Source organism: Eschscholzia californica, unplaced genomic scaffold (assembly GCF_041429995.1).
Source record: "Eschscholzia californica isolate CP2 unplaced genomic scaffold, dmEscCali1.0.p SCAF_1, whole genome shotgun sequence".
NCBI lineage: Eukaryota > Viridiplantae > Streptophyta > Magnoliopsida > Ranunculales > Papaveraceae > Eschscholzia > Eschscholzia californica.
In genome coordinates, this window is record NW_028238198.1 from 14,508,608 (window position 1) to 14,792,412 (window position 283,805).

Sequence of the window (283,805 nt, forward strand, 5' to 3'; positions counted from 1 at the left end):
AGAACAGTAAAGGATAAAACCCCTTCCGTTTGCAAATTTTACTTACCATGGATGATTAAAGACCCAATCAATCATCCAAACATGTTGGATTTGAATAGAAACACAACGACATGTTGTTAGAACATTGAGATGGATTAAGCTTGATTTAGAAGCAATGAAAGAGATTCAGTGGAAAATAGAGAAGGAAGATGAGAGGATGAGATAAAAGTTCTTCAATAGATAGACATAAAAAAGTATTTGTTGAAGACGAATGGTTTTGACCACTTTTGGGCCATCAGGTAACGAGAGAAAAATAGACGGTGGTTTGGAGATGAATGGTTTTGGATACAGGGGGGTCGTTCATCTCACTCAATGGTAATGGTCGAGATTTTAATTTGAGGGTGATTAGGGTCTCATTTATTTTCTCCCAGTCAGTAGCATTTATTTTGTCCCAGTCGGCAAAACAAGTTCTGTTTTGTTATCTACAAATTGCTTTTTCTGTAGAACAAATTACATTTTGTATTGGACACACTGACATCGGGGGAAACGCCAAATATCATAAAATAGTTAGGTGTTTATGTCAAATTAACTTCATAGACGCGTTGCAACAAAAAAAGGGTTATTTTACGAACGGGTCTCACATAACTCCTGATTTTGCGAAAAGGGACATGATCGTTCATTATTTTGCGAAAGGGTCGTGGACTAGTACTGATCGTTTAAGTTTGACACTGTTAAACCTAATTACTACTGTAAAATTGGTGTTCGCTTTATGTTTTTATTTTCAGAATGTACTTTAACACCTTAGTCAGTCACAATATTCATCGACAACAAAAGTCAATTATCAAAATGTTAAACAACATATTGGAGAAAGGCATAATTAGAAAAAGAGAAGCAGATAATTGGGACAAGAAAAAGCAGAAGAATTTAGAAAGGAGAACATTAGGAGTCCATAATAAAAGAAAATGAAGACGGTAGGAGAATCCGTGGGGGGAAGGAGGGGAATTCAACAAAAAAAAAAAAGATAACGAAAAACGGTTCAATACCGTCTTTAACAACGAAAGAAAATAAATAAGAAATAAGGACGACTAAGGGAAGTATACAAGGATAAAGATAAGTAGAGGAGAGGAAGTGGCAAACCCGTGAAGAATATATGCCAAGAAGTAGTGCCATGTGAAGGAGACGAAGAGTCTCAAAACACAGTAGTGTCCAAACAACCGTGATGGTGTGCCCGACATGAATTTCAGTCGCATCCGACAGGCTGACGTGTTGGGTCAAAGATTTGGAGAGAGAAAAATTTTCACTTTCTCTCTCTAGATCATGTCTCGACATGCTGACTGTCGAGGGCATAGTCTCATTTTCCGGTCCAAACCTAAGTTGAAATTCTATTAGGGTTGAGATCTAGTAAACACACATGCATATACTCCCCATATGGAGCCTAGGCTAGGTTGGAAATTTTAGATGAAGGTAGTAGTTAAACTTTTCAAATACTAACTTGTGAGTTGTCAAAAGACTAAGTTGGTGATGCATGGGAGGAGCATGAACTGATTAGGCTCTCTTGATTCAAAACAAAAATAAGTTGGACAAGTTTGATTCGTAGATATTACCTATCCATCTGGAAGAATTGTGTCAATCAGATTCATTTTGGGTAACGTCGTTACATCTACATAACGTAACGGAAAGTTAAATCTAACATTTGTAGGGGCGGCCCTGACTTTTCGGTGTCCCGAAGCGAGGCCTGAAAATGTGGCCCTTTCTATCAAATTGTAAAACGTATATAAATGTATTTACATGGAAACAATAAGTACCGCAAAATATTTTCATCATATTTATATAACAAAATAATTTTTTTTGATAATTACAATCACTGAAATTTTGTTCTTCTTAAATTTTTCGATGCAAAGTCACTAATAATCGTCGAATAATCAAGACGTCTCTCAATAGATAATATAGCTAACTCGTTTAACCTTTCTTCTGACATAGTAGGTCGAATATAAGACTTAATCAACTTCAACTTAGAAAAACTTCTTTCTGCAGAGGCAACAATAACTGGTATCGTTAACATAATTCTATAAGAAATCCATGTGTTCGGTTAACAACCTTTCATATCTTTCAAAAAATCTAGCGCTTCAGTTGGTCTTTTGATCTCATTTGGTAAAAGACGCTTCAACACTTTCAGTTCAGAAAATAAGTCTAGTCCGTCTATGTCATATGACTCATTATGCTTGAAAAAGGTTTCAAGGCGAACACATGAATATCTCAAATCACCATCATCTTGTTAGTTTGACTTTTTTAACTCAAACAGAAAACTAAATATTTCTTTGTATTTCTAGTTTGCTCGAATCTACTCGTAAATGAAGAAAGAGTCTGATCTAATATGCATATGTAATAATTAACTATAAATGCTTCTTCAGGTGACATTGATGGATCTTCACACGCATTCTCGTCAAACTGTTTATTTCTTCGTTGTTTTTTCCAAAATGTTGTTTCAACTTCCATTTTAATTGCAATCTCTTTAGCTTCAACCATGCCTTTTTCAAATCTCACTTCTCTATAATCTTCAAGATAACGAATGAGTCCATTCAATTTCTCTAATGCAACATCAATATCTACATCTTCAGTTTGAAGTGTTTTGCTAACAGAGTTTACCTCAAACAATATATTATGCCAAATAACCATGCTCAAAAGGAATTCAAAATTTTCAAAGTGTTGTTTTAATATATTTTCGGCATCATAAACTGTTTTTGAATCATCACTTGTCTCCACCAATTCTTCCAAAGCTTCTCGTAATTGTGGAGCTTGAAACCTAATTTCTTGGTGGCCCTTTTTACTTCACATTTTTTAAATGGATTAAATCACTTGTCTCCACTAGTTTTTGAATCAACACTTTCTACTCTACTTTCCCATAAATCAAACAAACTGTTGGGCCCATCGTTCATTTAAAGATCATCAAATTTGGTGGCCCTTTTTACTTAATATTTTTTAAATGGGGCCCTTATAATTTTCTTAGAGAGTTGGACTTCTTATATATTTCTTACAGAAATTAATGTCTCGGTGGCCCCTAAAAACCGGTGTCCCGAAGCGACGCTTTGTTCGCTTTGGCTCAGGGCCACCCCTGATTGTTTGGGGGGGGTAGTGGAGCAAGACTTTCGCGGACTCTTGAGAGTCCGCGAAAGTCTGAGGCATTCAAATCCAGACATTTGAGAGTCCACGAAAGTCTGAGGCATTCAAATCCAGACATTTGAGAGTCCACGAAAGTCTGAGGCATTCAAATCCAGACATTTGAGAGTCTATGAAAGTCCGAGGCATTCGATTGTAGACAAAATATGTCCCAGACTTTGGTGGACTTCATAGTTTGATGAATTTGTGAAGGATTTGAGACAAATTTGGAAGCCAAAATGTCTTTCAAAAAACAAGAGACATTTGAAGTCCATCATGTGATCAAAAAACAATAATAATATTAAAATAATAAATGTCTACCAAATGTCCATCAATGTCCACAAATATTCACAGATGTTTACGAAAGTCGAAAAATATATTTTTGAAATGTTAGTATAAATATATTATTTCATGTGATTAAACAATAATAATAATATTAAAATAATAAATGTCTACCAAATGTCCATCAATGTCCACAAATATTCACAGATGTCTAGGAAAGTCGAAAAATATATTTTTGAAATGTTAGTATAAACATATTATTTCATGTGATTAAACAATAATAATAATATTAAAATAGTAAATGTCTACCAAATGTCCATCAATGTCCACAATATTTACAGATGTCTACGAAAGTCGAAAAATATATTTTTGAAATGTTAGTATAAATATATTATTTCATGTAATTAAAAAATAATAATAATATTAAAATAATAAATATCTACCAAATGTCCATCAATGTCCACAAATATTCACAGATGTTTACGAAAGTCGAAAAATATATTTTTGAAATGTTAGTATTAATATATTATTTCATGTGATTAACCAATAATAATAATATTAAAATAATAAATGTCTACCAAATGTCTATGGATCAAATGTCTATAAAGACATTTTGTCTACAAACTCTCAATGTCTTGAAAATGTCTATGAACACATGTTGTCTATAATAACTCATCCGAAATGTCTTGAAATGTCTACGGGACATTTTGTCTATGAAAGTCTGTGAAAGTCCCGCTCCACTACCCCCCTTAAGAGTCAATACTAGTCCACACCATTTCGCAAAATAACCCAAAGAAACAAATCAAAAAACATCTAGGGTTCTATAACCTGTATATATGTTAATACAGTACATCTACGATGTACATTATCATCCTGTATAGTTCTATAAAATTCCATCATTTCCTTGTTCACCAATCTTCTACCAAATTCTCCCTCACTTTCTCTCTTTAGAAAAACGAAATTAAATCCTCTTCTTCTTCTGTAATGGCTAGAACCTTATCCCAAACCCTAATTCACATATCATCATCATGCGCTTCATTCTCATCCAAAAAGTTACCATCTTTAGCTTCATCACGTCTCGTTAGTCATAGAAATCGATCAAATCGATCTGAAAAAGGGCAATTTATTGAGGTAGATTTAGATCAGGAAAGTGAAGTTGAAGTATTAGGAATGAAGAAGCTTGAAGATGCGATTCATGGTATTATAGTGAGAAGATCTGCACCAGATTGGTTACCTTTTGTTCCTGGATCATCTTATTGGGTTCCTCCGAGGAAACATTCGTATGGTTTAGTTGATTTGGTGGGAAAATTAGCTAATCCATTAACGGAGGAAGAAAATCTTTCTCTCACTACTGTTCGTGGGTGGCCCTCCTCATCTTATTTCGTGGATGGTATGACTCGTATTAATCATTCATATTGTTTTGTTTATTTGTGCCCTAAATTGATAGATAATTGGTGATTAGTTTGGGTTCATAAGTTTTTTTTTTATATATAGATTCTCATATTTCCCTAAATTCATTATTGATTTGGGGAAGTTCTAATTTTGTTTGTGAATATCTTGATGATAATTGATGGTTGAATTTGGATATTGATAGATTAGTGTGCAACCACAAAATTCAAGCCTTGGGTTTTGCTGTAAATCTTGTTATTCCTTATTTGACAGATCATGTAATTGGATTGCATTGCTTCAACATAGAGAATCATTGTTCAACTTTTCATAGTTGGTAAAGATTAATGAAACCCAAACCAGACTACCAGAGCGACAATGTTTTGTACTTGGATCAAATATTTTGGCCACCCAAGTCATGGAAAAGTGGTGTTTTTTAGATTCAACAATGTCGGCTCTTGTGTTTTCATGATCTGTGGTCAATTGTTGAAGAGGTTTGACATTTAAGTGCTTGAATATTTTGTACTTCAATCAAATATTTTAGCCACTGCCAACAACCCTTGGTTGGAGTGGTAAGAGGTATAATCTTCCACCTTAGAGGTCAAGGGTTCGAGGCACTCGCTAAACAATTCAAAAAAAAATATTTTAGCCACCCGAGTCATGGAAAAGTGGTGTTTTTCAGATTCAACAATGTTATGTTGAATGTTTGCTCATCCATAGACCTGTGATTTGTGCGCACTTTGGGTTTGAGTCCTTGCATCATGTGTTCATCGACGTCCTTTACAAACAAATTAATGCTATGATTATAATGTAAGTAACATCCTCTTAACTGACCTATGAATTTACGATTGCGCTGATAACAGAGTTTCACATTAATAAGTTTCTCTAGGACTAATTCTTGTCAACTAGTTTACGAGTTTTGGTGAAAAAATGAGGATGCATCTAGTGGATGCTTTATACTTTACGCTAGCTGATATGGTTGATGGTTTCTGTAGTTGAATCAATTTCACATTGACACTTTTGAAGGTAGTAATGTCTATTAATTATGAAGTATGTGTTCTCTTTCTTGTATGCAGGTGAATCTCCTCGCCCTGTCCCAGTGATAAATAAGGAAAAAGCACAGAAGAAATCACAACCGGAGGACGAAGAAGAAAAAACCAAAGATGACATCCCAACATGAGGATGAAGAAGATAGAGCCGAAGCCGGAGCATGAGAGCCTGTAGTATTAATGGTGAGATTTCTGCTTAAGAACTATAACTATTCTGCCAAAAGGAAAAGAAGAAGCATACTACTAGCTGTATAACATTTTAAACTAGTTTTCTTCTATTAGTTGTCATACTGTTCTCTATAGGTTGTCAAACAAATCATGGAACAAATACACATTCTAGGTCAATGAATAAAATTTCGATCTATGATTTATCATTCATAAACATCGATAGGTTTACAAAAATTTGTTCTATGATTTATCATCCCTAAACACTGATAGGACACTTCCATTAGCAGTACGTTAGAAATAAAGGGTTGTTTATGGGTCGTTGCGGAAGGATATATGAAATATGTATGTGAAGGTAGAAAATGATGGTAGCAGCATCCAAGTTTCCGAAGATTTAAATAATCTTATGTAACGACATTTTACTCAAAAGAGATCCATTGTTTTCATGATGGTGTCTTTCTCGTCTTTGAAGCGGGTATTAATCTTATGATGTTATTTCCATTAATGGTTTTATTATGTCGGGTATAAGCAGGTAAGGCAGACTGATGAACCCTGTATATAACCCGAAGAAAAGAAGAACAGAGAAGACGAGGATGATGATATTGTACAGATGAAGCGAGGGGGACGGGTGGGGTGAAATCCTCAATGTTGTAGTTGCTAAATCCTTAAATAGAAAATCGGATTAGTTAAACAAATACCAAAATCTCATCTCATCCTTTTATGTCTTTTTTTTTCTGATGGATTGAAGACTATGCATTTTATCTATTATACATTTGTTTATGTGTTCGAATATCCATGAGTTTTTATACAATTATGATAATCTGCTGTCTTCACATTCTTTATTTCTGAATGTTTAACTTTAGCATATGAATTCAAAATCCAAGTCCTGGATATCAAATTCAGCCGGCAGCATTGTGACAAAGAAAAATCTCTGGGCATAAACTTGGTCAACTATGATTGACTTGTGGACATCTCTCTTGTCTCCAAATCTTGTGCAGGGGAAACCCTTCATCTCTTCGATTAATGGAAGATGAAGGGTTTTCCCTTCGTCATGACTGCAGCAGGGCAACAAATCTGCTGCCCTGCTGCAATGAAGACTAGTGGAAAGCCCTTTCATCTTCATTCGCGGAAGACCGAAGTGGCTTTCCCCTTTGTCATGGCTGCAGAGAAGACGAAGGAGTTTCCCGTTCATAATCTTCTTCAACTCAGAAAAATTTGAGGTGAAGGAAGATAGCCTTTAGAGAGAAAGAAAGGGAAAAAAGGAGGAAGAGAGAAGAAGAAGAAGAAGGGAGAGAGAGAAAAGAGGTGAGAGATGAAGATGGTGTCCAAAGTCTGTTATGGGCCAAAATTGTTGGTGGCCGAAATTTGTGGAGATGAGGTTAGAGGACGATCAGGGTCAAGAGACAAGTTAGTAAGTTTTTGGGCCGAAAATTAGATACGCTACTAAGTCAATCATGGTTAACTAAGGTGTCGTTTGGCAGCACTAAAATAAGTTTTTTTTTTTAACTTATTTAAGTAGAAAAGTTAGTTTGGTAACGCAAAACTGACTCCATTTAAGTCAAAATTTGGCTTTCTTTTAAAGTTCAAATTTTTAACTTTTGACTTTAAAGTAAAGTAACTTATGTTCAACACATGCATGAATTTTACTTGACGAAATTTTTTTCTTCTCTATCTCCGCTCCACCACATCTAAACTTCTACCATACCATTGTACCCCCACCATAACAACCATTGCACCTCCCCCACCACCATACCTCGACAACCACCACTGTACCTTCACCACTACCACTCACATATCTTATCCACCATCACCACCACTATACCACGACCGTACCTCTACCACCACCACCACCACCATACCTCCATCATTACCACCTACTTATCTTGTCCACCACCTCTACCGCCACCACCATATCACCACCACTATACCTCCGTCACTACCACTCACATACTTTATCCACCACCACCACCACCACCACCGTGCTTTCAACATCACCACCATCGTACTTCCACCACCACCATTAACAACAACAACATACTTCCACTACTACCGTACTTCCACCACCATCATCATACCTCCATCACTACCATCCTCATATCACCACCACCACCACTGCCACCATCATACCACCGCCACCACCATCAATACCTCTACCACACCACCACCATCGTACCTTTACCACCACCAATATCACCACCACCTCTTTCAAAAGAGTAATTATGAACATCAAATATCTTAATGAGAAAAATAAAAAAACAAATTACATTACCAAATTAATTTTTTTACTCATAAGTAACATTTTTACTTTTTTACTTTTCTGAAGCAAAAGAACTTCCACTACAAACTTTTGCTTGCCAAAGGATACCTAAATCCCCCCCCCCCCCCAACTTGCCGACCATGAAATTTTGCTTTTTCAAGAATTTTACAGAAAGTTGAACAAAAAAAAAAGAATTTTACAGAATTATTTAACAAAAATTATAATATTAAATGCAACCGAAGAACAGTAAATTTTAGGGTTTTGGTGCACTCTGACAATAAACCTGATTACAATATGGTCGTAGCGTGCCGAAGAACTTTTGGTGAAACGTTTTCGAGAAAAAAACAAGTTTTACAGGGAGGGTTTTGCAATTTCTCCCTTGATTATATTTCTTCCATTAAAAAAAAATAAATATTTCTACCACAAGGAAGAAGCCACTAAACTGCTAAAAACCAAAATGTTCACCCCAGTAAACCCAACAAGGCTATAACAAATTACAATTTGTGTTTTGAGCAAACTTGTTATTTAATTGATACAAGGATCCAAATTCTGTGAATTCTATAAAATTGGATATGTATAAAACTGAACAAATAGAATTAAATAATCTACTGGTAATTAAAAAGACAACTTTATAAGGTTTTGGCAAAAGGAAAGTGAAGAACTGATTTTCAAAATAATACACACGAAAAGAACCAAATGATTGAATTTACATTTTTTGCTCCGGTTTTCGTTCGGAGTTGTGCTCAGTTGGAGGTAGGTGTACTTCTAAGAAAGGAGAAAAAATAACAACCAGAGTGCCACCCTGAAATATAAAAGAAAAGGTAAAGCAGCTTTAAAGTTTATCCAAACCTCTAAGGGATTAGTACCATGGTAAACATAGATATCCGACCGACTCTTTCTTCACATGTGGTTATTTAGGTCTAGTGAAAACGGAACGTTTTGTATGCCTTTTAATATCTAATAATATCAGAAGGTTTCTGTTCCGACACTAGTAGAAAGTACTTCATAATTGGTACTCTCCGTGGAAGAAACTGCTAAGATGAGGATATGATAGTTATCTTGTCCTACTAGTTCTCCTAACACGTTAAGTATATCAACATATGCACACTGACGTGACCTCTGTTATTACTGTGACCGAGTATTTCGCCCCCGCAAAGTACAAATATTTTCTCATGTAATGGAGCAGAACATGAAATCCAATCATTTTTGAGGGAATTCCGTACCATCGAGAGAAAATTGTAAATCTCAAGACTATCTTCAGCTGAAGATTTTAGTGAGAAAGGTGGGATCCATATAAAAGGTAAAATAAAGGAGAGAAATAAATAGAATGAGATTACTATATTGAATTGCTTACCAAAAAAATCCGATCTCATAAGAGGCCCAACATTCTTAGCTCCGCAACATGGCTAGGATCGAGCACGGGCGGAATCTTATAATGTTCTCGGCTTTCTACCACATATTCCTGGCATTACAACAACTTTAGACTAACTGTAGGAACTAGGAAATACTTGCAACAACCTATAATAAAGAGTAGTGAAGTAGTTGGTCTCGCAAGTAGCCCACAGAAAAGTGGTCTTTGCAAACTAGATCGAGCAAGGACATGTATATATATATATATATATATAGTATGAAAGGGTATAGGGTGATCTGCTGCTAAGAATGCAAGACACCGATAATTTCAACTTCACCGTTTTCCTTTTAAACCAACAATCAGGTATCTCTGAATAATTAAATTCATGCTTGACCGGGTTTTGCGAAAGGGGCATGACCTTTTATTTTTTTGCAAAGGGGTCGTGGACTAGTGTTGACCAGTTAAGTTTTAACACCATTAAATTTTAATACCGTTAATCTAACTCCATTAATTAAAAATATATTGTTACATTTAAGAAACTTATACGATCTTGTCACTAAACTCGCAAAGGTGGAAAATTAAGACATCCACCTTGAAAAGTATTATTTTTCCAGATTTTTTTGCATTACACATTTAAATAATGAATTTTATAATCTAATACCTAATGAATAAATGATATAAACAAAATATATTAATGTGGAATATAAAAAGCAAAATTTCAACTCCAGCATAAACATGAGAGAGAAAACCTAAAAGCACATGAAGATAACCTAAACTTTACTATGTCTACTCGATTTAAAGAGTTAGAAAGTAAAAGGAATTTAAGAAGTGTGATGAGGATTCGTGAAATAACCCATGTTCCTATGTAAAGGATGCAGAAGTTAATGTGGAACAAATTTTTTTGATAACAACATTGAGTAGCGAGAACTGGGAAAGAAAAACGGTCAGGGTACGAATGGCGTTTAAGTATTAACTTTTGTACAAAGTTTTTAACGAGTAGAAAAACATATGAAACACGACGAAGCTTAAAGAGTGGAGTTAACTAACCTTTGTTAGCTCTTGCTTTGCAAGAACATGATAGTGGCGTTCACTGATCTTCTGTCCACAAATTATGGCAATGAAGAACCCATACAGTAATCCCACCAAAATAATAGCTAAAACTGAAGGAGTACACAACAAAATAGATGATGTTAGATTCTCCATAATAGCATATCACTCAAATTAATTGAACAAAACTTGTTAGCAACCACTTGCTCTAAAAGCTCAGACTGTTAAGAGATATGGATATATGGCTCTAATCAAGGCAGACATGAAGACGACTTCCTGTAAGTAATAGAGAATTTTCTGTGCTTCCTGCTAGTGGAGATCATTAACTGTTGAATACTAATGTTGTAAGGTGATTAAAATGTTTCTCCAATTTCAGGGCGAGTGGCGACTGAGTCTGCACCTTACCCCTATTAAAGGGAGGGAGAGAGAGAAGTGGGGCCTGACTCATTTATAAATTATAATTTATTGACATGCTTCCCCCATGTTTACAGACCAAGAAGGTAAGATTTACAGCTTGAAGATCTTGGCACGGACTACCGCCATATGGGCCAAAAAGTGTTGCTATAATATGACAATTCTCACAACAGCTGACAATTCTCACAGCAGCTGACAATTCCTCGACCACATCGCATTACGCCTGTGCTGGCTCAGCTGTAAGCCAAAGCATTACGTGCAATGTGACCAAGCCCAAGGATATCCCATTGGAGAAGGAACAAGTTCCGGATGTGGTCTCAATGTCCTGATTTCTATAAAACAGACTACCACAATACATACGAGTTCGGCGATATTGCATGTGTAGAGGGTATGGACTACGGAGGGTTATCCATGCCGTAGGCACGGCTATACCAGTTACCTACATTACAACATTAAACAAGAAAAGTTGAACTTGAAGTTGATATTGTTACCGTAAGACACAAGATTGCGACATATTATGGTGTGAGAACATGTAATGCATATGATAACATAAACTATAATGGGTATGCTTACAGACATATTATTATTTAATATGGTATAAGCTTATGACCCTGTAGTGTATACGATATCTTAGTGCTTACAAACATCTTACTAGAGCATACCTGCCATTGTATAAAATCCATATGGGTGCTCTTCATAACCAAACATTTCCCTTAGTTCTTCTCCATAGAAATTGTATACCATTACACCCAGTAATGCCACAACCTGTTAAAAGGATTTGTTCATTAAGTTAACCTCCTTTTTTCCTAAATATTTCATTTGGATGAAAATAATGTGCATGCTAGAACTCCACAGTAGTAGCTCATGAAACCTCTATAATAAAATATCTAGTTGAGAAAAGATGAAACAACAAACAAAGAGTGGTAAAAAAAATTTTTGAAAACAAAGAGTGGTAAAATTTATATGCTCGTGTATGAATTATGATCCAATTTTCAGTAGACAAAAAGTGTGAAAACAGTTTAAAGCAGATATTCCACTCATGTGGAAATTTAACAATAAATATTTAACGCACTTGCTGAAGTTTTGGCATTGATGTTAAAATGTCAAATAAATAATAGGAAATAGATGCGCTATTTCCTTACCAACTGAACAACAATAAAAATAAGTGCATGATCCCTAACAACAAGGAACTGAAACTTTAATCTCAACCACCAGCGATCTGGTGGTACATTTGCACGTAATATGAACATCTCCCTGCATTCTGTACAATGAGCAAAAGCAAACCCCTCCTGCAAAATTGAATCAAATAGATAAGCAACCGTAACCAAATCTAAGAAATGTAACGTGTATACAAATTAGTAATTAGTACAATGGCACTGACAATGCGATTTATTAAAGAAAACAATGATTAACATTACAATTTAACAATATTGTGTGTGATCTTAAAGATGCAGAACAAGGATAATACGGATCAGAATCAACTCCCATGGACGACCTATTAAGACTTAAGTTGTAGAACACCACGCAAGTCATGATTTAGGATATGTCGAAAAATAAGTGATGTCTGTGTTTTTTGCATGAGGCCATCCACATGTATCCTACACCTTCAATTCACAGAAATAGATTGCCTTTGCTACACAACTAATAAGAAGTATGAGTCTATCCATTAGATTTACCTTTATTGATCTCCAGTTATCAAGACATTCCCGATGTACATATTTCTGTGTGCCTCGGCAATGACAGGGAGCAATCATATCTTCACCTATAAGTGAATAAAATAACAATGTCAAAAGGATATGGTTGAAGAGAGATTGAAGTGTATAAAGAAATTAGTCACTACTTCTACAGCCCATGGCATAGAGGATAACTTGAAACCCTAAGAACCAAGAGAGACCATCGAATCCGTCCTGAGGGTCTTGTAAAGAATAATTACATGGTTAAAGATAAAAGTTGAATAGATCAGATGGACAGATGAAAAGACTAATAAGTAATTACAGATAACTGGGCGTAAATGATAAGCTCAATGCTAAAGAAAATTCTATCCCAACTGTTCGCAACATTAAGGAATAAGGAGTGGCAATCTTAATTGCAACAGAATGCAGTCACAAGTGCATTATTCAGACAAAGAAAGAGAAAAACCTGACCAAAGAGTGTAGGTTGAAGTATAGTAAGCAAACACAGACAAAAAAGAAAACAAGGTTTCGTGTAGAATCATAGCACTGAATGGAGGGATTTAAATCATTTAGATAACATAAAATGGAGAAAACTCTTGTTTTAAGGATGATAATGAACAATCAAGATATGAAGCAAAATACCTCCACTATCAAGACATATTCGACATTGCGGTTGGTCTACATTAATGAGATGGCAATTTTCATCAGCATCCACACTTTGCCGCTTGTCGTCAGGCACAGAGCACTCAGTGTCTCCGCTCACGAGTCCAATTTCACAAGAGGAGGTAGATTCCTGCTTCTGTGATCTAGAGTCAATGCTGGTCTGAGGCAAAATGGGTTCTCTTTCTGTATCATCTTCTGTTCGACTATTGTTTGATACTAATTGCATGGCAAACTATATTCAATCAGAATGGAACTGCAGCAGCGATTACAAAAGCAATCAGTTCTGCCAATCATTTCAAAATAAAGTACCAATCCTGCAAAGTGGAGAAGACAAGAACTAGTGAGGCTCTAGATTTTTATTCAAGTAGCTGAATCTAGTTCAAGATTCAAGTCTAGATCAAATTTATGCAAGTTGTGTTGAGGTTACTTTAGGTTTATTTCTAGTTGAGAATTCATATTTTATTTCAAAGTGTAATCTTTTTTAGAACTTCTGCCAAGCGTTTTCATCATTTTAATAGATAGCGTGGTACAACTTTATTGCAAATGAAGTGACAGAGAGGGTTGCGCAGTTGCACCAACAAATTTCTCGGGGTAAATAGACAAATACAATTCTACTCATTGTGCAATTCAAAATGCATACTAACAAAACAAACAATGGAATTAGCTAAAACAGTTCAGACAACCAACTGAATAACTTAATTAGGCATCATGGTCACGCTATTTTTACCAATTCATCAATACTCACTAACAACATTAGTTCTTATTAGGAACCAAAAATATTATTTATTTCATTTTAATTATTTTATTTTTGTTTTGTGCTAGCTCTAGGATTTGAACCTTGACGTCACTCCATTTAACAATCACTTACTTTAAGAGCACAAACGGTACCAGAAACCGATGCTACAACTTATGTCAAACTATAAATGCATTTCTAGTGGGCATCGGATAGCATTCATCAACCTCGCCAACCTCGTGAATCGGGTATATATGACATATGTGGGAAGAAAATATCATTTCGCATAGAAGTTTTCAAACTAGGGCACTTTTCATTAATACTTATATCTCTTCACTTCAAAGGTCCAGCTGACTTGAAATTCATGGGGCATGACTGAAGTACTAGTACATAAATTTACCAACTAGTACATAAATTCATAGGCCAATACTCTAATATCAACTCAATTTCCATTAGAATCAACTATTACTAAGAAAATCAAGCTCCCCTTCTACAAATTCTAATTATAAAATTGAGCAAAACCCTAATTCAAATAGTCAAACTTGAGCTTTTCCCATAATTGATGAATCAAACAAACAAAATCTTCACATTTAAAGACTGGAAATTGAGGACTCTACGAGTAATCGTAGACAAATTTATACTTCAAAATGAAAATTAGACGAAGAAAAAAAATCACCTTTTCTTCAGCAAGATCTCGGAATTTTCTGTAAATCTTGATGATACATGCATTTCTTGAAAGTCGATTAGTAGTGAGCAAATTAATGAAGGTAATGGAAGGAAATCTAGGGTTTGTTAAATCAGATTTTAGAGAGAGAAGTTAAATTTCATCATCTGTCTTTTTTCTTTGAATACGAATTCGATTGAATAATTCGGGTTGACCCTACTTGATAGATATTATTAACCGTTGGATTGAATTGCTTGCCAAATCCGTAGGTCCCACTTTTGTTGGATTTTGACTTTTTATGGGTTGGGCTGTGTTTGAGTCCTCCGGGTGGGAACCGGACCGGTACCGACACCCACGCCACGCATGGTGAGCTCGTCGGGTAGGGCTGGATGGCTAGCCATTCAAGTATTCGGCAAACTTGGGTAGGTTTCTGAAAGGGTTGCGGCCTAGGCGCCATCTTTCTTAACCCTTGCCCTGTTTCACTCTTGCCACTCACAGACTGGAGCCATCCGAAGTCCAAACACACTCAAACTGGACCCGAAAAAAACTTACTTTAAGACTGGGGCAGTCCGAACACACACAAATTGGATTTGAAAACTTACTTTAATACAGTTGACTGAAGGACTGCACTACTTAAAGCCAATTTATACTGGCTTAAACAACCCATGACAGACTTCGGGCATACATAAAGATTTGTATGTCATAGAAAAATGTTGTACACGGTGTGGGGGATGAACCAAAACCTTATTAGATTATTTTTCATTTTCAAGGAAAGAGTTCGCAAATATTCTTTAAGGGTTGAGAGAAGAATGTTTATTTTATATGGAGTATCGCAACTTCAAACCTAACTACGCTACATGTCGGCCCGCTTATAATTTCAACTGACTTTTAGTAAAAAAGATAGCTTCGTCAAACTGTGACTGATTACTTTGAAGAAATGATTTATAGAACCTATTGAATCCTAGATGAATTCCTGTAATGTGAACCTATTGAATCTTAGATAAAGATTTATATGTGATAGAAAAATGTTGTACACCGTGTGGGGATGAACCAAAACCTTATTAGATGACTATAGAACCTATTGAATCCTAGATGAATTCCAAAATTAAATTGTCAGAGTAAATAATTAGGAAGCCACCTAAAAGTTGTGCTCCAAGAATGTCATGTCACGTCATGTACCTCGTGGAGGGAAGTGATTGGATAAGAACGTGGAGTGCCCTTGACATGGCATGTCATCCGCCACCTAGATCACAAAATACTGACATTGACTTCCATCTTCACAAGTAGTATTTCATTTCTTGATGAGAAAATAGATTTTGTTTAATTTAAAACAAAAGGGGAAACCCCAAAACAAAACCAGGACCTCTTTTGTGTTAGTTAGCTCTCTAATGGCGGAAAATTTAGCAGAACCTCACGTTCAATCAAACCCATCTCCTCTATCAAAACCCTCTGATGAAAATAAATCAAAACAAACTCAGGTATGTGAAATTTGAGAAAACTTTAGTTCGAATTTCGATTCAAAGTTCACTTTTCTTTTTTACAGTTTCGATTCATTTGTGTTATTTCCTGATCTGGGGTTTCTTTAATATTTGGATTTGGTACTTTCCCTTCAATTTTGATGTTTGTAAGTTGTACCCATTTTAAGTTAATTTATTTGATTACAGTATTCAAGTTAGGGCATAATCTTAAGGTTAATGGGGAGAATGAATTGACATAAAATTTTAGTGAGAGAAAATCTACAAGAAGCTAATTGATTAAGATCCAAGATGGATCTAATTAGACAATTGATTATAAGTGAGGTTGATGGGGTCTAAATGGATCATAAGAAGAAACAGAAAGATAGAAACTTTATGAGTCTGAAGAAAATACAGAATAAGATTGATATATAATGTAGCAAAAAGTTAGAGAAAGTTTAAAGATTCTTCAAATCAATGTTTGAATTGAAATGGGATTCCCACTTTCTGCTTCCTTGATTGAGAATAACCTCGAGGGGTCCTCGAGTTTTGTAGTTACTTCCATAGGAAGACCTTTTTGTGTACATTTTCGTCTATGAAACCTTTCATCTCTTTTCTTCGATTGCTTTACGAAAACCATGGTCATTACCTTCGTAGTATGTTGGAAGGAATGTGTATGTGCCTCTCAATGAAATTTTTGGTGTTCGGGTAGCTTAAAAATATAAAAGAGACATGCTAGAATCACAAAAGATTTTGACAAAAAAAAGTTCCCAGCTGATGTGGCGGTTGTGATTTTCATCTCTCAACGGCCTAGATTTGGTCAAAGTTTGAAACCACACCCGCCACATCAGCTGGGAACCTTTTTTTGTCAAAATCTTTTGTAACTTTGAATTTTCATTATTTTCAAGAAGATATTTACTCCATAAGCTTTTTGAAATTCTTTATCTCATAGCAATTGAACTCCTTTGAATTTTCATTATTTTCATGGCTACATATGCTTTTTGGGATTTTCGTATAATAGTCCAGCTCGCAATTTTCTCTAAACTAATGGGTTTCGATGTTATTTCAGGTGCCAGCATTTTCTGCTTTCCCACCTCTTAATGGTGATTATCAGATGTTCCCAATCTTTTACCCTGCCCTCGTTCCAGGGTTCCCTTCGCAGAACCAAGAGCAGCCTAACAATGGTCCTGGAATTTATGCCGTTCCTGTTCTCCCTTCAATGGGACCAATGGCTGGCTTTCCTTCCAACAATCTTATTCCTCTTACTTACAGTATACCTACGTAAGTACTTTACTGGTCAGCGCTTGCTGCTGGAAATGTTATGTCTATACATCTTGTTATCCTTTTGATTTCAGTATAATTTTTTTTATGAAAATTGGTCTTGGTAACTTCATGTTAGTGGCCTTGTTTGCCGTTACCAGCAAAATTTCCTTTTGGAAAGTCGAGTTAGGTGGACACCATTCCCTTCCCATATGAAATAATCTGACAGCATTTAAGATGTTCTATACCACTCTACTAGGGAAAGGATGGATTTAGTGTGAGAATAGTCTCACATGGGGAAAGCGTATTGCAGTAACCAAGAATAAAATATTTAGGCCCCGCTTGGTTTCGCTTAAAAAAAAAGCTGAAAGCCAACTTTTAGCTTATTTTAAGCTCTTATTGAAAACTTTACGCGTCAATAAACATCCACCACCATCACAACCACTTCACCACCTCCATCACAACCACTCCACCACCTCCGCCACCACAATCACTCCACCACCACAATCACTTCACCACCTCTAGCCATCACCCCACCACCTCTGCTACCATTCCACCACCATCACCAACACTTCGCCACTCCCATACAACCTTCGGCGCAACTCCATCACCACCACTTCACCACCTCCATCACAACCATTCCACCACCATCACTTCACCACTTCCCCCCACCTCCTGCACAACTCCATCACCACCACTTTCGCCGCAACTCCACCACGACCACAACTATTCTACAACCATAATTTTTTTTACAACCAATCCACCACCACTCTACCACCATCACTGACACTTAACCACCAAACAACTCAGATAGATTTTAAAAGAGTGCTTTTATTTATGGGCTATATGAAAAGCTCATAACTTAAGTTGGATTCTTGATCTTTTTTTTTCCAAATCTCAATTTTCACTAGACCTGTAAACAGTCATAAAGAACTCTTTTCCTGTCATATTTTATTTAGATTTTTGTTTTACTTTTTGTAGTAAGATGCTTTATAAAATGATTAATGATCTAAGACTACTATCTTTCTTCTTCTGCCACTTATATGCTATCAGAAGAACCAGTCCTCCAGAAGGCGGAACAGTTGGTGAAGAGCACGGGCAACAAGGACGACAACAGCTTGCTCCACAGAGACAAGTTGTTGTAAGGAGATTTCAGTTTGCATTTCAGCTCGATTTGCTACTAATCCTGAAACTAGCGGTTGTTATATTTATGTTCAACCAAGACGGATCAAGACAAAGACTTCTTCTCCTTATTTTCTTTGCTTCCATTATTTATCTGTAAGTAAATGGACTTCTATTCTTTTGGCCTCGAAACATGTTACTTGCAACACAAAAAATATATTATATGCTGTAGATTCGTTTTCTGAACTGCGTGGAAGCTTCTTCTGGTTCTTAAACGTGGTCATCAGGTAACTAAGATTGTTGTTGGTGATGCAGATATCAAACTGGCGCTCTGACGCCATTAATCCGGTGGCTTTCACAAGGCATGCACAGAGCAGGAGCGCCACCGCAACCTAGAGCTGTTGTTAGGGCTGAGAATGGCCCAGCTGCCGTCAGACCGGAAGATGAAAATGCAGCTCGGCCAGGTAATTTTCTATCCCCTTTATATATTTAATCTAATGACATGCTGAATAATGGAAGTGAATAGACGTAACTTCTAACAGGAGTAGGCCTCTACTTTGACCAACTTTTGATGGTTTTAGAAGTTTACGAGGCTCCGATTCATTATCACCCAAAAAATCAACTAACTAACTAGTATGGACAGATCAAACTCCTGATCGGAACTTGCCGAACTTGAATAGCAAATTGTAAATACATGTTCATTGATTAAAAAACACTCATTCATGTTATGTTTCCTCTCCCAAGATCACTTGCATTTCAATTCAACAGTGTTGCAATGAAAACTTTATATGTTCGCAGATGGACAACCTGGAGTCGACAACGTGAACCCAAATGGGGAAAACGGAGATCAACTAGCTGACAATGGGAACAACCACGTAGATGCTGGTGGAAGGCAAGGAGGATTTAACTGGTGGGTAATTGTGAAGGAGGTTCAGATGATTGTAGTTGGGTTTATCACTTCATTACTCCCTGGGTTCCACAATGTTGATTAACTTAATCTGCAATTAAGTTATATCTTCTGGGACCAAATCGAAACGATGAAAAAAAAGGAACAAATGAGAAAATAAACAGAAATTTATAGCTTGTTAATTTTTTTTTGTTCTTTTTCTTTCCCTATCGACTAATCTCGTGTTACATTTTCTGTAATTACCATACGTTTGTAGTTACCCTGATTTAGAGATCTTGTTGTTTGTTCGACATGCTTCTTTGTCTCTCAAGTACTTTTTTTTTTTAAATCTTAATCTGATTCTACGTCTGAAGTGACTCAGTGCTAGGTTTTACCACGTTTGCTTCCATCTAACTCGGTGATATATGACTTGTCTGAATGACTTATTCATGTTAATCTCGTATCCATTTAGTCGGTTAGGACTCTGATCCTACGGCCGAGGAGACTCTGATTCTATGCTATAAAATCGAAAAGGAATTAATGATGATTCTATGAGATGTTTAGACGAATTATTTTACAATTATATTAGAACCGGAACTGAGAGCTAGCAAGCCATGTCTCTTGTGCTTTTCTAAGACCTGCCGTTTTCTTCGCCCTCTCTCTAAAAAAGGGCAATCTATTTTGCGAGAGCTCCAGGAGTCCAAGCCTAGACTCCCACAACTAATAAGACCTGCCGTTTTCATTCTCATCTTGTTTACTTCAGTGTGATCCCCGTGAGTGAGCAACGATCAGTTGTTGACCATTTAAGACCGGGCCTAAACCAAACCAAACCAATCAATAGCAGTGAGTCACTAATTTCGTTCGACCCTATTTGTGTCTGGTAACTAACCATATTAAGCATGAGAAAACAGAAAGTGAAATTAAAAAAAAACAAAAAAACGTAGAGGTTGAAATTTATAGTCAATATTTAAATTATTATAGATTTGAATCCCTAAAAAATCCTCCTCTTAAAGACCGTTGTCCGCATAAAAATTTTAATTTTCATTGTTGTCACATAAAATATTTGTCATATAAGAAAATTGATTGTCCACTGTATTGGCCAACTTCATTTATGGTATATGTTTATCTTTCCATATGCCCAGCCGGGAGGTTTTCAAGAACCTAAGCCGAAGTCAAACTGAAAAGGGATTGTGGTTGACTGGTTTGCCAGCCGAGCCAAGTCAAATATTGTTCGGTTATGCCCAAAATCCATTTGATCCAGTTCAGTTTAATTCAGCAAGTTCGACCTGGTTGGCTTGGCCGACTATTACTCAACCCCAATGATCCTAAAGATCAACTCTCATTTCTGCAATAAGTAGACTTCCAGCTCCTGGAATCAGATTAGAAATGAACTTTTTTTCTTCTTCTTTTTTTCTCCCAAAACTACATCCCAATTGGCTCAGTTTTATTTCTACTTACATACAATTAAGAAATGTAGAAAGTTCAACAAAAAAAAAAAAAAAAAAATGTAGAAATAAAACATATCAATTACCTATATATTCTATGAACATTTCAAGCATCATTCTACAACTTTTTAAACACAAAATTGTCGAAAATCAAAATCAAAACTTTGAGACATGTAACAATTTATTGAACATTCAATTGATAATAGAAGCTAAAGGATTAAAAACGTCGGTATTTGGACGGTCTAGCAATGATGAGAACTACTTGAGACAAATGGAAGAAACAATAGCTGCAGAAGCTTGCCTTTATTCTGGGCTTCAAGAACAGTAATTACAAAATGTATTTACAAGTTAAACATGAAAAGAAAAAATAAAGAAACAGAAGGGCATACCCTCACATCTCAGATAAAAGGTTGCTAATTTTTCTAAGTTCCTTGAGAGCTGTCATGGCCTTAACTTGCCCTTTACCCACCATTATATTTCTAGACAAATTCTCCATCGATCCAGCTTGACTCCGATCTTGCTGAAGTATTGATTCAATTACCTATGCCGAAACAAAACGAGTACAACTTTCAGGACCCTTATAAAAAGAAAATCAGTTCAGATCTCGAAAGTTTCAGATGAATCCGACTAAAAGAGAAACTGCATGGATTCTAGATATCGATAGCTAATGACAAGTAAATAGTAGTACAATTTTGTATAGAAAGATCTTTGAGTTTGTAACCTAATGGAAATGTGCCTATGTTGCATCCATTATCTTCCTAGTATATGCCAATTTCACTAAGACATTAACACTAGCAAATATTAAACTACATCCCTTCGTAAAATACTTAAACTCGTTCAAACCTCGTCTCAAACAGAACTAATATTACGACAAGAACACAGAAACAGATAGTAGAATAAGTAAAATGCATTAATTTGCAGCTACTAACTAAATATGGTGATCCCTAAAACTTACCTGAATATTTTCGTGCATAGACTGTCCAAGATTCCTTAAAGTTCCCATTGTATTTTTGTTGGCTACGTCCCCCGATGATTTAGGGCACCCATCTGCTGTCGATGAGACAGGAACGTTATTTTGATCATTTCCGACAGAGGAGGATCTTGGTGACTCCATGTTTTCAACTTTCTCAGATGTATCTTCATTGTTCCGCCGTCCAAGCTTCCAAAACCACTGAAATTTACCAGAGAGCAACTTCCGGTCATTTAATCCAGCCACCGGTTTCCCAGCTGCATCAGATGTCAACCCAGATTTCTCTGAAGCGTTTTCACCGTTGGGATCAGAAACTGGAAGTGGGTCATCGTGAACGGATGTACATGGCTCCTCTTTGCATTCATCATCATGTTCGTCAACATATAAATTTGAGCTAACACTAGTTTTCTCTGAGTCGTTTTCATGATCATTTGCAGAATTAGATGCAACACTACTCTTTTCCGAGTCATTCTCACGATCATTCAGAGGACTTGAAGAAGCAGAAAAGATAAAAGAGCCACCGTCTTCGCTCCCAGTATGCCCACTCAGACACGTCTCCACTGCTTCACTCCCAGAACCTTTTTCTTTTTTTTGGTACTCGAAAGAACTTCTTTCTTCAGCCTTATCTACCAACGCTGGGTCCTTTCGATCTGAAGCTCCATTATTTCTTGCCTTCTCCAGGTCATCTTTTGGGCCAGTGTCTTGGGACAAATCATCCAACAACCTTCTCCTCACAGATGATCTTGATTCCCTTTTCCCACTCTCCATCTTTGCTGGAGACGGGTCAGATTCTGTTCTGGACAAGCTTGATCTAATTTTTTCCGTCAATCCCTTTTTCCCTGTCGAAACTTTTTTTCCTGAACTTCCTTGCTGTGCTTCTTCTGCCTTGTGCAACACTCTCCACTTCTCTTCCCAGTAACTATCCGGTACCAAACTCAAAGGAGTTCTTGGAGATACTGAACCAGAAGGAAGGCTATTACCTCGGACAGCAGGTGATATACTCCTCACGGAAGGCCCACCCATAGGAGTCCGGGCGTGGATACTTTTGTCAAGGGCAAGAGCCTGCAAAGGCTTGGCCTTTACTATCAACTTCTTCACAGATATGTTTTCGGGAAAATTAAGCAATCTTTGAAGACACGAAGTTGCATTCTCAGTGGCGAGCAAGGATGATCTCAAATGGAGCAGCATTGACACTGCCATTGCCGATATGAATGCCCCACGAGGAGAACAGAGAACAGCAAAGCTGCATCCGAAGTCATCTTCTGAACCTAAGATTAATTTAACATTCTCTGCTGCAAATATCTCATCCCAAATGAACAAAAGGTCTTCAAGCAAGAATTCACGTCCAAACAGTACACGTAGCCAACGAAGCGCAAAGTATTGGGGCTCAACACCAAGCTCAATGAGGTGGCTGTGGAGAGAAGAGTCAACAACTGAAAGCAAATAGTACAAGGCGGAAGATGCTTCAATCACTGGAGGCAAGCCTGTGTGGGATCCAACAGCAGGGGACGGAGAGAAGTAATCTGCCATGGCGACTGCACCACGAGCTCCACCCATTAATGCTTCAAACATACAATAAGCATCGTGTTCCATAAATCTCTCCGACAGAAGAATACCCAATTCTCCTTCTGCCCCATATGCATCACTTAGCAACATAATAGTTTGTATCTCGGGATCAAGCTCATTGATGCTGCTAACTTTGGCTTTAGTCTCCTGGAAACTGCTCTCATCGTCAATCCCGTCCCACTGCAATGATTTATAGTTACCAACCAGATCACTAGCTGGAAAGGACAAATCATCAAACTTGTCAGTAAAATGATCTTCATGGAGCTTTCTTTCTTGATAAAGACGCTTCACATCAATATGGAGAACATATACCAAAGGAGCCAAAAGTTCGTGCATCCCTACAAGAAATGATGGGAAAATAAAACTGATAAAATAGTAAGAGAAGGTATAAACAGATTAAAGTAAATAAAAAAGAGTTCAAATTGAAGCCATCAACTGGATAACTTGCCTTGTCCATAGCCGTATTCTGGATGTCTAAGGCACCATAATAACAGAATCCTTCTTAACATGCCTTGGCATGTCGGAGTCTGAAAGTAACTTCCATCTTCAGGATATAAACGTGACAAATCCTGGTCAAGCATTTTCTCTAGCTCAGCATTTTTGAAAAAGCGGCCCCACATACTATCTGCAACAGACGATCAGCAGATTAGTCTCCACATCAGTAGAAGTTCATAGTTTAGTTACTCAAAACTTACGAGTCATTTATGAAAGACCGAACTACCACGGCATTGTAATTGACCAGCAACTTAACCAAATAAACTAGTAGCATTCACTTGGCAGGCTTTTGAGATGATAAGATTTTCATAGATGACATAATAAACCAGTACAATTTGCATAAAGAAAACGGACACCAGATAATCAAACACTAGAAACTAACCTGGATTTTGTGAAAGAGGATTGTCCATAACAAGATTTGGAGAGCTACCGACTTCTTTCGGAAGTGGAACAACTAGAAGTCTTCTTCTCAGACCCGCATATCTGTGTAAACATCTTATATTAGAATTAGGCGCCTAAAAGGCAGCTGAAATTACAAAATTGTTCCTCAAACTAGTGATCCTCCTTGGCGGTTTCCAATAATGTCAGATGGCATTACCAATTTACATGATTACAATGTATGCATCATTAAGGTAAGTGCTATTCCCACAACTCCATTATCGGGGAACAACCTAAAAAATGTGGATGCTCCATTAATGTAATTTGCCATATCAAGATACAGATAATGGTATAAGATACTCGGACAGTTGTCAAATTACTTACAGTCACTTTATTTCTTATGAAATCGAGATTTTATAAGGACATCAATGTGTACTTGAACAAAATCGTGTTCAGATCCATACAAACCAGTCTAGTTTAATGGCATTGCATATAATTTAACGTAAGTAATAATAAAAGGCCCAATAGCTATGACATGTGTGTGTGTGTGTGTGCGCGCGCGTTAAGACATTAAGATTGTTGTATCGACTATGAGCGAAATGGGCTTCAATTTTTTTCAAGAACTTGAGTTCCAAAATTCCAACAATGAGGAGCTTAAATTAGTTAAATTTGCATTTTTGGGTGCAATCAATTTACAGAGAATTGATACAAAAATAATTAGTGATACAACAATTAACTCAAACTTCACTTGAAGGCAATCAAATCCAATCTAGCAACCTTTCACAAAAACGAATTTAACGAAATCTGAACGGAGGAAATCCAGTATCTGAGTTTGAAAAAGTATAGTTGCCACTTTGCCACAAAAGCTTGATTCGAACTTCAAATATAAGAAACACCAACGAACTGAATTCAACATTCATGTTCAAACTCAAATACATCCGACTGAAAAAAGAACACTACTGTTACCTTACCTTCACAAAAGCAAGAACTAAGACCTTAAAGATGAAGAAAAACAAGCGAAAATAAACAAAAAAAACGCCATCTAAATGCAAAACCGATCGAGATTAGCCTCTATCAATTCGAAAACATGTACAAATTATAACTTGCAACAAAAATTACACTAGTAAGATGAAGAATCAAAACTACCACTACATAATCCCAATTTTAACTTTATATGCCAAAAATAACATGATTGAGAAAATCTTCAAACCCATAAAGAAAAGGGGAAAAAAAATATAGATATAAATCCTCTACTTATACTCTATGCAAAACTAGGATGATCAAATCCTTTTCCAAAAAAGGAATCAGGTGATCAAAGTTAACAGAGAAGTAATTAGCAACAATTTGTACCTTGGGTTGGTGTTAATAAATAAAAAAATCCTACCCTAGACGACGATCCAGCCCTAATACCAATTAAAGCCATCATTAGGGAGAAAATATCAAAGAGATAAAGGTACCTTCTCCGACAATCTGCGGTTACACGACGAAGTTCATCAATTGAAGAAGAAGATGGTAAAATCCCTAGATTTATACGCCATTGAACGCCTCTAAGATCAGAAAATCGAGAATCATGTTTTTGAGAAGTCACCAATGATGAAGATTCGGATAATTGTGATTCAATTTGAGCTGAAGATAACATTTTTTTCCCCGCAAATTCAATCACGCCCAAAACCCTAAATTTTTCAGAGCATAAGCAGAAGGATTACATATAACGATCTAGGAATGATAATTGAGGATAAAGATCAAAACTTTGATATGATAAAGACGAGATAAATAATGGGTTTTTTTCTGGGTCAAATATTGATGATGATTACACAGAATTGGAAATAGAGCAATAATTAATAAAATTACAGAGAAATCAGAGGAGAGGAAAAAAGGGTAATCTTCAAACGGTAGAATAAAAAAAGGGTAGAAACTGGATTAAGGGGATTAAATTGGGGGATTAAAATGGCGGAATTTGAGGGAGAAATTGAAGAGACTAATGTCTTTGAAGACACAGAGAGAGAAAGTTTTAGAGAGAGAAAGTTTTAGAGAGAGAAAGAGAGGAATAAGAAGTTTGTTTCTTCAGGAAAACACAGAGGAGGAGGAAAAACAATTTTGTTGAATTTTGAAAGGGAATGGTGAGCTGTCGTCTTCAATCTACCATTGCACCCCTCTCCTTGAAACCTAATTGATAGTAAAAACCCCTGAAAAAATAAGAAAGAGATACAAGTAAGAGAGAGAAGAATCAAATAATCAATAAAAGCATCTTTATTTCATGACCAAACTAACCCTGATTTGGTAAGTAATTATTTTTGTGTAATTTTTTTGTTTTCTTTTACAAAAAAGAATATAATTTTGTTTTCAATAGATATACTATTGACTAATGAAACTTTTAGGTAAATCCCTAAATACATTTACAATATTGTAGGAAGATAAATTTTTCTTTTTTGAGAGTTGGAAAAATAGTTAAAGTCCTAACATTTTAGTAGGAAGATTGTTTCTTTTACAAAATTAGATTGTGTTTAGAATTGTGCTAATAAAGAAATCTTATGTTAACGTGATTATATTTAAAGTGGTATGTGAGATGATGACATTCTTTGTGATTATATAGGTTGAAACTAGTTTTCATAAGATTATTCTAACTAATTGTATCTCTAGACGTATTTTTCATGTCCAGTCTCTCTCCAATGTGTTTGTGTGTATCGGTACGTGTATATTTCAAGGATCCTGACAAATGTTAAATTCTTATTTAACTTTTTTTTTTTACTTTTGAGGGTTCCTAGGGTCAACTTACTTCAATTACAAACCAATTCTAATATATCCGTCCTAGCTAAGAAAAAAAATATGGAAGCATTCAAGTTTTAAAGGCTCATGTTAAAAACTCACATATTGAGAGGAAAATTACAAAGAAAATACAATATTTGATAGAAACGGCCAATCCTAATCAAAGTTGAGTTGTATCTCACAATTGCATACTTGGCCAATAAAAACCTTCATTCATTGGATAATAAGGGTTTTGTTGAGTGGTACCTATTGCATATTCTTATCTCAAAAATATTTATGTATTGATCACGATTGTATATTAATAGTAGTACTATAGTATTTTCATTAAATACAATTCACACTTTGAAAAAATGACTAAGGGCCTTTTGGTGAATATGGATCTAATTTCCTTGTCAAGTACCCAATTAATATTCTAAGCATCTTTGATTTTCTCAAGCTTGATCAGCCCACCAAAACATAATATAATAAGAATTAGTTTAATTGGGTGACCATTGTTTGGTTATTGTACTTTAGATCTAAAATCTTAGGCATTTTTTATTCATCTACCTTCCGCTTTGTCTTTTAAATTCGGTTGAGGGGCGGCTTGATTTTTGATGGGATGTAGTTTTTGATCAACCACGTCATTTTATAAAGAGAGAGATTGAAATAACTAGCTATTTCTGTCCAAAATGCCACATATTTAAATAAAACAACTTTAGAGATTTACAATAAAGACACATAATGTTAGAGATTTTTTTCTGCAAAGAAAATAATCAATTGATTTTTTTTTATGGTTTGTAGTGTTTGATCAGAATCTTTTTTATTTTATTTTGTTGGAGATGCTCGTAGCTTTGGACTCAAGACGATATACTGTTGAGAATATAAGTTCAGATAGTAAGAGTGTTAATGGATTACTGATTTACTCAAATCTAGATAAAAATGAGTAGTCTATGTCAGTTTCTTACAAAACTAAACTATGCGAAGAGACAGATAAAGAGAGGGAGATAGCGAGAGAAAGAGAGAGGAAGAAAGGATAAACAAATACAGGTGTAATAGTCCCACATCGCTCGCGAGAGTGTCCTGAGCCTGGGCTATAGGTGTACGGTGGCGCTGAGTAAGTACCGAGGCCTCCACTATGTGGAAGAAAACCTCATACCATCTGTGCGTGGTGGTGGCTAAAGTGAGGACAAAATCGTGTATGTGGCGGTCTACGGTGTTGCTCCATACTCAGATGGACAGGATGAATCGTTTGTCGCCGTCAATATCGAGGCCTTTTTGGGGGAACTCTTAGAATCCTAGCCAAGAACAAACCCTCATACCACCTGCGCATAGTGGTGGACAAAGGGAGAACAATATCGTCAACTACTAAGACTTGAGGCGTCACAGGAGAAATTGGTGATGGTAGACGAAATCAGTGGTAAAGACAAAAATTTAGAAGCAAAAGAAAACTAGCTTGATCTTTTGATTCAAAACTAAGTTACCTTCCAAACAAATATAAGTCAAATCTAATTGACTAAATTCTATAGGTCTGTCATCAAAAAGTGCATGCCCAAAACATTGCCTTTTTATATTAGAAAAAAACCAAACTTGCTTGTATCTCATCCCATCACATGATCACATACAAAAAAAAATACAATAAAAATGACTATAAAAGTAAATTTCTTTTATATAATTATAGAATTTTATTATCTTTAACTTAATTTCAAAGTAGAAGACGAAACCTCTCCTCCGTCGGACCAAGGAAGAGGTGGTATATTATTCTCATCTGAAGAGGGAGAGGACAGGAGGTGAGAAAAGCCAATACGACTCTCATTCCAACGTCAACTGGATAGGATTTACAACCAGTATGTATGTCACTGGGACCCACCTCACTCATCTCTATTTTCTCCACTCCAAAACTTACACAATCATGATGCATGCACAACTGTTAGGCCTGAGGCCTTTCAGATCTCTAGATCCACTTCTTCCTCCATATTTACTTCAATCTCTTCTGATCTACCTTTTTTTTCTTTGCAGTAACATTACTGTTATGCTAATGCCAATTGGGTAAGCATCATTCCTAGGGCCTAATAATGCACCTTGAACCCACCCTACTAACTCACAGCCAACTCTTGCAAGCAAAAAAGAAAAAACCCACAACCAACTTCTAGGTCCCATATTATATGTAGTAGGACAATGATAGAAACATTACATATAGGGATTAGGTATATGGAATTGAATACAAAATACTTTGAGTCGAAAATATTACCAAATGTATATATATATACATATTATGGTCTTTTATAATGGTCGCGGCTTTGGGGAATAAAGAAAAAGCTTCGGGGAATAAAGACTTAGAGACATATTTTCCTTTTAGACCAAAAATTGACATGATTGTTATTAACCCCCTAATCTTTATCTCCTCACATCTTCATATCAAGTCCCTAGAACAACAAAGTAAATCAACCCACCAACTGATTAAAGAAGATTAAGTTGACTTTTGCCCTTTATTCTTGTCTTTCTTTTTCACTCTCCCTCATCTGTTCCCTTCTTTCTATCTCCAAGAACTAATCTTCTTTAATTGTTTTTATGTATGAACCAGAGATATTGAAAACGCTAATTGGCCATCAGAATCAGTCCAAGCATTAATCAAAACACCTGTTTTCTCTAGTTAATTTCAACCGCACCTAAATCAGCAACAAGAGTAGAAGCCAAGTTGTTTAGATCCAAACCCACATGATTCCTATTAATATCATTAACTTCAACATCCATTAAAGTATCCAATTCAACTGCAACAATGTTGCTAGAGAGAGAAGCACTAGTTTTATTAACCAATCCAAGAACCCACCACTGTCACCAACTGTTTGATCATTAAGAGTGATAAGAAAAGCTAGGGTTTTCAATATATTTGTTTCAGAGAGGGAAAAATAAGGGTCGTTAGAGAGAGAAAGATATGGGAAATAAGAGAAGAAGAAGATTAGGGGTGAAACGCAGCTTAATAAATTTTCGGGGTTGAAAAGTAAATTTGACCCCTAGATCAATCTGAGTCATTATTCCTCGGAGATTTTTCTTTATTCCCCAAAGCCGCGGCCTTTATAATTTGAAGGTGAGACTTGAGAGTGAGGATTTGTGTAAAACAAGTCAGCCTCATATATATATAGGTAAGATGCTAACAATATAAATCTTAGTTAGATTCTTGTCATGCACAATTTTATGCCAAATCCATTGGTTGGTCGGTCCCTTCCACATTATTTTTTGTTTTTTTGGATGTATGTGTGAGACTTACATAATACCAAATTCTCTTTCTCCTCCACCCACCCACCCAGTAATTATTGGCTTGTATTTTAATATTTTATGATCTTCTTACCAACTATCTATCTCTATTATCATTGTTATAGCTCTTAATGAGCTTCCCCTTTTGTCTTGCTAACTTTTAAAATCAAATTCTGCTAATATTATTTTTAATTTGTGGTTTATGTTGTGAAAATATAAATACCTCGATGATTGTCACTCTCGGATGAAGCCGAGAGAGAGACTTAATTGATGTCTCGGTTATAACCGAGTATACACTCGAAGGTGACGAGTGGGAAGAAGATGATGATCACATTCGGGTGAAGCCGAGTGGGAGAAGAAGAAGATGAAGGTCTCGGTTTGATCCGAGAGAGAGAGAGAGAAGTTATTAGTGGTAGGGATGAATACTTTGGTAAAATACCTTTTATTATTCACAATAACTTGATTTTACAATGTGTATGGCTATGTATATATAGGTTACAAGGAAGAGATTGAAAACTACTAAAACTCTATGATAGTTATCTAAATATAATCCTAACTACTAAGGAATCCTAGTTGTAATAGGATTCCTATGGGACCAAGTCCACTCGGTTTGGCCGAGGAGAGTGGACCTTCCAACATATGTCATCGGATGGGAGGTAATATAAAAATCACAAGAAGCAATACTTATTTGATGAATAGTGGAGTGAGGAGCCTGGTAAAAATAAGAACGACTTTATGCAGATAATCAATTGAGTGAGAGCAGATTCAGTGCTTCAAAAAACGTAGTTGGTTTCTCTCGTTTCAAATTGTCCCTTTGTATACAAAGATCACAATCTTTATAAAGTAAATATAGGTATCACAATCACATTTCATGGTACATTTAATGATGTTAAGTACATGTGATATTGGATCCATATCAGAACAAAATTGAATGGAAAATTATGATGATAGGTGTGAATGGGAAATTCTAAGACTCCACTATACTTCATATTGTGATTTTAAAGAACCATTGAAGTTGTAGCCAATCATTAAAGAATTTTTTAATATTTTCCATCCTGTGATATTAGGGTTATGTATATGGATCGGCCACCCGATCCATATAACCCGGTCGGCCAAGAGAGAGACCGGTCCCACCGGTCTCTATATTCCAGAAGACTCCGTATTATATTTAGATAAACATCATATACTTGTAATCTTTATCCTAGATTTACCCTAATTGTATTTCATTAGTCTATAAATACCTGTAACCCTCATTGTTGTTAATATACAAGAGAAATATTAATCTCTACCTCTCTCTCTTCTTTACTATTGTGAAATATATTTGAGTCCATGGGTATATAGACCAAAATCAATTTGATAATAGGTTTATAGACCTTTCTTCTTAGATTATGGATTTTTAGTCCTTTTACAAGAAGGGCATAAAGTATGGATAATTTTTTTGATATTACCCAATGTATCCCAAATCTAAAAACCCCGGGATATTTGAATTTCCGAGGGTTTTGGGAAACTTTCCCAAAACCCGTGGGCGTGATTTGGGGCGTATCTATAGAAGGCGAAACAGAAAGTGGCTGTAACTCTTCATTAAGACGTTTTCTCTCTCTAAACATAACCGATTCCTATTTTCGTCTAAAATCGTTTGAAGATCGAGACGATAAACCCTAAATAGATCAAGAAACCCAGAAAGTTTGCATCCTTTCATCTTCTCCATTCATCTTTTACATTGAAGAATCTCTTCAGGTGAAAAGGTAAGCTGGTTGATAAACCCCTTTTCTTTATGAAATCGATTGAAATCGAAACGTGAGGTTCTTTGAGGTTAAATCGTTATAAATAGTTGTTGCATGTCAGTTTAACTTCATATTGAAGAGGATTTGTTGATTTTGGTAAAGATTTCTCTGTAGATATGAAGTTTCTTTTCGGTTTAAAGGAGATTCAAACAGTTTTAGGGTTTTTTCGTTCGTTTTTTTTTTAAAAAAAAGGGGTACAAAATCGTTTTTGTCTCATGAATAATAGATCCTTAGATGTTTTCAAATTACAGATCTACATTAAAATCTTTAGTTGTACTTGAAAAACCTAAATATTCTTTTTAAACTTTTATTTCTGTTTCATAATAAGATAACTTTGTGTTATAAAAAACACATAATTTATGGAAAATTAAACCATATTTTTTATGTATGGTTTAATGAAATATTTGATCTTGGTTTAGGGTTTAATGAGATGTCCTTTTCATTGCAGCAAAAGGTTGAACATGGCACCAAAAGGTAAATCTAAAACGAATGTTACCGAAGAAACAAGCACATTAAGAAGGAGCCCTATGAAAAGAAAGGCCACTGTCGAAGAAGTAGTTGTTAAGAAGAAATCGAAAACAAAAGAAACATCAGTATCTGAGGTAATGTATTTGGAATTTGTTATAATTTATTGATATTTTGAAGAAAATTTGATAAATTATGATTAACATACATATATGTATTTATCTTTTAACAGTTTATGCCTTGTTGTATGTACAAATTTATGATATACCTTAAAAATATTCATTCTGTCTAAAAAATTTCCCATCATGTTAGGTAAAGTATGCGTACTTTACATGATTAATGGCTGATAGTTTACAATTGTGTTTTTTTGTCATATTTGCAGGCTGGTGGTAGTTCAAAAAGTTTGAAGTTGAAGGACAAAGGAAGCTCTAGTAAGTGGGTTGATATAGTAGGGGAACAGAAATTAATACCGGTGCAAAAAACATCGGCACTATTCAGATACACACTCAGCAAACCAATAGAGTTAATCAATAGCATACGTTCCTATATGACTGAAGAAATGAAGGAGGAGATTAGCAAAACTCCTTTCAGTCAATTGTTTGATGCTATGGCAGAAGGTACAATATTAAGGGAAAATTATACGAGTCGTCCTACAATTGCCATTTTGGATGTTCTTTGTCGATATAAAAAATCGACAAAGAAATTTGTTATTGGGGGTAAAGAGTTAGAATTCAAACCTGAAGATGTATCTTTGTTGTTGGGAATGCCCATGGAGGGTTCTGAATATGAGGCATTCCCTAAGAAAAATGATCTAGATCCTTTGAAGTGTGCGTTCTTGAACAAATACTTCAAGGAAACACTTGAAGCATCAAGAAACAAAAATATGGGTCTCTCAAGTGCTGTTGTTGGGAATGCACTTCAGAAATGCGTGAGGAACAGTGAACCAGCAATAGAATTTGTTCAACTTCTAATTATGATGTTTTCGGCGAGCTTCCTATTTGCTACTTTGGCTGGTTTCACTGTATTGCCTAGTATTTATAAGAACATCCAGTCTAGAAGAGCAATCAACAGGGTGTCATGGCCAAGAGCCATACATTCATATATGATGGAAACGATCGACAAACATTCAGAAGACCCCACCAAAGCATCTGGTTGCTTGTTACTGTTGCCTGTGAGTATTATTTTTTGAATTAATTTGTTATTTAAATAGCATATTCTTACTTATAAAGTATGCGTAATTTTGATTTCTTTTTTTTTTCTTTAGTTCTGGGTGTGCATGCATACTAATCTGTATGCGAAGAATGCACTGAATGAAACAAGAACCCCAAGGTTCTTGAGGTGGTCTGTTGATGGATTCAAGAATGGAATGGAAAAAGATTTAGCTGGACTTGAACCTGAGGAGGTAAAATCAACTTTTTATGTGAACTTTTATTAATGAAAGTTTAAATTCTCTATAAATATATTGTATTTCTTTTTCCAGTATATGTAATTTATCATAAATTACATATAATTTATGATAAATTATTCGAATGCATCTACAGAACACCCTATGATTTAAGTAACTCTTTACATGCAGGTTTATGAGGATGTTGTGGATGATGTGAGTGAAGAAGAGAAAGAAATGTTGAAGTTTACAGAAAAGGTAGTTGTGGAGATACCTTTTGATGAAGAGTTGAATAACATGGAGATGATGGAAGCCCTAAGTAGAGAAGTAAGTAAACAAAGAGAAGAATTAAAGAAAAAGGATGAGGAACTTGAAAGTTTGAGAAATGAAGTAATACAATTGAAGTTACTTCTAAAGTCTGAAAAGAGGGAGGAATCATTGATGGATGATTATCATAATGAAGGAATGGGTCAAGATAATGGGGACCAGAATGAGGAGGTAGATAATGTTGGGGTGAAAGATAATGTCAGTGATGAGATGTCTGATGGAGTAGAACATGATGATAAAGTACAGGAAGATGAAAATGTTGAAGAACAACAACAGGAAGGTCAGTATTTATTCATACTTTTACTGTTTTCTATTATAATTTGTGGTAAAGTATGCATACTTTATATAGAATATTATTATCACAGAATAAATGATATATTATTTACTTGTCAATTTCGTGATGAATCTATTTTTTTTAACATGATTGTTGTTTTCAGATGATGATGGAAACGTGCCATGCACGGCCATTGTGTTGGTGCCTAATGAGGAAGAGAAGCAATATAGTTCAACTCCCAATTTTGATTTGGGAATAGATTTCACAAATGCACCCGACTTCACCGACGTTGTTCAAGTTGCTCAAACCTATCAAGAGAATGCTGAAACAGAAAGACTCATAGATGATGACTTTGTCGAGACTACTCCAACATCAGTAAAGAAGAAGAGAACAAAATCAAAAGCTATTAAGGGTGGATCGGACAGAACAGTTGATGGGGGTGAAACACCTAAACAGAATTCTCTTATTAAGAGAATCAAACAAGCTCCCAGAACAAGGAAACAAACTGAAAAGGCCGAGCCAAAAGAAAAGGCCGAGAAAGAAAAAAAGAAGGAAATTGCGAAAAAGGAGGTAGTCAATGTTGAAGAACAAGATAAAAAGGGGAAGGGAGTTTCGATTGATGATGATGAACCACTTAGCAACTGGAAGAAGAGCAAAGTATGGAAGAAAGTGAAAGACAATGAGAAGGGTCTGCTCGAGGAGTTCAACCAAGGAGTGAAGATGAAGTAATGAATTTGAAGTTTAATACTTGTCTTTCACTATGTTATGAAATGTTTTGTTGTTTGTGTTACATTATGATGATTGTAACAAACATAATCTGTTATATCTAATATAATATATATATTTTGCTATAAATTCATTTTTTAAACTAACAACAATTAACATGCAGAACAATTGTATGGGAATCAAATCTAACAAGTGATGTTAGAGGAAGAGAGGTGAATTGGCTTATGATGAACTGTGAAACCGATGCTCAGCTTATAAATTGGTGGTCAAAGCATCTATCTTCCAAAGTTTTAAAAGGGGCTGGACAAGTGTTCGTTCTCGCTTCTGAATTATGGGTAAGTTTTGATTACAGAAGTCATAATTTCATAATATAAAAGTTTTTATGTGTATAAATTACATGTTTTGTCAAATAAAAAGGTTAGAATGATAAGAAAAGTATGTATACTTTATTAAGTTTATGTGTTTTGTTTGTTGTAAAGTATGAATACTTTACTGCAATGTAACCGTTTTGTTTTATACAGTATGTTGTTTTTATTTGACAGACAATGATAAATTGCAAGTCAGCCCAGTCAAACATAGACCCCCACCTATCCGGTCGGTTATTAAATGAGGCTGAAAGAGGGCTTATATCTTATATAGTTGCTCCAATGTGTCATGCGATGAGTACAGATGTCAGTAGGGGTATTCATTGGACTTTGTTAGTATTTGATTACTTTGATCAGTCTTGGACCCATTACAACTCGTTGTTCTTTGACATAAAGCTACGTAAACAATGTGAAGAAAATGCTGCAAGATATGGACAATACATATTAGATGTGCTTCACAAAACAAAATATGTGAGTCCTGAATTTAAGAAGAAATGTAAGATTTCGAAGACGCCGTATGATCATCAACAAGGAGAAAAGTAAGTATGCGATATATTTCACATTTTTATGATTACTGTAATGCATACAGATAGTTACATAATTTATAAATTATTTTGTGGTTTCATACTAAATGTTATATCAATGATTGACAGTGCGGATTGTGGACTATTTGTTATGCTTCATATGGATTTAGTATTTATGAAACATTACAAATGGGCAGTACCGGATGAATGCCTTGCAAGAGATTGGATTGAATTAGCTCAGCGTAGAAGAGCGGAAGTGACGTACGAGCTATTGAATGAAACCAGAGATTTGTGGAAAAAAACTTTAATATAGTCTAGATTAAAGTATGGTTTTATGTTTTGAATTTTAAAATAGTTGTAATGAATTATAATTGCCAGTTTGAAGTATAAAATTTTTGGATGGGAACTGTAATTTTTAATTAAAATTTCATATTTGTTGAAAAATGTCTGAAATTTATCAAGTTTCATCCTTTCATTTATTACACAAACATGAGTAACGTGTTGATAAATAACGTGTTATGTACTAAACACGGAAAAAAAATGAAATAAATTACGGACAACATGAGACAAAGTATGAATATTTAGGAATAAATAACAGTAAATTTATGAAACAAAACAAGAACTTTTAACCAGAACATATATGTAAATTTAAAGTCTGTAAAAACTTTAACAAATTTGCACCAAATACATCAATTGTACTGTATTTTGTGTGATTGGTGTTCTAACATATTAACCACATATGTTAGGCAAGTATAACCTTCATGTAGAGAATAAACTTTTGATAGAGAATAAAGATAGAATAGTGAAACAAAACATAGGAAAAAAAGATTGAATATTTGAAAATTATGTGGATTGAAAGTGTTATGTAACATATATTTAAATACATCAGATGTTTACCCTACATGTTTTGCGATTGTGGTATGAAGGTTGCTTACACCTACCACATATCCTTAATTTTCTTGGCATATTTCCAGAGCTCTCGATCCGTACTGTTCTTGGACGACCTGGTCTACGACTAATCAACGGTGGGAGAATTTTGGTAGCTTCATAAAAAATACTTGGTTCATCAACATTGGATATAGGCATTATATGTTCCTGGTAAGTCTTCACATAAGACTCCGTTGTCCAAATAGGATCGTAAAAACAATCTTGTTGGTCTTCAGACAAGCTTTTAATACACAACATTGCGTGTTCACAAGGAACACCATCAACTTGCCACCTTCTACAAGTACAAGAAATCTGTAGAAGATTAACACAATGAGAAGGTTCTGAGTAAACCTCGAATATAAATGGGGCTGCCTGGGCAATATTACAGGTTGCAGCACTATCATATTTTGCTTTCAACAGATCAGTGATGGTTGGACACAAGAACGTCGTCCATTTTTTAGACAATTCTCTTGCTGTGTTCATTTTGTTCATTATATGAATACGAATTGCCTCCAACATTGCTGTAATTGGTAGTGCACGAGCATGTCGAATCTGATTGTTAAAGGATTCTGAGAGTTGAGATGATATCGCCGTGTATCTGTATCAAATAAAACGTATATAAATTTTAAATATTTCTATCTGAAGTCGATAATTTTTAACAAAAAGAATACATACTTTTCAGTAAACTATCGAAATGCGGTGTAAAATACATGTTATTTGTAACATAAAGTCAATACTGTATACGGTACAATACGTAATGTCAACAAAAATTATCAATATAGTTAATGAAATGAATACACAAATTTATCAGATCGTACCTTATACCGGGAAAGAAAGCATCTGCCCAAGAGGCAGGGTCTAAGGAATTAAAAAATGCTGCAACTTTTGAACCACCTATTTGTATCATCTGATTAATAGTTGCGTGATATTCAGATTCGGGGAGAGCTCTAGCAGCCTTGAAAATTAATGTTTGGAAGAATTTTGATTTTCTAGCTCCATTTGCCAATCTTAAATTCAGATTGTTCCTTAGATGCCATACACAGAAGGAATGGTGTGCTGTCGGGAAAATGTTCTTGACACCGTTGATTATACCATTGTGACGGTCTGAAATAAAGATATACGTCTTTTCCATATTCAGAGCATTCCGCAAATGCCTTAAAAACCAGTCCCAATTTTGGTCATTCTCAACATCAACAACAGAATATGCTAACGGAAATATACCTGTAAATTGAAAATATTTTAGTGAAAGTATAAAAATTTAAATATTCATCAAGCATACTTATGTAAAATTATCTTATTGTATGGTAAATTTACAATAATGTTCATACTTTAAAGTTTGAAACCTATATAAAATATACATACTTTATGTATATTTTTGCATACTTAATTGAAAATGTAAGATAATGTACATAAAATTTTGAAAAATGATGTTGAAAAAGGAGATACTTTTTTAGATTAAATTGGATGAATTCTAAAATGTTCAGAAATTACCATTGTTACCGTCTTTAGCCACAGCAGCCAGTATGCAACCGTTAAAACGAGTCTTGCAAAATGTACCATCCACATATAAAACTGGTCGACAATATTGAAAGCCAGCTATACAAGCATGTGGTGCAATGAAAATTCTTTTAAATCTCTGAGACACATCGTCAACTTCAAGTTGTACTATGCTGTTTGGGTTGGTACGTGAAAAGGCATCAGCATACCATCTAAGTTTTGCATATGAGTCTCCTTCTTGACCAAATGCTTCATTCATTGCTACTTTCTTCCCCTCATAAGTGTAGTAATATGGAAGTTGGACAGCGTAATCTTTCAAGAAGTCTTTTTTCAGACTTGCTGTCGAACGATCCGGGCTTCTTGTAACATCATCTAAAATAAGTTTCCCAACAAATGAACTGTTTAGTTTGGGTTTCTTGGTCTTCTTAATGAAATCTTCACAGTCATGTTTCATTTCCATGTCTTTCAAAATAAACATGGATTCGCATTTCAATGGTGCACATCCATGTACTCTCCATTTGCAATCTTCAACAGGACATACAGCAGTTACCCGCTTCGAATCATTTTTAATAAATTTAAAATCATGGCCAGTATTTATACTATATTGACGAAGAGCAAATCGAAAGGCTTTAGCACCCCCGGGAAATAATTGACCAGGTTCAGTAAACATTTTATCCCAACTATCAGATTTTAATATCGTCTTCTTGCTTTGTAATGATGAATCTGCTTGAATCTCCATCTGTTCTGTAAAACATAATTATTGATATTGTAAAACAGACAAATAGTTAAGATACGTAAACAATTCAAACTGTAAAGAACTAATTACGTACTTTGTTCTGTTATAATGAGAATATCAAAATGTTGCAAATAAAGTACGCATACTTTGTAGCATTAAAACTGTAATTTATACCTATTACAACATTTTATACACCACTATGTAAGAAAGTATGCGTACTTTGTAATGAATTTTATATATGCACATGTTATTTACAACACCATATTATTAAAAAGTATATATAATGTAACATAAATTATACATAATGTATACTTCAGACCAAGTGTTTTCCATACAGATCTGAGATTAAATAACTGAAATCTAATACCCAACATTATCTGTACTATCAGTTCAATTTGATCTGAAGATAATCAAAGATGTGAAAAATCAAAATATTTGAATGAAAACATCAGATCTATATTACATGGATTCAATATAGATCAAACAGATATATCAAATACATGAAATAACACTTTAGTTATGGAAAATTACAGCAATACAGATTCATATTAAATGATGAATGGAAAAGACGATCATAAATATTTGAATGCAGACTTCAATATGAATCGTTAAACTATAAGCAAATGTACATAAGATTTTAAACCTGAATAGTTGTGGCTAGAATAAAGAGATAATCAGTAAAAACCCTAAATGACAATGGAGTTTGTGATGATGGCTCTTGATTGAATACTAATCAATGGAGTTTTTTACAGCTGGGCGAGAGTTTAATGAAGGTTTAATGATGATTTCATTTTTAGAGATATAATGGGAAAGTTACTGGATTTCGGTTTCGGAATTATAGAGAGAGAGTTGTTAGTTACATAAAGAACGTGATTGGAGAGAGAAAGTTGAGATAAATATGGAGAGAATCTAATACGGTTTAGAAGGAAAATCACGATTAGATATTAAACGAAGGTTAATATAGGTATTGCATATATAATAAGTATTATATGGATTTGTGTAATCTCTCTAGATGACACTAAAAGGACCGGATATCTATTAAGATTATTATTTAGGTTTTCAAATCCTTTTTAGGATTATAGAGGATTAAATCTCCTATTAGGACCCTATTTTTGGTCTATAGACTCAAAAATTAAATATATTTCTATCATTCGACTAATACTCGAATTATCTGAACGATAATTCTCACATGGTATAAGAGCCACTCGTTTTTTTTTTTTTTTTAACTATTTCGATCTTTCTCTTTAATCATCATGTCTGCACCTACTGAATCTGGTTCGGATTACAATCCAACCACTCCTCCACACTCTTCTGCAATCTATGATATTCATCATAGTGACTCTCCTACTACTATACTGATTACACCTCTTCTTTCCGGAGATAACTATGCCTCCTGGTCAAGAGGGATGAAGATGGCTTTAAGAGCCAAGATAAGTTCGGGTTTGTCGATGGTTCAATCTCTAAACCGACAACCCCAGTTGATTTACATGCATGGGAGAGATGTAATGATCTCGTATCAAGTTGGTTGGTCAACTCAGTTTCTCCTGATCTTCGTCAATCCATCTTATATGATGAATCTGCCGCTGAAATTTGGACAAATCTTTATGATAGATTCCATCAAACGAATGCACCAAAAAATTTTCAACTCAAACGTGCAATCTCTTCAATGAAACAAGACGGATTAGACGTCTCTACTTACTTATCTCACTGTGACTCGTCCGGACATTACTTTCGCGGTCAACAGTCTTAGTCAATTCATGCAAGATCCTCGTTCCTCACACATGGATGCTGCACACCGAGTCTTGCGATATCTCAAAGGTTCCATTGGAAAAGGAATCTTGCTCTCTTCTTCTAGTCGTCTTTTGGTTTCTGGTTTCTGTGATTCAGACTGGGCTGGCTGTCCCACAACCAGACGATCCACCACTGGTTATATCACAATGCTTGGGTCCAGCCCACTTTCTTGGAAATCCAAGAAATAACACACCATTGCTCGATCTTCCGCGGAAGCTGAATATCGGGCCATGGGCACTCTCACTTGTGAGCTTCAATGGCTCAAATCTCTACTCTCCGATCTGGGGATTGATCATTCATCCCCCATGCCGGTCCATTGTGACAATCGTGCGGCTATTCACATTGCCGAGAATCCAGTTTTCCACGAACGAACCAAACACATAGAGATCGACTGCCATCTGGTTCGTGAGAAGATTAAAAACAACTTGATTGCTCCAACATTTACTCCCTCCTCGGAACAACTCGCTGACATACTTACGAAGCCACTAGGTGCAGAAGCTTTCACATCCATTATTGGCAAGTTGGGCATCACTGACATTCCTGCTCCAACTTGAGGGGGAGTATTAGGGTTATGTATATGGATCGGCCACCCGATCCATATAACCTGGTCGACCAACCCGGTCGGCCAAGAGAGAGACCGGTCCCACCGGTCTCTATATTCCAGAAGACTTCGTATTATATTTAGATAAACATCATATACTTGTAATCTTTATCCTAGATTTACCCTAATTGTATTTCATTAGTCTATAAATACCTGTAACCCTCATTGTTGTTAATATACAAGAGAAATATTAATCTCTACCTCTCTCTCTTCTTTACTATTGTGAAATATATTTCTATCATTCGACTAATACTCGAATTATCTGAACGAGAATTCTCACACGTGAACTCTGATATTGTATTATAATTCTCCCTCAAGGCATAATAATAATGAAAATGTTGATTTGAAAGTCAAAATATATGGAATTGAAAGATAGGCATTACGATCTAGAAAATACATATATTGTGAAAATGGCAAACTAAAATAATAGAGCAAGAAAAATTGCACATTCTTGGATCTTCACTTTCTCTTTGAATATTTTCCATATTATATAGTTGATGCTCAAACAATAAAATTATTTCATATTGGGATTATTATATACTCACTATGGCGTGTCTTGAGATAACAACTTATCAATTAGCTAATGAATGGCAAACTATATAGTTAAATGATTTAATCAGGCTATTAAACAATCAATTTGGGGATATTTTTCTTTATCAATATTAGGTAGTGAGAGAAGGACCCAACCTTTCAAAAATGATCTAAAAGATATTGATATTAATAAAACAACATTAGATGAATATTATAAACAAACAACCCGGCCAATCAAACGAATTAACAAAACAAATTGATCTGATAAGCCTCTTTTAAGGTTCTTTTTCGTGTTCAAAGACGTAATGGCTTTTTAGAATAAATGTTTGGTGGTAAAATGACCCCACTCCTTAAAATACATACCCCTGTTTATAATATTACGATATCGATTCTGTAATTTATGTTTTTTCAGATTTAATAATTTAGAACCAAACTTCTACACTCTTTGTGCTTTTGAAGAAGATGTAAATGTTTCTTTTTTCTTTTTTGTCGAAAGTGTTTTTTTTTTTACTTATATTCAATATTATTTTGACCTATTCGGTTAAAACTTCATCAAACAAAGGACTTATTTACTCACGCGTAAGTTGGCGGACCGACCACGTGTTTTTTCGGGACCACATTTCCACCGACATTGGTGATATAAGGGACAAATTATTTGAGATTATAGTCTTTTTGGATATAACAAAATCATGGAATCTAATAGTCTTAGACAGGCTCCTATTTGCAGCAACAAGAAAAAAAGGTAGGCTCCTAAGATGTGATTTTTCGGGACCACCTATTCAAGTCTGAATGAGGCTTATTGTAGTTACTTCCAATTATTGTAGTTACTTCCAACAATTACTAATGTTGTTTTCGCTTTTGAGGGATGATTTGAGTTTACCAGATACATAATTTTGTTTACACTTGCCAATTGAAAAATGTCACTAAGTATGCGCTCTAACAGTCTAAGTGTCGAACCTATAACTCCGCAATTTTGTACTTTCTCTTTCACAACTTCGCAATTTATCCCAAAGATGATTATTTTCTGATAGACTCTTAACTATTTCCCTTTAGAGCCTCGGTCAAAAATGGTGGTCTCACAGACTCAGAAGTCTGAAGACTTTGACCCAAAAGTCAACAGGCTTGGTGCCGCCCTTAGTCAAATTTGGGCGCCCCTAAATTTCTGTCGTTTGCTCATGGAACTTCCTTGTCCTTGAGATACAGCAAGATAACAAAATCAAAACCCTAAAGACAGAGAAAAGGTTTTATCATCTGGTAAGTAAACCCTAGATTTTCGAAAAAATCAAATTGCCCTCTGAAATTATTCTCACCCTCAATCTGATTCTTTCTCTTATACTTTCAGGGATCAATTTTTTTTCGCGAAAAGCTTCTAAGGAGGAAGAAAAGGAAAGAAGATGGTTGTGAAACTAAGGTTGTCAAGATTTGGATGCAAAAACAAGCCATTTTATAGAGTAATGGCAGCTGATAGTAGATCTCCTAGAGATGGAAAACATCTTGAAGTATTGGGTTACTACAACCCATTGCCTGGTATATAATTTTGATTATCACTCACTCACTGATTTGGATTTTTGTAAAGTTGAACTCCTAGTTGTTAAATTATCCTTTTGTTGATACCCTTTTGCTTATTTTGTAATTCAATGAAGACCTAATTGTTAAATGTTGAATCTTTCTCATACCCTTTCACTAAATTTACAAATATCATTACCTCATTTGTGCAATCTAATTTGGTGGGTTTTTTTTTTGTTAATTCAAATAGGTACCCATTTGTGCAAAGATTTTTTGGTTGATTTCAATATGTAATTTCAACCTAGTTTGCTTAATTCCATAGTTCAATTGAATCAATTTAGAAAGGAAAATATTATAAACAACTGCATAATTGGTTAACCTAATTTCACTTAACTTGTAGTAATGATGTTATGGTGTGCATTTTGCTTGATTTGTTTTTAGAGTCTATCCAATTATAGTTCCCCTCCCCACAGGTTCATCTATTCTTTCTTTGTTTCTTTTTAGTTTTCCGTAATCGATCCTAAAGTATGTTGTTATGTTTGTTTGTGTAGGTCAGGATGGCGGGAAGCGAATGGGTCTCAATTTTGACAGAGTGAAGTAAGTACATATTTTCCTTTCCCATGATAATTTATGTCTAACTAATGGTCAAGCAATTCAACAATGAGTTGTCTTTAATGTGACCGCATCTAAAATACAAAACTTTGCACCGAAAATATTCGAACTTGCAGTCACTTCGTATAATGTGGGGATTTCTAGGTACAATACTAATCTTGGGTTTCCTTTGTAACTGTCGTGTTAAGACCTTGTAAAACACACTCTGGATTTACGTCCTCCCTGTAAAAGTGACCAGTAGGTGGGGATAGGATCGGCTACCCCAGTTGCAGAGCAAGTTTTGCCATTTATAGAGTGCTAAGTTGTTCTGCTGTACAACAGCTGCTATTACAGACACATTACAATTACAGCAGCAAGGTGCTGTTATTCAGCTGCTCCTTATCTTTCATTCTCTTTGACAAGAAAAATCACTCCTCCCTCGCTCTCTCTCTGACGTGGTAACTCTTTTACCCGAAGAATTGGTATGGGATCAGCACGGCCGTTCGACAAGTTATTCGGATGGATCACCCAATCCCAACAACTTGCTAATAATATACTAGGTGATCCAAATGTAAAAGTAAATGTGAAGTACAAAAGAGGACTTAATATTTAGGACGAGTAAATATATGCTTACATCGCAGAGGTGTACATGTTTGTCCATATTCCATTCATTGTGTTTGACACGCGTGTCCTATGTCAATGTACATAGATTAGATCCAATTTAGCCAATTCAGGAATCCAAATACATACATTACTGCATTTTAATCATTATATCTTGATTACTTGAATGAAACATAAGTTGTTGTTACAGTAGGACATCGTGTTCAATACATTTCAGTTTTCTTGGTTGGTACACTTGTGTAGTTTGTTTTTAGTTTGAAAAACACTCCGAGTTTCCTATTTGCGCTAGTTTGATCAACACTTCCATTTTCGACTTAATTTTGGCGTGAGAGACAGAAGTTTTGAAGTTGATATTGATCAGTTTTTCTCGTCCATTTTCATTGTTTAGGTACTGGTTATCAGTTGGTGCACAGCCTTCAGACCCAGTTCAACGTATTCTTTTCCGAGCAGGACTTCTACCACCACCACCAATGCTTGCGATGGCACATAAAGGTGGACCCCGTGACACTCGTCCAGTTGATCCTTTGACCGGCAAATTCGTGACTCCAAAGAAACCTGCCAATACTGATCAACCTAAAAGCTCTGAAAGTGCTGCAAATGAAGCTGAAACTTAGAATCAGAACTGGTGAAAAAATCCTCTGAGAACTTCGAGTCTTGTTGATTCCCGGTGTTTGGCTCGAATGTTCATATCTATATCACATCAGACCTCTTTCCTGCTGACATTACAAGAAAGCTGCAAGTTTGATTCGTTGTTTTCTTCTTACGCTTTTCGTTCAGCTAATAGGAAACAGTCATAAAATGCAAAGGTTGTAGTATGAATTTGCACCTTAAAAAGCTTACTTTCTCGTTGTCATCTTGGAAATTTAGAGAAATATTGTTTGAGAAGAATTCTGAGGTTGTGTTTCTCTCTCTATCCCTCCTTGGCATCAGTCTGATTGTTTAAAGAAAGTATTTTGTGCTAACAAGTATGCAATCGTATTTGCCTTGCGAGAGCAAAAAAGAGAAAAATACAGTTATAAGATGATTATGACACTCTTAATCCAAACTCACAATTGGTCTCACCTTCCATAGCGTAATGTCTTCTATGGAGGAGCATGCATCACCCACGTTTAGAGCATCACCTTCAACTAGGCCTTCATATTGGGGTAAATCTTGAGTTAATGCCACAGCTACTCTGAAGCGAGTAAAATTCAAGCTAAACAATAAGTAGGATTCTTTGATACTTAGGGAAAAACCTCTCATCTTAGAAATCCTGCTCCTACAATTTCTACTCCCATGGAGGAGGTTATTTATTAACGGACGGAAAAATGTCAATCTGTCTGACCACTTTCCTGGCCGGATCTCTGCAAGGGCATGTACCAGACAGGATTTAGAGAGAGTTTGCTACCAGGATTCAGGTGAGATCGTGACCGGACATCACGGTTGCAATGGAAACCCTTATAGCTTGATAATGATTAAGAACATGAAGGGAGTTAGGGAGAGACGGATTCTTGTCTCTACCCCATTTGTTTTTCATTTAACTTAGACCTCTATAGTTGGATACCAATGGAGCTCAATAATGATAAAACAGAACACCAAGTTACAAAATAGGAGATTTAAGACGACCTTGTCTGCTAGATTCAAATTATTTTCCTTCATCTGTTGGTTCTTGGCATATCTCTGTCATTTCCTAAAATAGCCGAAAGAGGGTTAATTTTGAGCCCAAGTCAAGCTCAGTTCACTTTGGCCAATAGTTTCTATATGGGCTCTGACATGCCATGGCCGCAAATAAAGAACAGTTTACTTCGGCCAGTACTTCCCTCTTCCAGTGGCAGGGGGCCGTAGCCCACCAAACAAGCAAGAAATCTTTGTGGGCTAAATTCCCCCTTGTAGATTCCTCCCAAACCCTAATTTTTAGGATAAATGTCTAAAGTCATAAAGTCTTTCCACTTCACAAGTAAATGTTCTTTTTCTTCTCTAGTTGTACTCATTCTAATGCTTTTTAATTTAAAGTAGAAATTATTCATGATTTAATAAAGCTCATTAATGTAAACAGCCCCATTCAAGATTAATTATTTCTATGGGTACTGTTTCTCAGTTCCTATATTTTGTTCCGGCCATGGCTGAATAGTGGAGTCGCTTCTCTGCCAATTCACAAACGCAGTTTTGGAGCAAGGTTGTGGCCGAGGTTCTTCCTTCTTGAACACCCACCGTGGCATTTCCAAAACCGATCATTCTTTTAGGCACTGTCACATCTTTCCATTCTGCAATAACTCTTGACATCTTCAACGTAACTGCATCCACAATGAAACTGATAGTGATTAATTCTTCACAAATAACTTTTGCATGGACAAACAAATCACACTAGATAACTTATAATGATGCGGACAAGGGTTTACTCGGGCCTGCCAGGCCTGTGGATGGCTATATGAATTAATCAGACTAGACCTGGCCCGGCCTTTGACACAAGTCAAGGTCCGATCTGTCCCGATTCACACCCCTAATTTACCACCAACGGGTAGATGTGAAATACCTTAATTTAATTATGTTCATTATTTTTATACAGATTTTGATACTATAACTTAAAATGAAATGGTATATCATACATTCATCTTTTACTTCCTGGCATTCTTTGCCTTCTTGGAAGCTGGAGCTTTTCTTTTCACCTTCTTCGGTGCCGCCTTCACAGCTGCTTTGCCCTTCTTTCGATTCACTCCCTGCAAAATTCCGAAAATCAACATAGTGCATAGTAAGTATCATACAAAAGATGCTAGTTTGATAGGAGAAGGGCTCTGTCAAAAGAACCTCATGTCGATATGACGTACCAGTGCTTTATCAGCTTTTCCTTTATTTTTTCCATTGGTTTGTTCTTCACCCTCATTTCCTTGATTATTGACTTTGGGAATTTTATCTGCCTCCTCATCTGATTCAAATGAGTATCCCTCGAGAGTTCCTACTCAAAAGCAAACGAGATAGGTATGTAATCCTAATACGAGGCAAGTAACTGAAGCATAACTTACGTCTCAATAACATAATAGAAATATGACTAGTTCAAAGGAAAACTGAGAAAACCAAAGACAGTAATATCATAGGGTACAATTAAGATCACCAATCATGATGTTATACTTTTTAAAGAAGAAAAATTACCTTCAATCATGGTCTCAGCCTCGTAAACATTAGAGTGTGCTGTTGGTTGAATGAAGTCAGTCATGATGGCCTCTATCTGGTCAGACAAAACAGAAACACGATTTCAGGCCAAGATACAAGGAATTTATGATAATAAACTGAAAGGAATTTTTTCAGTGAAGTATGTTCAGTAGATACTAAACTGTACATTCATGCTTAAAAGGGAAAATTTAAACATGTAATTGATCATTTTGTTGGATAATCAAGTTAACATACTCCACAGATTTGTAGGGCATAGAAAGGAAATATAACTCCAGTATGTCTCTTTATATGATGCTTTATATAAAAATAAGGAGGCTTGCTCTCAGAGATCCTGAACAAGATCTTCCCGGTGGATCATGGGGTTATGAAAAATAAGATTGTTGTAACGCATCCTTAACGTACAGAATCGACAGGAACCAGTTGCCACTTTTTCCCTGATATGTATGGACTTCTTATGAAATTCTTGGTATCAATTGAGTCACACGTACAAATATTTACGAACAGTCAAACATAATTCTTTCTGCAACTTTTTGTGGTTTAAGGCCTTAAGTGGGTAGTAAAACAAAGTTTTGAATCGTTTTGGAGTTCCAAAGTTTGTTTCTACAATCAAACCTGTTTTTTCAGCTTGCTGCTGTGGTGGAAAGCAATGGGCTTTCATTGTGAGGTAGTGTATTTAGCAACGTCGTTGTTATTAAAGGCAACCTTTGTTTCTCAACTGAATATTCTCTTGTGGTTAACCACAGAACTTCCGGATTCTCTTCTCCCCGATACAGTCATATTTATATAAATGGGGAAAACAGAACCACCTCAAAACTACATTCTGAAATTAAAGTAATTGATAACCTGAATGTCTCTGATTTACTATCCAGAACCAAATTATAAACTTCCTAATAAGGTGTCATGAACTCATAAATCATATCTATCATTTTATCACAGCTGTGAGGATTAAATCCTAACAAGTAAAATAAGGTCAGTTCTTTAACTTTGACAAGGGAAACACAATTACAGAAAAGGAGGGTGTTAGAGGAACTTGAATATAAAAAAATATACACACCTTTGCTTCTGTTTGCCCAAAGTTAACCTGAAAATCGAAGGAATTCCAAGTCATTAATCCAATTGTTAGAAGTCCGACTAATGTGGTTGTGAATTAATCTTTTATGGTTTAGTATAAAGGCCTACAAGGCTCATATAAAGATCAGTTCGGGTGAACCGTTATAAGGGTATACACCCACTTTGACAACAAGAATGAAAAGGGTAAATCTGAAACTTTTTAAGCCACAAACCATGGATTGAAGTATATGAGGGAAAATAATCAAAATCTGAGACTTATGTGTTAATTTTTTGTGAGAATAATCTCTGGAATGACATCCTCGAAAGCATAAATAAGTATTAGTTCAACAAACATCAGCATTCCCATTATTGAATGATTATGTAAAGTAGAAGAGGGGTTGAGTAACATACAACACAGAATGTTCTTGAAGGAACTATTTTCGTTTTGTATATGGTTCCTGAAAAGGCAAAACATTTCACAGGATCAAATAACCATCACACTGAATAGCTGCAGAACAGTTCGCACGCATACTAATTACCAAGTAGACGATATGGATCCACAAAGAACAATTAAAAACAAATCACAAAGATTACACGAGGCTTCAACGGCTTGAAAACGTTTCAACATAAATTGCTTTCACAAAGTATTTAGATAGAGTTTTCAGTAGTGATTGAAGCCTAAATAGAAAAGTATAGTTGTACTTGTGACAGGTAATTTGGGGGCAAAGATATGGCAACTAACAATAGGGGGTCAATCTTGAATTAACAAAAAAATTGAGGGCCAACAAGGCAACTCGGCAAAAAATAAGGGCCAAAGTTGGGAGGGGTTCAATCACTTGACAGCCTGGGCACAGAGTAGGGGGAGAACCATCTCGGTTGGATCTTATTTGGGTCAAAGATTTGCTAAAATAATCAAATATAATAAATTCCACCCCCAGGCTTGAGCGAGGGGTGCGGAAAGATGTTGAACTGATAAATGGTTAGGTATAATATAATGAGAAAGATACAAAAGAATTTAACTGGGTACAGAGAAATACTGAAATAGAGCAAAAGAAAAAAACAAAATACACTATACCTTTTAAATCCAAAAGCATTTCTTTGTTGCCACAGGGTGTATCTGAAATTACAAGGCGCCCAACAGCACCAACATCTCCACTCATATCTATCGATTCTCCTTCACATTCAACAAGTACCTGCATTAAGCCATTAGTACATGCATTCATTAGGCAAGGCTTCTTTAGTGAGAACTGCATGCATGTAGCACAAGAACTGACGCTATATCCATTTTAGAGGAAATCGTCATGACATTTTAATGAAAACAAATAAATCTGTACTCATTCGTAATTTACTAATATCAGAATATTACAGTCTTCATGACTGAATAAGGATGAAGTGCATCACTCAAATTGACTATCCCTATGACTCGAGACCATGACATAGGTTTAATCAATGCTAATTTATGAAAGAATAGAAAAAGGAGTAGACATATAACGGTTGCTAAGCAGAGTTTGTGAACATGTTTGAACAGCCGTGTTGATAAATTCACTTTCCCATTCTAATTCTAAATATAATATGCAATTATCTCAAGTCTTTTTGCTCAAAATTCAGAAGTACGAGCAAATAAGCATTACAGACTATTCTCTCTTTCCTTTTTTCCTTTTCTGGAAACAATGTTACAGGTTCAAGCAACTAAAAGGTCTACTTATACTCTCAATCTTTTCACATTATGTTCCTTACAGCCAATACAAGTTTCTCAGCGAAGGCCTTAATAAAATAACAATATGTACCTTCGACCGCTGGACTTTATCTGACATCACCAAAGGCAACATGGAGGAAACCTGCAAACAGGCCAGCATACGAACAGTCAAATATACACGTTTCCCACCATGTGAGTGGTGTACTGTAAATAGCTTGACTCTCTTAGGTAATTCACTAAATTAATAGTGTATGAGTTGTGACAAGTATATAAGCTATTACAATATCTTACACGAGGTGGAACAGGCTTCTCTGATATTTCCTCCTTTACTGCTTCAGCTTTAATATCATCCTCCATATCAGTATCTGAGAGCACACATATCAGAAGTTAAAATAATAGGACACGAAACTTTATAAGAACACCAGAAGGTTTGATCCAAATGGAGAGCTCTGACGGAGGCTTTAAACCAACTCATGTAGCAAGCAACAGCTACCAAGCTAAAAGGAGTTCTAATTATATTTGAAGATTACTCTATGTATATAGGGCTGGCTGAACCCCACAAGAAGATATATTGGTGATTGTTCTTTTGTTTTCCAGCAACACTGGACCTTATGTTAATATTCCTATAAGGTTTAGAATATTTGAAGTCTTATTGAAAATTTTGGGCATTGTTTTATTCAATTTATTTGGATTGTAACTGTTTCGTTTATAAACCTCTATGGTTGCTTCCACCTGCAAGCTTACATCAAATTGGTTTCGGGCACTGACTCTAGGCATTCAGTGGCACCCAAGTTAAGCACGCAAGCACCCACCAATTCCTCAAGAATGATATCGAAGCAGTATGGAAAGAAAAACAAAGCAATATAGGGAAAAAGATATTGTAAGTCAATAAAATTCAATCAAGAACTCATACAACAGATGACTGCAATGATGCAAGGATTCTATGAGAAAAGGCAGTCTTAACGGTTCATCACATGACCCAAATTCTACAAGAGCTAACAGCCATAACTGACAGCCATTACCGAACCTTCCGAGCCCCTACACGGCTACACTGAAACCTAATGCCCCCCATCACATAAACCTGATACCCTGTGGTAACCTCAATCATTGGCTCAGCCCAACCTGACACATTTGTTAAGTTTGTGGTCATCCAACATTCCAACTCAAAACCAATTGGCAACGAGTGGAGAGGACCTGTATATTAGATTCTTGGTTGCTAGTTACCCCTTCTCCCATGTGGGACTATTTTCACAACATTTACTTCCTTTTCTTTTTGTTCATGTAAGGCTAAATTACATGTTATCCGGCCTACGTACTATTCTTATAATCAATAAGTTAATAGTGGCATGAGACAAGCAAACTCACCATCTTTTAGGTTTTTAGTCTCCAGACTTGCTCTTATTCTTGGGGACTTCGATTTTTTAGGTGACTTCGACTTTTTTGGTGACTTGGACTTCGGAGCCTTGCTAACGGGAGATTCTTCTCCGCTGTCAATAAAAACTGCATCTTGATTGTTATCTTCCTTCGCCAATTCTGGTGTTTTAGTGAAGTCTGGTTCTTTGTGATAGTTATCATCCTCCTTTACTGAGCTATTACTTGGCGAATGATCAGATTCTGATGACAATGTAAAACCTGAATGTGTGGGTGCCTGATCAAAAAAATAAAATAATCCCTACTTTCAGCAAGAAATCCGAATGTTGAGTTCAGCTACCAGAACTAATGAAAACCTAAACTGGAAAGGAAATATGATTAGGATGACAAATGAATTAATGCAAGTTCGAAAGATCAAATAATTAAGATTATAACCTAATCAGTGATAGAAAGAAGGAAGTAAAGAGTAAAGGAGAACCAAAGAAAGCTAGTTAGAGATTATATAAGTGTCTATTCAAGAAATTCCTCAAGTTCCCGCAGCTTTAGATTGAGATCAGACTTCAAACATAAAAGATGATCTTCCAATTCTAATTGAACTGTTTATAAAGATAATGAAATACTTCAAATGAATAGAGAGAGAGAGAGAGAGAGAACCTGAAAATTGCGCAACCAATCTGGAGAAGATTCACGGGAGTTGGTCATGGTTTCTTCTTCGCCTCTTCGTCTTCCCCTTTTTTAGTTTCCGGATTTTAAGATGAAACGATTTGTTACTACATTCGTCTCCGCATCCAAAACTTCGATGCTCCTGTCAATAGCAAAATGGCCATTGTTTTTTATTTTATTTTTTGACGTTACGCGTTACAAGGCATTGATACATCACGAAGATGTGATGAGAACGATAACCGTCTAATTTAAACCATAATGAAAGAGACTTAAAGTCCGACAACATGAAAGAGGCCTAAACCTGACAAATTTATTGTATATTATTTACTTCATATATTGCCTACATTACATGGCGTAAATCTTGATGGCAAACTGCTTCCCCCGAGACTCGATCCCACGACTCCATGAGCTTAAGTAGGGTGCCGTGATAGTATTTATTTTGAAGATCAATGAATACTTGATTTCTATTGGTCCAAGTTAAAAAAATGACGAATTGGAAAATCAAAGATATCTCAAGAGGACATGTATCTTTATTAACTATCGCCACACCATCTTAAAATTCAGATTGAGCTTCGCATTGGAGATTTTGTCTAAGACAATCCTCTCGAAATATCTCTATTTAATACTGCCGCAACATCTTAAAAATCTAAATTGAGTTTTATATTGAAAATATTTTCAAGGAGAAACTCCAAAAATCTTATGTGTTTGTTGTTTTGCATCGGAGATGCTCTAAAGATTTGTTGTTTTGCCAACAATTGGTAGCCCAGTTGGTAGTGCATAGACTCAGTAACACGGAGGTCCTAAGTTCGATCCATGAAAGGACAAATCCAAGAATATTGAACTTGGGTACAAATAAAGTAGTTTCTGTAGACTTTAGGCCATTTAATTTCGTCGGGGTTTAGGCCATTTAATTTCGTCGGGGTTTAGGCCATTTACTTTCGTCAGAATTTACACCTGTAGTATTTCGGCAGTTATCGTGCTTATGACATCGTACCGATGTATCAATGTCTTGTAACCCATTGTAATCAATATTAAAGAAAAAAAGAATAGAATATTTTGATCAATGAAGTTTTGACCAATCCAAAGGAAACTTCCATGGGAAAATGCTAACCAAACACACCCCAAATGTATGTAACCCGTCTCAAACCCGTTTGCTAGTCTCCAATTCGAGAGTAAATGACTCTAATCTCCCTCTCCAAATAACTCTCTCTTTCTCTCAGATCCAACAAGTGAGTTCTCTGCTCAAAATCATCTTCACCTTCACCATTCATTAGATCTATCACTACTGTTCTTGATCCAAATTCTAGGGTTTTCATTTTTAATCAACTGAACTCGAACTAAAACCATTCCATGTGATCAGATCAACAATTTAACAATTCCTACTTCATCTCGTTTGAAGATTTCATTCAAATTCATGGTTTGAAGTTTTTAAAGATGGATTCTCTACCTTCCCAATCGGGAAGGTTCGAACATCTAATCCTTGCTCGTACAAGTTCGGCAGCATCAAACAAGTCCACATCTGATTCTCCTGATACTCCAACTCCTTCTCCATCTTATGGTGGTAGCGGAAGCCAAAGTTTAGCTTCGATTCTCAATAATCCTCATATTGGAAAATCTGGTTTATATGGATCTGATAATTCTTTGTTTTCTGGTTGGTTTTCTTCATCTTCTGTTGGTGCCACTGAATTAGCACCATTAACAATCAAACATACAATTCCTGATATACAAAGATCGGATTTCCAATCTTATCTTTCTCTGATCTCGGAACCGTATGGTAGATTTGAAGATATTAGACATCATAGTAGTAAAGAAGAAATTATTAGTGAAGAATTAGTTGAATCGAGTTTGAGTTCTTCGAATTTTGGTGTTGGACAAGGAGAAGCACTTGTTAATTGTTTAAGAGAAGTTCCTTCATTATATTTTAAAGAGGATTTTGCATTAGAAGAAGGACCAACATTTCAAGCTGCTTGTCCATTCACAACTACAGCAGAAAACCTAGTTTTGCAAGAGAAATTATCACAATATTTGGATACAGTTGAGTTGCATTTGGTGAAAGAAATTTCATTGAGATCAAATTCATTTTTTGAAGCTCAAGGACAATTACATGGTTTAAATGTTGAGATTGTTGAAGCTTGTGGTCGGATCCGTGATCTAAAAGAAACAATTAGGCTTTTGAATAGGGAATTGGTGGAACCAGCTAGTCAAATTCAGGAATTGAATTTGACGAGAACGAATTTGATAGCTCTTCAGCAGAAACTCACACTTATATTGTATGTTAATCAAGCGCTGTCAGCTTTGAAACTGGTAAATTTCATATTTTCCTCAACTTTATGTTATCTACTTCTTAGCTGAATACGGGTTGGCAATTAGAATTTGATATGATGTATTATATCGCAGTTTGTGTTGATATCCGGATGGAAAATGTGTTGACAAACATGCAGTGTCTTATTTAATTAGATGGTATGAAATGAGTGTATTGGTTAAGTAAATCCCTCTTACGTTTTAGTTTCTACCCTATAATTAACTTCCATTCGTGTCTAATGCACTAATAATCATAATATAAGGTGTACTTTTGTCCTAGTAAGCAGTAATGGTTGGTGACTTTGCTAGGAGAAAGATCAAAGGATAAATTGAATCGCTCGTTGTATCTAATAGAACAAATATACGATGAATGCCATGGCTAATCCAATTCAATGGTGGAGTATCAATCTAATGTTCCATGCTGCATCCATCCTTATTGATCATGAATAACTAGTTTGGAAACGAGTTATGGTTACCAAATGATGCATCTTGATATTGATTTATGTTAAGGAGGCGGTCTACTTATTTAACCTAGGCTCAAATATTCCACATTTCCAAATACGGAACACATGGAGCCACTCTGTGGATTTTTGTTCGTAGCCCATAGGTAGCTCTTCCTAGATTGGTGTCATAACACGTAGCCAGTGCGCTATGCGTTTCCACCCGGTCCTTATATAAAATAACGATGCCTGAATTCAGGCTATGCAGTTGGTATCGACAATCAAGGTCTAAAATCCATCATATACTTGTTATTATGCAGCTCATAACTGTTATGTGGGGTTGAGATTGAGACCAATGATTACGTATTTAACCAATAGACCTCAAATGCAATTGCCTATAAGTAGAAGAAAGTGCTAGTCCTCGCTGTTGGACCGCAGAGTGATACTCACATAGGTACACTTCATTGGCATAGCACCACTACTTGACTGTTAGTCTGTTAGGTTGCTTAACCCATGGATCGTTAATTCATTATTCAATTTGACTATATTGACCATCGGGTCTTGCTCCAATGGTGGTGCGCCCCTCCGAAAACCTGGAGATCTCATGATCGAAACTTAGTGGGGGTGGAAATTCATCATCTATTGATCCATGTAATTAAAAGTAAAAAAAAAGTAGGTTAGTCTAGAATGACCCTGTTAGGGTACTTTTTGTGGCCTTTAGGATTATGAGTGTCTTTAGGACAGTTTCATGGCAGTTATGACTTATGAGCATATTCCATCCTTATAATGTATCCAAGCCATTTGATGTATGCCGTCTATTGTACTCGTTTAATCCTGTTTTTTTTTAAAAAAATAGACTACCTCATGCCCTTATTCTTGAAACAATTATTGGGTTGGTTATGATACCATATTCCAACCAATACACCTCAAAGCACTTGCTTGTAAAAGTGCGGAACATAATCAGCTAACGGAACATAATATGAACACCACAAGTACGTTTATTAAATTCTTATTTAAGGCGACCACAATATTCGTGTAAATTCACTTAGCTTCCTCTTCTTGTATATAATTCGTATTTTTAGAAGTTAGAGCCCCTAGTTGCAGTTGCTTTTCATATGCTTATAATTTTTGTAAGCAAAAACTTATGCCATTAGGGATAACCATTAAGATCTCATATACCTCTGTTTGTGAGTCTCTCTTGTTTGTTTGATGCAGCTTGTTGCAGCAGCAGATTGTGCAGGAGCTTTAGACATTATCGATGACTTGCGACATTTACTGGTAAGTTTATAACTTGGGATTTCAGATCAAGTCGCTTAAGTGGTTACCTTCTAGCTATCATTCTTATCAGGTTGGTTAGTAGTAACATGATCTTTTGATTCTTCAAGATGTTCTAGGGTGGTCATAGTTGTAAAAGACTTTACATTAATCTTCGGTTTTGGGGGAAGAGTAGTTATTTTTTCTTTCATTCAGGAGCTAAAGTTATGTTATTCTTCTAAAACCACTTTTTTCTGAACTCTGAAGGAAATGTGATCATTTCTGTTGTTGCATGCGGTATGAATATCTTGCATTTAAAAGGAACTTCACAAGCGTGAGACCGAACTTAAAAAGAGTAAATTGGTCTTTCCTATTTATTCATCGGAAGCCATATAGCTATAAAAAATGTATAAGAAAATAAACAATTAGGTGCTGGTTGCATTATCGCAGATTAATGATATGAATTATAAGAGTCAAGGGGAGTCCATAGACCACTTGTTTGTGCACTGTGATGAGGCTTGGAAACTCTGGTCATTCTTTATTCGGGCAGTGGGACTCAATTGGTGTTGCCCTAAAACATTCTCAAACGTTCTATCTCAATGGGGAGAAGCAGCAATTAGGAAGATATGGAGGCTAATCCCCTTTGCCATATGCTGGTCAATTTGGAAAGCAAGGAACGATGGAATTTTCAATGACTCCCCTAGACACCTTGTGGTGGAGGTGGAAGACGTCCTTGGGTTATTATTTCACTGGAGTAGAAACTTAGGATGGGCCATTAACTTTTCCTATTTTGATTTTATTTCCAATTGGGCGGATATCATGAGGAAATAGTGTCGTTGTGATTCTCCCTTTCTGTTGTATAGACTCCCCTTTCTTATATTAATTCAAAATTTTCAAAAAAAAAAAAAAAAAATGAATTATATCAGAAAAATTCCATACTAAATATTGGACCCACATCTACGATTTTCGTTTTGGAAGTTGATATTTTGTCAAAAAGAAGAAAATAGACTTTGTTACTTCTTTTTTAAATGTCTTGAGACTCGAAGAGTGTCATGCCCTACTCTTTGACTAATGCTTTCTCAAATCTAGTAGATGAAGGTTCTGAGGTAAGCTTTCGTTGAACTTTTTTAGCCTAAGATTTAATGCAGCAAGTATACAGCTGCCTCTGTGGCCATTGTATGACGAGGTACACAGTGTATTGCTTGTGCACCTTGATTCACATTTTTAAATTAACAGGAATATGTATGAAGAAAGAAACCCAATTGTAGGAGGTATAGTCAAGTAGCAGAGTCAAGAGTTCACCTGGAGGAATGTACATAGATCAGTTGTTAAGTTGTTTTTATTCTAAATATTGCTAAGAGTTCACTAAGATAAAGATTAATTCAGTTCAAAAAAAAAATGAGTTCACTAAGATGCAAAGAAAATTTTTGTGAAGCGTCTCATGTCAAAATAATGTCGAATGAAGTATCGTTATAACAATAATATTGTCTTCCAATAAATCCAACCAAAGTATTGCAATTGGTGCTACCTGGTCATATTATTTCCTTGTATCAGTTATTTTGACAAAGTAGCCAGAAGCGGTAAACATACACAAGGAGTGCTTTCAAGGTTTTTCTGTCTGCATGTTTTGGACTATCATAGTAGAGTAGAGACGTGATTTTCTGGAAGTTTCTTTTCTGACTTCATTTGCTTTTTCAGTTTTATCTTATAACCATCATCTTATGACAGGATACCGATGAGCTTGCAGGTCTACATTGCTTTCGCCATCTACGAGATCAGTTAGCAACATCTATACAGGACATAAACCAGTATGTTTACTTATTCTAGTCATTGTTATCAGTCCCGAATCCTTCTTCCTTGCCAGAACATTCTTCAGTAGTAAATATTTCTTACTTCCCTTCAAATTTGTTTTGAAGCGCAGTTTGGTGACTCTGTATTAACGTAATTTTTGGTGAAAATAGATTTATCAGATATGAAGAACAAATGAAATGAAATAGAGGACCAAATATTTAGTTAGAGGATATGCCCTAAACACTTAACCTGTTCTAAAATTTCCAACCCTCTCAAATTGATTTGTTAAAATTATACTTTATTTGTGCAATCCAATTTACCCATCAAGTACGATCAACTTTTGATAGGGTTACAAGCTTTATATGACCTGATTTTCTGTTATCTGCATAGGGAGAAACGATCCAATTGATTTGTTAAACTTACAACTTAGTCGAGCCATCCATTTTAAATTGTTACTATCAATTATGACCAACTTTGGTAAAGTTACAAGCTTCATATGACCCGAGTTTCTGTGATCTGAATGTTGAGGAAACCATCCAATAAATACTTAGAAAGACCCTGCAACCCTTTGTCGGACTGCATAAAAAGAGGAAAACCTGCTAAGCTTATGCGAGCATCCAGTTTAGTCAGTCTCTCGATATCCTCGCTTTCGTAATGCCCTATTTAGGCCCTCAACTTGAACTTACCAACGATGCTCTTTGGAATATTTTCCAAGATTCTTCTATGTAGCTTTATAGTGCTATAGAGTTCATGCCCATCAACTTGTTTCTCATATTCGAAAATAATGAGAGAGCACTAGAGCTTCTTGTACTTAGATGCCAAGTGGGCGGCTTCTATCTCTCGAGTTTCCGTCGGCACCTTGCTTGTCATGTTTCTGATTTTCTTTGACCCCTTACCTCTTTAATTGAAGTCTTTCTTGCTCTCTTAACATTCCTTTCATGGATTACTTTGTAATACTAACTAATTCTCACTCCATGTGATTCTTTCCGAGACATATACGACCCGTTTAACAGATTTTTGTTGGATATATTTCTGATCCTGGTTTTGTTTTGTTAAAAATATGGCTTGTTAGATAGGGCATTTTTTCTAACTTTGTGAACTTCATTCTTGTAGCATTCTTTCAGCAGAGTTCATGCGTGCTTCTTTATACAATGACAAAGATGTGGGGTCCATAGTTTTGTCTAGATTCAAAGCAGGCAGTGTTAATCCCATGAATGGAAAAGACGATAATGTAAGTATTATAGCAAGATCACTTTTACTTTCTAAAGAAGAATGTTTTTACCTTATTGTGATTCGATAAATTTCCTTTGGTTTCTTGAGGACTTGGCAAGTAGTTGGTTTTAGATGACATGTCGCAGTGTTTCTTTTTTTTGTTGAAATACGGTGTATTGCTTATTGGAAGATAAAATTTATTGTGTTCTCTTTTTGAAACTTTGAATAAATATATGAGAAAAAAATATGGCCATAAATAAAAAACTCTTGGAGGTCAGGCAATCCCCAAGATGAATTGGCTTTTCGTAGACTCATATTTAAACTTAGGAACCATGTAGGCTGGAAGTCATCCTGAAGCTGTATCCCAGCGGTTCTCAATTATTTTGATTTCAGACTATGCAGGGTGAGTAAGAAAATGATGTTGTTGGGTTGTTTTCTTCGGAGTATGGTAGTGCTTTGACCTGAACTAATGCTTCTTGGTTATTCTTGTGGAAGTGTTGTGTTTTTTTAAATCTTGATTTAAATATGACTTGAATGACATTATATAAGCCTCAATCTGCAAGTACCTTATACGATTTACTTTTGCGCTGATTCCGCTGAATGAAAATTATAGTATATTATCTGGTAAAATAATAATACTTCCAAGCTAGACCATGAAAATGTACTAGTTTTTGACATTCTGGTACAGGATAATATACTCCTGCATGTACTCAGAGGAGATGCCATGACCAAGTAATTCAGGCTTCAGATACAAAATGATACCTTAAACCATATCGCTATTTTACTCAGTTAGATTCTTCTCGCCTTTATATTTTTATCTTCTATTTTAGATGTTTTTGTAATAAGATAAATTTCTATGAAACATAACTGGAGGGAAAGAGCGTACCAATGTTTCTTTTAGTCCACAACCTCATCAGTGCACAAAAAGATAAAGCTATAATGACAGGCGAAAAACCACGTTGTATCTGGTACGGAACTCTTTACTGATAGCAAATTGCTTTAACCAAATAGTGTCAGTCTTTCAATACAGAAAGGTGAAACTATAAAAGAACACCTTAAAGTTTAAAAACAATGTTTTTTTTCCTTGATTAGAGCCGCCAACTGAACCGGCAAATCAATGGTAAGGATTCCACCATCAAACTAGATTTGGGTTTTTGGTCATGTGGAAGTTTATGTTTGGGGAATATGTCCCAATATTGTCGTTTAGCTCTTGAACTGCTAAGTAGAGGACTGGAGTGACTTTAGTGGCTGCTCTGAGTCAAGAAACATGGTTGATCCTCTTGAAGCGTACACTGTTTATACGTAGATTATGACAAATTATTCAGGGTGGGGGTAGGGAATACTTAATAACGAGTTAGAGTTCACGCTTCTGACCCGCAACCTTGATGTACTCGAGCCTTTGTCAGGTCAAGTCTCATTATAGGTTAAACTTGTAGCTGTTTTTAATTTCCTTCGACTTGATGGATAAACTTTACTGATGTAGTTATCGTGCTGCTGCTAAATTGGCTTATTTGCTTGCAGTTTAAGTTGGATGAGGAGGAAATGTGTAGCTTCCGGGATCGTCTTCTACCCTTTATCCTCGGATTGCTAAGAACTGTGAGGCCTATTCTGTAATTGCTTCTATTAAATCTCATGTTTTATCATTCATATATCAGTCAACGTTTCTAGACACTGATTTCAGAAAACAAAATCATGATCTGGTAGGAGTTTAGCATGCCTTTGTACCCATTAATAAGAAACATTGTTTGTAATAAAGATGTAATAGTTGAGCAGAAAGAGACCATTTCTCTCTGGAAGATTTGAAATAGTAATTTGTGATCAAATATTTGATAATCACTCAGTACTCTGTAGTATGATAAAGTGAAATATGAAAACAGGAGGAGCTTTGAACTGTGGCTCTTGGTTAAACCTTTTCTAAATCCTTGCATTGGAATATTTGTTAGATGGACGGGATCTCATCATTTCATTTGTCACATTGAGAGAGTTGGAGTTACATTATTGATGTATTAGTTATATGTGATCTGTTACTCTATTGATTGTTTAATGCATATCTTCAGAAAGAACTCCCATCTGAACTGAGGAACTACCGTGACGCACTCACAGCCAACATGAAAGCAGCAATTAAGACCACAGTGGCAGAGTTGCTTCCACTTTTGGTTACACAACCCCTAGATTCTGGTTCGACTGCCGGAGAACGGGCAGTGGATACAGATGGTGAGATATTGCGTAGTAACCTAATTTGTAATTGTTTATTAACAAATCTGGTGCTCCACGCTGAACCCTGATAGCTAAATTGATTTTATTTTGGCTATATTCCTTCTGAATAACTGCTTATATTGTGATTCAGGCCGAGGTGCATCACTTGCAGGCAAGTTGCGTAGTCTCTCATCTGAAAGCTTCATTCGACTTTTGGATGCTATCTTCAGGGTTGTACAGGTGAGGTAATGCTTTACCTTTCTCTCTTATTGGTCCATGATGTATAACTGTCTTTGTCTATTCTTCTAAGATATCAGTATCTATATTGGACCTTATTTTGACAACAATCTAGGTGTATGTTGGAAGGATCCTGCTGAGTAAGCTTGGTAGCCTGATTGGTAACTGATAGAAATATGCTAGTGTTGGTTATCTGTGTAATAAGGTTGAAAACCTCAGCTGTTCATTTGCTTTTTTGGAGGATTGTGCTTGCTCAATATTTTTACGTTTTTTATGGGTATGTGAAATATCTTTTTTTGCCTCTCCTTTCGGTTATGTGGAAGTACATTTTGTCAGCAAAAGAAGAGTAGAAGAAGAGCAGATTTTTACCTGGGGTCAAGGAGACACGGAAAAGTTCAGCCTAGCCTACTTGAACAGTTCTTAGAGGCGCTAATGGGATCCATAAGCAACCTATTGCTGACGCTAGACGCAAGTTAATAACTTGTTCTCATGAGTGATGGACCTAGTGAGTGACTAAACTGCTGTTTAGGATTGTGGACTTAGTGTTAATGGTGAAGTTCTTGTTTAGAAAGGATCTGTATTGAGATCGATAAATTTGGTAATGATGCCATCTTAGCTAAAGAATCTGCATGTTCGCATGAATGTGAAATTGTACGCTAGCGTAGGATCCCCAATGTGCTCTAATTTTGTGGAAATGCTAGTCAGTCAAGTCAACCTAAAGCCCTTTCTACGATGTAAATTCTTTCTCTCTCCCTCTTCAGTTCTAGCCCACGACTTCTAGGCGAAGGCACTTCAAAGTTACGAGTTTCAGGGTTTTGTTACTGAAAAACTTGATCATGTTATGGTTTTGTTTGTTGTCGTGACTACTGACTTAGTGATGTAGTAATAAGGCTCAGTAGCTGGGTCAGTTCCTTACCAACCAAACATTCTAGAGAGAATCACAAAAACATACGTTGCAGGTTGCTCGTGTTGTTTCATTATTTTTTTCTCATTTATTGAATGAATTTTTTCATGCTTTTCAGCTGATAGTCCAGAATATTCTATTTAGGTGTTAGTATGATTGTTTCCAATTTCATATCTCTACATTAGGTATGTTGCTTATTGTTAAGTAAGGCTAGCAAACAGTATTAACCTTATAAATTAAGCATTGTATGGATACTTATTTGCACGAGTTGCTTAACGTAATACAGATCAAGTCTTTTGATAATCCTTTGCTGAATCTGTTGAACTTTTGACTTTCTGTTAGCTTTACCGTGACCTCAAATTCGTAGATGGAACTTCTATGTATGTACTGTTGTAATTGCATAAGTATGTTGTAATGTGATTTCTCATTTTTTAGTGAATGCAGGCACATCTAATTCGGGCTGCCGAAGTTAAGAAGGCGATTGAATGGATCATGTCTAACCTTGAAGGTTGCTACGCTGCTGATTCCGTCTCACCAGGGATTGCACATGGGGCGTCAACGACAGAATCAGGGCAAGAGAGTTCTCCGTATTCTCTTCAGAAAAGTGCTACAAAAGTTTCATCCTTCCACGGGAAAGCAAATGACGTCTCAAGTCCTTTAAATATGTCAAGAAATTTGAGGTGATTTGTTCTCTAGGATAACCTTCTATCCACTTAATAAATTGGACATCTATGCATAATTTGTTTATCTATTTTCTTTCTTGGGTTGTCAATATATTCGTTAAATCTAGACCATAATTTTGGAATTTTGAACATTTCATCCCAGTTTTGATATGTTCCTGATTGTACCTGAATGGCATTATTCATATTGTTTCCAAATGTCTCGATATTTTTCAGTCAGTACGTATTGGTATTTCAAATGAGTGAAATTTTCAGTCAAAATATATTTTAACCCTTGTAAACTAGGATCTCTTGCTACAGCCTTTTGTGCAGACAATAACTCCAAACTTAAAGGCCCTATCATTTAGTTGGATGTTGTTTGTTCATGAAGTGTGCTATGGTGTCATGTAATCATGTTTGATATCCTTTGAGACTTTAGTTTGAATTGTGTGCAGTGCCGAAGTACTGCGGGAGAACACCGAAGCTGTATTTGCAGCTTGTGATGCTGCTCATGGGAGATGGGCCAAACTCTTGGGAGTCCGTGCTCTTCTTCACCCTAAGTTAAGATTGCAAGAATTCTTAAGCATATATAACATCACTCAGGATTTTATAACAGCTACAGAGAAGGTATTTCTTGTTTGCTGACAAATGTTTTCACATTTTATCAGTTCTTGAGTTGTGTTACACATGTATATGTACTCTAAACTAAACTGGTGAATGCAGATTGGTGGAAGGTTAGGTTATAGCATACGGGGAACACTCCAATCACAGTCCAAAGCATTTGTTGCTTTCCAGCATGACTCTCGAGTTAGTCAGTTATTTATAATGTTAAAGTGTTTTTGCAGTTAATATAAGAAACTATATGTTATGTTAAATTGCTCGGTTGTTTGCTGTAGATGGCAAAAATTAAGGCAGTTCTTGACCAAGAAACATGGACGACAGTGGATGTACCTGATGAGTTTCAGGTCATTATCAAGTCACTCCTTTCCTCTGAATCTTTGGTTAATGGGGATCCAGTTGAGAAGGATGGTCCACATGTGGAAGATGTTGCAGTATCTCAGAGAATTGAGCAGAATAATTCTAGTGAGACTTCTGCAGATAACACTGGTCAAACCAAACCATCACCTTTGACAAAAGGAAATGAAGAAAGCAGAGTTGAAGCCCTTACTTCTTCTCGAAATGACAATAACAATGCAAAGGAAACTGCTAGATCTACATCTCAGAGCCTGATTTATAAGGGTGTTGGTTATCACATGGTGAACTGGTCAGTTTTTATTGTCTTCCTAAAACTTAGCAATTAGACTAAAACTTTACTGTTATTCAACTGACATATACTCAACGAATGAAAAATCGACATATTTCGGTCGAAATTGCCGAAATATGTCGGCTTTCAGATTAGGGAAACGAAAAGGACTTACAGAAACTGTGTATTTTTTCGACCGATATTACGAAATTTCGATTTGGATTTCGAAATATTTGGAATTTGACCATTAAAAGATATACTGCATGTTAAACTATTTTTTCTTCGGTCAATGTTGTTCAATCTAGCATAGTCACCTACAAATGCTATAACTTTAATCTTAACACTCTTGAAGTTGTTTTCTCTTTCAGTGGTTTAATTCTACTGAAGATGTTATCTGAGTACATTCAAATGAACAACTTTTTGCCAGCGTTGTCGTTTGAAATTGTCCAACGTGTTGTGGAACTGTTAAAATTTTTTAACACAAGGACGTGCCAACTTGTTCTTGGAGCTGGTGCCATGCAGGTATAGTTTGTCCATTTGTCTTTATTTATTTACTCTTTCAGGAAGACAAGATTTATCGAACTTGCGGGTGTTAAAAAAACGTATACTGTCATGTAAATGATTTGATTTTGCTACTTCTGAAAATATGATATTTAATCTTACTGGTTAAAACAAAAGATGATAAATTATTTCATTTGGGTCATCTATCTATGAATGAAAAGGTTTTGGAAACGTGGAGCCCACTTTCGTTGGATGGTAATTGTGTGTCTTAGCTTTGGAGAGACCGGGGTTCGAGTCTTATTGTTTCCTAGACAAAAGATTATGGTACTGATCAAAGTTACCCGGTACACTCCTGGTACCTTAGTAGTCGAGCTTTAGGTTTTAGAAAGAATGTGGGTTAATTAAGACTGAAGAATCTGGTACGCCAAATTTGAGGTACTGGATCACGACCCACCCAAAAGGGTACGGGAAATCGGGTATGTGGTATGCAAGGGGGGTTAGAGTATTTGGTGACGTTGGTTTGATCTCCTGAAATCTAATTGCTCTTTTAAGGCCTGTATGTGTAGCTCAATCAGCTATTAACCCATGCATTTGATAATGTTCGACTTTGAATTGTTGTCAAGTTCTCTCCTTCTAGTTTCAAAAAGAAGAGAGAATCTCGATCATCTTAGCGAGGTTTTATCTGGTGTCTGTAACCTACACCATACTGTAGGTCAAATTTGTGTATTTGATGATCGATTTTGTACTTCATGCTATGTCTTGCTACTAATATGAGATTATGTTGATATCTGTTCCTGGACTGTCCAAGTCAATAGCCTTTGGTGTTAGGTGTGATACTTGATAGTGTTGCTTCTTAACTCCATCCACGTCATGTGCAGGTGTCGGGCTTGAAATCAATAACTTCTAAACACCTGGCTCTGGCAAGTCAAGTTATCGATTTTATGTATTCCATTATTCCTGGTAAGTTATGATTAAATCTAGTACTTCTCTTTCTTTTTGTCTTAGATACTAAACGTGTGAATTGCATAAGTGATTCCAATAGTCATTTACAGCAAACTCTAGGTTGCTTACTTGCTATTCTATTTCATTCTCCACTTTTCACCAAATGTCTTCATTTGGTATGTCAATGATTATTACTTGTTAGAGAGATGTATATTTTTGAGTACTCTTAGCATGTGCAAGTGAATTTCTATCATATTAGTCTTGTGCAACTAACATGGAAATGCATTTTCTACTTGAAAATGAATTACAGTATATAAACTCCATAGTCCATTCTGACGTTGTTCTGTATGTCAAGCACAGAAATCAGGCGTGTTCTTTTTCTAAGAGTGCCAGATTCTTGCAAGGCAACTCTACTGTTTGAGATTGATCGAGTAGCTCAGGTATGTGGAAACGAAATTAACAGTTGCCATCTGAATTCAAACTCAATGCCTCTAAACTATATGAATCGTGGCCCAAGATTTCAAATTAAAGGGGTTGATTCACGTGGTTTTTATATTCCTAAAATCCCATATTCCTAAAATCCCAACTTCCACACAATTTACTGTTCTTTTTTTCTTATTTGGACTGGAGTGTCATCCTTTTATAAAAAAAAAGTAGTTTTGGTCAATTTGCTGTGTATACAGTAATTTTAAAGTATGCTTAATTTTCATAGTTTTTTAAACTTATTGCAGGATTATAGGATTCACCGGGATGAGATACATTCAAAACTAGTTCAGATAATGAGGGAAAGGTTGTTGGTGCATCTACGTGGCTTGCCCCAAATTGTCGAGGGTTGGAATAGGCCGGAGGATAACGATTTACAGCCTAGTCAGTTTGCACGATTACTTACCAAGGTGGGAAATAGCTTAACATCTTACTTTTAATTTGCTTAAGGTTTTACGTGCCATATGCATGCTAAAGAAGCATAGATTTTCGTAATTGAAGACTTCTTTGTATCTTGAAAAACTTTTCATGTCCCAATTTATACTTTGGTGGTTTAGTGGAGTGCCATCGTGATGAACTAATTCATAGTTATCCCACATGAATCTGACAAAAATGGGATGCAAGTATTTTTGTAGTAATGAACATGTGTACTAGTCAATAGTCATACCAATTTTTTCCATAACTAATGTGGACTAACTAAAAAGCTGGTTTATGTGACTTAAAAAGAAACTACCGAAGCACAACGTGGGAAAAATTGATGGAAACCTAAGGGAGCCAGCCAATATTATGAATCTATTCTGTTGAGACCTTTTAAGATTTTAGGTGGCAACCGTACTATTTCTCTTTAGCTTGAAATAAGTTGTAAACTAACATATATATGCTATTTTTTTTTGCATAGGCCCAAACCTACTTTAATAATTCAAGTTAAACTCCAAATCTAACTTTCAAAATAACACCGGACTTGAGATTCGTCCTGGGATGGACTTGGCTATTGCACTCCGATCCCTAAGTTACTCGAATGGATTAGCATATCCCAATTACGTAGCTCTTTTAGGGCTTAATTTATGCATGTAAAAATTGCTTATTTTTTCAAATCTGCTTTCTGCATTTTTATGCGCGCATCTTCAACGAAGAAATCTTGTAAACAAATGTTTCCTCGTTATAGATTAAAGCCACAGGTTTCGATAGATTTCTTTTGTTTCCGAAGAGAAAAATACTACGTGCACAATTTTACTCGTTTGGTGCACGGAATCTGATGAGATGTTCATGTCTTTTCTCCAGGAAGTCGGGTATCTTCAACGCATCTTGTCTAAAACTCTGCACGAAAATGATGTTCGAGCAATATTCAGGTGATGTTTATATCAGAAAACCCCTAATGTTTCAGTATCATGTTATATTCTAACAACATTTTTTGCTACAAGCAGACAAGTAGTTCAAATTTTCCATACACAAATCTCGGAAGCATTTTCCAACTTAGAGATTACCACTCCCCAAGCAAAGAACAGGTAACACTTATCGTTCCATTCGAAGTGCAACTAAAATGTTTGGATAAGATATTATTTTCTTAATTCTTATATCGATCTTTGAGTTTTTCTTTTTCTATGGATTCACCAATACCACAACTCAGATTGCATCGAGACGTTCAACACATTCTTGGCTGTATTCGTTCATTGCCTTCTGATATCTTTAATAAAGATGGTGTTCCAAACTCGGGTCAACTTGATGAGTTCTTATCACAAAAGTTCGGAACCGAGGCTAGTTGATAAACAAATTTATGTAAAGTAGCAGAACCATTACATTTTCTTCAAGATGAACCAGCTTTCAGAAAAACATTTTGTGGAGATTCAAAGACCAACTCTTTTAACTAGTGCAGAGACATTGTACAAGAAGGTAATGTTAAGTGCATAGTAAACTTTCCTCCTACGTGATATGGATACTTCGTTTTAATACTGGCGTTAGATACTCAGATGCTCTTGTCGAATACTCGTTACTCAGAATCGCTTATTTTTATAAAATGTTCGATTTTGAAAGTACATATTGTATATGGTTAGGTAAAATAGTGTTAGACTCATAAAATAGAACCCTTAACGTCTTTTTCCATAAAATACAACTATGGTTGACCCAAGAGTAAAATAGATGACCTAACGACTACGAAAATAAATATTTGCACGGCAGATATCTGTAAATTAGAGCCTAACTCTATACAATGAAGGTGTCGAGTACAGATACCCCCGTTACAGTCTCCACGTTAAATAGTTTTCTCCTTTATTTGGTTCAAATGTTAGCCATGAATCATGCTTAAGTTGGGACGTTATGACCTGTTTCTTTAGCGAAATGCATATATACAAACTGGTCATAGGTTCGATTAATCGCACTTATTGTTTATGAACTCGTGCAGGTTTTTGTTTAACTCCAGTAGAAGATTGAAGACGCATCATGAGATCTCTTTTGACATCGAAATCTTACCACAAGAACTATGCCTTCGTCATTACGATGATTTCATGTAAAGTAGTACTTCAAAATCTATGTTCTTAATGAACATCACTCATTATATTACCCAATCTTCTTCTCCTTTCTTTTTCTTTTTGGGTTCCATTATTTGAAATTCTTAGGCTCTAAGTCAAATAGGTGTTTGATTTTAAATCGAGTTGGGCACTAATAGTTGTTTTAAAAAAACTTCCATTTATGTGGGTTTTGACTTTAGTTTATTTCTGGTGAGAGGATGAGATAATTGTATCAGAGTGAGCAATTTGTTTAATGTAAGTTGTACTTTCTTTGATATACCTGAAGAGTAAACATTATAATTACCTAATGAGTCTGGATGTCACTGTCTAAGTTATCCTCCAAATCACTTATTATGTCAACATACGAGGGAATAACCCGTGCCCGCCGGGCACGGACAGTTCTGTCATGTGGGTTAAGCGAAGTGCGTATAAGAAAATATATTTAACTTAGAATATTAAGTCAACACATGAGAAGAAGTCAATTTTAGTTTAACAAAAGTTGAATTCACAAACCCTGGTCTTAACATAAGTTCAAACATCTAAATATTCCAAAATAGAATTAAAAACTCTTCTTCTATCACTTCCATAATCTAAAACCTTTTGCAGAAGGTTCTTTCTCTGAAATTTGTTGCTTGACTTTCATGTGACATTTGTTCTCTGATTCCTTCCACAACCATGATCGTACGATCTTTACCTTTGTAGATATATTTATGTAAATATTTAATCGTCGAACTTCCTTGAGATGGACTTTGAAGATGGAACCTCAAATAGTACTTTTGCAGGAGGTATTTTCTTTGATAAATCCATGCAGTAACCGTTCGAACTAACTCCAAGTTGAGCTGAGGAATAAGGGAACCTGATCACGAAAGCAAGATTCAGTAAGTTGAGGGGTGAAACCCAACAAACATAAAATTGAATATCGTATTTTCCAAATACTACTTAACTCGTATCATTGAGCAAATGAGCTTAACAAATCGGGCGAAACCCAACAAACATAAAATTGAACATAACAAAGATCTCCAAATTCAACAACTCATTCAAACATAACTGGTCAAATACATATTAGATGTACCTAAAACCATAATAGAACCTAAAACTAACCGACGGGGCTGAGATCGAATATAAATATGATCATTTAGACAGTGATCCAGTTAGGACTTAGGAGTTGTTGACTGAAGGGATTTGGTATCACAAATGAACTAACTCCAAGATTACCCTTCATAACCAAAGAACTAAAGTTATAAACTCGGTTTAAAACCAAATTGAAGACCTAGGGAGCAAACCCAACTTCAAAACTATAGACAAAAAAGATTGAGAACCTAGGGCAATACAAAAATATCTTCCGAGATGCCTCTAACACTATTCTCAACAATAAAACCAAGACATAGCAAGAAATTCAACCAAACATTTCTTCAAACAACTTATATACATTTTAAAGGGCTCTAAGAACAAAAGCAAATCCAAAGAGAAAGAAGTCAGACACTTCTCCTTTCTGTTTAGGCCTTGTAAATTGCTAAATTGCATTAAAATGGGCAAAAGTTTTCAACATATAGCTGGAAATCCGTATAGGATGGTGTCTGTATCCGTTTAAAGACCTATAACTTGTTAAATCTTAAATAACGAAGTGGTTCGTATTCATGAAACTCTTGTTGTAGTTTGGTTTTAGGAAGGTCATAACAGAAAAGTTGCCAGATTAACACTTAGGGAGGTTAAAAGAGAACAATTAACTCACGCTGGATTTTAAGCTATGGATGCAGTAGTATCTAATTTTCTAAAACACAATTAAAGTCACTAGTAAACTATTGACCAAGTTGCCTGTCGTCGATCGTCGTCTCCTTATATTCTGTAATAGAGTACACTTCCAAAATCGAATCAAAGAGGTCACCAGTGTCACGGTTTTGATTCTTGAAGATTGATGCAGGGAGGTAAAGGCCTGAGGTCACCAGCGTCACGGTTTTGATTCTTGAAGATTGATGCAGGGAGGTTCAGGGTGTTTTGTTTTCTTCCAGAGTCCCATCACCACTTCTTCACTTCAAGCTGGCAAGGGTCGCTGATACATTACCATCACGGACTCGTAATTTTTAGAACAAGGTCAACAGTTTGGTAGCCCAAGTGGTTCCAAGGTGTTGATATAAACTCCAAAAAGCCCTTGAGGTCCCAGGTTCGAATCCCAGAAAAAGTGGAATTTTTGGTTATTTGAATTAGAATTATGAGGGTATAAATAATGTTGTTGGGTTTCAGGCCATTGTCTTGTTGGGCTATAGGCCCGTTCTTGTTAGTGTTTGAGTGGGCGGTTATCACATCATGTATCAAATGTCAAATATCACGACGTACATTGATCGTAGTCGTTTTCCAATAAAAAGAAAAAAAAATAAACAAGTGAAATAAACAACAAATATTTCATATTCGAGTAATTTTTTTTTGCTATTTATTTGGAGAGTCAGTAGTCATTATTCCATTTTGAAGCCCTATAAGCCCGGCTGAAAGTGTTTATTAAGTGCCTATGATTGCCAAGAGTCCGATGGGATTCCAAACCGTATGGGCCGTGTGTGGGGTGTGTGCATAAGTATTTCTGCGTACCCGGTAGTGTCACTGGATCAATAATACCATAACAGATAGAGAGTAGGAACAGGAGAGAGAAAATAGAGAGAGAAACACAGATAGAGAAACTAGAGAGTTGTAATGGCGGAAGGAGATTCATCATCGGTACCAGGGTTTTTCCGAGGTCATTATGAAGGTTGGAAAGAATACTGGGGAGAGAGATTTTCATTCCTTGATAACTATAAGAAGCACATCACTCAAAGAGATAATCTGGTACCCTCATGGTCTGAGTCTGATATCGAAGAATTCATTGCTTCCGATCCGATTCACGGTCCAACTGTATTAAATCTCAATCCCTTTTCTCCTCCCTTTTTTCTTTAATGAAATTATTGATCTGGGTATTTGTTATATATGTTCTTTTTGATTGTATCAGTTCATAGATTTTGTTCATTTTACTGATTAGGTTTGTGGGTATGTCTCAGTTTTTGCTAATTTATTTTAGTGAGAGAAAATTGATTAGGGTATTTGTTAGTTCTTGATCATCAGAAAGGTTTTTGTTGATCTCTGTACTATTAAAATGTATCTTTTTTTTTCTGTTTCTGATTTAGGAGATTTATTTTGACTATTTGGGGATCTATTCTATATCTTCTTTGTGTGAATAGATACGAAAGAGGTTTGCAAACTTTAGCATGTCCCATATCATAATGTGTTCGGAATATTGGTAAAAACTTGTGGTTTGCCATTTTGTAAGTTGGGTTTCTATCAGAAATCACCGTGCTCGAAATAAATAATCGATTTTATCGAGTACGGAGTTTTGTTGGTAAAGAGGAAAAAAATGGATTCAAGTGAAGAGACGACATGTAACATTGATAACTTCCCTAAAGGTAACAATTATTGTTAATTGCCACTAAGCTAAGTATACCTACGGATTACATTTCTTTGGGTTCTTTGCTTAGTTCTCATAGAAAATCCTATAGTTGGCGAAAATTGATTGAGCACCACGAGGGGAAGATTTTAAGTTTGATTTTACTTAATTCTATGGTGAGATGAACAACTATTTTGAAGAACAAGACAAAAGGCTTTATTGCTATGATAATGTTATTATATAGCTATATATTTTTCTTTCTTAATGATGTATTATGTATCCAGTTATGAAGGATTATGAGCAAATAGAAGAAAGATTGGACCTTTTGTGCAACTTTGGTACTCAGCTAGGATGTTCTTGAGTTTATAGGTTACATAGGATCTGGTTTCGCATTCTAAACTCATTTGAAATCTAGGTAATCAAGGGCTTAAGGGTTGAGAAGTCTAATACTAGAGGGAGGGGAAAACTTATATCGACATCTCTTGTTTCGATTTCTGACTTTTTCTTTCTTGTTTTCCTTATTTTCTTCGGCGACATTTTCTAGCTCAAGACTTTGTTACCCATATATCATTTTTATGTTAAATCGGTTTACTTGTTTCAAGAAATTCTTCTGGGTTTTGCATTTTCTTTTTGCTTTGTTCTTAGGAAGAAATAATGGATATGAATTGAATATGGTTAATTAGTTATTGAAGCAGTTTCCTACTACATGGGGATTGAATGTTAAAAGAGAACTACCTCAGTCCTCATGTGTACCAATAGTTATCTTGACTTGATACCGTTGGATTATTTTGTTAGCCGCTTTTTTGCCGTTTACTTATTGAATAAGTTCTAACCCCCCTAACTATAAAATTTCATTTGAATTGCGTAAATGAATGGTGAACGGCATTTTGGTTTGTTTACCTGCTTATCGGTTCTCTGAGTCGTCGTATATTTTTCTTATGTTATTTGATGTGTGTTTGTATATCACTTCGGCAAATGAAATTTTTGATTTTTTTCTTTCTTATCTTCAGCTGAAGACTGCAAGGGACCGAGGCTAATATTTTTTACAGAGGAAAAAGTCTCAGAATCCCAGAGGTAAAGAAGGAGGAAAGGATTGAAAAAGGAGTTTTCCTTCCTCATAGGCGTATGGAGGAGGAGGAAGAAATGAACTTGGTCAAACCTCTCATTACACAGCCTAGAGAAAGCTTCAAAATCATCCTCCGTGGTAGTGGGTCTGGCAGTGGTGGTGGCGGTGGGTCCGCCAGTGGTGGTGGCGGGGGTCTGGTGGCGGTGATGATTCCTCTGTTAAAATTTTACATGACTTCCAATTGAGCAACAGTTCATGGAAAAAAGCTGACAGTGGTAAAACTCTCAGAATCCCGGAGGTAAAGATGGATGAAGTGGTTGAAAATGGGGTTTTAGTCCATCTTATACTTTCCTTTGTCACGGACTAAAACCCCATTTTCAACCACTTCATCCTTCTTTACCTCCGGGATTCTGAGAGTTTTACCTCTGTCAGCTTTTTTCCATGAACTGCTGCTCAATTGGAAGTCATCTAAAATTTTAACAGAGGAATCATCACCGCCACCAGACCCGCCACCACCACTGTCAGACCCGCCACCACCATTGCCAGACCCACCGTCACCACCACTGCCAGACCCACTACCACGGAGGATGATTTTGAAGCTTCCTCTAGGCTGTGCAATGAGAGGTTTGACCAAGTTCATTTCTTCCTCCTCCATACGCCTATAAGGAAGGAAAACTCCTTTACCTCCGGGATTCTGAGACTTTTTCCTCGGGTCAACTTGATGAGTTCTTATCACAAAAGTTCGGAACCGGGGCTAGTTGATAAACAAATTTATGTAAAGTAGCAGAACCATTACATTTTCTTCAAGATGAACCAGCTTTCAGGAAAACATTTTGTGGAGATTCAAAGACCAACTCTTTTAACTAGTGCAGAGACATCGTACAAGAAGGTAATGTTAAGTGCATAGAACACTTTCCTCCTACGTGATATGAATACTTCGTTTTAATACTTTTGCAGCGTTAGATGCTCAGGTACTCTTGGCAAATACTCATTACTCAGAATAGCTTAATTTTATAAAATGTTCGATTTTGTATGTACATCTTGTATATGATTAGGTAAAATAGTGTTAGACTCATAAAATAGAACCCTTAACGTCTTTTTCCATAAAATACAACTATTGTTGACTGACCCAAGAGTAAAATAGATGACATGACTACGAAAATAAATATTTGCACGACGTATATCTGTAAATTAGAGCCCAACTCTATACAATAAAGGTGTCGAGTACAGATATCCTCGTTCCAGTCTCCATGTTAAATAGTTTCTCCTTTATTTGGTTCAAATGTTAGCCATGAATCATGCTTAAGGTTGGACGTTATGACCTGTTTCTTTAGCGAAATGCATATATACAAACTGATCATAGGTTCGATGACTCGCACTTATTGTTTATGAACTCGTGCAGATTTTTGTCTAACTCCAGTAGAAGATTGAAGATGCAACATGAGATCTCTTTTGACATCGAAATCTGACCACAAGAACTATGCCTTTTGTCGTTACGAGGATTTCATGTTAAGTAGTACTTCAAAGTCTATGTTCTTAATGAACATCACTCATTATATCAGCCAATCATCCTCTTCTTTAATTTTCTTTTTGGGTTCCATTATTTGAAATTCTTAGACTCTAAGTCAAATAGGTTTTTGATTTTAAATCGAGTTGGGCACTAATAGTTGTTTTAAAAAGACTTTCATTCATGTGGGTTTTGACTTTAGTTTATTTCTGGTGAGAGGATGAGATAATTGTATCAGAGTGAGCAATTTGTTTAATGTAAGTTGTACTTTCTTTGATATACCTGAAGAGTAAACATTATAATTACCTAAAGAGTCTGGATGTCACTGTCTAAGTTATCCTCCAAATCGTATAGAATGGTATTTGTATCCGTTTAAAGGCCTATAACTTGTTAAATCCTATATAATGAAGATGTTCGTATTCATGAAACTCTTGTCGGGGGCCGGTGTGAAAAAAAATTAGGGGCCCTTTTCCGACAATATTAAAGCATAAATTTCAATTTCAAATGTAATACATTTAGCAAAAATCAAAATGGATTAAGTTAGAAAAACAATTTCCTCACATGAATCTAAGTTGTGTATTTTTTGTTCCGAAAAATTTATTTAAGCAAGAACCACAAGCATCAAAATAAACTTATTCCATGAATGAAACAACAAGTATTACACTTCACAATTAGTCTTTAACTATATAAACTAACTTAAATCTACTTGATTATCTATTATTAATAGTTGTTGTTGTTACTCCTAATAGTTCGAGATAACAAAGAATCGAGAAAATAAAGAATCGAGAAAATAAACAAAAAGAAAGACCTTGTGAGTTTTGAATTTGTGGCTTCATGCTTATTTTGTAAGTTGTTTACCAATTAAGGTACACATCTTTTTTTGAGCTACTTTACATTGTTTGTTACTCCTTCGTTCGCAATTTCGGGGCCACTCGGACAAAGTAAAAAATGTTGTAGTTTGAGGGGGGCCGGTGCGACCGCACTGGTGGCACCCCCTCATACACGCCCATGAGGAAGGTCATAACAGAAAAGTTGCCAGATTAACACCTTGGCCTGCACCTCTGTCTAGGGTTAAAAGAGAACAATTGAAGTCACTAATAAACTATCGACAACATCCAAATAATAACTGTATAGTGAACATATGACTTAAATTTTATACTTAATTTAAGTTTTACCTTCTACACCAGTTACACTAAAAACATTGGAAAATAATTAGGGGCAACTAGCGGTTGCAAAAATTGTTTTCATTGAGGACGACATTACCACTGATGTAGAGTGATGTCGTTCGGCATATCACGTGACCAAGTTGCGTGTGGTCGATGGACCATTTCTATCATCTCCTTATATTCTGCAATAGAGTACACTTCCAAAATCGAAGAAGTTGCCGGCGTCACGGTTTCCATTCTTGAAGGTTGATGCAGGGCGGTCCAGGGCTAAACGGAGTGTTTTTTTTCTTCGGTAGTCCCATCACCACTTCTTCACTTCAAGCTGGCAAGAGTCGCCGGTACATTACCATCGCCGACCACTCTTAATATTAGAACAAGTAAAGCAGACAACAAATATTTCATATTCGAGTCCATCAACCTTTAGTGCAGTAGTTGGACACCACTCTTAAACCCATGAAGTCGTGGGATCGAATCTCGGTGGATGCAGTTTGTCATCAAGATTTATCCTATGTAATTTAGACTATAACTAATGTAATAATTTGTCGTGCTTTAGGTCTCTTAGTTGTTGGGCTTTAAGCTATTTATTGCGAGAGTCAGTAGTCATTAATACTCATTACTCCATTTTGAAGCCCTATAAGCCCGGCATGGAGATTGCCTATGATCGCCGAGAGTCCGATGGGATTCCAAACCGTATGGGCCGTGTGTGGGGTGTGTGCATAAGTATTTCTGTGTCACTGGATCAATTATTATACCATAACATAACAGAGAGAGGGTAGGAACAGGAGAGAGAAAATAGAGAGAGAGAAACACAGATAGAGAAACTGGGGAGTTGTAATGGCGGAAGGAGATTCATCATCGGTTCCAGGGTTTTTCCGAGGTCATTATGAAGGTTGGAAAGAGTACTGGGGAGAGAGATTTTCATTCCTTGATAACTATAAGAAGCACATCACTCACAGAGACAATCTGGTACCCTCTTGGTCTGAATCTGATGTCGAAGAATTCATTGCTTCCGATCCGATTCACGGTCCAACTGTATTAAATCTCAATCCCTTTTCTCCTCCCTTTTTTCTTTAATGAAATTGTTGATCTGGGTATTTGTCATATATGTTCTTTTGTTGTTTTTGATTGTATTAGTTCATAGATTTTGTTCATTTTACTGATTAGGTTTGTGGGTATGTCTCAGTTTTTGCTAATTTATTTTAGTGAGATAAAATTGATTAGGGTATTTGTTAGTTCTTGATCATCAAAAAGGTTTTTGTTGATCTCTGTACTATTAAAATGTATCCTTTTCTGATTTAGGAGATTTATTTTGACTATTTGGGGATCTATTCTATATCTTCTTTGTGTGAATAGATACGAAAGAGGTTTGCAAACTTTAGCATGTCCCATGTCATAATGTGTTGGGAGTATTGGTAAAAACTTGTGTTTTGCCATTCAAGATTGATAACTTCCCTAAAAGTAACAATTATTGTTAATTGCCACTAAGTATACCTACGGATTACATTTCTTTGGGTTCTTTGTTTAGTTCTCACAGAGAATCCTATAGTCAGCGAAAATTGATATAGTACCACGAGGGGATGATTTTAAGTTTGATTTTAGTTAATTCCATGGTGAGATGAACAACTATTTTGAAGAATAAGACAGAAGGATTTATTGCTATGATAATGTTATATAACTATATATTTTTCTTTCTTAATGATGTATTATGTTATATTAATGTATCCATTTATGAAGGATTATGAGCAAATAGAAGAAAGGTTGGACCTTTTGTGTAACTTCGGTACTCAGCTAGGACGCTCTTGAGTTTATAGGTTACAATTTTACATAGGATTTGGTTCCACATCCTAAACTCATTTGATATCTAGGTAATCAAGGGCTCAAGGGTTGAGAAGTCTAATACTAGAGGGAGGGGAAAACTCATAAGTTATATCTACATGTCTTGTTTCGTTTTCTGACTTTTTCTTTCTTGTTTTGCTTATTTTCTTTGGCGAGATTTTCTAGCCCAAGACGTTATTACGCATATCATTTTTTTGTTAAATCGTTTTACCTGTTTCAAGAAATTCTTCTGGCTTTTGCAATTTCTTTTTGCTTTGTTCTTAGGAAGAAATAATGGATATGAATTGAATAAGATTAATTAGTTATTGAAGCAGTTTCCTACTACATGGGGATGGAATGTTAAAAGAGAACTACCTCAGTCCTCATGTGCACCAATAGTTATCTTGACTCGATACCGTTAGATTATTTTGTCAGCCGCTTTTTTTCCGTTTACTTATTGAATAAGTTCTAATCCCCTAACCATAAAGTTTCATTTGAATTGAGTAAATGAATGGTGAACGGCATTTTGGTTTCTTTACATGCTTATCGGTTCTCAGAGTCATTGTATATTTTTCTTCTGTTATTTGATGTGTGTATGTATATCATTTCGGCAAATGAAATGTTTGTTTTCTTTTCTTTCTTATCTTCAGCTGAAGACTGCAAGGGAAGCTGTGAAAATTGCTGCTACAGGGAGTGCTATTGGAGCAATTTCAACTGCAGGAGTGGCATGGAAATACTCGAAGAGTCCGCATGGTACTGAACTAGCCCTTCCTGTTGCTTACTATTATGTTTGTTTGAAAGAGTATTTCAGGGCAACATGGATTATTTATACGTGGTTTCATATGGAGCTTTATTGTCTGACAAAAGTTTTTAGGGGATTATTCGTTGTTGCAGTTATAATTTGATTGGTGGTTACTTGCGCTAAAATATTACTTTTCATAACAAAAAATGCTCAACTCTCTATCTTTGAAGTGAATTAGTGGTCGACCCGGTTGAGTCGTTTAAGACTTACTCTGAATCTTATCCTTCACTTGTTCTCCTACTAACTTCTGGGATTTTAAGCAAGTTGGTTAACCGGGTTTAGTATATCAAGTTCCCCTCAAAATTATGGAATTTGAACTGTAATTGTTTTTGAATCGTTAAGATATTTTGTTGGTTCCGATGAATAATATTAGAATGTCTCGTTCACAAAATGATTATGTTAGCACAAAAAGTGGAAATTATGTGTGTAATTAAAGGAGTTCTTGGTTCTATGTCTTTTAACTGCAGGCACACTCTTGTCATTGGGAGCGGGAGCTGTGTTTGGTTGGACATTTGGACAGGAATTTGCGAACCACTATCTGCAACTTTATCGACTTGACACCATGAAGGCTCAGGTCAAGTTCATGGATTGGTGGGTAAACAAATCAGAAGGCCGATCTTGATTCTGTGCTGCAATCAAAAACAGAACCACCATACCCACATGGATTGAAGCTTGCTTAGTATGTAATGTTTTTTTCTTGAATAAAGTTTGATATCATTGGGTTATGAGAATGTTTCTTGTTCCTGTTGTCAGAATTTGATCAAGTTGCTTAGATGTTTCAGTGAGTTTGATTTTGGTGCAGGCTTGGTAAAAATTGTTTTTTCCCTTGTGTTCTCAACAGTAAAAGTTTTAAATGATCTATGTTGTGCTACTTTTTTTTTCCTTGTGGCTTTTCATCTTCTTGTCAAAGAAGTTCTCTTGATCATTCTCAATGAGTCTACCATTTCATATTGATTTTCATTATTTTATTTTTATTTTCAGTAGCATTTGTACTTGTTGCTCTGGATTAAACCCTAAGTAATCATATTGAGCTTTCATCAAAAAAAAAGAAGTAATCATATTGAGAGCAAATCCAACTATCCAAGATAACCTTCATGCCCTCCCATAAGCCCCAACTTAGAAGGCCCATATGTTAGTGGATCACATCAAAAGCAAATATCACATCACTTCGTTTAGTCACTGATTCGAAAACATGATATTTTCTCATCACCCTCTGAGAAAACATGAAAAGTCGATAAGTAATCTTCAAGAAAGTTGCACTTTTGTTTAATTTTTGTTTGAATCATGTCTCTAGCTTTAAACTCACCTCTCCACAACAATTCTCATTCATTGACGGTCTAGACCTCTAGACGTAAACACCTTGCATGCCAACTTTTTAAGAAAGGAAAATTTGAAGTACACTCACTTTTATTTTTTTATTTTTTTGAGAAATCGACTACGAACTGCGTTAGTCGTTACAAGACGTTGATACATCATGAAGATGTGATAAGCACAATAACCGCCTAAGTTAAACTTATAATGAAAAAAGACCTATAACCCAAAAACATGAAAGAGGTCTAAAGTCCGACATATTTATCACATTATTTATAAAAACTGACATGAAAGGTAATTCTTGTTCAAGTCAAAGAGACGTGACTGCATATAACAACAATCGTGAGTGCATATAGCATTTCTCTTTAAGAAAATAAAACCCCAAAAGGTTGAGCGGGCCCATCTTGTCTAGCCTTATTTGGTTGGAACGGCCCAGTTCCATGCCAATCTGGGCTAGCTTTAGGTGGGCCAGGATCGCCCATTACTACAGATAGTGTTCGGACATTAAAAAAAAAGTAAGGTCAACCAAGTTAAGATTAAGACAGAAAAAGTGAACCAACACGAGAGGTCATTTTGGTAATTTAAACTTGGTCTGTATAAATTCTTCGGTTTTCCGCCTGGCGTAAAGTAGTAGTGAGGTGAGAGAGCTATAGCGGACTCGTACTCTCTCTCTCTCACTCTAACTTTCTCTCTCTATAAGATTCTCTCTCTCTCTCTCTCTCACCATTAGCTTCGTTCTCATCGAACTTCTTGCATGTATTAGGGTTAGGTTTCTTCCCTTTCTTCTTCTTCTTCTTCTTTTTCCATTCCGATTTGAATTCCAATTCTAACTATTCCGATCTTATCGCAGCTTAAGTTCTTCCATTCCAACCAGAAGAAAGAGCTGAAGATTTGATCTTAATCTTACTCTCATTTCAAATTCTGATTTTTTTTTTCTTCTTAAAATCTTGTTTGATTCAGAGATTTTAAGCAGATCCGTCCGATTTTTCATTTCTTCAGGTAATTGAGTTTCTATTGCATGCGAATTTTTAACTTTCATTTGCTGTTATTAGAAAGATAAATAGATTGTTGTTTTGATTTGGTTAGAAAGATTAAGAAGAAAGTTGATACCTTTTTGTTTTGTTCAGCAAAATTTACTCAGTTCTTGATTTTATAAGAAATTCATGACGATGAAACAACAGTTTCTTTGTGAATTCCTTTCATTTTCTTGCTTCGAAATGTGAAAGATATTAACTTCATTATTGCCCTGATTGAATAAAAAATTGATAAAGATTCGATTTTGTTTTCGCTAAATAACTTATAATGGATTTGTTTCTTTGTAATGAAACATTACTTGTTAACTTAATTATGTATGTATTTGCAGAAGATTTTATTGGGGGTCATTAGTAGTTTTACAATTACTTAAGATGGATTTGAATAACCTGAGGACTTCAATGGAGAATGCAGATGGTATATTATGAACTTTTTCTTTTAGATTACCGGCCCTTTACTGTTGTTACTTTTATGATGTTTGAATCTGATAGAGATTATAAATCGAGTCGCATGATGGGTTTGTATCGTATTTGATTTGAACAATTTTCAGTTGCTTTGGTCTTGCGCGAGAGTAATTTGTTGGAAAAGATGGTTGAACTCATGAAGCTTAAGAGAGCATTCATGGAGGAAAAGTGTCGAGTTGTGAATCCACCGATCATTTGTCCCAAACCTCGACGACAAAATGCGAGGTTTGTTTATATTTCCTTCTTTGTTCAACGTTTCACTAATCAAAGTCGCTTTATGTCTAGAATTAATTATCTGGTTCTTACAAAGATTTTCTATATTCGTTTGTCGTTATGTTTACTAGTTTATAACCACATTCTCTTCACAATTGCTCAAAGTTGTCACTACTGCAATACCGACCTTGTATCTTGTCCGTTCGGAAATGACAAAGAACAAACGAGAAATACCATCTCAAAGTATATCCTTTTAAAAGAAAAGAACTCCAATCACGCAAACCGTCAACTTACAAGCATATCACGTGCAAGTCGCCCTAGTCTTGTTATAATCTGTTTACGTAAGCATGAAGAATTTGTTTCTTGCTTATAATATATCAAATGACGTGGTAACGGATGATAGATAATGGTTACTCAATTAGCACCTAATTTTTGAGTTAAGAGCCTTTAATAGTTACACGCGGAAGAAGAGGAAAAAAAGAAGATGGCACGTGTATGTACACACGCACACACACAATAGAGGCATTTGTTTTGTTATCAAAAAGAAAAGAAGACTGAAAGAAATGAGAAGAATAGGTATTTGTCATGAAGTAAAGAGAAGATAGGAGAGAAAGCAGAATACAAAATATTACTTGATGTCCTTATTCCAGGACAATGATGAATGAAGAAGCCCTTAGTTTAGATTGAGCTCTTCTCTGTTTCATCTAGTTGGTTATAAAAGTGAAACTTAGGGTTTTAAGTTTTTATTCTAAGTTCTTAAAGCTTTAATGAACTCAAACTTGAACTACATTTTAGCTTATCAGCGTTGAACTTACACAGTAAAGCTTAAAGTTTCCGTTTTCCGCTGTGAGGTCTCGTCGTTGGCCGAAATGAAGTTTGCCAAATGTTCGGAAAGTCATAATTAACATCCCCTTTTCAGTAAGGAATGTGAATAATGATTGCTCAACGTTGACAAAATCATGAGTAGTTGGTATAATTGATTGGTCCAATTTTAGAAGCATACTAGAAATTTGCAAATCCCTAAATATGACCGTATTAGCGATTGATTATGAGTGAATGCAAACCGAATGCTTTCTCATGCTTGGGAAGTGGAAAAAATCAAATTACGTATGTGATTTGGGTAGCGGGGGGTTAAAGTTGTAGCAGTTTATGCCAATTTGAGCTTAAAGATGTTACCCCGCTACCTCTTTCTGACTAATCAAAACATAACCATCCTGACTTTGTGAAGGCAACTACTATGATGATTCTGAATTCTTTACTAGTATAAGTTGACGGCTACTTTGAAAGTATAATGATTCAACTGTTTCACTTGAAGCGTGTTAAAGTTTGCCTAGTGCACTATTATATCCAAAATAATAGCTTGACCATTTCATGACTCTCCTGTTGAAGAAACATTTTGTTATCTTTCCTATTGAGGAAATATTCGTATGATGCTAGTTTATAAGTCTTGCCATAATCTCATCCTGTGCTCTTTTATTATAATCCACCACAGACTTATGTTCCAATTTGTAAGCTACTGCAGTATGTTTTATTACCTCAAATTCTAAAATGTGTAAATTCAGGCTGGTGAAACAGTATGCTGATGAGAATGCTGTAGCTGAGCTGTCAGATATCTTATCCGGAAACAAGGTTAGTTACTAATTTATGTTTACGTATCTGTATTCTGTAATATCTGATGAAATATAATGTGGGCGCCCCACCCTGCCCCGTTTTGCCCCTGACAACCATAGTTTACAAGACCTATTGGCCTTTTGTTGAAGTCTGTTGTTTGGCTCAAGTAAAGGGTGAGTAGTATATCCTTGTTGTACTCTTTCACTTGTATCCAGTGTCCTTCGAAAATAATAAATTGTGGTTTTTGTTTTATTATTCCTCAGCCGGCACCGCTATCACCACCCTTCTTCTCAGGTTCTCCTCCTGTCCGTGCTGGTAACCCTATGATCTGCGATGAACGCTTCCATGAGCAGAGGGGCCCAGAATACCTAATTCCTGGTGGCGGAATGATCCACCCTCCAATGTTCTGAGACAGATTCTGCGCACCATCACCACCATCCACCAGCCATCGCTACATCTGCAACAAAAGAGAGATAGATAGAGAGAAAGAGATTTTGCAACTGAAACTGTAAGTATGTGAATATGTGAAAAGGTTTTCTTTTCTAAGTTAAGTGGGTTTTATCAGCTGAGACAGCAATCAACTTTTGGGATTTATAAATGTGCATGTAAATATTATATATATGGGCAGGCTCATTATACCTGGCCTCTCGAACATATATAATCTAGAATATTTAAGACTTTCACATTTTGCTCTCTAATTACCTTCCTTTTCAGATCTAATTTCTTCTGATTAGTTGGAAACTCCTGGTTTTGAGTTTTAAGAAACTTTATTTTGCTCGAAAATGCTATAATGCATTTGGTGACAAATCTATACAAGCAAATCCTAGTTGAAGGCGATCCTGCAGATCTGTTAGGCCTTCAAAAACGTCACTTTAGCGCATCGCCTTCTCAATGAGAAACTTTTTAAAGTGATCGTGGTAAAGCTTGAAATTTGATCATAAAATAACTATATTCGTATGACATGATTTATCGGTAGATATATTTGGTAATTAGTTATGACGTAGGGAGCTTACTTCTTTCTTAATGCACTTAGAGTCGGCCTAGGTTCAAAGCAACCAAAACGATTCCTTTGGGCTCTAAAAGTTCTTAGAGACACCATAGTTAGAGGTTTAGGGATCAATCCTGTCTGATATTTTTAATATATATACTTTTGGGGGGAAGAACCTCACCACTACTACAATATCAAAGGGATTCTTAAATTTTCCATATTTTCAATATGACCTATGTGTAAGTGGTTGAGCTTCTAAGTCCCATCAAATACATTCTTTTACTTAGACAGTTGATGAATAGTACGAAAGGTTTTGTCACTCGCCCCAATACTAACCTAACAGACAACTTTTTTAGAATAAAGTAATAGGACGGTAAATTCCTCGTCGTAATGTAGATAAATAGATATTCTTTTTCTTGGATATAAAGTTTGATAGTGATATGAAAAATAAGTGGAACAACAAGCTGGAACAAATCGATTCTTGATATTTGTTATTGTACATGCAACTTAATTTATAAGAGTCAATGAATTTTGTATCAAAAATATATTTTTCTTTGGATTTTTCTTTTATTGTCATTTATTTTGTAAAACGTAAACAAATAAGTATCTTCTTCGAAAAAAAGATCTCTTGTTAGGGATTATGCCCATAACTATGTATGACCTACCTTTTGTTATAGCTACAATTCCGTGAAAAAAAAGTTTGTAGCTAAAGTTATTCTAAACGACACTATAGTGGGAAAATGTTCCTTAACTAATGATCATATACTACGGTTTTTCAGTTCTTTGCTAAGATGCTAGATCGTAAAAAAAAAAAAAGAGCCTATTAGAATAATGTTAACCAGTCTAATGGTAGGAATATATGGTGGTGCGCGCCTTGATTAAATCAATAATTGCATAACCCTAGATGATACATTAGATGAAGAAATAACTTTTAATGCTCTTGAGGGATGAACTCCTTAAACCATATGATTTTAGACCAAGTTTCTTTCTTCTCTATAGGTCTGTTTGCATCATAAGTATCCTTCATGTTATATTTCCCATCTCTATTACATTTTCAAATCTTACTACTCTACAAATCCTTCTCCACCTAGACGGTAAGCGATCTCGCCAATCATCTCTATTGCATATATGTGAAGTTGTATCGAAGTAAGACAAGACAGTCCATAATCGCCAAGATTACCATCATTATCATTCTTTATTATCGTTCATCAAGTTCCCAGATTTCTCTCTGGAACCAGTATTTTATTCTCTAAATTACCAATTAAACACATGAAAACTGGTTAAAGAAATTTTTAAAGTTTCTTCCTGAGAGAAATGCCAATAAATTAATACTTACTCAAACTTTGCAGCAACCCGAAGGACTATAACTATGATATACATCTACAATATCATCCCGAACCCTTTACAACCTACAATACATACAAATACACACGAAGGTCAGAATATCACACACACACCACACACACATATATATATACTGTTGTTATTGTTACATTTTTACAATATGACGGAGTAACTCCCTTATAATTATGTCACAAACTTTGATCGCCTGTGCTTAGAAACAAGTATTCGACTATCAGAATCCCTGCAAATGTTTGTCCGCCATGCAAATGTTGAAAATGCGCGCGTCTGTGCTGTTGTTCTGGTCACGATATTATTAGCAATGGACTCCTTTTATGTCAACTTCGTCGATAATTCATGCTTCCGAAGGTGGAGTTTCTTCTGCATGTCATGGAGAACATTAGTTACAAGGAAAGGGGGTTACATAACACAGTTTACATTGATTTCCTTTTCGGTAGAGTAAAAACAAGAAATCAGCAAAAATGTTGATCATATAGTTCATAGATGCTCTTCTTGTTGTATTTTTGGGGCGTCAGAACAGTCCGGTACTCGTTTCAGTTACTTGGCTACTCTAGTAGAACACTCATTGTGACTTGAATGTTCATAAATTATGATGCTTTAAATTAAATCTCTTACATTCTACTGTTAATTCCTTTCAAAATTAAGAATGAGCTCGTTTTACTATTGAGTAAATTAACTTCTGTTTGTTTCCACCGCAAATTTACATCACCTTATACCTGAGACAAGAAAATATATGTATACGACTGAGTCCATGTTTTTGGTCATTCTGCCCCATTATATACCACACTTTATACTGGTTTAGGATACCGATACATGTGACGGCTTAAATGCACAAATAACACTAGTGATCACCATATTATTCACAAGTTTATATGCGGGGAACCGGAGTTGCTAAACCATAAAGTTGGTGAAAATTCCAGTAACCCATTAATCTAAGATTTTGATAGCGAACAGGTGAAGAAAATACTATAAACACCAACTAGGCTTAATTATAAATGCAAGCTTAGATAAAGAAGAGATGGGCACCTTCACCAACCAGTTGTTCAAACCGAAGTACAATGTGTTTTCCGTAAGTATATTTCTTCAAAGCATTAAGATGGACTCTTATTCGACCAAGCAATATTTCTCGTTGTCTGTCGGTGCAAGTTTCAAGTACCCTTTGCACCACATAATTTGCAAATTGGTCTTTCATCATGATCTATACAAGAAAACCAGAAAAAAAGAAAAGGTAATCAGCTCGCATAGTAGATGCACATTACCATGTCTTCGATTTAAGTAATGTTTTCCACAGCACAAACTTCATGCTTATTGAACTCCGAAAGAGATCCAGGCTATGAGAATCAAACTTGTTTAGGATTTAAAAGTTCAAGCAACTTTTGTGCACCGGCTTGGAAAACTAATTGCTACTTTTCAATTCCGACATTAGTTTTTTAATTCTCAATCTGCATATAGTTGTCTTGGCTTACCAGTAAATTATCGTTTCCCTCAGTCTGGCTAACAATCTCGTCTATCAAGAGTTCTCTCTCAGCAGTATCACCATGTACCAAACACTTCTCAACAACATTTGAGGCGAATTTATGCTGGCTCATTTCTACAATATTCCCTGATAATTTGCTGATAATTTGGGTTCTTTCGTGGGGCTTCCCTCTCCCCAGGACATGCTGCAAGAAAAGCTTTGCCCTTAAAATTCGTACAGAGAAAAGAAAATGTCCATGCAGTAATTGGAAGAACGAAAAAGCAGGAGCGAGAGAGAGTTTCACTGTTGAGTTGGAATAAGTATGAGCAAAAAGATAATATGGCTCAAAATCATTCCCTTTTTTTTAGTCAAGTAACAAATTCTCAAGTCTCTAGGATCATTAGAATCAGCACGGGAGTAAGGAAATAATACAGGATAAAAAGGTAGCCACCTACCTGTGTAACGTAATTTCCATACTGGTCTTGTGCTAGAGCACAAGTAGACTCCAGGATTTCACTCACTATGCACTGAGTCTGAAGTTCATCTGTACAATACTCCAGTACTCTCTATCCAAAACCAGCACAGCAAAGCGGCTCCAAGATTAGGCATAGGGAAGAAGAAACAAAAGAGAAGGCAAAAGGACAGATAACCGTAGTTCTTAAATTGTTTCAGTTTCACCTGTATAACGCGGCAACCATAAGGATGAGTAGAAAGATTTGCCACTTGACCGCGAAAAGCATCAATTATAAACCCAATTTTATCTGAAGGAACACATTCAATACACTTTTGTATCACATGATTTCCGTTTTGATCACGAACACATCTCAAAACATGTCCATCAAGTTCACGGACGAGCTCTGTTTTCTGATCAAGCTCAATAACCTCAAGAGCCTGCACCAAAGAAGTCCACTTAGAATAAATGCTGGAGTTTCTGTTGTTTAGTGTCTCAAGGTGATGTACCCGTCTTAGGAAGATCTTCCTAAGCACAGTGGGCTAAGTGCAATGCATATGAACCTTCCAGTTCACATCACAATGCTACTTGTACATGGAGATAAAAACAATGCATAAAACCCTGTCTCCTCTAGCATGCATACATCACATACATTTCTAGAACACAGAATGGGGCCTCTTTGGGAAGTGATAATATATAACTTATAAGTTTCTCTTAAAGGCCCAAGTGATAAAAGTAACATGCATCGGGGACCAATCAACCACGTGGTCATTTAATCATTTATAAGAAAAAATCAAGTAGATTTGAGGATAGAACAGAACATCCATTCCAAAAAATCCAGGGTGATAACTTCATGTCATTGACTATAGCTGCAGCGATTTTACCTTCTGTAATACCAGTGTAAATTTGCATACCTTCTGGATTACCCGACACCCATACATCTGAAGACTTAAAGGCAAAATATGACCGACAAGTTGGTTTGCTAGTTCCTTTCTCTGGTCAGTACTCCCACGTTCAAAGAACTGCACAAATACAAGGTCAAACTAAATAACCATATGATCCCATACTAAAAAGAATGAACAAGCACAATAAGACAATGGATATTTATTTCGCCCAAAATACAACTAAATTCCCCAATAGAGCACATTAACAAGATTTAGAAACCGAGGTTTAGAACAACACCTTTTGAATAACATAATTTCCAAAAACATCAGTCATTAACTTGGAAGCATGAGGAAGAACTTCTCGAAATACAGCTGTCTTCTCTTCATTTCCACACTTTTCCAACTTCTGCTGAATAAAGCGACTTCCATGTTGATCAGCACTATGACCAAACAAGTAAGACAATTTAATTTCTTGAGGTAGATATTGCAATTATGTTATTTCAACAAATAAAAACAAGTTACAAGCTTGCCTGAATTCAACAATACATCCAGCGATATCAGACAACTCAAATTTTTGCATTCTATTGGATTTCAAATCTTCAAGATACGAGTATGTTTTGGGATCATCAAACTTGATAGATCCTCTTTGTCCCGGCCAAACATTTTTACTAGAACCTGGTGAAAACTTCATCTCATTTCCCCTCCCTGAAGGACTCAACCTACTCAATGGAGAGCCTGCCATTACAGGACTAGCGAGAGGTGAGGTTGGGAATTGCATCAGGCCACCCATGCTTGGGGGACTTCCATGATAATTTGAGCCGGTAACCATGCCGCTCCTCTGATTTTGAAGGTTCAAAGCACCATTCATTTGATACGGCTGCTGCTGATCAGCTGTAAATGCAGCTATTGGGGACCCTTTAGGTAAGAAACTTCCAGCAAGACCGTCCCTGGATATGACTGGATCAAGTTGACTCGAAACATTATATACGTCCTCAGGAGTATGCTGAATGTGCTGCATATAAGGGTTGGTAAAAGGTGGCATCCTTAACCCAGGCTGTCCATGAACCTTGTACGCAGATTGCAAATCCAACCCAGGTGGAATGCTTCCACCATTAAAAAGTTGACCAAAAGCTTCATAACCCATAGGAGTAGCGCTGTAAGGAGGGTATCCAGCTATAAACGGAGGAAGATTTGTAGTATCCAAAGCATAGCCACCGCCAGTATATGGTGGAGCGACAAATCCTGAAGGTCGCAAATTAGGATAAAATGGACTTGGCGAAGCCACGTATGCTGTGGCAGCTGCATACAGGGGAGGGTTGGTCCCAGCAGGATGAAAGGCAGGCTGAGCGGCCCCAAGAGATGATAACCTGGGCTGACCATAATATGTTTGACCAACACCAAAGTACGAATTGTTCATACCCTGAGTTCCAAAAGGCGACTGGATCCCTTGAAATTGATAGATAGAATGACCTTCTTGTCGATAAAGAGGGTGCTGCAAATTATTATTCCGTTGTGAGGGCTGCCACTTTTGCTGGTTTCTGTGACCCTCGGCATTTGATAGGTTAGCCATTTCAAAAGCTTTCATTTCAGATTCAATAGAACTAATATCAGAATCAGTTACACTTGCATCACTAATGAAGCTCTCATCTTCTAAATGGGTATCTGCATTTCTCGATTTCCCTTTTAAGACAGACCGTGAACTTGCAGTCCTGTCAGGAGATGCGGTGTCGGTAACAATCCTGACAGAGGTCCCATTCAACTCCTTTAACTCTGGAGAATGGACAGAAGCATCAAGCAAGGAATTATCATGGTTTTCAGGATCAATTCCTTCCTCCGGTGTAACATGACTAGCGGCGCGAGACTGACTATATACAGGAGATGGAGTGCGAGGAAAGTCTTCCTGCAAAATGTGAAACGTGCTATAAAGATGAAATATATATTGAAGTGGATCGGCAATACATATTTTATGATGCACGACACACTTTCCCAGTCAATTCAGTTAAATTCTGTTGTTCGTACCTGTATAAGATCTACCAGGCTTTTATGCCGTCCTGACAATGATTTCCCGAATTCTCCTGACAAAAACACCCTAGTTCTGCTTGTCCAATCACTAGATGTAGGTGATCTGTCATCTTCGGGTTCCTCTGTATGAGTAGAGAGGATACCAAGAGACACATGCAAGGATCTATTGCTGTTATCATCCAAAGAAGTCAATTTCCCCTTGTTTCCATAACCACCAATATGACGTACTAGACGTCGATTCTCGGGCGAGACAAGAGGAGGAGGAAGCCTTGGGTTCAAGTTAACATTGGAAAAGTAGTACCGCAAGTAGGCCGGATCAGCACGGAATTGTTCCTCAGATTCCCACTGTTCGCTGCCATTGTTCATGTTCGCCAAGCTTGCATCCAAATCAGAGTTCGACATAGCTATAAGGTTCTCTATGGCTGCAATTGAACCCTCCATGCTTGGAGGAGCACTTCCACTTCTATTAGGGAATTTTTGGCTTCCATTTGCATGAAACTTGTGCCCCTTTAGAAGCATATCTAACTCCTCCACGACCACATTATGGGATGAAGATGTAAAAGAAGCCTCCTGAGATTTTGGCCACGTCGTAGGTCCAGTAGGTTCTGGAAATACAACTGGACTCTCAGTTGCCATACCTCAATGAAGAAAGATTGTTTCCCCTTCTACTAGCAATCACATTTTCCTGGAAAGCATAGTAAAAATGTGATATGTAGTGCTTGTTAGAGAAAAGACAATGTTATTTGTAGGGCAACCTCACCAGCGCAGCTTGTCATACTATAGCTATTTACTACAAGAAACAAACTGAAATATAGGGAGTTCATATCAGTGAAAGCACAATATTAAGCAGGCCATAATCAAACCATCATAGCATATTTCATCGGCTCTGGAAGACAAAAGAGGTTGATTCTGTAGCTCCAAAGGGGCAAGCACAACTATAAACAAGACCACTAGGAAATCGTACTTGCACACACATCTTCTTATTTTCATGCCATAATCGACCTACGATTTCCTAGTGATCTCGTTTTATAAAATATTAGTTCTATTTCCCACAAAATGGCTAGGTAATATTTTGTGTCAGAGATTTGCATGCCATGTTCGAGCTACCAAATGTAAACAAGTCCTTAGAAGAAAAAGTGAAAGACTTCATCTAATTTCTAGTTAAACAAGCAATATAACTACTATTTAAGGTTTGTTCTATTTCTTTGCCCGCCATCTTAATAAAACATCTACCGGCTAATTCATTTCAGCACTAATTCATGAGTATATGACTATTACATCTTTGATCGTTAACTTATCAGTGTTGGTATTTAAATTTATACCGTTCTAAAAATTTGTATCACTAATCGAATGACAACACTGAATTCATACATGAAAAAGGGAAATTGGTCTTTTGCCCTTTTCCTTATCAAAAAATAAAAGAACACCCATCAACCCATTAGGTTTTGGATGTTCTTCCCCTTGCACTTCCAACTATAAATTAACACAATGTCAATTCTCATAACAAAGAAATCCTCAAAAAATTTGAATTTTTTCTACTAATTCCCCCGAATAATGGCTACATTCTAGCAGATAGTCCTCCGAAACGTCGAAAAAAAACATGATATTTATATATACCTATACAGAAAAGGAAAACTATATCACCCCTCTGAGTAAAAGTCCACTTAAACAAGTAAATTCTACCAAAATTATCAAATTTGAAGCATATAAACAATACCCTAGCTGTAAAATAAAGTCACATAACTAATAAAACAACACAAAGTTATAATCAGGACATAGAATTCAACTGAAACCCTAAAACGCCAAATTTAAACAACAAAATAAAGTTATTCAACCCATGGCTATATATAGAGAAATTAAATGAAAGAATAATTGTAGATACTTACTAATTATCTGCCTGAACTAGCATAGATACCAAAGTTTCATCAAAACCCCAACTCGAAGAAGATACAATTTAGAGAGAGAAAATAGAGAGAGAGAGAGAGACTTGTTTTCTTGGCTTAAAAAAGACAAAGACTTGTCCAAACTTTAAGAGATCATCTCTGTGTAGAAAGTTTATGGTTGCTTCTACAAACAAGAGGTGTCTAAATATCAAACTTTTAGTTTGTAGGCATTGAATGTCTGTATTACCCTTCAATTTTTATAGGAAGAATAGGTTGCGCGGCAAAACCCTCCTAACTAGCTCCTACTTTATCAAAAATACCTGGATGACCTCCTTTTTGAGTTACTGTCATAACACCGTTAACCAGTCATTACCTCTCTCTCCTCCATCTCATCACCTCTCTCTGCCACCTCATCACCTCTCTCTGCCACCTCATCTTCTCGCCACCCCATCGTCTTCACCGACGAAGGTCGCCAACTGACTAATTTTCCGGCCAGTGACCTTCAAACCAAAAAAAAAAAATCTCTCTCTTCTCTCTCTCTAAACACTCGGGCGAAGGGTTTCCCTTTGCCCGAGTGTTTAGAGAGAGATAGAGGAGAGAAAAAAAAAATTTAGAGAGAGATTTTTTTTTTTTTTGGGTTTGAAGGTCATTGGCCGTCCGGCGACCTTCGCCGGTGAAGACGATGAGGTGGCAGAGAGAGGTGATGAGATGGAGGAAAGAGAGGTGATGACTGATGACTGGTTAACGGTGTCATAACGGTAACTCAAAAAGGGGGTCATCTGGGTATTTTTGATAAAGCAGGGGGCTAGACAGGAAGCTGGTCATAAATTTGGGAAATAACCCTATAAATTGCAGCAATATATTGGATAGAGAAGAAAATGATTTCCAACTTTCGTAATTGAGCAAATTTGACGGGAAAAGAAATAATAGCAAAAATCGTGGGTTAGATGAGAAATAGGGGGGACTAATTGTTTTAAGGATAGTGTAATCGATTGTTAACACCAATACTCTTTTGTTTTAAGTCGAATTAATGAAGATGATTTTATATAAGCCGTTGGATGTGATCTTATCCAATTCCCCAAAAAATATACGGTTTAATTGTACTTTCCAAAGCCATACCTATAGACCATTAGGTATACACGGATTATCCAGGTTCAATATTCAAAAGAAAAAATAACTCAAGTTCAATAAATCATAGATTTTACTTCTGCATGAATCGAGTTTCGGACCTCCAAAACTTTAGAGTAGATGTACTACCAACTGGGTAACGGTTGTTGGCAAATATCTTCGTTATTAGTTCAGGACGTCTTAAATGTTTTTTTTATGTCTAAACATCTTCGGTCAGAAGGGATAAAGGCCCTTAAGACGATCCTAAAGAGCTCATTTATTTCTATATCAAGATTATTTATACTCTAAGTTCAATAAATAATGAATTTCTATTTCTACCGAACTTTAGACCTTTGATATGCAGAGTGAACATCCAACCACTTTACAAAGTGGTGGTGAACTACCAATTTCTATGTTAATAGCCAAAAACATCTGGAATAGCCACCAGTAAATGTGTTCACAAAAATGTCAATACTCTTTTTAGGGGTAAAATTGTCAGCTTACAAGGCTTTTTTTCTTTTGATTAATTAGACTTGTTTGTGTATTGATGGAATCTAAAAAAATATAGAATAATATGAAGTTGGTGGAAGGAATAATGGGAACATAAACAAGTTCAAAATTTATATCAACCTTCAGATTGGTCAAATGTTTGGTGGAATGAATAAAGGGAACATAAGATCGCTAGGTTTCAATTAAATGGCAACAATAATTCTAGATGTACTAACAAACATACATTCAAGAGTTTCATCTAACTTTCTTCTTACAAAGCAAACCCTAACAAGTTCTGCATATGCATAGGTTGGGTATGTCATATGTGTCGCTTTTAGCTGCAGAGAGCGTGAGTCAGACTTTCGTGGCGAGTTTCTTGGTCGTCTTTGTATATTTACAATTGTGACATTCACATGAGAAAAGAGTAATCCGCTAACCAAGAATATAATATTTAGGTTATCTCTATTTATAGGAATTGATCTTGAGTTCGATGACCACAAACTTTAGTCGATTTTAGAGACAGTCTTCACAGTGTACTTTACGATAATTTATCAATTAATTTTCTTCATTTGCTTGTTGTATTTGAACTGCCAACTAACATCTATAATCTCTAGTTAACATACTTTAATTACATTTTCATTGATAGCAACTCTGATAGATAATTTAGTTATGGTCATGGAAAGAACAAGAAATTACTACTCAGTCCTCCCTGTTCCGATCTGTGCCCGCTTGGCGTTCTCCCATTGGCTAACAAGATTGCCGTACCCGTCAGCCGATCCCATAGCAAACTCTGATAGAGAACTAATAGCAACAGACATACCAGCACATAAAACCTTAATAGCAACTTCTGCTGTTTTTTCTGCAGTCATTACCTCTTCTTCTATTTCTCTCCCAACTTCCACCATTTCCATATTCCTGAAAGAATCGGGCGAGAACCCGACACCCCCAAACCGTTTTGATCCGGACGGATTTCTTTTTGAATCCTCCTTCAGTTGTTGTGTATATAACGAACCCATTCCTGCTGCAAAAAAATCTATTCCATCTGTCACAGGATTTTCATGTATAGAGTCTAGAAATCTAGACCATTGAATACATATGCCAAATATCGGTGGGGCACCACTCGAACGACGAGGTGAGAATGGTAATTTTGATGTATCGTTATCGCATTGGATACACCGAAGTAACCACCCTGTTAAGGCATGAACATAAGATCGTTGAGCGGCGATCCATGACTCGAAACAAGATCTCCAATTCCTTAGCTCTGTTTCAAGATTTATAGCCGATTGAGCGAGTCGATGTGGTTCAGTAGGGAATATGTCATTATGTTTTCGTCCAGATAGTTTCGATGGTGTACCAGCTAACAAAAGTTTTGCTTCATCTACCAATCGTTTCTGCGCTTTATGACATTCTGCCATTACTTTCCACATCCTTGCTAACCTGTTGATTAATTTTTTTGGGTCGAAAAATCAGTTTCCCAATCAAGAACTTTAGTGTCATTCAAGAGATAAAGACATACATATAAAACTATATGGTTTAAGACTTGAAAGAACAGACTGATTTAGTACGTACCCTTGTACCAATTCCAAAAGCTGTGGTTGTAACTCTTCGTCTCTTAGAGTTTCGATCCTTTTCGATACTGCTTCTACTGAATGTATCGAGACCTTGATTTGGGTATGAAGATCTCTTATTGCAGCTCTCGTTTTATCGACTACAGAAGGGTCTTCTCCTTTCACATCTTGGTTCCTTAGTTGCATACATTTTTTCTCGTATGCTATTCGGATACGTTCCCCGGACTATTTAACAGGCGAAACATAAACACAGAAACAAAATCAAACCATAAACCCTAAATCCTAATTCAAATTTGAATATCTAGCACTTGAATGCTAGAAGTTATCTCTTTCAAAAGAACGCAAGCGAGGAAAATGAGTGTACCTTGACTTCTACATATAGTTTCTTCTCCCAAGCATATAATCGATCTAATGTTGATTGATGGCTCCCCGATATCATACATGATTCCTCAGAGAAGTCACTTTTGCTATCATAACCGTCTTCTCTTGAACTTGAAGAAGTGTGAAAGAACCTTGAAGATGATGAACGAGACGAGGCTGAACGAATCAATGCCACTGGATTCAACATCTTCACACCTACATCGGCATAGATCTAAACAATTGAATACCAAAACTACCTTAAAACTTGCTATAAAAATCAATTATTATGATAATAACTAGTTCTTCATAATATTGATCTTCAATTAGAAAGCTAGATCCACTGGACTTAAATTACCTGAAAGTTCACTAGAAGTTGAAGTAAACTGAACTTTGCTAGCTTCCAACATCGAAGAAAGTTCACTTGCCGAACTACAAACTCTCACAAATTGGGTGTCAATATCTTTGATAACCTCTGCCATACTAGTTGGTCTTCTATTTACGTAGACAGTGAAACCCGGTGTTTCTTCATTTTCTTGATTACTAATTGATGTTTCTTGATTTCCAACTTGGACGTTTACTGCATTCTGTACTTCTGCTCCTTCCACACTCTCCGTGCCATGGGATTTTAGCCCTTTTACTTCATGATCATTATCTGTATCAATATCAGTCTCAGCTTCACTGTCTGTTTCAACATCATCTTCTATAATGACCTCATCTAAATCAATCTTAATTCTTTCTCTTGATACTTCTACCTTTTCTTCATCTACTTCTTCATCTTCTGCATCTTCGTCTTCTAAATCCGGAATACCTTCTTCCTCTCGAACTTGCCTTAGACCATTGATATCATCATCCATGACCAAACGATCGATACTGTCCCTTGTGGGGTATCCATATGCATCTAATGATGTAAATGGATTCCAAAAGAAGTCCCATTGTGAGTTTTGGGGTGATAGAGGAGGAAAACTATGTCTATTATTTGGAGATGGAGAGTAAAATGAAGATGGGTTCATAGGTGAAGACTGCATGGTAAAGAACCCATCAATACCAAAATGATGCATCGGCGGATAAGATTCAATTCTCACAGTTTCAGGCGATTCGGGCCTTTCTTCGACATGAACTGCCGGATTACCACCTGACCTAAGATAATTTACTCTGAAAGTTGAGTGATTTTCGGCTTTTGAGAATGATTTTGAAGGCAATGACTTGATACTATGATTTGGTTCCTTTGCGGGCGTAAACGGTGAAGTAGTAAATGAATTCAAGAAAAATTCACGAGGCTCATCTCCATCGACATAATCACAAAGCGCAGCTGAAACTCGTCTTATCGACTGAATATAGGCATTATGACCGCAAGCAAATCGTCTTCTTTGTTCGACAGCTTGTTGTATAAACTTTTTCCTATCTTTACAAAGCTGAACAGCTTCTTCATCTTCTAATTTCGAGGTCGAACATCCCATTTCTCTTTTACTTTATCTGATCTCTATGATCTAAGAAGTCTTAAGGCTTGAATCAAAACCAAAATTACGACCCGAAAAGCATGTATTACTCTTTACATTCATAAGGATTTTGTGAATCTGTTCAACAGAATAAAGCATTACAATCATGAGATATTGCTGTTAATACATGTGAGAAGCAAAAAACAGAATAAAGTTGCAATTTTCATATATATATATATATATATATTAGGGTTATAATTTTGGAATATTAAATATAACTAGAAAAGATATAGTTTTCTAGAGAATGAGTTCTTTTCTTTATTCTCAAGTCACAGGTGAAGAATTAAGTACAAAAAAGAGGAAAATAAATCTCTAAACAAACACCAAGAATAAAGTAAGGGGGGAGATTCTTTGAGGTTTCAATGAAATTGTTCTAGAAAAACAAAATTAAAACCCTAGATTAAATGAAAATTGTTTGGTCAAAGAGGAAAATTGTTTGGTCAAAGAGGTTAACCAAATCCTGGTTTAATTTCCCAAATTAAAAAAAAATTATTAAACCCAGATTATGAAACTGTAATCAAGAATTAACCAAAATCAAGATCTGTTCTAATTCACATAAAACTCAAAACCCATTCTAAATGTTTGTTTCAAAAATCACAGAAAAATATGAAAAAAAATAAAAAATTAATTTTATAAAGCTAAAAAAAATGTTAAACCCACTTCTGAAAATGAAGAACAAAAATCAGCAACAAATTAAAAAATAAAACTTAAATTTTAATGGTAGATGGTTAAATCCCACTTCTCCATTTTCTTCCAAGCTTACAATTTTGGTAAAAGTAAAGGTTAAAGGGGTTCTTTGTATAAACAGAACACAGTAACCAGTTTTTAAAAAAAAATCAAATCTTTGATGAGAAATTCAGCTCCAAAAACCTCAAAACTTGTAGAGAGATGAAGATTCAAGAGATTCAAGAGTTGGAATGGTAGATCATAAGAAGCAAAACCCAGTAAAGGATAAAACTTTAGTTGAAATGGTAGTGGAAAAATGAGAGAAATAAAGAAAAATTGAGAATCAAAAGCAGAGAATCTAATGTAAGATTGTATGATATGATCAAAGAAGATCACATTAAGAAAGTTGTGTTTGGGGTCAGTTGGAAAAAGAAAATACTAACCTGATTTTGATGGAGAAGAAGAAGAAGAAGATGCAGAGAGATAGAGAGCGAGAGAAAGAGAGACGACGGTAAGGAGGAGAAAAGCAACGGTCAATATGATAAGGGGAAGACCAAAAAGAATTTCAAAAAAAGGAGAAAAAGTACATTGTATGCCAACCTTTATACTTGAGTCTCTAAGTTTCAATGTGACACTGTAACAAAAACTCTAAAGTCTAGTTGTAAGTGTCAAATAAAGATTTTTTTCGTAAGTGTCAAATAAATATTCTCTTTCCTAGTGTCAATATAGAGACACTCTAAGAGCATCTCCAATGCAAAACTCAATCTTAGAAACTCGGAGTGCCATATAGGATTTTGTGAGTTTTTCTTAAAAAATCATCTCCAATGCAAAACTCAACTAAGATCTCGAAGATGATGTGTCGAGAGTGAAATAGAGATATCTCAAGAGGACACTCTATTTTCAGAGTGTCCTCTTGAGATATCTCTAATTGTCCAACTCATCAATATTTAAATTTCAACCAATAGAAATCAAGTCTTCGTATATTTCCAAAATAACTAATTATTTTTTTACAAAAATAACCATGACACGTAAGTAAAATAAAAGAGTTTAGAGTGTTGCATTGGAGACATACAAGAATTGAGGATCTCTATTTTCGACACTTAGGAGTGAGAATCTCAATTGGAACTTGACAAATAGGACGAATAGAGATTTTTTTTGAGTTTTGCATTGGAGATGCTCTAAATTGGTTTGGTCTCCAATGGAGATCTCTAAAATCTCTTAATACACGTGTCACTTTTAAATTGAATGTGAAAAAAGTAGTTGAAAAGAAAATGTTTCTATTGGTTTAAATGTTAAAGTGACACTTAGAGAGTCTCAAAGAGACACTCTAGTTTTAGAGTTTCTCTCCCTAGACACTCTATAATAAATGTGTCCACCTCATATTAGAGTGTCTAACAAAGTGTTCCATTGGAGATGGTTTTTTAACAAAAACTCCAAAAAGTCATATGTGACACTCTAAGTGTTAGAGTTTGAGTGTCCCATTAGAGCATCTCTAATGGGACACTCAAACTCTAACACTTAAAGTGCCACTTAGGATTTTTAGAGATTTTGTTAAAAACCTTATCCAATGGAACACTCCATGATAATGTGGAAGCATTTATTATAGAGATACTCGAGAGAGTGTCTCTTTGAGACTCTCTAAGTGTCACTTTAAAATTTAAATCAATATAAACATTTTCTTTTCAACTACTTTTTATCTATTGAGCTTAAGAGTGACATGTGTATTAAGTAGAGGTATTTTAGAGATCTTCATTAAAGACTAAGAGAATTTAGAGTCTCTATATTGACACTTAGGAAAGAGAATATTCATTGATACTTGACACCTGGGACTTTCCGAGTGTTTGTAAAAATGTCTCGTTGAAGATGCTTTAAAAGTAAAACAGTAGGAATAGGGCATGCAGTTGCATATAGATCTTATCATCCCATCAATATCCCCCCGGTGGGTCTATAGGCGCTCTGCATTTAGGGCCACCTTCACTTTTAGTGTCTCAACTAGGGGTGAGAATCGACCCGGACGGGTAATCCATGGACGACTGCCCATCTGGTTTGGGTGGGACAAACGCAACTCAAAGTAGAGAACCAAAGAAGTAAATGATTCAACACTTTCCGAGAAAGAAACTTCTGAGATAAAAATCAGAAGAGACGGAAGCATCGATTATGGTGTTTCGCCATTGAGAATCAGAATAAAGGAGAAAAAAAGCCGAAGAGAAGAGGAAAGAAAATGGTAGATCTTCTTCTAATTTCAAGGTTTATATATCATAGCCTAATGTAATCTAACACTACCATCTTACCCTAAACATATAATAGTTCATATTTATCATGGACTCGAACTATAAACGAACACCCTAAACGGATGGACTCGGGCAATACGTCGGGCATGTCCCTTGCCCGCGTCCGTCTGCTAAAAATCTATCGGGTGGACAGATTTTGACTGACTCAGTCACCAGGCGTTCACGAACCGTTACGACGCTAGCGAATGTGGGTGAGTATCGGACCAAGGGCCAAAATCCCATCCCTTAGTCTCAATTGACTAAGCCTAATCAGCATTGGGTTTAGCCCGCACCTATTCGATCCAATCCAAGACCGCCTTGTATGTAAACCTCACATTGTTTAGTTCGAAGCCTACGAAGAGTGCTAAGAGACGAGCGAGCCTTGGCAAATTTTCAGAGAGCCTATATAGACTAAAAGTGAGGGTATTTTGGTACTTTAATGATTGAGAAAATCATGGAAAGAAAATACCTATGTAAAAAGCAAAAATGAAAAGACAAGGAAGTCTGAAGTATAAAGAACTGCAGAAGGGAAAGGAATCCAATACCGGTAAAGCTTCCTTTGGCATCTCTCTCTCTCTCGTGCCTTGATAAATGAGCTTAATTACCAATAATACCCCTCAAGTTATTCTAACCTAAAAACTACACAATCTTACCTGAAATTGATAAATTACAGACAAAGAATAATTGATGTCCGTTGTGACATAACTTGTTTGAGATCCATTACTCGCGATCCTAGGGGAATGTTTGGAGTTTATTTTTAATAGAACTGATGTTGTGGGGCATTAGGTTTTCCTTGGGGGACTGAAGAATTTGGGTCAATCCAATTTCAAATTGGCCCAATTAGGTTAATGGCAGATGAATCTTTTTTCCTGGGACAGACCCCTTTAACAAACGGACTCCATCCAAGACGTTAAAGTTATTAATGTGTGACCAAAGTACCCTTGTTAATGGCATATGATTTTTTTTTCTAATACAAGTATACAACATAAGCAGAAGAACAAGCTTAACATCATAGAAAACCATCACACCATCAGTAAGTGATTTCTTCCTAGTAGTAGCTCTCTCTGCCCTCTTCATTTTCTTAGTTTTAATCAATCAATAAATTTAAGTAGATCAATTGGTAGATGACTTCTGCACTCGTATACGTGATATTCATTCTGGCGTAGAGCTTTTTATCTAATTCCTCGATAGTTTCTTTCAACTATTCTCTATCTCCCTACGGAGGCTTTGAATCTAACGATTAGTATATGCTACAAAAACTTACAAATTAATCGTAAGGTACTTATGGTGGACATACATGTTTGGTTGGTCTGAGTAACTCGAGACGATAGTACATTTTATTTATAATCTCCTATAGGTCGTTTTTAGTTCTTACAACAATATTTCAGTTATGATTTATAACTAGCCTATCAAAAACGGATGACAATATAAAAAAAAATTAGATGTAATGTTCGTGGAAACTAAAACAATAAAATAGACTTTGTATTATGGTTTATATAATATTGTTCATGTCTCAATGATGTGGGGCTGAAATTTCCAATTGAATGAGAGATTGAGTAGTAGATTCATCATTCAAGTATGAGAGCATTGAGAATTCTAAATTCATCACAATAGCTAGAAAAAGTACTACTTTTCCTAAGACACTGATAATTATAGAGTTCCTCGAAGGGAGAGAAAGTTGAGGGAAGAAGACCTGGTGTTTCTTTCATCTCCACAATTTTCTCTCTTTACCTTTTACTTTTGTAGTGAGAAAAACAAATACTAATGTTTTGAACTGGTCTCTTGAGAATGTAGGTGGCCAACTCCACTAGTGAATGAAATGGGAAAGCCAATTGTATATATATGATGTTTTAGTATTTCACTCAACAAAAAAATCTCCATTTGTTCTCTAAATCTTGCTTCCGGCCCCCAGCCAAGTGGGAAAATACCATCTCCTTAAAGGTCTATAGATGGTGCAACTCTTGCTATGGAAAAACAAAACTTTACTTTTGAAAATAAATTATCACCCTAAAACTTTTAAATAATCTCTATTTTTTTTAGGGACAATACTAAAAAGGAAATCACAACTGCGTCACCAATAAATAACCGAAGTCGATCATCATCTTCTTCTTCTTGTACATATATCTACAACTGCATATATTTTCAAGAGTTAATTCCTATATGGCCCCTTACTTTGTGATCAGCTTCAAATATGGCCCCCAAAGTTTTGTAAATTCAAATATGGTCCCCTTTTTTGATGTAATTGTCCTAACTACCCTTCCTTTAAATCTTTTTTCAAAATTAAAAATAAAAAATAAAATCTTAATTCCACCTCATTTCCCTCTCCCCCACACATCTCTCTCTCCACATCACCTCTCTTTCCAACTCACCTCTCTCTCTCTCTCCAACTCACCCCTCTCTCTCCAACTTACCTTCATCTTCTCCGATTGAAGTCGCCGGCCGAAAATTTTTCCGGCCGGCGTCTTAAAAAAAAAAAATTTCTCTCATCTCTCTCTCTCTCTAAAAACTCCGGCGAAGGGAAACCCTCTTCACCGGATTTTTAGAGAGAGAGAGATGAGAGAAAAAAAATTTTATTTTTTGGGAGGTCGCCGACCGGAATTTTCCGGCCGGCAACTTTAATCGGAGAAGATAAAGGTGAATTGAAGAGAGAGAGGAGTGAGTTGGAGAGAGAGAGAGGTGATGTGGAGAGAGAGAGAGAGAGTTGACATGGAGAGATGTGTGGTGGAGAGGGAAATGAGGTGGAATTAAGATTTTATTTTTATTTTTAATTTTGAAAAGGGATTTAAAAGAAGGGTAGTTAGGGCATTAACTTAAAAATAGGGGACCATATTTGAATTTACAGAAATTTGAGGACCATATTTGAAGCTGGTCACAAAGTAGGGGGCCATATAGGAATTAACTCATTTTTCAATTAGAGAGCAGTAAACGCCTAATATGAGTTAGGCCAAGTTAAGGCATGACATACCTGATTAGATGGGTTGGGTCGTGTGTAAGGTGATATGGGCTAATATGGTCGAGTCACAAGTTGTCTAAGTCCGACCCGTAAGTCTGGTTGATTTGACTTGTGAGACAGATCTAGTTAGGTTGGTCTCCGAATAAGTTTTGGTTCCCCAGAAACCTCAAGTAGTCAAGTCTTAGATTGCCCCTATCTGGAATATGTTTGACCCATTATGGATATATGCACTTACTTTGGACCACCGTGAAGTTGTGGACATAGGGAAGTTTAAAGGTGCATCCTAATAGTGTTAAGGATGCGTTAGAGTCAAAGAAAAATACCGACATTAGTATTTGGACAAGTCTAAGTACAAATTTATGTTGTGAACAAACCTCTCACTCCCTAGATCTATTTAGAGAGAAAGAGAGGAGAGACGAACAAAACAAATATTATTTTTTTGAGAGAGAGGAGAAAAGAACATATATATATATATTTTTAATGTTTGAAGGTCGTCGGCCGGAAAAGTTACCGGCCGGCGACCTTTGTCGGGGAAGACGATGAGGTGGCGATCAAATGAGGTGGCAGAGAGAGGTGATGAGATGGAGGAGAGAAGGTGATGACTAGTTAACGGAGTTATAACGGTAACAGAAAAAGGGGGTCATCTGGGTGTTTTTGATAAAGTAGGGAGATATGCAGGAAGCTGGTCACAAAGTTGGGGGCTATTTGAGAAATAACCCTTATTTTTAATATATTGAAGGGGCATATGCTAAGCAGTAGATCCATTGGAGTGTCCTATGCAACCCAACATGTCTTTCTACCAATGGTAGGTCGTCGAGTCCATGAATCTCTACTAGCGAGTTCGTCGGTCAGGGGTTGTGTCTTTCGCAGCGCTAATGATGGTGGAAGAGCTAACTTTGACCTAGACTCCGCTTCTACGTCTGACAATTTATCAAGTTTGGTAAGTTATTAAGTTCTACATCGAAGTGTGTGCACCCCTGAAACCCACACATCTTTCACCAATTTCACTAAAGACGACAATGTCCCAATGCTTAAAAAATAAAAGGATATTTAGCGTTAGGATCAAAGAAAATTACCAGCATTAGTATTTGGATCACAGACCAACTGGTTGTTAACTACCGTCTCTAGTCAACTGGGTCAACGGTTAGTCTATGACCCAATAACAATAAGAGACAAATTTTTGACCCAAATGCTAATGTAGGTACTTTTCTCTGACCCTAACGCTGAATATCCCATAATGTTATTGGCACTCCCGCACTCCCTTTGACCTGGTAAATTTAGTTTGATTGTATTTGGTTAGGAACGCCCCTAAACGTTCTGGAGTTGACATCGATAGACTTGAGCCAAAATTTGTAAAAAAATTCGACGTGAGTCCACCGTTTTGAGTTGTATTCAGTAATGGCGATAGGGTTCAACTAGAAAATCAGTTCGAATCCACTAAATTTGGAACCGCCAGACTTAAGTCGATATTATAATCTAATCTACTAAAGTTCGACAATTTTAAGTCTAAAAATAAAAGTGTGTTTTGATATATGGTACTTTTAACCATTTTCTTTTTAGTATATGGTGGAATCCAATAACACTATTGGGAGGCGTCTTTTAAAACATCATGTGCCCCTAAAGAGGGCAGGAAAGTTCGAAATTTGGGTCCCCTAAAATACAAAACTAACGATATGGGGAATTTATAAACACACCTGCTTTGTTTATTCACACACATTGGGTTGACTTGGTCAATTGAGTAAGGCCAAGTCAGGTTTTATTTTCACACACCAGTCAGACCACCACCTTCTTCCCCATTTTCTACTGTGGCTTTATCAACCACTACCATCAACCACCACGACCGTCAACCTCTTTCTTTCTTTTGCAGAAGAGGGGTCTCCCTTTTACCAAGACCAGTAGAAAATTTCATTCAATTTCGACAACAGTAGGTGGTAGTTTCAGTAGTTTGGCTCTAATTTCAACCGCATAGATTTCTTCCATGGACACAAGGCCACCTCCTCTATATCACAAAGATAGAATGTAAACTACAAGGTATGTTGTTGCTTAGTCTTGCTTATATTATGGGGAAGCTCTTAACAATTTATTGACTAGTCTTGGGCTCTTGGCATCTTAGCTTTTATTTGCGAATTAATTTGTTTAATCCTCTAAATATTTTTCTAAACTGATTTATATTAAAAATTAATAGAGTTAGATCTATGGATATGTCAAAGTTCATTAATTCGTTTGTCGTAATCTGCACAGATTTAATCGATAGTTTTCTTTGTGATCTTACCTAAAGTTTGTTCTTATGAGTTTGTAAGTTAACTGGAGAACCGAAAAGCTATAAAAGCAAATGAGAAATAATTTTAGAGGAAAAGTGTTATAAGAAAAACGAAAAATAAAATAACGGGTCAATTTTGAATAAAATGAAAAAAAACTAGTCACAAATTAGAGGATCAAAAAAGGTAACCCTTAAAAATATGGGCATATACTAGTTACCCAAACTAGATGCTATTAGATAATATAGATTCGACAAGATATGAATGACCATGGGTCCATGAGTTTGTTCTTATGACTTCAATTGTTAAGATCTCGTATGGTCAATAAAGATATAAACAAATCAGATTTGGGTCACTAAGAATATAAATATTAAGTTCTTGTTTTTCTTTCTCCAAAAAAAAAAAAATTTAACCCACAATGTTATTTGGCTGACAGATACTAAACAAAATTTGAGCACCACGTCAAGCACTCAATTTCAATTTTGTATTGATCAGGTCATTTTTTTGTCGGGCCAAACAACATTTTCCCAAATAACAAATTTGCATACTCTCTTTTTGAGATTCTTATTCTAAAACCAAAAGACCCAAACAATTAAAAATTCCCTACAAAAATGCATTCATCACTCAAAACTTTATAAAGACTTTCATTTTGGTCTTCCCTTTTCTTTATTTAGATCTTCATGTCTCCCATGCTAAAATGATAATATCTAGTACTATATTTAAGCCAAAAGTCAAAGCTAAATTGGCACCCACACTGAGCTAAGATTATGCCTTGCTTTTATTGGTCCATAGTGACCCATTTAGCATCTCCAACTCATATGATATTATAGGAACAATCTTTATGCAAGAAGCAAGAAAAAGCTATCGACAAACAAATTCACTAAAATAAAGTTATAAACACACAGCCAGCCAGCCAACTCCTTCAATGTAGTAAGAGCTAGTAAATAATATTTTCATCATTCTCATCAAGAAAAAAAAAAATATATTATCATCTAAGTAGTGAGTGATACTATCAATAATCATTCAAGTATGTTTTGACTTAAAGATTTGCTAAGAAATTCTTCCTCAATCGATAAAATAGGTATCAATACTGTTACACGTGCCCACTACCCAAACAAGCTTCTTGGGGACTTGATTTTGACGGAATCAACCTTCTTCCTTTATAAAAAGCTATAAACATTTATTGATTCCAAACAAGCAAAACTTGTAGATCAGTTTTATGTGCATATTTGTACCGAAAATAGCCATTTGGTTTTACCTAGCAATGGATAATCTAAGCTGAAAACTTCCATATATCCTTATCGTAATTATTAATTATTCCCTTTAGTTAAATTTGAAGTAATTAAAAAAGTATAAATAATGTAATAAATTATCGGACTTTAGTTGTTGGGCTCTAGACCTCTTTCATCTTGTTAGGCTCTAAGCCTCCTTCATTAATGTTTTAACTTAGATGATTATCGTGCTTATCATATCTTCATGATGTATCAATGTCTTGTAACAACTAACGTATATGGTAGTCGGTTTCTCAAAAAAGAAAGAAAGACAGAAGTATATTTGGGACCTATCCTCAAGCCACCATTTGTTCTTCATTTCTTCCTCTTCTCTCCCTCAATCAATCAATCAATCTCTTTATTGGTTTTCTTTATAGTTTATTGTAAATTCCACAGCTGTTTTATTCAAACTTGAGTGTGTTTTGTCTTGGATAAAATATGGATGTTTTTTATTGGATGGTACACTCATGCCCTTTAAGTGGAATCACACAAACTTACCCATTTTAGAATTCCACTTTTTGGTTGTTCACCAACTAGAAATGATAAGGAATATTATAAGCAACAACTTGCTAGGATTTGCTTCTATATATATAGATATCACTATAACAATTGAAAACATGAAATAGAAATCAACTAATTTTAATGTGTTGTGAGTTTAGCCTCAAAAGGGGATGAGAAATCCAAATCATAGTAGTTTCAAATCCCAATTAGTTTTTTTAAGGTGTGAAGAGATAAACATCATTGTAAAATTCATTATCGTTGTTCGACGATGTTTTGTTGGCTACACATGAGATCTCTAGCTAGTAGCTACATTTTGATAGAAAACTAGAGGAGTATTTGATGGCTGAGAAATGAAAATTGGAAAAAGCGAATATCGACTTCATCTTAGGGACTTGAATGGGTGGTTAGAGAGTACAATGCAGCCAAGGATGACTTGCCGGTGCCATTTCAAGATAACAAATTAGGGCTAGTTTTTGGTATAATGAAAGGATATTGGCGGGTTATCTTTGGCTACATTGATCTATCTTCTTCTCATTTAAGTCTTAAATGAAGCAAAAAAAAAACCTCGGAAAATCAACAAAACAAATGGTGAAATACTACGGAAATCTTGTCTGAGGGCCCAGCATGAATAGGTAGAGAGTGTAATGCAGCCAAGGATGACTTGCCGGCATGGTTGTAGCAACAATGATTGCTTGAGATTGAACTGGGCAAGAGCCCTCCGGCGGGTTGTCCTTGGCTACATTGGGTTCTCTTCTTCTCATGCATAGCCTCAATGATATTCATCATATACCATATCATCTAGCTAAGCTTCAAATTTGTATAGGTCAAGTTCTATCCTTTCACCTCTCAGCATCTACTTTTGGATATCTTAGTATTTCTTTTTTTTTGGATCTAATTGGTATTAGGATGCCTCTATGCTAGTCTGTCTAAGGAGGCGAGCCCATGTGAGATCCCCATATACACTATTTGTCGGCACTCTTGGGTTATTTATTATTGCTAAGCCCTTTAACCTACTATTAAGCCCATCTACGAAACCCATTATTTCAAGGGTAGATATAAGATTTTTATGGGGCACCTCAGAGGCATCCTTGAAAATCTCATTTTTCAATCTTTTTTTAAAATAAATTACAACCTATCTAGCATACAGTAGTAAGTCTTGGACAAACAAACATGTACTTGAGACAAAGAGGTAAACCAAATAAATTATGATATGGTAAAATCAAACTAAGTATTTCTTTTTATCCAACAAGTAAAAAACTTCATTCCACAATTCAGTTGTATCAAGTTCTCCTACATTAACCTAACATAAAATAATCCAGCGGACAAGCTAGCACAATGGACAAGGAAAAAACAGAGTAATAGATTCTGGAGATACATTCCTAAATTTGATTTCTAGTATGTACTGTAATCGACTAATCAGACTTTAATCTTATTCTCTTTTCAACAACAAAAAAAAAAACAAGTATTTCTTTTTGGACATCTTATTCACCTTTTTACTTAGAAAGAAATATAAAATAAAAACTTGGAGAAAAAAGGTAAAATAGTAGAAACAAACATTTGTGCGCTGATAACAACCTGTGGTTTATATTTGCTTTAGAAAGTGAAATTACTTTAAAAATAAATAAGAACAACATTAAAAAATTAAAAACAACGAAAAAAAATTAACAAAAAAGAAATTAAAGTATGAAAACACCATTTTGTAAAATCAAGGACCAGCCAACCAATTTGATTTTACTTTAGCATTTGAAAAGCATGACATAAACCTTACCTCTGAATTTATTATTGTTCTTATAATAATTTTGTTTTCGTATACACCACCACGACTGTCTTGATTTAGAGTAGACTTTTGTACTTTTTCAGAAAATAATTTGTGCTAAATTTTAATAGCAGAAAGTCTTTAACTCAGTAGAAGATTAAAGAAAAATTAACAAATGCCACTCATTGTTTGCATGACTTAATTTTTTTTGTTATTTGTGAGTAGTCACGGATGTCCCGTGTTGGTAATTAATCAAATAGTGATGTGTTCTTTCCTTCTAGTTGGTAGGAAACTTCCAAACAAATAAAACAATGAAAAGTTTGTTGTATACCTTTTGTCTCACAAATTCTTAGTCAATGTGTTTTTATTCAAGATATGGAGCGATGCTCCCACAACGTGCAAGTACCATTGGTGTAAACAATTTAAGTCTCCAAATCTCTAATTTGTTATGGGTCTGGTGGATATAATTAAGTCGATATTTTGGAGAAAGTAGAAAAATTTCCTAAGTACAAAGTTCATAAAATGGGAAACTTAGCGTTTTTTTTTCCAAACACATCCTTTCTCTCATGTTGCCCGCAAAAGATCGTTGATCTCTCTTCTCACTCACCCAGATTTCTTCCCGTCAAACAATTAAAAAAAGGATGCTACTATATGCAACTTCAGTTTTGCCAAGGACAACTATTAGACAAATATTACTAAATAAAACTAACTAAAATTGTGTCCTAAATTGCTAACCAACACCAACACCAAAAATCAAATATAACCGAATCTCTCCTCCATTCTATACACAACTCTAAAAAAATTATTACACAAAATAACTAAATAAAATTAATTGAATTTTGTCTTAAATTGCTAAATCCAACACTAAAAGAAAAAAAAATCAAATATAATCGAATTTTTTCTCAAAATTCAAATTTCTATTACCATAATTAATTATTCATAAATAAATTTTATTCGAGCATTAAACTAAAAAGCTAACCAAATATTAACAAATAAAAAAAATATTATATTTCAATCAGAGCATTCCATGCTGTAATTTGAGGTAAAATCCAAAGAAAAAAAAATCAAATATAACCGAATTTTTTCTCAAAAAATCTTGGGTTCAAATTTCTATTACCATAATTAATCATTCATAAATAAAATTTATTCGAACATTAAATTAAAAAGTTAACCAAATATAAACAAATAACTAAAAAATATTATATTCTAATCAGAGCATTTCATGTTGTAAAAATCATACTACATAAAATCACTATGTATATTTTTAAGCTTAGTTTAAACCTTAATAATGTATATTTCATAAAATCATATTACATAAAATCATACTACATAAAAATGATGTATATTTTTTTAAAACCTATAACACGTTTAAGTATTTTTTTTAAAAAATATTAGATAACACTAATACAACCAATTTTATTTTTGTGTAATAAGTTAATAAAAGAAAAAATGGTGTCTAGTAAATAATTTTGGGAAGTTAAAACATAGTTGTATTTAGCAATCTAAGATTCAAAAAATTATTTGCTAGATAAAACCAATAAATCGATCTTTAGTGTTGTTTAGCAATTTACTAAAAAAGAAATGGTTGTGTGTAGCAAATAGCTTTATGAAGCAATTATGCAGCTTCGTTTAGCATTTGTCTAATAAAAAGAGTCAAATAGTTCGCTAGATGAGCTAACTCCTTCAAAATTCTCGGCAAAGAAATCATTATTTTTCTAACCGAAACTTCTCGTGGAGGACTTCATCAAGTTCGTCCAATACAAGTTGTAACTCTCACAATGGATCTACTTTGGTAAAGATCGATCTATTGCGCTACCAAATCTTTTGGCAAAGGATAAGTCATCATCATCTCAACCTCACATTCCAACGTCATCAATGGTGTACCGTGTACGCCATGATATTAAATCCTACTATCGTTGATAATCCTGATATGGCAAGCTATCAACCTCAGTTAATGGGTGTTGTGATCCACCAACATTGATTCCTCTCCCGATGAACGGGATTGAAATTCAAATCCTTTGTTATTTAGATACAACTTACGTTACCATCAACAGATCACGCGTGTCCATTGTAATGGGAAGTCGGAGTTGTGATTGTCGAATTGCAATTCAGATGGGTGGAAATCAGGTATATGTGCATTTGTTATTCTTATAATGGGATATGGATAAATGTTGGAATAGTGGTGTTGATCGGTCGAGACGGGCCGACCTAACTCGATCCGACAAGAAAACGACTGTCTGAGTTGCGGGTCAGGCTCAACCAACCCGGATAGAACTAATCCCAAATCAGGGCTCAAGTCTGGGCCCGGGGGCAAACCCGTGCGGGTGGGGTCGGGTTAACCCAAATAATAAAGGATTTGAAAATGGGAACAATGTTAAGAGAAGAAGAAGACATGTGATGGTGGGAGAAAGAGAAATGTCATGGAGGTAACATTTGCAAATAAGAATAAACGAAGTAAGAGTCCACCACCATTGGCTTAGTGGATGGACACTTATTCCACATACTAGAGGTATCAGATTGGACTCACATGGAAGTCGAAATTTATGATATTGAACTTAGGTAGAAAATGAATAGGTTTAGGAATTAGTGGGTATGATGCCCCTATAACCCATAACTTTGAGGGTTTCTACATGGGTTTTAGGGTCCATGATATCTTTGAGATGGTAGTCATTGAGCTTCTTCAAATTCATGACGTATCCAAATTCATGACGCGTTCATGTCAGGTAATGATTCTTGACTCCATATAAAAAAACGAAGAAATAAATAGTCAATTGGCATAGTCTATTGAGATTGACTGAAAAAATCAAAATGAGACCAAAACGAAAATCGATTAAAATTTAGTCAATTTAAAAAGTCAAAATATTTTTCTTTTTGTTGAAACAAAAGGTCAAAATATTACAATAGTAACATTTAAAATTATGATCCATATAAGTCTTTTTTTTTTTGAAAAATCGACTACGTTTTACGTTAGTCGTTACAAGGCATTGATACATCACGAAGATGTGATAAGCATAATAACTGCCTAAGTTAAACCAAGAAATGAAAGAGGCCTAAAGCCTAACAAAATAAAAGACACCTAAACCTCGACAAATTTATTACATGGGAGATGCTAGAGTGACTTAGAGGATGATATAATGACGTGAAATTCACTAAAAGACAAGATTTTTTCAAAATTTGACCATGATGGGGACCGCTTTTCTTTCCAAATGAGGAAACATTTCATACTCTAAGTACCAAATTCTAAGTCACTCTATTATTTTCCTTATTACATTATTTACAGTCCAATTTCGATGTTAGCAAGATTTGCAGTTCAAGTGGATCGAATGTGAAACCATTAGTATGGGCAGAGTAACGTGGGCTTAAAATTTCTTCTGTGACCGGAATTAGCAACCGAGGGCTAGAAAATGTAGGCACCTAATAAAAGTGGGACCCGACCAAAGTGAGGATCTCTCAGGTTACGAAGACACAAATGCTACTTCATCTGTAATTGTCCATGTGGCAATCTAACTAATAAGATTCTACCACATAAATACCACTTTTCTTCTCCGTTTGTCCTTTTTTTTCCTTTCATATCTATTCTTCGATGAACTAATAAGATCTCTCTTTCTCTCTCTAAAACTCTCTCTCTCTCTCTCATGGCTACTCTCAAATTCTTGATCTTTTCAATCTTTGTAGCTTTAATTTGTTCTACTCACCAAATTAGGGCAGATGCAGGGATTGACGATGAAATAATCTTACCATCAGATGTTTCTTCTGATTCGTCATTGAAGATCGAACTAGACCAACTTAAGTCAAAGATCTCTATTTTAGGTTTGTTTTTTTTTTCTCTCTTTTTTTCATCATGTGATGAAAATGTTTACTTATTTAATTCTAGATCTTTGTTGTTTGTTGGGGTTTTTGTTCTTGATTTGCTTGTATGTTTGTTGTTTTGTGAAATTGGATTTTAGGGTTTATTTTTCCTCGGTAGTATTGATATTGCTCTTTAAGTAAAGGGATTTGCTTGTTTGGGTTAAAATCTTAGGCTTTAGGGCTAAATTTCAACCAGCTTTGAAGAAAAAACCCAAAAAAAAGTTACCTTTTAGCTCTAATTTGGTATTTTAGTTGTTTATTTGCTTAGAACTATCTGTTCTATAAATCCAAGCAAACTCTTAACCCTTCTTTTGTTGGCTTTAATCCAAGGATGTAGCTGGTATTGACTTGAACCAACTTTGAGTATAGGGAAATAGTTGTTAAACCCAATTTACTGCCTTATAATCCAAAATGGTAGTAACTAGTCTTGAGCTAATTTTCGCCATGAGTTATAATTTATGTTTTTGTTCTTTATTGAAGAATCAAGCATTGAGGAAAAAACCCGGGAGTTGAATAGGAAAGATGAGAGCATTTCAGGATTAGAAAAGGTCATTCAGGAAAAAACAGATAGCATATCATCACTACAAACTGATATAGAATCACTTCAGGTAATTTCTCTATATCGAACTATAAGTGTTGTCATTTGGTTCCATTGTTATAAAAAACAAGGGTCCAAAGGGTTCATGTTAATTCGTAAGTTCTCCCCACTTCGGACAAGTCAAGGTTCAATGCCCTTCATTGGTTGTACCAATCCTCATCTAAAAGGCGTAAAATTTTCTCAATAAGTTGACCTTTTATTATTTAGATATGGTTGAACAAAATTCAAGGTTGTGCTGACAAACTTGGTTGTTGTGATTTCTAGAAAAAGGGGAATGTCGATGCAGCAGAGCAGCTCCGTAATGCGCATGCACGTGCAGCTGAACTTGAGAAGCAGGTAACTATTAATTAGAAAAAGAAAAGCCATTTTAAATACTCTTAAAGTGTTGCTTAGTTTTCTTGATGTGGGTCGTTTGGCAGGTTGGTAAACTGAGAAAGGAAATAGAAAAACAAAATGCAAAGAGAAATTCATTGGAAGTCCGTGCAACAGAAGCTGAGAACAAATTGGAGATACTTAATGTGAAACTAGAACATGTAAGTGGTTTGTACTATTCCATTGCCAATTTTAAGTTTTTTGTAGAATCTGAGGTTTTCTGTTATAATATCTCACTATAAGCCTCTTATATATCCCAAAAATAACTACATTACCCTGTGTTGATAAATTCTTCGTGTGTGCTGAAATCTTTTAAATTTTGTCGAATCATGTTTGTAAGGCTTGCCTGAAATCATACTCATCCTTTTCGTTTCATCACAGCTTCGGAAGACTGACAATGAGCAGAAAGACAGGATTCGGAAAACTGAACGTGCTCTTCAAGTGGCAGAGGTGTTGGTCACCTTTATCTTTAAGAAAAGAAATTATATTACACTATGTGGGATGAGAATCTGTATTTATTGTTTGTTTGAACATTTGTTTACAGGAAGAACTTATGAGGGTAAACTATGAAGCCTCTTCGAAAATGAAGGAGTTGATGGAGGTAAGATTTAAAATACGAGATCCTGAGATGCATCTAGGTTTTTTATGAGGGGAGATCTATTTTATAACATTTGGAAATTGCCACATTTTGATAATCTCATAACTCTTTATTTCAAGATGTGCAGTCTCAAACTAGGATTACCCATCAGGCATCAACCTATGGTTAAAATTGTTACGCAATATGTTTTGATAGATTGATGACTTGACATGTATTATTCTTAATCAGGTTCATGGAGCATGGTTTCCACCATGGCTTGCAAACCACTTAGTTCACTGTCAGGTAAACTTTCTCCAGTTACATAGATTTTATGGCATATATCATTGGACATCTTTATCTGAATGAATATTTTGTGAGCTTCCAGTCGTTTATTGCAACTCACTGGAGCCAACATGGGAAACCTGCAATGAATGTTGCGATTCAAAAGGTCATATTCTTTGATATACTGGTTTTGAAATTATCACTACCTTCTTTTTTGAAACTTTTATTATTATTACTACCTTTTTATTCACTAAGATGAAGTGTCTTACTATCAAATAGTCTCCACTCTTGTAGACTAATCAATTTCACTTTTCTAAATTGTTGTAGACCCTGGAGAAGAAAGCTCAAGCTGAGAAGTGGGCTGCACCCCATATTGAAACCGTTAAAACTGTAAGTTCTAACAACTAGCACCATAGCATTATTTTATGTGAAGCTAGGTAGTGACGCGATCTCTACCCACATCCCGTCTTTAAAGCTGATCTGTCCCATACCGGCTCCGGATCATTTCAGGATCGTTGGCTCTTCAAACTTGAGTGTTTGTGTGTATATATGTATATGTATATATATGTTTACATGTTTATATACATGCTTATATTCATGTGCGTACATGGTACATGTAAAAAAATAGATGCAAAGTTGCTATTACAGTTGGTATATAGGAGTGCTTTTACATTAATTGTGCCTGCTTCTTCTTAAGTTGGAAATCCTTGACTTGTGGGGTCACCATGGGTTCAGCTTGGTCTACCCACGAACAGATCCAATCCACCTGTTACCTGGGTTGATCGACCCATCCCCAATTAAGGAGTAGCTCTTGTTATTCGTGGTCTGTCGACCAATCTTTTGTCGTAAGCTTAAAATATTATTTTCGCAAGCAAGGGGTCAGAGCACCTGTTGAATCCTGCAGTTACTCAGAGAGAACTTGCCTTGGTTGGAAAGTGGAAATATTTAACATTCTATATGTGCAATTAACTTGTAATCTGATTCGATGCTTTTTTGTAGAAACTGGTCCCAACTCTGAAGGAACATTGGGTGACAGTTACAACTTATGTTGGACCACATGTGCAAACAATAACCACGAAAACTGTTGAAATTTATGAAACGTCTAAAAGTGCCATAACTCCCCATGTTGCCAAAGTGCAAGAATTGGCAGATCCTTATCTTAAGGTAATTTTCCTCGCTTTAACCTTCTGGGCCACCGACTATGTCCTAAACCATGTTTCCAATTCAGAAAGCTTTATTGTGATGACAGGAAGTTAAAAAGATCAGCAAACCTTACATCGATCAGGTTGCTACTGTTGCCAAACCGCATGTTGATCAAGCACGAGTCGTGTTGAAGCCGTATACGGAGAAAGCAGTCCATGCTTACACAAAATTCCTTAAGACTGCCACAACATACCATCATCAGGTGTCACTACGATATTATTTCCTTTCATTTTTTTTTTCCTTTGGTTAGGCTTGTTTTGCTTGTCAATAACACCAGATTTGTAGATTTCGACTTAGTTTTGTCATTAAATGGTGAATAGGTTGTATTATTTTGTTATGTAACTCCTACCCTTGAACATATTCTATAACGGTATTGGCTTCTCATAGTGTCATATCTTGATTGTCAGGTGCAAGCTGTTGTCCAGGATAAACTAAGCAACCATGAGCTAACCAAACCACTTGCGACAAAAGAGTTGGTGTGGTTTGTGGTATGTATATGTGAAGAACTCTGATCTACTTTTCGTCTTTTGACTGGAATTTCTTCTTCTCACAGTTATTCAGCAATTTGCAATTTTTACACCAGCAATATTTTATTTATCTCTGAACCACAATTTCTGTGTAGGCTTCTGCTGTATTGGCATTACCGGTGTTCTTTCTGCTTAGATTCTGTTCAGCTATCTTCTGGTTAGTTTTTTTTTTCCAGCTTTAGTTGGGTTTGCAGTAGAAGATACAGCTATACTCTATGGTCCTTCTCTTCTCTGGATGATTTTGAACTTGTATTCAAAGTTCAGACCTTGTGATGATTGCTTGATCTCTTCTTCTTTTTTCTTTGTAATCTTGCAGTAAAAAGGCGAAGAAGCCTTCTCGGAGTAGCAACGCAAATCACACGAGACGCAGGGCTAAACGGGGGCATCCTGACAAATAGAGGGGTACATATATTTTGGTCAAGTCTTTGGCATATTAAGTTCCAGGTAGTTGTGATCCTTCTAATTTGAAACATTTCTTGTTTCTAAAAAACTCTTGCTTTCTCGTTCTCATCTTTGGCTCCTTACTTATTTGTTAAAATACTCGGGTTACGGAATTAGTTGCAAATATTTATGGATCAAGACCGTTGTTTGAGTTTCAATTTGATATCTAAATATAGCTAGCCATTTGAGATTGACACTAGGTACTACATTCCCCGTTGATAAGAATCAGAAGTAGAAGATTGGTTATTTCTATGAAAGCAGCGTATGAATTTAGACACTATCTGACATTCTGACCCTATAACAGTTCCGTATCAGCTAAGATAGAGAAATGTATTTTATGTACCGAGTGAGGTGTTAACAGGTGGTGTCTCTGGACTGCTTTTTGTGCAGGTGAATAGTCAAATTATGCTCGACGAGGGCAAAGGTTTACATTCTTTAGCCAGAGTGACTAGATGTAGCGGTTGAAGACTCCTTAGGTACGAAAAATGCATCTTATTTTCCACAGATAAATAACTACTAGTTTATCCCTCTGAGTGTAGAGAAAATTTTAATGTGTTATTACTGACAACTTCTTTTATTCCTCTTTCTTGATGTGTATTTCTTCTTCTACTTTCAATGTTAAAAATGAATGTTACTTTGTTTTAGCAGGGAGGGTTAGTTTTGTATCTCAAGTGGGGTGTGGTTTATAACTTCATCTGCATTTTTAGTAGTATTTATTCAGTTTCATCTTTACTAGGAACCAAAAACAAACAATAGCTATAATTTGAGATTGCAGGGGGATCTTTTGCTATAAGTTTTAATTGGGTTCTTTAATCACGAAAACCTACACGAGCTAGAATGTTGCAGAAATAAACTAGAAAAGAAATATCCGGGTCCGACAGCCTGAGCAAAACACACCTACATTTGTTTCTGAAAAAATAGGTCGTCCGTATCTCATACAGATGAAGATTTTTTTTTTCTTCGAGACCGTGATCCATAATAGGAATGCGGATGATAAAAAAAAATGCCACTATTTTTGCTAACTGCTTTGATTGTGTTGGCGAAGCACCCTTACACAAGGTCTTGTTCTGGCTGGTGCAATGATATTTTCAGCAGACAGATAGAAAAAATGGTTCGGAGTTTTACACTCGTAGAAAACGCTTATCCACATCTCAAACAATTGTGTTGTGTTGTATGGTAACATAAAAATAAGCGGTTTTGTTGTTTATTCAATTAAAAAGGTAAGAAAGTTAAAGAGCATCTCCAAGGCAACACTGGAACTCTAAACCTTAAAGTCCACATTGGATTTTTTTACAGTTTTTCTTGTGACAAGATTTATTTTAGAGATTCTTAATAGGACACTCTAAATTAGAGGATCGAGGATCTTTAAGTGCCACATAAACAAATCAATTGTTTTTATACCGAAATATAGGTTTTTAGTATTTCTCTCCAGTGTTGCATAGGAGAAGTTTTTCAATAGAGTATCTCTAAGTGGCCAAATAAGAAAGAGACCAAGTAGAGATTCACTTTTCACACTTGACGTTAAGAATTTTTCTTGAGTCTTGCATTAGAGGTGCTCTTAGTCTGGTATTAACGAGTTGACAGTATTAACGAGTTGACAGTATGTGCCTAAATTTTATTTGACAAAATCTTTGTTCTCACTTATTTCGAATGTATCGCAACAAAACTTTCACTACACTTCCATGAACGCAACTACCATCACGACCCTTCAACAAAAAAGAGAAAAAAAAACTACCATCACAACAAAACCGGACCACACTTGCCACCATCATCGCCACATTTTCACAACCTCCACGGCTAGACTTTTACCACCACTATTACTCAACCACCGCCCAATTTTTACGACCAACGACACAATCGTACTTCCACTAGCACCATACCTCTATCGCCTGCACTAGCATCCTAAACACCATAACTCGACCACCACAATGCCCCCATCACCATATTTCCAAGAGTCCACCACCATTACCACTTCCATCACCACAAACCACCACCGCGATTACCACAGACCATTGTCCAATAGTAATCGCAGGAACGGTAGAGATTCCTTGATTACTGGTGACCTTTCTCCCTCTCATGTGGTTTCTCCTTCGTGCAGTTAGAGACCAATCAAAATAGTGGTAGTCAGACTCTTCGATCCTAATCAACATGCTCTGACCTATTGGTTGACTAATTAATACTCCCTCCGTCCCAAATTAAATGATTTAATTTTCTTTTGAGTTGTCCCATTGTAGTGTCCTATTTTTAAATATAAAGAAAAGAATTTTTTCGTTCTTTCCAATAATACTCATTACTATAAATGTAATGACAACTTTATTTAAACGTAAGTTAAAACTTTTTCGTTGTATTGTAAAAAAGTTAATGAATTTCAAAGTCAAACTCTAATTAATGATATTCTTAAAATGTTGGGCTTTCAAAATAGGTCATTCATTTTGGAACAGGGGGAGTAATATTTATTCATGCAACTCTTATAGAGCGCTCTCGGGCCACTCTAGAGTCGCACCATACTCAACGACCTCATAATGGTGATATTTATGTCCTTAATCCATTTAACTGTTATTTTTCATATAAGATAACTAATTTGACCGTCAAAGTCATTTGGTCGGCACCCCAACCCCTTCCCCCACAACAATCTCTGTATTAGTCTTAAACCCTCAGTTGATCTTTAAATAAGAAATTGTGTAGGAAATAGTGAAAAAAGAACAACCTTTAGCTATGTAAATAACACAACAAACTTTATAAATAACAACTGCCTTTCAGTTGAGTTATATATCTTGTGAGATAGAGTAAGGGGGACTTTTACAAATAACAACCGTCATTCAGTTGAGTTATATATCTAGTGAGATAGAGTAAGGGGGACATTAAGCAACTCATAATATGTTAGTGAATTCTAATTCATATTTTCTGAGTTCGGAGCTCTTTAGGAAGTAAAGGAATGACCCTCTTTAGGGAAATTAAGCTCTCTTTTACCTAACAATCACTTCTAGGAAGTAAAGGAATGACCCTCTTTAGGGAAATTAAGCTCTCTTTTACCTAACAATCACTTCGTGTTCGCCGGTAGAAATGATCCAAATTTCGATGATTGTTGAAGCGAAATATTGTTTTTGTAAGGGTTGAAAGAGTGTGAGTGACAGAGAAAGGGGGTTGGGGAGAAAAGTGAAAATTGGTCCTTCTAATTACTAATTCCATATATGTTAGGCAAAAATAGAAAGTAAATATTTTAAATAAGGAATAATACCTCATGGATGAGAGGATTTTAGATCTTATCCATTGGAGCTTAGAAAAGCTAGGAGAAGGCAGAAAAAGAAAATGGAGAGAAGGGTAGTTTGGTCATTCCAAAAACACGGGAGCCTAATCCAAATATTTCATGTTATGTGGGGTCAATATCAAAATCTCTTTGAATAAAATGCAGTTAGTTACCAATATGAATGATATAGATGCCGGTTTTTTATTGGAGAACATCGATGTGTATCTAGTTATTGTCGTATTAAAAGTTTACTACTCAAAGAACTCCACGTTTTATTGTGTGGCAAATTTCCGATTACTGGTTTTCTCGGATTTGGATCTTCGCTGCTGTTGAAGTGCAAATCCTCTCTCTCTCTCTCTCTCTCTCTACAAAAGTATAGTTGCTGCTGGTAACCCTAGGTTAGTACACCTGATCTGTTTCGATTTCTTCAGTTTTGACTATAAGATCTTTGAATTTTGGTTTCTAATCATCTTATCATTTGAAATATCGTAGTTCTTTCTGCAAAAATGCCGTCAGTCTATGGAGCTCGATTGACAACATTTGAGGATTCTGAGAAAGAAAGCGAGTATGGTTATGTCCGCAAGGTAATCATTGATTTTGACCTATTATTTTATTTTTTTCGGATTTGGACAATTCAGATTCTTACGATTAGGTTTCTGGATTTGATCGTGGTTCAGATTTACGACTTAGGTGTTAGTTAATCTAGTTTTGAAGATGAGGTTTTAGTGAATCTAATGATCTGAAAGAGATCGATTGATTTTCTTTTTATCTAATTAATTCTTATAGTCAATCTCAATTTTACTTAATTAATAAGTGATTTGAGTGATCAGTCTGGTGATTTGATTATGTAAACTTTATGAGTTTTTAACTCTTCTTTTATGTTCCTTGCTTTTTTGTCATATCTTTGCAGGTATCAGGACCTGTCGTTGTTGCAGATGGAATGGCAGGGGCTGCTATGTATGAACTTGTACGTGTTGGAAATGACAATCTTATCGGGGAAATTATTCGACTGGAAGGAGATTCTGCTACCATTCAAGGTATTCGATTTTGATTTGTACTCTAATAAACTTTGCTATTTCGATATTTTACCCTTTCACGTAAGTGTTCTATAATTCTTGTTGGTCTCTTAGTATCACTACATTCATTCAGATTTAGTGCTGAACATCGCTTTCATTTCAGAGTTGTTCTTCTATTGGAATACGAAATCCACAATTCTTCTTATTTGATCTTTGTTATAATATTTCAGTGTATGAAGAAACAGCTGGGTTGACCGTGAATGACCCGGTTTTAAGAACCCATAAGGTATTTTTTGGCTATTTTGTTCTACACTGTCTTTTTCAAAGATAACGTACAATGTTTGCTTCATACTACAGCTGATGAGTTTTCTTTTCAGCCCCTTTCAGTGGAGTTGGGACCTGGAATCTTGGGAAACATTTTTGATGGTATTCAGGTTTGTTAAAAGCTTCAGCTCACTAGAAATGTTCATCTTCATTTATTTCATGATTATCTTTTTTGACTCTTGGTAACACGGTACCTCTTAAAAACATAAACAGCAAAAGGAATATTCACAACAATGCCTATTCAATGATTTTTTGTGTAGTTTGGCTTTAACTCTTCAACCATTCAACTCTGCTTCTCATGTTACATGATCTTATGGAGTAAATAGGCAAGCTACTAGAACAAGTTCACAATGTTAACTAAATATTGGTTTTTTTTTTTTATGCCAGAGACCTCTGAAAACCATTGCCAAAAGATCTGGTGATGTCTACATCCCTCGTGGTGTCGCTGTCCCTGCTCTTGACAAAGATATACTTTGGGAATTCCAACCTAAGAAACTAGGTAATGTTTGAAAATTGTATCTGCTTAACATGTGAATATCATGTTGTGGTTGTCTTGAGTGGTAAAGTACATAACCATTTCTTATGTATTTTCTTTTCTGATTGCAGGCGAGGGTGACCTATTAACTGGTGGAGACTTATATGCTGTAAGTTAAATGATGAGTACTCATCCTTTTCAAATGTGAAATACCACCTTGAAAACATTCCGTGTTAGTTCAACAAATTGTCCTCTTATCTAAGTCATTTTTTGTTAATATTTTATTGCAGACTGTTTTTGAGAATAGTTTGATGCAACATCATATTGCACTTCCTCCTGATGCCATGGGAAAGATCACATATGTTGCCCCAGCTGGTCAGTACTCACTACAGGTTGGTTTCTTTATCTTTTCTGTATCTAGGTTTGGATCTGGGGATGCTAGGCTTGATGAGTTTTAGTGACTTGTATGTTTTCATTGGTGTAATATAACATTTAGAAATTCCATCTCTTAAATTAATTTTGTCTGTTTCTTGTTATCATGGTGCCAAATACAGTAAAAAGATGTCATGCCCGACCAGTTTCATTGTAGGGTTTTTACTTATCAATTCACTACTTAGTGGTTGTAATTCCAAACTTGTTTCATGAGCATTAGCATTTGACTTTTCTTATCTTCATGTTGTTTTTTATGTTCAGATCAAGCTGTATTTTGATATTTCAATTTTCAAAACATTTTTATCAAATTTTAGATGAGATAATGTTTGTCTACCTTGAAAATTGAAATTTACTATGTAATATGAATATCACTTTTTAAGTTTTTTCTGCCGTATCTGATAGATACTCTGATACTCATACTGGAGTTCTCATATCTGACACTCTAGTCTCCAGTCACTTCAGTAAGTATGAAGTTATTGCATGACCATCTTGTGTGAACTTGTAGACATTTGTGTTGCACCGCAAAATAACAGTCTAAATAGAGGGTTTTTTTGTGTTTAATGCAACAATGGTTAGTACAAAGTAAAATATAGTCGTTAAGTACAAAAATGAAGGACCTAATAACTACGAGAAGAAAATTTCTTGTTCTTGTTCAAAGAAAAGAAAAACTACGAGAAGTAAAAAGTTTAATACAACCTTATCCTTTGCTGTCTTTTCTCACTTGCCTTATCTGACTCCTCATATTGGTTCTCGGTACCGATACCCATAAAGACGTCCATGTTGTAAGTCATTTATGTGTTTCTTGAGAATTTATCAATGGGACTATATTGTTTTTATACTTACGAGTTATGATCTATTGAGGCTATATAAAGTACGAATATTCTTGGTGAAAAAATGATTATTTTTGATCGTGATTGTATCTTGACCAGCTTTCAACGTATGCAGGATACTGTTCTAGAGCTGGAGTTCCAAGGCGTTAAGAAACAGTTTACCATGCTTCAGGTTATTTTCTTTCCTTTGTAAATATTTGAAGTTTTGAACTAGGTCGTTATCATGTACTTGCATTTTGCATTGCTACCACTTTCTAACATCAGCTTATACTTCATTCATCTGCAGACTTGGCCTGTCCGTACACCTAGACCTGTTGCGTCAAAACTTGCCGCTGATACACCTCTCCTAACTGGGCAGGTAATATGCGATCGTCACAGTGGTCATGTTGCATTCACACGAGTCTATGACTGCTATATTTCAATAATTGGTTGTTTCTGACGATTTTGTGTATGCTTACGTAGCGAGTACTTGATGCACTTTTCCCCTCCGTTCTTGGAGGAACTTGTGCCATTCCTGGAGCTTTTGGTTGCGGGAAAACAGTTATTAGTCAAGCTCTTTCTAAGGTGATTTCTCTTTGGTTATTGTTATTGGTATATGAAATTTTTGAGGATCGACCGCGATTCATGTTTTCTAAGCATAATCATTCACACGCAGTACTCTAACTCCGACACCGTGGTTTATGTTGGTTGCGGAGAAAGAGGAAATGAGATGGCAGAGGTGCGTAAAACTTTGTTTTCCTATTAATTCTTCAACTTCATTACTTCATATGTTAACTTTGAACTCTACATTATGCAGGTTCTTATGGACTTCCCTCAATTAACAATGACGTTGCCGGATGGTCGTGAAGAATCTGTCATGAAACGTACTACTCTTGTAGCTAATACTTCTAACATGCCTGTGGCTGCCCGAGAGGCCTCCATCTATACAGGTAATATTATTGGTCCTGCCGATACCCGTTAAACCATTTACGTGAAATTTTGATATCACCTATGTACATTAAGCTAACTCCTAGTTCCTGTATGTGGTATTTCCAGGCATCACAATTGCTGAATATTTCAGAGATATGGGTTACAATGTTAGTATGATGGCTGATTCCACATCTCGTTGGGCAGAAGCTTTGCGTGAAATTTCAGGGCGTTTGGTAATTATTTTATCTTAATACCCTGAGTTGAAATTTGCAGCATATCACTCATTCTTTTGTTTCGAATCTTGAGGTAGTACGGTTTTACATGTTGTTTGGGTATTTTTATGTCAACACTTATTTTTATTCTAATATTTTTATTCTAATACCATTTTCTATATTTTAAGTTGTTTTACGTATTGTTTGTTTTTGTCCAATTTAATTGTGAAATCAAATTTACTGATGGGTTGAACAAAACCTTAAATGCAGGCTGAAATGCCTGCTGATAGTGGTTATCCTGCATATCTTGCAGCACGTTTAGCCTCTTTCTACGAACGTGCTGGTAAAGTGAAATGTCTTGGTGGCCCAGAACGTACTGGTAGTGTCACAATTGTCGGTGCAGTTTCTCCTCCAGGAGGAGATTTCTCCGACCCTGTTACATCTGCAACTCTCAGTATTGTCCAGGTAAGAATGAACTTCCAAACCCATTCACTTTCTAAGCGAACAGCATAAACATCAGAGTGGCAATTATAGAAGTCAGGATTAAGATGTTAGCACTTAGCATTACACTAAATGTTCTTCTAACTGTGGATACAGAATCGTTCATTGTAAGCCATATGGGCCATATTAATCATGAAATAGATATGCTCATTTTGTTGTCTCTCCATCTGTGTGCGTAGGATTTTTTTTGAAGTTATTAAGCATGAATCGAGTATCTGGTTCACTAAAAAAACATGGTCCTACTTCCTAAATATCCCTTTCTAGTCTATGTATGCGGTGCTCGATGTTCTCTTTTTGTCATATGCTTTATCTTTGTCTATCTATCATTGTTTTGTAGGTTTTCTGGGGGTTGGACAAGAAACTTGCTCAGAGAAAGCATTTCCCTTCTGTAAACTGGCTTATTTCATACTCAAAATACTCAACGGTATTATCATCTTCTGCAATTTTATCTTCTATTAAGACGTTGCAGATTCTTTTGTCCCCTTGGATATCTACAAGGTGGTTAATCAATTATTTTGACTCTCACGCACAATTTCTTCTTCTTGCAGGCCTTAGAGTCTTTCTATGAACAATTCGATTCAGACTTCATTGATATTAGGACTAAAGCTCGTGAAGTGCTACAAAGAGAAGATGATCTGAATGAAATTGTGCAAGTATGTTGGCTTCCTCGCTCCAATTTTTTTTTATCTTACCTGTAGATAAGATCCACTTATGGCCTATTAGATCTTGAATTTTTCTGTTATTGTTTGAATGAATAATTTGTTTTTTTAATTAGTCGCCACTGATGTGCTAATTATGAGGCTTTTATATCGTAGCTTGTTGGAAAAGATGCTTTAGCAGAAACAGATAAGATCATTCTGGAGACAGCAAAGCTTCTGAGAGAAGATTACCTAGCTCAGAACGCATTTACCCCGTAAGTATCAATATACTCGCATATCTGATGAATTCTAGTTCTTTTTCTTAGTTTTATCTGTGAAATCTGTTTCTTATATATTTTATATAATCTCGACAGATACGACAAGTTCTGTCCGTTCTACAAATCTGTGTGGATGATGCGCAACATTATCCATTTCTATAATTTGGCCAACCAGGTAAAGCTTTCGATATCTCTGGTTTTCAGCTTCCCCTTAAAAGCTCCATTTGTTATGAGAAATAGCTATAACAAACGTAAATATCGAAATATAATTAAAACTTGAAGGATATAAATTTATCTTAAATAAAAGCTTAGAACATGTTTTTTTTTTCGATATTTGTGGTCAGAGCGCTTTGAACATAAACAGGACTAAGACGTAATTTAGGGCGGTTACCACTAGCTAAGATGTGATATGCAATTTGGCAATTGTCCTTCAATGCATTTACTGGATTTCATCTGCAGACAGTGGAGCGAGGAGCTGGAACAGATGGCCAGAAGATAACATATTCTGTTATCAAGCAACGGATGGGAGATCTCTTCTACCGATTAGTGTAAGTGAAATAATAGACAAATAACTAAAAGGAATGATACAAGAATTTTTATACATCCAAATGTACTTTATTTGCTCATTTTCCGAGAATGAGACACTTGACTTGATTCTCAGACCTCCGACAAGGAAAGTAGATCAATGAGCTTTGCTGAGGCGAGGCTATGAACTAGCTTACTGTTAGTTGAATTCAGAACTTCAGATGCCAATATTCAGTTCGCTAGTTACCTGAACTCCAATATTAAATAGCCATTATTACCCCAATAGTTTCTCTAGTAGTTTTTCAGCTAGTGTCCCTTGTTTCTATGAAGCCTCGTTCTCCGATCACAATCTTAAACATATTACTTGTAATCTTTTATATCCTTATATTAGCATATCGATGTTGACGATATCACAAACTCTTGTTTCCTTTTCCTTGCGTTATACAGGTCTCAGAAGTTTGAGGATCCAGCAGAAGGGGAAGCAGCTTTGGTAGCTAAATTCACCAAACTTCACGAGGATCTCACTACCGGTTTCAGGAACCTAGAAGATGAAACTCGATAGACAGAGAGTTGCTTTCGTAACTCCACACTGATACATGCTGAACCACTCCAGGTACTTAGTATTTTTTTTCTTTTCCATTGGAGCAAACACTGCCGACTATGGGATTGTATCCATAATGACTTTGGTTCTGCTGGTTAGGGTTTTGTTGTAGTTGGATTTGTGTGTCCTTAGTTGTTTTTGTATTTCTTTCGATTTTTTTGTCTTCTAGTTCTTGATCAAATAAAAGAAACAAACCAAGTGTATTACATACAATTAATAGAATAAGATCTTGGATCAGTTCTTTACCTAGATTGTTGGAGTTTGTACTTGTTTCCTTTTATTTGCGCTCTTCATTCATTGATACCGGTTGACCCGGAGATCTCGGGGAGCTAATCAGTTGGTACACCTCTTATTTATAAATTACTTGCAAGGATGAGTGCACAACTAATATGTTCATATGCATTCATCCAAGGTAGTAAAAAAGGTTACTAGTTTTGGCTAGTATATTATATTATCTATGAAAATTTATTTTTTCTTAACATTATTGTACAAATATCCTTCAATAAAGTTATTCGTCGGACTTCTAAATTAGGCGAGAATCGTGCTTCTTGACCAATTGTATTGTTTTTCTATAACTTCGTTTATGAAGCTCTTGTGTGTCTCTCTCGGGTCCCCTTTTTATTATTTCGTCCAAAAAGAATAGTTCCTCTAATTCTATGAATTTTTCTATAACATAGTATTATTTTTTTCTTGAACATCAGTTGGTGGTTGGGGTGTAGCGTTGACCTTTTTCAGCCTCTTCAAAAGTCATGCTAATATTTGCAAGGAAAACGTCAGACTCTGCCGCCTAAGACCAAGACAGCCAGTTAAACATGCAAATTCAAATATTGTAGTTATCATTGAAAAGAATAGAAAGAGGAAGAAATGGTCTTGAGAAACTCGTGGATATGAAAGTTCTAACATTTTTTTGTTGAAGGATGAAAGTTCTAACATACTTCCAAATCGTCTTGGCCTCCAAAGAGGGAAACGGAAAAAAAACAAGCCCTAGAAAAGATAAAATGTTCTTTTTCTCTTGAATGTCAAGAAGGAAAATCTGACCAACTCAGCAAGGTGCCCAAAATATGACCCCACCAAAATGGGCATCCAACGATGACCAACTTCTTACAATGAGTTAATTTTTGCTCTTTTTATTGTAAACTGATCTCACATTGGTGACAAGACGGAGTGTGGTGCTTCTTAAGAGGTTAAACGTCCTTGTTTAGTAAGACTTTTTAAAACCATGAGGTTAAGTCGTTCAGATGTCCCAAAGTAGACAGTATCATTAGCAGCTCAGAAGGTTGGTCTGCATCATTATATAATACGTTATCGGCACGATCTATTCTACTGTGATGTGATCTTGGGAGGGTGTGTTGTAAAACAATCCCAAATTGGTGGTGAAACAAAGTGTGGTGCTCCTCTTAAGAGGTTAAGTACCCCAGTCCTGAAGGCTGGTCTGCGTCGTCCTATAACACTTTCTTCATTTTTCATGGTTAGAAATCATGAAATTTTGTTCACGGGCGTCGATGGCTCTTATTTCTCTCACTTCTTTCTCTTCCTTCCCATATCTCTTTCCCTTTTCTATGGAAGGGAGAGAAGAACTAGAGAGGTAAAATAATTGAGTGTACATTAATATTTTGTTTTTCTTGAGAATTGTTTGATAGTATGAGACGGTTATACACTCTTGCAGCACATTCAATGAAGATATACATCAAACACAAAAATGACCTCTTTTTAATTTACAAAAAATGCAAAGTTTATTGTATTACACCTATAAAAATTGGTAAAATATGTCAACAACTTGATGTTGTAGCCCTACCCCTATGAATTATACCGAAGATATACAAATATTATGTAAATACAGTTAAAATATGGGTTAAGGCGAACATAAAGCACGTTTATGTTGACAACTTGACGAGGCAGGAAAAAAAAATACTTTAGCATATATATAATCTCGTATTTGGTAAATACGTGGAACATAATTAGTACTAATAATTATAATAATAATATTATTCTCGGGCTGAATTGTTCTTTGTTTTGGAAAACACACACGACGGCGAGAGAAAAAAAACCTAGAGAGAGAAAAAAACAAATAAACTAGAGAGAGAAAATAAACTAATCAAAGACAGAAAACAGAAAAACCCCTCGTTCTCCCTCAATTTTCTTTCCTTATTTATTCTCTTTCTCTCTCTCTTTTTGTTCTTCTATTTTATCTCTCTTGGTCTTCCTTTTTATGCCCTAGATCTCGAAAACCAGCAATCTCAGCTTAGATCTATCTATTAATCCAATTGTCTTTCTTCCAATCCGATATTCGAGTTCAATAGACAGAGATCCTTATCTGAGCTCATTGAGCTCTATTTCCAAGGTAACGATTTTTTTTTTTTCTTATATAACAAGTTCATACTTTGAATTCTGTTTGGTTGTCGATCAGCTTCGTCAATGTTAAGATCAGATACCTTTCATTGAGAAGTTGAGCTAGAAAAGACCGTGGAATTGGTTTCTGTTTTGAGATTTTTCTAGAAAATTTTAGTTGAATCTGGTTAAGTTTTATTGCGCTATATCTATACTGTTTTGATGATTCCTGAACTGAACATGCCAATGGAATGCATTGGGTTGCGTTAGGTTAAATTAGTACTGGATTGATATTGGCATTTGAATTTCTCTTTGAGAATCAAATTCTAGAATACTTTAAAAGGTTTTGTAAGTTATCTTCCTCAGGATCGGCTTGACTTGCCTGAAATTTTAGTTGGATTGATAGCTGAAGCGTCTGTTTATTTGCTTGGCACTTGGCAGTTTAGTCGGATTGATCTGATTTTTGTTGATGACAATTCTTTTCCAAAAAAATTCGCTTCAAGAATTTTTTTTTTCCGCTCAAAGATAGATCTTCTTTTTGGAGTTAACTTTCTCTGGACATGTATATCTGTGAGAACAGTCCCACATGGGAGAAAGGGTATCTAGCAACCAAGAATATAATGTCTAGGTCCTCTCCACTCATTGCCAATTGGTTTTGAGTTGGATGACCATAAACTTATCAATATCTTGTGTCCTGTTTGTCATCGACTAGATAATATTTTGTTTTGTATATATGAAGTGGTCCGTTTAACAAGTTGGCATTGCTAAAGAATATGACTTTTTTCGTTGGTTTTTTTTTTTCAGATTCTTTTGTGAACGAGTTCATAGACATTTGAAGGTTAAGTTCATTTGCTGGTGACAAGTAACCTATCCCATTATAAGTTTCTCATGGGCTTGAATCTTAAGGAAGGAAGATCTATTTAGTTTCTACTCTGATGTGATTATTATAAATGAAGCAATCTCAGTTTCATCGTCTAGGCGTTGGCGATTCACAGCGCCAACGACCTCCTTTAAAGGGGCCAGTATGGATTATTATCTTGGTTTCCATGGTAAGCCTGTTAGTATTTGGTGCTTATATTTATCCACCACGAGGCTATCCTACCTGTTATATATTCTCTTCAAGTAGTTGTAGCTCTCCATCAGAATGGCTTCCAGTTGCTCCTGTCAGGGAGCTTACTGATGCTGAGATTGCAGCTCGTGGTGTCTTCCGAGATATGTTGCAGATGCCTCCTATTCAGTCAAAAAACCCAAAAATTGCCTTCATGTTCTTGACTCCTGGCACATTGCCTTTTGAAAAGCTATGGGATAAATTCTTCCATGTAAGTTATATACACTCATTTGTGCCTTTCCCCAAACAGGGGTTTCTATTTTGGTACTACAATTCTATATTATGACCTCTTGGCCCAGCTAGAGATGGAAGACTTGGTGCTTTATGGACTATTGAATTCGTAATTGCTTATTGATTTCTCAATACTTCATTGTGGTCCCAATATCACCTTTCTTTTACATAACATTAACATATCACCTTTAAGGAGGATATTTGGGTAACTATTATAGCATCTGAGGATAGTAAGACATAGCAAACTTTCGCCTACACATACTACACAGGTTCAATTGAGCAGACAATTTATTGACTAGACAAAGGGAAACTAGGTAGAAAGCTAATTTCACTAATATGACGAAGCAAATGAGGCAACAAAGAAATTGTTTACACAGGCAGGAATCAAATACATTCTTATGTGGAAGTCCCAGAAGTGTGGGAGTCTCAACTTCAATGATGAGATTATAAATAAAAAATTCGTTCTGTTCCTTAGATGTAAGTGACTTATCTAATGTCTGACTCAGGTTCTGGAAACTTAAAGTTCTGAACTCTGAAAGATCGAACCTCTGCTCTAGGTCTCACTATCTCAGTTATATGGTTAACATTGTTGCTGTGAAGATATTCAGGGAAAAAAATTTTGGGTATCACGTTTTAGAGAGTGGAATTTTTGGGCACTAGTGATTCATCTCTCTTTCTGATAACTGGTTTCAGAATATCTTTTGCACTCAATTTGATAAGAATTGTCTTGTGCATTTTATTCAACTCAGAATCGTACTTCACCTGTTTTGCTAGGGTCATGAAGGCAGATTTTCAGTTTATGTCCACGCTTCTAGGGAAAAACCAGTACATTTGAGCAGATATTTTGTGAACAGAGACATCCACAGTGAGAAGGTAAGTGAATTTTATTACTACTGCATGAGTTACTATTTTGGTTAGATGGTTATTTCGTCATTGCTGTGATAGATTATTCAGGGAAGGAGTTCTTGGTGTATTTGGTTATTACATTTAAAAGAGTGGCGTTTTAGGCACTAGTGATTTAGCTTTCTTGAGCAATTTGATTGCCCATAAATCCCGGTAGAGGATTGTTCCAGAAATCCCCTAGATTGATGACAAATATATAATTTTCGGGATTTTTGGAGGTAAACAACTAAGGTATGTGGGAAAGAGATTTGTTAGTGTCATAAGAATTGTTTACGTAGCTACCAAACACCAGGTCTAGCAATGTTGTTTTAATTCCTAATCCAAACAGAAACAGTCATGGGGGTTCGATATCTGAATACTTAAATGTTTGGTGATTCTATACTACATAAGCTCGAATTATAGAATTCTGTTGATATGCCACAAATTAGAGTTCCATTATATTTTCATTATACGGTCACGAGGCCCCTGGAGGCGCCTCGAGGCAAGGCGGTCACGAGGTGCCTCGAGGCATATTATACTATTTTTTTGAGAAATCGACTACGATCTATGTTAGTCGTTACAAGGCATTGATACATCATGAAGATGTGATAGGCACAATAACCGCCTATTTTAAAGTTTTAAACCATTGATGAAAGAGGCCTAAAGCCCGACAAATTTATTACATTATTTACTGTATCTATTGCCTAAATTACATGGGGTAAATCATGATGGCAAACCGCTTCCACCGAGACTCGATCACATGACCTCCTGGGCTTAAGAGGGGGTGTTCCATTGCACCAACGGGTGGTGGACAAAACCTTATACTATTGAGAAGAGGAACTCTTTAGAAATTTTGGTTTTGCTTTTCACTATTATTTTTGAGTTGTTTGGCAACACACAAGACTTCATACTATGGTTGTAAAGTAGAAAAACTTGTTATGCTATGTTTGTACATAATTGATGTCATTTTCTTTACCAATCTTTTCTTTCTTCGTGTTTTACGCCTCGAGGCACCGCCTTGCCTTGAGAGAGCAAACCTCCTTGAGCACATATGGATAACTTGATCTACCTTTTTCTGAAAAATTGGAACTCGGAAGTCTTACAGGGTTGTCTTTATAACAGAAATCTTATATTAAACTCATTACCTCTTCTTTGATCGTTTTCTTCGTGACTCACGCTGCAGTTTGTTTAGGCGTAAAAAATCATAACCTGTGGTTCTATTCCTGGAGAGTGGCTGGACAACCTTCTTAGCATGTGAAACCTTCCTTGTTAAAACATAAAATGAACTTCCCTTTTTAGTTTTTACGTCCTTTGCTACCGAAGACTTAGAAACTTAATGCAGCCAGTTTCTGTCTCGTCAGTGAGTCATGGAATTAACGACAACAAAATTATTACTCCCTCCATCCCATTTTGTTTGTAGTTTTGGGGAATTCAACTTATTAAGGAGACTTTATTTATTGTTGACAAAAAGAAACACTTTCCTAAACTACCCTCATTTAACTTAGAGTATCTCATTACATATAACATTGGTAGAAGTGTAGAACCAATTAGAACTTTTTATTGGTATTGAAATTAAAGGGTAGTTTTGGAAGTGCCATCATTTTAATATTTGAATGAATATTATAAAAGGAAAGTAACTAAACATTTTGGGACATCCATAAAAGGAATAACAACCAAACAAAATGGGACGGAGGAAGTAATTTCTAAGAAGAAAGAAGTTTACTTTGTTGTTTATTTACCTAACCATATAATTCTTTGCTTACTATATGGAAATGGAATAAAACTAGATTTTTATTGCTTATACTCATATAAGTATAGGTGGCATGGGGAAAAATCTCAATGGTTGACGCAGAGAGGCGGCTTCTGGCAAGGGCCTTCCAGGACCCTGACAACCAGCATTTTGTACTTCTTTCAGACAGGTGACTGTTTAAAAAATTGCTTTCGCCACTGTGTTCTTCCTCCAACTGTGTCATGATCAGATTTTGAACAATTTATTTCTTCTATTGCAGTTGTATACCACTGCATAACTTCGATTATGTGTTCAACTATTTGATGGATACAAATATCAGCTTTGTTGATTGGTAAGCTAGCTGTTCATACTTCATAATTGAATTTGGTATAAAAATCAGAAAGCTTCCAATTTCATATACTACTTGAAGTCGGGAAGAAACTTCATTTTTGCTTGTTTTATTTCAGCTTTGAAGATCCAGGCCCACATGGATCCGGCAGGTATTCCGAGCATATGTTACCTGAAGTTGAGAAGAAAGATTTTAGGAAAGGTGCACAGGTAAACATATACAATCGAGATGTGAAAAATGGTAGCACAATTATCTTTGTCTTCTATCGTGATAGTACTAATCCATCTACGCATTCAGTGGTTCACAATGAAGCGGCAGCATGTCATGATAGTTCTGGCCGACAGTCTTTATTACACAAAATTCAAGCTTTACTGCAAGGTAGATGTCTTTTTTGTCAAAACATGGTTTATTGTTAGCTTCATGCCTCAAAGTAACCCTCATATGTTTTATGTTTTTATTTCAGCTTTTACTTTGTTCAGTGTGTAAATATGTATCACATTACCATAATACCATTTTAGTATCCATTTGGATTTAAAGATAGAAGCCTTAAAATTATGGGCATATTTGATGTTTTTGAACCGTACTGATGAAATATCTTCAATTTCCACAGCCAGGTATGGAGGGCCGCAATTGTTACGCTGATGAACATTACTTGCCAACGTTTTTCAATGTCAGTGCATATAACTTCAACCTATATTAGTCACTGCTTGTTGACATAACAAATTAATAAATAGATAATCCTTCTTTAGCGTAACTAATGTTTCCTTTCTTTTTCTGCGTGTTTTCAGATGATTGATCCTGGAGGTATAGCCAATTGGTCCGTTACACATGTTGATTGGTCAGAGGGAAAGTGGCATCCAAAAGCTTACCGAGCTCAGGATGTTACATACGAGCTCCTAAAGAACATTACGGTAAAATCTACTTAATTTCACTTTCTTCTTTTTGATCTTCGGCAATAGGGGATTTGTTTCGTACTTTCACAATATTACGTTGATGGATCGTCTTCTGATGTTATTTTATCTGAAACAGTCCATTGACGAGAGTTTCCACGTAACAAGTGACCAGAGGGTATGTATATCATCTTGATTTGTTCAAGTTATTTGAGCCGATGTTTTTCTTCATTTGCTTATGCTTTTATATATCTGTTTTGTTGGGACAACTTCAAACTATAGTTATCGATTTTGATTTGGTGTTGGTACTGCAGAAGTTAGCTATGGAAAAGTCTTGCATGTGGAATGGAATGAAAAGACCGTGTTATTTATTCGCGAGAAAATTCTACCCCGAAACTCTCGACAATTTGATGCATCATTTCTCCAATTATACCACGATTTGAGTATCTCATTTTGATTATTATTTTTTGGTGGGACGAACATCAGCTTTTCGACCCCTATGGCTTCTACGTAGAAAATATTAGCACACAGCCAAATTATAGATTTGCTCGGAAGAAAAAATGTTCTTGACTGCTGATTTTAGGTCCTCATGGAGTGGAAACGGAGCTTCTTTCTCCAGAGCAACAACTAGTGTTTCTTCTCTGCTGCTAGGGTTTGAGCAATGCCCATAATTATCTTTACTAATTTAGTAACTAATCTTGTTTATGGTTTGCCCATTTAGATTTTTTTTTTTTTGCCTTTTTGTTTTATTTTGATTACAACATTGAAACAGAAATTTTGGGGTTCTAATCTTTAAGTGGATAATGATTCTTGATTTTGTAAAGCAGGAAATGTCAGTTGCAAATTTGAGTTACAGAATTCTTTTTTTTTTTTTTTTTTGCTTTGTTTACTTTCAATTCAGCCTATGATCTGAAACTGCATATTTTGAACAAATATTGAAGTCAGAATAATACTCCATTTATGCAAAAGAGATTGATCAACTCCATCCATATCGAGGAAAAGTTTTAATTGGATAAGGAGTTAGTGCTTCTTCTAAAAGATCATTTACTCGAGTACAATAGGTAATCATATATTGTATATAAATTGACTTGGATACATCATAAGGACTGTCCTCAAGACAATCGGACACTAAAAACTATAGGAACTACTGAGTTTAGTCTCTAATAACACATGATCAATAAATAGATAATAGTGGATTTTCATCTCTACCGAGTTTTGATCTTGCAACCTCTAGCTTGTCGGAGTAGATGAACTACTGTTGGGGCAAGAACCCAAAGTGCTGAGAGAGGTAAATTGATTACATAGAGTGAATAGTAAAATGTCAAAAGGTGGAGTGGAATTTTTTTACAAAAATTTAACAATTTCCTAGCGGAACTATTAGTTTGGGGACCTAACCATCAACCAAGTAAAATATGGGGTTACACAAGAATTAACCCAAAAATGTGTATAAATTATTGAAATTTTTGTGAAGATAAAATGGCTATTTGATATCTTGAAAATTACATACTTAGTTCATAAGATTATCATCAAGGAATAACAATAGGAGCTGATGGAACAGATTCAAGTTTAGGAGTACATTCATAGACTTCTTCTTCCTTGGATTTTAATACACTAAAATACTTGGGGACCCAAGATGCATCTCCTTGTAACTTTCTCTCTCTTTGAATCTCTCTTTCTCTCTCTTCAATAGCTTTCTTTGCTTCTCTTGCCTTCCCCCATTCTTTGTTAAGTATACCTTGACATACTTCACTCCATACAACTGCTGATTCACTTGTCCTTAACCCCTGCATTTTCGACACTTGCAATTTTAGATACATTTTCTTAGTGTTTGCATTTATATAATGCATTTACGACGGGCTTGTGGAGTCTACTTTAGATACCGAAATATATTTTCTTCACCATATAAATCATCTTCACGGTGGCACGACTTGTTTTATAGAATAAATCAGGTTTAACGAAGAAATATTTTTGGAGTTTGGAGTTTTGGATTACCTTTTCATTCTCGACTTGAGGGGTTTTGAGATTTGACAAAGCTTCCTTTCCATTGTATATAACCGTTTTACCTTTCTCTTTGTCGTTAACATCCTTTATCGTAACAACTCTGTAATGGTAACAATTCTCAGGCTCGATTCCAGAATTACAATTTTAAACCAAAAAATAAGATCAATTTCCAAATGGGCACTAACGTTTGACCCACCCGTTTCTAGTCCACCACCCCCTAAAAGTGACACATCTGTCAGTAAATTATAAAGTCTTTTTTTTCTCTTTAAGTTCTGAGGGTATAATTGGAAAATAAGGAAACATTAACGGCTAACTAACGGAACCACCAACTTAGAGGACCAAAAGATCTATTTGACAAAACTGAAAACTCAGGTGTTAAATTGGTTCTGTAAATATACCTGTCCCAATGCCCATCAACTTCATAGATTGTTTTAGAAGTTGAAGACTCAAAAATTCTTCCCTTAACTGATCTGTTATTTCCTCCAAACCCTAGAAAAGAATGGCCTGTATAGCTTAACTCTGCTTCTAGGCCTGATTCCTGGCACCGGATTGTAACATTGCCAGTCCAGTCGGTTCTAGGAACAGGAAAGAACCGGATTAACAGATTTGGAACATTCAATACATAATTTTCACCATGATTTAAGAGCTTCAATTGCCTTTTTCCATATACTACTGCTTCCACTGATGGCCCTACAAAAATTTTAAAACACAATAAATAATCTTAGTTTTTCTTTCAATTATGTTATATACCATTATATTATATACAAACTATACTAGGTCATATTACCAAATTGTTGTGTTTCGTATTTTTTTTCCTTCAAATTAGACTATGACTCGATATCTAACCCAACCAAGTCAGGATTTTAATATTTTAATTTTTGTATGTGGACTTCCCAACTTGCTGATTTGATGCACAATAGCGACGAAACAATAACTATATTGAGTTCATCTTGATGGAACTTATTTTGAGTTTTGAATTGAGAGAAAGTATGGGACTCAGTTTAAATCAGTGTTTTGGCATCAAATTGATGGAAAGCTAGGGTCAAAATGGGATCCATTATCTTATTAGGAGGTTACTCACAGGTTTTACCCACACAAGTCTTTCATCATTTTCAAAATCAAATTAATGGTACTAGAGAAAAAGTTAAACACTTTTGATGGTCCGTGGGCAATAGGTCCAAAATAAATAAAATATTGAGGTTAGGGTCCAAACTTAATATAAATTAGGTAAAAAATCCATCTTTTTCTAAAAATTTATTTTTTCCTCGTACAAATGCTTGTACGTATCACTAATGTGTTAGTAAATGTGTAGACATGTATAAGAATATATTTGTTTTTTACACAACACGGACCAAATTGCATGAGTTCAGCAATAAAATGCATAGAGTTATTTACGTTTTGTTCAGTGTGATAAGATAACGATATCATACGAAAATGATTTGTTTGGTGCATATAAATTTGTATTATTTTTTTACTTTAACCTATTTTGTGTTAACAATGGACTAAGTCTCTCATTTTCTTGTATTTAAGTAGTAATAATAGATTAAAGAAGTAGTTAATATTGTAGTACCTTGGAATTTGGCAATAGTTTGATGGCACCAAACCATCTCCAAATTGTTTTTCTCATCTGTTGCATGTAAGGCTGTTATTGGTGGATGATGTGATACCTACATTTTTAAATGATATTGAGTTAAAAATAGAAGAAAAGACAATAACAAAAAGTCATTCTAAATCTGCTTCTACTTATTGTTTTTCAAAGAAGCACTTTTAAGCTCTTTTATGTTTGGAAGCACTTTTAAGCATTTTTAAGTAGAAAGTTGGAAGAACTTACTTGTTCTAGTAGGACATTTAAGGAACCATTTGAAACATGGTGAGTTTCTCCTAGGATTGGATTAAAAGGAGCTACACCAAATATAATGGGACGTGTCGTCGAAATACTCCATGCTACGACTGCAGTAAATCTTTCGATTGGAGTTGTCCCTGTGTCACAACGTCTTAATAAATCGTCGTTGATGCAGTAAACTGATTCACCAAAACATTGCAGATGGGATTTTGGGAGGTTGAATAAAGGTGGAAGCTGCAGTTAAAGAAGGTAACCAAAATGTTAGACAACTACTATAAATTAGCATTAACTATCTTTACATAAATGGGAGTTTAGAGTTTAATCTAGAAAAATAAAAATTACATTTTTAAGTTTTCATCATAAATTTTAAAAGCAAATTTATCATTTTAGTGTGTATAAGCGGTACTCGGTAGTAACAATATCCAAATAAGGTGGTCGTTGTAACTGATAGAATCATTAACTTTGGGTTTTCCGTAAAATAAAGAAAAGAAAAATAGACTTCTTTAGAATTCTTCAAATTCTTAATTTTACACCAAAAAGCCAAGCAAAATCTTAAAGAGATTTTTTTTAAATTTCCAAAGAATTCATGTTTCTTTCATCTAAACATAAGATAACTGTATTTAATACTTACAACTGTTCATGTTATTTGAAAGTTGTCAATTCTTTGGTACAAAGTCATTACAATAGTCAAATTGCATTTATAAATGTTTTAGTTGTTCTACTTTTCATAAAAAGAAGTCGATAAAGTGAGTTACATCGTAATCATTTGGTAACAGTTATCAACCATATGACTTTCAATATCTTTATTGTAAAAGCAACTCATCCTCTAGAAATGTCATTCCAAAAGTAATAACCAATGGATATGAATTTGAATAATTGAGAAAGAAAATATCAATGGAATGATTCCAAAACAATTTGTTTTCCGAAAATATGTCTGAATTCTGATTTTACTCTTAACAATAAATTACAAACAAAAACTTACACTAAGCAAACCTAAGCTTCATAGCACGGGGAAAAAACAAAGAAGAAATAAATAGGGGGATAAGAGGCCATACCTGAAAATGGGTGAGATCAGATCCAGGCCGTACATTTTTTAAGAGACTGAAGATTCTTTGAAGAAGATTTGGGGCACTGTAATTCGATTCAGATGATCCAGAATCCAATGATAAGGGTGGTGTCAAAACAGCTACTTTTATCTCACCCACATTTCCTTCACTTCCCTACACCCACCACCCCACATTATTATTATCATTATACCAACCCCCACTCCATCTGTCCATCATAATAAAATGAGTGTGTCTGTAGGCACACTCTTTCTTTTACTTGTCGATCGCCTTCACTCTTAGCAACCTAAGAGATTGAGGCAGTCTGATGGCATTCGGATTGAACTTAGTCTGTGCTGGGTTTGAACAACACTCAGGCATAAGTGCCCTCAGACTGTTTTGTCTGAGGTCCACGGGAGCTTCAAGAAAGAGGCAACCCAAGAGTAAAAACATAGAGCGCCTTTAGAGACACCCTAATAATATTCCCAACATTTATATATAAATATCATAATTAACTATATTAGAGTTCATAGTGGGATTGAGAAAATTGAGAACTAGAATGTGTCATAATCGAACAATACAAATGCAATATCATCATTTTGTAAATAAAGAATAATTAAACAAACAACTTCACTTCAATTATTGCAAGTAAGATTAAGATATTATTTTGTCTAATTAAATCAATTAAAGAACTTAAACAATTTTGTGATTTTTTTTTAACAATTAGAGCCTGCTGGGCCAGGACCAGTAGACAAAGAGAAGTAGGTCTGCCTGAACCTGTAGTTTCTCAAAGAAATTATATTGTAGTATACTTTGTTTTTAAATCATTATATTGTGTATTAAGTAATTAAGAGCTTATAAAAGTGCTAAAAAGAAAAATGCGGACCGAAAAAATAAAAAGAGGAAATGGCCACAAATGAGTTCAAATCAGATGTTGACGGCCACATTTTGGCTCCACTTTCTCTTTTGATCGGTTGCCAAAAATCATGCCGTCCGCATCAAATTTAGGTTTTCTTTTTTGACATAATCTTTTCGTAACTTGTCAAGACAAATGATTCTTCGGAAAAAAAAAACAAAAGAGATTATTCTATTTAATAAATGTTCATATGTCTTAACTTCGCTATAAGCATAATAAAACAAATATTATCTATAACTATTCGCCCAGTGGTTGGACACCTTTCTTAAATCTATCAAATTCTAGAATCGAATTTCGTTAGAAACAATATATCATCAAGATTTAAAGTAATAAATAAAATAAAGATAACAATAGATGGGCTTTCAGATCCTTTTGATTCTTTAAAAATCTTGTTATGGTCTTTAGGACCCAAGATGTATTCATGATGACGACTCTCGGAGTCTAATGTTAAAAAAAATGTTAATTATATACTATTTAATTTTAATTAACTTTCAAATAGGGTAGCTCAATCAACGACTAAAGATGAAAAAAGTACAAATGAAATTACTTTTCTTTCTCTAAAAAAAGAGTACATACCAAACAGATCCTTAGTTAAAGATTGCTTAGCTTAAATGACTTATATGAGAATCAGTTTTACTTAGAGAAAGATTAAAACATATAAAGAAATATAAATATTACGCGCTTTGATTTGATAAACTACGCCCACAGTTCATGTTAGCAACTACCATTCATTTCTCTGTTTTCTCAAACTTCAAAACCCCAATCTTTTCATCTTCCAAAGTTTTATAAATTTCTAGAGAGAGAAAATAATTGAGTTTTAGCAAATGGGTATCTGTTTGATTTGAAAATTTTAGTTTTAAAAAATCTAAAAGATAGAGAGAGAGGGGGGAGAAACCAATAAGTTTATGTCAAAATGGAATTTAATTACTTGATCATCAAACAGAGAAGAACATAAAATATAATTTAAAGATAAGAAGAGATTGTGAGAGTACCATTTGAAGAGGCGATTATGAAAGTTGCAATCCAATGAAGCGGTTTTTTTAATGAGATAAGAGAAATTATGGGTATGAAGAGTAGTGATGAGTTTTAGAGAGAGAGAGAGAGAGAAATAGGAGAGAGAGAGAGAGAGGGGATGGTTTTGGCTTTTGGACAACAACAATAGAGTTGGTTTTATATACTCTCTGTTGGTAAGGAGAGTCTATAGGCGCCCCCAACTTGTCGCATAGGTTTGTCATCTTTATTAGCAATCTCGGGTAACGCAGTCCGAAGGCACTCAAACAAGGTCTATACTGGGTTTAAACATTCTGGCCAGGGTCAATTCCGTATTGGGGGTCTAAACAGCCCAGACTCGGGCCAGTCTAAGTGTCGTCCGATTACCCTGTCTACGAGCCTCCAATTGTTTAGTCCGAGGCCTACGTGGAGTACTAAGAGAGTGATGGGCTAATGGTAAAATTTGGAGGAGCTTGTAGACTCTCCCGTGTTGGAACAGTAATAATAAGTTGGGAAGTTTTATAGTTAATGCCCATACATGACTCTGTCAAACCATAAGTTGACCAAGTATAGTTAGAAGAGATTCTTCTTTTAGGGAGTTTATCACCCACTTCTTCTTTTTCTCTCCCTCCAAAAACGTGAATCTGTCTCAACCCCTAGAGCTCCCAAATGTTAGTTGAATTTAGAGAGAAATTCAAAAAGATGAAGACGAAGATGTGATGAAAGTGAAGAAGATGAAGATGAAGATTTGGTGAAACTGAAGAAGACGAAGATGGTTTGATGGAGAAAAAAAAAATTTGGGAAATTTTGGAGTATTGATTAAGTCTATAGACCTAATGGCATCAATTGTGCCGTTAGGTTAAACTCAAAATGACATTCCCTTGTTTTGCTTGCATTGGTTCTGACTAAAATATGTTGTTAAAGTGATTGTCTTTGACCGTATTGCCTTTAACAAGAAAAAGACACACGGTCTGTAAACTTGAGTTTCATTGTTCGCGTGACGGAGCAAGCGTGGAAAGCGAAACACTGAACGTGTTGAAAACATGTTTTTGCCCCTATGTTCTTTCTATATGACACATGGAAAAAGCTTTGGATACTATATATCTCAATATTTTTGTAGAGAGAAACAAAACCTTAAAAGAAGACAAGATTGTTTCGATCAGGAAAGAAACAAAATTTTGTGACACTACATATCTCAAAAGAGTATTCCAAAGATCTTCAATGTAATACCACAAGCGAATTTGTCAAACGAAAAATGGATTTGATTTTGATAATGTAACAATTATTGTTCAAAAGAGGCAAATTACAACTTAATCTTTGAACAAAAAAAAAATTACAACTTAATCAGATAATGATATATTCGATTTTTTTCACAATACCGCTTTTGAAAGGGATTTTATAGTTTTTATACACTAGCTTGTCAATCATTTTACGGATGTCAATCATTTTACGGCCAAATATTGTAGAAATGATCTTTATTACATGGACATTAAAAGTCATTACATTCAATATGATGTGGATACATTGTAAATAAATACATAATTCAGTAAGCTTTATAATTACCATTACCAAAGATGAGCTCCAAAGATCATATAAGGACCTTTAATGTTATCTTAGGGGAATGAAAGCCATTCCAATAACTGATAGATTTCACTTTCACCATGAACCGAGCTTGTAACGTCTGAATTTTTTGAAATAGATGCACAACTAACTAGCCTAAATATTGTCGGCAATGACATATTTACTTGAAAACCTAAACATACACTTGCCGAAAAATCTGCATCAACCCTCTCTAAAACTGTTGTTCTCTGGTTATTAATCGATAAGTTGATTTATCTCTGTCTTGGCTTAATTTAGACAGAGTTTCCTTTCTCTAACTTATAGAGAGATAAACTAATAAGGAATAATGATTAATCAATATTCCTTCTTTCGGGCTAACCGAGATAGGTGTTAATGTAGTCGAGGCAAGAATAAATTCTCTTTCCTTAAGACATTTTACACCCCCGTAACAGTACCAAACGTTAGGGTGAATGCCTTCGGGATACAACGACTAACCTTTCAGAATTTTAAGATGGTACTTCTATATTCTGAAAGCGGACGAACCTTTGTCAGTATTATGAGCTCTTTGACTAATGCGGATGATCTTCTAGATGCTTCGGAAATTCAGATTTCACTCGAGACTTCTTTCTTCCTTTTTCCAGATATTCTAGTCTAACCAGAACCTCTAGAAAATACTTCTTTAATTACATATTCTAGGCTAACCAGAACCTCTAATTGTTAGAAGGGAAGAGAAGAAGAGAATGAATTGAATTGATATTCTAGACGACCTATGAAAAACTTCTTTCTTCCTTTTCTAGATATTCTAGTCTAACCAGAACTTCTAGAATTACTCCCTTAATTAGATATTCTAGGCAAACCAGAACTTCTAATTGTTAGGAGAGAAGAGAAGAAGAGAAGATAATGAATTGATTCAAAATGAAGTGAGTTTTGGTGGTATTTATAGGAATTGAATGGTTATTAGTGACTTTTGGGGTTAAAAGGCACAACTGTTCGGAACCAGGGACTCTAACTGAATACGTTAGATTTGCTTGAAATCTCGGTCAAAACGCCCACCGTTGGATGGGATTTGATCTGTCCCGAAATGTGCCCACAGATTTGGATGCGCGTGGTATTCGCTCAAACGACCCCTGATCTAACTTGTCCCGTTTGACGTTTCAGACCCTGACTTAACCGTTTTTTCACCCAAACTTCAAACTCGAATTTCTCATTCATCCGGAATCGGATTCGAGTAATTCTTTGCTCTAAATTTAAGAGCTCGACGAGACGAACGCAATGGCGCGTTCATTTTCTGAGTTTGACGAGTCGGGTCGAGCCAAAATTGGCTCCGATTCCAACAATCCCCCACATGAATGAAAATTCGAGGTTTACTATATACAAACATACTATACTGACATACTGACACTAAAAGAGCTCATATGCGGAACTTCGCTGCATCGGAAGAAGGTAGTCTTTCGACTTTGAACCTTTCCTAGTGAATAACTACAAGGTCTACAAGGACGGCAGTGAACTTATCTTCTTGAACTGAGTCCTGGATATTGTAAACCTGAATAGCTATCACACAGCTAATCCCTTACCGATTTAGGTTCTCGGTTGTGTTCATTTCGGCCCTGAACAATCCCGAATTCATGTGTGCTTTAGAGAAGTCGGCCTAGACGACCTTCCCACGGAACCGGCATCAATTCACACACATATAGGTTATCCGTAATAAGGTATCCTGCTATACCTCACGTTAGAATCAAGTTCTAAGTTTTCGGATTCATTAAAAGCTTAATGCTTAGCCTCTCAATGCAGGCAACACTGTTATCATCCTAGGAATGGGTAAGAGATAGAAATCTCTTACAGTGTTACTGTCGAGTCAGGATATAGCTTCAGTTGCCCTTTGAACCTAGATCGTGGGATCTCCAGTCATCTAGGTAGGGTTTCACCATGCCTTTACTCATTTACTTTAGGCGTTTATGCCACATTCCCCTTGATGATGCAATTTCAACTCTCTTGTTCACCCTTGTTCTTTACGGATCCGCCAGGTAACTTAGGATTGAGCATAATTTTAATTTATGCATTCCTTGAGAGCAATTGCTTTACGGTGCTAGTCTATTTTATTTTGAATTCTCTAGACTTACCGTATTAGTGCCTACGCAACAACTACTCAGGTTTATTGCGTGCACTGGCTTCAATCACAAACAAATATCCTCCAGGAAGTTCACCTACTTCCTTTGCTTTCTCCAAAACAATGTATCCATCAAGGCCTTTAGGATTACATTGTTGATCCAGCTATGCACGTCTGCCTCTGAGGATTTTGTGATATCGTAGCCTTTAGTGGTTTGTCGTATCCACTGTTTTGTATCTGAGATTCGAGTGTTGTCCACATATCTTCGTTTTCTTTTATGATATGTACAACCAATTAATACGAGTCTGCTCAGATACCTAAGAACTATTTGTTACTATGATAACTCTTTCTTGAATTTGTTCAAATTCAAGTATCTATGCTTATCGTGGTTTTTGAGTGGTTATTCTACCATTCTCTGTCTAACCTTGCACTTTAGATTATCAATCATGGGTAACGATTTAATCTGGAAAAGACTCATATCTCCTTAAACACTTTCTTATTCCTAACTAGTATTGTCTGTTCTTTTGAACAGATGATTCACGGTTGAATCTCGTTACTTAGTTTAGGATTAGGAAGAGAAGTTCTTTCCATTTGTATTTTTTCCAGATTTGTTGAGTGAATTAGACATTCACGTCATCACTTATATTCACAAACTTGATTTCTCACTTTTGTCACAACTTGGTGAATATAACCGTAGTTCTTAGCTTAATGAAACCTTATTGACCAAACATTCTTATTGGTTAAATCTGGTTTCCGAGGTACTCTATAATTTCCCTCTTTTTACGTCATTATGACGTTATATCTTCAGGAGAATTTGGAGTTCTATATGCCATTTTATTTCTTTATACTTGGCTTTTCGGTTCCTTCTCGGGTCCCCCCACATTTCAAGAGTATTTTCTCTTATTCGTCAACTTGGGTGGAATCTAATACTATTCCATATAGGGTACCGTTCAGATATGTAATAACATCTGCCCCCACAGTTCTAGGGTAACCATTGGATTCTCCTTTTTGACAAAACTATTTTCGTACACAATTTCTTTAGTGTAGTGTGTTTAGTTTTGTTCTATAACATGATGATTTATGATCATTAGAACCTTGAGATATAATACAAGGTGAGTTTCTCTTTTAACTCTTTCTTAAGTTATATGTCTTAATCATATATACTCCCTTGATAGATTTAAACTATCACATGATCAACAAAAGTTATCATTCCCTATTTTGTCCTTTATCGTCTCTAGATTTCGTTCATACTCTTGAATCGAAAATCTTACCAAGACCCTTGAATTTATTATTTGAGTCACGTCTAGACCGAATGATGTAATATTCAACTTTACGTCTTATCAACCTTAATTCTCTTGTCTATCCAAGAAGATTAGGTTGCCATGAGGATTTATAAGGACTATTCTGTAATGATACAGAACTAGGGACCTCCTTACAAAGACTTAAGGATTTATTTATAATAACTCCTGATTTCGAGATCTTTCAGCCAAGGTCCTTCCGTTTAACACATCTGAGGATTCCTTGTAATACTTAGACAGGCCTAAGGACCTTCTAGAGAATTATCTACCGCCTGAATATGTTATACGAAATAACTTACTTTCTCGAATTTTGCGTTCTTCGACAACTTTGTATTCGAGAATGTTTCACGGAATTTTCATTATCTCAGACCGATGATTTCTTTCGAACAGTTCATCGTTTCGTAACTATTTGTAATATTCTGTCGTTGACCTTGTCTAACCGTTTAGGTTTTGACATTTGTCTTGACATACTTCTCCGCGAACTTATGCGGTTGTCATCTTCAATTCGTCATCGAATTGAATTTTTAGGATCATGTATTCATCATTGATCGTTCTCTGTATTCTCGATAGACGGTTTCACACCCAGTATTTATGTCGATAATTGGTGGTCAAGGTGTCGTTTAGTTTTTCGATGTCTCTGTTATCGAGAAGATATTTTAAGAGTCATCAACTAAATCAACATTCCTGGTCACCATGGGTTGAACCTTATTTCTGTTCTTGGCTAGTAGTAGAGTTTTAGTGAAATACTTCACAAAATTCATCGAGATTAGATTGATCATCGATTTTTAATCTCCACTGATCGAGTTTTATCCCTTCTAATGTTCTGTGCTTTCATTATACCAACAGAGTCGCCGTTTGATGAACTATGCCATTCTTGGCGTATATCTCGGCGAAAGGAGATTCATACTCTCCATCTCAGTCGTTTCTCAAAACCTCAATCTTTTTACAAAGTTGAGTTTCTACTTTGATTTTATAAAGCTCGAACTTTTCGATTGCTTCATCCTTACACTTTAGTAAGTAATATAACAGAAACAAGTGGAGTCATTGATAAAGGTAATGAATTACCTTTTTCCACCTCATGTTTGAACCGTTTTTAGGTTACAGAGTTCATTGTGAATTCAGTCTAAAGACTTGAACAACGTTTTAGTCATTTTTGACTATATACATGTTTAACATGTACGTCTTTGAGTAAATTTCGAGTTTCAGAATTTAACTCCAAGCTCATTAATTTCTTTAATGACTTATTATTCACATGTCCTAATCTTTCGTGACAAATATTGGAAGACTCAACAATATACGCATAATTATTAATTTTATTAATAATAGGTGCCTTCGGCATTACATGGGTAACATTTAATTGAAATAACCCCCCACATAAGTGGCCCTTTCCAATATACATCATTTTCTTTAATATGATAACGATATCTGATAGAAAGATTAGTCTGAACCCGTTCTCACTTAAAAGGGAACCAGAAATCAAGTTCTTTTGATTGTCTGGAACATGGAGTACATCGGTCAAAGTCACCTCTATTTCGGAAGTGAATTTTAACACGATCTTTCCCCTTCCTTTGACTTGGGTGGTCGAGCCGTTTTCCTTGAATAAGGTCTCTCCTTCGGCTACCTCTGTATAGGAAGAGAATAGGCTTTTGTCACTACAAACGTGATGATTTGTCTTAGAATCGACCCACCATCTCTGGTTGTTAACCAGGTTATCTTCATGTGCCTCTGTACAGAGGTTCATCTTATGAAGTATACCAAACGCCTTTTCGAATTCAGTAATCATTAGACGGTGATTCCGATTTTCGGTGTCTTTTGCTAATGAAGCTTGGTTATCGGCTTTTTCCCCTTGACTGTCATATGTGGAGCGACAATCTTTGGCTAGGTGGCCTCGCTTTCTACATTTGTAGCATTCGACAGGCCTTTGCCTTTTCCTCGACTTGCCTTTGTTTTGAGATGGACGCTTCTGCTTCAGACCGAAGTCAGTTCCCTTGAACATCTCTGGGTTTTCCACGTATGTGGTGTTAGGCTGAAGAACCCGTAGGGTTGTTCTTGTTCTTGCCATTTTTTCTGAAACACACAGAAAATAACCCAAATCAAAATCTTATAACCAGAGAAACAATCGTTATGTAAAATGTCTTAAGATTGTTGTTCTCTGGTTATTAATCGATAAGTCGATTTATCTCTGTCTTGGCTTAATTTAGACAGAGTTTCCTTTCTCTAACTTATAGAGAGATAAACTAATAAGGAATAATGATTAATCAATATTCCTTCTTTCGGGCTAACCGAGATAGGTGTTAATGTAGTCGAGGCAAGAATAAATTCTCTTTCCTTAAGACATTTTACACCCCCGTAACAGTACCAAACGTTAGGGTGAATGCCTTCGGGATACAACGACTAACCTTTCAGAATTTTAAGATGGTACTTCTATATTCTGAAAGCGGACGAACCTTTGTCAGTATTATGAGCTCTTTGACTAATGCGGATGATCTTCTAGATGCTTCGGAAATTCAGATTTCACTCGAGACTTCTTTCTTCCTTTTTCCAGATATTCTAGTCTAACCAGAACCTCTAGAAAATACTTCTTTAATTACATATTCTAGGCTAACCAGAACCTCTAATTGTTAGAAGGGAAGAGAAGAAGAGAATGAATTGAATTGATATTCTAGACGACCTATGAAAAACTTCTTTCTTCCTTTTCTAGATATTCTAGTCTAACCAGAACTTCTAGAATTACTCCCTTAATTAGATATTCTAGGCAAACCAGAACTTCTAATTGTTAGGAGAGAAGAGAAGAAGAGAAGATAATGAATTGATTCAAAATGAAGTGAGTTTTGGTGGTATTTATAGGAATTGAATGGTTATTAGTGACTTTTGGGGTTAAAAGGCACAACTGTTCGGAACCAGGGACTCTAACTGAATACGTTAGATTTGCTTGAAATCTCGGTCAAAACGCCCACCGTTGGATGGGATTTGATCTGTCCCGAAATGTGCCCACAGATTTGGATGCGCGTGGTATTCGCTCAAACGACCCCTGATCTAACTTGTCCCGTTTGACGTTTCAGACCCTGACTTAACCGTTTTTTCACCCAAACTTCAAACTCGAATTTCTCATTCATCCGGAATCGGATTCGAGTAATTCTTTGCTCTAAATTTAAGAGCTCGACGAGACGAACGCAATGGCGCGTTCATTTTCTGAGTTTGACGAGTCGGGTCGAGCCAAAATTGGCTCCGATTCCAACAAAAACTTGAAATCCCCCTAAAGGCTTGATAGCAAAAAAGTTAATTGTGTATCCTCTTCTTTAAAATGGAGGAATTGGATCGGTTATGCATAATAAGTCGGGTAAATCTTTTTTTTGCATAAACCAGCAGACTCGGGAAGTTTGAACTTGAATTGAGTGAGTTTGTAGTACCTACAACCCTGGACTCCAATGTAGACGATTGCTACCGGAGAAGAAAAAATTGCCCCAGGAGTTAGGATCCAAGCTTTGGGCAAAGAAATAAGGTATTTTGTTGATAGAAGTAAAAGGTAACTCTAAAAATGTTTACTGAGGATATGAACTGCTTAGCTAGATAATATTTCGAACGGAGAATTCTATTGACTTTAAAAGAGTGTGGTCGTGTGGATATAGTACTAAACACATTTTCTATAGCTAATGATCGAGATGAAGACCGATAAACCTAACTTTGGTCTAGGTTAATTAAGTATGGAGAGGACATACCAGAATAAGAGTTAGTTAGTGGTAATTGTCAAGTTGAGTTGATGTTATGTGGGTGTTTTTTTTTTTTTTTTGTTGAAATGTTATGTGGGTGTTTCCAATAATGTTTTTATGCATAAAAGTAATTGTTTAGGAATTTAGCACTATACATGTGGGTCCAAATGGGTATTAACTCCTGTATGTAGTAGAGCTTCCGATTGGGATGGATAAGAGAAGGCGGTAGAAGTTGAATAGTTATGGTGGAACGTTTCAGATATGGTGTCTCAGGTTATGGTGCAGAGTAATTGGATCACCAATTATATAAGATATCTCTGACATATCCGATGATTTAATTGTATATGTGTATACATGTGTACGTTTTCATCACGGCTCTGTATTCTACGTATTCAACTCAACCCGTGAAATTTTTGAATTTAGAGCTAAAATTTATTCAAGTTCTATTTTACATGATTGAGATGAAGATTGTGGCAGTGGGCAGTGGCTGTGTAGGTCGGAAAAGATGAAGACGATAATGATGGTGGTGGTGGCAATAGATGAATGTTTAGGGGCTTCATTTTAAAAGGTCCTTAATTTTTTTTCTTTTTGCAAAAACACTCCTCTCTATCTTCATCTTCTTCACTACCATCGACCACCACCAGCTAAGAAGAAAGAAGGCAGAGAGAAAATTGGTGGATGTTGTTAAGTTTGTAGTAATCCGTTTTCCCAAACCAATTGGTGTGGTACTATCCTCACACGCCCCTTTGTTTGTGGGTTTTTTTAGCCTAACAAATGTCTTTTGTTTTTTTTCTTCTTTTAGATGATGTGGAACATGTGAGGTTTTAAAACCTGTAACGTGTGAGACTAACTCTGACACCATATTAAGTTTGTGATCATCCAACTCAAAATCAATTCGTAATAAGTGGACAAGACTTGGCATTATATTCTTAGTTACTAGAGTACCCATTTTCAATGTGAGACTATTCTCAGAGCGGTGGTGTACCCCGTATTCGTACCGGAGCGTATCCCGTTTCTGGTAACTATGTTCTAGTGTGCAATGACAGGGAAAACAACACGTTTCAACAAAAATAATCTTTCTGTTATAACTTTAACAGAAGAAACCCTACATACAACAATAATGACAATAAAACTGACCTACTCAACATTTTTCCTCAGCCATTGTTTATATCAGCTGGAAACTTACACCAATTCTAGATACAGCCTCAACCAAGACAACTAGATCAATGGGGGCTTCAATATACATAGGGGTAAGTTTGAATCAGATTCCTCCTGATGTAATCTATCTATATATATAATATAATATACCATATCTTATTCTATTGGACTACAAAGAATATAAGACATAATAGAGAAAACGAGCATCTAGTAATAACCCATAGCAACAACCGGAATACGTACCTTGTGACCTCTTGTACCTTTCAACAAGACATGTCCGTAGCTGTAACTTCCGGTCACTGATCTAACGGTAAGAGTCACCGTGAACTTACGTGATGCACCAGGAAGCAGAGTCATTGCCGGAGGATTGGCTTCAATAGCAATCTCTGGTGACATTCTGGTTGTGAGTGTGTATGTTTCTTCCTCGGCTACATTAGTTACAGTTCGAGTAATAGTTCGAGTCCCTGTAAGATGGGAGATGGCAATGGAGGGAGTGTTGAGATCAGCCGGATGGCCATTGTTGGATTTGCAGGTTGAACTTGTAAAGTTTGCAATCTCATGAGGATCGATGCCGGGTGTGGAACATAAGAATTTGACATAGTCATCATAACCTGCAAAATGGAGGTTTTAAGTATTTGGACCACAATATCTGACTGCATCTAGCCACTTCAGCTAAACAGTACGGGAAAGTGTAAACATCAAGTGCTGTGTTATGTCGTCAGATTCTGTAAGGTTGTAGAAAAATACCGACCTGCATCAAAGATGAGTCCAGGATCAAGAGCGGCTCTTGGACTGACATGGCCGCTGCCATAGTCAAATGGGGTAGCAGGTACAAGAGTCACTGTTTCTGATCCAGAAAATTGCTGGGCTTGAATGGGTTTTCCTGCTCGATCCATCTCGGACGATGTTGTCATTAAAGCGGATTTAATGGCAGCGGGGCTCCATCCAGGGTGCTTCTGCTTTACAAGGGCAGCTATTCCTGCAACATGTGGTGCAGCCATGCTTGTTCCAGATATCATAGCAAATCCTTCTCCTAATCAAAATAAGAGTTTATACATCTTCTTTAGTTTAGGATTGCAATCTCTTCATATAGTTGGAATAAGTTTCTAAATCTTCTAAACCGTATTAATTTTGTGGAAGCCCAACTTGAAGCTAATTGGTTATTGGGTAGAGAGTCCCTAGATTATATTCTCGGCCATGAGACTTTCCCCTGTACATGTCGGACTATACTCACATGCCCCTTCATGTCTAGAGTTCTTTGAGCACAACACGTGCCTTTCTACTGTGTTGATTGTTGACATAGAGCTCGCGTGACCTTTGGGCACATTAGGTCCCAGTCTAGCTTTGACACCATATTAAATTTGTAAGTATCCTACACAAAAACAATTATCTATGAATGGAAAGGCCCTAGTTAGTTTACTCTTGGTCATTAGGCTTCCCTTTGTCCATGCGGGATTATCCAGACAAACCAAGCAATTATAACAATGGCAACTCACGCAGTTTCAGACTTTGGTAAGAAATATGACCAAACAATAATACTATCTATATACCACCAGCTATGATAATAAGGTCTTACCCATGTAATTAGGCTCATCCGTTCCATTTGGAGACCATGCAGACCAAATAAGAGAACCGGGAGCTAATATATCTGGTTTTAGAAGATCGGCATCTTGGTAGCTAAAATCTTTTATATTTGGCCCTCTAGCAGAGAACAAAGCCACTTGAGGCGCTGATTTGTGGAGAATAGGCTTCAAACTTTCCCCAATGCTCCCTGTTGCCTCGAACTTCTTCACTCGTCCAGTCCAATCTCTTGATGTAGATCTATTATAATAATCTATGAGATCCTGCAATTAACAACATACATTAATGCTATCCAAAAGAATTCTGAAGTATTTTCTTTGTCCTTATATTTTCTTAGGATCTAATAAATTTACCATTGACTTGCTGACATCGGTGATGACAATCCCAGGAATTCCAACAGGGACAGGATCAAATTTGGTTCCTGGAAAAATATTTTCTACGGCCAGAACAAAACCAACAGCACCAAGGGCCTTGGCAGTTTCTGAAACTTTCTTCACTGAAGCCACACCGACGACAAAGTTAAATGAATACCCACAAAGAAGAATATTTCCCTTCACTAAGTTCTTGTTAAAAACTTCTGGCCTCTGACAATCTGAAGGGCTATATTTCATAACTGAAGAATCCAAAAGTACATCATTGGCTGAAACCAACGTGAATGTTCGATTGAAATGTGTTGCAGCTGTAGATAACCAGAAAAACATCTTTTAGTCACAGAGTTAAAAAAAAAAAGACAGAACTTGATATAGATAGCTCCAATCCTAATTCCTAACGCTCTAATAGTTCGACAGTAACTCACGTAAATGCAACCCGAATTGAAAATACTAAGTAGAAAAATAACTATTTCACAACTTCTCCTGCGACAATCAACTATAGTACTTTTTTTCTCGATATCGCTGCAGAATTTATAAAATTCGAGAAAGATAGTGTAGTTTGTACTAACTTACGTGACAAACCAATCCCAGGTAAGGATTTTGAGTTGCCAAGAAACAAATGATTGTAGTATCTTCGGTCATCAATTGCAGCTGCTACAGATGTTATCCATGGACTGTAAGATACCAAAGTTTTGGGGAAAGGACCTCCATTTCCTCCTGCCTGTGCAACAAAAATTCCTGCTTTCACAGCTGCGAGAAGTGTAGCGTCAAAAGGGTTCAGAAAAGTTGTCCTTGTAGTTGCTGGTGGACTGTTTGGACCAACTGAGAGATTGAGAATGTCGACACCATCATGGACTGCCTGTTCACACAAGTGTTCGGGTTAAAAGTCAGCCCTAGTAATTCAACATCAATAGACCACTATTAATTAAGCCTGCCCACACCGTTATTATTTCATCCAGCCATCTAGGATGGTATTATGCGATGGAAAACAAACTGAACTTCTAGGAATAAGGGAAGATTTGCAGCCAAACTTATTCACCCATGATCCGACACTTTTTTAGGCCAACTTCGGGTCGAGATTTTTGTGGGATCTGTGTGGAGATGACAATGAATTTTTCTTATGAAAAACATCTTCACCAAATATCATCAGTTGACCGCGTTCTAAATTCTCTAATTCCAGCAGCAATTGTGGGATACGCTTCACACATTTATTTGGCAGGAAAAGCTCATCAAATAGCGTTTGATGAGTTAGAGATGATTAAAAACAAGTAATCTCGTGAAGAACCTTGGACACATCCCCAGAATCTGTATGGATAAGAAATCCACAGATTCAGACAAATCCGCTTTTAACCCTTATCGAGTGAATTATAGCATCCAATCCTACGGCCATCAATCATCAAAATCAACTCCTTCAAAAGTTGGGGTGGGTGTGTTTGTGTGTGAATGAGAGAGAGATTCCAAACTTTGAAGTTCTCTTTCTCTTTCAACAGAAAATTGATGCTTACCTGTTCGATAGCAGCTACAACATCAGCTACAAATCCTCCAAACATCCTGTAAAGTGCTTTGTATACAGCAATCCTAATAGGTAGACAGAGTGAGATCATTGTACATTTACAAATAAATGTATTAGAGTGAATCACTGGAAGTGTTCCGAACTAGTCATATACTAACCTAGCACGAGGAGCCATTCCACTTGCTCTCCCGAATTCAACTCCATGCATTCGTAATGGAATTCCGTTATTTCCAGCTGCAATTGCTGCTGTGTGGCTGCTCAATATACACGATGAAACATATAAATATAAGAGGTAAAGGATCTGACACAGAGAAACCATCTGCAAGTACAGAGTATTAATCATCTTCTAGTTATAAAGTTGCCAAACATTTTTCCCAAGACTAAGTGTTATTGGAAAGAGAAACAACTGCAAACTAAGAGTGACCCGAGGACCCATTACTATAAGTCATGATTAATGGTGATGTGCCTTGGAAGTTGGAACTGATAAAGAACGCAACATATAGGCCAGGCGAATATATATATATAGTCACCAAATCATCCGATTTTGAGAAAATAAAATCTGATGTAGCCCTTAGTGGACCTACCCTACCACTACTCTGACAACAACGCACGGTTGAGCCAAGAGGACGATCCTCAACAGAATATCTCACTCCGCATGGTTATATTCTTATCTTTTGAAAAATCCTTGGGTTATTTCATTGTTATCTTATCGTTTGATGCTTTTAGGCACTTCTAGAGTAGGCATATCATCTTGCCGAAACTAACATAACAAGGACTTCTGAAAATGACGGATGTAAACATGTATAGCCAAGGCAGGAACTACAGTTTCAATCCCTCCGAAGAATATTGTAGTGAACTAAATACTTGGGCCACCAACCTTCCATGTCCATCACCATCTAGAGGAGATGCTAAATCCATTGCTGGGTTGAACGCTCCAGCTGCAATTGCAGCTGCTGCAAAATGCTGTGCTCCAATAATCTTTCCATTGCAGAAATTTCTCTTAGTATCTGGATCAACTTCACATTTTCCTCTATAAGAAGGAAGAGGTCCGTATGGTGCACTATTGTGGGCTGAAAAGCTTGGGTGATGCGGATATATTCCTGAATCAACAAACCCAATCACAATGTCTTCTCCAGCCCGGGCAGAGCCACCACCAGTTGGCCAAACTCCCATTGGCAACCCCAAAAATTGAGGCGTGTGAACTGTAAGTTTTTTCACCTTCCAATCTCTCTCCACGGATTTCACACCAGGAGCTCGTTTAAGAGCCTCTGCCTACCAAAGTAATTGAACAAAGATCAGACAAAAAAATCTACAGGTGAAAGAAACAGATAGAGGAAGGTAACAAAAACTGAGCAACTTATAGAACTCACCTGCTCCGGTGAAGTGTGAACAGCAAATCCATTAATAAGATGCTTATAGCTGTAGAGCTTCTTGTACGTCCCACTTTCGAGCATTACGTCTAGAAGCGTATCATGTTTCTTTTCGAGGTGATGGGAGTATGATCTAACCAATTCACTGCAAGAAGGGCCAACATGAATGAGTAAAAACAGTTTTAGTTTTAAAGACATTTTATGTTTTCGCCTCGATATGAAAATCATATATTATTTAAAAGGATGGTAAAACGAATTGCAAATACCTGGTAAGATCAATTTTCTCATCGGAATCAGAAGCTATTGCATCAAATCCTTCTACACCACCGCTGTAACTAACTACAGGTTCCCCTTCCATGGTCACAATGTACACCTCTGCCTTTCCGAAAATCACAAGGCCCCAAAACACCAATATTATACACCCAAACTTCATGTTCGTTGTTTTATGAATCAATGGCAGATACAGTATTCCGAAATATAGGTTCCTTCAGAGCTTTTCACTGTCAATAACGATATACATTAGTATATACCATATCAATTCATGCATCAGATCAACTGTTCTAAGTTCGGAAAAGGTAAAGTTAGCATCTTTACGAAAATAGAGATGAAGCATAAAATGAACTTCTTTGTCATTATGGATAACAAATAAACTTCACCAAAAAGAATGCTCTGGACAAAAAAAAGGATCTAGACAAATCTCATACAGAAATGAACCTCAACTACTAATATAATATCAATTTTTCAAAATCTATACCCAATTATGTGAGAAATTAACAAAACCAAGATCTCAATTAAAAAACCCAAATCTTATCTCCACCACCCACTCATCCTGTCATCCTGACATCCAGGTAGAAGAACAAGAATCCCATACAACCCCAAAAAGAAAATGAACAAATTGAGCTGAATTAAAGAAAACAATAATTAAAGAAAACAATAATTAAAGAAAACAATAATTAAAGAAAGTTTTGATTCACTAAACCAACATGAGTTCTTACCCTGAGAATCACTGAAGAAATATAAGTTAATGTATCTCCATTAAAGAACCTCTCAAATGGATGAAAACCAAGGTTTCATTTACTGTTGAATGAGAGAGAAGAAACTAATATGCTCCTGCCATCAAAGTATAGTATTAGGTTAGATCAAAACTGAACTTTTTTTGGGTAAAGATAGATCATTGTTTTCATAATTTCAAAATGCTTCAACTTTAACAAAAAACATCTAAAATTACAGAAGAAATCAGAACAAAATCAAAGTTCTTTTGTTCTTTTTTCAACCACTATGATCCCAGAAATGAACTAGTAATCTTCTTTGTTCACATTCATACCAGTAAAGAAGCTCAAATCCTATAAAAAGGTTCGATTTTTTGTACTTCAGATCCAAGCTAGGTATAAAAGAGAGAGGGAGAAGACTGAGAAATCAAACACATTAGTCTAGTAGAGAGAGGAAGAAGCTTTAAAAGTGCTTAAAACTGAAGAGTGAATCTACTACTACTACTACTACTACTACATTGGCTTTAGAAAGAGATGAGTTGAAGAAGAATCTGTAAAATTAAGAGTAGAAATTAAAAGCTAGGGTTTATACCGAAGAAGGAGATTTGTGGTTGAAAGCTGATGATGATAATGATGATGAAGAAGAAGGAGACGATCTGAGTAAGTAATGTTTGAAATCGGAAAAAGGCAAAAAAGGAAGAGAATGCCTTACTTCAAAGTTATAACCAGTAATAGCCTATATGTTAGTAGTATTAATGAGAGTATTATTTCGACTCTGCCTTTTTTATTGATTATAGATAGAAACGAAAAAGAGTGGGACAATCAAAATTTTTCTTCTGTTATACATAATGGCTGCCCAATATTAATGGATGATGGCACATGGATACATGGGTTGCAAATAGAGTTAGTTATTGTGGGTGCCTTGATGAGTAATCTCCCTTCCCTCCATGAACGTCCAAGTGGGATGTGATGAGAAGATATCTAACACTTGTGAGATGTGATGAGAAGACATCTAACACTTGTTACATAAGTTTGAACACATGTTCATCAAGTTTGGACACATGTTCATCAAGGATGGAAGATATGGAAAACTAAGTGCCACCTCCACAAAACCACCTCTCCATCTCTCATTTGTTTTTCCTATAAATACCTTCACCACGGTTGTAATGTTGGAGAGATCATCCTCATGTTCATCTTATAGACTTGACCCAATTTCATATTTTGTGAGCTTTGAGATATTATATTAACATTCTAATATAATAATAGTGTTCAACTCTTTATCTCTATGTTTGTGTATTTATATTACAACACTCTTTATCTCCATCTTTGTAACCTTTTAATTATAACACGTTATCAGCACGAGTCTCTAGCCAGCTGAAAGAAGCCGTTACTCTGCTCATTTGCCGAAGTCAACATCGGAGAAACATCGAACAAGCTAAACCGCTACTCCGTCCGGTGAAAGGTATAATATTTTCATTTATATTTCATAATGTCTAACCTTGCTAGACTTGAATTTGCAGCACTAGATATCACAGGTAAGAATTACATGGAATGGGCAGTCGAAGCTAGACTGACTCTAAAATACAAAAATCTCCTGAACACTATTGTTGAAGGGAATAATGCAGAAGAAATGCTACGGGCTCATGCTTTAAGCTTTTTGAGACGTCACATACATGATGACCTGAAGTCAGAGTATTTGTATGTGGAAGATCCATTGGCTTTATGGAATATCTTAAAAGATAGATATGATCACCTGAAGATGGTCATCCTTCCAAAAGCTCGAAATGATTTTATAAATCTTCGACTACAAGATTTTTCTTCCATTTCTGCTTATAATTCCAGCCTTTGTAAAATTGTTTCTAGACTAAAAGTGGGAGGAGATATTATCACTGATGAACAGATGATAGATAAAACTTTGAGTACGTTCCATGCCTCGGATATTGTCCTGCAGTCACAATACCGAGAGCGACGTTTCTCTAAATTCTCCCAATTACTGACTTGTCTTTTGGTCAATGAACAGAATAACCAGTTGTTATTGCATAACCATGAATCTCGACCCACAGGGTCTGCACCTGTGCCTGAAGCACATGCGATATTGTCAAATGATCATGGTAGGAAACAAAATTACAAAGGGAAACGTGGTTCCGGAAGAAACCACCAACGTGGATCCCGCACGAACAAATGGGAGAGAAACAGGCAAACCCCTTACCACCGGAAGTGGGAAAAGGGAGAAAATTCAAAGAATTATGCAGCAAGAAAGCCTGATAAAGTAAAGGGTAAAAATAATACCCCTCCTAAAGCTCGTGAAGAAGTTTGTTACCGTTGTGGTATGGAAGGTCATTGGTCCCGTACCTGTCGTACGGCGAGACATTTGGTTGACCTATACCAAGCATCTCTGAAATCTAAAGTTGCACCAGAGATGAACCACATGGAACTTGATCCACCATTGTGTGTTGGAGATTATCTCCCTGAAGGAGAAAATCAAACTGATGATATGTTTAATATTTAGTGTATTAACTATTATATTTAATGTAAAATAACTTTTGTCTGTTAGATATTAGATATTATATTATATGTGCCTGTAATAGTTTTGTTGATGTAATAAATATAAATAGTTGTGGTTTGAATCTTATATTATATTATGAAAGGTATGGATTCCAGAAGAAACATATCTAAAGGTGATGAAGATAGTTGTCTAGCAGACAGTGGGACTACAAATTCGATACTTCGAAATACAAAATATTTCTCGACCTTAAAATTATGTGAGGCAAATGCGATTACTATCGCTGGCTCATCAAGCATTATAGAAGGCTCCGGAAGAGCTACTATAATATTGCCCCGTGGTACGAAAATAAATATCGAGAATGCTTTGTACTCGACTAGATCCCTGAAGAATCTATTGAGTTTCAAAGACATTCGTCTGAATGGGTACCACGTCGAGACTGGGTCTGAGAATGATAAAGAATATTTATATATCACCTCGAGTATATCATGCCAGAAGCGTGTACTGGAAAGACTTGAAGCTCTTTCTTCTGGGTTATATCTTACAGAGATTAAAACAGTTGAATCATATGTCGTTGTCAACCCGAAGTTGCACGATCCAAATACTTATAAAATTTGGCATGATCGACTAGGACACCCAGGATCTACCATGATGAGTAGAATAATACAAAACTCTCAGGGACACCCTCTTCAGAACCAGAAGTTTCTGATAGATAGGGATTTTACTTGCACTGGTTGCTCACTGGGGAAGTTTATTACTCGCCCATCCCTGACGAAAGTACATATCGAATCTCCCAAATTTTTGGAAAGGATTCAAGGTGATATATGTGGACCTATACACCCGCAGTGTGGACCATTTAAATATTTTATGGTATTAATCGATGCATCATCTAGGTGGTCTCATGTAAATCTGCTCTCGACGCGGAATCAGGCGTTTGCAAAGTTATTAGCTCAGATAATTCGTTTACGAGCTCACTTTCCTGATTATCCGATTAAGTCAATTCGTCTAGATGGAGCAGGAGAATTTACATCAAGTACTTTTGATTCCTATTGTCTCTCAGTTGGAATTAATGTTGAACATCCTGTAGCTCATGTTCATACTCAGAATGGTCTAGCTGAATCATTCATTAAACATATCCAACTAATTGCGAGACCAATGTTGATGGGGACTAAATTACCGGTTACTGCATGGGGACCTGCAGTTCTTCATGCTGCAACCTTGATAAGGTTACGTCCTACTTCGAATAATCAACTCTCACCTTTGCAATATGTTCAAGGCCAGCAGCCAAACATATCTCATTTGCGTATTTTTGGATGTGCTGTATATGTTCCTATTACAGCCCCACAACGCACAAAGTTTGGGCCTCAGCGCCGACTGGGAATATATATTGGTTTTAATACACCATCTATTATTCGATATCTCGAACCCCTGACGGGTGAGACTTTCACTGCACGCTTCGTCGATTGTCACTTTGATGAGACAGTTTTCCCACCATTAGGGGGAGTAAATTTGCCTGAAGCAAATGTTACCAAAAAGGAACTTTCTTGGGTTACACCAAATTTGTCTCATTTTGATCCTCGTACTAATCAATCTGAAGTTGAAGTACAAAGGATAATACATCTACAAGAGATTGCTAATAAAATGCCTGACGCATTTAACGACGCAACGAGAGTGACAAAATCACATATACCTGCTGCAAATGTTCCAGCAAGGATAGATGTCCCCGAAGGACACGATAAAAATATTGCAGCAAATGAATCGTCTAAAACACGTCTGAAGCGTGGACGACCAATCGGTTCTAAAGATATAGTTCCCCGGAAGAGGAAAAACCAAATACAAGCAAGTATTGTTCCAGAAGAGACGAGAAATCAACAAGCTACACCTTTAGCTAGTACGCCCTTAGAAGTGGGTGAAGCCCCAGAAGAGGCCGAAGCTCTTGAAGAGCATGAGTTATCTCCAAATGAAGAGATATCTATAAATTATGCTTGTAATGGTAAAGTGTTGAATCGAGATAACATAATCATCGATGATATATTTGTGCTTTCAGTAGCCACTGATATTATCACTGAAAATGATGATTATGAACCACATTCTATTGAGGAATGTCGGAAAAGGACTGATTGGGTAAAATGGAAAGAAGCAATCCAGACAGAGCTGAATTCACTGTCAAAACGTAACGTTTTTGGACCTGTAGTCCTGACACCCAAAGATGTAAACCCTGTAGGTTTCAAATGGGTATTCGTTAGAAAACGGAATGAGAATAATGAAGTCATTCGCTATAAAGCAAGACTTGTGGCACAAGGTTTCCTACAGAAACCAGGGATCGATTATGAAGAAACATATTCTCCAGTTATGGATGGAATAACCTTCCGATATTTGATCAGTTTAGCAGTTCTAGAAGAACTCGAGATGAATTTAATGGACGTGGTCACTGCGTATCTATATGGAAAATTAGATACTGATATTTATATGAAAGTCCCTGAAGGATTTAAATTGCCTGAAGGCAACCCACGTACCATGTATTCACTAAAGCTTAATCGAGCTTTATATGGATTGTTTTATTCAAAGGACTTATCCGGTGGTTCTCAAGTAAAGGGATACACAGATGCCGGTTATATTTCTGATCCGCACAAAGGGATTTCACAGACAGGCTATGTATTCACAAGTGGAGGTACAGCTTTTTCATGGCGATCTAGTAAACAAAGTATGCCCGCTACCTCATCTAACCATGCAGAAATTATTGCTCTCCATGAAGCAACAAGAGAATGTGTATGGATTAGATCCATTATTGAACACATTAGAAGCTCAAGTGGTCTTGATTCAATCACAAATTCTCCCACAGTCATTCACGAAGATAATTCAGCTTGCATCGCTCAGATCAGAGAAGGATACATCAAAGGCGATAGAACTAAGCACATCTCCCCTAAATTGTTTTACTCACATCACCTCCAGAAGAATAATGAGATTGATATCCAGAAGATACAATCATGTGAGAATGATGCTGACTTGTTCACCAAGTCTCTGCCTACTACAACGTTCAGAAAATTAGTAGAAGGCATCGGAATGAGACGCTTGAATAATCTGGTGATGTAAGACTGCGTCATTCCAAGATATAATATTCATCAGGGGGAGTCTATTATCATGTGCAGGTTCATGTATCGCCATCTACGCTCTGTACTCTTTTTCCTTCGTCCAGTTTTTGTCCCAATGGGTTTTTCTGGCAAGGTTTTAACGAGGCAGTATCCAGCGTCACTCGCAATCTATTATTTGTACTCTTTTTCCTTCATCAGATTTTGTCCCACTGGGTTTTTCTGACAAGGTTTTAATGAGACAATAAATTGTGGCCATCCAAGGGGGAGTGTTATACATAATGGCTGCCCAATATTAATGGATGATGGCACATGGATACATGGGTTGCAAATAGAGTTAGTTATTGTGGGTGCCTTGATGAGTAATCTCCCTTCCCTCCATGAACGTCCAAGTGGGATGTGATGAGAAGATATCTAACACTTGTGAGATGTGATGAGAAGACATCTAACACTTGTTACATAAGTTTGAACACATGTTCATCAAGTTTGGACACATGTTCATCAAGGATGGAAGATATGGAAAACTAAGTGCCACCTCCACAAAACCACCTCTCCATCTCTCATTTGTTTTTCCTATAAATACCTTCACCACGGTTGTAATGTTGGAGAGATCATCCTCATGTTCATCTTATAGACTTGACCCAATTTCATATTTTGTGAGCTTTGAGATATTATATTAACATTCTAATATAATAATAGTGTTCAACTCTTTATCTCTATGTTTGTGTATTTATATTACAACACTCTTTATCTCCATCTTTGTAACCTTTTAATTATAACATCTTCTATTAAATATAAAGGCTAAATCCAAAAAGTGATAGTGATAATGGGAATATTGCCTTCAACAAAAAAAAAAAAAAAATAATGGGAATATTGTAGTCTTTTTTTTTTGAAAGAAAGATGTTGAGTTTAATTTGAGTTATTTCTTTTTTTTTTTTTTTTGGAAATCGACGATCCACGATAGTCATTACAAAAAAACTGTCGAATTCAAATTCTTACAAAGAATTGGCTTATAGCCCATCCAAACTATGGTCTAAACCTCATAACTCAAATTCAATAAACCATAGAAACAACCTCCTCTAAGAATCGAGATCCTGTGACCTCCTAGATTTTAAAGTTTATGTCAACACATTGGACCACTTGGGCAACCAATTGTTGACGAGTTTAATTCCAGTTGAGCAGTGGAGATGTGACTAAAAACTAGTCCATTTACCCTCTAGCAATTAGGGGGCGAGCGGCGATTGATTACTGATTAGTTAGAGTCAGGCCGAAATCAAACCAATCAACGGCGGTTTGGTTAAATCATCGGTCGAAACTGAGCCGATCAAACCGTTAACAAAATTCGTTCGATTCATTTCGGTTTGACTCGACTGAATTTTGTTGATCGGTCCAGCCAAACTCAATACCTAAATAAACACGAGTAAAAAAGTGAAATTAAACAAAAGAATAAAAGTTGAAATTTAGAGTCAATGTTTGAACTAATTTGAATCTCTACATCAAATTATTTATGAGTTTCCCATCCTTATTAGTATTAATTTTTAGTTTATAAGGTTAGTATATATACATATACAATGTATAGTTAGGTCTGTTCGGTTTGTAGCGATGTCAAAAACTCAAGCCAAAGCCCAACCAAATAGGAATCGATTGATCGTGTTTTTAGCTAAGTCGAGCCGAACATGGTGCGATTCAGCTCAAAACCATTTAGTTTGGTTTGGTCAAGTTGGTTAGGTTGGTTTGGTCGATCGTTGCTCACCTTATCACAATTGGTCAAGTTAATGGGTCAAGCGATTTTATCGTGTGTGAAGGCTCTTGCATCCGGTCAAATAAGAAAATATGAATGTGATCCACTTTACAACTTTTAATCTATTTTTAACGAAACAATGCAGTAGCCAAATTTGTTTCAAATATCCGAATAATTTTGTGATAACTGAACAACCGTGTCGCTAATACAAATAGTAGAGGGTATATCTTAATTTTAACCGGGCAGACTGGCAGAATAAAGTATTCTATGGAACACATGATTCTCATCTGCGTCTAAATATAAAAATCTCTCACCTTTCAACTGTAATTTTGAAATTTCTACGAATTTTCAGATGGATCCTAAAACCCCACACTGTTACTATTTATAATTTCAAAATTCATATAGAGAAAAATGATAAAGAAAAAAAAATGTAATACTGTTTTAATGTCGTAAATAATAAAAGATATAATTAGGTTGAAATTGGAGGTCAAGAAAGTTGATGTAAAAGGACATTTGTGCGGTAATGTTTATAATCTTGGTCGGTTTCATACACGTGTATTTCAATCTTTTCCAATTAAAATAATATTAAACTCCCCTAGATTTTCTCACTTTTGTACAAAATCAATGATCTCCAAATAGTACCAGTAGGTGATCCCGTTTATGTTTTCTTGATCAATAATTTATTATTGTTTTTTTCTTTGTTATAATTATAATCTCTCCTTGATGTTACATTTTAGCTCCCATATTTTAATCAGTTCTAATCTTGTTCTTTAAGTAATAGAATTTACTAGAAAGTTTTAGAGAGAAAGAGGAGTTACAACATGCAAATGAACCCTCTCTTACATAATTCAATATGAAAACATGGAATTTGAAGGAAAGTTTAATTTTAAGTTAAAAAAACAAGTTATATTTTGTTTCGTTGAAAAACAACATTTTTACTGTATTTTATTTGGTTGAAAACTGAAATATTTGTATTTCGTTTGGTTAAACCCCCTTTAGCAGTTGCAAACTTCTTGCAAACAGTTGCAAATTACAGAAATACCTAATTATTGAAAACTATACAAAGTTGAGTGATCATTTTTCACAAAAACAAAAATTATAAGAATTCGACTAAATTTTTAAATATAAAACTTTGACCAGAAAATATAATATTTAAATCATCTCTGCTTTAACAAGAAAGAAGGTCAAATAGTCCCCTTTCACTTTGACCGAAAGGAGAGAGTCACACCCTTGTTTGAAGACACATGGACATATACACAAGGAGAAAGGAGGAGGTAATAAAAACAGGTGATTATAACTAGTAAACTACTTTTTCTATTATAACTAAAATTGGAGAGAATTTGACATTCATCCCTACTTTAATAGTACAAAAATTCTATTCATCCCCACTATTTTGAAACATATAATATTTTTTTTTTTGTTGAATTGAAACATATAATATAGACTTCCCAACATATGAAAATGCCTTTTATAAAAAAAATTATATTTCTCCAATCAATCTCCTCTACATTTACTAAACACTAAATGCATAAGATTATTCAAAGTTGAGCAAGAAAACCGGATGACTTTTATTTTAGCACATAGAAATACGTATCTAAGCTGAGAATAGACACATACGAATACTCGAGTACTTATTGAGTTTTGCAATCCCAAATTTTACGACAACACTATTTATACGCTAATATGTAATAATGTTGATTACATGAGTCGTGTGGGGTAGATGGAACCACAAATGTACCTTCCTATTCAAAATAAAGAGCTTTGAGTGCCATTTTTTTAATTATTAATATGTGTATATGATTACTTGATTAAACAAACAATACTAAAGGAGTAAAGTATTGGTAGTCACGAGCATCAGATTACTTTTTTTTTTTTGAGCATCAGATTACTTGCCAACGGTTACTTTCTTCATTAAACAAACAATATTACTCAAATCCCCATAAGTTCTGAAATTGATTGTCGAACAAACAAAACTAAAACCCCCAAATTGAAAAACAAATCCAAAATTGATTGTCGAACAAACAAGATCCCTAATTCCTCCCCCGTGAGCTTTTGCTGCAAATGACACAACAAGTAGTGTTCTTACTTGGGTTATAAAGTTTCTTCATGATGGTCCAAAATCTTTACAAATGTCAAGGTAATAGCTTCACTAATCAACTCAAATTCTTATTTTTGGTTCACTTCTTTTGTTTTCAGACACATTATAGCATCTATTGGTTGGTTCTTCACTATCACTATCCTCCCAAATCTCAGATCTGGGATTTGGGAGGATTGTGGCGAATGAGAAACTCCCCTTCGCAAGAACATTAGAGTGATGAGAGGAAAAAAATAGGAGAGAGAGAGGGATGAAGACAACAAAGGAAGGAAGAAGAGATTTGATGGTGGTGGTTTTTGGTGGTGCTAGGGGAAGAAGAAGAACAAATAAAAAAAGAAAAAAATGAAGTAAAAAAAGAAAAAAAGTGAAGTTAATGGGGTCGCCGGCTCTGTGAAGAAATAGATAAAGGACATGAAAGAAATGTTATTTTAGAATGAAGGGTAAAAAGGTAAAATTTATGTTGACTGTTAAAGTTGACTAACAGAAAAATAAAAAAGGGGGCTAAAATAGAAGCTGGTCATCTTTAGGGGGCCATTTTGGTGAGTTGGTCATCTTTAGGGGGCCAAAATGGAATTAACCCTTGTTATAATTATAATCTTTCCTTGATGTTACTAACAATATTCCTTTACTGCCCTTATCTAATTTAATTATATCGTCTAGTTTGTTTGCATATCACATCATTGGTCGATTTCTGTTTCGTATTCATATTGTCGAAAAATTATTTTTTAGCTCCCATATTTTGATCAGTTCTAATCTTGTTCTTTAAGTAATAGAATTTACTAGAAAAACATGCAAATGAAAACATGGAATTTGACCGAAAGTTTAATTTTAAGTTAAAAAAACAAGTTATATTCTGTTTCATTGAAAAACAACATTTATACTGTATTTTATTTAGTTGAAAACTGAAATATTTGTATTTCGTTTGGTTAAACCCCCTTTAGCAGTTGCAAACTTCTTGCAGCAGTTGCAAATTACAAAAATACCTAAAAATTGAAGACTATACAAAGTTGAGTGATCATTTTTCACAAAAACAAAAATTATAAAAATTCTACTAAATTTTTAAATATAAAACTTTGACCAGAAAATATAATATTTAAAACAATGTCTGCTTTAACAAGAAAGAAGGTCAAATAGTCCCCTTTCACTTTGACGGAAAGGAGAGAGTCACACCCTTGTTTGAGGACACATGGACATATACACAAGGAGAAAGGAGGAGGTAATAAAAACAGGTGATTATAACTAGTAAACTACTTTTTCTATTATAACTAAAATTGGAGAGAAGTTGGCATTCATCCCTACTTTAATAGTACAAAAATTCTATTCATCCCTATTATTTTGAAACATATAATATAAGGACTTCCCAACATATGAAAATGCCTTTTATAAAAAAAAATTATATTTCTCCAATCAATCTCCTCTACATTTACTAAACACTAAATGCATAAGATTATTCAAAGTTGAGCAAGAAAACCGGATGACTTTTATTTTAGCACATTGAAATACGTATCTAAGCTGAGAATAGACACATACGAATACTCGAGTACTTATTGAGTTTTGCAATCCCAAATTTTACGACAACACTATTTATACGCTAATATGTAATAATGTTGATTACACGAGTCGTGTGGGGTAGATGGAACCACAAATGTACCTTCCTATCAAAATAAAGAGCTTTGAGTGCCATTTTTTTTTAATTATTAATATGTGTATATGATTACTTGATTAAACAAACAATACTAAAGGAGTAAAGTATTGGTAGTCACGAGCATCAGATTACTTTTTTTTTTTTGAGCATCAGATTACTTGCCAACGGTTACTTTCTTCATTACCATCTAATTGGTGGACCCTCCAACCTGTATTTACCTCTGTCTTGAAGTTTACACATCTCATCTGATTCTCTATGTGGTTCAATTCACTCCATATTTCTCCAGTGTTTTTTTTTCTCTTGCTTGTTGAGTTTTTTGATTTGTCCGAATCTCCAATATTTGATTCGTTTAAATCTGAATCATCTGATCCAAATGCATTTACAATCAATTAAAACTGACCATGTAAATTAGCCAAATAAAAATAAATCTTTTGAAATCTAATTCAAGTCAATATCGACCAGAGTCAGATGTCATATCCTATTTAAAAACAAACACTATCTTAGTGTTTTTACTTTAACGGGAATATAAAAATATTTAGCTTCCTTTATGACTCCCTATTTTTCATAAATTCAAAATGACACCTTTTTTTAGTGTAAAAGTCGTAAGTACCCTTCCTATATATTTTTTCAAAATAAAGTTAATTATAACACATGAAATTCCACCTTACTTCCACCTCACATCTCTCTCCACCTCACATCTCTCCACCTCAACTCTCTTTCTCTCTCTCCAACTCACCTCTCTCCCCAACTCACCCTTGTCTTCTCCGGCGAGGTCGTCGGAGAAGGCAAGTGTGAGTTGGAGAGAGAGAGAGAGAAGTGAGTTGGAGAGAGAGAAGTGAAGAGAGAGGTGAGGTGGAGAGAGAGAGGTGAGTTGAATAGAGAGGTGAGGTGGAGAGAGAGAGGTGAGTTGGAGAGAGACAGAGGTGAGTTGGGGAGAGGGAATTGAGTTGAAGAGAGAGGTGAGTTGGAGAGAGAGAGCGGTGAGTTGGAGAGAGAGAGAGATGAGTTGAAGAGAGAGGTGAAGTGGAGAGAGAGAGGTGAGGTGGAGAGAGAGGGGTGAGTTGGAGAGAGAGGTGAGTTGGATTGAGAGGTGAGGTGGAGAGAGAGAAGGTGGAATTTCACGTGTTATAATTAATTTTATTTTGAAAAAATATATATAGGAAGGGTACTTATGTCATTTACACTAAAAAAATTGGGTTATATTTGAAATTATGAAAAATAGGGGGTCATAAAGAAAGTTGGTAACAAAGTAGGGGGCTAAATAGGAATTAACTATAATAATAATTATAGGAATGTGGAGATTCAACTTTTAATTCCTTAACAAAGACACCACACTTCAACCACCCACCTAATATGCGATTGTTTACTTAGAACAAATCCTCCCAAGAATGCATTACGCCTATGAGAGATAGGTCGAGAGATATCATGCTAATAAGATATGTTACACGATTTGGACATGTTTGGCCTGTTTGGCTACTAAGAAAATTGTATACTTCAATGATTCCAATTCTCAGTCTATTAGAACATGTGACCTTATTTATATGCAATGTTTAGACACCTTTTTCCAAGAGTTATGCGGACTTTGGAGTGATAGTTAATGTTGTCTTAGCAAAACACCTGCTAAAAGAAATACCTATCCGCAAGTTAATCACTAAATTCAAAAAGTAAACTAATAAATAAAACCACTTACAAATAGTCCATTGGACCTGAAAATCTACATGTGAGAGGAAAAATCTCAACCCCATACCATGAAAATCTATGCCAAGGCCCCCGGGGGAGTGTTTTGGGTCGATCCTAGCTAGATCGGTTATGGAAAGAGCATGTGATCGGTGAGTAACTGTGTGTTCATAAGTGGAGGGAAAATCACACCTCTAAACCTACTTTTTCAATGAAAGTGACCATGGTTCAACCCGTACGAAGAATATGGAGCTTACTGCTTACACCCACACGGCAGTGAATCCGTAATATAAATGATTATTGTACTTCGACGTGTTGGATGGTTTTTGAGCTCTCTCATCCTAAAACTTTAAAACATGAGATTCTCCCTCATACTTATAAACCGACCGTCTGTCGAGATGCCTTTCCACAACTTCTTAGCTCCATAATCTCCTCTTTAGATATTGGCTTTAACCTGCATAGACTATTGGCCCAAGACTTATTTTATCTTAGCTCTAATGCTACTATAGGGTGGTAGTGAATCTGTTCATTTCAGAACCTAATTCAAAGAGATGAGACTTTTTTTTTTTCACTATAGCAAACCACTTGTCTCCTCCACAATTAATATAGGATCATCTCAACCATTGGATTACACCCAACAAAGTGTAACCATTATGACCCCACATATTTTATAAGTATATCAAAATCACATGCTCTAGAATTTGTGATTGGTTAACATGAAAGAGAGGAGCACGTGGTGGGTGTATATATGTTATCGGCCCTAATGTCATTGGGGGCAAGAGAACAAAAATTTCCCTCTCATAGCCCATGCACTTGACCTAATTCTCATTTATGATCATTAATAACATGGGCTCACAGGTCTCCCACCTCCCTTGCCTTTCCCTTTTTGTCCTCCAATTTAGGGACTCACTACCCTTTTGATGTGAACTAAATCTAATGGGAGCTCATGTGACCATTTATAAATTTAAATATCCAATTGCATTAACATTCATGGGATTCCCCAATCTAAGGGGTTTTGTTTTTAATGAACATCTAAGGGGGTTGTTAGTGTCTGATTTTGAGATTTGGATTCCATTACTTTTTAATTTTTTATATTTTAGACCTAAACCAACAATTCCATCATTCTGTCCACCACTATCTGGTTCAGTTGATGGACACATACTCGGTAACACTTCGGAAGTCTCGATCACCCGGAAGTACAAATCCAGGATTGAATTTAGATTTAAATAAAGTTGTTGTTTGGGCTTTGAATCCCTTACATGGTCTTTAAGGGTTTAATTTCAGTCCTTGTCGTACTTATCACATCTTGATAATGTATCAATGCCTTGTAATGATTATTGTAGTCTATATCTAAAAATAAAAACCAATTACATCATTTTCAAGTGAAATTAGGTTTACACCCACCAAACATGCAACCCATCCTTTATCTTTCTATTTCTCTTATTGTTTTCGTTTTTCTTTTATTTTTAAGCAAGTAGGTGCAACCCTTATGTTTCATTCTTTAAAAGTTGGGTTATTTCCCAAATGACCCCCAACTTTGTGACCAGCTTCCTGCCTGGCCCCCTAGATTAAAAAAAATACTCATATGGCCCCCTTTTTCAGTTATCTTTAACTTTCCGTTACTCTCTCTCCTCCATCTCTTTTTCTCTTTCTGCCACATCATCTGTTACACCACCTCGTCATCTTCTCCAGTGAAGGTCGCCGGCCGGCGACCAACAATCATAAAAATTTTCCGACCGACGACCTTCAATCATAAAAAAAAACTTTTTTTTCTCTCTCTCTAAATTTTTAATAAAAAAAAAACAAATCTGTCCACTCTCTAAAAACTCCGGCGAAGGGAAAGCCCTTCGCCGGAGAATCTGTTCACGAACAGATCGGTTCGTGAAGAAGGTTTATTCAACGAACAGACCCAACTCCGGCGAAGGGCTTTCCCTTTGCCGGAGTTTTTAGAGAGAGAAGATAGATTTTTTTTAAAAATAAATAAAATAATTTAGAGAGAGAGAGGAGAGAGAAAAAAAGTTTTTTTTAATGATTGAAGGTCGCCGGCCGGCGACCTTCACCGGAGAAGATGATGAGGTGGCGTAACAGATGATGTGGCAGAGATAGAAAAAGAGATGGAGGAGAGAGAGTAACGGAAAGTTAAAGATAACTGAAAAAGGGGGCTATATGGGTATTTTTGCTAATCTAGGGGGCCAGGCAGGAAGCTGGTCACAAAGTTGGGGGCCATTTGGGAAATAACCCTTAAAAGTTGCCGCAATTTCTACCAATCATAGCGGAGCTTTCTGATAGACCCAAAATTAGGTCTATTCCCGCAAGTATACGGGGTCAAGTTATAGTATTTCTAATAAGTCGGGTATCGTCCCAAGAGACAAGCTATTTGATCTAATCTCGAATTAAACCCCCCTTTCAAACTTTTTAGATTTGATTTTGAAACTACTTAAAGAGAGAAAACAATACTAATAAACTAATAAGGATGAAATCAAGGAAGAAGAAGGATCTAGGGTTTTCGATTTCACCACATAAATGGACTACTTAAGACAAGCATTCAATCAACAAATCACTATTTGTTTATAACTCAAAACCTAGCTTAATGAACTAATTAGGTTTCGGATAATATTCTTTAATAGCACAATTCAAAATCAAGAATGTATGATTGACTACCATATAAAACTAATTTCCTACACTATCATTCAAGATCTAAAAGGCATATCTCATCTAATAAATCAATAAAAGCATGAAATATCTAATTATAATACATGAATGATAACAAGGTTATAGAATCAACATGAAATGACAATCAATAGGCATTGAAGCTCAAAATAAGGATTCATTGATTTAATACATATCTCAAAATAAGCCCAAATATGGGTTTCCTCTACACCCTAGATACAAAATTTAGCTACTCATGGAATCTAAAACAATATTCATTGAATTCATAAAATAAATGAAATTACAAAAGATTAATGGAAAGAAATCACCAAGAATGTTCTCAATCCATATTCCCATGTATCTCCATTTTGATGTCCAATTTAAGCTCCAAGTATATCAAGAATATTGCCCAAAACTCCAAATAATAGCTTATTACAAGATAAAAGAAGAGAAATTTAGAAGAGAGATGGAAGAAGAAGAGATTTTAGAGAAGAAGGTATGGAGAAATTAGAAGGTTAGAAGAAGAAATTAGAAGGAGAAAGTAGATCTAGAGAAAAGATGAAGGTGGTAGAGAAAAGAATGGTGGCTAGGGTTTTTAGTTGAGAAGAGGTAGAGAGAAAATGAGGCTAAGAGAGGAAAAGAAAGTTAGGGTTTTACAACTACAAGAAGGAGGAAAGAGGGGCCAAGAAAAAGAGAGACTTGGTTTGGTTCTCTAAATGTGTTTATATAGAGTTAGGGTTTAGTTGGGGTTAAATGGTAGAAAGGAATAAAGGGAAGGGTTATATTTGGAAAATGGGTTAAAACCCTAAACACACAAGTGTAGTGGCGGCTAGGGTTTGGGTAAAGTGAGGGACACATGTCGCATGAGAAAGGAGTGGGGAATCTGGCCGTTGGGGTCTTGAATACGCCGCTAAGCTGTTTCGCGGCTTAGTGTAGTGAGGTGCGGCAGCTATCAGAGACCGTCGGATGAAGAAGCCCGTGAATCTGGACGGCTAGAAATCGGCTACGTGTCAGGAGTACTTAAGCTAAACAGCTTCGGTTTACAAGGGATTGGAACAAGAACGAAAAATCATCCGAAGCCGTTAGATCTTGAAAACGCGGAGGTTCACGGTCAAGATTAAAACGTTGGCTCGGGGCTACCGGATTAAAATGGAACGCGCTACACTGGATCCTGCTCGATGGGGAGTTTCGCTGCTTAGCGGAAACACGGGAATCGCGTATTCCGGCTTCCGCTTGTCGACACGTGTCTCGCCTGGTCCCGCATGCCCGAACTTGCACCGGATGTGTCCCACCTAGTCAACAGACTTTGACCCATCTTTGACTTTGCATATTTCTCTCATCCGAACTCCGATTTGACTTCCGTTTTCTCCTACGGACTCGTCTCGACCTCTACTTTTCAACCATGCACTGACTTTGGCCAAATTACCAAAATGTCCTTGACTCCAAATGACCAAAATACCCTTCATGCACCTTTTCCTCGTTTTTAACCGTTTTTCACACCTAACTCTCCAAAAGACACCTAATCAAGAAAACCAACCATTTTATTACAATAAAGACTCGAAACAGACTAACTCGGCTAATTTAAACGACTCTGATGGGACATTTTCATGACCCATCAAACATCCCCAAACTTAGATTTTGCTAGTCCTCGAGCAAAACAAAATAAAAGAAAAACCTAACTCACTTTCGGAGGGATCCCGGTTGCATTTAGCATATGCAACAAGCCGTTAAACCCCTAGGTTGCCCTAGTGGACGAGTTTTGTCTCGTGAGGGTTTCCAGAGAATATACCCACAAAATTCAAAAACATTTCAAAAATACAAAAGGGTCCAAAAGCACTCAAAGTCAACTAAGACAGACCAAAAATGTTTATCTCCTAGAAAATTTTAGCCAGCTAATAGGAATCAGTCAAAGTTAACAACACTATACAGACGCTAAAGATCTCTTCACTAATAATCTAGACTCAAAGTGTACGTGACTAGCCACAATGAGAATCACTTCAGTTCCAAGCAGACAGACCCTTGATCCCTATCTTAATACATTTCGCCTCGACTTTGGCCTCACAGACATACGCTCTAAAAGATGAAATCACTCAGAAATGGTTCGCTCGTATGTGTGAGTGTGAGGACACTTACCCTTCTCACCCACTCTACCCTCTAATAATGCTTCCTAAAGGTCAACGGATACAAGTGATGAGATGGATGGTGATGAGATCCCGAGAATGTCGACGCCTTCAATGCTAGAGAACTTCAAGCAACTTCCATACTTAGCTTTTTGCTTCGAACACTTATTTTACATAACAAACTAAAGTTCACATGAACTTTTACACACACTTTCTGTTTTTCAAGGATTTTCACTTCATTTTTTTTTTTTTTTTTTTTTTTTTTTTTAGAAGCTCAAATTATAAACAATACAAACAATGCAATACCAACACTAGTATTCTCAACAATCAACTTTTCTATTTTTCGCACTTTGCTTTCACATTCTTCTTTCTTTACTTTTCATGCCTTCATTCTCGGGAGTCATATGATGAATGGATGGTGGTGTATCCGTCTTCCTAAAGTTGACACTATCATCGGGTTTCATGGACTACAAGAGTAAGGTTTATTCGCTATCCTGATGTCACTCCTAGTGGCTATGGAAGTTGAGCACACGAGATCAAATGAGCTCTTTTTATAAAGTTGCGAGGTTGAGTAGCTCTTCACTCTACTCGGAATCAGCGCAGAAGAGTACACTCAAAGGTAATAGAAAGGCTCAGAAATCTCACAAGGGTTAAGTCTCCACTAATGATTAATCTAGTTCTCTCAGAACCGTCTACCCTTCACTTCCATAATACTCACATGGCTAGCACACAGACGACCTCAAGACTCGACATTCATGAAGAAACCTTTAACAACCGGATAGTACGATCAACTCGACTATATAACTATTAACAAGCCAAAAACAACTATTAGACTCACATTTTCGGTCCAAAATTGAAAAATTTTGAACCCTCTCGAATTTTCGAAATGAAGGACTTAGCAAAAAGTTCTTCCCTATCCCCAAACTTAAACCGAACATTGTCCTCAATGTTCTGAAGACTATGCCAAAAATAAAAAGATGAGAGGGAAGATATTACCAGACTCCACTGTCCTATATCAGAAGCATGGGTTGCCTCCCAAGAAGCGCTAAGTTTAAAGTCTTCAGCCAGACTAAGCTGATCATCAGGAATCACTTCTGATAGACTGGATTTTCAATAAAAACATCCACGGTTTCGGGCGATATTTCTAAAAATGGTTTTAAACGTTGACCATTGACTTTAAAACGAACACCATTTTTATCCTCAATATCGACCGCACCATGAGGATACACAAATTTGACAACAAAAGGCCCCGACCATCTAGAACGAAGTTTTCCAGGAAATAAATGCAAACGAGTGTTGTATAAAAGAACTTTTTGACCTGGTGAAAATGATTTTCTCAAAATGTTTTTATCATGAAACACCTTCATTTTATGCTTATACACTCTAGAACTCTCATATGCATCATTCCTTAATTCTTCTAACTCACTAAGTTGGAGTTTTCTCTCTCTACCTGCGTTGTCAAGCGAAAAGTTCATTTGCTTGATAGCCCAATATGCTCTATGCTCTAACTCTACAGGGAGGTGGCAAGCCTTGCCATACACCAATCTATATGGAGACATTCCAATGGGAGTCTTAAACGCTGTACGATAAGCCCATAATGCATCAGTTAGTCGTAATGACCAATCCTTTCTATTTGGATTGACTGTTTTCTCAAGAATGCGTTTAATTTCCCTATTGGAAACCTCAACTTGACCGCTTGTCTGTGGATGATACGGGGTGGACACTCGATGAGTAATACCATACTTTTTCATTAGAATCTCAAACTGCCTATTACAAAAGTGTGTTCCCCCATCACTAATAATCGCACGCGGAGTACCAAAACGAGAAAGGATGTTTTCTTTTAGAAACTGGATCACAACTTTGTGATCATTCGTTTTGCAAGCAACCGCCTCTATCCACTTAGACACATAATCGACCGCGACTAGAATATATAGATTGCCGAAGGAGTTCGGAAACGGACCCATGAAATCGATGCCCCATACATCGAAGACCTCAATGACAAGAATAAGATTTAGGGGCATCATATTTCTACGTGAAATACTCCCCAACTTCTGACATCGCTCACAAGCTACACAATATGCATGGGTATCCTTGAATAAAGACGGCCAGTAGAAACCACATTGTAAAATTTTGGCGGCCGTCTTCTTGCTACTAAAGTGACCTCCACATGCATGGTCATGACAAAAGGAGATGATATTGGTTTGTTCACTATCAGGGACACATCTCCTAATAATCTGATCGGGACAATACTTAAACAAGTATGGATCGTCCCAGAAGAACCGCTTTACCTCGGACAAGAATTTATCACGATCTTGCTTAGTCCAATGTTTGGGCATTTGTCCTATAACAAGATAGTTCACTATGTCTGCGAACCAAGGTAATTGGGAGACTACAAGAAGTTGTTCATCAGGAAAACTTTCCCTAATAGGTAACTCATCATTTACGGACTCCACAACAAGCCTAGATAAGTGGTCTGCTACAACATTTTCGGAACCTTTCTTATCCCGTATCTCTATGTCAAACTCTTGTAGCAAAAGTATCCATCTAATCAACCTAGGTTTGGCCTCTTTTTTAGAGAGGAGGTACTTTAATGCGGCATGATCAGAAAATACTATGACCTTAGAACCTACTAGGTATGATCGAAACTTCTCTAAGGCATAAACAACAGCTAACAACTCTTTTTCAGTGGTCGAATAGTTGAGTTGTGCATCATTCAACATCTTACTAGCATAATAGATTACGTGAAGTAAGTTGTTTTCACGTTGACCTAAAACGACTCCTATTGCATAATCAGATGCATCGCACATGATCTCAAAAGGAGTTTTCCAGTTAGGCGGTTGAACAATAGGAGCAGTAGTAAGCAAAAGTTTGAGTTTATCAAAGGCCTCTAGACAAGCATTATCAAAGACAAACTTGTTCTCTTTTGCCAAAAGATTACAAAGAGGTCTTGATATCTTACTAAAGTCTTTGATAAATCGACGATAAAAGCCAGCATGCCCTAAGAAAGATCGGATGTCTTTAACTGTTTTTGGTACAGGAAGACTTTTTATCAACTCTACTTTGGCTTTATCTACTTCTATACCCTTAGCTGAAATGACATGCCCTAGGACAATTCCTGAACGAACCATGAAATGACACTTCTCCCAATTAAGCACTAAATTTTTCTCTTTACATCTAACCAACACGAGTGTGAGGTGATGTAGACATTCATCAAATGATGACCCGAAGACTGAAAAATCATCCATGAAAACTTCGAGAAACCTTTCTACCATATCAGAAAATATGCTCATCATACAACGTTGAAAAGTAGCGGGTGCATTACACAACCCAAACGGCATACGACGATAAGCATAAGTTCCAAATGGGCAAGTGAAGGTTGTTTTCTCTTGATCTTCAGGAGCAATGGCAATTTGATTATACCCGGAATAGCCATCTAAGAAACAATAGTAACTATGTCCTGCCAGTCTCTCGAGCATCTGATCAATGAATGGAAGAGGAAAATGATCTTTCCTCGTGACCGTGTTCAACTTCCTGTAGTCTACACAAACACGCCACGCAGTGGTCATCCTGGTGGGTATTAACTCATTATACTCATTTCTAACTACAGTAATGCCTGACTTCTTGGGAACAGTTTGAACAGGACTGACCCAAGTGCTATCTGAAATAGGGTAAATAATACCCGCATCTAGTAATTTCAGGACTTCAGATCTCACAACTTCCTTCATATGAGGGTTAAGTCGACGTTGCATCTCTCTCGATGGTTTAGCATCTTCTTCTAAGTAAATGTGGTGCATGCAAACTAACGGACTTATACCCTTGAGATCGGCTATAGACCATCCTAGTGCCTCTTTGTGTTCTCTTAGGACATCTAACAATCGACCCTCTTGTTCTTTCTCTAGCTCGGATGCAATAATAACAGGTAGGGTTTCTGAAGGTCCTAAAAACGAATATTTCATGTTCTCAGGTAAAGGTTTCAACTCTAAGGATGGTGGTTTCTCAATAGGCTGAGACGACTCTGAGACAGAGGGTGATTTGGACTCATCACTTGCCGATGGTTGAGTTGTCTCTAAAGTTGATGCCATACTTGGTTCAGAGATTGTGAGGGATTCAGTTTTCGCTTTCCATTTCTCAGTATCCAGTAATGGGGTGGAATCTAATAAAGCATTCACCTCATTGATACTACCTTCCTCATCAAAATCTAAACCAAAGTAGGCCAACAATGTTTCCAACGGGTCATCTGATAAAGTTGTTGGTAAGGAATCCTGAACCAACATTTCTATCAAATTTAACTCGTTAAAATCATCAACATCATCGGGGTGAAGTCCAGCATGGAAGATGTTCATCTCAACAGTCATATTTCCAAAAGACAATTTCAACAAGCCGCTACGACAATAGATGATAGCATTGGATGTAGCTAAGAATGGTCGCCCTAGTATGACAGGTATTTGACTTTTGGAATTATGGACTGGCTCAGTATCTAAAATGATGAAATCAACAGGAAATAAGAATTCACCAACTTTGATCAAAACATCTTCGACTATGCCACGTGGGTGCCTAACAGACCGATCCGCTAACTGAAGGACCACAGAGGTTGGTTTGATCTCACCTAATCCCAACTGTAAGTACACAGAATAAGGAAGAAGGTTAACACTAGCACCAAGATCCAATAGAGCACACTCTATTTTATAATCTCCTATGGTACATGGTAATGTAGGACTTCCTGGATCCTTGAACTTAGGTGGAATATTTTGTTGGATGATCGAACTAACATTCTGAGTAAGGAGCACTTTCTTATGCACATTCATCTTACGCTTACTAGTACATAAATCCTTAAGAAACTTGGCGTAAGTTGGGATCTGTTTGATCGCATCTAAAAGTGGAATGTTGATACTAACTTGTTTGAACAACTCCATTATTTCCTGAAACTGAGATTTCTTCTTTGACTCGACCAAACGTTGAGGGTATGGAGCTCTAGGGACATAAGGCTCGGATACTAAGGGTGGACTTTCTGACTCAGGAGCCTTTTCAGGCTCATCCCTCGAGACTCTGGTTGGCAACGAAGACGGCTCGTTCTCTAACTCTTCCTCTTCAGGAGCTCTCACCTTGTTGTCCACAATTCTACCACTTCTAAGGGTTGTTATCGCATTAGCTTCATCTGGTGGTGGTCTACCCAATAGACCTTTTGGGTTCTGCTCAACCTGACTCGGAAACTTACCTTTTTCTCTCTGACTCAAGGCTTCATGAAGTAGACCTATTTGGGTTTCTAGCTTAGACAAAGATTGTTGGTGAGATGTTTCTAGCTTAGTCAAAGCTTGACGGGTGGATTCCTGAAACTCCTTCTGGTTCTGAGCTAGCATATGCATGGTGTCCTCTAATGATGTCTTCTTTTCGGGTGGATGTTGGACATTGGGCTGAGAAAACGGGTTGCTAGGTGCATTAAACCCATGAGGGTTCATAGAACTACTAGGCTGACTCTGGTATTGACCTTTAGACCAAGAGAGATTGGGATGATTTCTCCAGCCTGGATTATACGTGTTAGAGAAAGGATCATACTTCTGACGATTGTCTTGCCTAGAGTTTTGATAGAGAGCATGAGCTTGTTCTTTGTTAGCAGACTCAAAGAATAAGGCACATTTGTTCCCCGTATGAGTAGGGTCTCCACAGACTGAACAAGGGTAAGAGATGGGTTCATTTCCAACACTCATGACATGAGTGGGATCCTCCGTGAAGGTTTTAGGTTGATTCATCACTAAGGCTTCCAACCTTCTGGTAATGGCGTCAAGTTTGGACTCAGAATCATCGATCCTATAAATCCCGCCCTTAGTTGGATTAGGCTTTGCCCGAGTGATAGGTTCTCTAGAAGTTTCCCATTGTTGGGATTGTGCGGCTAGTCCCTCAAGAAAATCCATGGCCTCATCGGCGGATTTGTTGGAGAACCCGCCATTACAAAATGACTCAATCATGGAGGTGGTAGGATAATCTAGTCCTTCATACAACAGTTGGACTAGTTTCATTTTTTCGAACCCATGATGTGGACACTCTAGAAGAATGTCTTTGAATCTCTCAATATAGGAGTAGAGAGATTCTCCTTGGAGTTGCTCGAAATTAAGCAAACTCTGCCTTAAAGCTCTAGTTTTATGCTTGGGAAAGAATTTTTCTAGAAAGACACCACTAAGTTCTGCCCAAGTAGAAATAGACTCAGGTTGTAAGGCATACAACCACGACTTAGCTTTATCTTTTAGAGAAAAAGGGAACAACCTTAATCTAACGGCATCAATCGAGTTAGGGACGTTCATGGTCTTGCAAACGTCCTCAAATTCCCTAACATGATAATACGCGTTCTCGTTCTCTAAACCACGAAACACCGGAAGCATATTGATGATTCCCGACTTTAACTCGAAATAAGTGTTAGTCGGGGGTAGCCTAATGCATGATGGTTGGCTAACTCTAGCCGGATGCATGTAGTTTTTGAGAGTCATAGGTTGATCCTCGACCCTAGCTTGATCAACGTGATCCTCCATAGACTCGTTTAAAGAAAGGTTTTCAAGTAAAATACTCAAATCAGACTCTTTAACAAAACGACCTCTCTTATCACGTAACCTAGGGGGCATAAACCAAAAGACAAGACAAGGGACTTATTTTTTTTTTTTTTTTTTTTGGAAAAAAAAAATTTATGAAAAGAAAAAGAGTAAAGAAACTACGAAGATCCTAAGGAAAACAACAAAGCAAGCAAGCTGACTCCACCAAGCAACCTAGACACAATCTAGACGACCGGGTAGTCTTTTTCACCTAAAAATTGATCTAGACAGCTTCTACTTCTCACCAAACTTGAACTATGATTCTTATGAGGAGTTACTCCGTCACAGTACAACGATCAAGAATTGTGTTCTTGGATCGTTCCCTCTTCCTGGGAAAACTCCAAATACTAATCAAGTTCGAGATTTGTCAAGAGTGTCCTATAAGCTCGTTACCCTTTGGCCAATGTCTAAATCGATTTTTAATTTTAAGTGAGGCTTGGGATCGGCGATGTTGTTACCTAGATGGGCAAGAGACCGGTGATGAAATCCGACTCCTATCTTGTAATGGGTTGATGCCCTTACTAATATGATAATTAAACTAATAGTTCGACAATCAATTAGCAAGCAAAAAACATCACAAGTACCCACTTACAGGAGATTCGTGGGTGATCAAGAAATTACCTCCCGTTCAAGACGGGCGATGACCTTTGTAGACGACCCGGGCCACTCTCCCGCGAGTGTTCGAACCCGAGGCTTCGTTTTGGTTTTCGGTTACAATTTAAATGCCCTCCAATTTAGGGTCAAAACGTTTAAACCAAAAATAAAAACTAGAAAGTCTAAAAGTCTCTCTCTCACCAAAAATAAAACAAAATACTAAAAATAAAATGTAAATTTTCCTTCTTGAGCTCCTCTCCTTGTTGCACCTCTTCCTTTGCTCCTTAGCGTTCTACACACCAAAAATGGAAAAGCAAGTCAAAGTGTCCAAAAATAAAAACTTACCAAAAATTAAACTAATATAGAAATGAGATAAGACAAAATCAAGCTTAGTCCCCGGCAGCGGCGCCAAAAACTTGATGGACCCAAAATTAGGTCTATTCCCGCAAGTATACGGGGTCAAGTTATAGTATTTCTAATAAGTCGAGTATCGTCCCAAGAGACAAGCTATTTGATCTAATCTCGAATTAAACCCCCCTTTCAAACTTTTTAGATTTGATTTTGAAACTACTTAAAGAGAGAAAACAATACTAATAAACTAATAAGGATGAAATCAAGGAAGAAGAAGGATCTAGGGTTTTCGATTTCACCACATAAATGGACTACTTAAGACAAGCATTCAATCAACAAATCACTATTTGTTTATAACTCAAAACCTAGCTTAATGAACTAATTAGGTTTCGGATAATATTCTTTAATAGCACAATTCAAAATCAAGAATGTATGATTGACTACCATATAAAACTAATTTCCTACACTATCATTCAAGATCTAAAAGGCATATCTCATCTAATAAATCAATAAAAGCATGAAATATCTAATTATAATACATGAATGATAACAAGGTTATAGAATCAACATGAAATGACAATCAATAGGCATTGAAGCTCAAAATAAGGATTCATTGATTTAATACATATCTCAAAATAAGCCCAAATATGGGTTTCCTCTACACCCTAGATACAAAATTTAGCTACTCATGGAATCTAAAACAATATTCATTGAATTCATAAAATAAATGAAATTACAAAAGATTAATGGAAAGAAATCACCAAGAATGTTCTTAATCCATATTCCCATGTATCTCCATTTTGATGTCCAATTTAAGCTCCAAGTATATCAAGAATATTGCCCAAAACTCCAAATAATAGCTTATTACAAGATAAAAGAAGAGAAATTTAGAAGAGAGATGGAAGAAGAAGAGATTTTAGAGAAGAAGGTATGGAGAAATTAGAAGGTTAGAAGAAGAAATTAGAAGGAGAAAGTAGATCTAGAGAAAAGATGAAGGTGGTAGAGAAAAGAATGGTGGCTAGGGTTTTTAGTTGAGAAGAGGTAGAGAGAAAATGAGGCTAAGAGAGGAAAAGAAAGTTAGGGTTTTACAACTACAAGAAGGAGGAAAGAGGGGCCAAGAAAAAGAGAGACTTGGTTTGGTTCTCTAAATGTGTTTATATAGAGTTAGGGTTTAGTTGGGGTTAAATGGTAGAAAGGAATAAAGGGAAGGGTTATATTTGGAAAATGGGTTAAAACCCTAAACACACAAGTGTAGTGGCGGCTAGGGTTTGGGTAAAGTGAGGGACACATGTCGCATGAGAAAGGAGTGGGGAATCTGGCCGTTGGGGTCTTGAATACGCCGCTAAGCTGTTTCGCGGCTTAGTGTAGTGAGGTGCGGCAGCTATCAGAGACCGTCGGATGAAGAAGCCCGTGAATCTGGACGGCTAGAAATCGGCTACGTGTCAGGAGTACTTAAGCTAAACAGCTTCGGTTTACACGGGATTGGACAAGAACGAAAAATCATCCGAAGCCGTTAGATCTTGAAAACGCGGAGGTTCACGGTCAAGATTAAAACGTTGGCTCGGGGCTACCGGATTAAAATGGAACGCGCTACACTGGATCCTGCTCGATGGGGAGTTTCGCTGCTTAGCGGAAACACGGGAATCGCGTATTCCGGCTTCCGCTTGTCGACACGTGTCTCGCCTGGTCCCGCATGCCCGAACTTGCACCGGATGTGTCCCACCTAGTCAACAGACTTTGACCCATCTTTGACTTTGCATATTTCTCTCATCCGGACTCCGATTTGACTTCCGTTTTCTCCTACGGACTCGTCTCGACCTCTACTTTTCAACCATGCACTGACTTTGGCCAAATTACCAAAATGTCCTTGACTCCAAATGACCAAAATACCCTTCATGCACCTTTTCCTCGTTTTTAACCGTTTTTCACACCTAACTCTCCAAAAGACACCTAATCAAGAAAACCAACCATTTTATTACAATAAAGACTCGAAACAGACTAACTCGGCTAATTTAAACGACTCTGATGGGACATTTTCATGACCCATCACTTTCCTCTTGGCAAAATCAAGAACATTCAGACTATTAATGCGACGGAGACAGAGGCATGGTCGGCGCTTTTAGCCATTGAAATAGTTGTACCTGCCGGCACAAAAGTTTCAAAGGGATGTGTCTACTATCATCAAAGCTTGCTCGGATAAGAAGGATGCCCTTCCGTAGAGAATCCCACCAATAATAGAGGGAATTCATCATTCTATTGATTTGTTTTACTCAATCTCTTTAATACATTGTCATCGTTCATCAAATCTTGTACCACAACATTAGTAAAATTTGCTTTTAGTGTGGTTTATTATCTTCCTCGGGAGGAGTTACAATATGAATATGTGATCCTATTTCTCATTTATTTCCAGTTGGTGGAGCTAATCTGAATGAAATTACACATTACAAGCTAGGAAAAACACAATGTTTAGCACACGAAGCTATGGAGCACTAATAAGAGAAATTGTATTTGTTGGACCGACTTTTTTTTTTGTTGTTGAAGAACTTAGACCAACTTCTTAGGTTACTGTATGTGTATGAATGCAAGGAATGAAAAATCGACATATTTCGGTCGAAATTGTTGAAATATGTCGGTTTTTCAGATTAGGGAAACGAAAAGGCACTTACAGATATTTCGTGCAAATTTTCGGCCGAAATCTGGCGAAATTTCGATTCAGATTTCGAGATATTCGAAATTTAACCATGAAAACGGACCTTCCACCTTTCTTCTTCATCTTTTGGTAAAATTCTTTTCGATTTCATTGCTATTTCATTGTTTTTAATCTTCTCCATGAAAACCCCCATGAAATTACAGCTTGATTCGGAAGATCTGAGATGAACCTTAGAGAGAGAAAGTCGGTAGCGATAGGAAGAAGAAGACTGAAAGTCGTTTTCAGAAACCCTAATGTATAATATGTGTTAGGGGAGTTTTAAGGGCGCCCAACATAAGTCTAAAAGAAGCCTCTTTCAAGGCAATCGTCTCTCCTAATACAGGCGCCTTTCAGACTTATTTAGGGTGCTCTTAAAACTTTCATTTCCCACTTATTTTAACTTCAAATCTATTTAATGTTACAGATTTTTTATTACCCCCTGACCTAACTGTGATTGCAATTCACCCCCTAAACTATCTGATTCTGTTACAAATCCATTATTTTTTTCATTTTTGCCCCTCATATCACTCTGTTTAACTATAATAATAACAATGCTATCTTTTTCGCGGCTTTATGCTTATGGGAGTGCTACATGTACAAGATCTTTGACAAAATTTGTGACTTAATGACTCTTTTTCACTAAAAGATAAAATTGATCAAAACTTTTCAAAGTTTGACTGTGATCGGGACCGTTCAAATGACATTTTGTCAAGAATCTTGTCAAAGATTCTTTGTACATTTAGCATTTCCCTTAGGCTTAACGAGGGATAAAATATATTGTCATATACAATTCCAACATATTTCTATCATGTTTATGGTTTTGTAAAACTTCCACACTGATCGAAACGTTTTCACGAAACGTTTCCACTTTTTGGTCGACCGAAATTTCCACCGAAACCGAAATTTCATTCCTTGGTACTATCATCCCGACTTTCATTAACTTAATTTCCTCGAGTCCAAAATTAATTTTAGTCGAACTTGATAAAGGCGGCTTGCAAATTGTTGTTGAGTGTTGCAACTTTTCACACTCTTGTTATGGGCTTCCACATAAACCATGCAATATAAATTTTATTGGACTTCCTTACTCGATCCCATCTCATTATTTCTCAAGTTTTTTCTTTTGTTGACGTATTATATGTCCAGTTGAACACCATATCTTATTACACAAGTAATTTCACAGATTTGGATTGGAGATACGAGGATCTCTATTTTTTCTTCGAGTTTTGTACGAGATATGCTTTTAGTTGAATTTTTTGATGATACGGTTGAGAGTTCAATTTATTGAGAGTTTTTCAATTTTTATCAGTATATTGATTAATTTCTATTTTACCACATAGGTTAAAAATATTGTTCGCAGAAAATAATATGGTTTAAGAAAGCAAATGATTTTAGGTAAATATGTTTACAGTTGTAGCTGTGATCTCAGAGGTGGTGCTACCTCTCATTAATTCAGAGTTTATCGAATGATAGTTCATGGAACAAGGATGCCCATGACATTGTAAGTTCTTAAGGGAGAAAAGTTGAAGCAAAAGAACAAATGTATTGTATATGTGGTGTTACCAGTTTTATCACAAGGAATAAATGGTTCAAAGCTACAAGCTACTTGAAATTTCGATACAATGTTGTGCACTTACACTAATGTACGGTGCAAATCGAAAATACCATACTATGTCGGAAAATCCTTTGGTGTCTTCAATGCATTCTTAAACTCCAATTGTGAATCTTCATAAATTATTTGGTGTCGTCTCACGAAAGGCTTGTCATATATCGAGAGGCAATTTGCTCGAAACCTACAAGTAGTGTCAAGCGGAGAGGGAACAAATATTGTTTTAATGACAATGTATCTCATACACGTTTCAAATTTCAAATCTCCATCCCTTTTTATTTGTATTTTCAAAGACAATTTTCTAACACACCACCACCAACACTCTCATCTTCATTTTTTTAGGGTTCCCCTTTTTTCAGTTATCTTTAACTTTCCTACTCTCTCTCCTCCATCTCATTTCCTCTCTCTGCCACATCATCGTCTTCACCGGCAGGGGTCGCCGGCCGGGGACCTTTAATTTTTTTTTATTTCCTCTCTCCTCTCTCTCTCTAAACTCCGGCAAAGGGGGTTTTCCTTCGTCGGAGGTCTGTCGAAAAGACAATTGAAGGTCTGTTCATCACGAAAAAGTTTTTTTTTTTTAGTGAGAAAGAGAATAAAAAAAAAAAAATTGAAGGTCGCCGGCCGGCAACCCTTGCCAGTGAAGACGATGATGTGGCGTGATCAATGATGTGGCAGAGAGAGGAAATGAGATGGAGGAGAGAGAGTAACAGAAAATCAAAGATAACTGAAAAAGGGGGCATATGAATAGTTTTGCTAAAGTAGGGGGCCAGACAGGAAGCTGGTCATAAAGTTGAGGGCCATTTAGAAAATAACTCTTTTTTTATAAATTTACACGGGGTTTCTGATCAAGATATAAAAGATAACAGAGAGAGAGAGACAGTAAAAAATGAGAGAGATATGAAGGAGAAACAAATGGCGATGTGGGAAGAAGAAGAAAGGCGATACTGAACTTTTTCTTTTCACTATATCCGCTAAATGTGAGTTGGTAACTTTTTCGAGGGAGTGGACAGATGAAAGGCAGTGGAGGAAAAAATTTAAAAAGAAAAAAATACTGACGGTTAAATTTGACTAAGAAAATCATAATTTTAGAAGTCAAACTGAAACATTGGACTAAGAAGGTAACCAATGTTTCCCACTTGGTCACAAATAGGGGGGCTTAAGTGGGAATTAATCCAATAAAATATTGGTAGGAGGTCCATATACCTGTAAATAACCCATCCTCTCTATCTATAATCTATCCAATGACCATCTTTTGCCTCTCCGTGAACACCAATATTTCTTGCATTAAGAACTTGCCACCTTCAACAAGTGGAAAATGTAAATACTCAGGTCAATCAGTGGTATATTTCTCAACATGTTCTTTTCATACTTCTATCAATAATTTTTCAATAATCTATTGCATTCAAATTTCACCTGGTTTGAGAAAGAGTTGATCAGAACTCATTCAATCCATTGAAGTACACCCAAAAGAGTGAGACAGAGTCAACCCACTCAACTTAGTAGAATGGAAAATGGGTGGAAATTTTCATTTACTCTCTTAGCTGTGTGAGTAGTTCCGATGATCACTAGGTGTTTGTGAAAATGTCTCAGAGAGCCGTTCCAATACGTATATTAACTATTGGCAAAAAGAGATCCCAAGGAGTACAACTTCTTGTTGATGAGTACAAAGAAAAACTCAAATATTATTGCAATTGTGATGACATTCTTATTCGATCCAATCCTAAAAATACCGGGTATGCCCTTTACTTGGATTTAGTATTATTTCTTTGACATTTCATTGAGTACATCTTATTTTGAAAAAATATATATAGGAAATATGTTACACGAAAATGCATCCATTTCCAGTTTTTTCCATAGAAGTTATTTTTGGGAAAGCGGAGAAATTTATTCCATGGAAGCGCATAAAAACCAGACCTTTTGTCGTTGTTTTAAGTTAATGGTCCACACTTTCACGAAAATATAATTCCAGTCAGTTAAAGAGTAGCGTAATTCTTTAAAACTCACCCATTCCGTGGAAAATAAAGGTTATCGATCACAACCTTAAGGGAAACATGTGGAAACATAATGAGTGGTTGCATACTTACACATTATACTCTGGAAGTGTTTTAGGGGAAAAGATGCTGGAATTTCCCTTCCCTTACTACTATCAGTTCACGTAAAAGGATTTTTTATATTCTTTTAGTAGTAGGATATGAAAAATTTCGTCTCTATGGTATAGATATATTTATGTTGGATTATATGGTCCATGCGTATGAGTAGTACATTGTTTCCATTAGGTTAGTAAAGTAGGCTTACACAGTACACAAACTAGGAAATGAAGCTTTTCATGTGTTTGGTTATCGTTGAGAATAGTGGTGGACCCAGAAATTTTACTCAACGAGGGCACTTTTTAATAATTGTAGATAAAAAGGTAGTTCAGGATGAAAAAAATTAAACGACAAATTTTAACTAAAGGAAATAGAAGTTGAAGTCTTACATACTGTTAGTTGATCGTTCTTAGTTTGATGAGTCGCTCTGCTTTTACAAATTTCTATTCTACGTTAGGTAATAGAAACACGGATTTGCATAAAGTAACGTAGTACCAAACATTAACTATCTTCAAATAGACTACAAAAATAAAATTTTGCTTTTTTTTGGTGATGCAAAGAGAGTGGGTGAAAGCAAATCTTAATTTAAAATAAAAAAGTTTGTAGGTAACATAAACTTCAATTGATTAGGAAAGAGAACAACTAGATATAAAAGAAAAGACTCAAACTTTCTACATCCGATTCAGTCTCGTGGCGAAGAAGACGAAACAAAAAGTACAAAACGCCGAAAAAAGAAACAGCCCAAGCACTTGGTGTCTTACTACAACGGTAAGTGCATCCACCTTGACAATCCGAACGTCACTGGTTTGACAGTCAGTAGAGTTGGGAATTCATTATTTATTATCTGCGTGAGTAAAGATATAAACAATTACATTTTATGGTAGTATTTGTGACATTTAGAATATAGGAGTGTCTTTAGACAATTCATTATAGTTATAAGCATATACTCTTATACGAACATTGACTGGTTACATCAACTTCTAATTGGGAGCAGATAATGTATTTTATGGCTTGCTGCTTAGTAATAATGTGAAAAGAGCCCAAAATAAAACCTCAAAATTCTAGGTTTAAAATTTAAACCATTCCTTAAATATTAAGACCTGAAATTTTGGGCTTCAAAACGGTTGGTTGTGGGACAGACATATTGGGCTGAAATCCTTAAAATTCAAATTGAGCTGCTTCGGAAAAGGCATGTTGGTTAGTTATACTATGGCGAGTTGCTTATAGAGTTATACTATGATGAAAGCCTACTAAGTCTCTAAGTGGAACCCACCTTTGGGGTGTGGGAGCACGTACCCCCACAGGCCCCAAGGTGGGTTCGCCCCTGGTTGAGAAGTTGGCCAATCATAGCACTTCTATGACGTAGTCATGGCATTTAGAGATACAAATCTTATTCTCTCAAATGTTGCATTTTTCCTCAAAATTGCTATTACCACCAAAATAATACCAAGTGCCTACTTCCAGGCAGCATCTTTAAGTAGCAAATTAAAGAATTTGACTTAATTCTGATTTCTTAGATATTTTACCATATTTTTTGTTCGAGTATTTAAGAAACTAATACTTGTTGAAGAAGTGCATTAATTAGGCAGTTTTTGATTTGAATTATAACAACCGAATATTCTTTTTGCTTGATTTTATCTTCTGAATTTCATAAAAATTGGTACAGCAACGTGAAGGCTCAGATTGAAGGTGAAGACGCACTCATCATGCAACAGATCAGGTCTGGAGATTGGGTAACAACTAATAACACCACACTAATCGATTCTTTCCAATCAGTCATAGTGTGATTCTGCAACACCTTTTTGTCTTATGTTGCTCATGTTAGCGAAGTTATTTTGTAGGGAAGTTTGATATCAAATTATGAACCAATAGTTTTTTTTTTCTATTTATTGTTTCGAGACATGAGAACAACTTAACAACCTCTGGTTTTTAAGATTCATTTTGGTGCCTTTGTGCTAGTGCACATATGTACTATATTAAGTTTCGAACCGATTCTTTCATTTATAATCTGTTTTATTTTTATTGACTCCTCGTAGGTAGTGTTGTTAGATGAACATGGAGCAGATATTGGGTCCGAACAGATGGCTGAGTTGATTGGAGATGCAGGAAATTCAGTTATCTCCTAAACCCATCTTAAAATAATATTTTAAAGAGGTTTCTTTTGATTCATGATCTGAACAAAATCCACTCTTTTTTACATGAGGGTCTTGTTCCTTACGTCTTTCACAGAAATGAGTTTCTTTACACTGACACGACCGGTTATTAGTTTCATGAACTACAAAGCATGCTTAGGAATTAATGTGAAGGTTAGTAGGAAAAAATTCTGAGGCTGTCTTTTCTTTTGTCTAAAGGAATCCATTAAGTTTTTAGGCTTCAGCTTCCTATGTGAGGTTTGCACAGGTTCACACAGTATGTTAGTTACTTAGGTTTGCTTATTTTGCAAAGGTTTGTATTGGTTTATATTGACACGTACTTTTAACCAAGACCAACAAGAAATTGAATCTTCGGCAAAATTTCTTGCGGAGATCGAATTTCCTGTAATTAAGAAACATGCTTCAAGTATTTAAAATTAACAAACAGTCAAACATATGAACAGATTTCTTGGTTTTATTTAAACTTTTGTGGCCTTATTTTTGGATCATGAGCAAGTACATTTTCTTGCCAATTTGGCTATTAAAAAAAATCGTTTATTGTTTGTAGAGTTCGTCAACGCTATCATTTTGCATAGGTGGACCTTACGGCCATGGACGGCATATTCGAGAACGTGCTAATGTAACCATCAAGTTGTCATCTATGGTCTTAAATCATCAAATTGCGTTAGTAGTTCTGCTTGAACAACTTTATAGGTAAATAAGAGTTCTGTAGTTTGAAAATGGAGTTCAACAATTTAGTCGGTTGAGATATTACATATTTATGCATCTCGGTTTGATTTTCTTCAGAGCATGGACCATTCTTAAAGGACAGAAGTACCACCATTGATAGTCGATAAATCTTTCTTCATTCTCCAACTCCATGAAAAAGGTATCAGTGATCTTGGTATATATTCTCCTCAGTATCTGTATAATAAGTTTATCCCGTCCTATAAATAACTATCACGTTCGGCACCGGATCAGCCATCTATCTAAATGATCTTAATTTCGCCGCTTTCTTTCTTTTGCTAGTCTTTGCTAATGTAGTGCCGAAAGACCCAAAACATGTCCAAAGCTATGCAAAAACCATGTTTTGAATAACAATATGAAATTGCGGTTGTTCAAAGTTTTAGGAGGCAGATTTCTTATCAAAATCGTTACTTCTTTGAACTTCTTAGTTCTTATTCAATAAGTTTCCTGTACACAAAGTTAACCCATGGAATAGTATTTATGTCTAAACAAACCTTGCAGGATAATTGTGTATATGGTTTAAGAGATAACATGGTCTCTCTTGAAGACACTGCATTCAGATTATGGCAGTAGGTCCTGAGCGGAGAACTAACGCTACACTTAGGTTAAATGACTTTATTTGCCAGATTCTCTTATTAATTAGTTTGAAAATAAACAATTGTTCCATTTTATTAGACGACTGGCCACAGTGACAATGAATGGATTGTGTTGATTTTGTGTTCATGTTCTTTGAGTGCAGAGAAACGTCAGCTTTAAGTGCAACTAAAAGTAGTCGGTATTTCAAATCATGAACCCAGTGTCGACGCAGGGCTGGAATATAACCAAAACCTCAGAAGTTATCACTTACTGCAGCGTATGATAGGTGCAAATATGGGTTTTGTCTTAAAGTTATGAAGGATGTGAATCAGATCTCTGGTTTCTAAGACAAGCACCTTATCTATGGGTCATGAAGTCCTCTGCGAAACAGGTTAGGGGGAGTCGCTTTCACATGGATATCATGCTCGATAATTGTTACATTTTACAATAAATGACTTAGAATTTTAGTGCAAAACTATGTTGGTTGCCACCGATTTATGGACGAGTTCTTATTAGCTAATTTCTCTGTAGCATGAATTATCATTATGAGTATCAGTGCCCGACATCGACACTAGGCGTATGATGCAGCACGAAAAAATATGGGATACAATATATGTTTCTTGTCTTAGTCATTTTATCACTATATGTTTTCTGTTCAGAATGTTTTCTATGTTTCAATCAATCATTACTAATTTATATAGACAACTCACATGATTTTGTGCAAGTGCGGACAAATATACATATAAAAAAACATATTACGAGCACCTACCTGCAAGAACCTGACGAGATATTAAGTGTGGGACACGATAGATCAATATGAAATAGGGAAATCTTATTTACGAACTACTGAGAGACATGAAAGCAAATAAGTTTTAACTACTACTGGTACTAATACATTGAAATACTTAGTCTTCCAGTTCATTTCGGGTTGGTGATGACGGGATTTTCTCAAGTATCTTAAACAAAATGTGATACGAAACAAAGATATGAGATGATAACCAGTGAAGTTTTAATCATGGCCAAATCTCTGAGAGGCAGCTCAGAGCTTCACTAACAATTGTATTTGGTAAGATTTCAGTGCTTGCAATCCTCCGAAGTGAAGGTGTTGAAATTTGACTAACAAAAGAAGAGACATGATCATCTCCTTGGTTACCCAGGTTTGTCGGGACATCTGAGATTCTTGATATGTTATGGTTATTGGGTGGTTGTGGTGAACTCGAACAGTTTTGCAGTAGATGGTTCAAACTACATGTTAAGGACCCACGAGCTACCATTTCCTCAGCCAACTTCACCTGCAAAAAATATAGAATATAGGGTAGTTACTGTCTTCACACAAAAGAAACCCAACTTCATCTGTTGGTTGGGGGGTGTCATTTGATGCTTTTCACTGCAGAGAGTAGGATTCGAACCTTGATAGTGAGGTTTATCGTCGTTTTAAGTCTTAAGTTAAGGTTGTAAGTTTTGTTGAGGAATGACCGAGAGTAAGTCTATCTAATTTATGGGTGTCATACAAAATACCTTTGTTTAAGAAAAAAAGTGCAAAATGGAACGCAACTGAAAAGGTGCATCGATGGGCGTCTTAATGTGCCACATATTAAACATGGTAGCATAATGCTTTAATGTACTCGTATTATGTATTAGAGCGATCAAGATTTCAGTTAACATTCTATGACAACTTTTACATACCTTAACCCTTAGGGCTTCAACATCAGATGTAAGCACTCTATTGTCGGTGTCAGCTTCTCGAAAGTGTTGATCAGCAGTATTGAATTGCTAATAGAGAGAAGCATTTTCTCCTCTCAATTGATCAACCTGGCATAACGTATTTCACAATTTTAACTCAAAACTTCTTGGAAGTCTATTTTGAGATTGAATAGTTAGAATGTGAGGTAGAATTTTTTTCTTTCAGTTGTTCTTCAAAGCTAGATAAATAGGTACCTGTGATTCAAGATCGACAAGATGAGCTTGTTTCCTTCTTCTTGATCTTCTTGCAGATTCCCTGTTTGAGACCATTCTGCAACAACAAATGCAGTGGGTTCGATATATGAAGCATGAATGAAGCTCAATTATTTTTAGTTTATAGTAATGTTGAGATTGTGATACAAATAAGTCACAAAGATTTGTCTCACATTGCGAAGAGTTGCAACTAGATGTGGAGCTAATAAGATTCAACTATTTTTACATAGAATTGAGGCTCTTTAAGTTAAAACCCCACCCCCCTAAGTCGGCCAGATGCGCTGGTGCATAAGTTGGGACGATGACGGTGGGTCCAGTGGTGCTCGCTAATGCGACTACGAGGGATAATAGATAACAGAGCGTAGTGTGTGAGTGCTAATAAACAGATCATTCATACCTTCGAATGCGTTTTACATCGATGCTCCGTACGCAAGAGCCACCTTCTATCTCAATGTCATCATCGTCAGATTATTGGTCCCTGGAGGAAGAGCCACTAGCAGCTCCCCTGCCATGAGGTCCTCCTATTGCTCCAGTGCCTGGTTTATGAGCTGAGGTTGGACTATCAGTTGCACTAGTATTGCAACCAAATGTTATTCCACTTGTTGCAGGACCTACAACTTAAGTAAAATTCTTAGAGAAGAATAATGACAAAGATTCTCACTTGTACTTCATATATCTGCACATGTTCTTACACTTCGTTTACATTCAACATATTCCGGAAGTAAAATAAAAATTAGTCGTACGATCATATTCGAGTGCAAGGAAAAGTCACCAATTCATGGATGTTATTTTCATAAGATCTTAAACACTAGATAGATATGAAATTTGTGTTTCTTTGGGTTATCATACAACAGATGGATGAGTGTGAATCCATGGTTGGAGAAATGCTTGAGAGATTTGACGCCAAACTTGGAGACCATCCAAAGCTTCCATTATTCATTAATCCATCACCACTACCACCGCCACTGCTCGAAAAACTGTTGATTTTCTCCTGATATAAAATTCAAAAGCCTAGTTGATCAATTTGCTGTAGTATCACAAGAGGAACTATGTAGGGTTACTCGGGTATGTTGAAAATTTGAGTCTAGTGCACAATTTTAATGGAGGTCTATCACATGACCACATGAAAGTTAGAACAAATAAATCATAAATGCTCATATCATGCACCTGTTATGCGCAATCGGTTGGATCCAAAGCGCTGGTTATCATCGTTTACTCAACTGCATGACTACTAAGATACTACTTATACACACACACACACACACACACACACACACACACACACACACACACACACACACACACACACATATACGAGGGTATAACCTGTGTCTACCGTTCTGTAATCTGTGTCAGATTACAGATCTGGTCTGTTCTCCTCTCTCTCTCTCTAGATTTCTAGAGAGAGAGAGGGGAAAGAAAAAAAAAATTTAGGGAGAGGAAAGAGAAATTTAGCCGGCCGGCGACCCCTGCCGGAGAAGATGATGATGTGGCGTTTCAGGTGACTTGGCAGAGAGAGGAAATGAGGTGGAGGAGTGAGAGTAACAGACAGTTAAAGATAACGGAAAAGGAGGCCATATGGGTATTTTTGCTAATCTAGGGGGCCAGGCAGGAAGCTGGTCACAAATTTGGGAGTCATTTGGGAAATAACCCTAAAATCTATATAACAAAATAGAATGGGGTCTAGCTGACTAGGACAAAATAAATGCACCAGTGTGCTTACTTGGACAACCATGTGGACATCTTACTAGGATGAAGTAAATGAGGATGATGCTACCCTTTAATCTAAGGTGGATCCTAATCTTTGATGTAATCCAACGCCACACCTACCCAATAAATGGTCAAAGCTGACTAGGACACAATAAATGGGGATGATTTATCACCTACCCAAAGAAAAAAGAGAAATGATAGAAGAGGCGAAGGATTCAAACCTACCGCAGACCTAATGAATCAGAACTTGAAACGAGTCAAAATTCTCCACGTAGGTTTAGAGTGTGGTCAAACTATGGAACTCAGGGTCTAGCCCTTCATCATACAATACATTATACTTTAGTCCCTGGTCCCCTTTTTTATCCGGACCGTTCAAAATGGATCAACGGTCTAAATAGAAAATCTTCTCTCACCTCGTAAGCAAGAACAGTTCCAAAATCATTCCCTCTTTCTCTCTGCTCTCTGTAAGAAAAAGAGGTCATCATACAATACGTGACTTTGTAGGAAGGGTAGTTATGACATTTACACTAAAAAAGAGGTCATATTTGAATTTATGAAAAATAGGGAGCCACGAAGGAAGCTGGTCACAAAATAGGGGGCCAAATAGGAAATAACTCTAGTTTTTATCAAGAACTTAAGTTTTCCTGCAACCTTTCTTTGCCCTAAATAAATAAGGGTCTTTGGTAAAGGGACCTGTCTCTAGTGTATTGGGACACGATTAGTAAAGGGACTTTAGTCCTTTTAGTAAGTAGACATTTTTCTCAGAAAAACTAAATAAATCATCATATATTAACTATCGAATGACAATATTGATAATAATTTCATATTTAAAATTAACCACGAAAAGATAAAATATTTTAATAGTCAAAATCTCTTTCTCTATCTAAAAGCACGGAACAAATGATGAAATAAAATTTGACAGAAAAATTTCGGACAACGTAATCAAAAATATGGCCACAATTTCGACCAATATTGTCGAAATATGCGCAAAATTTCGACCATTATTGTCGAAATATGAATACTGATCAAAATTTTGGGCATATTTCAACCACTATGATCGAAATATGTTTAATATTTCGACCACAGTGACCGAAATTCTGGCGAAAAATAAAAATAAGTAAACATAGTAGCCGAAATATTTACTTTTTAAGAGATTTAATCAACATTATACACTAATAGGATTAAATAACAAATGTCTCACCTAGGAAAGAAAGAGATGAGAACAACTTAATAGTAAATAATAATGTAGTGTTTATAGGTGATGGTTGTTTTATAGAATAGGTTGTTTGTAGATGATGGTTGTTTTTAGGTTAAAAATAGGATTTTGTTTTAGGATTTGTGGATCTAAGGAAGGAAATGAAAATGAAAGAAAACTTAGATACTTGTATTGTTTTAATCTTAGTTTTTATCCAAATAAAAATTAATTAATTCGATTTAAATCTCTAAAAACAATGTCTATTTTCTAATTGGTAAAGGGACTTTAAATCTAAAAATATGATGTTTTGTCCATGTCCCTATACTATTTATCCATGTCCCTATACTAACCACCTAAATAAGCCAACCATATTTATGAAAAACATAAATTTTTATCAAACAATATCATTTTCTTACTAGAAGATCATGGTGATCATATGCAACAAAGAGAAACGAACACTCGATTAATCATATAACTTCATATCATCCCTAAAAGAATTCAAAGATTCCACATGTACATTTTATTAACTTCCTCTCACTAGAAAAAAATCTCTCTCTCTAAAAATTCCGTTAAAATAGAGATGAAAACTGAGACCATGTTTTTGGTAATAACTTCATTATCGAATTTACAGTATTAGAGATACCCATTATCAAAATCCTAATCAATAATGTCTTTCTAAATTTTTTCGCTCTCTAAAAACTTGTTGGGTGATGAAGAAGAAGACTAAAAGTCTAGGGTTTATGGAAAAAAATTGGGAGGAGTTAAAATAAAAAATTCTTGAAAGACTTAAGTGAAAAATAATAGTGTGTTGTCCTCTAAAAGACGGTTGTCCGCATAAAATTTTTAATTTTCTTGATTGTCCATATAAAATAGTTGTCCATATGAGGAAACAACTAATATTAATACACATAAGGAAATCTAATCCATCACCTGAAAACCCCCGAAACACAAGATCCAATGGCAATCGATGATCTACATCCGAAAGATCAAAGAAATTAGAAATAGAATTGACAGCGTCAAATTCAATTATACCAAGAAGAATCTCAATATTCAAGCGGACAAACTAGCTAAACGGGCACGCAAGAAAAATAGATCGAAGACTTGAAAAAATATACTCTACTTTTAAGTGAATATGTATTGTAATAATACTCTTGTGCCTTAATCATATTTCACATTTCAACAACAAAAGGAAAAAAGGTAAGAGACGTCCCCAATAAAAAAAATCACTAAGAGAACGTTGATACATCCAAGTATACATGTTCAAATTCCACCAGTATGGCAGTATGAATAGTCCGTACGGAATATAGGGCTTCTTTAGATGAATTTTTTACTTGGGTGTTGATTATACTGGTTGAGTATTTTGCTGGCATCCAAAACAGGAAAGGTTATTGTTACTTGGGTAGTTTTATTGCTGATGAAGATGATGATGAAAAACAAACCAGATTCATTTTCTTCAATATCCATTATCTTTTTCCTAACCAACAAAATCCTTTATGTCTCTTTGATAATTTTCATAATCTCTATTTTAATCTGAAGATTTGACAATTAGTTTCATAGTAGCAGTTGGATGCCATGGAGGAAGCTCCGCAAGGTCATCAATGGCGGATTCAGCATTCTTCATAGCCGAATCCTCTCAAATCAGTGGAATAGATCCAACCACAATTAAGCATTCTAAACCCTCTCAAATTAGTCAAAATCCGATCCATTGATTGATCTTTAGAAACATTAGGTTTTCTCATTTTTTGCTTAGAGAGAGAAAGAGGGAATGATTTTGGAACTGTTCTTGCGTATAAGAGGTGTTGAGAGAAGATTTTTTTATTTAGACCAGGGACTGAAGTGTAATGTGTTGTATGATGAAAGGCGAAACCCTGAGTTCCATAGTTTGACCAGACTCTGAACCTACGTGGAGAATTTTGACACGTGCCAAGTTCTGATTCATTAGGTCTATGTAAGTTTGAATCCTTCGCCTCTTCTATCATTTCTCTATCTTTGAGTATTATGTTCTCATAACAATAACATAATACTCAAAGATATTGTGGTTCCCAACTTCCATTCCCAAACTCAACAAAAAAAAAAAACCTCCATTACCAAACTTCCTTATATATCAAATCTTTCCATTTTGGTATCCCTTATTTATGATTTTTTTTTCAAATAAACCCTACTACTGTCGTATAAATGTAATACAAGAGGATTTGTATAAAACCACCTGATTACGTTCATAGTAATAGAGCCGTGAAAATTTTCACATCATTTTTTTTAAATCTGTAATACCAGTTGTCTTCATCACTAATATCAGTTGTTTGTCTCATTTAAAGTTTTTGTCTTACGCTTGACGTTTGGTATTGTTTTTAATGTTGTTCGTATCACTCGTCTTCTATTTCTCGGTATGACTACTCATTTTGAACCGATTATGTTTTGATTGGACAATATTATGATTTGATTGTAACGACCATAGTGCTGACCGATGTTATGATTTGATTGGCCCGTCCACAACGAGACTCATGCCCCTCGCTAATGTTGCAAGTCATCTGTCTTCTAGTGAAGGTCAAGTGGATGAGCAGATGACCTCTGAAGATGTTACCACTACCCTTACTACACTTCAAGTGACCGATCCACAAGGCTCAGTCTGGTATGTGGACAATGGTGATCAAACTACATGATTTCTTATTCTTGTATGTTCACTATACATCTCGTGGCCAAGCGGCTAGAACCCCTCCTTGATTAGGGTTTTGCATAAATCTCTTCCTTCGCGGGAGCAGTGAGATTGAGAGAGAAAAAAAACGTTAAAACTTGAGAGATCAGATATATAGACACACACACACACACATATATATATATATATATATATATATATATAGAGAGAGAGAGAGAGAGAGAGAGAGAGAAACTACAGTGGCGGTGGTCAGAAGAAGGAAAATGAAAAATATATTTGAAAATAAATGAATTAAGATTGTGAACAAACTGTTATTGTCAGTGACTCTTACGGGCATGGAGAACATATGACAGTAGAGTTGGAGAAAACACAATAAATCAAAAGAATTTTACTTTGTCCACCACCCTTTGGTGCAACGGTTGGACACCCCTCTTAAGCCTATGAGGTCGTGGGATCGAGTTTCGGTAGAAGCAGTTTGCCATCATGATTTATCCTATGTAATTTACGCTATAAATAATGTAATAATTTGTTGGGCTTTAAGCCTCTTTGTTGTCGGGCTTTAAGCCTCTTTCATTATTGGTTTAAATTAGGCGGTTAACGATTAACGTAGATCGTAGTCGAATTCTTAAAAAAAAATACTTTAAATTTTATGTGGCATAAAATATTTTTGTTTGTCAAAAAATTGTATTTTACCCATCTCATGACCAGTTTTAAAATGAGTTAATTCCTATTTGGCCCCTACTTTGTGACCAACTTCAATCATGGCCCCCTATTTTTCATAAAATCAAATATGACCCCCTTTTTGAGTTTAAATGTCATAAGTACCCTTCCTATATATTTTTTTCAAAATAAAATTAATTAGCAAACTTCTCTTTCCACCTCACTTCCACCTCACCTCTTTCTCCACCTCACCTCTCTCCACCTCACCTCTCTCCACCTCACCTCTCCCTCTCCACCTCACCTCTTTCTTCTCCGAGGAGGTCGCCGGCCGGCAAATTTTCCGGCCAACGACCTTCAAACATTAAAAAAAACACTCTCTATTGAACAAAACTATGTCACCCGTGGGTGATCGAAACTATGTCACGCAGCCAGAGAGCCATTTCCCTTCTTTCTCTTCAATCTGCTCTTCCTCGCTCTCTCTCTCTCTCTCTCTCTCTTCAATCTGTTATTCTCTCTTCCCTCCCACTCTATCTCAGATCCGACATGGGATTTCGAAGATCAAATTAGAGAAAGCGAGGGCAAGAAATAGTCCCCAGAATCCATTAAACCGGTGTTTAATCTTTCTCTCTCTAAATTTATACTTCTGTAGGATTCAATAATCTCCTTCTATGTGTTGTCTGCTTAGATCATCATCGTCATAATCTCGCAATTTTTTCCTACCACTAAAGTTTAGAATTAGGTTCAAAGACATCTCTTGAGTCTTGATGATCATTTCTTAATCTTTCAGGCGCTTCCCAATTCCAAGCTTGCCATCGTTCGTGATGGTTGAATAGGTAAAAATCCATTTTTCTTTAATGCTTTCCATGATGACTTTGTAATTACAAATAATTATGATCTTGTTTGAAATGGAGAAATCTGTTTGGATTTATGCAGGAAAACCCACTTTTTTTAAAAGACATCTAAGTACTCAAGAGTTTAAAAAGAAATATGTACATAGGTATTAGATCCTTCAAAATCTGACATTTATTTTTCTGGTTTTTCAAATGTTAGATGTGATTCGATTCTTGAAATATGTGATATTGTGTATCAACTACTGGTGTTGAAATTCATCCATTAGATTTCCACACAATCTATGGAATTATTAGGTTTACTTGAGGGGATACATCAACTATTTGTGTTGGTTGTTGAAGTTCATCCATTTTGAGATACAACAACTATTGTGATACAACATCTATAGGAATTATCAGGAAGCTCTGTGGGAGATTTTGGATCAATCAATGGTGTATATGGTTTTGGGTATGTCATTCCTCCATGGTTTTGGGTGTGTGATTCCTCGGTTTGATTTCAATCCTACATTGACGATGATGATCTCCCTCTAGGGTTAATCTTTAATTTCGATCTGGTCTGTTCATTCCTCTTCCTCCGTTTCTTGCGAGAATAGTGATGATGATGATGAAGTTTTGGATTGCTTTCTTGTTCCGAGTATAGATTTGATGTCGGCTTTTCGATCCTTCTTGGGTTCTTCCTCAATTTGGCAACCTCAACCTTGCATAGAAGAAACTCTTGGTTTTTCAAAGAAAACTAGAAATGGGTTTTCGGATGGGAATGTCAATTCATTACCCAAGTTAGAGAATCGTCAATTTGTTACTAAGAATAATCTTCCATCAAAGCTTGTTGGAGAAAAAGAAGAATTGAGGAATTCCTTCAATGTTACTGGAACACCTTTCTATTCATCTGAGATGAATAATCAATCTGGAATTCAATTTCATGATCATCTGGGAGGAGGAGGAAGTGGAGTTAAGAGAATCAGGTCGATAAATAACAACTCTAATCGGGTTATTAAGGATGAATTCGCGAAACCCATGATTGTAATTAACCAGCTACTTGAACAGAACAGTAAAACCAGGAGAAGATTGTTTCCAAATGAAGAAGACAAAGAGTTTACCAATTTGTTGCCAGACAAGGCTTTTGAAGAAGCCATTCTTGCAACAGTTCTTGAACAGACGGACTCCGGCGAAGGGAAACCCCTTCGCCAGAGTGTTTAGAGAGAGATGAGAGTTTTTTTTTCTGTTTTTTTTTAATGTTTAGGGCGCCGGCCGGAAAATTTTCCGGCCGACGACCTACATCGGAGAAGAGAAAGGTGAGTTGGGGAGAGAGAGAGGGAGAGGTGAGTTGGAGAGAGAGAGAGAGTTGAGTTGAAGAGAGAGGTGAGGTGGAGAGAGAGAGAGAGGTGAGGTGGAGAGAGAAGTGAGGTGGAGAGAGATGTGAGGTGGAAGTGAGGTGGAATTTAATGGTGTTATAATTAATTTTATTTCTAAAAAATATATAGAGGAAGGGTACTTAAGACATTTACACTAAAAAAGGGGGCCATATTTGAATTTATGAAAATTAGGGGGCCATGAAAGAAGTTGGTCACAAAATAGGGGGTCAAATAAGAATTAACTCTTTTAAAATTTCTCTATTTTAGGTCAAGTCAAAAAATGAGGTTAGTCTGTTAAAAAAAAGAGGTTAGTTTGAAAAAGAAAGATAGTAAAAAGTTGAGGTCATGTTCATTTAATGACCTATATACACATTTGACACTTTGGTAATTAATAGAGGGTTTTGCCAAGAGATCAAAAAAGGAGAGACGACAAATATCCATTTTAGTGCAACTATCTAAAGATCTATTTTGGGGGAAAACAACAACCTAAGGATTTTAGTATTAATTTTTTTATATTTGTTTCCTTTCTCATGTTCTTTTTGTTTTCATTTTCCTCAGTTGAAGTCCTTTTAGGTTTTTTAGAGAAGAAAATAATAACATCTCAATTAATTGGAAACTAACGTACACATGGACTACCCGTTGGTACTACTTTACACAGAATTAATTAAGGAGGAGAAAATAAAAAAGTAGCGACAAAGGTCGACATGGAGTACCTAAATGACATGCATGCATGTTTCTTTTTCATGTAATTGTGTTAGCTGTATATTTTGTCTAAAAAGGGAAATAGGAAGAAAGAAAAAGAGATCCCTAGACCCCTAGTATGATACTCCCTCTCCAGCAGTCCAGCATCACGTCTCTCTGCTAAAGGGGATGTTGGTTGCTGATGTAGGAGGTGGGATGGTACAGACGAGGCGTGACTTGTGAGGACCACTCAAACCAAATTTGATTTGGAAAGTTTTTAGTAAGGCTCCCTTAGAAAATGTCATAGGGCCGGACATCCCTCAAGGTAAATTTGGGAGATAAACTGTGTGGAAAAGAGGCGCCTTCGACGCTTATAAGAGGCATCGCTAAAACTTTCCTTTAGACAATCCTGATCTTCACCAAGTTGCCCGGCTGCTTCTATCGACTAACTTAACAGGATACAAGATATAAGACGGATCGTAAATAAGAGATCCGACGGTCAAGATGAATTGCAGAAATAATATACGTGTGTAACACGTGTATGTACGTGACGAATCGAGAAGACGAGATCCGACGACCAAGAAGAATTCAGAATATATTTGAAGATATGTAATATTTAGTATAATATATTCAAAATATCTCATGTAACTATCTAATGGTAATATTAGATAGATTTTATATTATTTCATAGTTTAGTAATCAGAAACTAGGAAACCCTAAACCCTAAGTGGTCTATAAATAGAAGAGGGTTCTAGGATTCAAAATCATCGAGTTATGTCTGACCAATGTAACCGATCAAACCCACATACAATTGTATATGGTGATTATAGTAAAAATATTATTCTCCGTGGATGTAGGTCTTTAGTGTTCGACCGAACCACGTTCGTGCCTTTACTTTATGTCCTATCTCCAATTATTTATACAATCGTTAAATATCGTGAATTTAACATAACTCTATCTCTCTAGCTCCAACTGAATGATCTTAGCCACAAACAACATAGGCAAACTCGATGATGTCTTTATAGAAAAAGCACACTAGATGCAGTTAGAGAGAGAAAGAGTTAATGTTCTCTCTATTCTATCTATAAGAAAAACTAAGTAGAGTACATTTGGGAGGAGAGGAAAGTGGGAAACAAAAGAAGAAAAAAAAGAGGGAGGTTCAGAATCTACAAATTAATCACAGAGAACGCCCCCCTGGACAAACATGGTCGCATGCAAATTAATACAAGGGGATTTGGGTACAACCGCGGATTTGTTGATTACTTTCATAGTATTAGAGCCGTGAAAATTTTCACCGATGTATATACTGTTTTTTTTAGAACATCAATTATTTTCATTGCTAATATCATTTGTTTGTTTCGTTTCAAGTTTTTGTTCTAGGCTTGACGTTTGGTATTTTTTAATGTTGTTGGTATCACTCGTCTAGTATTTCTCGGTATGACTGATTATGATTTATTGGACGATGTTAAGATATGATAGCAACGACCATAGTGTCGATCAGAGACGTGGCTGGGAATTTGAAGGTCCGGGGCAAACTTTATGGGAGGCCCTTTAGTACGTTAACATAAAGTTGCCATCAAGATTTATCCCATGTAACTTAGACTATAAATAATGTAATAATTACGAAATTTGGGGTGCCAACAAGAATAAATAGGGGCCCCTATGGAACCATCCTAAAGAAAAAAAAAAGTACATGCATTGCATAGGAGTTGAACCCACGCCAATTGATGTATGGAATAAGCTCACCTCCGTTGGGCCATTCACAATGCACGTCTCCGTAAGCTCAGTTACTCTGCTTACTATAGAAACTTTGAATTGGGCCCATGTTTGGTAGGGGCCCTAGAGCGGACGCCCTGCCCGCCCCCTCAAACACGACCTTGGTGTCGATCGATGTTATGATTGGATTGGTGGCCGACACCGATGCTTCTTTCGCTATGTTAATGTTGCATGTCGTTTGTCTTCTAGTGAAGGTGAGGTGGCTGAGCAGATGGCCTCTGAAGATGTTACCGCTGCCTATACTACACTTCAAGTGATCGATCCTCGAGACACAGTTTGGTACGTGGACAATGGTGGTTCTAACTACATGTTTTCCTATTCTCGTAAGTTCCATATCATGGCCAACTGGATAAAAACCCTCCTCGAGGGTTTTGGAGTTTCGCATAAATCTCTTCTTTTGCAGGAGCAGTGAGACTGAGAGAGAAAAAGGCGTTAAAAATTAGAGTGATCAGAGATAGACAACTAGAGAGAGACAAACGACAGCTATGGTGGTCATTGGAGGTGGTGGTCGGAAGAAGAAAAATGAAAATTTTTTTTTATCCAACTTTACGATCAGTTTTGAAATATCTCAGTTTTAGGTAAAGTCAAAATGAGATTGGTTTCCTACATACACACTTGACATTTGACACTTGATAATCTGTCAAGAGATCAAAGGAAGACACATGGTAGGTATCCATTTTAGTCAACCAAAGTTTTTACTAGCTTTTTATGTTTTTTTTCCTTTCCCATGTTCTTTTTTATTTTCATTTTCCATTAGTTGAAATCCACTTAGTCTTAAAACAACAAGCATCTCAATTAATTGGAAACGAAGATAGACTACCATTGTGGTTAGATGTGTATTTTGCTTAAAAAACGAGATAGGAAGAAAGAGATGATACAGTTTTTTTTTTCTCTCTCTCTCGCTCTCTCTCTCTAGCGCCACCTCTCTCTGCAAAGGAGATATTGGCTGCATGTAGCAGGTTGGGTGGTACGGAGTACGGACGAAGACCACTCAAAACAAATTTCATTTGAAAAGTCTTATAAAGGCTCCCTTAGAAAATGTGATAGGCGCCTCCCGCAAGGTACATTTGAGAGAATCTGCGTGGAAAAGTGGCACCTTCGACACTTTGAGGGGCGTCTCTAAAACTCCCACAACTTCTTCATCTTCACCAGGTTGCCTTAGTGGTGGCCAACGGATCGTGTCGTGGAGAACACGACCCGTTTGACAGTCGTGGCGTGTTAGACACGCCACAGCCACGCCAGGCACGGCACGGCTTTGAGCCGTGTCGTGTCGTGTCATGCCTAGACTACAAGGTCTTGGCACAGAAACACCCCATATCAACGACCCAGCCGTTGTCGTGTCGTTTCCGTGGCGATCCTAATCGTTTCCGTGTCGGGTCGTGGCTAATGGGCCAGCTGTTGGCAAATGTAACAAAAGAAAGCACTAAATATTTTTCAAGTCAAATGTTGTGCTATTTGTTTAAACTTTAGAATCTATATTTATTTTATTACTTAATAATTTTATTAACTATTAATTTTATCAATTAACAACTACTTTTAACAAAATAACAATAATGTTTTGTAAATTAAGTACCCGTTTCTAACGGGTTAGCGTGTCGTGGCGGGTTAAGAACGTCACGGACCGTGGCGTGTCGTGTTTCCGTTCCTAATGTGCCGTTGTTGACGGGTCTGGGAGCTTAAAATCCCAGACCCGCCACGGCCCGCTTGACCCGTGACGGGTCGGCACGACACGACACGCGACGTTTCGTGCCGTGTTGTGTTGCCTTATAAACGGGTTGTGCCGGTCCGTTTCCGTGCCGACACGACCCGTTGGCCACCACTAGGTTGCCTCCACTACTTCTTCTTTCACTAACATCATCTCTCTAGGGAAAGGAAAGAAACAAAAGAAGACAAGAGAAGAGAGAGAAGTTGAGCAGAAAATTAATTTCCCTGGAGAAACATCGTCGCTCTGTCAACACTAGGAGTCGCAGAAGATGATACCCCGAAAAAAAGTAAAGCTTACTCTAAGACAAACACAAACAACCCCAATATTAACCATCTTCTTATTCTTTAGCATTCATCCAACTCTTTCTCTCTCTAGCTCTCTTTGCTATACAAATATATCTAATTGAAGAAAAAAAACTCGGTGTTTTCAAGAGAGATTGAGAATGTGAAGGTTTGGTTATCTATAAGTTAGTATTCAAGAAAGAGAGGGTGGAGATTTAATTTCTTTTAAAAAAGTAAGAGATAGAAAAAATGGATATGGTTCTGGCAATGGCGCCGGCGCCGGCGCTCACACAGAGGTAATGGTCTATTACTACCCTAGTTTTGTTCATTTTAATCATTCTTTATTCATTTATTTGTGTTCTGTTTTTCATTATTAAGTGTAATATGATTTTTTAGCTTACCCAAGCAACATCATGGGAATGTGGATTTCAGTAAAATTATACTATATTTTAGCCCTTTTATCATCTCGGTATGTTATTGGTCTCTCTTCTTAATTATCTCTCCCTCCCTCTTCCTAATATAATGATTTCCGGGTAAGAAATGATTTCCGGGTAAGAAATGATTTCCCTAATTTTTTTTTGTTGCCCGAACCAAACAGGTCTTCATGGTCTTTCTATGGGCATTGGATGTTCTGGCGTTTGAGCTTTTCCGTGTGAACTACCGTGAGATACTTAATATTAATGCAAACTTCAGATCATTGTGCGTGTTTAAGGTAATAATCCACTACTATTTAACTGTACACAGACACACAGTGAAGCATCGAGTCAAGGGTTGGAGGGCTCATGCCCCCGACCCTTGACTCTTGACCTTGGGCAACTCCTTCCTTCACTCCTTTGCCTATTAAAACATGGGGGCTAATACATGAACAACTGTTTTTCTCATGTCACGTGATTTCACTACCCATATATATATATATATGGTTTTCATTTATATATATACTAGGCATAACTCCCGCCCTACGGGCGGGAGAATGCCCTTTATGCAATGCGGAAGATATAATATTATTGTAGAGAGTTAACCATAGTAGACATAGCCAAATCTTTTACGATTTTTTAATTCATATGATGTTATACATGAAAATAAAATATGATATTCCAGATTGTTACGAGTTAATTAGTACTACTTTTACCACAACCTCTTAGTCCTCTTGTAGAGAATTTTCACCGTGAGTTAGAAGCCTTCAAAGTTTGTTCTTCAACTGAGTCTTCTATCATTATCTGTTCTTGAACAACAATGAAATTTTCAACTTATCAACTAATAGTTCATCTAGGTATTTTGACTCTTCAATAAAGCATTCGACATAAGAGAAATTAGGAGTTATTCATAAAAGAAATTTGATCCTTAGTTAATTTTTTCACTCTGGAATCATGTCTTGTTTACTATTGTATGGTTTTGAGAAATAATTATCGACATACTCTTCTTGTTTCGTGTGCATAAGTTATCGAAGGGCTTGTAAATGTTGTCGTTTTACTCTTGTGTTGCCTCAAACTTTTTCTACATAGAATTATGTATCTGTCTGCAAGTAGTATGTTTTTAGAGAATCATCTCCATAATGTCACGAATTGCGTGAAATAAATAGTTCATTGCACAAGACTTCACTATGATATCCATTATTACCTAAACTAATTAAGGTTCAATGATGATAAAAAAAATATTTTTAGAGAACATGAAAAGGAAAACAGAAATGAGAAACTTAACTGGCCGAAAATATGAACGTTGCAAGTCCTATTAGCAAAGATAGTTAGCAACCACAGTCAACGAAGTCGTGGGCCTTATACCAATCTTACACAATTTTCTTTTAGTAAATTAGAACTATTTAATACATACATTTACACAAAGAAATCAAAACAAAAATAAAAAAGTAACAAACAAATAAAATAAATTTTAAAATGACATAAAAATCATATAAAGAAATCTAATAGAAAATTTTAAAATAATATCTTTAACATACATAAGTAAAGCCTATACGAAACAAACAAATAACTGAACGTCATACCGATGCAAATAAAACCACTTCAAAACTCTAATAATTGTACATACCAGCAAGTCTAAGAGTAGATTGATTGCCTCAAGAAAACAATAGATTTAGAAGAACTTGAAACATTCCTTACCAGCAAACATGGAAGTATGGTGATTGCGCCACCAAAACAACAAATTTGCCAAAACAACAAATTTGGACAAAATGCAACCTACCTTGTTGGGAAGCCTGTGACCAGAGCCAATGTCTCATACTACTGGCAGTTTAAGGACAATGTCAGTAGTGCTCAGTGTTCTGTCTACCACATTATATGAAGTTGTGCATACGTGTACATTGAACAAAAATCAATTGTAAATAAAAACAAACATGGAGAAAAAAAAAGAATAAAACTAAGAAAAATAAGACTGGTTAATGACTTTACAAGTAATTTCTCAATTCCACTAAACAGTTTTACTAAACAGTTTTAAATTAGGGGAGTTTTTAAAGCGAGGAGCAATTCTTGGCCGCCACTTTCGAGGTAAGAAAGAAATTTTTAGTATTAAAAATTTTTGGGCGAGAAAATTTCATTATATGCTGAAAATTCGACTCGTCACTCTAATGATTCGAATTCAAGTCAACAATTTTTTCTCGGTTATTTCTGTTGACTTCTAAATTCTGTCAAAGCTAAAGATTATTTGGCTCATCACTACTAAATAATAGTTCAGTGTTTTGGAACATAACTATATAAGAAACAGTTGCAAGAACACATAAACAAATACTTCTAACTAATAATTCTTGGTATATTATTCTTGTATGGAATTTAGTGGCTAATCACATAACTGCAAGATAAACTATAATAACCGATGATGTTATGATAATCATCTCAAATGGGATTTTCAACATTAGGTATTCAAATTGAACCAAAGAAATACAACATTATAACCGTTAATAAGGGAAAAAATTTGAGAAAATTAAAATATTATTGTCCGAGAAATATAACCACACATATAAAAGCTATTTTGAGCCCTCATATGGTACTAACTATACAACAAAAACTTCCAATATACCATAAATTCTTCGAACAATCATTTTTCTACTTATTTCTATCGGTGAATGCCAAATTCTTCATGAGAATCGTCTTACCTTGGGCAGAAAGTTCCATTGCTTGGGCCCGTAAAGAGGAGTCATCAGTGAGATCCGAGTACCGCTCTGAAGATGAAAACTCGTGGGCAGATCTTCCTCCAGTCGATTCAGATCTTTGAGAAGCTTCCCATCTCTCATCAAGTCCGTCTCCTTCGAGCATCCGAACAACTTCAGACATCTTGGGCCTTTGGCCTGGAAGGTATTGGGTACATAACAGAGCTACTTGAACCGTTTCTTCGAGCTCAATCCAATCATAGTTAGCTTTTAAGTCATTGTCCACAAGCAAGTCTAGCTTCTTTTCTAGGTGAATTTTCTTCACCTATAGGCTATAACCATAAGTTTTGAAGTTAGACCAAGGATATCATCTCTGTTACAAGAAGTTATGAGAGTCCTTGCCCGAACTTATGAGTTATGAACAAGACATAAATAAAATCGTAAATGAAATATGTTCGATACTACTTACCAGTCAAGCATGACTCTGTTCTGGTTCGCTGCCTTACCGAATTCTAAGGCTCTCTGTCCTATGATCAATTCAAGAAGAAGAATCTCAAATCCAAAAACATCAGTCTTCTTAGAGGACTGTCCTGTCGAAAGATATTCAGGAGCTAAATGACCCACAGTGCCCCTAACTGCAGTAGTGACGTGAGAATCTTGGTGATCTAAAAGCTTTGCCAACCCAAAATCTCCCACAACAGCTTCGCAATAGTCATCAAGCAATATATTTGCAGCTTTCACATCTCTTTGGATTATCTTACGATCACATTGTTCATGAAGGTATAGTAAGCCCCTGGCTGCTCCATACGGGCTGAGGATGCCCTTTACCCAAAGCGAAGAAGTAAACTTACAAAATACAATCTAAAAAAGATCTATTGAACCAAATAATAGCCTAAATAAGAACAAAACGTTTCTTTGACCAATGTAAAATGATAACGAAAACCAATATAAAATTTTATTTGCGTAATAATCGTGTAAATTGAGGAATATAGTTTTCACTTACGGATAACAAAAATAGATTATCAGCAGAATCATCCATTCCTATTCCAAAAAATTAGAGCAGACATTACTTGTTGAAGAGCATGCATTTTGGTCTATTAGAAATAACTCGACGACAAATAAAGGATAATTTTGAATTTAACAAGGCAAACCATTGTGTTAGATTATATCATGACATAGAGATCAAACCACCTAAAGACGTTATTCGTAACTCCCTTATCCTAAAGAGTCATTTACTCGCTCAAAGAGAAGTAAGATGAATTGATCACGATTTGGCTTACATGGACCAATTGTTAATATATGTAGTAAGGAAGTTATTGAGTTTTTGGAAGTGTTGAAAATGAAGTCACTAATCTTCACTTATTTTCCGTAGATAGAATTACTACGTTATTTTCCAAAGAGCGAGATTACCGATTCATATATTAGTGTTTGTCAATTTCATGTAAAGCAACTGCTTAAATAGCTCTGCAACAATAATTTAAACAAAAATTTAAGTTAAGGAAGCCTATAACAAAAATAATCATTTGATCACAAAAGGAGGATATAAATAACAAGATACTTCAAATTTTAAGAATATTTAGTCAATCTAATCCAACCAAATTAAAATTTACTTCATTGTCAAAAATAAACTAACCACGCAGAAAGTAACCCGCAAATCAAAATTAAAAAAAAACTAACAAGGGAGGGTCCTTTCTGACTCGTCACTAAATAGGTCAGGCAAATCAGATTTTTTTAGCTGCACGAAGGGGAGGTGGCGGTGGTGCAAGGTCTGAAGATGGTAGAGGTGGGGTAGACAATGCCATACGAAATGGGGTCGGAATTGTCATTTTACTCATCACATGTAATACCTGCATCAAATGTTTCACATCATTTGAAGGCATCATGATAACCTACAATTCTCTAAATGAAAACAACTAAAGAGGTGAAAAAAAAAGAGAAATAATGTTAGTGTGTCAGTAACGAAGATCAGTGATTTAATCTGTGTATAAAACCGAAGAACTGCAATTAGGTCATTCACGATGTTCATTAGTATGTTCCCATTAGGAGGTGGATATATGCAGATATAAAATAGGAAGAATGTTAATGAGGAGAACATGAAACTTGAATGACAAACCAAATAACGTATTTGCCTATTAGTTGATTGAATCAAGAAATGCGGATGCATGTTACAATTTTACAAAGAAAACTCACTAACAAATAATGCAGAGGAAAAGGAAGTAACATACTCAAGATGAGGAGGAAATGGGCGTTTCATGCCAAGTCTTGCAGCTATAGGTTCAACTACAGGAAGAGACCCCATAGTTACTCCTTTACTTAGAATTCCAGTAAAGGTGCCATCTTTGGTCAGCGATGTCGATAGGCAACTCCAGTCCTTCACACCTTGTGTTTCGTTTTGTTGATTCTTATTATCTGTTGATGTTGGCTTAGTTGTTGAATAAAACTTGACTGTTTAGCTTAATTTGAAGTTGGTAAGTTAGGGGGGAGAATTATTTCCCTGCAAAGTTATAAAACACATAGAAACTAAACTTATCCTTCCCTAAAAGTAGAGGTCAATCATACACAAGTTAATGGTAATAGGAACAAAACATATATGTACTTGTTAAGTTGTGTTAGTGCTTCATAAGCCAAGTTTCCGTCTTTGAAATCCACAAATGCACAGTTCCTAGGCCCGCATATAGGAAAAAATATTGATCAGGCGAATGAATAGTGAATACAAAGTCCCACCTAATTAAATCAACCACAAAAAATATAAATTGCAGCCATGTGTGAAAAACTACCAATGTATAGTTCATGGATCTTGTAGGATGAAAAGTAGGCATTTATTTTTCTTATCCTTTTGTACTACAATAGTTAGGACATGAGTATTCAAAATGACAACATCAATATCTGTTAGAAGAATTTTCATCAAAAAAAAATATCTGTTAGAAGCAAAACCGAACACTCCCATGTAAAAAATAGATATATTTGAACATGATTCACTCCATAGAACGGCTTAAAAGAACAATCTAATCAATACACAAAAATTTATTGAAACAACAATAGGCTAGTTTGAATTATGAGGTTGTAACTGGGAAGAGAGCAGTGCCTTCCACTGGGGCAAGGACGGATAGAGGAAGCACCTCAGTGAGAAAGAGTCAAGAGATGGTCTCATGAGGTATTGCTTCTTACAGATGCCAAACTAAAAGGGTCCCTCCTACAAGTGATTCTTCTTATTGTCCCAGTGGTTTTGGTGTTTTCTGTTGTTTTCTGCATCTGATGATGAACATAATTCATCTATTGCTGTTGTAATGGAGGACCTAGATCCAGGAGAGGAATCAATAATAAGCATATGATGAAAGTTAATGAAAAGAAGGTCATACCAGATGAGTAGGTAAAATGATTGTTGTCTATTGTTATATTTATACGAAATAAAATTTGATTGAATAGATCAATGTTTTGCTCAGGTAGTTGTCCTGTTACAACATCAATGAATTCATAGAAGAACAAATAATCTCATCGACCATTGATATAAGAGGAACAAAATACAACATTATATCATAGTACTTATAAGTAATATCATATATATTTCTTAAGATAAGTTCTTCTTTTCTTCTTTTAAACGAACAAAAAGGTTTTCTTTAAGGCTTTTTACGCCATGAACAAACTAAACCCCAGATATTAAAGTTGAAGATCGAGGAAGATTGTAACGGGCAGTTCGATTGATTGAGTCTTTTCGCCAAACAGGTTCGGTGATAAAAAGAAAAATATCTAGATTACTCGAGGATGAAAGTATTGAGTCAATATCGTCCAATACTTGGTAATTCAAAATTCCAGAAAACAATAATAATTTCAATGAAGCAAGGAGACAAAGATGTTATAATATGAGACAGTAAGAGAGGAGGTGAGATTATAATAGAATTAAAACCTGAAATACTTACAAAGAAATTGAGATTTGAGACTGTCATATTTGTATGTGGCAGTCTAGTCAGCTTCTAGGACATTTATTTTGTCCTAGTCACATTGATTTGTTTTTTAGGACATTTATTTTGTTCTAGTCACATTGATTTGTTTTCTAGGACATTTATTTTGTCCTAGTCACATTGATTTGTTTTCTAGGACATTTATTTTGTCCTAGTCACATTGATCTATTTCGTATAATAGATTAGGCACACCCCCTGCACGTAGTGCGTGGGTAATGCCCCTTACGAATAAATACTTATATCTCATCGTCATCGCTTTTAAGTTATTTAATTTAATTACTTTATATAATGAAAGCTATCATACTATGTATCGAATAAAATGTTTATAAAAAAAATGTATCGAATAAATAGACGGGTTGAATACAATTCTAAGTTATTGCAGTTCATGTGAATGAAATCATTTACCACATTATGTATCACATGAAAAGACAGGTAAAATACATATTTAACAATTAATTTTTTTGAAGAAAAAAAATATTCAATAGTGAGATTCCAAAATGGAAAGAACATATCGTTCTTAGAAGCTCATTTGGATCCTTCATTTCTACACAACCATCCACCAACCCCACCAGTCCTCACCATCCACTAATTACATAATTTTTTTAAATAAATCGTAATAACATGTATACAACGATATTTCATGGTTAGAGTAATAACTTCTGTTTTACTCAAATTTTGTAACTTCAAGTTGAAATGGTTCAGAAAGATAGAAAATGTATATCTAGATTGAAAGTAGTTATTATGAACTAAAAGATGCACAAAAGAGTATAGACTTTGTAACGGATTAAACAAAAACATATATAATAAAGCATATTAAAATCAAAACACTGCAATATAATAAAGCATATTGATGTGTTTTGTATAATAGACAAAAACCTCCGTCCTGTGGGCGGGTAATGCCCTTTATGCAACACGGATAAGTAGACAAATTATTCTACTTTTTTTTTTACTTTTCTCATTTTTTTCCCATTTCGTAACTTTTCATTGTAGTTTTTTACTTTTCAGTATAATACTCTCTAAAAACAAGTGTTGTATTCTAGATGTATAAGATTTAGCAAAAGTTTTTAAGATTTTTGAGACAATAAAACTGTGTTTGATTTTTAATGTTCTTAAATTTATTTAGAAAATCTATTCCGTAAAATTCTTCTCGCGTTAAATTCTTCAGATATATAGATATCGAATTCTAAAATAAATACAAACACACTTTACATACAAAATGAATTCGTTTAGAATTCATGAAATGGAAAGAAAAGAAAAGAGTGTGTAGCGTGAGAGAGAGGGAGACAGAGAAGAGGTTATGAGAAGCTTTAGTGGGACAAAGAAGGGAAAAGATGAAATTCGAGAGGGGAAAAATACCTCTTAATGGAATAGTCCTGAACTGCCAAAAGTGTTTTATTAGGTTTAAATTAGTTTCCGTTTAACTTCAGAGGTAATTAAATATTAGAGTCATTGAGTATTCACCGAGGTTTTGGTGAATTGGTTGAGACTTCGCTTTCCATTGAACTATCTATATCAAAGAAAGTTCAATTTGCCTTCGAAATGGATGTGGCTAAGGCTTATGATGGAATGAGTTGCAAATTCTTATATTGTACTCCTATTCTTTTGTCTAAGATACAGACAAGTTTATGAAAGATTACAAAAAATACGAAAAACTAACTTGAACCTGCAAATCTATTCTATGCTGAAATAATACCTTTACCCGGGGTTAATCAACTATTAACATTTCTTCCCAACATAAACATAAAAAAAAGAGGTAAATACATTGAATAACTCATTCACTAAAATGTATTCTCCTCAATAACCAAATTTACACTAAAAAAGATTTAGTAATGACTGCAGTTATAGAAGGCTACAGTTACACGGTTCATAACGAATGTAGCTATCTACTGAATCACAATACTATCTATTGCTTCCCAACGACCTTAGCCCATGCTTTAATAGCTAACTCTACTGCTTCTTCATCCAAAGTTGTCTTAGCTTTAGAAACTTCAAATGGGATAAGTGATTTTTAACCTGAAATCCAAGGAAATTTAAGGTTGAGAATAATATATTAAAAGCTCGAATTCATTTATTTGTATACACCACGATAAAATGCAGAACTTCCAACACGGTTTTGGGGTAGTTTCTTGAGACACCAAGTCTCCTTCTATTGTCTTAACAATCCTGTAAGATTCATCTAAACGTAGAAATAAAATAATGGTATCACTAATAGCATCACCAACCAGGGAAGCTGGAAAAACTAATAATCGCTCTATGAAATGATAACATCGGCATGAGCATCTCCCATAACTTTCACCTTTTCAGAAACCATGTTTGCCTCCAGGAACTGTATCTGTTGGACAACCTACCATATTTTGTATCATTTGTTAGCTTGTTGCTGCCCAAGACAATCACTTTGTGCAACAAGTTTCTGGTTTCTAATTTAGAAACTTATAGATGAAAATACTATTTCCTCTGTCACCAACACATGAAATCGCTTATTATCTTGCTTGTTTGTTAGAATCATACGAGTACAAAATAAAGTACTTCAAGAATAATTTCATCACAATAATTTTCAGTTTATCTACTCTTACTACATGGGGAATTTGCTTCTTCCTTCGATACTTCGACAACAATTCACTGTGCTAGAGACTCCTTGTACCTTGAAGAACATGACACCTTGTTTTATTCATATTCTTGAACTAAAGTTTAGCATATCCTTTAATTGATTTTATGAATGTCTATGCTCAAGTTCTAAACTCAAAAATATTTCATAATCATGGTTTTATCCATTCCATTTAGTTTCATCAATCAACAATATTTTCTTGGTGAATTAGAGACGCACAAGTACTTTTAAATCATAAAACCATGCAACTATCATAAGTGTGACTAACATAAGCAAACAAATGAAAAAAGGTACCTCTCTTTTTATGCCAGCATCCTCACTTTATCTAGTTTCTGTACATTGAAAGCAACTTTAAAACATTTTCTTGCCATTGCTATAACCAACCAAATTTCTTTGTTTAACTAAGTTGACGGTTGTATATGTTCGGTCACTCGTTATAAATTTCGTAAAAAGGTGGGTTTCCACATTAGTTGTTGTAGACCTGCATAATATATTAACGTTAGTAACACATACAAGCTGTACAAACACTTCGTGAACCGACCTTTAAGCTCTGAGGGTTGTATAAACAATTAATGAACAAATTTTTAAACAAAAAGAAGTAAGTTTTGATGTAATATTTCTAAAAATATGAACAAATTAAAGTTAATACTACAACAACAATTAATCAATACATAAACAAGAGTTATAAAAATTATTTTTTTCAGTGAAATACCAGTTATGACAACCATCTTTATAACCATTGGTAAAAAGTTACAGTAGTAAGTTTTGCCTTTTTTTGCCAAAACGAACATTTTGGCAGTTTTACATTTTATTGCAATACATAGTTGCAACAATAAAAACGTTATAGCTGTAAGAAAAAAGGCACTGTTACTCACTGGCGGGATATATTCTAATGTTTATTTGAATTTAATCCATTAAAAGTGGTTCCTTACATATAAAGGCTCTCACAATGAGATGAAGTATAAAAATGTCTTTTATTGCATCGAGTATGAATGAGATGAAGTTGCATTCGACAAACAGGTTCAATACTGTTACTATAAAGGTTCAAGTCTAAGAGTTTAACGACCAAATACACAGAGGATTACCCATATAAAGTGGTTCAGTACCTAAAGCAATTACTTGCTTTCACTAAATATTATCAACATCAATCCTCCCTCACACTTTTAATCTATAATGCGTGTGATAGGCCAAAAAGGTAGGAGATTAAGCCTTGGTGGTGGTTATTACTGGTTCGACATATTGAACAACAATTAATGAAACCACTGTTGCAAAATAGATTCATCATTCCCAATAGTTGTGAGCTCTACAGCAAGCAACAACAACAACATTCTCCACAACCTGAAGAAACTTTATGTTAAAAAAACTAAGCCAAGTTCGGTCGTTACTTGCAATCACATAGGCCACAACGTAACAGTTTGTGCCACATGGATTACTTAAAGCAGGCCATGGGTATGTAAGATTAAGTTAGCCATTTGAAAAGTTAGAATCATATAATGTGATAGTAGCAACAATAATAATTATCGCGAAAGATTATAACGACAGCCACAAATGTTATTCATATTACTGTAAAAGGGTTTGGCCAAACTTTAATCTCATGAGACAGATCTAACCTATGGAACATGGACAAATTGAAATCGATAAAGGTTATATTTTTTTGTTGAAAGATAATGGTACATGTTACACCGAATGAACATGTCTTACTACATTAAAGCTTCCCATATTGCACTATATATCAAGGCGGAAGCTTACTTCCTACAATCCGTTAGGAATAGAAAAAGGTAAAACACACCTTCCAAAATCGTATGACACATCCTGAGATTAAAGACGAAATTTCAAGAGTCGTCCATTAGTTATCTGCTTCAACAAAAGTTACAAAACTAAGAGAATGAATTATATATGATAATCATATAAGCATCATAAAGCTTTTAGCAGAATTGGAGTTTTTTCTACAAATTAACGTACCTCAATGCCTTCGGTTGTGTGAAAGCATCAGAAAATCAATATAAATAATGAGAGCCAACTGATGAAGAAGCCAGTATTGAGTATCCTATTGTTTTTCAAATCACACTGAGACGCTAGGATTTCTTCCGAAATAGATGAGGTCTGCAAGAAGTTAGGGTTTCTGTCGAAATAGATGAGGAAGAAGAGGGAGATTTTCAACAAGATAAATTATGAGAGCCAACTGATGAAGAAGCCACGATTGAGTATTTTAATTGTTTGAGAATTATTATTTTTTTCCTTGTCCTTATGATTTTGTTACTCACTTTCTCTTTAGATTTACTCATTTGATATGTTCAGTTTCGAAATTCTTTAAAGGAAAAAATGAAGAAGAAAACGCATGGAAGAAATGAACAGAATGAGATTTAATGAGAGGAAGAGGAAGGGGTCAGCAAGGCTCTTCTGCTTGAAGATGGAGATTTGGACCGTCATTTTTGTTTAGCAGATTAGATGTATTTAATCTATCCTAGCAACATGAGTCGGCATTTAACACCCAAAATTTGTCCTAGCCAGCGTATAGTCATCAATGTAAGAGAAATTAAATTGTGTCCTAGTCACATTGGTTTACATTAATTTTGTCTTAGTGGTTGTCCTAGTCATATTTTATGTAATTATTGTGTCCTAGTCACAAGTATCTGTTTTGTATAATAGATATATATATATATATATATATATATATATATAAATATATGGTTTTCATTTATGTATATATATATACATACATATATATATATATATATATATATATATATATATAGTTTTCATTTATTTATATGGTTTTCGGTATGTTATTGGTCTCTCTTCTTATATATAAATATATGGTTTCCTTTCATTTATATATAAATATATGGTTTTCATTTATATATATATATATATATATAAATATATGGTTTTCATTTATATATATATATATATATATATACATATATATGGTTTTCATTTATATATATATATATATATATGGTTTTCATTTATTTATATGGTTTTCGGTATGTTATTGGTCTCTCTTCTTAATTATCTCTCCGTCCCTCTTCCTAATATAATGATTTCCGGGTAAGAAATGATTTCCCTAATTTTTTTTGTTGCCCGAACCAAACAGGTCTTCATGGTCTTTTTATGGGCATTGGATGTTCTGGCGTTTGAGCTTTTCAATGTGGACTACCATGAGATACTCAATATTAATCCAAACTTTAAATCATTGTGCGTGTTTAAGGTAATAATCCACTACTATTTAACTGTACACAGACACACAGTGAAGCATCGAGTCAAGGGTTGGAGGGGCCATGCCTCCGACCCTTGACCCTTGACCCTTGACCTTGGGCAACCCATTCCTTCCTTCATATATATATATATATATGGTTTTCATTTATTTATTTATATATATATATATATATATATATATATATATATATATATATATATATATATAGGTTCATATATATATATTTATTTATATATATATATATATGTATATATAAATGAAAACCATATATATATATATATATGGTTTTCATTTATTTATATATATATACATATATATATAAATATATGGTTTTCATTTTTATATATATATATATATATATATATATATATATGGTTTTCATTTATTTATTCATATATATATGAACCCATATATATATATATATATATGAACCCACCCTTTTGGTTATACAAACCCTAAACTGTATGACAAAGAAGCTTGGACTGAATAAACTCTCATCCTCAAGCAAGTTACTTCTTTACAATGAGTACAAAAAATTAGTGAACTCAGATTGGAGACAAATAAAATAAGTAATTAACTCCGGACAATACATATGAGAGATAAGGTTCTTTGGATTCATTAGATTAAAAAATATGTAGGCTGTTTCAAGTGGTAACGTTCTCAATCTTAATAAAATTGAGCAAGTTGAGAGGTTTCAGGAGCTACTTGCCCAAGAACTTAACATAGAGGTTAGGGTAAAGATCCAAGGAAGGGTTCAATTCCTACTTTTTTTTTGTTGAAATCACTTTTATTTTTTATTTTTTCTGTCTTCTTAGTAAAAGTACACTTCCACGATACAAAAGTTTATAATCCCACAAGAAGAAACCTAACAACAAATCAACTTATACTCGTCTAGAAGTAGAAACGGTATTACACCAATTTATACTCATTTTTATAAGACTTGAGATAATAGAAAACATCACCAAATTACACAAGACGATATCTGTTACAGCCACAACAACTTTAAATTTATATAATAAAACTGAAGCAACCTTAACAATGAGTGACAATCAAGCAGCTCATCCTTAATTGAAGAGTGATAAGTCCGCATTTGCATTACTTAATACCCCTGGGGAATAAAATACACAAATCTAAACGATAGTGTTGGGGGTTGAAAATGCATATCAAGTTTAACAAAAGATATCTAGGGACAAAAAAACTATTGAAGATAAGAAAATAAGAAAATGAATAACAAATAAGAAACGCTTATAACTTCTTGGAAAGAAAACGAATAAAGAACATAAATCATAAATGATTTTTAAGTTATCTGAAACATAGATTAAGGTTTGATCATTAATTAACAAAAGATAGATTAAGGTAGAAAATAATTGTAGGAATTATAGTATTTGAGATATCACGACATAATATTAAAATAGGCAAAACATTCTCTCGGCCAAGGGCGGAGGCACGACTCACGAGCAGACTATCTAGTGGTGGCCAACGGGCCGTGCCGACACGGAAACGGACCGGCACGGCCCGTTTATTTGAGGACACGGAGCGGTCCGTTCCGTGTCGACCCGTCACGGGTCTGGCGTGCCCTGTCGGGGCTAGGATTTTAGAGCCCCAGACCCGTTAAACACGGCCCATTAGACACTCAGGAACAACACGGAACGGATCGTACACGGCACGACCCGTGGGCACGGAACGACACGGAACGGAAACGGCAACAACGACACGCTAGCAACGGCCCAATTTAGTTATTTGAATTTTTAAGCATTATCTAGGGTGTACTAACATCCTCAAAACACTTTTAATTTTTATAATTTTAAAAAGTTACTTAGGGTGTACAACACTCTCTTTTGAGGGTGTTGTACACTCCCAACCCATTTATTAGTAATTAGTGTAGTACAAAAGAGGTTTTACTTTTTTTTTTACTTAGATTTTTTTTTTGTTGAAACAAACTAAAACTTATTTTCAAAAAAATAAACAAATAAAGTGGTAAAGATACTCCCACACCTAAACCACAAAATATAAAGTAAATGTGGAGAGTCTTTATACAACTCTTTTCCAATAAAATAAACAAAGATATGACATAGACTCTAAAGTTTTTGTACATCACAATTTTTTACTTCAGAAAAAATTTAATATTTCTTTTATTACTTTTTTTTACAAGTAAAAAATATTTATGAATGGGTCGGAGCCACGGGAGCGACTACGGGAACGCCACAGAACGACCACGGGAACGACTACGGGAACGCCACAGAAACGGCCAGAAACGCAACGAAAACGCCACGGGAACGGCCGGGCCGCTCCCATGGGCCGTTTCTGTGCCCAGACCAAAGGTCTGGGCACGGCACGGCCCGTTGGCCACCACTAAGACTATCCCTGGCTACAGTCAGGGGTAGTTCTGAAATATTTTCACTTGGGTAGGGTTATTTCAGTAAGAACAGCCAGGGGTCTTTCCTTTTCTTTTACTTTGACAAGGAAGAACTGAAGAACTAGAGAGAGAAAGAGCCTGTACTTCAACAGGGAGGAATTCAAGAGAGAGATGAAACCATGAAAATTAGAGGTCTTCATCAGTTTCTCCTTCTCAGCTTTCCTAACATCATCATCTCTTTCTAGTGCATATATAAATTGAAGATTCACACTTCAAAGTGAAATCTAGGGTTTCTCCTAAACAAAAACAACTAATCAACTAATCAAGGGATTTATGCTTGGATATCTACTGTCTAGGTAACTAAAATAAGTAGTGTTTCTTTAAGCATTATTTTGCCTATAATTTTCATTTTTCCCTAATAATTGTGAATAATTTTTTCTTACATTTGTCAATTTGGTCATTTTGCCCTAATAATTGTGTACAATTTGTTCTTGTACTTGTCAATTTGTTCATTTTTCCCTAATAATTGTGTACAATTTGTTCTTGAATGTTCTTTTGCCCTAATAATTGTGTACAATTCGAAAGAACTAGTAAAGAACCAAGTTAGTATCATAAATCAGTGAATGAGACAAGAAATCTAAGTTGGGTATTTACCACAGTAGCTACAAGGATTTCTCTTTTGGAATTCAAATAGCCAGTAATATAGGAACTGAGACCACCAAATTCTTCAATCTTTCCTGTTCCAGAGTAATTATTTGAACTCAAATTTGATACTACGGAAGTGTCGATCCTGGTTGTGATTTCATGGGGATCGACTACTAGGTTGTGTGGTTTAGTTCGATCATGTTTCTGCTGGAACCAAAGCTAATGTGTTCTTTGATTTTAGTCTCATTATCTTTGGTTTTTTACTTCAATTTTGATCTGTTATTGCTTGATTTTGTTGTTTACTTAGGAACTCATTTGAATACTTAAAATAACCTAGTATACTACTTCAAATTGCATGCTGAGACCTTAGAACTGCTAACTGGAGTTCCAATCTTCAATACGCTTGTTTGCTAGACCTGCCATTTCACACCTTGGAACACCCAATCCTGTTTCGTTTTCATAACATAAGCACATTTATGAGCACAAACTGATAGCTTGAATTGTACTTTGTTTGCGCTCCATCTGTGTCCGGGATTTCAATGAATTACACCTACAATGACCATGGACGGATTGTGTTGATTTTGTGTTCATGTTCTTTGAGTGCAGAGAAATGTGAGCTTTTACATGGTGCTACTAAAAGTAGTAGGTATTTCAAGTCAAGAACCCAATGTCGACAATGGACTGGAATAACCAAAACCTCAGAAGTTAAAACATCGATTCCTGCAGCGAACGAATGGTGCAAATATGGGGTTTGTCCTAAAGTTATGCAGGATGTAAATCTGAATATCTGGTTTCTAAGACCAGCATCGTCCTATGGGCCATGAAGTCCCTCGAAAACAGGTTAGGGGACTTCACTTTCACATGGATATCATGTTCATTGTTATATTTTACAATGAACGAGTTCGTATTTTAATGCAAAACTATGTTGGTTGCCACCGATTCTATGGTTATGGACAAGTACAAACAAATATATGAGTATCAGGTTCCGACATCGGTAGGCGTATCCCAATATGGGATACAATATGTGTGTTATATTGTCTTAGTCATTTTATCATTTATTTTTGTTCACAATGTTTGTTTTACTTTTCGATCAATTATTCCTAAGTTATAAACAACTCACATGATTTTGTACAAGTACAAACAAATATACATGCAAAAACACATTAAGGACACGTAGCTGCATGTACCTGGGGAAATATTAGATCTGGGACACGCTAGATCAAGTTATGAAATATGGAAATCTTATTCATTTTCGGAGCCATATACTCGGTATTTGGGGCAATAAACAGTTAATTTTACTATATACGAGTACTAGTGAGAGACATGAAAGCAAGTTTTCACTACTACTAATAGTAATACATTGAAATACTTTACGAGTCTTTAACAAACACCTTAGAGACCAAGTTTCCTCCATCCGAAGTTGAGCTTTTCGGGTTGGATGAGGGGAGTTTCTCGAATATCTTAAACAAAATGTGATACGATAACATAGAAGGCAACCGAAACAAAGATATGAGATGATAACCAGTGAAGTTTTCATGGCCAAATCTCTGAGAGGCAGCTCAGAGCTTCACTAACAATTGTATTTGGTAAGATTTCAGTGCTTGCAATCCTCTGAAGTGAAGGTGTTGAAATTTGACTAACAAAAGAAGAGACATGATCATCTCCTTGGTTACCCAAGTTTGTTGAGACATCTGAGATTCTTGATATGTTATGGTTATTGGGTGGTTGCGGTGAACTCGAATAGTTTTGCAGTAGATGGTTCAAACTACATGTTAAAGACCCACGAGCTACCATTTCCTCAGCCAACTTCACCTGCAAAAAATATAGAATATAGGGTAGTAACTGTCTTCACACAAAAGAACCCAACTTAATCTGTTGATTGGGGGGTGTCATGAGTTGCTTTTCACTGCAGAGAGTAGGATTCGAACCTTGACGGCGAGGTTCGTCGTCCTCTATAGTTAAGGTTGTAAGTTTTATTGAAGAATGACCGTGAGTAAGTGTATCTATATTATGGGTATCATACAAAATACTTTGTTTAAGAAAATATTGCAAAACATAACGCAACTGAAAAGGTGCACCGAAGGACGTCTTAATGTGCCACATGTTAAACATGGTAGCACAATGCTTTCATGTACTCGTATTGTGTACTAGAGCGATCAAGATTTCAGGTAACATTCTATGACAACTTTTACATACCTTAACCCTAAGGGCTTCAACATCAGATGTAAGCACTCTATTGTCGGTGACAGCTTCTCGAAAGTGTTGATCAGCAGTATTGAATTGCATATAGAGAGAAGCATTTTCTCCTCTCAATTGATCAACCTGGCATAAGGTATTACACAATTTTAGCTCAAAACTTCTTGGAAGTCTATTTTGAGATTGAATAGTTAGAATGTGAGGTAGAATTTTTTTCTTTCAGTTGTTCTTCAAAGCTAGATAAATAGGTACCTGTGATTCAAGATCTGACAAGAATACAAGATGAGCTTGTTTTCTTCTTCACTTTCTCTTTTTCACTGTTCCAAACAACAAACTCATCTTCTTAGCTAATCTCAGAGAAATGGGGATACTTAATTTAGTCAATTTTATATATTTGTCACTATTTAAGGATCAAAATCAAAACTTTTCATTAAACCTTGAAAAAAAAAACAAATCTTAGGTTTTTGTAAATCACAATTATTAGTTAAGTTGGCAAATTTTTCTTAAGGGGAGGTAGATATTCAGAATGATAACCTAATTTAGTGAATTTCATATGTTTTAGAATGATCACCTAGAAGAGATATAAGAAGCGGGTCTGGTATTTTTAGCTTCAAGAAGAACACGATGAGCGTTATTATAGTGAGAAATAGCGTCATCAATTAACCCCCATTCTTCAGCCCTAACTGCTTTAGCGATCTCTTCTTTAGCCAATTCGAAGTAATTTTAAGCTTGAATGCAGTTCTTTCGTTCAAACCATTCTTGAGGAAGATAATTTTTTTTTTTTGAAACAATTGAGGAAGATAAGTTTTTTTTTTTATTTTTTATTTTTTTTTTTATTTTTTATGAGAGGAAGATAAGTTTTCGGGGAATGGACGAAAGGCCCAAAACTGGGCCCAAAATAAGAGCCCAGTCCAAACTCGCCCAAAGTTGGGGGCTATTTGGAAAATAACCCATATAAAAATAATGAAAAAATAATAATTTTAAAATATTTATATATTTTAACTCTATTAAAAAGGTTAAGGTACTTATCGATACAAGATTCCAAAAAGATATAAAATTACAAATCATAAAACATCAAAAAAAAAGTCTAGAGTTCATGTTAATGATGTATAATAGGCAGCAAAAAAAATCTACAATAAGTACTAAGAGGTCCTAGGGTTTTATGATCCAATGGTTAGGAACCCATCTACAGGGTAGCGGTACGTGGCGGGTCGGTTTGTCCATCCGGTCATGTCTCTAGTTAATGGAATGATTGGCCAGTCAAGACCTTCTGATTATTTCCTGCCTGTTAAACACTTGTGAGATGGTTCAAGTATGCCCATGACAGATTCCGGGCCTTCGTGCCCTTTTCCCATCCCTACAAATAAAGTATTTTTTGTTAAAGTCGAACGAGATGTGAGTGTGGTCGGTAAAAATGGTAATTGTATATAAAAGTTTCTGAAAAAAGTACCTAAAAGTGGACTCCTTATCTTAGATGTTTCGAAGATGGGAAGTTTTCTTGTTTCATTTGTCGTAAGAGAAAACTCAATAGTTGGGGATCTGAGCAGGGTTTGCAGACCAGGAGAGCCCCAAGGTTGGGCCCTCATCACATTTTGGAGTAAACCAAATAGAGGTTCCTAAACGGGAGGCTCCCATTTCAACACGGTAAAAGTTTTACGATTATAAAATGAAATTTTTTGGCAAAATCTTTATGTATCTGTGAAGCTCTTCTCACCCTCACTATTTGTTGTCCACGCCCATGAGGCTCGCCCGCAAACTGTCTTTGTCTGCGATTTTTGTTATGCCCAATTGGGATTAATGTGAACAATACGAGTAATCCAAGACAAGCAATAAGAATAGTAAAGAACAATCAAGAACAGAACACAGAGATTTACGTGGTTCGGTTGGTGAGACCTACTCCACGGCGACAACGGCGCGATGATTTTCACTATGATAAGCAAACAAGTTTACACAAGAGATTCGTGAGATTGTGCTACTGATATCTCCTTAGGGTTTAGTTTATATAGCCACTAAACCCTAATCTCACCGCCTCACCGACTCTCTCTTTACAACCGACATTATACACGGATAACACTAATCACCGACATAAGCCTAGCTTCCGCATTCCAGCTCTGTCTCGGAGTCCAGCTCTGTCTCAGCAATCAGCTCCGCTAACGGATCCAAGCTTCAGTAAGTTGTACCGGGTTCGATACCAATCCATATTCGAGTCACTTCTAACAATTCTCCACCTTGACTTGAATATGCTCCTGTTAGTGTAGCTCAGCGTTTCTGAGCCGTCGTCGCTCCAGCCCTGCTAGGGCTAACATCTGGAAATCGCAATCAAGTCTAAGCAATGTTAAACTTGAAAGTTGTAACTGCCTTGGTCAGCATATCCGCTGGATTCTCTGCCGTAGAAACCTTCTTTATCGTGATCTTCCCTTGCTCAATCACGTCTTTGATAAAGTGATACTTGACGTCAATATGTTTAGTTCTCTCGTGATACATTTGATTTTTGGTCAAATGAATAACACTCTGGTTGTCGCAGTAGACCACTGTCACCTCCTGCTTCAGGCCCAAATCCCGAACTAAACCACTCAGCCATATTGCCTCCATCACCGCCTCTGTTGCTGTCATGTACTCTGTTTCTGTTGTAGACGGCGCTACCACCGACTGCAACACTGCTCTCCAACTAATGACGCTCCCGCAGAGTGTGAACGTATAGCCTGTCAGCGACCTCTTCTTATCAAGATCCCCTGAAAATTCCGAATCTACAAACCCAACTACCGAATCAGAAGTGTCAGCCCTTCTGCCGTAAACCAGATCAAGCTCCGCAGTTCCTCCCCAGATACCGCAGTATCCATTTCACAGCCTACTAATGACCTCTCTCAGGTCTGCCCATGTATCTGCTTACTACACTAACAGCATGTGAAATATCAGGCCTTGTGCACACCATAGCATACATAATGCTACCTACTGCATTTGCATAAGGCACCCGAGACATGTACTCCGTCTCGTCATCAGTTGTTGGTGATAGTTCACCCGAAAGCTTGAAGTGTGCTGCCAATGGAGTACCGACAGCTTTTGCCTCAGTCATACCAAAACGTTCCAACACCTTCTCGATGTACGTTTTCTGAGACAAGAACAGTTTCCCAACAGATATGTCTCTCCGTATCTCCATACCCAATATCTTCCTTGAGGCACCCAAGTCATTCATCTCAAACTCACCTTTAACTGATCCTTTAACATGTGGATTTCCGACATATCCTTTCAAGCTATCAGCATGTCATCCACATACAGGAGTAGAACACATAAGAACCATCTGATAGTTTCTTGTGGTACACACAACTATCATACCTGCTTCTGTCATAGCTGTTTTTAATCATAAACGCGTCAAAATGCTTATACCACTGCCTAGGAGACTGTTTCAGTCCATACAAAGACTTCTTCAGCAAACAGACCTGGTCTTCTTTCCCGAGAATCTCAAACCCCTCTGGCTGACGCTTATAGATTTGTTCCTCCAGCTCTCCATGTAAGAACGCAGTCTTAACATCAAGTTGTTCCAATTCCATATCATACAAAGCAACCATAGCAAGTATCACTCTAATAGAGCTATGTTTAACAACAGGAGAAAATACTTCATTGAAGTCTATCCCTTCTCGCTGTGTAAATCCTTTAGGTACTAACCGTGCTTTGTATCGTGCATCTTCCACCCCTGGGATTTATTATTTCTTCTTGAAAACCCATTTGCTACCAACAATCTTCTGACCCTTAGGCAGCTCGGCTAATTCCCAGACCTGGTTCTTCCGAAGAGACCCAATCTCTTCATTCATGGCAAGAGACCACTACCGTGAATCATCGCTCCTCATAGCTTCTTCGTAGGTGCATGGCTCACCTCCATCTATGCTTTCTCCCACACTAAGTGAAAATGCAACCATATATGCCATCCCATACCTTTCCGGTGCCCGGATGTCTCTCTTTCCCTTGTTCCTCGCAACACTGTACTGAACCAGCTCTGGTTTAGCTTCCTCAGCTTGCTCATCTACCTGAGGCCGAACCTCTTCCGGAGTGTCTATCTCAAGCTCCACCTACTCTCCGTGATCTTCCTACTCCACCTGTTTACCAATACCCTCCCGAGCATCTACAGGCGTTACCTTCTGAGTTACCATGGCTAACTCATCAAAAGTAACATCTCTACTTATGAGAAACTTCTTCAATTTTCCATCTGGATTCCACAACCGATAACCCTTAACTCCAGGCTCATACCCAAGAAATACACATTTCTTAGCCCTCGGATCAAGTTTATCTTCTTTAACATGTGCATAAGCCGAACAACCAAATATCCTCAAGTTCTCATAATTATTAGGATAACCCGATCACACTTCATTAGGAGTTTTACACTCAATAGATGTACAGGGTGAAATATTTACCAGATACGCTGCCGTGTTCACTACTTCATCCTAGATAACCTCTGGCAGCCCTGCATTCGAAAGCATACAATGAGCTCGTTTCAATAAAGTTCTGTTCATACGTTCTGCCACTCCATTCTGCTGTAGAGTCTTTCTGATCGTATCGTGTCTCACTATCCCTTCGTCTACACAGAACCTATTAAACTCGTTTCCGCAAAATTTCATGTCATTGTCAGTCCTCAAGCGTTTGATCGATTTTCCAGTCTGTTTCTTGATCAAGGTCTTCCACTGCTTGAACTTGACGGATGTCTCATCTTTGCGTTTCAGTATGTAGACCCATGCTTTCCTGGAAAAATCATCTATCAAGGTTAACATGTATCTATCCCCACTATGTGAACTAACCCGAGAGGGTCCCCAAAGATCTGAATGGATGTGATCCAGAGTTCCTTTGGTATTATAAACCGTTGTACTGAACTTTACATGACACTGCTTCCCAAAGACGCAATGTTCACAGAATTCAAGTTTTCAACCTTCTGCCCACAGAGTAAACCCTGCTTGCTCAGTATAGCCATCCCCGTTTCACTCATATGCCTTAACCGCATATGCCATAGCTTGGTAGTCTCAACTTCCCTGTCTGATGATGATACCGCTGCCGGTAACTGTGTTAGCCTGTAGCACATATAAACCATTCCTTTTCAACCCCTTCATAATCGTAAGACTCCCCTTAGAAACCCGAAGAACACCACCTTCACCAACATATTTGCAACCATTATCATCCAGAGTTCCCAAAGAGATTAGATTCCTCTTCAAATCTGGAACATGTCTGATGTCCGTTATAGTCCTCACAACACCATCGTGCATCTTGATCTGAATGGTACCAATTCCAACCACCTTACAAGGAGCGTCGTTACCCATTAACACCTTACCGCCATTAATGATTGTGTAAGTGGAAAACCATTCCTTATGAGGACATACATGGAATGTACAACCAGTATCCAAAATCCACCTATCTTCTGCGAAGCAGGCATTGATCGCCAGAACCATAGCTTCATCACATTCTTCAATGATTGTCAAGACACTACCATCATCTTCTTCGATGACTGCTGCCTCTGCTGACTTCTTCCTAAGCTCTGAACAATTTCTTTTGAAGTGCCCATCCTTCTTACTGTTAAAGCATTTGTACTTCTTTGGTTTCGATTTAGACCGTGAACGGCCCTTCCCATCGACCACATGTTGAGACCTTCTCTGTACCACCAAACCATCACCTGAAATGCTTTCTTCCATTGACCTCCGTCTCAACTCCTTTGAGTTCAATGCTGCTTTAACATCCTCAAAGGTTGTAGTTGTTTTTTCCAGACATAAAAGAATCAACAAAGTTTTCATATGATGGTGGCAGGGATGCAAGCAATAGTACTGCCTTATCTTCTTCTTCGAATTTGACATCTATGTTTCCTAAATCTAAGAATACTCGGTTGAGTTCATCCATACGGTCTTTCAATGATTCCCCTTCTAACATCTGTAAACTAAATAATTTCTTCTTTAGATACAAACAATTAGTTAGAGATTTCGTCATATACCTTGTCTCCAGCTTACTCCATAGCCCATCGGCTGTAGTTTCCGTTGCTACTTCCCGCAAGACCTCATTGCTCAAACACAACAGAATCTGACCATGAGCTCTTTCAATGAGATCTTCCTTCTCTGCTTCTGATAATAATTCAGCGAGTGCAGCCTTCCCATTCAACGTCTTCAGCAGACCCAGTTGAACTAATACTGCTCGCATCTTAATCTTCCAAAGATTAAAATCGTTACTTCCATCGAACTTCTCTATCTCGTTTTCGCCATCACAGAAATCTCAAAATTACAGCTCTGATACCAGTTTGTTATGCCTAAGCAGAGTTAATGTGAACAATACGAGTAATCCAAGACAAGCAATAGGAATAGTAAAGAACAATCAAGAACAGAACACAGAGATTTACGTGGTTCGGTTGGTGTGACCTACTCCACGGCGACAATGACGCGATGATTTCCACTATGATAAGCAAACAAGTTTACACAAGAGATTCGTGAGATTGTGCTACTGATATCTCCTTAGGGTTTAGTTTATATAGCCACTAAACCCTAATCCCACCGCCTCACCGACTCTCTCTTTACAACCGACATTATACACGGATAACGATAATCACCGACATAAGCCTACCTTCCGCATTCCAGCTCTGTCTCGGAGTCCAGCTCTGCCTCACAGTCCTGCTTCGCATACCAGCTATGTCTCAGCAATCAGCCCCACTAACGGGTCCAAGCTTTGGTAGCTTGTACCGGGTTCGATACCAATCCATATTCGAGTCACTTCTAACAATTTGAATATATTTTGTTTCAAGATCTTTCACTCTCATCCTCCGAACCCCACCAACAAAGTTGTGAGTTTATCAACAAAGATTGAATTAATGGAATATTCGTTGCTTATGAAAACAGGTCTTATATGAAAACCAAGTAGTTGATGAGAGTAGATGTACCTCTAACCCTGATATGTTGAATTGCCACATGGGTTTGGTCTGAAAAATTACTAAATATAATTGTAAGGCGGCTTACGGTTGGTGATATGCTAATTTGAAATATTAGGTATCTGAAAACTGAAGTTTCTATAATCTTTGGTTTTTTCAATGTGTTTGGATGAAACCTAGATTGTCAAGTTTTAGTTACTATTTGATGCATTTTTTTTTATGTAACATCTTTAAAATTTTGCTCAAATGATCTTCATTCAAGTAGGTTTAATCTCTATAAGCTTATTTCATTTTTTTTGTATTGTTTTTTTGATAATAAAGTGCTAATTAGCAGGCACTTTCTCGAATTTTCCACCATTACCTATTCATCCATTATAGTGAAATGAAAGAACTATTACAATTGACTCTGTCTCTGGATCTTGCTCTTTGATTCTATAAATTGCAGAATGTTTTTCCTCGATTATAGTATTATTATTTCATCCATTATATGTTTTTAAGTATAGGTGCGTGATGCTTCTGTATTTGGCCCTTTCAGCTGATCCGAGTTTCTGAACGTTGGGGAGGCTGAAAAGAAAGATCTCAAAAGTGTCCAGGCCTTTGAGAGTTTATCAGCTTCCTACCGTCTAAAATATTGTAACCAAAGTATTTCCCTCCTTGATTGCAAATAAGTATATTTATGCTATTAAATTTGTTTCGTAAATCATGCATTTTCAACCCCAACACTATCGTTTAGATTTGTGTATTTTATTGCCCAGGGGTATTAAGTAATGCAAATGCGGACTTATCGCTCTTCAATTAAGGATGAGCTGCTTGATCGTCACTCATTGTTAAGGTTGCTTCAGTTTTATTATATAAATTTATGTGGCTGTAACAGATATCGTCTTGTGTAATTTGGTGATGTTTTCTGTTATCTCAAGTCTTATAAAATGAGTATAAATTGCTGTAACAGTTGTTCATGTATTAGCCCCCATGTTTTAATAGGCAAAGGAGTGAAGGAATGAGTTGCCCAAGGTCAAGGGTCAAGGGTCGGGGGCATGGCCCCTCCAACCCTTGACTCGATGCTTCACTGTGTGTCTGTGTACAGTTAAATAGTAGTGGATTATTACCTTAAACACGCACAATGATTTGAAGTTTGGATTAATATTGAGTATCTCACGGTAGTCCACATTGAAAAGCTCAAACGCCAGAACATCCAATGCCCATAGAAAGACCATGAAGACCTGTTTGGTTCGGGCAACAAAAAAAAAAATTAGGGAAATCATTTCTTAGCCGGAAATCATTATATTAGGAAGAGGGAGGGAGAGATAATTAAGAAGAGAGACTAATAACATACCGAGATGATAAAAGGGCTAAAATATAGTATGATTTCACTGAAATCCACATTCCCATGATGTTGCTTGGGTGAGCTAAAAAATCATATTACACAAATAAATGAATAAAGAATGATTAAAAAGAACAAAACTAGGGTAGTAATAGACCATTACCTCTGAGTGAGCGCCGGCGCCGGCGCCATTGCCAGAACCATATCCATTTTTTCTATCTCTTACTTTTTTAAAAGAAATTAAATCTCCACCCTCTCTTTCTTGAATACTAACTTATAGATAACCAAACCTTCACATTCTCTATCTCTCTTGAAAACACCGAGTTTTTTTTCTTCAATTAGATAGATTTGTACAGCAAAGAGAGCTAGAGAGAGAAAGAGTTGGATGAATGCTAAAGAAGAAGAAGATGGTTAATATTGGGGTTGCTTGTGTTTGTCTTAGAGTAAGCTTCTACTTTTTTTCGGGTACCATCTTCTGCGACTCCTAGTGCTGACAGAGCGACGATGTTTCTCCGGGGAAATTAATTTTCTGCTCAACTTCTCTCTCTTCTCTTCTCTTCTTTTGTTTCTTTCCTTTCCGTACAGAGATGATGTTAGTGGAAAGAAGTAGTAGAGGAGGCAACCTGGTGGTGAAGATGAAGAAATAGTGGGAGTTTTAGAGACGCCCCTCAAAGTGTCGAAGGCGCCTCTTTTCCACGCAGATTCTCTCAAATGTACCTTGAGGGAGGCGTTTATCACATTTTCTAAGGGAGCCTTTATAAGAATTTTCAAATGAAATTTGTTTTGAGTGATCTTCGTCCGTACTCCTTTCCACCCAACCTGCTACATGCAGCCAATATCTCCTTTGCAGAGAGAGGTGGCGCTAGAGAGAGAGAGAGAAAAAAAAACTCTTTCTCTCTCTAACTGCTTCTAGTGTGCTTTTTCTATAAAGACATCATCGAGTTTGCCTATGTTGTTTGTGGCTAAGATCATTCGAGCTAAAGAGATAAAGTTATGTTAAATTCAAGATATTTAACGATTATATAAATAATTGGAGATAGGACATAAAGTAAAGGCACGATATTTGACGTGGTTCGGTCGAACACTAAAGACCTACATCCACGGAAAATAATTTTTTTTACTATAATTACCATATACAATTGTATGTGGGTTTGATCGGTTACATTGGCCAGACATAACTCGATGATTTTGAATCCTAGAACCCTCTTCTATTTATAGATAACTTAGGGTTTAGGGTTTCCTAGTTTCGGATTACTAAACTATGAAATAATATAAAATCTATCTAATATTACCATTAGATAGTTATATGAGATATTCTGAATATATTATACTAAATATTACATATCTTCACATATCTTCAAATATATTCCGAATTCTTCTAGGTCGTCGGATCTCGTCTTCTCGATCCGTCACGTACATACACGTGTTACACACGTATATTATTTCTGCAACTCATCTTGACCGTCGGATCTCTTATTTACGATCCGTCTTATATCTTGTATCCTGTTAAGTTAGTCGATAGAAGCAGCCGGGCAACCTGGTGAAGATCAGGATATTGTCTAAAGGAAAGTTTTAGCGATGCCTCTTATAAGCGGCGAAGGCGCCTCTTTTCCACACAGATTATCTCCCAAATTTACCTTAAGGGATGTCCGGCCCTATGACATTTTCTAAGGGAGCCTTTCTAAAAACTTTCCAAATCAAATTTGATTTGAGTGGTCCTCACAAGTCACGCCTCGTCCGTACCATCCCACGTCCTACATCAGCAACCAACATCCCCTTTAGCAGAGAGACGTGGTGCTGGAGAGGGAGTATCATACTAGGGGTCTAGGGATCTCTTTTATTTTGGTGGCCAATACGCGGACAACTGTTTTTCTTATATGGACAACTATTTTCGGGCCCGATACGAGTCAACTATGTTTGACTTAGTTGACTTTGATTTAATAAGGGGACAACTCCATAAAGTCTTAAATACTAATAATTAGTACCATGTGGACTTCTAACAAAAATAATAGTTAAAGATTGAAAACCTAAACTGTCTTCTTCTTCGTCTTCTTCCTTCTTCTTAGTCTTATTCTTCTTTCTTCACTTCTACTGAAAGTAAACTGTAGTTTCTACCATTTTTTTTATCAAACCCTAGATTGATGAAGAAGACAAAATCTCTTCTTAGTCTTATTCTTCTTTCTTCACTTCTACTAAAAGTAAACTGTAGTTTCTACCATTTTTTTTATACCCTAGATGGATGAAGAAGACAAAATCCCTCAATCTGCACCTGAAGAAGTTTTTCCGGACGTTTCTATAATAGGCATTAATGACATTGATGAGGTAAAACAGAACATAACTTGCAACGAAAATCTGGCAAAATCGGACAATTTTCCAGATTTTCGTAGCAACTTAGCTTCTGTTATGCCATATTTTCGCAGAAAACCGACGAAAATATTGCATAACAGAAGCTAAGTTGCGACGAAAATCTGGCAAGTTTTCTGATTATGCCAAATTTTCATCGCAAGCAATGTTCTGTTATGCCATATTTTTGCACAACCCGAATTACCAGATTCATCTTCCTCTTCACCATCGTTTTCAGAGTCGGAACCAACAGATCCATCTTCGTCTTCCACATCTTCTTTGATTTTCTCTGCCATCAGTACCATCTTCTTCTTCATGGTTGATTTTAGAGTTTTAGGGTTATAACCTTTGTCTTTGGGAAGATTCTACAACAACTCCCTTGCCTTTGTTTGATGCCATAACCACCAATGCTTCTCCAAGGAATTTCTCTCTCTACAAATTTGGGTGATGATGAAGAACAAGCAATAGAAGAGATGAAGACTAAACTAACCTAGAGTTTATGGAGAAAGAAGGAGGTCATCAAATAATACATCTGATTCTAAGAGGACTTGAGTGAAAATAATAGAGAGTTGTCCCCTTAAAAACTGATGTCCATATAAAAATTTAATTTTTTTGCGTTGTCCACATAAGATAGTTGTCCATATAAGAAAAACGGTTGTCCGCGTATTGGCCACATTTATTTTCTTCCTATTTCCCTTTTTAGACAAAATATACAGCTAACACAATTAAAATAGAAACATGCATGCATGTCATTTAGGTACCCCATGTCGACCTTTGTCGCTACTTTTTTATTTTCTCTTCCTTAATTAATTCTGTGTAAAGTAGTACCAACGGGTAGTCCATGTGTACGTTAGTTTCCAATTAATAGAGATGTTATTGTTTTCTTCTCAAAAAAAACCTAAGAGGACTTCAACTGAGGAAAATGAAAACAAAAAGAACATGAGAAAGGAAACAAATATAAAAAAATTAACATTAAAATCCTTAGGTTGTTGTTTTCCCCCAAAATAGATCTATAGATAGTTGCACTAAAATGGATATTTGTCATCTCTCTTCCTTTGATCTCTTGGCTAAACCCTATATTAATTACCAAAGTGTCAAATGTATATATAGGTCATTAAATGAACATGACCTCAATTTTTTACTATGTTTCTTTTTCAAACTAACCTCTTTTTTTTAACAGACTAACCCCATTTTCTGACTTGACCTAAAATAGAGAAATTTTAAAACTGGTCATGAGATGGGTAAAATACAATTTTTTGACAATTTTTTTTTTTTTTTAAGAATTCGACTACGATCTACGTTAATCATTAACCGCCTAATTTTAACCAATAATGGAAGAGGCTTAAAGCCCGACAACAAAGAGGCTTAAAGCCCAACAAATTATTACATTATTTATAACGTAAATTACATAGGATAAATCTTGATGGCAAACTGCTTCCACCGAGACTCGATCCCACGACCTCATAGGCTTAAGAGGGGTGTCCAACCGTTGCACCAAAGGGTGGTGGACAAAGTAAAATTCTTTTGATTTATTGTGTTTTCTCTAACTCTACTGTCATATGTTCTCCATGCCCGTAAGAGTCACGGACAATAACAGTTTGTTGACAATCTTAATTCAATTATTTTCAAATATATTTTTCATTTTCCTTCTTCTGACCACCGCCACTGTAGTTTCTCTCTCTCTCTCTCTATATATATATATATATATATGTCTATATATCTAATCTCTCAAGTTTTAACGTTTTTTTCTCTCTCAATCTCACTGCTCCCGCGAAGGAAGAGATTTATGCAAAACCCTAATCAAGGAGGGGTTCTAGTCGCTTGGCCACGAGATGTATAGTGAACATACAAGAATAAGAAATCATGTAGTTTGATCACCATTGTCCACATACCAGACTGAGCCTTGTGGATAGGTCACTTGACGTGTAGTAAGGGTAGTGGTAACATCTTCAGAGGTCATCTGCTCATCCACTTGACCTTAACTAGAAGACAGATGACATGCAACACTAGCGAGGGGTATGAGTCTCGTTGTGGACGGGCCAATCAAATCATAACATCGGTCAGCACTATGGTCGTTACAATCAAATCATAATATTGTCCAATAAAAACATAATCGGTTCAAAATGAGTAGTCATACCGAGAAATAGAAGACGAGTGATACGAACAACATTAAAAACAATACCAAACGTCAAGCGTAAGACAAAAACTTGAAACGAGACAAACAACTGATATTAGCGATGAAGACGACTAGTATTACAGATTTAAAAAAAGTGATGTGAAAATTTTCACGGCTCTATTACTATGAACGTAATCAAAAGATTCGATAAAATGGGGTGGTTTTATACAAATCCTCTTGTATTACATTTATACGACAGTAGTAGGGTTTATTTGAAAAAAAATCATAAATAAGGGATACCAAAATGGAAAGATTTGATATACAAGGAAGTTTGGTAATGGAGGTTTTTTTTTGTTGTTGAGTTTGGGAATGGAGGTTGGGAACCACAATATCTTTGAGTATTATGTTATTGTTATGAGAACATAATACTCAACGATAGAGAAATGATAGAAGAGGCGAAGGATTCAAACCTACATAGACCTAATGAATCAGAACCTGGCACGTGTCAAAATTCTCCACGTAGGTTCAGAGTCTGGTCAAACTATGGAACTCAGGGTTTTGCCTTTCATCATACAACACATTACACTTCAGTCCCTGGTCTAAATAAAAAATCTTCTCTCAAACACCTCTTATACGCAAGAACAGTTCCAAAATCATTCCCTCTTTCTCTCTCTAACCAAAAAATGAAAAAAACCTAATGTTTCTAAAGATCAATCAATGGATCGGATTTTGACTAATTTGAGAGGGTTTAGAATGCTTAATTGTGTTTGGATCTATTCCACTGATTGAGAGGATTCGGCTATAAAGAATGCTGAATCCGCCATTGATGACCTTGCGGAGCTTCCTCCATGGCATCCAACTGCTACTATGAAACTAATTGTCAAATCTTCAGATTAAAATAGAGATTATGAAAATTATCAAAGAGACATAAAGGATTTTGTTGGTTAGGAAAAAGATAATGGATATTGAAGAAAATGAATCTGGTTTGTTTTTCATCATCATCTTCATCAGCAATAAAACAACCCAAGTAACAAATTCATCTAAAGAAGCCCTATATTCCGTACGGACTATTCATACTGCCATACTGGTGGTGGCTTTTCCAGCTAGCAGTGGAGATGAAGGAGGGTTTGTCTTCAATTAATTACCACCACAATCACTACCACAACCGGTTCAGACTTTGTTTGCGGATCTTAGAGGTCCCCTTCAGTCCAATAATTCACCTTTCATTCTAGCTTGATTTTTCGACAAATCTATGCTCGCAACCATTGATCATTTTCAGAATTTAAGTTCATCATCATCAGTCTTCTAGAACTAGAGTTACTTCTAGGCTTGGCTTTCCAGCACGAATTCAAGGTGGAGAAAATAACACTTCCAAATCATTCACTTTTTATAAAAAAAAAAAAAATCATTTTTTGCTTAGAGAGAGAGAGAGAGAGAGGGAATGATTTTGGAACTGTTCTTGCCTAAGAGGTGAGAGAAGATTTTCTATTCAGACCGTTGATCCATTTTGAGCGATCCAAATAAAAAAGGGGACCAGGGACTTAAGTATACTGTATTGTATGATAAAGGGCTAAACCCTGAGTTCCATAGTTTGACCACACTCTAAACCTACGTGGAGAATTTTGACACGTGTCAAGTTCCGATTCATTAGGTCTGCCGTAGGTTTGAATCCTTCGCCTCTTCTATCATTTCTCTATTGTTATTTTCATCATCATTAACTGTTGCTGCTGCTGCGATCCTACTGCTTGCGGCAAGCCGGCAACCATGTTTATCCAGGGGAATTAATTTGCTGATTCCCAACTTCTCTCTCTTCTCTTCTTTTGTTTCTTCCTTTCCCCTCACGTACTCTACTTTTTTCTATTTTTTAATGCAAGTTAATGTACCTCCTTCTGCTCTTCTTTCTCTTTCTTCTTTTTCACTGTCCTCGGGCTTCTGTTTTTTCCCAGTACTACTTGTACCATCTTCTCCTCCTCTTATGTAGATGGACGAGGGTGTAACCCGTGCCCATGGGGCACGGACAGTTCTTTCATATGCATTATAGACCAAGTACATTGTGGATGATTATAAGTTACAGCTGAATGAATGTTTCGGTATTTATTCGTCATATCAGTTCACAGTTTACTACACTGATAGGTAAATCTAATAAGGACTTACTATTAAAAGAGGTCGCTGGTCTTCTTCAGAAAAATATCTCATGTTCATCCAAATATCGCGTTTAAGGTACCTGAATAACATCACATAAATTAGTAACATATAACATCACACTGTCAATGTAGAACCATCATAGTGAAAGATCTTAACAACACGTAAAGTAATGATATTGCAATGAGAGCATGTAACCATATCATTACCCAGAAAGTGAGTTCATGTACGACTCTGACACAACATACTTTATCTAAAAAGGTATTGTAACCATATCATTACCCAGAAAGTGAGTTGAGGAACTATTGAGCAATATCCAATTTGAATAGTTATGGACACAATAAAATAAGTTCAGAATATATCTAATTAGTAAAATTACCAAATTTTAGACTAAGAAAAGTACTGACCTCTTAAAAATGTTCCTTTTTTTTTGTTGAAGAAAACTCTTGAGTACTTAGATGTCTTTTAAAAAAAAAGGGTTTTCCTGCATAAATCCAAACAGATTTCTCCATTTCAAAATGAGACAAACAACTGATATTAGTGATGAAGACAACTGGTATTACAGATTTAAAAAAAGTGATGTGAAAATTTTCACGGCTCTATTACTATGAAAGTAATCAAAAGATTCGATAAAATGGGGTGATTTTATACAAATCCTCTTGTATTACATTTGTACGACAGTAGTAGGGTTTATTTGAAAAAAAAATCATAAATAAGGGATACCAAAATGGAAAGATTTGATATACAAGGAAGTTTGGTAATGGAGGTTTTTTTTTGTTGTTGAGTTTGGGAATGGAGGTTGGGAACCACAATATCTTTGAGTATTATGTTATTGTTATGAGAACATAATACTCAAAGATAGAGAAATGATAGAAGAGGCGAAGGATTCAAACCTACATAGACCTAATGAATCAGAACCTGGCACGTGTCAAAATTCTCCACGTAGGTTCAGAGTCTGGTCAAACTATGGAACTCAGGGTTTTGCCTTTCATCATACAACACATTACACTTCAGTCCCTGGTCTAAATAAAAAATCTTCTCTCAACACCTCTTATACGCAAAAACAGTTCCAAAATCATTCCCTCTTTCTCTCTCTAACCAAAAAATGAAAAAAACCTAATGTTTCTAAAGATCAATCAATGGATCGGATTTTGACTAATTTGAGAGGGTTTAGAATGCTTAATTGTGTTTGGATCTATTCCACTGATTTGAGAGGATTCGGCTATAAAGAATGCTGAATCCGCCATTGATGACCTTGCGGAGCTTCCTCCATGGCATCCAACTGCTACTATGAAACTAATTGTCAAATCTTAAGATTAAAATAGAGATTATGAAAATTATCAAAGAGACATAAAGGATTTTGTTGGTTAGGAAAAAGATAATGGATATTGAAGAAAATGAATCTGGTTTGTTTTTCATCATCATCTTCATCAGCAATAAAACAACCCAAGTAACAAATTCATCTAAAGAAGCCCTATATTCCGTACGGACTATTCATACTGCCATACTGGTGGTGGCTTTTCCAGCTAGCAGTGGAGATGAAGGAGGGTTTGTCTTCAATTAATTACCACCACAATCACTACCACAACCGGTTCAGACTTTGTTTGCGGATCTTAGAGGTCCCCTTCAGTCCAATAATTCACCTTTCATTCTAGCTTGATTTTTCGACAAATCTATGCTCGCAACCATTGATCATTTTCAGAATTTAAGTTCATCATCATCAGTCTTCTAGAACTAGAGTTACTTCTAGGCTTGGCTTTCCAGCACGAATTCAAGGTGGAGAAAATAACACTTCCAAATCATTCACTTTTTATAAAAAAAAAAAAAATCATTTTTTGCTTAGAGAGAGAGAGAGAGGGAATGATTTTGGAACTGTTCTTGCCTAAGAGGTGAGAGAAGATTTTCTATTCAGACCGTTGATCCATTTTGAGCGATCCAGATAAAAAAGGGGACCAGGGACTTAAGTATACTGTATTGTATGATGAAGGGCTAAACCCTGAGTTCCATAGTTTGACCACACTCTAAACCTACGTGGAGAATTTTGACACGTGTCAAGTTCCGATTCATTAGGTCTGCCGTAGGTTTGAATCCTTCGCCTCTTCTATCATTTCTCTATTGTTATTTTCATCATCATTAACTGTTGCTGCTGCTGCGGTCCTACTGCTTGCGGCAAGCCGGCAACCATGTTTATCCAGGGGAATTAATTTGCTGATTCCCAACTTCTCTCTCTTCTCTTCTTTTGTTTCTTCCTTTCCCCTCACGTACTCTACTTTTTTCTATTTTTTAATGCAAGTTAATGTACCTCCTTCTGCTCTTCTTTCTCTTTCTTCTTTTTCACTGTCCTCGGGCTTCTGTTTTTTCCCAGTACTACTTGTACCATCTTCTCCTCCTCTTATGTAAATGGACGAGGGTGTAATCCGTGCCCATGGGGCACGGACAGTTCTTTCATATGCATTATAGACCAAGTACATTGTGGATGATTATAAGTTACAGCTGAATGAATGTTTCGGTATTTATTCGTCATATCAGTTCACAGTTTACTACACTGATAGGTAAATCTAATAAGGACTTACTATTAAAAGAGGTCGCTGGTCTTCTTCAGAAAAATATCTCATGTTCATCCAAATATCGCGTTTAAGGTACCTGAATAACATCACAGAAATTAGTAACATATAACATCACACTGTCAATGTAGAACCATCATAGTGAAAGATCTTAACAACACGTAAAGTAATGATATTGCAATGAGAGCATGTAACCATATCATTACCCAGAAAGTGAGTTCATGTACGACTCTGACACAACATACTTTATCTAAAAAGGTATTGTAACCATATCATTACCCAGAAAGTGAGTTGAGGAACTATTGAGCAATATCCAATTTGAATAGTTATGGACACAATAAAATAAGTTCAGAATATATCTAATTAGTAAAATTACCAAATTTTAGACTAAGAAAAGTACTGACCTGTTGGAATTAGGAGAATATATTTTATATTTCTATATATCTTATATATATATCTATATATTATAATTCTGTAATTAGATTAGAAATATCTCTTATCTTATTTGCTTTAATTCTCTAACTATATTTATCTTGTAATTTAGTTATAAATGATTGTACATACAAGAGAAATAATATGAGAAATTATGAATTCAATTTGGTGTCAGAGCAAAATCAATTGATTCATACCTCAGTTCTCACAATTCTCGTGTCGTTCTGACATTCTTCTTGTTTTTTTTTTTTTCTTCAATCCAATAATGTCTTTGGCATAGTGGATCTTCAAATCCAGTAGAAGAAAGTTACTATTTTTTCTCAGAATCTTTATAATCAATCAGTATTTTCGGCTACATTCATCGATGTTGGGATATCAAGAAAAGTTTTGTAGATCGAGGTCTCTTACATCATAATTCTTCCGCTGACATGTGTATTGCGTCAAGGGTTTGTTCAAATCGACTTAATTATCATTATAATGTGATTTTGGATATATAACCTTCATCTATTATTCTCTCTATTTCTCTCTACAAATATCAAAAGAAAATGATTTTTTTTTCTTTTCGTCACCAGCTATAACTTTCATTCAAGAGAATCCACAGGTTCAAAGCTCGAAATTCTTGGTATTTCTATTGTTCATACTTTTGTGTATGAGTTCAGTATTGCAGTAACATTTCAAATATTTTTTTCTCGTGTTTGGACTTGGAAGATAGATGTCTTGTGATTCTCATGGTAGTTTTGTTGCTCAATTAGATTATGTCGAACTTCAATCCCAAATTGATAAGTTACAACTGTGTTCGGGCATAACACATACTTCTATGCCAATGGATACTACTACGGTTGGTAACTATGTTGCTCTTCATGGTAAGTCAGACCACTGTACTTGGATTTTGGATTCAGGAGCCAATAATCATATGACTGGCAAGTTATCTACTCTTACTTCAGAGGTTATTCCCGTTAATCAGACGGTTAGTATTGCTGATGGAACCGCCATGCCTATTAGTAGTCAAGGAAATGCTCGTTTATCTTCCAATATTACCTTAAATTCAGTTTATTACGTCCCAAAATTTGCTTATAACCTTTTATCTGTAAGTCGTCTTGCTAAAACACTAAATTGCGCAGTTATTTTTTTACCTAACTGTTGTGTTTTACAGCATCTAATTTCGAGGAAGATTCTTGGTAAAGGATATGAGCGTGATGGACTCTATTATTTTGGTGAGCCCTTTACTCCTAGGATTTCTCCATCTAGTCTGCAAGCTTCTGTTTTACCTGGTTCGAATTCGTCTCTTTGCTCTCTAAAATCTTTAGATCTGTGGCATGCACGTTTAGGGCATGCAAACTTTCAATATCTATGTTGGTTATTTCCTTCCCTTCATAAAGCTTGCAAAGACTTTAAGTTTAGTTGCGTAGTTTGCGAATTATCAAAACATACTCGTACCACGTATATCCCTCGCATGCTTCGTGCACCTAGGGCTTTTTATCTCATCCATTCTGATGTGTGGGGTCCTTCTCCTGTGTTAGCTATTTCCAAACATTGTTACTATGTCACATTTATTGACGATTACACTCGTTGCACATGGGTTTATTTGATGAAAACAAAGTCTGAAGTCTTCACCCATTTTACTAATTTTCTTCAATTGATAAAAACTCAATTTAATACAGTAGTTTGCAACATTAGATCTGATAACGGTGGGGAATACCTAACTAATGAGTTTCGATCTGGACTTAACAAAAAAGGTATTCTTCAACAACTTACATGCCCTTACACTCCTGAGCAGAATGGTGTAGCAGAAAGAAAAAACCGTCATATTATGTCTGTAGTACGTTGCCTTCTACGTGGTATGAGTGTCCCTAAGTATTTCTGGCATCTGGCAGTCCTCACAGCAGTTTATCTTATAAATCGAACACCAAGTAGAGTATTGAATGGCAAGACTCCTTTCCATATTCTCCAACCAGGTAACACTTTATTTCCCATCTTACCTCGTGTTTTTGGATGTACGTGTTTCGTTCAGAATCGCAACCCTACCCGTACAAAACTTGATGACAAGGCTATTAAGTGTGTTTTCTTAGGATATTCCTCAATGTCTAAAGGATATAGGTGTTATGATCCCCTCACAAATCGTTTCTATCATTCTATGGATGTAACCTTTCTAGAACAGATTCCCTTTTTCACCGATACTCCTTCCTTGTCAGATCCTGTTAAGGAGACTTTCGTAGAGGACAATACTTTTCTTCCACGTCCAGTTACTATCCTTGATTCAAATGAATTGTCCTCTCCTCCTTCATCTAGTCAAATGGTGCCTCTTTCTCCTATTGTTAATCCATCACAGGTTTGCTCGCGTCCTTCGCGCTCTAGCGATCCTTTGCCAGCTTCTTCCCCCCAATCAGGTAATTCTTTATCTCCTTCAGTTTCTGAACCTCCTCTACCCAGATATCCTACCCGGGAGCGACGTATGCCCTCTCGGTATCTACTTACATGCAACACTAATCATCCTATTTCTCAGTATCTGTCCTATCAGGGTATTTCAGATCAATATCACTCTTTTCTCAGTCAGGTTGATTCAGTTTCTATTCCTCGCTCTGTTCATGAGGCTCTTCAAAATCCTAAGTGGGTGGATGCTATGCAAGCTGAAATGAATGCCCTTCAACATAATCAGACATGGGAGTTGGTTAGTTTACCTACTGGAGAGAAAACAGTGGGATGTAAGTGGGTTTTCAGTGTGAAATATTTAAGTGATGGTACCATTGACAGATATAAAGCTCGTCTTGTCGCGAAAGGATTCACTCAGGTACCAGGAAAGGACTTTAATGCTACATTTGCCCCCGTTGCTAAGCTAACCACAATTCGTTTGTTGGTATCTCTTGCTGCTTCTAATTCATGGCCTCTTTATCAACTTGATGTCAAAAATGCATTTCTTAATGGCAATTTATCAGAAACCATATATATGGACCCTCCACCGGGATTTCGGGCTCAGGGGGAGTATTCAGGAAAAGTTTGTCGCCTTCGCAAATCCCTATATGGTCTTAAGCAATCTCCTAGAGCATGGTTTAGTCGTTTTAGTGATGTGGTCAAATCTTTGGGATTTTCGCAGTGTCACTCAGATCACACATGTTTTATTCGTCGTTTTCAGGGTCATTGTATTATCCTCTCAGTTTATGTTGATGACATAATCATTACCGGAGATGACCCATCTGGCATCGTTCAAGTAAAAGAAGCTCTCGGGAACTCGTTTGATATGAAGGATTTGGGTCTTCTTCGGTATTTTCTTGGCATCGAGGTTGCTCGATCTTCTCGGGGAATATCTTTATCTCAACGGAAGTACACCATCGATCTCCTTCAGGATACAGGTATGCTTGGGTGTAGGCCTGCATCTACGCCTATGGACCCAAACCTTAAACTAACTATAGAGTCTGGGGAATTATTACCTGATCCATCACGGTACCAGCGATTAGTGGGTCGCCTCATTTACTTGACAAATACACGACCTGATCTCACATATGCAGTGAGTGTTGTAAGTCAATTCATGCACGCACCACGTACCGCTCATATGGATGCCGCTTACCATATTCTTCGGTACCTAAAGACTTGTCCTGGTCTTGGTTTATTTTATGCCACAGGAGCACAGTCAGGCTTCTCTAGTTTTACTGATGCTGATTATGCAGGATCAAAAGGTGATAGGAGATCAACCTCTGGTATATGTGTGTTTCGTGGTAATCATCTTTTAGCTTGGAAAAGTAAGAAGCAAGCAGTGGTGTCAAGATCTTCTGCAGAATCTGAGTATCGTGCCATGGCTCAAGGCACATGTGAGATCATTTGGCTTCGTTCCCTTTTAACTGAATTAGGCTTTCCAGAAATGGAGTCTTCTACACTATTTTGTGATAATAAGTCTGCCATCATGTTATCTTCAGACTCAGTCCTTCATGAAAGAACAAAGCATATAGAAGTAGATATTCACTTCATTCGAGAGAAAGTTTACTCAGGTGTCATCAAACCAATTTTTGTCTCGTCCTCTAATCAAACTGCTGATATGTTTACTAAACCTGTTGGTCCATCATTACTGCAGTCATCACTTGTCAAGCTCGGGCTCGTCAACATCTTCGCCCCAGCTTGAGGGGGAGTGTTGGAATTAGGAGAATATATTTTATATTTCTATATATCTTATATATATATCTATATATTATAATTCTGTAATTAGATTAGAAATATCTCTTATCTTATTTGCTTTAATTCTCTAACTATATTTATCTTGTAATTTAGTTATAAATGATTGTACATACAAGAGAAATAATATGAGAAATTATGAATTCAATTTGACCTCTTAAAAATGTTCCTTTTTTTTTGTTGAAGAAAACTCTTGAGTACTTAGATGTCTTTTAAAAAAAATGGGTTTTCCTGCATAAATCCAAACAGATTTCTCCATTTCAAAATGAGACAAACAACTGATATTAGTGATGAAGACAACTGGTATTACAGATTTAAAAAAAGTGATGTGAAAATTTTCACGGCTCTATTACTATGAAAGTAATCAAAAGATTCGATAAAATGGGGTGGTTTTATACAAATCCTCTTGTATTACATTTGTACGACAGTAGTAGGGTTTATTTGAAAAAAAATCATAAATAAGGGATACCAAAATGGAAAGATTTGATATACAAGGAAGTTTGGTAATGGAGGTTTTTTTTTGTTGTTGAGTTTGGGAATGGAGGTTGAGAACCACAATATCTTTGAGTATTATGTTATTGTTATGAGAACATAATACTCAAAGATAGAGAAATGATAGAAGAGGCGAAGGATTCAAACCTACATAGACCTAACGAATCAGAACCTGGCACGTGTCAAAATTCTCCACGTAGGTTCAGAGTCTGGTCAAACTATGGAACTCAGGGTTTTGCCTTTCATCATACAACACATTACACTTCAGTCCCTGGTCTAAATAAAAAATCTTCTCTCAATACCTCTTATACGCAAGAACAGTTCCAAAATCATTCCCTCTTTCTCTCTCTAACCAAAAAATGAAAAAAACCTAATGTTTCTAAAGATCAATCAATGGATCGGATTTTGACTAATTTGAGAGGGTTTAGAATGCTTAATTGTGTTTGGATCTATTCCACTGATTTGAGAGGATTCGGCTATAAAGAATGCTGAATCCGCCATTGATGACCTTGCGGAGCTTCCTCCATGGCATCCAACTGCTACTATGAAACTAATTGTCAAATCTTCAGATTAAAATAGAGATTATGAAAATTATCAAAGAGACATAAAGGATTTTGTTGGTTAGGAAAAAGATAATGGATATTGAAGAAAATGAATCTAGTTTGTTTTTCATCATCATCTTCATCAGCAATAAAACAACCCAAGTAACAAATTCATCTAAAGAAGCCCTATATTCCGTACGGACTATTCATACTGCCATACTGGTGGTGGCTTTTCCAGCTAGCAGTGGAGATGAAGGAGGGTTTGTCTTCAATTAATTACCACCACAATCACTACCACAACCGGTTCAGACTTTGTTTGCGGATCTTAGAGGTCCCCTTCAGTCCAATAATTCACCTTTCATTCTAGCTTGATTTTTCGACAAATCTATGCTCGCAACCATTGATCATTTTCAGAATTTAAGTTCATCATCATCGGTCTTCTAGAACTAGAGTTACTTCTAGGCTTGGCTTTCCAGCATGAATTCAAGGTGGAGAAAAGAACACTTCCAAATCATTCACTCTTTATAAAAAAAAATAAAAATCATTTTTTGCTTAGAGAGAGAGAGAGGGAATCTGCAAGAAGATCAAGAAGAAGAAAACAAGCTCATCTTGTGACTTACCATTAGAAGATTTCGAAATGGCATGGTCAAGTATCAGAGAGATTGCAAGTCTTAAGTAGACGAACTGGTTCGAGATTTTGTTCCTTTTTAGTATAAATTAGTGAAATTCTGATATTAGTTATGAGAGTTTATGTGGTGGTTTAATTTCTTGTTGTTGTTGTTTTTTTGCTTGTTGAATTCATGTTTCAGCTGGTGCGCCATCTACTAGCAAGGTATGGACCTTAAACTGTAAGTTTGTGTTTTTTCTTTTTCTGTTTCCAATAGCACATATATAGTTGGACCTTGTTCGCCAAAATACATGAAAAAATAGCTTTAGTGACATGATTTCACGCTCATACTCTCACCATTTAATGGCAAGATGTTTTTCCATTCATCGACAAACGAACAGTTGTAGAAGAGAGAAAACGGGAGATACCCCATATGCCAAGATGCCCAGTCACGTCGTGGGTCTAGCTAATGGTCATACTGTTTTAGCTTATGTTGCAGGTAAATGACATGAATCTTGCTTCATAACTCAACTCTGTTTGAGAAGTTACATATGAAACATCGAGAAAATGTCATAAATTTCTAGCTGCTAGCACCAACTAACTTAGGCCTGCAACCAGAAATTCTAGTTAAATATGATAAGAACCAAAGTAAGTAGATCTTATACTTGTAAACCCATCATGTAGTATGGCGAGCAAGTCTTCTGGCACATTTTGAGGTTAAGAAATAGGCGAACAACATCAACGTTTGTTCGTGCTTGTTGTAAACTCAAAGTAGGTATTAAGATCTAGACACCTAATGCAATAGTTAGATGTTCACCTAATATGTGAAGTATGTAAATCAGTTTCTCAGCCTTCAATTTCGTACTATTTTAATAAAGATAATTGGGGGAGTTTATGATTTGCAGTGAAGTACATTAATTCTAATGACAGGATGTTTGACTTGAGTATCGAGGGTGATCTTATATGTATCACAATCTTGTTTCCTCTACTAGTTCCTATTGAAACATCCCCTCAATCCCTTAAATCTCTGTCAGAGATGAGATTCACTTGGTTGTTGTTAAATATGTCTTCACATAAAGTTGGATTCTGCCTCCTGATTTGTCTTGTTTCTATTTTTTTCCTAAGCTACTTTTTTGGTATTGTTCTGCAGACTGTTGTAACCCGTCCAGCAACTTCATCAACAGTATCTTCTACTCTAAAAAATGTCACACGTTCAACTTCACTTTCTGGTAGAAACAATCCAGTTGTGGGGAATCAGGCATATAAGCCCGCGAGACCAAAGCCTGATCAAGAATCTAATAGCAGTTACGATGCAAAACTGGTAGAGATGATAAACACTGCAATTGTGGATAGAAGTCCTTCTGTTAAGTGGGAAGATGTCGGTAAGGAATTATAGTTTCATTTCTTTTCTGTACAAATGTATCATTGGTTAACCTGTTGCCTCAATATTAGCTATGAATTCATTTTTGTATGCAGTTGGTCTTGAGAAGGCAAAGCAATCTTTATTGGAAATGGTCATTCTGCCAACAAAGAGAAAGGATCTTTTTACTGGTCTCACGAGGCCTCCTAGAGGTAATTCTTCAAAGAAAACAATATGCGGATGACTTATTGTACTGACCTTGTCTTATCAGTGTTTTCTTTATTTGATTTTCAGGTCTTCTTCTATTTGGTCCACCTGGTAATGGGAAGACCATGCTTGCTAAAGCTGTTGCTTCAGAGTCAGCAGCTACATTTTTTAATGTTTCCGCCTCTTCTCTAACATCAAAGTGGATATGTCGCGCGCACAAACTCCCGTTCCTTAATCCTAGTCCTCGGGAATAATGTTCCTCGGATCAATATAGTACTGATCCCGTGAGTACTTTTTTGTGGTGAAACAGGTCGGAGAAGCTGAAAAGCTTGTACGGACATTGTTCATGGTTGCTATTTCCAGACAGCCATCTGTAATCTTTGCGGACAAAGTTTTATACAAAAAAAAAAATCTTTATGGACGAAGTAAGCCCCTTAGTCTATAACCTCCCCCAGAAATGATCTCTGCCATTAATTGTGTTATGTTCTATACTTGTTCTTAGTATCAAGTTGGGTGGTTATCCTTTTAATTCATATATCATATGTGATGTAAAACTTCTTTAATATTATTACAAGTAAGAACACATGTACTTCCTGTAATGGACTTCCGGTACTGTAGATTTCTTGTTCTTCAGCTATGATTAATCTCCATTTGGTTTTGTCCTTGTCACGTGCCTACTCTAATTCTGTCTCAATCAAATGGATGGCCCTATTCTACTGTTTGTCTTAATCCGCTGCTCAGATCTCCCTCATTGATTACCAAACCAAAGAAAGACCTCTTAGTCTCTTCCATTTGCATGTCATTTTCATAGTTACAACTCATATTCATAATTTTATTTCATTTTCTGTGCTGCAGATTGATAGCATTATGTCGACCAGGTTGGAGAATGAGAGTGATGCTAGTAGAAGGCTAAAGTCTGAAATTTTAATGCAGTTTGATGGGGTTACCTCTAATCCTGATGATCTAGTTATTGTAATTGATAAGCTAGGCTGCATACTGGTGATCGCTCTGTAAGATCGTTTTGTAGTGTAGTGGAGCTAGATTCTAGACTATCTTTGAAACATCCAGGAGTAATCCTTTCCTAACCTTTTTTGTACTAGTTTGGCTCTTGAACTCAAGATTCCTCATAGGAGAGGCGACTTAACACCCATTTGGAGCCGAATATTGAACCTGACAAGTGCAATATAATAGTTTCCTACTTCATTCCTCTTCTTGGTGTTTGTTAGAGTATATGTTTGAGTGTAAATGAGGTGTTAACTAATAGAGAAAGTGTAAGCTGAGTGGTGCCTCTAGAAGAATAACTAATTCTATTAAGAGGTTAGTTAAGAAGTCAGTTAAGAAACAAATGGTGGTTAAGAAGTTTGTTATAGTTAGTTTCTATATTACTCAAGCTATAAAAAAGGCTTATTACTTGTAATCATAATCAATTCAAGATAAATAAAAGTTAGAGTTTCTTCTTCTTCTAACATGGTATAAGAGCTAGGGTTTTTTTTTTCCTTTCTCTCTCTACTGTGAATCTTCTTACGAAACCTAATCTCGATCATTAATGGCGTTTCCTTCTTCGTCAGTCTCTTCCTCCTCGATTGTTCCGTTAGCTGGTTCATCAATTCCTCATTTGTCAAACTATGTTTCTGAAAAGCTTGATAGTTCAAACTATCTAATTTGGAAGAATCAGTTTGAAACAATTCTAATTGGATCTGATTTATTTGGTTATGTTGATGGTTCAATCATCATTCCCTCACCAACTATCAATGAAGGAGGACGACAAATTACGAATCCGGAGTTCTTAATTTGGAGGAAAAACGATCATTATGTTCAATCTTGTCTCAAATCAACGTTCACTCGTTCAATTTCATCTGATATATTAGGTTTATCAACTGCTGCTGAAATATGGAACTTTCTCTCTCTAAACTTTGTTGAAGAACATGAATCTAAAATCACAACACTTCGATATCAGATTCAAAATATTAAGAAAGGTGATTCTTCTATCACTGATTATCTTCGTCGAATTAAATCCTTGGCTGATGCTCTTACTGCTGTGAACGAGAAAGTTCCTGATAAGGAATTATGTCGAATAGCACTTCAAGGTCTTGGTAAGGAATATAATCACTTTGTTATTACTATGCATAATCGAGATTCTAAACAAACCTTTGCTGATCTTCGAACTCGGTTAATTCACCATGAACAATGGTTAAGCTTACAAGATAGTGATGAATCTAATGCTGTTTATTTTGCTAAGAAAGAGCAGTTTTCCACTCCACAAAAATCAGATTCTCAAATGAAGAACTTTAACTCTTCACAAACGAGACAACCAAGACCTAATACTCAAAATCAACAAATTCGATCTAATCTAGCAGGTGAGCGAGCTACTGATTATGATTTCACTGCAATTCCTTGTGGAATTTGTAGAAGATGGGGCCATCCAGCATATAGATGTCGTTTCCGCTATGCACCTTCTGATGAACACTTCAGAGTTCCCAATTCTTTACCTAATTCTAATTTTAGTGCTCAAAATCACTATTATCAAGGTTCAATTCCTTCTAATTACAACAATCAACAAAGTAATCAACAAAGCAATCAACAAAGCAATCAACAAAGCAATTCACAAAGTATTCCCCAAAGTTTCAATTCCAATTATAACAATTTCAAAAGAAATAATTACAAGAAGTTTAACAACTATTCAAATCCACAAAAGCACAACTTTGCTGGTCTTCATCTCTATGAAGAAGGAGATAGCTTCAATCAGGTACAATCTGACTTTTCTCATTTTAATAATTCTGATGGAGAAGCATATGAATCCTTCTTTGGTACTTCACCAGAAGGCTTTGAGTCATCTGAAGCTCATATGGCTATTCTAGTATCAAATGATCAAGAGTCAGTCCATATTGAATCTGAGCCTACAGTTTGGCTAGCAGACACAGGGGCATCAAGCCATATGACTCATGATAACTCCACTATGAAACATACAAGGGATTATAAGGGTTCTGACTCGGTTATGGTTGGAAGTGGAATGTGTATTCCTATTAAGAGTATTGGTGATGCTGATCTTATCACATCTTCTCATAACTTCCAACTTAAAGATGTGCTTTTAGTTCCCCATATTCAGAGAAATTTACTTTCTATCTCGAAATTCACTAAAGATAATCAATGTCTAGTGCAATTCTCTCCTTGGGGTTACCAAGTGAAAGATTTATGGTCTGATAAAGTTCTAAATGAGGGACAAATGGTAAATAATTTGTATCCTATCACATTTCAAGTTGAAAAGGGATTCTCACAGCAAGCCTATTCTTCTGTTCTAGCTGCATCTTCCTCAACTTGGCACAAAAGGTTAGGACATCCTTCTGAGTCTATTTTACATCTTTTACATAGAAATAAACTTATTACAGTAGCTCACAAAGACTCTGAAGGACCATGTCACTTTTGTAGACTAGCTAAAAGTAAGTCCTTGCCATTTTCTACTTCTGATAGTCATTCACCTTCTCCTTTATATCTCATACATTGTGACATATGGGGACCCTCTCCTATAGCTTCTAAAGAAGGTTATAGGTATTATATTCTGTTTCTAGATGACTATAGCAGACATGTTTGGTTGTTTCCTTTGAAAGTAAGATCAGATAGCATTCTCTGTTTCAAAAAGTTTAAACAACTTAGTGAAAACTTGTTTTCCTCTTCTATCAAATACTTTCAAAGTGATGGTGCTCCTGAGTTATCTAAGGGAGAATTCAAGTTCTTCTTAGATCAGTGTGGGATTTCATTTAGGTGCTCTTGTCCCTACACACCTCAGCAGAATGGTAAGGCTGAGAGAAAGAATAGACATATTACAGAAATTGGTAACTCTCTCTTGTTCCATTCTCAAGCACCAAAAAGATTTTGGTTTGAAGCCTATGCTACTGCCACTTTCATTATCAATAGGTTGCCTACAATAGTTCTTGATGGGAAATCACCTTTTGAGGTATTATTTGGAAAACATCCTGATTACTCTCAATTTAGAATTTTTGGGTGTACTTGCTATCCTCATGTTTCTTCTACAAGAGAAGATAAGCTGAGTCCTAAGGCTGTGAAATGTGTTTTCTTAGGCTATGATATGTCTTATAAAGGATTTAAGTGTCTGGATTTATCTACAGAGAAGTGGTACATGACTAGAAATGTCATATTCTGTGAAAATGAGTTTCCCTTCAAAGAGGAATCATCTGGTTCTCTCTCTGATAAGAATTCCTTTCTTTCTCCTCTAAATGTACTCAAGGTACCTATTCCATCTTCTCCAATAGCATCTGAGTCTGCTCCAATTCCTACTGTTTCTGCACCCTCTTCTACTAGTACTTCTACTAGTTCTTCTCAGTCCTTGAGCATTCCTATTCCTCCTTCTCATGGAATGCAAACTAGACTTAGAAGTGGGATAATAAAGCCTAAATACATTCCAGATCATGTAGCACATTTTAATGTAAGGTACCCTATCCATTCTACATTTCTTTCTTTGCTAGATTCTTGTGAGCCTTCTAGTTTCAAACAAGCAGCTACTGATCCTAAATGGATTCAGGCCATGGAAGAAGAGTTTCTAGCACTAAAACACAACAACACTTGGTCTCTTGTTCCATTTGAACCACATATGAATGTCTTGGGTTGTAAATGGGTATACAAGATTAAACATAAGTCCAATGGCCAAGTTGAAAGGTACAAGGCAAGGTTAGTAGCTAAAGGTTTTCATCAACATGAGGGCTTGGATTATACTGAAACATTTAGTCCAGTTGTGAAGGCTACTACTATTAGAACCATCTTATCTCTTGCTGTGTCTCAATCTTGGAAAATACAGCAATTGGATGTGTCAAATGCTTTCTTGCATGGCATCCTAGAAGAAACAGTGTATATGGTACAACCCCAGGGGTTTATTGATGCTTCTAAACCTAAACATGTTTGTTTACTACATAAAAGCTTATATGGGCTGAAACAAGCTCCTAGAGCTTGGTTTCACAGATTTGGATCTTTTCTTCTATCTCTGGGATTTCAGAAAAGTGCTCATGATCATTCTATGTTCTTCTTCATGAATTCTTCTCAAATTATGGTTCTGTTACTCTATGTGGATGATATCATCCTTACTGGAAGCTCACCTATGGCTTTAAGTTCTCTGATTTCTACTTTGAGCAGTGAGTTTGCAATGAAGAATCTAGGAGACTTACACTTCTTCCTTGGGATTGAAGTACTACCTGATCCACTTTCTAAGTCCTTACTTCTTACCCAAAAGAAGTATACTCTTGAGCTTCTCAAAAAGGCTGATATGTTAGATTGCAAACCTTGTTCCTCACCTGTCTCTGCTGGAAATAGGCTATCTAAGCTTGATGGTGCTCCAATTACTGATCCAACTTTCTATAGAACACTTGTGGGTGGACTTCAATATCTTACTATGACAAGACCAGACATATGCTTTGCTGTGAATTATGTGGCACAATTTATGCAGGAACCCACTGAATCTCATTTGCTATTGCTCAAGAGGATTCTTAGATACCTCAAAGGAACTATTGACTGTGGTGTTACTATTACTTCTGGTGATACCTCTCATTTGGTAGCCTACTGTGACAGTGATTGGGCTGGATGCCCAGATACAAGGAGAAGTACCAATGGTTACTGTGTTCTATTAGGAAACTCATTGGTCTCATGGAGTTCTAAGAAACAGTCCACTGTTGCTCGATCTTCCACAGAAGCTGAATACAAGGCATTATCTTTTGTCACAGCTGACTTGCTTTGGATTTCTTATCTACTTACTGAGTTGCAATTTTCCCCTTCCTATCCTTTTATCATCTATTGTGATAATATTGGGGCTCAACATATTGCATCTAATCCAGTTTGTCATGCTCGAACCAAGCACATTGAGGTGGATTTTCACTTTGTTCGTGACTTGGTAGCTGATGGGAAGCTTGTCATTCGTTTTATACCTACACAAGATCAACCTGCTGATCTGTTTACTAAAGGGTTGCCCTCTCCACATTTTGCTGCTTTAAGATCCAAGCTTCTATCTCTATCGATTCCTCAGCTTGAGGGGGGATGTTAGAGTATATGTTTGAGTGTAAATGAGGTGTTAACTAATAGAGAAAGTGTAAGCTGAGTGGTGCCTCTAGAAGAATAACTAATTCTATTAAGAGGTTAGTTAAGAAGTCAGTTAAGAAACAAATGGTGGTTAAGAAGTTTGTTATAGTTAGTTTCTATATTACTCAAGCTATAAAAAAGGCTTATTACTTGTAATCATAATCAATTCAAGATAAATAAAAGTTAGAGTTTCTTCTTCTTCTAACAGTGTTCTTTCTTTTATCCTAACTCTACAAATCACCACAGCCTTGTCATAATTAAAGGAAATAAATTAAATACTCCACTGTGATAGCATTCATTGTCCGAGTTATATCACTTCATTTAGCTTGGATGGTTGAGCAGATATTCTCCTTCTGAGATGTAAAGGGAACACCTCTACTATGCATCCTCTCTTAGACATTAGTGGTTTGGTAAAAATAGCCAGGAGAATCATTATCAGCTATTTCTGGTTCTGTAGTGTCAGTTTTATGATCTACATGTTATTGTGATAAAATTAGGTAACTGGGCAACCATCTAATGATCTTCTCGTGTTACCGCAGGTGCGACTAATAAGCCGCAAGAATTAGATGATGCAGTTCTTCGAAGATTGGTTAGTACTCAACCACCACTTTCTTTTCCTTTCAGACGAATGAAATATTTCGAAACAATTGTATTTACTAAAAATGATATTCATTTATTTAACTTAAATGTTGAATAGGTGAAAAGAATATATGTACCTCTACCTGATGAAAATGTGAGGAGACTTCTTCTAAGAAATAAACTCAAAGGTCAAGCATTTTCTTTACCAGGTAAGACTGTTTATGCAGGTGCCATTTCTATCTACATGAACTGCTAAAAGCACACGTAAATTCCTTTTAAAAATATTCAAATATTTTTTCTTCCACTTGTATAGATTAAATTCTTTTTGGATGATATTTTTTCTTGCGAATTGGATTGTTACCGGAAATAATCCAACAATGTGTAGTATAGAAAATAAGGGTAATGCGAGAAATTGACAGATTTTATATGATAAAAGAAGAAACTAGTACAAGCAATTATTAGTACAAGGAGTAGAATTCTTGTGCAGTACAACAATAATCGGGAGGACATAGCAAAGAAGAAACATACAACAAACTAAACTACCCATACATATTCCGAAGTCTCTACTTTGCCGAGGGTGATAATCAAAGACGTCACCGAAATTCCAATCACCGTTCTTGTCTTCTTTAGTAAAATTCCATCCATTCTTCATAAACACCAGATGAAGCTTCAAATAAGTCAACGTAATAAACAAATAGATGGTGGTTGCTTTGATTGCCTTAGAGGATGGGTAATCCTCTCTATAAGCTTCATAACTAGTTAAGATTGTTTTAGCACGACACTTGAAATGGTGAGAAACAAATTCTTCGAAATGATTTGGTGGAGTAGCTAAAACACTTAACATTGTTTTGCAACTTAAATGAAATACTTGTCTGTTATAATCTAAAGATAATTTGTCCTTCTTCTTCTCGTTGTCGTCCCCACTTTTAATAGTAATACGGGCTCTGGGGGTGTTGTTAAAATATGGTTTATCGTTTAGAACAAAAGCTTGAATAAACAGGAGAACTTGGAGTAGATTTGATTGGGAGGGGTTCCAATATTTTTGACCTTCTAAAGTGTTCAAAAGGCAGATACGAACCTCTCCCCCATCAGGGTATAGGTTTGGATTCAACTTAAAACCAAAGGAATGGTAGTAAAACTTTGGTGGAAGATTAGGGTAATCGGGTGGGAAATAGATGTCAAAAAAGAAAAGACCGTCTTGGTAAGGGGTACCCGATGGACCGATAATGACTGCTCTAAGGAGATCAATTCTCGCTTCATAAGCTTTGACGTAGATATTTGAATCAGGTGGGAGACTTTTTTCTAGAATTTTTTTTTCTTCCATTATTCTTGTTTTAGTTGGGTTGCTATAGTATTTTGTATCTTTAGCAGCATAGTTATAGTAATAATGATCCTTAATTGATTTCTCGTTACCTCCATCATCAACTTGTGCTTTAATTATATCGAACCCCTTGAAGTTAGGAAGAAGATTTTCTTGTGTTAATGCTAATCCATCATCAATTACTATATCAATTTTCTCTTCTTTATTTTCTACTACTTGATTTTTTGTAACTTTGTTTTTCATCCTCACTTCCTTTCTTATCTTCAATATTTCATCTCTTATGCTTTCTATTTCACCCCGCAACCTTTCTCTTTCTACCATCAAAGGAGAATCCTCCATTCTCACACACCGGATTGAAGAAGGAAAACTTATTATTAACCCTATATAGATCTCCTCTGAAGAGTGAAGCTAAGTTTTGGTTCATCCTAACTTCCCACCCACCACTATTTATATAAATATATAAATATATGTTTTAGGAAACTAAAAGGAATCTTCATCATCAGTGACAACGCGTAGGGCCGTAGGGGGAAGCTTCCCTTTTAGTAACTTTCTGCCTTTTAGTAACCATTTCATTTAAGAATTCACCTTCTTTGTGTTGAAATAGGATTAGGATCAATTAACTTAAATCACGTTCTTTGTTTTTTCCTTATTTAAGGAGTTTCTAAAATAAAAAGGGTTAATTCCATTTTGCCCCCCTAAAGATGACCATCTCACCAAAATGGCCCCCTAAAGATGTCCAACTTTTAATTTGATCCCTTTTTTTTTTTTATTGTTTTTCCATTCTTCTGTTAGATGTTAGTGATGCATCTTGTTTAACATCTATTATATTAAAACAGCTCAGTCGGTTATCCAGGGGATAAGTCTGACCGTCTATTTTTATTGGGATTTTCATAAAGATCACATCTAATGGCTGTTATAAAATCCCTTTTCGTGTAAATCCCTTCAAAATAGAAGGGTAATAATATAAAACGACCAAAAGTGGTTAGGATATCCCTACATAACCCACGTATTTCTCTCCCTCACCATTTAACTTAACACGTATTTCTCTCCCATTTAACTTCCCACATATTTCTCTCCCTCACCAATTTCAGTCAGATTTACAACTGTTAGTTAATATCTCTCCCTATTTATTCTCCATTATCTTCTTTATTCTCTTTCCAAGAATGTTAGAATATGAATCAATAATCATTATTATTGTATGTGACAAATGATCATTGAAGTATTTTTATAATTTAGGAAGTTTTAATTTGAAGTATTTTGATAAACGAGTTTAAAACAATGAGAGCTTGAGCTCGAATTCTTTTAAACTTGTTGAGTCGAGCTTGAACAAGTGGATAATTACTCGAACGAGCTTGAGCTCGAACAAACAGTCAAATTCACGAACCGAGCTTGAACAAGTGGATAAATACTAATTTTATACTCACAACCATCGATTCACTAGTCTAATCCATGTCCACTAGATTATTTATTTGAGGCAAGTTAGTCCATACTTAGCTTAGGTGGTTGATAGTATATACATTCTAAAATTACGGAAGTCTTAGATTCGATTTTCAAAGAAAATTTAGTATGTTGTTGGGCTTTATGTAATTTTCAAGAGATTTAGATTTGGAGTTTTTGTAAACTGGTCTACTAGTCATAAGAGCATCTCCAATGCAACACCCAATCTTAGAAATTTCGAGTGTCATATAGAATTTTTAGAGCTTTTACTTAGAAATTCTCTGCGATGCAACAATCCATTTAGATCTCTAACATGATGAGGGTAGTTAAATAGAGATATCTTAAGAGGACACTCTATTTCTAGAGTGTCCTCTTAAAATATACGTCTAACTATCCACCTCATAAACAATTGAATTTCTAGAGTGTTAAGCTACCATCTAATTGAATTCACTAAACACTAACTAAATTTTTATAAATCTTAACTGAAAAGTCTACTAGGACATTAAGATATAGTCATTTAAAACCATAACTCACTCAGCTTTCCCGAATCTTATATTTGTGGTGACTTACTGGAGTTTGCAGGTGTAGAATAAAATAGAAGTAGAAGACTTTCTCTAGGTCAGACAGAATAACAGATTGAGACTGAATTAGACACATAAAAAAAAGTTTTGAAATGATAGGTCAAGTGGACATTAGTTGGTGTAATAAATGGTCACGTTGAAGTTTCAATAAATGTGCATCTCAATTAAGGACCTCAAACCTTATTAATGATACCCAGGGCCGGCCCTGACTTTTTGGTGGCCCGAAGCGGACACCAGAAATGTGGCCCTAACTCTTACGTATGCATATATTCAACGCGGACCCACATGTGGAATGGTTCATGCTAGAACCTGATTCCGTCCACCTGTGATTTTGTAAATATACTCAATCTTATATACAGAAGTTCTATGACTAGGTTAAGAGTCTAAATCCCTCTCTCACATTTTTAAATCTTGTCTTTCGAGGATTTTTTTTTCAAATGATGACTTTAGTCTTTTTTTCTAACCGTAACTAACACCAGTACTACAAAAAAATTTGCTAAATTATATTTTGGAATAACAATAGATATACGCCTAATTGTATAACAATTACAAGGTATGTCCGAAATTAGTATTTAAATTAACACCTTGTAATTTTAGTTAAAGAAGATACTTTGATTTGTTATATAAATCTCTTCTTATGTGCATGATACCCCTTAAGTGCATAAATTGACCACAATGAGTTAAAATTAATTAAGATATTGTCTACTAGATTCTATATGTTCGACTTTTAATACATACAAATATTTTTGTATGTAAAGTTTTTTTTGTATGTAAAGTTTAAGCCCGTCTTTACCTATATATTTTACTCGCCTCTACTTATACGCAAATGTACAAATAACAGTTACATGTACAACAACTAAATTATATGGTTTTCTTCCTCTCTTTTCTTCCCTAATACATAATATCTTCAACAAAACAAAATTGACAAAACCCAAAAAATCAATTAGACTTAACTTAATTACAAAATTGACGAAACCTAAAAATCAATTACACTTCACTTAATTATAACTTAAAGTTGAGATGGGAGTTGAAAATCAGCTTATACTAACTATAACTTGTAATAGTAACAATAAACAAAAGAAATGAATTAAATGATGAAGCCAAGAAAATATAAAGTTATATGTTGAATAATTTATATAGACCTAAAAATATGATAACTAACAAATATATTGGACATATAATGTGGAGATGTGGGCATGCGGCTGACTTGATTGTTGAATGTTGAGAGAGATTAGAGAGAAAGAAACAGAAAAAGTATAAGTGATGTTTTTTTTTTTGTTGAAATGTATGAGTGTGATGTTAGTCAGGTGAATTCTTTTTCATAAAAAGTAGGGTGAATTAATTGCTCAATTGGTTAAAAGAAGGTGGGGGCCACATGTTGCCAAGAATGAACGTAAAAAGGCCCAGAAGACTGGTTTTTTAACTGGATCTTGGTTGAGAACTTTAACTTCTAACAAAATCTAAAGGCGCCCCATCCGAATGTGGCCCCCAAAATTTGGTGGCCCAAAGCGAGGCTTTGCTCGCTTTGGGCCAGGGCCGGCCTTGATGATACCTAAGTACATTCACAAGACGTTTGTACTACCCATAAAGGACTCCATCTAACTCCCTCCAAATGCCTCACCTTGTAACGGGACAGTAGATTTTACGACTACAAGTTAATACTTGATATCTCAGGAGCGTGATCGGGATTTCCCACGTCGATAATGATTGAATTAGAGATAAACACTCGATATAGAGATATATTGCTGAAGAAAAAACGTTCTTTACTAGTAAAAGCCTAATAACATAATTCTTGAGTTGTTATTAACCAACCAATCAACATTCATGTTAGATTTGTGTGGATTAGAAAGTGAATGTGGTTTGGAAGAATACCAATTAGCTATATTTTCAAACGTAGTGCTAATAGAAAGTAACAATCCTTCTATATTTTTACATAGTAAAGAAATTTATGTCAAATACGAAGTTGATACGGGGACTCATGATGATGCACAAAATGTTCAGACGTTGACTAACGTCTAAAGAGTCAAGATCAGACTTGAAGTCTACTGGGTCAGCCCGGCTTAAGGTAGCAGGACAGCTGAGCCCCTGATGGTCCACCGAATATTCCCTTAACTGTGAGGTCGGCCAGAAGAAACCAGCCCTTGGCACAGACAGATCAGCCCTGGGGTCTTCAGAGAAGTAAGGGGGTCCGCACAGATCCGACCAATGTCTTACGTCCAGAACTGGGGAGGCAGCAACGCCAAGCGATCTACCAACTTAATCCCGAATCTTCTAGAAAGATCTCAATCAGCTACATATCTCGAAGTGTTTAAGCCAGCTTGAACCCCACGTAACTAAAGGAGGAAACTTCTCCTTTATAATCTATCACATCGGCAAAATATCTACGAAGAATCCTTGAACATAGGAACTTCCACTTATCAAAGATCCGAGATAGACTCTAAGAGAAACCCTAGATACTCAAAATAGGAAACTTCATCTTCGGTTTGACGAAAACCGCCTCACCACCGCCACTAATCACAGTCGGCCTAATATCGCCTACAAACCCCCCCCCCCCCCCCCCCCCATCGTCCTTCACATGACACGATCTCTTTACCCAAAAAAGATCACAAGAAACTCAGAGTTCCCATAACTCGTTCCCCAAAAGGATCAATCAATATTCACTCTTTTACTGCAAAGAGCACCCTAACTAGCTTGAGCGTCGGAGCGATTTTCGAACCCTTTGCAGGTTTTCCTCCCTCGGGAGCAGACGAACAGGAGCAACCGAACAGGAACAGGAGCAAAGAGCAGGAGCAAAAGCAAGGACGAGGATCTGAAATAAGGAGAAGCAGAGAAGAAAACATAGCTGGAAGCAAGAACATTAGGCTGAGCAACACTCAATCTAACAGAAAAATCATACATAACGGAGGCTGTCGTGCATCCCTTTTTTCATGTTGACTAAACGGAAGACCATTTTTAGACATCAGCATTTGGCACTAGAAGGAGGGAACCTCTCCAGCAAAATCATCAATTTGGTAAAACGAATCCTATCTCTCAAACCTTTCAAACTAACTACACCCCTGACTCCCTCAGACAGACATGGCTTCAGGCGAGCATAACCCACTGCTTCATGTTCGTGGTGTGATCGAAGTTGGTGACTTTTCCGGTACTTGAAAGGGTGGGAACCACTGCTGGTCGTCGACAATGCCGAGCTGAAACAGCGTAGCATTCCCTGGCGGTCGCTTGATCTCCTTTATTGTTCCTACTAGGTTCGTTCCCGGAATCGGGAATTTCAAGGTCAGGTGGTTCAGCGAGACCACAGCTCGTGACTCTTTCAAGAAGTTCCTTCATAGGATAATGTTGTACGCGTGTAGTTCGTCGATGATTACGAATTCCATCATTAGTGCTCGGCTGGTCGCTTCTTCTCCGATGAGTATGGGTAGAGTGATCTTTCCCCCAACACGTAGCCGATCTCCGTCGAAACCTGTCAAGTAATGATCATAAATCTCGGTGTGATGTGCTCTCACCTGGAGTTTTTGGAGGCATGCTCGGCTTATGATTTCTGTAGAGCTTCCTGTGTCAATCAGGATACGCCCTATTCTCCGATTGGCAACCAGTGTTGTTACCACCGGGGGGTCTGCGTGAGGCGCGATTACTCCTCTCATGTCATCTTTAGTGAATATTATCGGAGGTGTAGCCTCGTCTTGTGCCGTCATGATCCTCGGATTTTTCTGTCGTCGTTTGTTGCTTCTGTCCTCTGTATGAGTTGGTCCTCCAGCTATGACGTTGACACTTTCTTCGCCCTCGGATTTCAGTTTAGCCTTTGTTACGTCTAGGTCGCTCTGAAGTTTTGTTATTCTTTCTTCTTGTTTCCTTCTTTCGACCTTAAGCCGCTCGAGAGCTAATGAGATCATTATGAGGTATAAAGATCCTTCTCGGTCTTCGCCGGGTGTTCGTTTTTCTGCTGGCATGTCTGCCTGAAGAGCTTTAGGAAAAGTAATTAGTTTTTGCTGAAGAAGTACTAAGTAGGATTCGAGTTACCGAATGTGAGGATTTGTTGGAGAGATCCCCTCCTTCTAGCGCCAAATGCTGATGTCGAAAATTGACTCCCGGCTAAATCAGCATGAAAAAGGGAGTTGATGCATGACAGCCTCCGTTATGATGGTATATTCTGTTTAGAGAGGTGAGATTCCTCTGTTCAGCTCTGCTTATCTACTCTGCTCCGCTCCTTTGCTCTGCTTCTCTGCTCCTTGCTCCTTATTCCAGCTCTTGACTCCTTGCTCCAGCTTCTGATTCCTTGCTCCTGTTCGTCTGTTCCCGAGGGGGGAAAACCTGCAAAGGGTTCGAAAACCGCTCCGACGCTCAAGACATCCATGGTGCTCTTTGCAGTAAAAGAATGAATATTGATTGATCATTTTGGGAGGCGAGTTATGAGAACTCCACACCAAAAAGCAAACTTTACTAATGTGTGTGCTACAAGATTTGTTGAACGAGGACAATGTATATTAAAGAGATTGAGTAAAACAAATCAATAGAATGATGAATTTCCTCAATTATTGGTCTGATTCTCTACGGAAGGGCATCCTTCCTATCCGAGAAAGCTTTGATGATAGTAGACTCATCACACATCCCCTTACATTTTTTCCCCTTTGTGTCGATAGATATCAAATATTTCAATGGTGCCCTTGCCTCTCCCTCCATTGCATTTGTAGCTTGCATGGTTCATGTTTCTGGCGTGTGGATGTAAAATTCACGATTATATAAATAATCGGAGATAGGAATTTAAAGTAAAGACACGATAATTTAACGTGGTTCGGTCGAATACTCAAGACCTACATCCACGGAGAATAACTTCTTTATTATAATGACCACATACAATTGTATGTGGATTTGATCGGTTATATTGGTCAGACATAACTCGATGAGTTTGATTAATCTATTTTTAGTGTCACAAATAGAAGAGAAAGGTGACAGAAAATTTGCGTTACAACTAGAAATAGTTGGATATATAGGTGACAGTAAGTACCTGTCACAAAAGAAATTTTCCAACAGTAAGAAACTGTTGCAAAAAAATAGTGTCGCAACTAGAAAAAGTTGGATATAAGAGGTCTGTCACAAAATAAATTTCCAACAGTTAAAAACTGCAACAACACAATCTGTCACAAACAGTGGGATGAGAAACTGTCACAAATACTTAATTTGGGAAATTTAAGAACTTTTATATTAGGGTTTACCCAAATTGAGAAATTTCTCAAAATCGGATTTCCCAAATCAGAAGGTAATTGAAAAAAACCATACCTAACCGATAGTAGGTTGCTAGAATAGATTTAAATCCAACCAATTTGAGCCAATAAATGTCAAGGTGCATCAATGGTGGTATATGTCTAGAGAGAGAAAGCTCTAGAAAAATATGATTTTCGGTCATAAAATAGTTGATTCTTCACCAAATCAAACGAGAAATCTTTGGTGGTTAGTAGAGTTATGTATAAATCGATGGGAACGATCGATTGGGGACGAAAATTTGGCCGGAAAACGCAAGAATCAACCCCTAGAGTTTCTGTCACGGCGAAGAAGAAGAAAGGTGCTGCTCGGGTCAAAGAGTATTGACTGAGAGTCAATGATGACGTCATCATGTGTAATAAAACACGGGTCAAAGTTCGCTGATTAAGTCAGCAAAGTCAAACGTGCCCATAAGGGCCTGTTTGGTTGCGGTTTTGTGAAAACCGGGTTGTGTTTATTTCGGAACGGGAAATCTGGTTAGTAGAAAGTGAACCAGATCCGTGATTTTGGTTCCGGAAATTTCTATTTTTAATTTCAGACCTATTTTTGGTTTAAAAAATTCGAAAAAAATTGAAAAAAATTTCCGAAAAAATTGAAAAGAAATATATAATCATACCTTTGTTGGAGAGAAAGTGTTTCTTTGATGAACTTTAATAATCATTGATAATCTCCGGTCTCCTATTCTTAGTAAAAAAACTCTTATTTCTCTTGATTTTCTCGTCATAATCACAAGACTAATCTTGGTAAACAAATCGTATACACGAATGGAAAATAATATAATCACAACTAAAAGAAAAGTTGAAATTTTCGGAAGCATAAAATATGAACTAATAACCTGCTCATGATACCATGTTAAATTCACGATTATATAATAATCGGAGATAGATGAACATGAAATAAAGACACGATAGTTTAACGTGGTTCGGTCGGATACTTAAGACCTACATCCACATAGAAATACTTTCATCATTAATAATCACCACATACAATTGTATGTGGGGTTGATCGGTTACATTGTTCAGACATAACTCGATGAGTTTGATTCCTGAAACCATCTCCTATTTATAGATGACTTAGGGTTTAGGGTTTCCTAGTTTCTGATTACTAAACTAGGAAATAATACAAAATCTATCTAATATTACCATTAGATAGTTACAAGAGATATTCTGAATATAAAAAAACTAAATCTTCACATATCTTCAATATTCTGAATTCTTCTTGATCGTCGGATCTCGTCTTCTCGATCCGTCACGTACATACACGTGTTACACAATTATATTATTTCTGCAACTTATCTCGACTGCCGGATCTCCTATTTTCGATCCATCTTATGTAATGTATCCTATTAGTGGAATGCTCCCTTATCGTCTCAACAAATTGCGACAACTGCTGCTTTTCGGTCCTTGTAAGCTCCATCGAATTTAATTTTAGTCTAACATGATAAAGGCGGCTAGCAAATTGTTGTTGGGCCTTCCAACTTCTCAAACACACACACACACTTGTCTCGGCCGGCCTTCAAAATAAACCATGCAATATAAAACTTAATTGGACTTCCTTACTTCCCTGTCATTATTTGTCCAGTTGAAAACCATCCATATCTCTATTTTACCACATAGGATAAAACAATTTAGAAATCCTTTATCAAAACCTTGACATAGACTTTTAGAGTTTTTTCTTCGAGTTTTGTGCGAGATATGCTTTTAGTTGAATTTTTTGATGACACGTTTGAGTGCTTAATTTATTTTTATCAGTATATTGATTAATTTCTATTTTACCACATAGGTTAAAAACATTGCTCGCAGAAAATAATATGGTTCAAGAACGCAAATGATTCTCGGTACGTATGTTTACGGTTGTAGCTGTGAACTTAGAGGTGGTGTCACCTCTCATTAGATTCAGAGTTTATCGAAGGATAGTTCATGAAACCACGAAACACATGACTTGTAAGTATTAAGGGAGAAAAGTATAGAGCAAAAGAACAAATGCATTGTGTATTGGTGGGACGTAAGTATGTTAGGGCCGTTCAACAAAAAAAAAAAGTATGTTAGGGCCAGGAGGGGCCATGACCCCCTTGGCCCTTCGTCATCCCCACTGTTTATCATAGTAAAGAATTAAAAATATCCAACCTAAAGTTTATTGGCCCCTCCTCTTTAACCTAATCCAAATCTAAACCTAGCCCAAGACCCTTAATAACCTAATCCAGGATGACAATTAAACTTCCACTGCCCACAATTCACAACCACCATGATGACGTGATCTAATTTGGCAGGCCTTAACTTTTTATTGTTTCTATTATTTTAAGTTTCAAAGTCACCACCACCGATTGACTTCCACCTAATGACTCAGTTAACCCAATGACAAGTTTTTATTTTCATGTTTCTTTTAAATTATTATTGTAATTTAATTTTTTTTTCAATTTTCTAATTATATCAATTCTAACTGTAAAGAGAAATAATTTCGAGTCATTTATATTTTGAGCTCTCATTAACCAAGATCAGTTGTCTCTCAAATTGTAAATCGAGAACATGTAACTCTCTCTCTCTCTCATCTTCTCTGCAGTTACAAGTTAATTACACGATTGTATATATTTTTATAAGTAAACATTTAACTTATGGATGGTGAAGACAAGAAAATCAATAAGGTACTCCCTTATTTATCGACTGATCGAGCTTGTGCTAACTCTTCCTGTTTCTACTGCAACAGTAGAATGATCTTTCTCATCTATGCGCATAATTAAAACAAAGCTACGCAACAAAATGGATGATAATTTTCTCTTAGATTCTTTAGTTTTGTGCATTAAAAAGTGAATTGCTGAGAAGTTTAGCACAAAATCTCATAGATGATTTAGAGATTTGAAGGAACGACGAGTTCCATTCTGATACATTAAAGAGAAAAACTATGAGGCGTAGTAGTCCCATATTATTTTTCTTAGTTGTGTTTAATGTTTATGACTTAATTGATTTTTTTAAGTGGTGATTTTGGATGAAATTGATTTTTAGTGGTAATTTTGAAATCAAAGGAAGTGATATTTGTGTCTAATCTTTATGACTTATTTGTGTATAAATTTCGCAAGTTAGTTTGTGACCTGGGTCGGCCCCCCGCTAATATAAATTCTAGTTCCGCCCCTGTTGGTGATACCGATTTTATCACAAGGAATAACTGGTTCAAAGCTACAAGCTACCCAAATTTTCGATACAATTTTGTACATTTACACTAAAGTACGGTGCAAATCAAAACATACCATACTTTATACACTAGTAATACTATCAATATTTTGGCAAAGGTGTTCCATTAATAATAATCCAAGTGGAGGATTGTGAGAACTTTTGGACAAATATTAAACTAAATTATTTTATATCTACAATTTGAAATCAATATTTGTTACTAATATTCATGTCTTTCCATAAAATAATTTTGTAAAGTCATGCCTATTCAATAATTAGGTATTCCTATAAACATGTTTTGTGGAATGAAAATTATGTAGAACCATGTCGGAAAATCTTTTGCCATCTTCAATGCGTTCTTAAACTCTAATTCTGGATTTTCATAAATTACTTGGTGTCGATTCACGAAAAACTTATCATATCCTGGGAGACAATTTACTCCAAACCTACAAGTAATCTGAAATCTCAAATGGAGAGGAAGCAAATATTGTTTTAAGGACAATGTATCACATACACGTTTCAAATATCAAATCTCCATCCCTTCTTAATTGTATTTTCGAAGACAACTTTCTAACTCACCACCACCACTCTCATGTTGGTTTAAAAAAAATATAGGATTTTTGATCAAGATATAAAACATAACATAGAGAGAGTAAAAATGAGGGAGATAAAGATTGAGAAGGAAATGGTGAGGTGGGAGGAAGAAGAAGCGGGATACTAATTTTTTTTTTTCGACATATACCTGACTGTTTGTTGGTGACTTTTTCGAGGAGTGGAACGATGGAGGATAGTGAAGGAGATGTTTTGAAATGAAAAGGAGAAAAGAAAAAAAAAATATTAACAGTTAAGTTTGGCTAACAAAATTATAATTTTGGAGGTTAAATTGAAACGTTAGACGAATTGGTAGCGAAAATTTCTAGTTTGGTCCCAAGTTAGGGGCCTAAGTTGGAATTAATCCAATAAAATATTGGTAGGAGGTCCATCCCTGTAAATAACCCCTGCTTCTTTCTATCTATCTATCCAATGACCATCTTTTGCATCTCCATGAACACCAATATTTCTTGCATCAAGAACTTGCCACCTTCAACAAGTGGAAGATGTAAATACTCAGGCCAATCAGTGGTAAATTTCTCACCATTTTCTTTTCAACACTTTTATAAACAATTTTTCTAATTATTTATTGTATTCAAAATTTCACTGGTTTGAGAACAAGTTGATCAAAACTCATTCAATCCATTGGAGTACACTCAAAAGAATGAGACACAATGTCAACCCACTCAATTTACTAGGATGAAAAATGGGTGTTAGCTGTGTGGGTAGTTTTAATGATCACTAGGTGTTTGTGAAAATGTCACAGAGAGCCGTTCCAATACGAATATTAACTATTGGCAAAAAGAGGTCCCAAGGAGTACAACTTCTTGTTGATGAGTACAAAGAAAAGCTCAAATATTATTGCAATTGTGATGACATTCTTATTCGATCCAATCCTAAAAATACCAGGTATGCTCTTTATTTTCTCTATATTCCCACTTTTGTTTGTGTTTGATAACTTTGTGGAAAAGAAAAGAAAATCCCATCAAATGACCAATTATCCCATGAATGGACAGAATGACCCAACTCTTATATGATTATACAAGTGACTGAATATAGTGAAAGAATTATATATTTTGATATTCAATTTAACTTCCCCTAGAATGTGTTTAAATATCAAGCAAATGTGTTACACGAAAATGCATCCATTTCCACTTTTTTCCATAGAAGTTATTTTTGGGAAAGCGGAGAAAGGTATTCTATGGAAGCGTATAAAACCAGACCTTTTGTCGCAGTTTCAAGTTAATGGTCCACACTTTCACGAAAATATAATTCCAGTCAATTAAAGAGTAGGGCACTTGTTTAAAACTCCCCCATTCCGTGGAAAATAAAGGTTATGAACACAACCTTAAGGGAAACATGTGGAAACATAATGGGTGGTTGCACACTTGCACATTATACTCTGAAAGTGTTTTAGGTGAAAAGATGCTGGAATTTCCCTTCCTTGCTACTATTAGTTCACGTAAAAGGATTTTTTATATTCTTTTAGTAGTAGGATATGAAAAATTGTCACTATAGTATAGATATATTTATGTTGGATTATATGGTCCATGCGTGTGAGTAGTACATTGTTTCCATTAGGTTAGTGAAGTAGGCTTACAAAGAACACGAACTAGGAAATCAAGCTTTTCTTGTGTTTGGTTGTCGTTGAGAATAGTGGTGGACCCCAGAAATTTTACTCAACGAGGGCACTTTTTAATAATTGTAGATAAAAAGGTAGTTCGGGATAAAAAAAAATTAAACGACAAAATTTTAACTAAAGGAAATAGAAGTTGAAGTCTTACATACTGTTAGTTGATCGTTCTTAGTTTGATGAGTCACTCTGCGTTTACAAATTTCTATTCTACGTTAGGTAATAGAAACACGGATTTGCATAAAGTAACGTAGTACCAAACATTAACTATCTTCTAATAGACTACAAAAATAAAATTATGCTAATTTTGGGTGATGCAAAGAGAGTGGGTGAAAGAAAATTTTAATTTAAAATAACAAATTTGTAGGTAACATAAACTTCAATTGATTAGGAAAGAGAACAACTAAATATAAAAGAAAAGACTCAAACTTTCTATATCCGATTCAGTCTCGTGGCGAAGAAGACGAAACAAAAAGTACAAAAAGCCGAAAAAAGAAACAGCCCAAGCACTTGGTGTCTTACTACAACGGTAAGTGCATCCACCTTGACAATCCGAACGTCACTGGTTTGACAGTCAGTAGAGTTGGGAATTCATTATTTATTATCTGCGTGAGTAAAGATATAAACAATTACATTTTATGGTAGTATTTGTGACATTTAGAATATAGGAGTGTCTTTAGACAATCCATTATAGTTATAAGCATATACTCTTATACGAACATTGACTGGTTACATCAACTTCTAATTGGGAGCAGATAATGTATTTTATGGCTTGATGCTCAGTAATAATGTGAAAAGAGCCCAAAATAAAACCTCAAAATTGTAGGTTTAAAATTTAAACCTTTCCTTCAATATTAAGACCTGAAAACGGTTGGTTGTGGGACAGACATATTGGGCTGAAATCCTCAAAATTCAAATTGAGCTGCTTTGTAAAAGGGCGTGTTGGTTAGTTATACTATGGTGGGTTGCTTATAGAGTTATACTATGATGAAAGCCTACTAAGTCTCCAAGTGGAATCCATCATTGTGCGTGGGGGCACGTAACCCACAGGCCCCAAGGTGGGTCGGCCCCTGGTTGAGAAGTTGGCCAATCATAGCACTTCTATGACGTAGTCGTGGCATTTAGAGATACAAATCTTATTCTCTCAAATGTTGAATCTTTCCTCAAAATTGCTATTACCACCAAATAATACCAAGTGCCTACTTCCAGGTAGCATCTTTAAGTAGCACATTTGTGAATTTGACTTAATTCTGATTTCTTAGATATTTTATTAAATTTTTTGTTCGAGTATTTTATAAACTAATATTTGTTGAAGAAGTGCATTAGTTTGGCAGTTTTAGATTTGAATTATAACAACCGAATATTCTTTTTTGCTTGAATGTTTATCTTCTGAACTTAATGAAAATTGGTACAGCAATGTGAAGGCTCAGATTGAAGGTGAAGACGCACTCATCATGCAACAGATCAGGTCTGGAGATTGGGTAACAACTAATAACACCACACTAATCAATTCTTTCCAATCAGTCATAGTGTGATTCTGCAAGACCTTTTTGTCTTATGTTGCTCATGTTAGCGAAGTTATTTTGTAGGGCAGTTTGATATCAAATTATGAACCAATAGTTTTTTTTCCTGTTTATTGTTTCGAGACATGAGAACAACTTAACAACTTCTGGTTTTTAAGATTCATTTTGGTGCCTTTGTGCTAGTGCACATATGTACTATATTAAGTTTCGAACCGATTCTTTCATTTATAATCTGTTTTATTTTTATTGACTCCTCGTAGGTAGTGTTGTTAGATGAACATGGAGCAGATATTGGGTCTGAACAGATGGCTGAATTGATTGGAGATGCAGGAAATTCAGTTATCTCCTAAACCCATCTTAAAATAATATTGTAAAGAGGTTTCTTTTGATTCATGATCTGAACAAAATCCACTCTTTTTTACATGAGGTCTTGTTCCTTGCGTCTTTCACAGAAATGAGTTTCTTTACACTGACACGACCGGTTATTAGTTTCATGAACTACAAAGCATGCTTAGGAATTAATGTGAAGGTTAGTAGGAAAAAATTCTGAGGCTGTCTTTTCTTTTGTCTAAAGGAATCCATTAAGTTTTTAGGCTTCAGCTTCCTATGTGAGGTTTGCACAGGTTCGCACAGTATGTTAGTTACTTAGGTTTGCTTAGTTTGCAAAGGTTTGTATTGGTTTATATTGACACGTACTTTTAACCAAGACCAACAAGAAATTGAATCTTCGGCAAAATTTCTTGCGGAGATCGAATTTCCTGTAATTAAGAAACATGCTTCAAGTATTTAAAATTAACAAACAGTCAAACATATGAACAGATTTCTTGGTTTTATTTAAACTTTTGTGGCCTTATTTTTGGATCATGAGCAAGTACATTTTCTTGCCAATTTGGGTATTTAAAAAAAAAATCGTTTGTTGTTTGTAGAGTTCGTCAACGCTATCATTTTGCATAGGTGGACCTTACGGCCATGGACGGCATATTCGAGAACGTGCTAATGTAACCATCAAGTTGTCATCTATGGTCTTAAATCATCAAATTGCGTTAGTAGTTCTGCTTGAACAACTTTATAGGTAAACAAGAGTTCTGTAGTTTGAAAATGGAGTTCAACAATTTAGTCGGTTGAGATATTACATATTTATGCATCTCGGTTTGATTTTCTTCAGAGCATGGACCATTCTTAAAGGACAGAAGTACCACCATTGATAGTCGATAAATCTTTCTTCATTCTCCAACTCCATGAAAAAGGTATCAGTGATCTTGGTATATATTCTCCTCAGTATCTGTATAATAAGTTTATCCTGTCCTATAAATAACTATCACGTTCGGCACCGGATCAGCCATCTATCTAAATGATCTTAAGTTCGCCGCTTTCTTTCTTTTGCTAGTCTTTGCTAATGTAGTGCCGAAAGACCCAAAACATGTTCAAAGCTATGCAAAAACCATGTTTTGAATAACAATATGAAAATGCGGTTGTTCAAAGTTTTAGGAGGCAGATTTCTTATCAAAATCGTCACTTCTTTGAACTTCTTAGTTCTTATTCAATAAGTTTCTGTACACAGAGTTAACCCATGGAATAGTATTTATGTCTAAACAAACCTTGCAGGATAATTGTGTATATGGTCCAAGAGATAACATGGTCTCTCTTGAAGACACTGAATTCAGATTATGGCAGTAGGTCCTGAGCGGAGAACTAACGCTACACTTAGGTTAAATGACTTTATTTGCCAGATTCTCTTATTAATTAGTTTGGAAATAAACAATTGTTCCATTTTATTAGACGACTGGCCACAGTGACAATGAATGGATTGTGTTGATTTTGTGTTCATGTTCTTTGAGTGCAGAGAAACGTCAGCTTTAAGTGCAACTAAAAGTAATATAACCAAAACCTCAGAAGTTAAAACATCACTTATTGCAGCGTATGATAGGTGCAAATATGGGTTTTGTCTTAAAGTTATGAAGGATGTAAATCAGATCTCTGGTTTCTATGACAAGCACCTTATCTATGGGTCAGGAAGTCCTCTGCGAAACAGGTTAGGGGGAGTCGCTTTCACATGGATATCATGCTCGATAATTGTTACATTTTACAATAAATGAGTTAGAATTTTAGTGCAAAACTATGTTGGTTGCCACCGATTTATGGACGAGTTCTTATTAGCTAATTTCTCTGTAGCATGAATTACCATTATGAGTATCAGTGTCCGACATCGACACTAGGCGTATGATGCAGCACGAAAAAATATGGGATACAATATATGTTTCTTGTCTTAGTCATTTTATCACTATATGTTTTCTGTTCAGAATGTTTTCTATGTTTCAATCAATCATTACTAATTTATATAGACAACTCACATGATTTTGTGCAAGTGCGGACAAATATACATATAAAAACACATTACGAGCACCTACCTGCAAGAACCTGACGAGATATTAAGTGTGGGACACGATAGATCAATATGAAATAGGGAAATCTTATTTACGAACTACTGAGAGACATGAAAGCAGATAAGTTTTAACTACTACTGGTACTAATACATTGAAATACTTAGTCTTCCAGTTCATTTCGGGTTGGTGATGAGGGGATTTTCTCGAGTATCTTAAACAAAATGTGATACGATGATATAGAAGGCAACAGAAACAAAGATATGAGATGATAACCAGTGAAGTTTTCATGGCCAAATCTCTGAGAGGCAGCTCAGAGCTTCACTAACAATTGTATTTGGTAAGATTTCAGTGCTTGCAATCCTCTGAAGTGAAGGTGTTGAAATTTGACTAACAAAAGAAGAGACATGATCATCTTCTTGGTTACCCAAGTTTGTCGAGACATCTGAGATTCTTGATATGTTATGGTTATTGGGTGGTTCTGGTGAACTCGAATAGTTTTGCAGTAGATGGTTCAAACTACATGTAAAGGACCCACGAGCTACCATTTCCTCAGCCAACTTCACCTGCAAAAAATATAGAATATAGGGTAGTTACTGTCTTCACACAAAAGAAACCCAACTTCATCTGTTGGTTTGGGGGTGTCATTTGATGCTTTTCACTGCAGAGAGTAGGATTCGAACCTTGATAGTGAGGTTTATCGTCGTTTTAAGTCTTAAGTTAAGGTTGTAAGTTTTATTGAGGAATGACCGAGAGTAAGTCTATCTAATTTATGGGTGTCATACAAAATACCTTTGTTTAAGAAAAAAAGTGCAAAATGGAACGCAACTGAAAAGGTGCATCGATGGGCGTCTTAATGTGCCACATATTAAACATGGTAGCATAATGCTTTAATGTACTCGTATTATGTATTAGAGCGATCAAGATTTCAGTTAACATTCTATGACAACTTTTACATACCTTAACCCTAAGGGCTTCAACATCAGATGTAAGCACTCTATTGTCGGTGACAGCTTCTCGAAAGTGTTGATCAGCAGTATTGAATTGCTTATAGAGAGAAGCATTTTCTCCTCTCAATTGATCAACCTGGCATAACGTATTACACAATTTTAACTCAAAAATTCTTGGAAGTCTATTTTGTTTTTTCAGTTGTTCTTTAGAGCTAGATAGATGGGTACCTGTGATTCAAGATCAACAAGATGAGCTTGTTTTCTTCGTCTTGATCTTCTTGCAGATTCTCTGTTTGAAACCATCCTGCAACAACAAAATGTAGTGAGGTTTGAGTCATGTTTTTTTTAAATATATAGTAGGGTTGAGATTGTGATTCAAAAAAGTCACGATGATTTGTCTGACGTTGGAAAAAATTGCAAGCATATGTGGAGCTAGTAAGATTCAACTAACTTTACATTGAATTGAGGCTCTTTAAGTTAAAACCCCACCCCTAGGTCCACGCCTGCGGGCGAATAAGTTGGGGACAAGGACGCTGTGTCCAATGTTGCTCGCTGATGCGCCCGTAGGGCCAATAAATGGTATTTGAGCGAAGGTTTGGCAGGACAAAAGATCAGTGAAGGGTCATTATATGACGGTAAAAGCTGGCTGAGTCACCTGGTAAGCCGCTCGAGGTGGAGTCCAGTGAGATCCTCGAGTTAGGTGTGGCTCGAGATGTAGCATGTACAAGATGCTATAGTGGTTGGTGAGCTTGATTCTATCCATGGTTGGGGAGGTTGAGGTTGTGGCTCAAACGAGTCACAAGGATTACAAACAACACCTAGGTGGCTAGGTCGGAGGCTCGGAGCCCATTGAATTGAGTGGTTAAGTAAGTTGTGGACAGTACCAGTGCTATAGCCGCCGTAGTATTGTGGGTCTACAATGTACATCGTATGTGAGTGCTATAGCTCATTTATACCTTCGAATGCGTTTTACATCGATGCTTTGTACGCATGAGCCACCTTCTATCTCAATGTCATCATCGTCAGATTGGTCCCTGGAGGAAGAACCACTAGTAGCTCCCTTGCCATGAGCTCCACCTATTGCTCCAGTGCCTGGTTTATGAGCTGAGGTTGGACTACCAGTTGCACTAGTATTGCAACCAAATGTTATTCCACTTGTTGCAGGACCTATAACTTAGGTAAAATTCTTAGAGATGAATAATGACAAAGATTCTCACTTATACTTCATATATCTACACATGTTATTACACTTAGTTTACACTCAACACATTACCCCCAAATCTTTTTATTAACTTTAGATATTTTGGAAGTAAAATAAAAATTAGTCGTACGATCTTAAACACTAGATAGATATGATATTTGTGTTTCTTTGGGTAATCATACCACAGATGGATGAGTTTGAATCCATGGTTGGAGAAATGCTTGAGAGATTTGATGCCAAAGTTTGAGACCATCCAAAGCTTCCATTATTCATTACTCCATCACCACCACCACCACTACTGCTTGAAAAACTGTTGATTTTCTCCTGGTATAAAATTCAAAAGCCTAGTTGATCATCTATTGAATTTGGTGTAGTATCAAAAGTGGAACTATATGTAGGGTTACTCGGATATGTCGAAAATTTGAGAGTCTAGTCTAGTGCAGAATTTTAATGGAGGTCTATCACATGACCATATGAAAGTTAATCTTTAGACATTCACAAAGCCAGCATTAGGCTATAGCCCAAAATTCGATCAGCCCCTAGTTGGTTAGGTTTTCCCTCACCTTTAAGAAAAGAGGTAAGTTGAGAGAGGCAGAGAGCCTAAAATTCTTTTCTTAATTAGTTTAACATTCATCTCCATTTTGAGCCATTGTAAACTCTATATTGTTCTTTAAAGTGTTGGGTAAAATTTGACTGTGGAGATCCGAACTTCATTTTGTACAAAAGACGGTTAAGTGTCTTTACATTCATTACGAGACATTGATATATTATGTAGGTTATGAAGATACAACATGAATTGATAAGGTAAGGGAACATACTGATGTTATAAGACCGATTTCTCATCCTAGTAGTCATTTGCCTCTCTTGAATAGTTATGATTATCTTGTGATCCCAAGTGGTTGATAGCTCTAAAACTCTAGAGGTCTCAGGTTCGATCCGAAAAGAGGTGGAATCTATAGTTATTGAATTTGAGTTATAAAATAAATTAATAATAATAAGTTTGTCGGACTTTAGACCTCTATGTTGTAGACTTTAGACGTCTTTAACTATTGGTTTAACTAAGGCGGTTATTGTGCTTGTCACATCCTGATAATGTATCACTGTCTTGTAACGTAGATAGCACTAGTCAACCTCTCTAAAAGAAAATAAAGGAAAAAGATACTCCATTAATTGTCTATATCACTTCAAAAAAAAAAAATTGTCTATATCATCCACACGTGGATACCAACAAATCCACCTCACCTAATTTTGTCACTTAGTTGTTTTATTTTCTTTTTCTTTGCATGAAAGTGACTAAAATTACACGTTAACAAAAAAAAAGAAAAAAGTGAGTGAAAGGGATGCATGACACTTTTAACCAGCTTTTTCCCCAACTAGTTTTATTAATATTTCATAGGGTGTAAGTAACTGATAAAATTTCAAACAAATCCAGTATATCCAGTTTTAATAGCTGATTGATTGATACTTTTGTTAATTTTTAAATCTAAATTACATATTGTTTGTTAATTATATTTTAGTTAGGCATTTATATTTCTCACTTAATATAATATTCTTAATTAATAATCAGAATATATTTAATAATAAATTTTATAGCACCTTCAAACATATAATAATAAATTGTTGCGAATTTTAATAATTTGATCATTTATTTCTTATTAAATAAATTCCAATACAAGTAGAATTTTAGATGAATTATAACCTTCTTTATTAGTAGTAAAAATATTTAAATATCACGTTTTAAAGAGAACCGATAAATATCTGATATCAGATAAATACTTGTATTTTTTTTTATAAGTTTTGGTTCTGGATCCTTATATTTATAAAACCAGAATCGAAACAAGAACCATAATTTTTAATAGGTTACTTTCGATAATGAGATACCCGAATGGAAACCGATATGTTCCCTTATATAAAACCATATAAAACTTGGGGGTATCTATCTAACTCAAAAATAATTAGTAGTGTGTTAGAGACTCTAGGATTACAGTCAAGGGTTCGAGGCACACGCTCATGAACAATTCAAAAAAAAAAGGATTACATGGTATTATCCAATTACGACAATTTATTTTATTTTATTTTATGTAGACACAATTTTGAAGGTTTAGAATCCCATGAAAACAACAAACCTAGAACACAAAATTAAGATCTTTCCTCAACAACATTCGATGAAGCGGTTACCAAGTTGATTATTGTCATGCGTTCGGGACACAGATACATATATTACCTTAAATAATATTTTTTGTGAGTATATTGTATATCATCTTATATTATTGGTCATGGGGCTTCTCTCAATAAAAGTAAATTATTTTTAACTAAAATGAAAATTAGTAATAATAATAATAATAATAATAATAATAATAATACAAGTAAACAGAAATAACTAACCTGATTTTCAAAAGTGAACCTCAAATCACTTGAAGAAATATTAAAGCATTTCTGAGTTCCATTATCAACATCAACAAAACCTTCCTCATGAGGAATAATTGATTCTCCATAAACCCTAGTTTTGTACTGGGGATTAACTCTAATTTGATGAACCATCTTCTCATCTTTCAAGTTTTGAGTTTCAGAATCAATTGTAGTTGGTCTAAAAAACTCTTCAAAATCTAATTCTGATGCACTTCTTTTCATCAGCATATTTGATCTACTGAAAATTGAAGATGATGATTTAGAACCCATGATTTCTTCGATAGGTTTTTGGTCCATTTGAGGTGATCAAGATTGACAATAATGATTTTTAGGATCACCAACTTTTCTTGATTTTGGAGAGAGAAAGTGAAAGCAACAAAGAGAGATATAAAAAGCAGAAACCAGGGGACGTTTGTAAAGAGAAAGATGAAGTTTTATATGGCTTACGTGCTTTCATTAAAGCCCTAATTACTACTACACCCTTTACATATGTTTATATTTAAAAAGGGTCACCAATGTAGGGTTGTGTAGGGAAAGTGAGGGGTGTTGGTTGTGCATGTATTCCGAAAATCTGGCCGTCACATGTCTTGATTCAGGATAGTGGTAAAATCCATCATTTATTCACTTGTGTCAATGATCTTCGTATGATAGTTTGTATTTGATGATGGTAATTATAGGACTTTTTCTATGACGTATATCATATTGAATATAATAACTCTTGAAGTCTATGTTTTTTTTTTTTTTTTGAAGAATACCTTACTAACAATAATAGTTTTACAATTAGTACCTCACTTAACTCAAAGCATCGAAAGGACTAAACGTAAATAAATTTAACATCTAAAGGATCAAAGTCTATTAGACATTGACTCGTGCTGCCAGCTCATGTGCCTCCGAGTTTTGGGCCCGATTGCAGTGAGTGACTTCCGTCCGATTCCTATGGATCCATAATCTTAACCGTTGGATTTGATGTTCAAGTCGCCATGGTATAACTGGATCTGCGGCTGTGATCATTTCAACCAATAACCTAGAATCGGTCTCCATTATAAAAGAGGTAAGCCGCAGCTCCTCTGCTAGGGTAAACCCTAGTTCCATCGCCGTTATCTCGCTCTGTATTGGTGAATCCGAGATTGTTCTTGTTGATCTCGAACCCAAGGTATATCCATTAGAATCCCTAGCAATGGCCGCACATGAAGAAACTGTTTCTTTGAAGGAACCATCACAGTTTACTTTGATTCTTCCTAACGGGGGCGGACACCATCGACTTATCTGCAAGAAAGTTTCATTAGTATTAGGTAGATCTAAGTCAGGAACATACCTCAATTCTTCTTTAATCAACCACCAACATCTATGAAGGTCTGGTTTCTTCATCTGAAAGTATGCCTCGTTTCGAGTCTTCCACCAAAACCAAAGGAGGTATGTGTATGTGTACCAATCTCGATTTCCATTTCCTTTTATTTTAAGAATCATGGCTAGACATTTGATTGGGTCCGTATTGATGTGTTGGAGGTTATCCAAACTTGCTCGATCGATGAGTTCCTGATAGAGGGGACAAGTACCGAATAAATGGTTAGTAGTCTCTGCTTCACCTGTTTCACATAGTCTACATATGTCTGATTTGTCTGGAATTCGTTTATGTATGTTTTCTAGTGTTGGTAATCCTTCATTAATCATCTTCCAAATAAACATATGAATTTTTGGTAGCATATGTTTCTTTTTCCAAAACTCTTTCCATGGAAAATCATATGCATCATTTGATCTCACAGGAAGTTCTTTTATTTGAGCATAAAACGATTTTGCAGAAAACTTTCCTGATTCTTTCGGTTTCCAGATTAATGTATCATGCCTGTTAACTAGGTTAATTTTAGTATTGATGATTGCTTGAGCTTCGGACATCTCGAACCACTGATTGATAATATCCTTGTTCCATTCGTTTCCTCCCTGCTTCATTAAATCAGAAACTAAACATATGTTATCAGGTAGGTTAGAAAAATCTATCGGTTTATGACCTGGGAGATCTAATACCCATGGGTCTGTTCTTATATTGATCTGTGAACCATTACCAATATTCCATATAATGTTGTTCTTGATAGTGTCCTTGGTTTGAACCAATGCTTGCCAAAATTGAGATGTGCCTTGGGGTATGTCATAAGACCAAAAGTCTGCATTCCTAAGATACTTGGATCTCACTAGTTTAACCCAAATTTCATCTGGACTAGTCAAGAATGTCCAAGTCCTATTAGCTATTAGTGATAGGTTTACCTCATGCAGAGTCCTTATTCCCAATCCTCCTTTATGTTTAGGAGAAGATATAATACCCCAATTGATAAAATGAAGTTTTTTGTCGTTTGTGTTATGTCCCCACCAAAAACACCTCTCTATTTTCTCTAGCTGATACACCACCTGTTTTGGAATGAGTTGAAAACTACAAATGTATGTGCAATAAGATGAAAGGATGGACTTTATAAGAACAGTCCTTCCTGCTTGGGTAGTAAATTTATGCTTCCATCCTGCTAATGTGGTTTTAAATTTCTCTATGAGCCAATTATAACTTTGTATTCTATTGTCTTTTCTGAGAACAAGGGCTCCCAAATATTTTTCCCTATCTGTCATGATGGGGGCATGCAATCTGGCAATGAATGATTCCTTGATGCTAGAAGACACACCTTTACTGAAGTAGATGGAAGACTTAGTAAAGTTTACCTGTTGACCTGAGAATGATGAGTAATGTTCCATTATTTGTATCACTGCTTCTAGATTTTGTATATTTACTTTACCAAAAACAATAAGGTCATCAGCAAATAGGAGATGTGTAATAGAGGGGGCTGCTGGATTGACCTTATATCCTGTAAATGTACCTCTATCCTCATAATGATTAATAAGGAGCGAGAGAGACTGAGAGCATAGGATAAAAAGATAGGGCGATAGTGGACAGCCCTGTCTGAGACCTCTAGAGGCTGAAAAGTCACCCACAACACTCCCATTAAGTTGGATGTTAAACCTCGATGTGGTAATACAACACATGATCAAATCGAGAATAAGACCAGAGAGGCCAGTAGCCTTTAGGACTTTACGCAAAAAGTCCCAATTTACTCTGTCGTATGCTTTTGACATATCCATTTTCAGTGAGAAATGACCTTTCTTAGCTCTAGAGGCATGCATGGAATGGAGTAATTCTTTAGTGATGATTATATTATCCATAATTTGCCTGTTAGGAACGAAGGCATTTTGATTCCACAATATACAATCCTCCAAGTATGGTCTTAGTCGGTTGGCTATTATTTTGGTGATGAATTTGTAGACCGAATTGCAAAGAGAAATTGGTCTGAACTCCGAGGCAGTACTCGGATTCCTAATCTTGGGAATTAAGGCAATAGTTGTAAAATTTAAATGGGGATCAATCTTACCTGTCGAGAAAGCTAGCTGGATATAGTGAATGAGTTCCTTTTCGATTACCTCCCAATTATGTTGAAAGAAAAAGCAGGGAAGTCCATCTGGGCCCGGACTCTTGATAGATCCCATTTCCATTACGACTGCCTTAATTTCTTCTGAAGACGGAAGCCTAGAGATATCTGCCAGTTGATCAGCCGAAAGTACCTTATATGCATGCATTACCTCCACTGGAGGGTCATTGACTCGGTCCTCAGTAAACAAATTCTGAAAAAAAGAAACAAACTCATTTTCAATCTCTTCTTTATTTTTAGACGTGCTACCATTACTAAGTTTTAATTCATGAATTCTATTCTTCTGTTTTCTGCTTGACATTGAAATGTGAAATGCTCTAGTATTTCGGTCTCCATTATGAACCCATTTAGACCTTGATCGCTGTTCTGCCCTTGTTTTTTGTAAGTCCTCCAAATAGATTATTTCCTCTTGAATTTTGCTTTCCACATTTAAAAGTTCCTCAGTTGAGTCAAGAGTTTGAATTTGTAGAAGTCTAGTCCTAAGAACATTCAGCCTGTTTTTAATGACCCCAAATGCTTTCCTACTCCACTTCTTAATAGAAGTTTTGACTTGTTGTAATTTTTCAAGGAAATGACTCGATGTATTATCCCATTGCTCCTGAAATTGTGACCTGTACTGTTCATGTTTGGTCCAAAAGACCTCAAATTTTGAAATGGTCTGTAAGGGTCGACCCTCCACTATAAGTTTTAAGAGAAAGGAGAATGGTCACTATTATATCTAGGCA

At 36.0% G+C, this 283,805-nt stretch overlaps 23 protein-coding genes, 3 long non-coding RNA genes and 2 pseudogenes across 55 annotated transcripts; 15 read left to right on the forward strand and 13 right to left on the reverse strand.

Annotated features, from left to right (window-relative positions):
* The first annotated feature begins 4,114 nt into the window (after window positions 1–4,114).
* LOC147564398 (uncharacterized) lies at window positions 4,115–6,850 on the forward strand. 2 transcript variants are annotated; one of them, XR_015227247.1, is made up of 3 exons: window positions 4,115–4,807; window positions 5,880–6,035; window positions 6,550–6,850. XR_015227247.1 is itself a non-coding variant. In XM_086645641.1 (2 exons), exons 1-2 carry the CDS (start codon window positions 4,402–4,404, stop codon window positions 5,981–5,983), a joined length of 510 nt encoding a protein of 169 aa, XP_086501767.1. In that variant the 5' UTR covers window positions 4,282–4,401; the 3' UTR covers window positions 5,984–6,180. The 2 variants fall into 2 exon arrangements, 1 of the variants encoding a protein (XP_086501767.1); XM_086645641.1 differs by lacking the exon at window positions 6,550–6,850 and having other exon boundaries at window positions 4,282–4,807; window positions 5,880–6,180.
* Window positions 6,851–8,780: 1,930 nt separating this feature from the next.
* LOC147564399 (RING/FYVE/PHD zinc finger superfamily protein) lies at window positions 8,781–15,319 on the reverse strand. 2 transcript variants are annotated; one of them, XM_086645649.1, is made up of 8 exons: window positions 14,832–15,319; window positions 13,402–13,736; window positions 12,763–12,848; window positions 12,229–12,375; window positions 11,749–11,851; window positions 10,673–10,785; window positions 9,629–9,736; window positions 8,781–9,076 (listed from the first exon to the last, which is right to left on the reverse strand). In XM_086645649.1, exons 2-7 carry the CDS (start codon window positions 13,646–13,648, stop codon window positions 9,644–9,646), a joined length of 789 nt encoding a protein of 262 aa, XP_086501775.1. In that variant the 5' UTR covers window positions 13,649–13,736; window positions 14,832–15,319; the 3' UTR covers window positions 8,781–9,076; window positions 9,629–9,643. The 2 variants fall into 2 exon arrangements, with proteins under 2 accessions (XP_086501775.1, XP_086501783.1); XM_086645657.1 differs by having other exon boundaries at window positions 13,402–13,675; window positions 14,832–15,021.
* Window positions 15,320–16,098: 779 nt separating this feature from the next.
* LOC147564400 (uncharacterized) lies at window positions 16,099–19,854 on the forward strand. Its single transcript, XM_086645713.1, has 5 exons — window positions 16,099–16,297; window positions 17,343–17,554; window positions 18,587–18,811; window positions 18,971–19,119; window positions 19,454–19,854. Exons 1-5 carry the CDS (start codon window positions 16,208–16,210, stop codon window positions 19,645–19,647), a joined length of 870 nt encoding a protein of 289 aa, XP_086501839.1. The 5' UTR covers window positions 16,099–16,207; the 3' UTR covers window positions 19,648–19,854.
* A 1,406-nt stretch (window positions 19,855–21,260) lies between these two features.
* LOC147564401 (Ypt/Rab-GAP domain of gyp1p superfamily protein) lies at window positions 21,261–26,833 on the reverse strand. 2 transcript variants are annotated; one of them, XR_015227254.1, is made up of 5 exons: window positions 25,853–26,609; window positions 24,400–24,500; window positions 23,971–24,147; window positions 21,765–23,860; window positions 21,261–21,613 (listed from the first exon to the last, which is right to left on the reverse strand). XR_015227254.1 is itself a non-coding variant. In XM_086645698.1 (5 exons), exons 1-5 carry the CDS (start codon window positions 26,032–26,034, stop codon window positions 21,378–21,380), a joined length of 2,529 nt encoding a protein of 842 aa, XP_086501824.1. In that variant the 5' UTR covers window positions 26,035–26,833; the 3' UTR covers window positions 21,261–21,377. The 2 variants fall into 2 exon arrangements, 1 of the variants encoding a protein (XP_086501824.1); XM_086645698.1 differs by having other exon boundaries at window positions 21,261–21,527; window positions 21,942–23,860; window positions 25,853–26,833.
* A 16,659-nt stretch (window positions 26,834–43,492) lies between these two features.
* On the forward strand, window positions 43,493–45,930 carry LOC147564402 (Ribosomal protein S16 family protein). Its single transcript, XM_086645755.1, has 4 exons — window positions 43,493–43,578; window positions 43,667–43,851; window positions 44,382–44,427; window positions 45,431–45,930. Exons 2-4 carry the CDS (start codon window positions 43,719–43,721, stop codon window positions 45,654–45,656), a joined length of 405 nt encoding a protein of 134 aa, XP_086501881.1. The 5' UTR covers window positions 43,493–43,578; window positions 43,667–43,718; the 3' UTR covers window positions 45,657–45,930.
* Window positions 45,931–46,971: 1,041 nt separating this feature from the next.
* On the reverse strand, window positions 46,972–53,152 carry BIN4 (double-stranded DNA binding protein). The gene is made up of 11 exons (XM_086645747.1): window positions 52,961–53,152; window positions 52,301–52,583; window positions 51,227–51,300; window positions 51,027–51,077; window positions 50,315–50,432; window positions 49,651–49,697; window positions 49,244–49,270; window positions 48,169–48,244; window positions 47,847–47,974; window positions 47,628–47,738; window positions 46,972–47,315 (listed from the first exon to the last, which is right to left on the reverse strand). Exons 1-10 carry the CDS (start codon window positions 53,006–53,008, stop codon window positions 47,637–47,639), a joined length of 954 nt encoding a protein of 317 aa, XP_086501873.1. The 5' UTR covers window positions 53,009–53,152; the 3' UTR covers window positions 46,972–47,315; window positions 47,628–47,636.
* An 863-nt stretch (window positions 53,153–54,015) lies between these two features.
* VPS54 lies at window positions 54,016–75,894 on the forward strand. Of its 2 annotated transcripts, none has more exons than XM_086645768.1 (19): window positions 54,016–55,273; window positions 56,926–56,988; window positions 58,693–58,772; window positions 59,869–59,986; window positions 61,489–61,563; window positions 62,025–62,181; window positions 62,315–62,403; window positions 63,749–63,984; window positions 64,419–64,590; window positions 64,687–64,770; window positions 64,860–65,227; window positions 65,575–65,728; window positions 66,586–66,667; window positions 67,010–67,089; window positions 67,381–67,542; window positions 68,414–68,481; window positions 68,557–68,637; window positions 68,760–69,022; window positions 69,531–69,911. In XM_086645768.1, exons 1-18 carry the CDS (start codon window positions 54,404–54,406, stop codon window positions 68,893–68,895), a joined length of 3,075 nt encoding a protein of 1,024 aa, XP_086501894.1. In that variant the 5' UTR covers window positions 54,016–54,403; the 3' UTR covers window positions 68,896–69,022; window positions 69,531–69,911. The 2 variants fall into 2 exon arrangements, with proteins under 2 accessions (XP_086501894.1, XP_086501899.1); XM_086645773.1 differs by lacking the exon at window positions 69,531–69,911 and adding an exon at window positions 75,511–75,894 and having other exon boundaries at window positions 54,032–55,273.
* LOC147564405 (uncharacterized) lies at window positions 70,078–71,530 on the reverse strand. The gene is made up of 2 exons (XR_015227281.1): window positions 71,369–71,530; window positions 70,078–70,492 (listed from the first exon to the last, which is right to left on the reverse strand). It is a non-coding gene; the product is annotated as an uncharacterized LOC147564405 (long non-coding RNA).
* On the forward strand, window positions 72,228–80,279 carry LOC147564406 (succinate dehydrogenase subunit 6, mitochondrial-like). 2 transcript variants are annotated; one of them, XM_086645792.1, is made up of 3 exons: window positions 72,228–72,516; window positions 79,247–79,349; window positions 79,866–80,279. In XM_086645792.1, exons 1-3 carry the CDS (start codon window positions 72,319–72,321, stop codon window positions 80,018–80,020), a joined length of 456 nt encoding a protein of 151 aa, XP_086501918.1. In that variant the 5' UTR covers window positions 72,228–72,318; the 3' UTR covers window positions 80,021–80,279. The 2 variants fall into 2 exon arrangements, with proteins under 2 accessions (XP_086501918.1, XP_086501910.1); XM_086645784.1 differs by lacking the exon at window positions 72,228–72,516 and adding an exon at window positions 77,472–77,813.
* A 1,054-nt stretch (window positions 80,280–81,333) lies between these two features.
* On the forward strand, window positions 81,334–84,714 carry LOC147564407 (uncharacterized). Of its 4 annotated transcripts, none has more exons than XM_086645849.1 (6): window positions 81,334–81,473; window positions 81,560–81,708; window positions 82,076–82,158; window positions 82,292–82,430; window positions 83,981–84,047; window positions 84,293–84,714. In XM_086645849.1, exons 3-6 carry the CDS (start codon window positions 82,116–82,118, stop codon window positions 84,437–84,439), a joined length of 396 nt encoding a protein of 131 aa, XP_086501975.1. In that variant the 5' UTR covers window positions 81,334–81,473; window positions 81,560–81,708; window positions 82,076–82,115; the 3' UTR covers window positions 84,440–84,714. The 4 variants fall into 4 exon arrangements, with proteins under 4 accessions (XP_086501975.1, XP_086501954.1, XP_086501961.1 ...); XM_086645835.1 differs by having other exon boundaries at window positions 81,337–81,473; window positions 82,073–82,158; XM_086645828.1 differs by having other exon boundaries at window positions 81,334–81,708; window positions 82,073–82,158.
* A 1,645-nt stretch (window positions 84,715–86,359) lies between these two features.
* Window positions 86,360–93,419, reverse strand: LOC147564408 (pumilio homolog 5-like). Of its 2 annotated transcripts, none has more exons than XM_086645809.1 (10): window positions 93,079–93,419; window positions 91,190–91,877; window positions 89,701–91,070; window positions 89,469–89,610; window positions 89,201–89,308; window positions 88,514–88,726; window positions 88,291–88,401; window positions 87,846–88,040; window positions 87,406–87,577; window positions 86,360–86,739 (listed from the first exon to the last, which is right to left on the reverse strand). In XM_086645809.1, exons 2-10 carry the CDS (start codon window positions 91,826–91,828, stop codon window positions 86,714–86,716), a joined length of 2,976 nt encoding a protein of 991 aa, XP_086501935.1. In that variant the 5' UTR covers window positions 91,829–91,877; window positions 93,079–93,419; the 3' UTR covers window positions 86,360–86,713. The 2 variants fall into 2 exon arrangements, with proteins under 2 accessions (XP_086501935.1, XP_086501942.1); XM_086645816.1 differs by having other exon boundaries at window positions 91,190–91,996; window positions 93,079–93,314.
* Window positions 93,420–95,218: 1,799 nt separating this feature from the next.
* LOC147564409 (nitrate regulatory gene2 protein-like) lies at window positions 95,219–99,402 on the reverse strand. Its single transcript, XM_086645722.1, has 5 exons — window positions 99,205–99,402; window positions 96,955–98,173; window positions 96,604–96,815; window positions 96,241–96,464; window positions 95,219–96,108 (listed from the first exon to the last, which is right to left on the reverse strand). The coding sequence occupies exons 2-5, from the start codon at window positions 98,054–98,056 to the stop codon at window positions 95,367–95,369; spliced, it is 2,280 nt and encodes a 759-aa protein (XP_086501848.1). The 5' UTR covers window positions 98,057–98,173; window positions 99,205–99,402; the 3' UTR covers window positions 95,219–95,366.
* Window positions 99,403–113,202: 13,800 nt separating this feature from the next.
* Window positions 113,203–118,263, forward strand: LOC147564410 (uncharacterized). 2 transcript variants are annotated; one of them, XM_086645870.1, is made up of 15 exons: window positions 113,203–113,580; window positions 114,100–114,227; window positions 114,482–114,553; window positions 114,637–114,750; window positions 114,971–115,039; window positions 115,134–115,190; window positions 115,416–115,469; window positions 115,552–115,614; window positions 115,776–115,838; window positions 116,448–116,612; window positions 116,698–116,853; window positions 117,059–117,139; window positions 117,274–117,335; window positions 117,495–117,625; window positions 118,010–118,263. In XM_086645870.1, the coding sequence occupies exons 1-14, from the start codon at window positions 113,406–113,408 to the stop codon at window positions 117,574–117,576; spliced, it is 1,341 nt and encodes a 446-aa protein (XP_086501996.1). In that variant the 5' UTR covers window positions 113,203–113,405; the 3' UTR covers window positions 117,577–117,625; window positions 118,010–118,263. The 2 variants fall into 2 exon arrangements, with proteins under 2 accessions (XP_086501996.1, XP_086501988.1); XM_086645862.1 differs by having other exon boundaries at window positions 113,223–113,580; window positions 117,495–117,622.
* Window positions 118,264–120,606: 2,343 nt separating this feature from the next.
* LOC147564411 (V-type proton ATPase catalytic subunit A) lies at window positions 120,607–127,856 on the forward strand. 2 transcript variants are annotated; one of them, XM_086645881.1, is made up of 21 exons: window positions 120,607–121,264; window positions 121,359–121,450; window positions 121,777–121,903; window positions 122,113–122,168; window positions 122,260–122,316; window positions 122,594–122,705; window positions 122,813–122,850; window positions 122,972–123,073; window positions 124,059–124,115; window positions 124,230–124,301; window positions 124,406–124,507; window positions 124,599–124,661; window positions 124,740–124,872; window positions 124,979–125,085; window positions 125,335–125,529; window positions 125,903–125,989; window positions 126,114–126,218; window positions 126,381–126,478; window positions 126,578–126,656; window positions 126,941–127,029; window positions 127,454–127,856. In XM_086645881.1, the coding sequence occupies exons 2-21, from the start codon at window positions 121,373–121,375 to the stop codon at window positions 127,566–127,568; spliced, it is 1,872 nt and encodes a 623-aa protein (XP_086502007.1). In that variant the 5' UTR covers window positions 120,607–121,264; window positions 121,359–121,372; the 3' UTR covers window positions 127,569–127,856. The 2 variants fall into 2 exon arrangements, with proteins under 2 accessions (XP_086502007.1, XP_086502015.1); XM_086645889.1 differs by having other exon boundaries at window positions 121,053–121,254.
* A 1,700-nt stretch (window positions 127,857–129,556) lies between these two features.
* Window positions 129,557–135,979, forward strand: LOC147564412 (glycosyltransferase BC10-like). Its single transcript, XM_086645902.1, has 11 exons — window positions 129,557–129,948; window positions 130,740–131,254; window positions 132,049–132,147; window positions 133,975–134,075; window positions 134,166–134,237; window positions 134,353–134,443; window positions 134,532–134,612; window positions 134,845–134,904; window positions 135,023–135,145; window positions 135,264–135,302; window positions 135,439–135,979. Exons 2-11 carry the CDS (start codon window positions 130,886–130,888, stop codon window positions 135,565–135,567), a joined length of 1,164 nt encoding a protein of 387 aa, XP_086502028.1. The 5' UTR covers window positions 129,557–129,948; window positions 130,740–130,885; the 3' UTR covers window positions 135,568–135,979.
* A 574-nt stretch (window positions 135,980–136,553) lies between these two features.
* On the reverse strand, window positions 136,554–142,074 carry LOC147564413 (oxysterol-binding protein-related protein 4C-like). The gene is made up of 7 exons (XM_086645914.1): window positions 141,920–142,074; window positions 140,024–140,188; window positions 138,957–139,202; window positions 138,696–138,792; window positions 137,524–137,815; window positions 137,117–137,225; window positions 136,554–136,908 (listed from the first exon to the last, which is right to left on the reverse strand). Exons 1-7 carry the CDS (start codon window positions 141,920–141,922, stop codon window positions 136,651–136,653), a joined length of 1,170 nt encoding a protein of 389 aa, XP_086502040.1. The 5' UTR covers window positions 141,923–142,074; the 3' UTR covers window positions 136,554–136,650.
* A 9,577-nt stretch (window positions 142,075–151,651) lies between these two features.
* On the reverse strand, window positions 151,652–164,004 carry LOC147564414 (subtilisin-like protease SBT2.5). Of its 7 annotated transcripts, none has more exons than XM_086645928.1 (13): window positions 163,947–164,004; window positions 158,167–158,410; window positions 157,581–157,695; window positions 156,852–157,085; window positions 156,586–156,730; window positions 156,093–156,487; window positions 155,374–155,469; window positions 155,208–155,280; window positions 154,276–154,561; window positions 153,685–154,010; window positions 153,327–153,594; window positions 152,502–152,783; window positions 151,652–152,361 (listed from the first exon to the last, which is right to left on the reverse strand). In XM_086645928.1, exons 4-13 carry the CDS (start codon window positions 157,016–157,018, stop codon window positions 151,958–151,960), a joined length of 2,442 nt encoding a protein of 813 aa, XP_086502054.1. In that variant the 5' UTR covers window positions 157,019–157,085; window positions 157,581–157,695; window positions 158,167–158,410; window positions 163,947–164,004; the 3' UTR covers window positions 151,652–151,957. The 7 variants fall into 7 exon arrangements, with proteins under 7 accessions (XP_086502054.1, XP_086502074.1, XP_086502082.1 ...); XM_086645948.1 differs by lacking the exon at window positions 163,947–164,004 and adding an exon at window positions 157,910–157,993 and having other exon boundaries at window positions 158,167–158,394; XM_086645956.1 differs by lacking the exon at window positions 163,947–164,004 and adding an exon at window positions 157,910–157,966 and having other exon boundaries at window positions 158,167–158,389.
* On the forward strand, window positions 159,064–160,206 carry LOC147564415 (uncharacterized). Its single transcript, XM_086646001.1, has one exon. It carries the CDS (start codon window positions 159,064–159,066, stop codon window positions 160,081–160,083), a length of 1,020 nt encoding a protein of 339 aa, XP_086502127.1. The 3' UTR covers window positions 160,084–160,206.
* A 12,177-nt stretch (window positions 164,005–176,181) lies between the features above and the next one.
* On the reverse strand, window positions 176,182–181,614 carry LOC147564416 (uncharacterized). Its single transcript, XM_086673305.1, has 3 exons — window positions 177,819–181,614; window positions 177,303–177,434; window positions 176,182–177,161 (listed from the first exon to the last, which is right to left on the reverse strand). The coding sequence occupies exons 1-3, from the start codon at window positions 181,612–181,614 to the stop codon at window positions 176,182–176,184; spliced, it is 4,908 nt and encodes a 1,635-aa protein (XP_086529431.1).
* A 6,380-nt stretch (window positions 181,615–187,994) lies between these two features.
* Window positions 187,995–193,956, forward strand: LOC147564417 (putative RNA methyltransferase At5g10620). Of its 7 annotated transcripts, none has more exons than XR_015227300.1 (8): window positions 187,995–188,251; window positions 188,502–188,644; window positions 190,665–190,731; window positions 191,035–191,112; window positions 191,699–191,844; window positions 191,938–192,019; window positions 192,379–192,443; window positions 193,154–193,956. XR_015227300.1 is itself a non-coding variant. In XM_086646048.1 (7 exons), the coding sequence occupies exons 1-6, from the start codon at window positions 188,153–188,155 to the stop codon at window positions 191,975–191,977; spliced, it is 573 nt and encodes a 190-aa protein (XP_086502174.1). In that variant the 5' UTR covers window positions 187,995–188,152; the 3' UTR covers window positions 191,978–192,019; window positions 193,363–193,956. The 7 variants fall into 7 exon arrangements, 3 of the variants coding, with proteins under 3 accessions (XP_086502174.1, XP_086502187.1, XP_086502158.1); XR_015227302.1 differs by lacking the exon at window positions 193,154–193,956 and adding an exon at window positions 192,617–193,096 and having other exon boundaries at window positions 192,353–192,481; XR_015227301.1 differs by lacking the exon at window positions 193,154–193,956 and adding an exon at window positions 192,617–193,096 and having other exon boundaries at window positions 192,379–192,481.
* On the reverse strand, window positions 193,265–196,601 carry LOC147564418 (bZIP transcription factor RISBZ4-like; annotated as a pseudogene). Its single transcript, XR_015227709.1, has 6 exons — window positions 196,533–196,601; window positions 195,259–195,400; window positions 194,807–195,026; window positions 194,392–194,467; window positions 194,140–194,265; window positions 193,265–193,745 (listed from the first exon to the last, which is right to left on the reverse strand). The product of XR_015227709.1 is annotated as a bZIP transcription factor RISBZ4-like (transcript).
* Window positions 196,602–201,046: 4,445 nt separating this feature from the next.
* Window positions 201,047–203,006, forward strand: LOC147564419 (uncharacterized). The gene is made up of 2 exons (XR_015227309.1): window positions 201,047–201,460; window positions 201,561–203,006. It is a non-coding gene; the product is annotated as an uncharacterized LOC147564419 (long non-coding RNA).
* A 7,090-nt stretch (window positions 203,007–210,096) lies between these two features.
* Window positions 210,097–219,384, reverse strand: LOC147564420 (protein CLAVATA3 INSENSITIVE RECEPTOR KINASE 5-like). The gene is made up of 6 exons (XM_086665869.1): window positions 218,891–219,384; window positions 218,718–218,782; window positions 216,137–216,336; window positions 211,368–211,712; window positions 210,834–211,186; window positions 210,097–210,696 (listed from the first exon to the last, which is right to left on the reverse strand). Exons 4-6 carry the CDS (start codon window positions 211,401–211,403, stop codon window positions 210,690–210,692), a joined length of 396 nt encoding a protein of 131 aa, XP_086521995.1. The 5' UTR covers window positions 211,404–211,712; window positions 216,137–216,336; window positions 218,718–218,782; window positions 218,891–219,384; the 3' UTR covers window positions 210,097–210,689.
* A 3,186-nt stretch (window positions 219,385–222,570) lies between these two features.
* Window positions 222,571–224,268, forward strand: LOC147564421 (uncharacterized). The gene is made up of 2 exons (XR_015227308.1): window positions 222,571–222,860; window positions 223,756–224,268. It is a non-coding gene; the product is annotated as an uncharacterized LOC147564421 (long non-coding RNA).
* Window positions 224,269–224,584: 316 nt separating this feature from the next.
* On the reverse strand, window positions 224,585–225,620 carry LOC147564422 (basic leucine zipper 9-like). The gene is made up of 3 exons (XM_086646116.1): window positions 225,598–225,620; window positions 225,346–225,471; window positions 224,585–224,961 (listed from the first exon to the last, which is right to left on the reverse strand). Exons 2-3 carry the CDS (start codon window positions 225,433–225,435, stop codon window positions 224,683–224,685), a joined length of 369 nt encoding a protein of 122 aa, XP_086502242.1. The 5' UTR covers window positions 225,436–225,471; window positions 225,598–225,620; the 3' UTR covers window positions 224,585–224,682.
* A 22,814-nt stretch (window positions 225,621–248,434) lies between these two features.
* On the forward strand, window positions 248,435–257,428 carry LOC147564423 (uncharacterized; annotated as a pseudogene). Its single transcript, XR_015228070.1, has 12 exons — window positions 248,435–248,459; window positions 248,580–248,601; window positions 248,898–249,028; window positions 249,151–249,173; window positions 250,099–250,330; window positions 250,425–250,520; window positions 250,603–250,727; window positions 250,826–250,906; window positions 251,371–251,487; window positions 254,055–254,061; window positions 257,133–257,182; window positions 257,291–257,428. The product of XR_015228070.1 is annotated as an uncharacterized LOC147564423 (transcript).
* Window positions 257,429–269,591: 12,163 nt separating this feature from the next.
* Window positions 269,592–274,997, forward strand: LOC147564424 (putative RNA methyltransferase At5g10620). Of its 4 annotated transcripts, none has more exons than XM_086646084.1 (7): window positions 269,592–270,053; window positions 270,289–270,431; window positions 272,570–272,636; window positions 272,939–273,016; window positions 273,605–273,750; window positions 273,844–273,925; window positions 274,522–274,997. In XM_086646084.1, the coding sequence occupies exons 1-6, from the start codon at window positions 269,955–269,957 to the stop codon at window positions 273,881–273,883; spliced, it is 573 nt and encodes a 190-aa protein (XP_086502210.1). In that variant the 5' UTR covers window positions 269,592–269,954; the 3' UTR covers window positions 273,884–273,925; window positions 274,522–274,997. The 4 variants fall into 4 exon arrangements, with proteins under 4 accessions (XP_086502210.1, XP_086502219.1, XP_086502202.1 ...); XM_086646093.1 differs by lacking the exon at window positions 274,522–274,997 and adding an exon at window positions 274,258–274,404; XM_086646076.1 differs by lacking the exon at window positions 274,522–274,997 and adding an exon at window positions 274,284–274,402.
* A 129-nt stretch (window positions 274,998–275,126) lies between these two features.
* Window positions 275,127–280,254, reverse strand: LOC147564425 (basic leucine zipper 9-like). Of its 2 annotated transcripts, none has more exons than XM_086646012.1 (6): window positions 279,596–280,254; window positions 277,393–277,534; window positions 276,966–277,176; window positions 276,238–276,313; window positions 276,020–276,145; window positions 275,127–275,625 (listed from the first exon to the last, which is right to left on the reverse strand). In XM_086646012.1, exons 1-6 carry the CDS (start codon window positions 279,914–279,916, stop codon window positions 275,347–275,349), a joined length of 1,155 nt encoding a protein of 384 aa, XP_086502138.1. In that variant the 5' UTR covers window positions 279,917–280,254; the 3' UTR covers window positions 275,127–275,346. The 2 variants fall into 2 exon arrangements, with proteins under 2 accessions (XP_086502138.1, XP_086502146.1); XM_086646020.1 differs by having other exon boundaries at window positions 276,966–277,182; window positions 279,596–280,027.
* Window positions 280,255–283,805: the final 3,551 nt, after the last annotated feature.

Bases quoted from the DNA above. Each gene is read 5' to 3' on its own strand.
- LOC147564398 (XM_086645641.1), top strand. From the start codon at position 4,402: ATGGCTAGAACCTTATCCCAAACCCTAATTCACATATCATCATCATGC. The intron at 4,808-5,879 runs GTATGACTCGTA...TCTTGTATGCAG, and splicing joins CTCATCTTATTTCGTGGATG to GTGAATCTCCTCGCCCTGTC.
- LOC147564399 (XM_086645649.1), bottom strand. From the start codon at position 13,648: ATGCAATTAGTATCAAACAATAGTCGAACAGAAGATGATACAGAAAGA. The intron at 11,852-12,228 runs GTAAGGAAATAG...TCCTTTTAACAG, and splicing joins TTTTTATTGTTGTTCAGTTG to GTTGTGGCATTACTGGGTGT. The intron at 9,737-10,672 runs GTTAGTTAACTC...TTGTAATGCCAG, and splicing joins CAAAGCAAGAGCTAACAAAG to GAATATGTGGTAGAAAGCCG.
- LOC147564400 (XM_086645713.1), top strand. From the start codon at position 16,208: ATGGCGGAAAATTTAGCAGAACCTCACGTTCAATCAAACCCATCTCCT. The intron at 18,812-18,970 runs GTAAGTAAATGG...TTGGTGATGCAG, and splicing joins TTTGCTTCCATTATTTATCT to ATATCAAACTGGCGCTCTGA. The intron at 19,120-19,453 runs GTAATTTTCTAT...ATATGTTCGCAG, and splicing joins TGAAAATGCAGCTCGGCCAG to ATGGACAACCTGGAGTCGAC.
- LOC147564401 (XM_086645698.1), bottom strand. From the start codon at position 26,034: ATGTTATCTTCAGCTCAAATTGAATCACAATTATCCGAATCTTCATCA. The intron at 24,501-25,852 runs GTACCTTTATCT...ATGTTTACACAG, and splicing joins ACCGCAGATTGTCGGAGAAG to ATATGCGGGTCTGAGAAGAA. The intron at 23,861-23,970 runs GCAAGTTATCCA...CATTTCTTGTAG, and splicing joins AGAATACGGCTATGGACAAG to GGATGCACGAACTTTTGGCT.
- LOC147564402 (XM_086645755.1), top strand. From the start codon at position 43,719: ATGGTTGTGAAACTAAGGTTGTCAAGATTTGGATGCAAAAACAAGCCA. The intron at 43,852-44,381 runs GTATATAATTTT...TTGTTTGTGTAG, and splicing joins TTACTACAACCCATTGCCTG to GTCAGGATGGCGGGAAGCGA. The intron at 44,428-45,430 runs GTAAGTACATAT...TTCATTGTTTAG, and splicing joins CTCAATTTTGACAGAGTGAA to GTACTGGTTATCAGTTGGTG.
- BIN4 (XM_086645747.1), bottom strand. From the start codon at position 53,008: ATGACCAACTCCCGTGAATCTTCTCCAGATTGGTTGCGCAATTTTCAG. The intron at 49,271-49,650 runs GTATGTTACTCA...TTCGATTTTCAG, and splicing joins CTTCAAGAACATTCTGTGTT to GTTAACTTTGGGCAAACAGA. The intron at 48,245-49,243 runs GTGTGTATATTT...TTGTCTGACCAG, and splicing joins TTGGGCAAACAGAAGCAAAG to ATAGAGGCCATCATGACTGA.
- VPS54 (XM_086645768.1), top strand. From the start codon at position 54,404: ATGGATTCTCTACCTTCCCAATCGGGAAGGTTCGAACATCTAATCCTT. The intron at 61,564-62,024 runs GTGAGGCCTATT...GCATATCTTCAG, and splicing joins TCCTCGGATTGCTAAGAACT to AAAGAACTCCCATCTGAACT. The intron at 67,090-67,380 runs GTATGTGGAAAC...AACTTATTGCAG, and splicing joins AGATTGATCGAGTAGCTCAG to GATTATAGGATTCACCGGGA.
- LOC147564406 (XM_086645792.1), top strand. From the start codon at position 72,319: ATGGCGGAAGGAGATTCATCATCGGTACCAGGGTTTTTCCGAGGTCAT. The intron at 72,517-79,246 runs GTATTAAATCTC...TCTTATCTTCAG, and splicing joins ATCCGATTCACGGTCCAACT to CTGAAGACTGCAAGGGAAGC. The intron at 79,350-79,865 runs GTACTGAACTAG...TTTTAACTGCAG, and splicing joins ATACTCGAAGAGTCCGCATG to GCACACTCTTGTCATTGGGA.
- LOC147564407 (XM_086645828.1), top strand. From the start codon at position 82,116: ATGGATTTGAATAACCTGAGGACTTCAATGGAGAATGCAGATG. The intron at 82,159-82,291 runs GTATATTATGAA...AACAATTTTCAG, and splicing joins TTCAATGGAGAATGCAGATG to TTGCTTTGGTCTTGCGCGAG. The intron at 84,048-84,292 runs GTTAGTTACTAA...ATTATTCCTCAG, and splicing joins ATATCTTATCCGGAAACAAG to CCGGCACCGCTATCACCACC.
- LOC147564408 (XM_086645809.1), bottom strand. From the start codon at position 91,828: ATGGCAACTGAGAGTCCAGTTGTATTTCCAGAACCTACTGGACCTACG. The intron at 91,071-91,189 runs GTACGAACAACA...CACATTTTGCAG, and splicing joins GCCTGGTAGATCTTATACAG to GAAGACTTTCCTCGCACTCC. The intron at 88,041-88,290 runs GTAGGTGGCTAC...CTTTTCTTGCAG, and splicing joins ATGGAAATTACGTTACACAG to CATGTCCTGGGGAGAGGGAA.
- LOC147564409 (XM_086645722.1), bottom strand. From the start codon at position 98,056: ATGGGATGTTCGACCTCGAAATTAGAAGATGAAGAAGCTGTTCAGCTT. The intron at 96,816-96,954 runs GTAATTTAAGTC...ATGCCGATGTAG, and splicing joins AACTTCTAGTGAACTTTCAG to GTGTGAAGATGTTGAATCCA. The intron at 96,109-96,240 runs GTACGTACTAAA...ATTAATCAACAG, and splicing joins CTTTTGGAATTGGTACAAGG to GTTAGCAAGGATGTGGAAAG.
- LOC147564410 (XM_086645870.1), top strand. From the start codon at position 113,406: ATGGCTACTCTCAAATTCTTGATCTTTTCAATCTTTGTAGCTTTAATT. The intron at 114,751-114,970 runs GTAAGTGGTTTG...GTTTCATCACAG, and splicing joins TTAATGTGAAACTAGAACAT to CTTCGGAAGACTGACAATGA. The intron at 115,191-115,415 runs GTAAGATTTAAA...ATTCTTAATCAG, and splicing joins AAATGAAGGAGTTGATGGAG to GTTCATGGAGCATGGTTTCC.
- LOC147564411 (XM_086645881.1), top strand. From the start codon at position 121,373: ATGCCGTCAGTCTATGGAGCTCGATTGACAACATTTGAGGATTCTGAG. The intron at 122,706-122,812 runs GTAATGTTTGAA...TTCTGATTGCAG, and splicing joins ATTCCAACCTAAGAAACTAG to GCGAGGGTGACCTATTAACT. The intron at 123,074-124,058 runs GTTGGTTTCTTT...CAACGTATGCAG, and splicing joins CTGGTCAGTACTCACTACAG to GATACTGTTCTAGAGCTGGA.
- LOC147564412 (XM_086645902.1), top strand. From the start codon at position 130,886: ATGAAGCAATCTCAGTTTCATCGTCTAGGCGTTGGCGATTCACAGCGC. The intron at 134,238-134,352 runs GTAAGCTAGCTG...GTTTTATTTCAG, and splicing joins AATATCAGCTTTGTTGATTG to CTTTGAAGATCCAGGCCCAC. The intron at 134,613-134,844 runs GTAGATGTCTTT...CAATTTCCACAG, and splicing joins AATTCAAGCTTTACTGCAAG to CCAGGTATGGAGGGCCGCAA.
- LOC147564413 (XM_086645914.1), bottom strand. The intron at 139,203-140,023 runs GTATGGCCTCTT...CTTTAACTGCAG, and splicing joins CTGATCTCACCCATTTTCAG to CTTCCACCTTTATTCAACCT. The intron at 136,909-137,116 runs GTAATCCAAAAC...TCGAAAATGCAG, and splicing joins CTCAAGTCGAGAATGAAAAG to GGGTTAAGGACAAGTGAATC.
- LOC147564414 (XM_086645928.1), bottom strand. From the start codon at position 157,018: ATGAAGTTTGGGTGTATAATATTGGTGTTTTGGGGCCTTGTGATTTTC. The intron at 156,488-156,585 runs GTGAGTTCTATA...TTACTTTGGTAG, and splicing joins TTCACACTTCACCGGAGCAG to GCAGAGGCTCTTAAACGAGC. The intron at 155,470-156,092 runs GTTGGTGGCCCA...TATATTGAGCAG, and splicing joins GATGGTGATGGACATGGAAG to CCACACAGCAGCAATTGCAG.
- LOC147564415 (XM_086646001.1), top strand. From the start codon at position 159,064: ATGTCTAACCTTGCTAGACTTGAATTTGCAGCACTAGATATCACAGGT.
- LOC147564416 (XM_086673305.1), bottom strand. From the start codon at position 181,614: ATGGAGGATCACGTTGATCAAGCTAGGGTCGAGGATCAACCTATGACT. The intron at 177,435-177,818 runs GTAAGATGTTGA...ATCTTGTTATAG, and splicing joins TCACGTAATCTATTATGCTA to GACAAATGCCCAAACATTGG. The intron at 177,162-177,302 runs GTGAACAAACCA...CATATTGTGTAG, and splicing joins TAGGAGATGTGTCCCTGATA to CTTGTGAGCGATGTCAGAAG.
- LOC147564417 (XM_086646048.1), top strand. From the start codon at position 188,153: ATGACCATCTTTTGCCTCTCCGTGAACACCAATATTTCTTGCATTAAG. The intron at 188,252-188,501 runs GTATATTTCTCA...AAAATGTCTCAG, and splicing joins AATACTCAGGTCAATCAGTG to AGAGCCGTTCCAATACGTAT. The intron at 191,845-191,937 runs GTAAATAAGAGT...GATTTTCTTCAG, and splicing joins CTGCTTGAACAACTTTATAG to AGCATGGACCATTCTTAAAG.
- LOC147564420 (XM_086665869.1), bottom strand. From the start codon at position 211,403: ATGGATGATTCTGCTGATAATCTATTTTTGTTATCC. The intron at 211,187-211,367 runs GTAAGTGAAAAC...CTTTGGGTAAAG, and splicing joins ATAATCTATTTTTGTTATCC to GGCATCCTCAGCCCGTATGG.
- LOC147564422 (XM_086646116.1), bottom strand. From the start codon at position 225,435: ATGCAATTCAATACTGCTGATCAACACTTTCGAGAAGCTGTCACCGAC. The intron at 224,962-225,345 runs GTATGTAAAAGT...TATTTTTTGCAG, and splicing joins TTGAAGCCCTTAGGGTTAAG to GTGAAGTTGGCTGAGGAAAT.
- LOC147564424 (XM_086646084.1), top strand. From the start codon at position 269,955: ATGACCATCTTTTGCATCTCCATGAACACCAATATTTCTTGCATCAAG. The intron at 273,017-273,604 runs GTTATCTCCTAA...TGTTGTTTGTAG, and splicing joins TTGGAGATGCAGGAAATTCA to AGTTCGTCAACGCTATCATT. The intron at 273,751-273,843 runs GTAAACAAGAGT...GATTTTCTTCAG, and splicing joins CTGCTTGAACAACTTTATAG to AGCATGGACCATTCTTAAAG.
- LOC147564425 (XM_086646020.1), bottom strand. From the start codon at position 279,916: ATGGACCAAAAACCTATCGAAGAAATCATGGGTTCTAAATCATCATCT. The intron at 277,535-279,595 runs GTTAGTTATTTC...ATTTTATACCAG, and splicing joins GGTTCACTTTTGAAAATCAG to GAGAAAATCAACAGTTTTTC. The intron at 276,146-276,237 runs GTACCCATCTAT...ACGTTATGCCAG, and splicing joins TTGTTGATCTTGAATCACAG to GTTGATCAATTGAGAGGAGA.